The following is a 281,069-nucleotide window of genomic DNA, read 5'->3' as shown; positions in this document are numbered from 1 at the left end:
AACGTTTAATAAAACACATGAGTAAATATTGTAAGTAACATATTGCTCCAGTTATTTTGATGATGTAAGAGTTGATAGATGAGAAAGGGGCACCAGAGGAAAGGAGGATGGTTCTAGGTTTGGTTCACACAGAGAAATTGTGCCAGGGAGTTAAACAGGCGATACAAATTATCAGACAAGAAAGAGAGGTTCAGAGTTTTAACAGAATGGAATGTAACAGATTTCACAACAAAGACAACAGACTTTGATATGAATTAATGAAATATACTACAATACATACATTTCAATGATAATATAAAAACTATAATACTATTGAGGACAAGGAAATAATAAAAACAGATACTTAAATTGCAGGATTGTCATTCAAAATAAATATTTAAAGTTGTTTTCAATAGATCTCACAGATTGTATTTAAGCATTGAGGGTAAAGTGGTGAATTTCAGAGAAGGTCACTTTGAGCACCACCTAGCGGTCAGATTAAAGGAGTGCAGATCTACTGCGTCCCACTCTATGGTCCCACTGCACCAAACTCTCTCGTCGTTAAAGTGTGTTTTTACTGGTTACCGGTTGGATCCAGAATCAGATGTGTGTCTGTAAAGAAAACATTACTGATCCCACAAACCAAAGACAAACCACAGATCGGAACCAAAAAGCAAGAGTGTGCGTGTTGCCGTTAAGTTACCGATCACATGAGCTGCATTCATGTGACCGCCGGTTCACGTGGTTCCTAAGATATAAAGAGAAGAGGAGGACCATTTAATTTCAGACTTAATCACAGAATTTGCGTTAATAGTAACAGACAGGTAAATGAAAGAGGGGAACCTGAAGATCTGAGGTTCACACTTACAGCTGACATACGAGCTACAGGTAAATGATTTATGTTTGTTGCTTTGTTCTCTGCTCCTTACCGTAGCTAGTTTCCGGTTATTAGACGTTACAGATTGTTTACACGGTGAGTTAGCAGTTAACAGCTAACCTAGCTAAATCCGTTACACTTTACATAAACTAGTGGAGAACACATAACGAACGGTATGTTCATCTAATATTTTTGGACGGACTAATTTAATACAAAAACAGTTCAATTCCAGTTTATTCTCATGGCTTTAAATGGTGGTGTTTTTGACTCCCTGGCCCATTTAGGCGTATGGTCAGAACAGAGGAGGTGATAAGATATGGGGTTGTCCAAACACACGGTGTAACCTCATGAATTAATGATTAGTGAAATCTGGCAGCACCTCCAAATAAAGAAAGAAAAGAACTTGAAACCTGAAGTTAAAATAAATATGATACATAATACTGAACCGTCAGGCACATTGATGCAACAGGGAAATGGAAAGTGAAACTAGGTTTTTATAAGAGCTGGAGGCAGCCATAATAAACTGGAATAGATTGACCTTTTGTGTAAAATGACCATAGACAACACAATTTCCAGTCTAAAAGAAAAAGGAGACATGAATGAAAAGTGAAGTTTGCACATTTTTTAAATGTTGAGTAAATCCAGCATTGGACTTCCTGTCAGTAGAGCTTTTTGACAGGGAATAAGGAAATGAGTTGTATCAGGCCGCAGACCAACGGAGAACACACAACACCATTTGGCATTATAGTTAAATATTACAGATTTCCAGTCTGTGTTGCCTTTTTAATCTATATGTGCATGTAAGATGAAAGATATGTGTGTAACTTCATGTTTTAAGAAATGCTGTACTTGTATAGTAGCTTTACACTACAGTACTTCCAGGTCTTTGTGCTGGAGACCTAAAGATGAATTTTATAGCATGAGAAGGAACATTACAGATCATTGCGTTGTTCCACCTACAGTACAGTATTTTATTTTTTATTTTTTTTAAACCCTGATTCCTGTAGTTTTGACATACAAACGAGTTCAAAGTCTTTCTTTTCAGAGGTACCTATACTGATCAGCGTTGTCCTGTTCATATTCTTATTGTTTAACAAAGATCCACTAAAGGGAAGAGAGAGTAGATGAACACAATGTTTAAAGGTCTCCTCCAGCTGAACTCAACCTAAAGCTGTAGGACTTATAATGTGAAGCTCATTATAAAGGTCGTGATGAGGAACTTAAATGTGTTGTCTCTGTGGCTTTGGTGCGGACTCATCTATGTCTTGATTTTAAATCTCCCACAAAGGGGAATGATTTCACACTTTTCACTAGATTCTCTTCTGCTTTCTCTGTAAAAGAAACGGGTCATACCCAAACAGGTGTGCTGACTTTTAACAGACGACTAACAAGACAGGCTCTTGTTCTCTAGAGAAAATCGTATGTGGCAGTGTGCCAATGAAAGCACAGAGGGGCCTATGAGTGATTAAGCTCCCATACAAGCCCATGTAAAATTGTGTTGGGCAACACACACACTGCAAATGTTGTTTGCTAATCTTGCTTGGAACACACAGGTTGGTACAATACAATCTCTGAATGCAAAAAAAAAAAAAAGAAGTGAATGTCTTTTTTTTTTTTTTGTTTGTCTAAAGGCTTTTGTTCTCCACTCCTGCTGTTTGGGTCTTAATACGTCATCTGTTGTCCTTTTTTATAAGGGTTTGAAGCCGCATGTTAGTTAATCTCATCATGTTTATAAAGAAGCACAGTGTCTGCACTGCTATTGATTTTGCTGGACTTGGAGCATCCTGTTTATCCTGAGCACACTCCATGCCTCTATATAATAGGCTACATTAGTATCACTAATAGGTCTTTTGTCTGGAGCTGATCTCAACTCTTACCTGTGCATTTTCCCTCTAATAATGTGGTCCCATGTCTACCATTTGATTTCAAACTCAGACCATTTGGGGCTTGCTCTCGCTTGTGAGGGTGTTGCTTTTTAAGTGGGAACTGAAACTCGGTCTATCTTGGTATCAAAAGTCTTGAGGGTAAATCATGGAAATGTTTATTGTACATGTGCGCCTGCTGATGCAGTGTGTTTAACCAGTTTAAAGATCTCTGATGAGCATGACTGAGGATAAGAGGTTTCCCCTGTGCTTCTATGTAAATTGTGTTTGCATGCTCCACTCGTAGCCGCAACCAGAGTGACGATGTCTAGTCGGCTGTGAATTTTGTTATCAGCCTAGTTTCAGGATTCAAGTATGTAAGTGTTTTAAGCATGTCATTGCGTTGTCTCAGACTTATTTTTATTTAATAATAATAATAAAAAAAGAGCGTCTACAATTTCCATAAACTGCTCCGTTATCCTACTGATATAGCCTCTTTCCCCGTTTTTTTTTTTTCTTCTGTTTTCAGTAGGTTTTTCTGACCTAGAATACCTTATTTATGTAAAGTCTTCTTCTTGTAGCTTTCTTTTCTATAATTGTTATCCCTTCAGTCTTGGTAAGGTTTAATGATTGAATCAGAATTTATACAATAAAATTACCATGGCTCAAGTATAATTTGTAACGTGAATAATGAATAAACGTTTCCTCTCCATTTTGTATTTTTCAGGCAAAATGTGGCGTGCCGCCTTCCTCTTATTGGCTGCCAGCTTGTCAGTGAGCCTGGCCAGACCCCACCTCCAACCACTATCCAGTGAGATGGTTAACTACATCAATAAGATCAACACTACCTGGAAGGTGTGTTTTTGTTTTCAAGATTCAAGATTTTTCATTTTTCAAGATTTGCCATTTGTGCACACACCAAACAGTCCAGGCACATTGGAATTGTTGGGCAGGCTCTTTGAGTCAAGTAAAAAGACTAAAGGGCAAAGAAAAGCATACCAACTAAAATAGAAAAAGATTATACAAGGTAAATGTATTAAAATAAAGTAAGACAAAAAAACTTAAATATGAACACTGTAACTGGAGGATACAACTATGGGGGATATTGCATTTGTAACGAGCATAAATATTGCACAGTATTTCTTTTCTTTATCTTGTTTTTCTTACCTTGGTAGCAGTTTTATTTGACTAAATCTACTTGCACTCCTGCAGGCTGGTCACAACTTCCATAATGTCGACTACAGTTATGTCAGGAGACTCTGCGGTACGATGCTGAAGGGACCTAAACTGCCAGTCATGTGAGTCTCACTTGTGAAACACAGGAAAGGAACAGATTACTACTCCATTATGCTTACATATCACTTTGCTGTGTGAGTATTTGCTGTGTTGTACACTAATTATACATACGTTTGCACAAAAACAAGCAGTGTCATGGACCAGAACTCTATACCCCACCTGCCCAATACAAAATGGGGAAAAGTACATCAAGTTTGCTTACACTGTAGTTGTGGTAGCGCACAGTAATACTTGACTCTATAACACCGTTTCCCTCTGCAGGGTTCAGTATGCTGGAGACCTGAAGCTGCCTAAGAACTTTGACTCCAGAGAGCAGTGGCCCAACTGTCCCACTCTGAAGGAGATCAGAGACCAGGGCTCCTGTGGATCCTGCTGGGTAAGATACAATCTCACTGCTCAAAAGATGTGACCACATTTAACTGGGGTTGAGGATTTTAGGTTCTTTTTTTATTTTTTTTGAAGTAACATATTATCCAGGGAATTTTGTTTATGACTTTGATTTGTGGTTAGTAATGTGCTGAGTCACACAAACACCTATGCTAAATTGTTGACATTCTTTTACAACTGATTGTAAATAAAAATGACTTCACTCTGTATACAGCCCCAAATCACCAATTGCATTTGTATGTCTGACATGTGTTGGTTGTTCTGCCCACAGGCGTTTGGCGCTGCAGAGGCCATCTCTGACCGTGTGTGTATCCACAGCAATGCCAAGGTTAGCGTGGAGATCTCCTCAGAGGATCTGCTGACCTGCTGCGACAGCTGTGGCATGGGGTGAGAGGCAGTAATGTGTGAAAGGTTTCACTACTATTTGTCTGCAAATGTCCCCAGTAGATGCTTGCAGTGACCTACATTATGTTGACCATTAATCCAGAGCTCATTAGCAAACCACATGATGTGGAATTTGAATTACTGGGTATTTAATGGGAGAAAAGAATGAATTCACTCAATACAGGCTCTCCAGTAAATTATCTGATAAGAAGATAGAAGTCCAAAATTGTATAGGAATGCATTTACTTTCAGTTTCATGCATTCATTTATGGTAGGCTGTTGACTTTGTTTCTAGAGCAACCACTAGCCTCAATGTAACCTTACATAAAGATGATTCCACTGAGATCCACACAATGACGTATGCATATTTTAAAGTGAGCACTGTTAATAAATCAGTTCTTGGTATCAGCAAATACCGTAGGAATAGGTAATATTCCGAATCTTTATTTTGTTAGGGAAAGGTTGGGTCGGTGCTTCCCTGATATTGTACAACATTTGGAGTTAGAGGCAGGGAGTACATAGTGGTTGTCTGTAAAAGTGGATTTTTTTCTCTCTCTTTTTAGATGTAATGGTGGCTACCCTTCAGCTGCCTGGGACTTCTGGACCAGTGCAGGGCTGGTCTCTGGAGGTCTCTATCAGTCCCACATTGGTGAGTTTTGTGTGCAAGACTTCCCACAGTGGTACACAGGTGTGGTGTCTACAGTTCTGATATTTGTGTCCTTGCTCTTTTTGTGTCTACAGGTTGTCAGCCCTACACCATCCCCCCCTGTGAACACCATGTGAATGGCACCAGACCCCCCTGCACTGGGGAGGGTGGAGACACACCCCAGTGCATCCAGAAGTGTGAAGCTGGATACACACCCGACTACCAAGCGGACAAGCACTTTGGTAAGAAAGAAAATACTTCCATAAATAAGGGGGATATTAAAGTTAAGCATGCTAACATTGTCTCTTGTCTTCTGTGATTTTCAAGGAAACATGTTTCTCGCTTTAGTTAGTTATATTATATTTAACTGTAATACTTGGAAGTGATTTGATGTTGCTCTGTTGATAAATGCAGTATAAAAAACAAAATGGAAAGTTTCTGAATAGTAAACGGACTCGGTTGAAGCATGATTTATTATGTTGAAATATGTAACACCATAGTGCATACATAAATGTTTTTGAATTAATCAATTAATTTCATTGGCAATTCAACTCAACTATTTTTGTAATGGGTATCATTAAATATAGAATCAAGTCACAAAATACTGTTATTAATCTATCACTAACGGGCATACATTTACACTGACTAGCTTAGACATGAATGGTATTTATTAGATCATTGATAATGACAACAGAACCAGTTAATCTACATATCCAGTCATGCCCCATTCATTTTGTATATCTTGTAATCTCTTGTATGTGCCAAAAGCAGTATGTTTATGATGTAAAATGGGCCTAACCCTCATGTTGGTGAACAAAGCTACACACACACACACACACACAGAGCGCAGGATCCTAACTCGAAGTGTGTTGCAGGTAAAACTTCTTACAGCGTGCTATCAGATGAAGAGCAGATTCAGAGTGAGATATACAAGAATGGCCCAGTAGAGGGAGCCTTCACCGTCTATGAAGACTTTGTGCAGTATAAGTCTGGTAAGAACATGAGCATCATTAACAGACAAATGTGGCAAAAACTCACAGCCACAAAGTCCTTGTACGCTCACAACCTGTTGAGCACAGGGTAAACACTGTGCTCGCATATCCAGGTGTGTATCAGCACATAACTGGGTCTGCTGTGGGTGGCCACGCCATCAAGATCCTGGGATGGGGAGAGGAGAATGGTGTTCCCTACTGGCTCTGTGCCAACTCCTGGAACACTGACTGGGGTGATAACGGTGAGCAGACACACATTACACATAGTATACATACATACATACATACATACATACATACATACATACATACATAACATTCACACGATAATCACTCTGGATTATAAACGGTAGCCCTCCTATTTACATGTGGGAAGGGAATATTTTAATGCCCCAACTGCAGCATCAACTGAACACATTATTGAATCAACATCCTGAAAGTTTCACACAACTTCTCATTCCTATCCAAAACTTAGATGACCATGTACAGCTGATACTATTTTTGCATAGTGGTACAGTATTGCTACGTTTAAGTAACATGATATGAATACTTGTCTGCAACAGGTTAAATATCAGTAAATCAACAATTGTACAATACGTTGCTATGTAAAACTCCTTGTACTGTGTATATACCTGGCAGCCCTTCTGAATATGAAACACAAATGCACATACCATATGTCCATATGTTCTTACACTTAAGATGAGGAGATATTTTATACTTACAAACATGCAATTGATGGTGTTGTGTAAAAGCTACCCTTTTTTTTTCAATGTATGTAAACTGGTCTGTTTCTGGTCTTCAGGATTCTTTAAGTTCCTGCGTGGATCGGATCACTGCGGTATTGAGTCCGAGATTGTGGCGGGGATTCCCAAATAAATTTTTGGTAAGACCACAAAACAACATGTAATGGCAATATTTTGTACCGGCCTCAAACAAACCTGTGTTTACTGTTTACCTATACAGTACAACTCTGCCATTTTGTTGCAACCTCCCTAATTTAATGTCATAAACCAAACTGGAGTGCATGGATTTATATTTGTGCGCAAGCCTCGTAGCTCTAAAATGACTGTCGACCCTATTCCACCCCAGTAGCTCCCATTTCAAGTCTGAGAGGCTATTGTCTTTGTGAAATCCTCAAAGGTTATGGATATGACTTGAAGTATGTGCCTTACTGACTCTTATGTTTTTTTTCTCTCTTGCAGGTTTTGAGCCGAGGTGCCCATTACATATTCAGTAGAGGACGACACGCTCAACTTGCCTGCTCTAGAAAGAACTTGTTTAACAGCTTTTAGACTTTTTAGTTAAGGCCCACTGATCACCTTGCACACATGGCATGTGGTTGTTGTTTTTTAAAGCAGACCAGAAAAAAATAATTTAGGTGGATTAGCAGATGTATCACTGTAATTGAATGTTTTGAATGTCAAATCAAAAATTTGCACAGGAGGAAATCGTTTTTTAAAAATGAATATGAACATTTCATTTGATCTCAGGTGATTCAAAGCAGACTGTCACTGTTGTAGAATTTCATTTTTTCCCCTCTTGTCCCTATTCTGCTCTTGGAAAGTGTGGAGCATCTCAAGACTCTGCCCAATGTAGCAGAGGTCAGTTTGTTTTTAATGTTTTTAATTTTTAATGATCACAGCTTTCATATTTGATATTTTTATTCAATATTACTTCTCGGTGCCACAAATGCCACTCCATAATGTTAGGTACTCATTGTGATTGGTGCCTGTTATCGTTTTTTTTAGTATCGGATGAGAAATTTTGACTTTTTTATATGGTGGTGGTTGAGGTGTTTTTATTGTCTGCCTGTGTTGATCAACATATTGGCACATGAACTGTTCTGAATTAAATAAAACAATATTTGGTTCCCAATGTGGTGTTGTTACTCTTGAATATCATGCTGGCATTTGAAATGTTTTGATGGTTTGCACGCCTGATGGAATTGACTCTCAGAAAAATTAAAATGACCAAGAAAATGTGGGCTGAGATACAATCGATAAATGGATAAGCAGATGTGAGTCAAAACTATTATGATGGTGGTTAATAAATGTTGTAGGTGTCTGCTGTTTCTGACTTTTAATCCAAAAAGGTGTAATAAAAAGACGGACTTACAGTAATGGGTGGTGGTTTTGTGACAAACATTCATTCTGAAGCACCTATTTTATTTTATTTTTTTTATGTAATGTGAGCATTATATATAATATATATATTTTTATGTAATGTGAGAGATAGATATATATATATATCTATATATATCTATCTCTATCTCTATCTGTGTGAGCATGACCAACTAAAAAAAATATCTACTTTCTGGGCCAATAATAATGGGAAAACAAAGCTGCAAATTATAGTCGATAGAGTAAATATAACGGATGCAAAAACACTCCTGAAGTTAAACTTTTTGAGAAGATCAGGATGTGTTTTAAGCACTGCCACTTCCGCCTTGTTGTCTGTAGGCAAACACAAACACTCCCCCTTCATAATAGAGTTGTTTGTTTTGGATACAGGCGTCTACCCATTATCCTACCGGAAAGCGAGGCTTGAGTACAAAACTAAAGAAGCCTCATTTTATAAAATGATATTGGACGTAGTTGTTTACACCTCCATGGTTTACACAGACTGAAACACAGTTGAAGTGACCGGTGACGTTTTCAGGATTCTGCTTAGTATTCGTGCGGTACGTCCGGGACACTCCGGCTCCCAAAACAAACAGGCAACCCAACGCACGGCTCCCTAGGTCGAGCTGGTCGAAAGTGCTTGTTCATCACTGGCAGCAGGGAAGCCACCGTAGCTAGTGAGACAGCGAGCGATGGAGGCTGGAGGCCGGGCTTCGTGGATGAAATATGGGCCTGTTGTGTCCCTGTTTGTGGTTCTCTTTGCCTTCTGGTTCCGGTCACCCCAGAATGCAATACTAGACGATAGGCTGGACACCGTTCTGTCCTCTCTTCTCCGGGCTGAAGGCAAAGTCGGGGTGAATAACGTCGCCAGACCGAAAGTGGCTGTTGGTGAGTGCAAGTGGTCTGAGCTAGCTAGCGTTATATAGCCTAATTTAGGGGTTTAAGAGTTTCTGGGTTAATAGTCGATTAGTTTAAAAATGAATGGGATCCATAATAGCTGGCATTAGTTTAAAAGCTGCTCCTAATGAAATAACTTTGAATGCATTAACGTTAATTGCTGCCTCCTGCTAACACAGAAACAAGTTGATTGCTAACCATGTAACTAAGATGGAATTGTCTAACGTCAATGTTGATGTTTTAACGTTAACCTAAAACAAACTTAAGTGGGTATTGGAAATTATAAAAAAAAAAAAAAAATTAAAAAGAAAGTATAGGGAAGACTGTGTTTGTAAACTGACAATAACGTTAGCCAAGTTACCTAGCTATACAGTTCCTTTTTCCGTGAATATTTAGGCGCTTCGTCAGCAAATGACTGAGCAAGTGAAAGCAAGGAGATCTGAACTAATGTTGAAGCCAGACAAACAGTGGAGTGGAGTTTGGTGAATGAAAAGATGGAGGTTACAGGGAGTTGACCATGAATGATTTGCATAATCACCAGTGATCTCAGTTTATAGAGTTCAGTTCTGAACAGGGACCGTCCATCAACCAACAGGACACCACAGAGAACTGATGAGGGGCAAAGACAATTGTATGGAGATATGGGCAGGTGGTGCCAATATTTGTACCATAAATGTGGCTGAACTAAGCTATAGTAACACAAGTCTGCCTTCTGTCACTTGTACAGATGGTAGCCTCAGTGTGACATGTCTAATACAAAATATACTAGTTAAATAGTGAAAGCAGGTGGTGAATTGTAGGGATGCACTAACCACTGTGGCTGTAGTTAAAAACAATCTTGTAGGTTTCCGGCCCTGGATATGGCTTGCGCATGTTGACCACAAGTTGACAGCAAGTTAACAGCTCCATGGTCTCGTACCTGCACCTTAAACAAACGCCTGGGATAGCTAATGTGCCACAAGTGAAACACACAGCAGTCTGTGGTGTCTGTCTTGCCTTGTAATGTAATTAATGCAAATTAACCGTGAGCACAAAGTGGGTTAGCAGTATTAACTACCTTACCTGACAAACTGCGTCAGACAGTTTCAGCAAACGGCATAATGACCCATGTCTTGATTGGCATGATCTAATCCTCAAATCTTTGTCCTTTGAGCCTTGTTACAAACCCCCAACAAAGGCAATCACCATATCTGTCCAACCTTTAACCAGTTCAACAACAGGCTCAGCCACACAGTCAGACCCGTTAAGCCTAGTCACACATCCCTGATTAGTTTGATCTAATCCTTTTGTATTGCTATTAGGTGCTTCAGATGGTGAATTGGAGTGAATTGGATTACAAAATAATGACAAATACTGGCCTGTTGACTATCAACCAAAGTGTGTGTGTGTGTGTGTGTGTGTGTGTGTGTGTGTGTGTGTGTGTGGGAGGGGGGGTGGTTAGAGAGGGGATGACACACACCAAAGGGGCCATTGGTCGAATTCAAACCCAGGCCGCTGCCAAGGACTCACCTTTCATGGTGTGCACGCTCTACCAGGTGAGCAAGAGGTGGCACCTTGTGTGGATGTCTCTCTGCTCAGTTTACTAAAGCTGCACAATGGCATTATCCTTCTCTTTGCCCTATTTGTACTGAAGTGTTGAAAAGAAAATAGGGAATACATAATCGTCTCCCTGTCATTGTTTCCACTGGAGGCCATCTCTTCATCTCCTTATCCTTCTTGGCTCCAGATTTTAAGTCGTATACCTGCTTCTGGCCATGGTTTTTATCACATATGTATCTCTCTTTGTCTTTCTTTCTATGCCCTTCTCCCTCATCCACAGGTTTTGGAGGTTGTGTTGACCTGATAGTGGACGGGGTATCGTTGCTTAATAAGATTGGCCTCCCTCCCACAGACCAGCCCCTACATCATGACTACATAGAAAATGAAGTGCAGCTGGCTCAGAGCTTTGCCTACTTCTTTGCACCAGGAGCTGCTGCAGAGTAAGTGTTGGCAGTTAAAATAGCCTAGTTGTGGTCTAGTTAATTAAGCCTTAATTCACAGTATTGTAATATAAATGTACATGAACAAGTGCTCGTACAACTATTTGAATAGTTTAGTCTATGACTGGTTATCTGAATTCTTTTGTTTATATAAAAGGTGTGTCTGTCTGTTTTTGTAATCAAATAATAATGAGGGGTAACTTAAAGTAAATAAATACTTGGTAAGGGAGACCAGCCTAGAGCAAATTTAAAATAGTTTATTTGTTGAACTCCTCAGGCCTTTATTCTCTATGTGATGTGACAAGACCGTGAAGTCAGAAATATTTTAGCTTTTATCAGAAGGGTGCCACGGTTTAAATGGTTTTTCAGGTGTTCATTGGTTAAGGGGGCAAGGCATATTTATTTATACAGCTCATTTCATACACATTGGCAATTTAAAAATGCTTTACAAATTGCATAAAAGAACTACAACATAAGACAAAAAAGAAGAGATGTTCAGAGGAAATGATGTCGGTACTTTCAAGTTTCAACATTGTTTCACTATTGTTTTGCTTTTCGTTTGTCTTGCAGGCGTTTTATGCTAAATGATACCCTATTCAGTGAGCTGGTCGAAGCGTCCCGTGACTTACCTGGAAACAGATGGGCAGTAGGCGGCAATGCCCCGGTGATGGCTGGTCGCATGGCAACTGAAGGATGTGATTTATTGCTAGGGGGAAGTTTCAGCCCCGATTTTATTGATGTCCTGTCCCAGCACATAACAGGTACACCGATACATACTTGTACACCTACCTCTACTTCCCCCTGTCTTCTATACTTCCATGCCTGTACTAACCTACCTTTGTCTTTCCAGTGGCAGGTAACATAGTAGAAGAGCCAGACATTCATCTGATCCTGGAGTATCCATCTGGTGCTAGCTGGGGTAACTATACCTCACGTAGAGCCAACAGGTATGTGTTAGTTGAGCATTTGATATTTTGAGTATTTTCAAGGATCACTCAGGTGACCTGTATATGTGAGTGTTTCAGCCCAGAGACACATATCTCCACCATGCACAGTACAGTAGGCTGAATTAAATGAATGCTGGGAGTAATAGAACCAAGTGTTCTATGTGTGCACATACATATTTATGAATGTAAGCCTCTGCGGTATTTGAAGCGGACCGTGTTTGTCTCTGTAGATATATCGTCCACAGCGATGACCATAACCCCTACCTGGACTCCATGGCGGAGTTTGCTAAGAAACTCAAAGACTTCGACCCAGATCTTCTGGTAGTGGGTGGGCTGCAAATGATGGATAACTTCCCCTTCCAGTCAGGTAAGAGGTTATTAGTTGCTGAACATGCAGCAGTTGTGTCCGCTGCTTTGTTTCGCACAACTGAAATGGAATAGTGCTAAACGTTTGTCGGATGTCAGTTAGTTTTTCACTTAACCCTGTGTGAGTTTGCTGAAATAAAAGGTATGTTTTAGAAAATCGTGGATTTCACTTTACGTTAAAGGAACTTGTCTATTCTGAGTTGCACTTAAAGGTGACACAAGGCCTTGTACTAATTTGAAATTTGTGAGTTTAATACAGTCAAGTGAAAGGAGTGCTTGTTCCACATGACTCCATCTTCTCTCATCTTTGTTTCCTTTACTCCTTATTGTCTGGCTTCCTTTTGTCTGAATTTCTTTTCTTCTCTTTCCACCTATTCCTTTCATTATTCCAGGTGAGCGGGACGCTCTCCTGTCCCGCCTGGCCGACCTCCTGTCCTCCTCGTCTCCACAGATTGGAGTCCATTTTGAGATGGCCAGTTTTGTAGAAGAGAGTATAATGGAAGACCTACTCCACTATGTCATCCCCTATGTATGTATGACTGTTGAATTAATCAACAAATTAATTCATATGGAAGGAGACTAGAACAATTACACAAACAAAGTTCATCACAAAAAAAATATATAGTGAGCTTAAAAGGTACAAGATGTCTGGCAAATAATGCCAGGTAGTTTGAAACTAGATTTGCTTAGTTAAATTTGTATTTGCCTTCCTGTATTGTTTGTTTCCTTTTTTACATCCTTTTTGTATTTACATGTTTATATTAGTTTGTTTATTGTATTGCTGTATTTAAAAAATTCTGTATGTTCTGGCCACTCCCTAAAACTATTAAAATAAAAAATGTAGTAAGTAAATGTAGTAGTAAATGTTATCGTTCTGGCCCATTTTATCAATAGTCATTAATAATTCCAAAGTATTGTCTGTTTAGTCACATGCTAACATATACAGAAACTTCTCAAAACTGTTGCCTTGATTGCAGTCAAAACAGTGAGTGTAGAATTCCTCTCAGCTCTGCAAAATAACAGACAACAGTGGAGTGCAGTATGACATCTACAGTACCTGACACAGAACTATGTTTAGAGATCACATTATAGCCACTAATTGAGTTTTTTAGATTTAGATTAAATGATACCTGCCACGTTGATCACTATGAAAGAAAATGTCTCAATGCAGCGTTATGGCTTCTGTTTGTTTTCATGAAGATGCACAGTTCAGTTAAAGGATGATCTTAGTTTAGGTTCAATCACTCATCCTGATTCTGCTTTCTTAGGCGGACTCTTTAGGGATGAATGAACAGGAGCTTCCCAACCTGCTCAGTCTGCTTAAAGGCTCCAACATCACAGTGTTGTCAGACCCTAACCCTCGTGTAGCTACTGTCCTCGACCAAATGAGGGAGGTCTATCGCATCATAAACCAGCGCTCCAAAGATGCCAGTGCAGAAAGTGACACAAACGGTGCAAAAGCCAAGCCGCTGACTCGGCTCCACGTCCACACGCTGGCCTTTCAGGCCATGATTGTGACACGCGGCTCCCAGTGGAAGAACACCATGTCCGCCACCGCCAAGGCCTCTCTCACAGCGAACCGCCATGTCTGTGGCTCGAACGACATTGACCCCAGCAAGGCGAGGCTCATCATGGACGACTCCTTCTCTGTTAGCCGGCGGGAGGGCAGCCAGCGTATCCCTCTTCAGGAGACCAGACCTGTCAGCTGCTGGGATGAGGAGGACTATGAGATCTGCGTAGCACCAGTGCTGGTGTGCACTGAGGTTTACCAAACTGCAGGCGGAGGGGACAACATCTCAGCCGCTGGCCTGGTGCTGCAGATCTAGTAGAAGGACACTATATGGTCTATCTGTGTGTAGTGACTCTGGAAACGTGATCTAGGTGTGATGCAAAGTAACCGGCAAACATGGGTACGGAAAGTGAAATGTATCAGGCTAATGCGGTCACCCTGGCAGCTCATGGCCTAGGTGGACCATAAGGGAAACTGATTATCATTCATAGGGGTCAGATGATGGGATGCAGTAGTTAATAATCAGGTGCAGTTAAAACCTGCTCAAGTGAAAGATAAAAGTTTTGTAAATTGAGTAAAGTCAATCCCCAAGTCATTGTTGTCCATCATCTGACTCCTGTCCTACTCTACTTCTCCAAGGCCTAATAAGACTTGGGCCTTCAGCCAGGATTAGATAAAGAGGGATGAAGTTTTGTTGTAGCTGACAAAGCTGCAGGATAAATTCTCTTTAAACCTGTAACTCCACTATGCAGCAACCTCTTACAGAGTTGTTTAAATGCTGAAATAGCTGAATCTTCTGTTTCTTGGAAGCAGGTTTATCAGGTGTCGCCTAAAATCTACAGTTCCATCCAGTAAATGGGGCTTTGCCTATCCCTGCCTTGCAGCACATGCAGTTTCAACTTAAGGGTTAAAAGTTAACATCATGTCACTTTTAAAAGATCACATCTAAACCCTTTTTTTATTTAATTTTTTATGAGATGGCTCTGTCCTGCCGCTTCCCTCTCCTATCGCATTCTCAAAGGCAAAGAAAGATTTTATAGTAGAAAGCTAGTGAGGTTATTGCCTCCTGTTCTTCCTAATATATGTGAAAAATGTGCATATTGGTTTGGTTGTGTTTGATTTGTTTTAAGATTGTCATTCTGTGTGTCGGTTGCAGTGCAATAATGCAAAAACAATGTAAAGAAACCACTGTTGGTAGCTGGATATGATGTCGAAAACCTCTCTACCTCCATGCTATTTTTGTTTCTCCCCTTTTCCGATTACTCTTTTTGTCACTTTTTTAAAAACATTTCTATTATACGTCACATCTCTTATTATTAAGGACCAAAATAACCAGTGTGGACTGCCCCTGATAACATTGCTGGAAGGAGAAGTTACTGGCAGCCAGTTCTCATGTTCTCATATCATATGGCTGCATACAGTGGAACACAATCTCATCTCTAGTTTTAGGTTATTTCTTTAAAAAAGAGGGCTTAGCAATATGAAATTGTAAGCTTGACTTGCTAGCTTGAATGGTGTCACCATGAATCCCCTATATCTGTGGAATATTGGAACACACAGTAAATATAATATTTTAGTCTTCATCTTACTTGTAGTAGGATTAGAAGCGGAATAACACTCCCCTAATGAAATAAGTGAAAATGGGGCCCTGCCTCTAATTGGCCACACAACTCCCATTTCACTTTTTTCAGGGTTAAAATCGCTTTTATCTGAAACTTTATGCGACTGGACTTGAATGGGAATTAAGCCTTTTTTCTTTCTATGTACAAATCAAACATTCCACCACTGACCCAGCTTTTTATTTTCTTTATACAACATGTTTACACTTCAACATGCAAGTAGAGCTTTTTTTCTTTTCTTGATTACACAATTAAATTAGTTTCTTAAAACATGCTTGTCAAAATCCCTTCAGCGAGGAACGCATTTATTCATGTTACAATGCAACAAGTATGAGCTAAAGAAATCCCTTTAAATCTTTCCTCTTTGTGTTGAGACTGTACTAATTGTATGCTGTTTGATTGTGCTGATGGTAAATGAGCCTTATTCTGTTTTGACTTTTGGCGTTTAGTCGAAAAGGGATTTTTAATACAGACCTTTTCTATTACTATAGGTGTATGTATTATTTTCTGATTTCTTTGTCTTAATTAGGTAATTGGAAGACAAGAGTTAACGGGTCATGTTTTTACTGTGAAATGAAATCTCAGCATGCTTTCATGTTCGGATAGAGAAGTGCTTGTGTTTTCTACCATATCATATACTTATCTAAGCTTTAGATAAGATTCATGTCACCTATGTTCCAAAGCTGTGTTCAACTGTTTTGTGCATGTTAAATATTCAATTCAGAATCACCTAAGATAAAATGCTATGCTGCTAAAGCTGTCATTGCTTTGTTTATTTTCTCATACTTGGGATCATTTATTGATCAGGCCATCATGGCTGCATCCTGCAGTTGTTTAAGCTCATACTTTGGACAAGTAAGCACTCGATTTTGTCTTCTAGACGAGTACTATGGGATAGTCACGCCATGGCTTCTTTGTCACAACATCATAACACGCCGTGATGAAGGTCGTTTTCCTTTCTTCACCCTCCCAACATTGAATACATTTCATTTCCCGTTTGTTCATTGGCTGCACGTACTGTCTAATCATCTTGCCAAATGGATAACCAGACTACCTCCTGTTTATGATACCACCACTGGGCCCAGATATAATCACCGAACAAGGAATCTTCTCAGTAGAGTTACAGAAAATTTCTATTTTGATCCTGTCTGTCAGAGATTTTGTATTGGCAGACTTGTACCCTGCAGCTTGCTGAGGGCTTCGCCCAACACGTTGAGAAGAATTAGAATTAAGAATTACATAAAGACCTTATTTTATTACTGCTACATGTTGTGTCGTGTCATGTCCATTTGTACACAATCGCTCCATTCTTAGAGATTTTAATAAGAAATACACTCACCTAAAGGATTATTAGGATCACCATACTAATACCGTGTTTGACCCCCTTTCGCCTTCAGAACTGCCTTAATTCTTTGTGGCATTGATTCAACAAGGTGCTGGAAGAATTCTTTAGAAATGTTGGCCCATATTGATAGGATAGCATCCCCCACACCATTACACCACCACTACCACCAGCCTGCCCAGTGGTCACAAGGCATGATGGATCCATGTTCTCATTCTGTTTACGCCAAATTCTGACTCTACCATCTGAATGTCTCAACAGAAATCGAGACTCATCAGACCAGGCAACATTTTTCCAGTCTTCTACTGTCTAATTTTGGTGAGCTTGTGCAAACTGTAGCCTCATTTTCCTATTTTTAGTGCCGATGAGTGGTACCCGGTGGGGTCTTCTGCTGGTGTAGCCCATCCGACTCAAGGTTGTGCGTGTTGTGTTGTTGCTTTGCTGCATACCTCGGTTGTAACGAGTGGTTATTTGAGTCAAAGTTGATCTTCTATCAGCTTGAATCAGTCAGCCCATTCTCCTCTGAACTCCGGCATCAACAAGGCATTTTCGCCCACAGGACTGCCGCATACTGGATGTTTTTCCTTTTTCAGACCATTCTTTGTAAACCCTAGAAATGGTTGTGCGTGAAAATCCCAGTAACTGAGTAGATTGTGAAATACTCAGACCAGCCCGTCTGGCACCAACAACCATGCCACGCTCAAAGTTGCTTAGATCACCTTTCTTTCCCATTCTGACATTCAGTTTGGAGTTCAGGAGATTGTCTAGACCAGGACCACACCCCTAAATGCATTGAAGCAGCGGCCATGTGATTGGTTGATTAGATAATTGCATTAACGAGAAATTTAACAGGTGTTCCTAACAATCCTTTAGGTGAGTGTAAACCCTTTGAGAAATCTAGCTTCACCTGCACAATAATACACTGCAGTTTATTTTAATTTTATTTTTTAAGACCCAGTACTATGCCTCAGCCTCTATTTTGAACCCAGGTCCTGGGTTTGGGACAGCAGAAAACTCTCTTAAATACAAACAATACAAATACAAGCAATTTTGCATTAGCTATATAACAGATCTGAGTAAATCACAGTGTTGTGTGGTGATACTGATTTCTGACTTATGTTACTTGTACAAAGTGCTAAAACCTGCATTATTCCAATCGAGTTATACTGTACATACGTACGTAAAGACTTGGACATAATGAAAGTGAGGTTGCACAATATGTAAAGAAGACATGTTATGCCAAAACAATGGACTGCTCCTGCATTGATACATATCCCAAATCTGCCAATTTGAGCAAATCACATTTCATCTGAATTGAAAGACAATTTTCGAAACACAAAGTCAGGAGGCGATATGTACATTTGTTTATTATACCATATTGGAACTACCAACTCACATTAAGACATGAGGACATGGACACAAACACCAAACACACAGACTTGTTTGCGTCTAATATTTCTCAACAATTATGCAGACACACAGACTGTGACACTGTTTACATGTCAGGGTCAATGGTCAGCTGGCTGATTAAGTCTTTGTAATAGACAAGGTTCTTCTCATGGTCAGCGAGTGCTGTCAGCATCTCATCCATCTCCTCCTGAGTGAAGACCTCACCTGGTTTAAACACAACCATGAACAAACACAACAAAAACAATTTGTACAGTAGGTTGTTTTGTGAAAGTAAGGGGAATGTTCGACACACAAAAAAATAGCTATGAGACGATCTGCTTTACATCACAAAGTTAAAACTGAAAGCTTCTGCTTTACCTTCCTGTGTCATGTACTTTGTTAGCTCCTCAGGCTCCAGGTACCCTTTCTTTTCTTTGTCCAAAACCTGGAAACAGTGTTTTTGCCTTTATGCTTTAACAAATATCAGCAACTAACAGTGTCTGGCAATGCGAGACTACTAACACTATGATGTTAGTATCACTGTTGACAGTATGATATTCATAGATGTTTAAACTCCTACTTAATTTAGATACTGTGAAGTATTTAGTACTGCAACAATGGAGAATATGAGAAAACAGAAGCTGATCTCACCTCAAAGGCCTGAAGCAGAAGGTCCTCAGGGATAGGAGGGAACCTAACACACACACACACACACACACACACACACACACACACACACACACACACACACACACACACACACACCATTGGTATTTGTATCTGTTGCCTATAGTATGGTAGAACCACTTTTATACATTTATATAAATTCAGTTAGATACACAAAACAGCACAACATGGCAGCAGTCAAGAAGTGTATATATTGGTGATAATAGAGCTGTCTTACTTGTGATCCAGCAGCACTTTGGTCATGGCTGGGAGGAACTTGTCCAAATGAATATATCCTGTGTGGTCCTCTTCAACCTGGTTAAACAGAACAAGGCTGCTGAGTTTTGGCCTTTTAACAACAACTTGAGAATTTTCTAACAAAACAGATCATAATGTCACTGTACACTAAGTAGTTGCAATTTCAAGCTGATGGTAATATTCATTTGCGCTAAAACAAAAAACAATAAATGCAATTGATGATGGTAAATTTAATACAATGATATCCAGGTACAGTCGGTATGGTTGCATAACTCATATATGTAAAGTGAATATCCCTAGTTATGACTGATTAGTTTGACCAGTTTTTTTATTCATCCAAAATCAGTGAAAATATAGCTAAGTGAACACTGTTCTGACCTCAGCTATTAAGTCATGTAGGTTTGCCTGAGTGGGGAAGCAACCCAGGGAATAGATGATGGTGCCAATCTCCCTGGAAAACAAACTCCATGTTAGACCACCACACTATTTAACTTGATGCAAATACTGAGTGTAATGTTTTATTCACCTAGCTCTACCAGAGCCCAAAAAAGGTATTTCAGTTTCATTTAAAAAAAAGAAGAAAAAAAACTACAAGGCCAGATGGGTGTTTCCCCTCATAAAATACACATATTTAATTAACTGTCTATACTCTACTGTCCTATGGTCATATGGGAAAGAGTGTATACATTATCCAAATGTATTTAGACTTGACAGGATCTGATGTAAAAAAAGACTTACAGTTAGAGCCTTCAGGCCGATACAATGGTCCATTTAACATGTTTTGTTGAATAGATTTATAACATTGCTAACTTATGCATTCCATCTTCACAGTCACTGCGTTTGAAGTTATGAGTTGTGTTTATTTTTTACATTAGAACAATCTCAGCCTGGCAGAAAAATGGGAGCCATCACCGCCTCCCTCACCTGACATCCACTGTGTTGTTAGACTCATAGTCAAACGCTTCAAAAGCTGCTTTGATCTTCTTGTGGACATCTGACACTATGGCCTCTGACAGACAGAAGATAGGAGAAAAAACAGGAACAGAAACACGAGTTAGCTTATTATGCTTATTAACGTTACTGAAGCAATAATAACGTTCAACTACCGAACCATCAAAATGATTATGGCGCTTTTATTGTTGTCTGAACATGATCATTTTAAATTAATGTTAGCAGATAGACGGTAACGTTATATAACTAACGTTAGCTAGCTAGCTAACTACTTAACTACGAACCTGCACTTTGCGTGCTGTCCGCCATCCTTGCCCGGTTGTTTATCTGTTGCCTAGCAACCTACTGTTTTTGTCAAAGGAGCAGCTAGCTAGCTAAGCTCTTGTGAGTAACAGACTTTACAATAACAAAAATATCCCCATGTCATAATTTTTAGATACAATGTCATAATTATATGATAAAAAGTCGAAAGGTAAAAAGTAAAGTAAAAAAAAGGTAATTTAAAGTCCAAATTTGAGATAAATCATCAAAATAATGGAATTTAAAAAATCAGCACCATGAGATAAAAAGTCAAAATTAATGTTATGAGATAAACAAGTCAATTTGTTGAGATAAAACGTAGAAATTATGAGATTAAAAAAAAAATCGAAATTATGAGATAAATCGAAATTATGAGATAAGATAAAAAAGTCAGAATTATGAAATAAAAGTTGAAATTATGAGATAAATAGTCAAAACTAACTATGTGATAAGATAAAAAGCAGAATGAGATAAAAAAAAAGTGCAAAGTCCAAAATAGGAAAGAATTGTTATATGTATATAATATATATATATATATATATATATATATATATATATATATATATATATATATATATATATATAAAATAATTGTTCTGCTCAATAGGCCCTATTTTGTTTGTCCTCCATGTCATTTATGGGACAATTCTATATTCACCAGTCAAGTCAAGTCATTTAATTTGTATAGCATATTTACAGTTGTCCCAAAGTGCTTTACAGGTAGAGCAGAAAAGGCAGAAACAGTATGCCTTGAAGATACATAATCAAGTGTGCAAGACTCCATGAATATAATTAGGCAAAGGTAAAGTCAAATAATATAACATAGAATAAAACAATAGAACAAAAAAAAAGTTTACTAACATTTAAATGCAGCACTAGAAAAGTCATACATTCCCATTGCAGAACCTTCCCAAGGCTGATGCTTAATTCATGCGCACCATACTCCCGCTGCATGAAATCCAAATTCTGTGTCCTAGTGACTCCTGCTGTCAAGCAGGAAAAAAACAACAATTAACGGGAATTAAAAGCAAGAGAGTAAAAGTGTGTCTTCAGGTTTGAAAAGGCTCGGCTAAATGCTGTAAGTCTGCAGCTTGGTGTTTGCTACCTTTCATGAAGTCTCTTGCATTATAAGTTGTATGATGAAAAACCTTTATTTTCACAATACACAGAAATAAAGTATGCAAACCATTAGCAAATATTTGCCTATTTTATTTTCAATATAATATACATTGTGTTTTATGTATTGTGTTTGTGTCTTCTAGGCTTCATTTTATATAATTTAGTATCTGACAAATCCAACAAATCTTAAGAAACAGGAAACATAAAGAAAAACAACAAATGTTTGTTTTATTTTCTCCAGCTGTATAAATGGTTGAAAAAGGTAAACAAAAAAATTACAACAAAACCCTTTCATACTGTAAACACATTTCAAGTTTGCAGATAATACCTGGATTCAGTATTACATTACATCTAATATTATTTCAATGGAGCCTTCCTTAAAGAAATTAATTTTGAAGATGAAAATGTTTGGGCCTGTAGCCTAAAGACTGGTGGAGTAAGTGAGATGGTACCTCATTCAGGCACAATAAAATCCTCATCAAAATTGAGTGATTATTGGATTGAATACAAGTACATCAAAATAAATAAAGACTTAGTCGATACTGCATAATAATAAATGTATTTTTTCTGATTAACCTTATTTTATTTAGTAAATGAACTAAGTCATTGTGAATGCTGAGGAAATACTCAAGGAAGACTAAATGTAATTTCATGGCTAAATGAAGCTGTCTGTAAAAGACATAACTACATAACAGTCCTGATGCATAACTACTAGGTGGAAATCCTAATCCTAGAGTGGGTCAGACACAATAAGGCCAATCAATGTGTACATGAAAACACAAATACATAAGGAATATGCAATACATTAAAGCAAATAAAATACACATTTTACACCTTTCAAATGATTTAAAAATTAAATTAACAACTTTTGTATACAATTTGCAAAACAGAAAAAAATATTAGCCATTAAGGATCGCTTCCGTTTTACTAATATGAATAATATTGCGTTTTGAATTCAGGACTTTTGTCCCTTTAACAGCTCTTGGAATCTTTGCATAACATAACTAAAACCAACTGGTTGTAGAAAAGGTTTTCAAATATAGCGAGAGAAATACTTTCAATACATTCATCTTCATCATTAATCAACCATCTATGTGTTTATCAGTCAAATTAAATGGATAGTAGAATCTCAGAATTGTAATCAAGAGAAAGATCATTTTTTTTAACTTGATCATTATTTAGAAATTATTATGTGGACCTGTGTGTGTGTGTGTGTGTGTGTGTGTGTGTGTGTGTGTGTGTGTGTGTGTGTGTGTGTGTGTGTGTGTGTGTGTGTTCATTCACATCTCTGGTTGCCCCTGATGAACAGGCACTTTGTGGTCCTGTCCCTGTTCTGCTGCTGGGGCTTCTGGGATTTGTTGTCCATGCTGTTCGTCTACTTGATTTATGACCTCTTCTTCTTCTGTCTTTACTTCCTGTTGAGGTTGCTCTTCATCATGAGGCTGCACCGTCTCATGACCCTCCTCTCTGTGCTCTGCTGCTCCTGCCTTGCCCTCGTCAGTGCTTGGGTTTGACAGCTTTTCCTCCGCTGCCACCTCCTGCTTCTGGTGAGGTGCATTGTTGTTGCTGGAGTCCTATGGTGGAGAAGGTGAGTTAATGCAGTCAGTTAACCACACATGAAGCTGAAAATAAAAGTAGGTACAGCTCAGTAAACCAAAATAAAATTACATTTAAAATGTAAAACTGTCTCTGTCTACATGTTAATTGGTGGTAAAACATCAAAACTAATCCTATCATCATGTATCCTGTCAAAATATAACAAAACAATTGCAAACTTAAGGTGCATTTACTATTTTTTTTATATAATATATTTGATACATTCATATTTTGTATTGTTTTCATACATTTAAAAAAAATCTAGAAAGTGGACTTTGAGTTGGGATTGCTTTGACAAACTACTATTTCCAAGGTCAAGAATAAACTAAGAATAAAAAGATTTTATTTATTGTATTTATATATCAAAACATTGTAAATTTCCTGAAGACCACATGATGATTTTTTAATTTAATACTTTTAATTGATTTTTGAAATGTACAGTACCTGTGTGTGAGGTAATGAAGGAGACAGCAGCTCGGATGGGGCCAAAAGGCCGTCCTGGTTTAGATCCTGAGTCTGGAGTAAAAAATCTACCATAGACACTACCTGGACTCAGAAAACACCACACACACACACACACACACACACACACACACACACACACACACACACACACACACACACACACACACACACACACACACACACACACACACACACACACACACACACACACTTCAGGTCAGATAAACAGCCAAAAAAGTATGAAAGTGTTAGGTATGTACTAGTCTGGATCAATATGCTAGCCTAGCACCAGCGAACTCTGCAACTGGAAGGACTGAATGAAAAGTGTTGAAAACGGCCTCCACTGATAAATAACACACTGGCTAACTTGGAAATGAGGTCCTATGTCCAAAATTCTATTTTATCTATTAATTCTAATATTTTATGCATCTTTGCGGGGTGCAAATGTTTGACCAGAATAAGTCCCTTTCCGAGACTATTTTGCTGAGCCATTGTCGCTGCGTCGGGACCTTAGTTCCGCCAAGATGATTGTGATTGGTTTGAAGAGCGTTTTTTCTCCTGTCCTAGAATGTGTCAGTGGTGCAGCCAGACCTTACTCCATAGCGCAGTGGAGCTAGGTCTGGCAATGCGAGACTAGGTATGTACAAGTAGACTGCCACTCCTCCTCACCGGCTCATTGGCCTGTGCTCCAGGTGTATGATGGGAGTTATAGTCTGAAAGTAGTTTCATCATCTCCAAGCCATCCAGGAGCCCACTGCGATCGTAATCATAAAGACGAAACAGGAAGAACACCTCTGACAAAAAGCAGGAGAAGACTGACATGTTTAATCCCAAACACATTGGATATACTGCTGTAGAATAACTGCAGGTACTGCACAGAATAAAACTCCTGTACTGTTTACACACAAACACAATGGCAGTAATGTTACAGTAACAACTGAGGGTTTGGGACACTAAGGGGAATCAAGAATTTTGATTTGTCATGCCAAAGTCATAGACAATTACTTCATTAGAACCTGAGACATTGTTCAGTATTTCAGTAAACAGCTGTCTGTATAATCAGAGTATGTATTTGCTAATGATGATCAAAGGGACGGCCCGTGTCAGAACTTATGTGTTACACCAGTAGGTAGCGAATGTCTACCTTGCTCCCAGGTGCTAATTTCTGGTCCTCCTTGGCCTTCCTTCAGACTGGATTGGATGTAACTTTGCAGCAATCTGTGGTATACACGGCACAGAGTAGATATCAATTTATCAGTTAAACAGTTAGAGCCAAGAATTAACACAGAGGGGTCAGATGTGTTCAACCCTGGAGCAACTTAGTTATATTTTTACGGTTGCTTGCCACTACAATCAGACAGAAGCAAAAGAGGAAGACAAAACTAGGATCAAAATATCATTTTTCTTTTTGTAAATCTCCCTTTGCTATCTTTCTCTATTATTACTCTTGATTTCTAAGCAGGCTGACTTGCCCTGTAGGTACAGTAGTAGTCTTGCATTGCCAGACCTATCTCCACAGTGCTGTGTCAGTGAGTATGGTCTGGCTACACCGATATTCATTTTGGGATAAGGGAAAAAAACGCTCTGGGTTGTTTGTATTTCTTTAAACCAATCACAATCGTCTTGGGCAGCGCTAAGCCCCAAATAGATCCAGCGCAATGTCAGGCTTTATCCCAGCACTAGACAACCCGTAGTCTATATCCTTGATGTTCCACTTCCGGGATTGCTCCGTTGTTGCCGGAAAATCCACTGTATTTCACTCATTTAGTCCGGATATCCGTTGCCTTGGGCCTTTGTGTTGGCATTTTAAACTCCGGTCGATATATGAGGACTATGGTTAACCTTTTCTCAGATCTCTGCAGGGTAAATCCAGACAGCTAGCTAGACTATCTGTCCAATCTGAGTGTTCTGTTGTACGACTAAAACAACTTTTAAATGTACACGTTCCACCAAAATAAGTTCCTTCCGAGCCTATTTTGCAGCTGCACCGCGGCTTTTCTCCAGTGCTTAGCACCACCCAAGACGATTGTGATCGGTTTAAAGAAATGCCAAAAAACCAGAGCACGTTTTCCTCCCATCCCCGAATGCTATGTGGAGTAGCCAAACCATCCATCAGCGCGCTTTGGAGGAGGGTCTGGCAAAGCAAGACTAGACATCCGGTAACCCAAATTAGTACAGTAGTGATTCTGTATTATTCTTATCCACAAGAGGGCAGGATTTGTGGCTACTCACAATAAGTCTAAACACATGACTCCAGGAAGAGTTGCCACCTCATCAAAAAACAACATTTTCAAAGAAAGCAGGTTATCCCTGTATTTGCTGATTTTTTCCTGTTTGCTTAATTGTTTTGGAAAACAGGAACATATCACATCTTACATAAAGCAGATGGAAGGAAGACACCCTTGTTGACCAAAGTTTATATCAGGAGCTTTTCAGGGGGTATCAGTCTTGTCCTTCACAGTCTGTCTGACTTGATCTTGAAATGCATTTTTAGTCCCATGTACAACATGGTTGAAATACTGCAACACTACTACAACATTTTACAATTAAAAAAGTTTACATTTGTACCCAAGAATGCACTTTGTTTTCATCCAGTCTGCACCTCGGCCTACTCTGTATCAAAGTGCATTGTTTGCGTAGGGAGGGGCAGGTCCCATCCACTGTTACTCTACATAGTCGACTACATTTTTATGGTCATCATACACTCAATATACTTAAGCTTACACAATGATAGAGTATTGTACTCATCCGTTTATTTTATAAGCCAGGGGAAAGAAGCTTCAGCAACATTGTCACCAACAACATACTGTAAGTCCATAAAGTGGTTGTGTCTCTCATGTTCCCTGAATAAAATTAAAACTGGGATTAATTATGGGCCAGTTCACACTACTGTACAGTAACAGAGATGTGAGCTGAGATCCCAATGGTGAGCCATTGTAACTGCAATATATGTGAGGTAAGGATAATCTATATTTTCACTCCGTCCATAAAGGAAAAATATTTCATAATTGCAACGTACAACAGTGTTATAGCACTTGTAATCTTATCGGTTTTTGGTGCAAGCCACATCATTAGCACAACACAGCAGCCAAAGTCCACAGAGTGACCAGACAGCAGCTACTTAGTCTACTAAAACGGACTGCAGGTTAAACACATCTGGACCAGTACTACTGAGTCACAGGGTAGTTTGATAAAACAATGCATGACAGTAAATACCTTTATTCTATGTTATACATATTTTATCATCGTCTGAGAAAAGGATTAGAATTGTATGCTGCATTGAGTGTGGTAAAAGACAGACTAGCTTTCTACTTAGAAAATACATCAATCCAATTAAGAACCAATATACAGTCATGTGAAAAAATTAGGACACCCATGCTAAAGTTGACTAAAAAGAGGAATAAAAAAATCATCTTTTGCAAATTGAGCTTAATGCCTTAATTAAAAAAATGAGGAAAAATCCAACCTTTAAGGACACCAATTATCTTTGTGAATGAATAATGTATCGTAAATAAATAAATGTTCTTCCTTAAAATACAGGGGGCATAAGTCAGTACACCCCTATGTTAAATTCCCATAGAGGCAGGCAGATTTTTATTTTTAAAGGCCAGTTATTTCATGGATCCAGGATACTATGCATCCTGATAAAGTTCACTTGGCCTTTGGAATTCAAATATCCCCACATCATCACATACCCTTCACCATACCTAGAGATTGGCATGGGGTACTTTCCATAAAATCATCTCTCAATGCAAATCAAACCAGCTATTAGGCTAACTGAAATAAAACCATGCCAATCTCTAGGTATGGTGAAGGGTATGTGATGATGTGGGGCTATTTTAAGTCCAAAGGCCAAGTGAACTTTATCAGGATGCATAGTATCCTGGATCCATGAAATAACTGGCCTTTAAAAATACAAATCTGCCTGCCTCTATGGGAATTTAACATAGGGGTGTACTTACTTATGCCATCTGTATTTTAAGGAAGAACATTTATTTATTTACGAAACATTATTCATTCACAAACAAAATTGGCGTCCTTAAAGGTTGGATTTTTCCTCATTTTTTTAATTAAGGATCAATTTCCAAAAGATGATTTTTTTTATTCCTCTTTTTAGTCAACTTTAGCATGGGTGTCCTAATTTTTTCACATGACTGTACAGTTTAAAATGAGCTGCACGTGTAACAGCAGCACATTGTCATTATGTGTCACTCACCTGCGGTCCTCTTCTCCGGTGCCGAAGGGATTGGCTAGCGCTACTGCAGCGGGGCGGACATCGACTGATTCCTCCCTAAAAGATAAACAAATGAGGATGGAAATGAAAAAATAATACTTTTTTTCAATATTTCTTTTCTTTGTTCTAATGAGCGAATACAACAGAGGTGAAAGAATGTTTAAAAGTCTTTCGCTGGCAATAACAACAGAACTGTACCCTTCCTTTGTCATGTTTTGCAAAAGGTCGGCTTGTTATATGTAAATCCATTCTGATATCGCAGCCCTTGGTGACATTTTCATTGTGAAAATTAATTATTTATGACTATAACAAGGTATTAGTTATTCCCAAAAAAAGCTTGCAGCATATTTACTTGAAAAACTTAAAAATGTCTTGGTATGTATGAAAAAGAAGAGAGAGAGAGAGTGGAACTTGGGAGTAGGGAGTTGGAGTTACCTTTGTGTCCCAGGTAGACCTGGTGCAGCCTGGCACAAGTGTATAAACAGGTACAGGGACAGGACACATGGGACCGACCTGCCCAAGTGAGAATCCATGAACACACCTACAAGCAAACAGCCATGTTGTAACCTCACATCACACCTGCACAGAATTGTGTGATAGGATGCCATCATGAATGTATCTGTCCAAATGTCAGACTACTAACAAATTGTGACCAGCATGTATCTTTTGATGGTTGGAAAATAATAAAATAACATTGAAATATACAAATACTCCGAATTCCACTGCTACAACTTCAGAGTATCTGCCAGTACATCTATATACTATAACCTGGTAGTCATTTGTGTTATTAGCTGTGTCAAATAGTCTATATACATGTAACACCTACTCCCTACAAACAGAAATCAATCATTGTGTAAATATAACTGCTGCTGCAATCCTGTAGCCTTTAACGTTATAAGACGGTGGACCTTATGGCCCATTATAGCACAATCAATTTAAAACCCTCTACATCTATTTATAGCGCAGTCAGTGAATATGTTAATGTGTCTAAAATGTTAAATTCAGATGTTTCATACATATTGGAATACTGGCTTAGGGTGTGTCCAGTTCGTTGCTTTATTATCCCCATTACACAGAATAACAAACTAACGTAAGCTAACGTTACTGCAGCTTTCCCATGTGGAGTAGCAGCGATGCTAACACCGAGGCTCACACAGTCACACAACTCACTGCAGCGTTGTTACAGCCTGGACCGGAGCACGTATGCATTCTAAACACAGATGGTTTCTGATCAACTTAAATTGTATTCCTGCTTTTACATTACAGTCCTATATTAGAACAAAAAGAAATGAAAGGATGACTAGTTGTGGCGTGAGAGAGTCACCTTGTTTAGCCTACTGACTACGCATTTATTAAGATGTAACGTTAGATTAAATATGTATGTGAACTGAAGTACAGTATATGCACACTAAACTCTCATTTACTTTAGCAGCTGGTTAAATATATACTCTAGATCTCTACTCAGTGATAATGAACCTACCTGTCTGCATAGTTGTAGTGGACAGTAAAAAGCTTTAAATCGGGCAGGTTTGCGTTTTAAGGTTCACATCTGGAGAACACCTCTGCCCCGCACCGCCCTGCTCGCGCCTCCCAGTCTGCACTGCGCAACGGCGGTGGCAGGCGAGCTCCCCGGCTGTCACGGAGACCGGAGTGTTTTGGTCAATGACAGGGTCCACGTGGAAGAACAGAACCGCTGTCGTGTCAGCGAGTTTTCACAGGCTGCCTCTCTTTGTGCTACTCTCTCCGGGGTTTTCGCCACGCCACGTCCTCACCAACTGACAGATTCCGGTAGTGCGGGAGGAGCTTTATAATCTGCTCACAATGGTATTTCATGTTCAGTCTCAGTGAGCTTCTAGTTAGCTACATCATAGCCATATTGTTGATAGTAGTGAGATACAGGGACCTCCTTTAAAATGTGTAAAGGTATTTTATATTATTATTATTTTTATTATTATTATTATTATTATTATTATTATTATTATTACAGTAGGCTACAGTTTCAGGGTTCATGATTTCAGTTATAGTGCAGTGTAAAGTACACCATTGAGAAGCAGTGGTTTTCTCAATTAAAGAAATGTTTTTATAAATATTGTGAATAATATACCATTGTGCCAGTGTAAACACACACACTCACACATACATAGACATAAATAGACGGGTCAGGGTGAGTTACCCAGTATCATCATAGCTGTAATCTTCCACTGGCTCTCCAGGGTGTGTTATCTGTCTTCTGTAAATCACATAGCACTGATGAATGTTTATTTGACAAATTTCAGATCTTTTCATGGCCCCAAAGGGGACATTTTAATTGAACACACCGTGCTGCCATCTCCAAACACTGAAAAAGCAGAAGATTCAGGTTCTTATCAAAGATTGGGTTATCTAGAGACAAAAAGATAAACATTTTTACTATTTTTTTTCAATCCTGCAGATGGGTTTTGGCAGTTTGATTTTTCTGTTCTCATCTCACCTTCTAATCTAAACTAATCTGCAGCTTAACAAATGTGTATCTCAAAAGAAAATATCATCATGGAGTTTCATATAGGGATTCTATAAACATGCCAGGATAATATTTTGACTGGAGTTTAAAATGTGCAGTGTCATACAAAGTTTAGCAGAGGTCAGTGTCTTCGGCAGACATCACTGTGCCTCTAAACAGCCACTAGGAGGCAGATAGAGCCTTCTGTGAGTGACTGAGTTATTGAGCTAGTTATTGAATCTATGAGGTTCTTAGCATTTAAAACTGAAGGCACATTGAATGAATCTTAGTTTCAGTATTAAATCAATGGATGTTTGGATGGATTGTTATTTTTTCTGGCATACAATTCAAAAAAAGAACTCAAGCACAGACATACTCACTATGCTTTGCATCATCAGTTAAGTCACTGCAAAGACTGCCTTTTTCTACACAGATTAGATTCGTGGATCTCCCATCTTAATGTAAATGAAAACTAAGGAACTTACAGTAAAATTCAACATCCAGATTAAACCCAGATTGCATGCCTCAAAATAAAACTCATTATGTTATTGACTCTTTTAGGTTTCAAACTCAAAATCAGGAATAACATAACATCCATACTGTTAAAACATCAAATAATAAATCCTTTTTTCCCATTTTACTCTTTCACTGAGATTTCATTCCTTCATCCTTCTCTCACCACCTCTCATCTGCCTTTTACCTCTCATGTCTATGTCTCTCCCACCCTCTGAAGTAATAACACACACACACACACACACACACACACACACACACACACACACACACACACACCACACACACACACACACACACACATACACACACACACACACACACACACACACACACACACACACACACACACAAGGTCAGATAAACAGCCCAAAAAGTATGAACGTCTTAGGTATGTACTAGTCTGGATCAATGGAAGTACATTGACATCAATGACATCACATGGAATAACAATTGATTTGTTCACAACATAATGCAATCTGTGTGTGTGTGTGTGTGTGTGTGTGTGTATACGCGTGTGCATGTGTGTGTTTGTACAGATGTGTTTGAGTTGTAGTTTACTCAACCGGATGATTGGACTATTACCATAACTAAACACACACACACACACACACACACACACACACACACACACACACACACACACACACACACACACTAATCTTTATGAGTTGAGCGTGACAAGGTTAGTTCAAAACATCATACCAGTGTCATTCCTGATCTCATCATTTTGGGATATTTGTTGGTCCCAAGGGAGGAATCCATCTTTTTTATGGTTGCGTCGTGTGTTTGAAGGACAGTATCTCTACTAACAACCTCCTTCCATCACCTCACATTACTGTGAAACCTCAGCCAGTTTAGTGGCCAGTATTTTCATTTTTACATTGTGGTTTCCACTGACTGTAGTCAAAAGTGCCCCTGAAGTCCATTTGAAACATTGTCTCAAAGTATTCAGTTGCATGCATTTGAGACCATTCAACATTGGTCCTAAGTATTTGAGTGCACGTTGGAGAGCAAGACCATATTAAACTACCAACTTATATTCTTTGGAGAGAATAAGAATTACAAGTTGTTAAGATTTTGAATTATCAGTTAAAGGGCAAAATGTTGTACCAACAAACCAGTCTTAGTCTTTTGCTTCAACTGTGTTCTTTAAATGCTTCTTTGGTTGTAAAAACCATGGCAGTCACTGTGGGTTAACTCACTGTACAAGGCGCCTCAGCAGTGGAGGTTCAGACCAGTCTTTACTGCCTCACTTCAGTTGAACTCATAACAGTTTTCTGGCATTATTTGATGTTATGTTAGACTTTCTTATACAATATTTCTTTATAGATGTATCCATTTTGCATTTAGAAGTTACTCGTTTCCGAAGTAATATTCTACTAGGAGCAGTGACCTCACACATGCACACTCGTGTTTCCATTGTGGCAAACTGTGGCCTTCCACTGATCATTCTGATACTCATATCTGTTAATGGGAAAGACCAGTCGCACCTTTAAAACGACACATGAACCGGGTACAGTCATACAAGCACACAAATACACACAAACCATGCGTGACTTACTGCGTGGCTTAGCACTGTTGTGGCTCATTATTTCACAGCTGGTTGGTACACAAACATCCTACTGACACTCACTTACAGGAAGAGAGATTACCTTGTAATTGTTAACATGAGTTGCTGCTGAGTATCTGTGTGTGTGTGTGTGTGTGTGTGTGTGTGTGTGTGTGTATGTGTGTGTGTGTGTGTGTGTGTTTGTGTGTGTGTGTGTGTGTGTGTGTGTGTGTGTGTGTGTGTGTGTGTGTCTTTTCATTCTCACGCACTGCAGGCAAACGGAGAGATGAAGACATGATGCAGAAAATTGGACCTCGTCAGGCTGCGACTTACAGATCACACCACACAGAATGTGCTGTTATTGTTAACACGAGTCTCCTGCTGCCCCGACTGTGTTTGTGCTTTGGTTGAATAGGAACACCAGAGTAACTAGCATAATTAGGCTGATGGTGCTGTGGGATGATGTGGCTTCCAGTCACAGATCCTGGTGTTCTGTCAAAGGCAATAAGTCCACGGTCACATTCTGTTCTTGTGATCCAAAACAGCTAATGCACGGATAGTTTAAAGTGGATTTTTTTTTGTCTTTGCAACAGCATTAATTAGAGAAGGAGACACTTCAAACACTTTGCAAACAATTATCAGGGTCACTATATCACTGCAGAATACTGACAACGATTTAAATCCACAGAGATTCTTTGCCTCCTCCAGTATGATGTACCGCAGGCGATAAGCCTTAGAAGCAGGATGTAGCGTAACAGAGCTTCAACTGACATCATTTCAAAGCCCATTACTACTAAGTAAAGCTGAAATGTAGTTGCATGTTTTGTGAGTAAAATTTGGTTTGTAGTTGACTTGATGCCTGGGAGGATTTGTCTTGCAAAAATTGGATTTAACAGCACACTCATCAAATGTGTGCTATCTGAACATATTCTTTCCCATAGATTTACATTCAGAGCTAACTATTACTAACTACACAGGTGATGTAGGGTGGAGCTATACTGGGCATAGGCCTTTTTCACAGAAGACATGTCACAGTGGTAAAAGCAGGTGTATATAATCAAGTTAATGATGGCTGCTTCAGTTTCATATAAGTGAAAGCACCTGTGTGGGTGTATCCAGAGTGTGTCACCAGTCTGTATATTGCACCACACTTATACAGAGTATACTTATCTCTGTTCTGTTTCCTCCAAACAGTTCACAGGTATCTGACCTCTTCTGTCCTCCGAACTAGATGCAGCTGGCTTTTTTTTTAACCACGCTGCTCTATTTTTAACACTTTTGTTTCTCTTGTGGGATCTACTGTGATCATCGGTCCTGTCAGTGCAGATGGCAACACATCATTTTCTGACCCTCTTTCTCCTCCTCGATGTCCTCGATGTCCTCAAATCCCTTCCCTCACCTCTCTTCACTGCTCACATCTCCTCGTCCTGGACTTACTATAACACTTGACTGCCCTCCTCTGTTCTCTCTCAACTCAAACTCTTCAAATTGAATTTCATTAAGAATTGTTTTTTTTTCTCAGTGAGGCATGTTTCATTGTTTACAGAACCACAAAAAATTACAAACTCACCTGGATGAAGACGGAGAGGGAAGCAGAGGGGAAAATAAGGGTCAAAGGGAGAATTATGATCTACATCTGAGGTAAACAAACACAGTTGTAAGAATAGCGATAGGAATGGATGAAGAAAGACGATACATTTTTAATCAGAAGGTAAAAAATGTATACACTGTAAAGGCATGTCAATAGTTTTGTATTGTCACAGGTAGAGCACTGCCTCCTTACAGTAACGTTTCAGGCAACATATGTCCTACTATCCACCCTGACTCCTCACATGGACAAACACATGTTCCACAATTGTTCAATTAGCAATCAGATCTTTAGCAATAATAGAGCTACAGGTAAGCTCTTCTGTTTTGAAGCAATGGATGCCAACAGGTGAGAGAGACATAGCAAGTGGAGTGAGAGGAAGAGGACAACTAGGAAGAGGATGAGCAATAGCAAGAGCAAGGAAAGCTATAATCTCTGTTGAGATACGGGCCACTTTGGTTGACCATGGTCTAACAATGAGGGAGGCTGGAGTACTGTAAATAGAAACTATATTATATGTATGAGATGGGGAACTATATCCCTACCTACACAGTATTTACAGTATTGGCCAGGGAGAAAATTGCCTGTGATGTTGATGAGGTATGACTTGCACGTATATACTGTATATACTGGTACTAAACACTTACACATACAGTATAGACATACTCGATACGCAAGTCAAGAATAAAATTTTGGCCTAGACGGCTTTTCATAATTTATAGCCTTTTAATGCTAGAGATTCTGCACCCTATGAGACCAGTTGGGGGAATTACTGTGGAGATGCTCCATTACCTTAGTACGTACTGTACACAGACCAGGCAACAGCACCACAAAAGCAACAGGAACATGTAAAATATTGTTGGGTGTACATTCCCTAAAATTCAAAAATTTGACAAAATCACCAGCTAGTAACAGCTGGTGATTTTGACAAATGGTGTTTTCCAATGGCTGTTCCCGCTTCCCAGCACCAAGTCACGCAAATGCATGGCTCTGTTTGTCTTTAGCATAGCCCAAGTGCATTCACATGTATACTCACACAAGCCTGTACACTGGCAGACCTCAACACACACACAGGTCCCAGACAGAAGCCCTCCATTCAGTTATGTAACAAGGATTAGGTTCCACTATTTCCTGTCAAAACTACGCGAGCTATTTTTAACCCTGGACCCCAATATAATATCAACAGACACTTAACGTAATGATGGCAATATTAACGGTCATTGCTGCTCATGTAGACATGTCCTCCTAACATTGATATCCAGTGCATGGGCCTCCTGTTATAACACCAACAGCCATTGTCACTTCATCGACACATCTGAGGCCGCAACTCCAAGCTTTGGATCGGGAACTATTTTAAGACCATCAGTGAGTCTGTTTTTACTTCTTGGAGCTGAAACTTGTTGCTAAGTCGTGTCACAGTAATCAATCAACACTAGCCTGCTGAACAGTAGAAAGTGTTGAGAAGTAGTGGAGTGTCACTCGTGCATTGTACAAGTGAGAGATGTTTGTTGGACAGATATAGAAAACAAAACACACACACAAAAAAAGATTGTTTATTCAGCAAAATGTATGGGTCCTATGAGCCAAAGGTTTTGCAACGTACACAGACACACACACACACACACACACACACACACACACACACACACACACACACACACACACACACAGTTACATACTATGAGTTTGTTTGAAATAGTTGCTGTCACATTCCACAAGCTAATTCCTCTGGGGTCATTACAACTGGAAAACCAGATGAAAACACTAATTCTGTTACAGTGGCTTCACACACACACTATGAGCCAAAGGTTTTGCAACGTATACACACACACACACACACACACACACACACACACACACGCACACACAGTTACATACTATGAGTTTGTTTGAAATAGTTGCTGTCACATTCCACAAGCTAATTCCTCTGGGGTCATTACCACTGGAAAACCAGAGGAAACACAAATTATGTTACAGTGGCTTCACACACACACATACACACACACACACACACACACACACACACACACACACACACACATACACACACACACACACACACACACACACACACACACACACACACACACACACACACACACAAAGGGCCGTTCATCGCACATGGATGTCTAATTGCTTGTGTCCAGCCAGGACACGAGGACCCAGGGTCATTTCTCCACAGGCATCAGAGGGGGCACCACGCTGTCAGGACCAATAACCCGAACAAGGAGTATCTCTGCTGCTCAAATACACCTACTGTATGTACACATTTACTGCATGTGCAGTATATATGTGCACACATGTACTGTGTTGTAGAATGCTTGCACACACAAACACACGCACGCACGCACGCGCACACACACACACACACACACACACACACACACACACACACACACACACACACACACACATTTACATAAAAAGTCACCAACAGATGCACTTAATAATTTCCTCCATCAGTTTCCCTCTGCCTTCTCCTGCTTTAAATATCTGAAAACATGTTATGAACACATAAGAGGAGCTCACATGTCAAAGCTCTACCTGAACTTACAATATACTGCTATATAAAACATTCTCAGTCTATGAAAATATTATGAACTATGAATCACATTCAATTTAATGACTGGAAGTTATAAGTGAACTTTACTAATTACAGTAAGAGCTATTTTGGGGTATTCTGGGTAAATATAGAGTGCTGTCTGTTTCTGTATGAATGAGACAGTAATACCTGATAAATGAATATACAGCCGCAGACAATTCAAAATCACCACTGTTGCATGAAGGCATAAGTCAGCTGTTGTTTTGCTTTGTTCATTTCATAATTAAAGGTCTACACGATACCTCAGGTTCATGATCCCCATAATTGTAAAACTAATATAAACCTCTTTACGCTATCTTGTTTTCAGTGGAGCACAAATTGTTAAATACATTTTTATTGAAACAAGGTTTCATTCCATAGCAGCAGAAAAATTGTATTTTTTTTTACCCTTCAGATAGACTGCATAACACTGATAACAAATTATGGAAAATAAGCTGAAATGAGACTTCTATATTTGGTCAGTGCTGTGTAAATTGACTGTGACTAAGTATCAGCATCACTGATTATCACACACCAGACTGAGTGTATTAAGCAATCAATTTCTAAATTAGCTGCAGCACGAGACACAAAGATGTACAGACACACAGGCACGTAAAACACAACTGAAATAATATTTCTGTTAAGCATTAGTCATCAGTTTTTTTTTGTCAGAGGACCACCCTGTGTGAAGTAGACAAATAGAAAATATGGAAATGTGTTCATACTGGATTAATTTGAATTGGTACTTAATTAATTTTAACTAAACAATGTGAAGACTAAAAGTATGTAACAATGTACTAATTCAGCCAGTGAGTTCACATGAGAGAAGAGTATCAGGACATGAGATCTAAGTTTACAAGTTTACTGTTTTGACTGAGCAGCAAAAAGAGAGAGACACCAGATGCAGGAAATGGACACATCGTAAACAACCTGCGCATGAAATAAATTAGAAGTTGATAAACAATGGCAAACCGGTTGTGAAAACTATTCTTTACGTAAACTTGCAGGCCAATGAATGAATGAGCAGACAGGTAAGGCATGGCCATTGGCATTGCATTCAGTGTTTCCCTTTAACTATGTTATTGTACAGTTAATCTGATAAATAACGTCTTTGTGTTTGTTTGCACTTATTGCTTGATTTTCTGTTCTGTTGCGCTTAGGACGTAATAAAGATCACAATGAATTCTGGGTAACGTGCATCTTGAGTGGCCATCATTGATCATCTCAAGGTAATGTCCAATTACTCAATGTTTATTAGAATGGATTACATGACGAACTATAGCTAGTATAAGCGCTTGTTAAACCACTACCGGAACACACCATGAATCTGAAGAGGGGGAAGATGGAAGAAGAAGCACGTCAGCATTAGTCCAAAGGAATAATTAGCCATATTGGTTTAGCATTGTGCCTACAGCATAGAAGAGGTGGAAATTATGAAACACTTTGCTGATTCGATTCACTTTGTTCAGTTGTAGTCACTGACTGCAGTTGGTTCACTTTTTTGTAAGCTAAGCAGTCGCTGCACTGTTCAAATGCACTTTACAACACTAAATTTGCACAACCTGATGTTCAGCGCTGATTCAGACTGTCCTCAGTTCAGTAGCTCGATCAGTCTGTTGCTCGTCCAAGCTGTTCAGTTAAGTATGAAACTAACCAGCAAAATCACTGCAAATCTCTGGGCAGTTGTGGCCTAGCCTGTGACCGGGAGGTGTCGGGAGGTAACCCAGACCGACAGGATTAATCTGGGTGGGGAAAGTGAAAGAGCAGCACCTGCCCCTCCCTCATTCCCCTTGAGCCCTTGAGCAAGGCCCTTAACCCCAACCGCTCCAGTGGAGCTGCTCAGTGGCCAGCAGATCAGACTGTGGTTGTACTGGGCTGCTTCTAGGTGTGAATGTGTGTAACTTTGTGAATGTGATCAGTGTGTTCCTGCAAGAAAGAGGCTTCATCTCAGAGAACCTTCCCTGAATACATAAAGGTTAAAAAAAGTGTAATAGCTCACCAGCCTCTGGCTGCACTAAGCAGCAGATGCTTGGACAAATTAAGAAAGGTGAGGCGAGACCATAATTCTTATTACACACACACACACACACACACACACACACACACACACACACACACACACACACACACACACACACACACACACACATTTTTGGTCATGTACTGTTTTCTATTCCTTTTTTTTCTATGTTTCACTACCTGTTTTTATATGTTTTAATGTTTTGTGTGTTGCATGTTATGTTGTGGTCTACAAAGTTTTAAGGATGTCCTGCCTCTTAGACTGTAAAACTAGTTTACCTACGTGTACCAATAAAGTAACCTAACCTAACCTAACCTAACACACACACACACACACACACACACACACACACACACACACACACACACACACACACACACACGCACACACACATACACGCTTATATACACAAAAACTAATTACTTACCATGCAACAATAACACAAATACACCAACTACCCCCACACACTCAGTCAGACACACACATTGTCTATCTTTAGCTGTATAAATAGGCATGTAATTAATGTTTAGATGTTGGAGTCATGAGGTGGAAACATGAACACTTAAACTGCTATTAATTTCTCATCAGGGGCCGAGAGACAGAGGGAGGGAAGAGGGATGGAAAGAAAAAGAAAGAGAGCGAGACCAGTGGAGCATGAGAGATGGATGATACCAGATCAGTGTTCATTATTATTACTTTTAGTGATCATTTTTGATTGTCCACTCATTAAAAGCAACATTGTTTTTTAGTAAATGTGGAAACTTGACAGATGATCTCAGAAAGCAGCTGAAAATACTGTATTAACACAAATTTAAACAAATGGACAGAATACAGGTAGATTTGGTGTTCGATACAAAAACTGCAATACATGCTGAGGCATGAAAGGGAATTCACTCTAAGTATTTATACAAACACTTTATTCTACTATTGAACACCATGTACACCCTCATTTCAATTCTGCCTCTACACCTCCAGGGCCTTCATTAGTCTGAACAGCAGACTGTGATTCAACCATTTGACTGTTTCGATCACCAACACACATAGCACTCTGCAATCTTTACACCGGTAAGTTGCCAACTTTGGTTTCAATCAGAGGGTGAAGGCCAAACAGGTTGTCTGCAGATTCTCCAGCACACTTGTTAGTGTTGGAACTTATTTTAAGACAGCAAGCTTTTAGTTATAGTCTCCAATTAAATTCAAGTAACATGACCATCTGATTTTTGCATATTTGATCACCTCAGTGGGTGACCACCTGTTTCAATCCTTTCTCACATTCTTCTCTGTAGAAACTGTTCTACAAGTTTTATAGTTTGACCTATTCTGACCTCCAACAATTATTCAGATTAAACAAGTTCTGAAATATATCACTTTTTGGTGGAGCTGTTCACACCTTAAGCAATATATGCAATTTGTGACCATGGGTCAAGTAGACGCTGGCTCATTATTAGGCGTAACAAGCCAAAAAGGTTGGAAACCAGGAAGGTCTAAACTGTCACTATAAGACTAAAAGTACAGCAGAACCACCTGGGCCTCTAACTGTATCACTAGCCTCCTCTGTGTTGTTCTCTGGTCTGGCGTTATATTGTGTGTGCATGGCCAAATGATCACTTAAATAGTAAATTTCCTATAGTGACATAACATGCAGTAAAGTCACAATAGATGTAGATGGGGACTGAAACTCTGTAAAATGACCTCCCTCTCGGTTTGGGAACCACCTCTCTGTGTCCCGCTCCTCCACCCTTCCCTGTTCCCTCCTCTCTCCACCCCTCTCGGTGTTATCCCAACACTGCACCGGTGCGCTCAAAAGCGAGAGCGCAGACGGAGCGGAGCGGTTGTTAGTAGAGAACTGAAAAAGAACGAGCAGAGAAAGCTTTTTGCAGTGAAATGTGGGTGAAATAAAAGCACCTTGCTAGCGCAGCATCAGTGTCCGATCAGCGGTAAAACGGAGCGCCTGTTCGTCCCCCCGCTTCAGCACCGCAGGGAGGAGTCACGCAGAGGAGGAAAGATTCCCCTAAACGCAGTGAGAGCGTCGGATGAGGAGAAGAGGAGAGCGGAGGGCATCGGATAGGAAACAACAAGGAGTAAGTAGGAGAGAGAGAAGTTGTTCTCAAACTTATTCATAATCTGGTGCAGTTTGTGAACAAGTTTCATCGCTGCTCACTCTTCAAATTGGCTGCATTATTTAAAAAAAAAAAAAAAATGTTTTCCATCCCATCTAAGATATTTTTTAATACAATATTAAAAATACATATTTCAGTAAGAAATAACATGTAGCTGGTTCATGCAAGTTGTTTCACTTGTCTTACTTCTCCACCGAGTGAGAGATGAAGGTGTGTGTGAGTGATTGGGTTTGACTCAGCAGCTCAGCTTTCTGCACAGCCGCACATGTTTGTATTAATCCATTAAATATGTATTCTGCTAAAATACTTCGACTTCTCAAAAGCACCTAAACATATGGAGTCTCAGTTGTTACACTCACTTATTCTATTATTCTGATATACTTTTAAATTATTTCTGAAGCTCAGTATCCTTTTTCCTTTTTACTAAAACCACCTAATCTCAGTTCCCATTAGACCACTGAGTTGTGTGTTGTGCAAAAGAGAGTGCATCTAAGGTGACCCTGATGAAAGATTATTTCATACTGTATATGTTTTGGTCAAATCTTTATGTGGGAGGTAATCAACTTGAGTGCTTTTGATCTTTTTTGTTATTCTCATCCTGATAGAATTTGGAATATTCAATATAAATACTGACTCTTTCAAAGAAAAAGGCTTACAATAAATCAGTGCTTGTTATCTCAGTTTGTCACATAGTGTCACCCGTGACCTGCAACGGGAATATATTGTGGACTAAAATGCAAACGTTCATTTGGGTTAGTATTATGTTGTGTAGTTTATTTTAATCAAGAAAGAAAGCACAGTTATACAATATAATTTGATTGATGTCTGTTGTTAAAATGTTCCTTTGGCCTTAACAGTTTTGGGGTTTCGAAATGTCATCTCTGCCCAATTGTAGCATCAATTTTCATTAATTACATTTTTTTGGATCAAAACTTCACTTCTCTCCGCCTTTGTCTGAGTGATCCTCCCCTCCCGGCTGCTGCTATTTTTTCTCTACTCCTCCCCTCATCCCTCTCTCCAAACATCTCTCACACACACACACACACACACACACACACACACACACACACACACACACACACACACACACACACACACACACTAGCATACTCTGGTCTACTCTACACAATAGGCAGAGGCGGGGCCACCAGGGTGTCCAGGGTGCCACAGACCCCCCCCACCAGAATCGGATTGGCCATTTAGTGCTCCCTCTACCAGACTCAAACGTAATAGGTGGTTGTCTTGTTATCATAAAACAAGTAGCTCAAGTATTAAAACTAATATGTTTAGCTGTTTTATTACTGTTATTGGCCCAGACATTTATATTTTATTAGAAGATGCATGATATTTGCAATCCCTCTGATTGTTGTGGAACACTTGACACGATCCACTGCAGATGGGCATAAAACTGTATGAACAGGGACATCCCTGGGAACTTAACCTTACTGAGACAATTGTTCTGGAGCAATAATGACAAAATGTCTTATATCATAACATATTTTCTTATTTCCAAAGCACTGTAATTGTGTCTGATACTGTTTTGCCTTTACATTTGGGATCACCTTAATGTGAGAATATCTCTCAGTCTCTCATTATGTCTGCTATTCAAATACCATTCTTATTTGTGATTGTATGATTACTGAAAGATGACATTGCACTATCAATATACTGCATGTCTCAGTATATTGTCCAGCCCTGATATACATTCTCCTTCTCTCTCCTCTCCAAACTTACAGTAATGTCAGTCTGATTAAGCTTTATTGGCAAGGATGTGTTACATAATGACCATCTGATTTTAATGTAATCCTATGGTAATAATGTAATATTCCCAAAATAATTAAGTACATAAAAGTGAGTCAAGAGTCAAGACAATCAACATTTAAGCTGATTGGAGAAACTGAGGAAACTATTTCCTCTAAACTATCTCTCATTTCCTCTCTTTGACTGGACACAGATTATATCAGAATTGAACAACAACTGCAAAATATATTTAATAATAACTACTATAGTTTAGTCACCTGGCCTGGTAAACAGAAGTTGCATGATTAAACAAAAACCACAGCACACCTCTTATACTCACCTGCATCAAAGGACTATAAACATTAAAGCAGTTCATTCACCAACTACACACACTTCAGCACCCTCTTTCTCCATCCCTTTCTGTTTCACCAGACAGATCAACAAACTCTATAATCCTTATTTATCCTTGCTTTGTCATTTTTCTATCTTTCAAACCACATCCATCCACTTACATTACAGTAAAGATGCACAGCGAGGGGAAGAAATGTGTGGTGAGAAAATCTCAATGCTATTTTCTAATTTCCCCTGACAGTGGCAGCTCCAGACTTATTGGACCCTAAATCCGCCACTCACAACACCAAGCCCCGCCTCTCCTTCTCCACAAAGCCAATCACACTGACTCCCCAGGAGGAGAGTGAGGTGAGAGACAAAAGAGAGAAGTTACACAACCAGATTTTAAAAGTAATTTTTTTTTTTCACAAGGTGCTTATTCCGCAGAGGTGGGGGTGGGGGAAGTTTTTTTTCTTCTTTTAAAAAAGGTTTATTTCAGGAGACCTCCTGTATGTATGTGGGTTGTAGGTGGTTGCCACAGTGATGAAATGGAAGACGGTGACAGCCATCTTTCTTTTGGTGGTTCTGTACCTGGTGATGGGAGCAGCAGTCTTCAGATCCCTGGAGCAGCCTCATGAGAGGTAGGCAGGTTAAATATACATCTACCTGTCTGTCTGACTCACTTCCAGGAAAGCCATCCACCCATCCATTCATCCTCTATTCATCCATCCATCAATTTACCAATCATACCCCTGTTATTGACATTCTGTCTACTAACATAATTCTTCTTCTTCTTCTTCTTCTTCTTCTTCTTCTTCTTCTTCTTCTTCTTCTTCAATGCACGTATTGAGCCTGCTAAGTGCAATGTGCATGCATTAATACCATATCATTATTGACCCATTTTATATATTTCTTTTATTGTGAAAATAAATGTTGTCTTTATAGTTATCAACTGTTTAAATGTACATTTATTTTTAATTGCAATTTTCCACAAAAACTGAAACCCCTCTGATAATTGATGTTTGTCTAAATACTAAAGATAATGAAAAATATTAGTCCTAGTGCTCTACTAGACAACTGCAGAATAGATGTAGGTTATTAAGCACATTGGTTCTTATCAGAAGTCTTTACACTTCCTTTAGTAACAGAGTTCAAAGTGCTGCTGCTAGTTTGCTTTTCACTGAATGGCTGAGAGCCAAAATACAGTATTAACTAAAAAAAGTTTTTTTTTTACAGTTTAAACTAAATCAGCACTTTTTAATTAACGAGAAATTGCTGTACAGTTATTAATCATTGACACTAGATGTACACTAATTCAAAATAAGGATGTTGAGGAAGGGGGGACTCTTATAATAAAATATGAAAACATAATTACAAATATATTTAAGCCTCACACACTTTCTCTCTCTCCTAGTGCCCAGCGTTTGGCCATCCTCTCCCAGAAGCTGGAGTTCCTGTCCAGACACTCCTGTGTCAACCAGAGCCAACTAGAGGAGCTGGTTAAGGTGACACTGACCTCTCTTACTGCAAATACTTGTGTTTTGTATGTGTTGTACACAGTTGTAATTCATCACAGCGGCAGTAGTTTCAGCACCATGGACAGCTCATACAGTTTCACAGGAGTAGGAGGAAGAAATGTGGAGCCACAGAGAGTTTAGCCCAGTCCAATGTTAACTGTTTGATAATCTTTGAACTTAAACATAAATTTGAACACAAATCTCTCTCTCTCTCTCTCTCTCTCTCTCTCTCTCTCTCTCTCTCTCTCTCTCTCTCTCTCTCTCTCTCCCCTCCAGCAAGTTGTGTCTGCTATCCGTTCAGGAGTGAACCCTGCAGGGACACTGACCAACCACAGCAGCTTGTGGGACCTGAGCTCTGCCTTCTTCTTTGCTGGAACTGTGATCACAACCATCGGTAGGACACACACACGCACACACACATGAGGGACATACACCATCTCTGTGTTTATTTAGACCACCATTGGTTCAGACTGATTAAGGACTACCTCACGTAGCTGATTTTCTGGTGTGAATATCTGATGTGTTACCCACCTAAGTATGAATTCGGTATGAATTCAAATTATTTAAATGTCCTTTCAAGTGAGCAAACGTGTTTTGTTTGCATTTATGTCAAACTCATCAGAATAAAGCTGTTATGGTCACTTATGTAATCTGACTTACTGCTGTGAGAAGTGGAGGGGTCACTGATTCTATGTGTGCTTCCTGGATTTAATCCAACTAGTACTAAGTGCTGTTTACATACACACTCCTCTTATGACCCTTATTTTTTCCATTTTCTTCTTTTATCACTTACTCACACCTACTTGTAGAAGGTACCATTTAATCTGTTACTTCAGAGGTTCAGAGGGTACAATCTAAACGAACAAGATAGACATTTTGACCCAACAAAATGATCTAACACGTGTACAAACACAAGTAGACAATTAGGGATTCATCTCACCTGTTGCTTTGTTATATCAGACCATCTGATGACATGGTTTAGCTTGCTAAATAGATACTGCATCTCTTGGTAGTTTCACTTATCACGACAAGTGTTTTCACTGTTGTGGGAAGCATGAAATGGTGATGTATATTCTCAGTCTTTTGTTTCTTTCTGTCCTCTCTGCAGGTTTTGGGAACATCTCTCCCCACACAGAAGGTGGAAAGATCTTCTGCATTGTCTATGCGTTGCTAGGGATACCTCTGTTTGGCTTCCTTTTGGCTGGTGTAGGAGATCAGCTCGGCACCATATTCGGCAAGGGCATCGCCAGAGTGGAGAAAATGTTTGTGGTGAGTCTGCGGTAACATACAAACACGTAGGGTTTACAGACACTGTATTTCACAGGAGAATTCACATAAGTGTATTGTCTGCAGAGGTTAAGTCTGTATAGGCTAACCTGAATAATTTACATCAAAGGTCTCGCAACAATTTCCTCACGCACACTAGCTTTTAGATAATATTTTCAAAAGGCTGACATCTGCTTTAACTACCATGCTATGTATTGATCCATTGGGCGAGATGGTTGGAATTCTATATCATAGTATATGTAATTATTTGATGACACGATATTGTAATATAGAAACCATGAAAAAAACATTTTTCCTCAAAAAGTAAAAATCTACAATGTAAAATGCATCGGAGAGCTTACAGTGTGTGTCTCTGTGTGTGTGTGTGTGTGTGTGTGTGTGTGTGTGTGTGTGTGTGTGTGTGTGTGTGTGTGTGTGTGAGAGGTCCACTTTAAATGCAGGGCGAACCAACCCTTTGACCTGAATTTACACTTCTGACCATCTACCACTCTACCATCTGAGTGACATATTGAGAGGGCTTGATTTAAGCTTTAAACTGCTAATAATTGTTAGTTTTGATTAAAAGCTACAATAGGTCATCTTTAAGCAGCTGACTGCGTCGAGGACTGAGCCTCTGTATATAGGCGCACGCTCTACTAGGTGAGCTAGAAGTGTGTAATTTAGAACGATTAGCTCTTTCTGCTGCTCTCGGCACCCGGGGGACTCAGTAATGAATATTGTGATTAAGGCTAAGGACAGAGGACAAAAGTTCATTGTGTAAGGGAGTGTTTGTGTGTGTTTGTCAAAGCCATTTTGCTCTGTGAGACTACAGCATTATCCTCAGTGAATACTGTGGATGGCTTTTGTTTTCTACTGCACCCTGGGGACCAATTTCTGAAATAATGCTATCACCACTTAAAGCATCTGGCTGTTTTACTATTTCACTTCAAAAACAGTGTTCAGTAGAGGATTAGCATCCAAGATCTATGCTAAATTGATGCAAGTATCCATAGGAGAACTCCCAATAGCAAGGAAATGGGAGCGAGAGCTGAGCCCTGAGGGGAACGCAATTATTTGGGAGACAGTTTGGGACAACATTTTCCATTGTTCCAAGAACCCAAATCACCAACAGATCCACTTCAATATATGTCATAGGACATACTGGACTCCTCAGAAGAGATAAACAAACTGGAACCTTCCTGCACATGGTCTGGGAGTGTGAACAGGTGCATAAGTTTTGGAATAAAACAACATCAATAATATCTGATGTGATAGGATGTCGAATTCCTACTGACCCGATTGTCTTGTTACTTAATTGCAAATAATAATTTAGAGTCGTCATTAAGTAATTTGGCTAGCCGGCTCAACCACGACCAAGTAAATGATAGCTCAGTGCTTGCCCCCCCCCCAGTCCTAATGACCTCAGCATCACAAGAATTAGAGGAGAGCGACTAGGCAAGGTGTGATTTCTGTTTTTGCTTTTGCTTATTTGTTTGTTTTTGTTTTCCTTGAGACCACAGAGGGTGGGGAGTGGGAGAGGGTTTTTGTTCTTGTTCAATTGTGTTTGTCTGTTCTGTATATTCAAAAATATAAAAATAATAAAAAATGTATCTAAAAAAAAACAACTCAACAACTGTCGGATGGATTACTCAAACATTCATGCTTTCTATAGGACGATTTCTACTGACTTTGGCGATCCTCTGGCTTTTCCTCTATGACTGTGACATTTGGTTTTGAGTGAAATGTCCCAACAAATATTGGATGGATTGCCATGAAATTTGGTGCACACCAACTTGGGATCAATTGAATTGTAATCACTTTGCCGACCCTCTGACTTTTTGTTCAGCGCCATCAGCATCATCAGGTCAAGATTTCATTTCATCAAATATTTTGGTTTGTGACCAAATACCTGCAAAACTCTCATCAATTCCCAGCTATACTTTGTGTTTAGTGCCAATTAGCAAATGTTAGCATGCAGGGTTGAGAATACAACTTTCCTCAACTTTTTTCCCACTTACTTCCAAAGACCTTTAACAAACGATGAACACTGAGGATCGAAACTTCATGTATGTTTGCAGTGATCCCAAACAGACCAGATCTCTAGAAGTCGTGAAGGTACCTGTTGCATCATATTGCTGATTTTCTCTGCCTCTCTCTCTCTCCTGCAGCGCTGGGACATCAGTCAGACAAAGATCCGAGTCATCTCCACCTTGCTGTTTGTGCTGTTTGGCTGCCTGCTGTTTGTGGCGCTCCCAGCAGCCATCTTTAAACACATTGAGGGTTGGTCTGCGCTGGAGTCCCTTTACTTTGTGGTCATCACCTTGACTACCATAGGATTTGGAGACTTTGTGGCAGGTACAAACACAAAGCAATGATTGAATATCAACATAGACAGACACAGAGAGACACACAAAGCTATCTGTCTCTCTGCATCATGCCTGTTTATCTCACCAGGTGGATTCTACTGGATATGTCACAGTCATTGTCTCTGTCTGCCCTTGTCTCCGTGTCTAGGTGGTTCAGACATAGAGTACTTAGATTACTATAAACCAGTTGTATGGTTCTGGATTCTGGTGGGACTAGCCTACTTTGCTGCCATCCTCAGCATGATAGGAGACTGGCTCAGAGTCATCTCCAAGAGGACGAAAGAAGAGGTATGAGACTGCTGGTTTCATTTACTCCTTCATTCACTGGCTTTTTCTCATTCTTTCACAACACCGTTTTCTCTCTACATACCTGTTTATCTGTCAGTGTACATGTTTACACCCACTTTGTCTCTTTCAGTACAGTGACACATAGGTTATTTGTGCTACTCACGTTACAGTGCCATGTCCCCGCCCTCAACTTTTGCCCTCTTCTTAACCTCATTTCAATGATAAGACTGTTTTCTAATCCAATCCACTGTCTGCCATCCAAACACATAAACGCAGTCATATGCCATTACCGTGAGCATCTCCAGAAAGCGGTCATTTGGACAATGTGTGATGATGTGTGATGATCAGAAAATGTATCCAATCGAACTGTGTGTGCTCTAAATATAACACAGGTTATGCAAATACAGTTGATTGTTTCCTAATAAAACGAACATACGGAAGTTTTTACAGGGCCCTTAATTGAGGCTATATCTACACTACTACGTTTTGGTTTAAAAACAAATATTTTTGCTACGTTTATGCATCACGTCCACAATACAACAGCGTATTCGACCCCGTTAAACTTAGACATTTTGGAAACACTGCTGGTATAAAACTCTGGGGTTGCTTTGTAGTCTGGACGGGCCCAAACGGAGACCTTTGGAAACAACGATGCACATCAGTCCGTCTTATAGGTTAGGTAGGCTTACATACATTGCAGGAAATGTTCCACCTCATTGTCGATCCAAGCAAATGAATACCTGGTCTTACTTTTCTGTATTTTCAATTTATACATCCATGATTTTCAACCACAGAGTCTGCTTCTGCTTCCTGTTTACACCAGCATGCGCGTGCCTAGTGCATGCAAATAGTCATGTGATATGCATTGTCAGATGTATTCATGTTGACGTAGATTAGTTCTGCTATGGAGCTAAAACTATTGTGTGGACGTAGATCGTTTTTGTCTCAAAATGCCGCTTAAAAGTGAAAACGTAGTAGTGTAGATGTAGCCTGAAAAAGCTGGAGAATGATATAGACAATACCTTTGTTGTACTTAGATTTCATTGGTGTTTGGCTTGTAGTGAGAGGTGAGTGTAAATAAAGATTTGGTCATACATTTTAGCCAGTGTTAGGTTAAAATCAGGAGCAGCTTGACTTTGGATATGTCAAGAAGGTTCGGGAGACTTTGATGAATTACACAGAAGCATTTAATGAATCTCGATGGAAGAGAATTACGATTAAGCAGTACAGTTCAACCACAGTGCAGTGTCATGTAGTGCCAACCCAACTCTAAAGATCCTGTCTTCCTGAAGGAGTATTTAAACTCATGCTAGACAAGACTAGAGAAAAAAAGTCCTTCTTTACTGAAGATGCTTTTGCATCATTGACAACAACTATTCTTACCTACATAACAAGTAACATTGTAGGTACCCCAGATCACATGCAGCACATTCATCTGTGACCATCTGGGTCAAAGAACATCTTATCCATCTATGTGTGCGTCACTACTGCAGTTTCTGTGTGTATGAGTTTTAGTTATGTTGGACACTGACCTGAATGAGACCTGGGGTACCACTGTCTCAATTTACACAGCAGAGTTTGTAAGCTGGAAGTTCTACCAAAGCCAGTTCTTAACTAACAAACATATTGTCATAGAAGAGTTTCAGGGAACAATACTTGTATCTTCAATAAGAACATGCTGACATGACATGTTGTACCCATTAGTTAAACATGATTAGTTGAATGATACAAGTGGTGAAGTATGATGCATCCTGTGCATGTGTGCTTGTGTATGTGTGGGTGTGTTCACTAATGCTCCCCATGGGTTCTTTTGCTAAAGTCCTGCTGTGATATGTCATAATCTTACTGGCCTGTACAATGTCTGTGTGTTATTATTATTCACTGTGATATAGTCACAGAACTAGAGGCAGTATTTGAAGTGTGTTGACTTCAGTAATTTATTGCCCTGAAATGATAACAAAACGGCTCCAGTCCCCTTTAAGACATTAGGACAAAACTGAAGCATGTTAGTGTCCTATTAAGGCACTTAAACATCCTGGTTAAACAAAGTTTTTTTTTTGCTTCACTTTACTTTCTTCTTGTGTGTCAGTCTGCCTTTTCTTTTGTTGTCTCAATGCTCATCTGCCAGTGTTTTGTCAGCCTGCCCTTTTGATTTTAGGAGAAGAATTTACTTAATGTACAATACTGTATTTCATTTGTGAATGAAAACAGAAGCAACACTGGAAAACCTGGCTGTATTCATTAGTAGTAATTGGCCTGTCATGCCATTAAGTGTCATTATACTGTGTTCGAAACATTTGTAGAAAAAGTACAGTACAGAACATACAGTTCTGTGCTCTCATGGTGGTGACTTAACTTTAATATTAGTGTTTTGCTCCATTTTTATTGAGGCATTTCATGGCCTTGTGTCACAGTTGGCAGGGGCGACGGACTGGCATGAAAAAGGGGACTGTGTATACAGGGCCCTCTTTTGAGGAGGGCCCGCAAAGATACTAGAATGAATAGCGGTGGAAGCAGGGAAGGGCCCATAAAGAATACCTATGTACAGAGTCCAACATTTTGTGCTAGGCCCTTGACAGTTGGTATATTGAGTAAAAAACAATGCGGTGTAGTGAGTAAAATTCTATTCATATCAGATTCTGCGGTTTTCTGAAGACAGACAGACAGTGAGGTATTCTTATTAATTTAAATTAATGTAAAGACAGTAACGCAATGGCTGTGTTTTTCATAAAATGATTTTGAAATTAGACTTTTTTTAGACTAATTTTTCATATTCAAATGTTTTAGTTTTGGAAATCAGATTAAAAGAATTGTACTCTCTGAAACATAATGCATGTCTATGCTGTAACATCAGGCTCTGTTCATAATATACATATTACACATTTTGTTATGTTAAGGTGTACTCAGCTGTGTCACATTTTCCATGGCTAATTAATACATTGTGCACTTATCTAGTTGCAGATTGTTTTAATGTTATTAATTTGACTTCCTGTGACATCGTCACTCCCCGTTTATTTCTCGTTCTGTATTTTCTCTTTAAAAGGCTGAAGACAAAACACAAAAGTGTTGCTTCTGACTGTTTCTAACTCTAGTACTCTAGATAAGTAAAAGACCATACCATGGATATATATGCTATAGCCATTGTATTTATCTAAACAAATCATACTAAGGGACAAAAGATGAAATAAAAATAGTCAAACATGGACATCATACGAGTCTTGGATGTCTTAGTGTCCATGGGTAAAACATTTGAGCAGTCACAGTTTGAATGAAGTTGCATAAACACATGGAGATAACATGCAGAAACTTTGTCAAAAAGACTGTTCACTGTGATGGAAAATGTCAACAAAGCCTCTGCATGATGATTTTCCCATTATACTGAACTGAATAGAAACCAATAGCTGTCCAGAAGGTGTCTGGAAAAGGTTCTGCAGTAATGCATAGTACTGCAAACCACTGTTGCCGTCCTTATAAAAAACACCAAATAATTTTCTAAATTTATTTCTAAATGCTGTTCCACGTTCTCTTCTACTCTATTGCTCCTCTTCTTTATTTCTCTCTTTTATTTCATTTTCATTTTATATTTAAGTCGTTTAACTGCACTGTCATCAAAACAGGAATTGTTTGCTCTGCTCAACATTTTAAGAAGTAAACCTGCTATCCATGTGCATCCCTCTGTACCCTCTACTTACTTCACTCTCTCTTTCTCTTCCTACAGGTAGGAGAGATCCGAGCTCATGCTGCAGAGTGGACGGCTAACGTCTCAGCAGAGTTCAAAGAAACACGGCGACGTGTTAGCATCGATATCTATGATAAGTTCCAGCGCGCCGCCTCAATTAAACGTAAACTGTCCTCGGAGCTGGGATTCAGCTCTGGCCCTGAGCTCACTCTGCCCAAGAGGACCGTGTCGGTCAATTTCAGCGAAGAACGGGACAGGAACGAGAGGGAGGCCGAGTTGATGGGCCTGACCAGACCTACGGCTAGAAACGGCGGTTTGTTCATGAACGGTTTGGACCCAGAGAGAGGAGATATCACAGTCATTGAACACCTCAAGTAGAAAGGGAACGGTCAACACCTTTTAAGATATTTTTCCATTTGTGAACATTGGTGTTATCAGTGCTGAAAATAACATGTTTTTTTTATTTTCAAAGCAAGAAGAAATGAGAACGTGGTACTTTGTGACCCCAGCAGGGACATCTTCACATCTCTGCAGGGAGGTAAGCCTTGCTTAAGAATACTTCAGTGGATCTTTGACAACAGAACATTTTTCACCACCCAGTGAAACAAAGAGCAAGGAGAAAACAGAACATGAGTTGATCTTGTTGAAAAATTGCATTTACTGGGTGTCTGTAATCTAAATCTCACTCAGGTCTTGGAATAAAGCAAAGTAGCCCAGTTAACCCTTCTCTAAAGGGACAAAGAAATCTAACATTTCCAACATAGCATAAAACTACAGTATTTGGTGACCTTATATGTCCATGGTGCCTGTCTGTGTTTGCAGCAGAACTTATAAACAATTTAGTTGTTTTTTGCATTTTCTTTCTTTATTGGATGGTTGATAGTATAGATGCAGACAGAAAACATGGGGAGAAAGATAGAGAAGGAGGGATATGACATGCAACAAAGGTCAAACCATGGGGTGTGTAGCTTTACCCCTCGACCAAGCTTTTAAGGATGTCGCTGTCTGCCATCTGAATGCAGAATGACACAGACAATCACAGTAGGCTGTAACTGAAACAATAAATAATATGTAAGAGACGTTACTTATATGGTGGGATGTGATATTGGAAATGTAAAAGTTACAGAAGATGGTGAACTATAAAGATGGAGGACTCTGATGGGGAGAGGCTGATTTTGTGCTAGATGACTATAGAATGTAAAGATTGTGAGAGGATGGGAAATTATATTGTTTGGACTACAGACAGCTGTATTGAACTACAGAGAGTACAGAGAATCTCTGTTTGAGCTCATATTAGAGCTGTATGTATCTGATTTCCCCCCTGGGAAAAGTAAAAAAAATTGCTGTTCTAAAAAAATATGGCAGTCCTGAACCAAGACTGAAATATGAAACTAAAGAGTATGTGCAGTTTAAACTGGACATGCTTTCTGTATTTAACTTTCACCATCATTGGTGGACTTAAAGCAACACTAGAGAACTTTTCCCGCTTTGGTCCCCCTACAGGTTGGAAGCGGAATTGTCCATGACATTACATTGTCCAGTTCATTCGAACTACAGATCCGCTACCCGATCTGGCAAACTTGCATAATGTAATGTAACATTACTAACTGTAGGGGGACCGAAGAGGAAAAGTTCTAAGCACTTTTCCTCTTCGGTCCTCCTACAGGTTGGAAGCGGAATTGTCCATTACCGCTGTCGTAATGTCTCATTTGAACTACAGATCCGCTACCCGATCTGGCAAACTTGCATAGTGCAGTTATAGCCGATAGAGGGCCGCAAAGCGAATGCAGAAGTGCCGGTGACCCTGTTGCGAGTTGATGAACCACTGAAACGATTTTGGAAACATTATTTTAAGGTACAAAAGAATCTTTGGTGTTGCTTTAACTGAAAATGTTTTAGAATCTAAAGCTTTTTCTCTTTGCCCATTTTATAGAGTAACTTATAATCACTATCAGAAACCACTGTAATATTTAAAAGCAGTACTGTTACACATACAGTACATACTTTGATTTACTTTTCCTTCAAACTTTTCACAGTTGCGTTTAAAAAACAAAACAAATCAGTAATTTCAAAGTACAACTTTGTGCCACCCTTCAAACAGTAGAGAGTTATGTCTCTATCTTGGCCTTAAACTGGAGGCTGTGTAGCTTTAAATCAGAGCCAATAAGCAAACAAGTTTGACAACAGTGGTTTCCAGTGGCTGCCACGTTAGACCTACAGTCATGTTGTTTGTATCGTAGTCTTTACTTTTACTTTAGATCTCTTGATAATGTTGTCACCTCAACATTTTGGTTTTGATAACAGGCATCATTGGATATTTGTTTTCGTAGTTGTGAAGAGTAAGAAGATGGATGCGGTTCAAAGTGTGTCTCTCTGATTCTGGATGTAGTTTTAAAAGAAATTAGAGCACTGAATGTCTATATGAGGATATTTGTCAAACCATTGCTGTGCCTTAAACTCTTTATATTGCCAAACCAAGTCAAAGCACAACACACTGTGTGGTGGAGAACTGATTTAACAAATGTTACTTACTCATGTGTTATCAGTAACAATTGTGTATACTTCAACTGAAGAAAATGAGCTGTTTTATAAGCCCAATGCTGTTGGTGTTTATCCAGTCCAACAAAACAGTTGCTCACACTCATGATGTTCTACTGGCCTGGATCCAAATGTGGCCAAATGCATCCAATACTTTGTGTTTCCTATAATAATATCATGTATATGGCTCAGCGGATTAAGAAAAAGACTGTTACAGGCTTGACTGTTTTATCTGTTTAGTGTCTGGAAGCAGAACATGTTCACATATTCTGGGAAATATCATATAACCTCTGATACATTTTGTTACTACTCTTCCAGCAAATGCTTCAGTTTACTCTCTGCTGACTAACTTAAAGCTGCTATAATATAACACAGTGAATTCCTTCTCCGAGTGGTGCTACCAAATGTGTGGTTATGGTATACAAAATGTCTTGCAACAACTCTGGAATTACAAAGACATGTATCTGATCTCTATCTGTCATTGTCAGTTGTCATATGTACATTTGATGTCTTGGAGAACATTGTATCTCTACTGTAATCAATTTGCTGTGGACATGTTTAAGAGTAAGAGTGGAAAAATCTAATAATTTGTGTTTACATTGTTGATTGTTGATTCACAGATGTGGATTTGCACATTGACAGACCATGAAAGTTCCAATGTAGTACAAGAATAAATTCAGTTTTAATGCCCATGTGTGTACACCTGCCGTTGAAAATGCACTTTGATTTAACAGCCTTTGAACGTAACAACATGCTATCCATTCCATCCAATCAGAAGGCTTTGATTTAGTTTTATGTTGCATTACTGTAACAACAACTACAGGGTTAACAGTGACACACAAAAGTCTTTTTCACACTGAACTTAGCTGGCCATGCTCTAGAGCAGGGTTAACCCTGAGTTTGTGGGGTAATCCCCTGAAAAAAGCCTTGGGCTAAAAGTTGCCGGTGTGAAACGGGGCTAACATTAGGTAACATTAGGTAACATTAGGTACATGTCTAACTGACACTTAACCCAGGGCTGAGAGAGAGCAGTGTGAACAATCCAAGCAAGATAATTTAACCCTTAGATTATTACCGACATACAAAAGGAGTATGAAACCATTTTATAGCTGACGGCTATAGATTAGGTTGACAACTGTAATGATGTAATGACAGAGAAAACTAGAAATAAGTCTGTGGTGCAGCTTGTAGTTTTATATGATACCAGTTATACACTGAGAACGGCAGGTACAAATCCTAATAAATCAGAAAACTTGCTACAAGAATCCAGTACAATTACAATTATTTGATCTTTCCAGTCCCAATTGACTTGTATATGTGAGAAATTATTGTTTTACTTATACTGGGCGTTCTAGCGAGTCTTCAATGAGCCCCCCTGGAGTAGTAGTGGCCGGTTGGCCTGCCTTTGCCTTCATCTCGTTAGCAAACATCTGACATTGTTACGCAATCATACTTTTTAGCTGTGCTAAAATTAAACTAACTCTAAGACTTTTTCATTTTCTGCTAATGTGCTGGATAGGTAATGCTTTTTATGATTATGAAAACTGTATTTTTCTAAACTGTATGTTTTTACTTGTAGAGTGTTTCTACACTGATGGGAGTTTGGGAGAACACATTGTAATAATACTGTCTATAGAGCTAATCTAAACACAATGTAACAAAGATTTTTGTATGATTTCTGACTTGAAAATATACGAGATGTCAATTATTTTTCTGTTTGCTGTCTTATTTAAAAGTGCTCAACCTTTGCTGTTGGTTCTGTATATCCAAAAGAGGAATATGCATAATATGATCATTTTAGTACAGTAACTGCTGCCGACCTCACAGAAAATCCCAGACAACAAAAGAAGATAGAGCTTGAGCGCTTCCATCTCCATTACACAAAATTGTTGAATTACATCATACTTCAGCAGTGATATAAAATACGTACAGTTGTGATTAGAAGAGTGTTTACTTTGTGTGTAAATGCTGCAGATGTAATGCTAATATTAGCAAAACTCATTATACTCATTCAATAAAATCAAATCTGACCAAACCACACCCACACAGTCCTGAGTAGATAAACTGAGTCTTTGAGTGTTTTTAATTTTTTAATAAACAATAACCAATGATGTTTTTTCAAACTTTCCCTTCCCTTATGTCCCTTATTACTATGTAAATGTAGAGAGAAATATTCTGTAACATTTAGTCCAGTTTTCAGGGGCTTTAAAGACATGCAATGACTAACTCATTCTCACCACTATTTGGAAGCACATTAGTCAGTGTCTTCTCTTCTCTCACACAGTTCACAGCCAGTGAACCATAGAGGAATTTTTAGAGTTTAAACTTCCTGAATGATAGAGTGGTCTGATGAGTGTGACTGGCCAGTGGTAGCAGGTCTTATGATGCATGAGGTAAAGTTATCAAAGCAGGAAGTACATACCAGAATCCACAGACAGCTACAGTACACTGGCTCATTGCACCATGATATTTTCTCCATTGATAGAGCACATATTTATGCTAAGCTAACTAGCTGCTTGTTCATATTTACCGTACAGACACGAGAGTAGTGTTGATATTCTTATCTCTTGGCAAGAAATAAAATAAGAATATTTCAAATTCCTAAAATCTTGAACTACTGCATGTCTGGAGGGGTTGAAAAGTAGTAGTAAAGTAAAAATGAGTACCTTGTTGCAGTCAAACAGAAATAAATCAAAATTCAAGAAAGGCACATGCTTCTATATACAGTATTTGTGACATGCAAACGCCTTTTCATTTTCTCCATTTATGCTACTAAGTAGCTGCTTGCCCAGGTACCTTGTCCATCCTCTGGTCTTATGTGTGGGCTTTTGGGAGGTTGCCCTACTGGGCCGCATCACATGCTCAGTATTCTATTCTAGGACAGGACACCTTCAGGGGTCACTTTACTCAAATTACAAAAACAAAACAAAAAGCACTGGCAGTTTTTAGTATTAACTACACTATTTTCTCACTTCTAAAACTGTTATCAGTGAGGCCAGTGGATAATCCACAGTAATCCAGACATTGTATTTGAAAAGACATGTTGCTGGTGATGTCATTTTGCATTGAGCACCACAAATAAATAAGTATCAGCAGCTGAGATCTTAAAATCAGACTGAATTGCCCCTTTAAGAAGCAACTACACTCACTGACCCCCAGTCCATCCTGCACATCAAGATATTGGATTCAACAGTTTCTGAAATGCAGGCTACCCATTATTTTTGCCCATCTTTTAGAATAGTCACTGTAAAATTACTTCACCCAGAATTTATTGCGAGTGTAACAGTAAAATTCCTGAGTTATTCTGTTGTTATAAGATCTAAAAACCAGCTGATGATTTGCAAATCTTTAGTTTTGTCAAGTAAATGCCCCTATAACTTAACTACACAGGAAGCTCACAAGCAGCTTCATGGAGTAGAGAGCACTGCTATTTAGCTTCTTTTGCCTTTTTGCCACATATCTTTGAAAGTAATTTCCCTGAGGGAGGTTAATGTTTGAAAACATTTCTAAATACAGAAGTCAGATGAACTGAAGCGTCTAGTGGCTTTTATGTTGGTTTTATTTTAATGGGTTTTGTTTTTAGCTCTGTGCATATGGAGGCCATTCTTTGCTAGAGAGGTGCTGTAAAAAAGCAGCCTGGGGACACCAGTTATTAAAAATAGCTTATACTCTGTGTGTAATTGAACATTATATTTCCATCTAAGAGGAGGCGTGTGCAGGGAGGCAATCCTGGATGCTGTAGCTTAGTGTGAAGTCAAGCCAACATGGTCAGGCAGGTTTTCCCTTCATTTGTCTCTAAAAATATGCATATGTAAGAATTCTTCAATCTAGTAATTTATCAATTATTTTTCAATCTGCGATCCTTTCTCATTTTCTGTTCTCTCTTCCTCTCTCCATTGGTTTCCAGCCATTTTGTCTCTTCTCACAGAGGACTCAGACATGTTGGCAGGTCACCCCACTGACAGCAGCCAGACAACACAAACTGACCCACACAGTCTTCTTTTCCCACCTCCTCAACAGGACATGTGCTTCATTTAACCTGCCACAGATGCCAGGTGTTGGTTTGGCTGTAAGCATACCGACCCATCACATACACACCTAACAAAGCCAAAAAGACCAGAATTCAACTGGAACTGTAGTGTCTTTTCGGAAACTTTGCACAAAATAAGGATAAGTCCACAACTGAATGGTTATTTCGGCCATCTTGACTCCAGAATGTTGTCGACCAATCAAAGGCTGTCTTCCTGACTATCTTCTTCTTCTTTGGTGTTTTCATCCGCAATGTTGCAGGTGCTGCCACTTTCCTGACTGTGTTACTTCACTGTTACATATACTAACCTGGAACGAACAAGCCAAAATAATGATATAACAGCGTAAATGTAACAAATAGATATAAATAGATTCTCAGAGCAGAGCTGCAAGTTATTCAGGCAGCCCTGGATGTATAAATGAGTGTAATTTGGCCTCCTGATGTCTAATAGCAGACAGGAAATGCATCGGAGATGGCACAACTAACTTTTCGGATAGCGCATATGGACTTTTGTGGGGGAAAAAACTAAATACTTTTTTTATTTGTGTTAGTTACTGTGTTGATTTTTGTTTCCCCTAATTGCCAAGACTTGGGAGAACAATTTGCGAAAGCCAAACGTTTTATTCTTTTGTATTAATAGTCATATAACAATTTATACATTCATGTGACATCCCTGCAGCATACATATCCTGACGGCACAGGTTGTCCTAAAGAGGCCAGCAGGCCTGCAGCCATGAATAGGACTATAATGTAATCCTATGGGGCAATTACACACCGTCAATGTGGGTCCACTAAAATAGCTTGTTTTTGCCACTGATAGGCTCAGATTTTTATTATAAATGTCTGATTATGGAAAGGACCCTACAGAGAAACAAATGTTTTACTTTACCTTTCGCTTGATCCGGTCCGTTTGTTGTTGTCTAGGGGTGCACCCATCCAATATTAAGATCGGATATCGGTCCAGATATTGACAAAATAGCTGTCCAGTTTTGTTAGTTTTTTTCCCTCTGTCGCACGTGTGTCGCATGCTGGAAGAGTTAAGTATACAAATAAATAAGAATTCAATACATTACATCTATGTTAATTTGTCTTAGTTAGGAAAGTAATGTTTAGTTAGGAAAGTCTGCTGCCTTTAGTCTCTTCCACATGGTGGAAGGAAGGTATAAGGTGGAAGGTATACAGTGTATTATTAATTTAACAATGGTATCGGATCGGTATCGGGTATCGACAGATACACAAACCCCAGGCATTGGTATCGGGACTGAAAAAGTCGGATCGGTGCATCCCTAGTTGTGTCTAACCAAATCCCGCTCGTGGAGAAGTCTCGTTCTGACTTTATTTGATTTATTGGGATCTCCATTAGCTGGGGCCGTAGCCACAGCTATTCTTCCTGGAGTCCACCCACAACTTGTGCAGCTATACATTGCCGTGCATCATTACATTAAAAACAGCCACCAAAAAGCAACATTCAATACATCACTAAAAGAAAAACAACGAAAATAATAATAAAACTTAACAACATTCAACACAACACACTACAACACAGGACAGTATGGTATGTAAGTATTGCACTTTAATCGAAACCATAACATTTTTGTTTTTTTAATAACAAATTGTGATCAATGATATCAAAAGCCGCGGTAAAATCCAACAGCACAGCCCTTACTAATTGCTCATTTTCTATTGCTCTGTGCCAGTCGTCTGACATTTGAGTAAGGGCTGTGCCTGTTGAATGTCCAACTCTGTAGGCATGTTGATAATCTGTATATAAATCATTTACTGAAAAATAACATTGTATTTGTTCATAAGCAATTTTCTCCATGATTTTACTTAAAGCCGGCAGCAGGCGAATTGGTCGACTGTTTGGGCCACTAAATGGTACAGTTGCATTCTTTGGTAGAGGAATGATTTTAGCAGTTTTCCATGTTGTTAGAAAGATTTTTTTTTCTAAACTCATATTCAACACATGGCTAACTGGAATGGCAATCAAGTTTGCCACCAATTTCAAAAGTTTTGTATCCATATTATCCACACCAGATGGTTTGTCTTTACAACTAAGAAGCAACTTTTCCACATATCTCACATCAACTTTAGTAAATTCAAAAGTACATTCTTTTCCTATCATAATTTGATCTCTAATCAAGGTATATGATTGTATATTAGTTGTTTGGCACATTTTCTCCTTAAGTTTTTCCACTTTGTTGTTAAAATAGTTATTGAGGTGATTAGCGATATCCACTGGCTTGGTAAGAAATTGTCCTGATTCAAGAAAAGATGGGGTAGATTTGAATTAAGAATATTCCACATTTTCTTACTATCATGCTTTGCATTTCCAATTGCATTTTCATAATACTAATAATTTCATAATCTTCTTTTTCTTTTTATTTAACTTAGTCACATCATTTCTTAGCTTGCGGTAAACTTGCCAATCTGATTCATAGTTGGAGTTATTTGCCATTTTCTTTGCTTGATCTCTTTGTGCCATACAATCCTTCAATTCCTCAACAATCCAAAAAGATCTCACATTTCTAACAGTTCTCTTTTTCACAGGTGCATGCTTATCCACCATCTCTACAAACAACTTATTAAAAGCCTCAACAGCATCATCTGGATCATCCTGCCTCAACACACTATCCCAGCAAATATTTCTAACATCTTCTATAAAATGGTTCTCATTGATGTATTTATATGCTCTCTTAATAATGATTTGTGGTGACTTCTTGCCGTAAGACAGAGGAATGAGAGTTGGATTGAGGAGTCTCGGGAAGAGTTTGTTGTGTTGGAGTACAGAAAGTGTAGCTCAGTGTTATCTAAAAGATGTTCAATGTCATGGCTGAATATTTGATGATTTCGACAATGCGGGTCAAGTCACCACCGCAAGACTGCACAAAGAGACTTCTCTGTAAGGGAGACTTAGTTAGAAAAAGAAAGAAATACATTTTCTCTTTGGTGTCCTTTCTATAATGTAGTCAGACACTTATAATAATAATCTGAACCTATCAGTGGCAAACACAGCACTTTTAGTGGGCGTACAATGATGGTGCGTAATTAACTCATAGTATTAAACTGCAGCCCGTGTCATGGCTGTTGACTGCAGGGCTCTCGCTCAATACTGGACCAATTTCCCAAATTATTAACCCCATTAGTCATCACATCGCATAAACATGGGAAAATGGGGTCCAGGTTAAAAAATACCGAAGTTTCCCCTGTAAATGCACTACCATCAGTTAAACTCCTCTTTTTTGTTTCTTCCCCTCTGTCCTGTTCATACAAACTGGTCGACACTTCCTGTCAGTGACTCTCCTCTGGCCCTGAAAACTGCTGCTTACACAGTGTTGCCGGGTGAAGAATGGGACAAATCATGCATACAGCAGGGGGATCGACGGTCAGTCAGTCTGTCAGTTTTATAGACAGACACACACCCACACGCATACACAAACATACACTCTCTAGTCCGAGTGCCAGTGATAACACAGCTCAGCGAACCCATCCCCTCATTTCCCGTGTCCTCGTCCAGAGTTGGTTCTGGCACTGCAGCTTCCGCTAACAGCTCCAGCCAGAGACATCAGAGCAGGACAGTATCCGCTCTGAGGTGTGTGACTGTGTCGTCTCCTCTCTGTTCCCATAACCCAGCTCGCCCTGTTGCCCCCTCACCCACTGCCAGTCAGTAAAGAAAGAGGAATACATGAGAGCAAATGAACAAACCAGGTGAATGTAAAAACCTCAGTGATGCTCCAAGAAGAAACTGATTAGCATCTATTGTGTCCCCATCTTAATGTGTCCTTACACAGCCACAGAAAAACAAGAGGTCAAAAGGTCGGCACATTAATAACTCTAATGTCATGCTCTATGCACCAGAGGAGAAGATCAATGTTATTGATCCAAAGCAGTGTCCCTCAGACGCATCGTAAAGGTTTACCTAGAGAAACTCGCACTCATCATTTCTGACATTTCACATCAGCCACATGTCAGCATGAAGGACATTTAATGGCATAAGTTGTGGGACACTTCCATTGTTTTTGTGCTATAGAAACATCATCTTTGAAATGTAATCCTGAATTAGAAATGTTACATTCACCAATGGATGGCCGTCCTGTGCAGCAAGAAAACGTGGGTCTATTTGAAAAGGAAATTCTAATAAGGTGCGTTTTGAAATTTGGTGTCTGACAAATAAAGGGCTGAGAGCAGCTGGTATATCCCTCAACAACACCACTTTTTAGTGATTTAGTGAACTTTAACCAGATATTAAGGTGGACTTGAAGCTAATTTTGGCCCAATGTCGCCCGATGGTGTTTTAAGGCCCCCAACGACTTCTAAGCACCTAACCCTAACCCTAGCCTAATCCTAGTGCCTTACAGGCAGCGCTGTCTGGAAGGAGACGTTGGGGGCTTTAAACACAGATAAACCCCAATGTCCTGCAGGGATTGGAGTAAGTAAAAGTGGACTGGCAAATTATACATTGTCTTTAAAACTCAAAATGAAAATCTGATTAATTAAACAATACTTGTCAGATTACAGAACACTTCCCTGTGTAAGAGGACAGTGCAACATACAGTATGGACATTAAAGTCAGGTATTTAGTAATACACGTAATTCCTTTTAAAAATGTTAATTACTTTTTCCCTTCATCCTCAACTAATATAAATGTGGGGTCATGCTTCATGAATAAAATGTATTTATCAACTGGGCATCCTCACGTATTATCAGTAGCATCTATAAAACAAACAGGGTTCTATGTAGGGTAAAGGCATTTTAAAGTCAGTTTGGCATCGATTCTGAAAAATAACCAAATCTAAACATTTCTTTCATACATTATATACAGGCGCTTGAGCTGAATTTATGCGTTACGCTTTTAATTCAGTGTAACTATATTCTAGTTTCTAATCAGAGGAATCATATACAATTGTCTCATTAGATATTTTCCTCCACCAGCCTGAGGTGTATCCTGCACTGACAGTCACCCTGATATAAAAATATTAGCGCCGCACACTACTGTACACTCATACCCAACATCTTTTCTCCATATGGCTCAGGTTCTCCACCCTGTGGTGGCAGAGTGTACTGTGTACTTGTATTACAGCTGCATACATACATCGGACATAGCATCGGAGCCAGCGACACAGACTGAACAAACTCATCAGGAAGGCTGACTCAGTTATTGGCTGCAAACAGGACACTTTTGAAGCTGTGGTGGAGAGGAGGTCACTGAACAAACTTATCTTATGGATAACCCCGACCACCCTCTCCATCCCACACTGGTCCAACAGAGGAGCACCTTCTCTAAGAGGCTCCGACAGCTTCGATGTCGCACTGACCGATACAAGAAATCATTCCTGCCGCAGGCAATCAAACTACTTAACACTTCTTCACTGAGTGACAGATAAGACTCAGACATCAAAACTGCACTAATTGCAACTTGCACAATAGGTTTGTATACCTACAGCTTTATAAATACTATTTAAACAGTTGTAGTTTTTATTCCCAACTTATATATATTTTAAACTATTTGTTCTTATATTCTATCCTATTATTTCATGTATATTGTATCCTTTTACTTCATGTATATTCTGTATGTGTGATGTGTGTGATATTTTTGCTGCTGCAACAACGGAATTTCCCATTTTTTTGGGATCAATAAAAGTCTATCTATACTCGTGCTTCATGTAATTTCCTATATATTATCAAAAGTTATCAAATAATAGCAAAGACAAGACACCCATGTGTATGCAACAAAGAGACCACACAAGCCACGAAGCTGTTAAGGTTTAGTATAAAAAGGGCAATGAACTATTTGTCATCATTAACTATTTACAATGATGAATAACATTTAACTATACCTAAATAAAAAACAGAAACTTAAAAAAATGTAGATCTGCTTTCAACATTTGCTGCAAAGATTAGTAGGAAAGAAAAAAAGTTTTGTTTTCATGAAAAATATCTAGAAAATATGAAACAGGCAGAGCAAAAAAAAAAATATCTACAAAATCTCAGCTGCCATTAGACATGTTACAGGACTAATAGATGGATGACCCATAGCGGTTATATATCATCTTCTAGGTACAAAGTTCAAGACATCATTCACACACACACACACACACACACGAAAAACACAAGAACAGTACAAAAGAAAATAAGTACAACCAGTGAGTCAGTGGTGAAGACACATACTGTTACAAAGTGAATACATGAAGAAAACCTAGCTGGTTTACATTCAGAGGCCTCACGAAACAATCGTGGTTTCATTCATTCTAAAACGCTTAATAAAAGATGTATCTTACTACAAATTCAGATACAAGAGAAAGTTTCATCATTAATCGCTTACAAAACAGAAGAGCATGATGAAAAATAGTGCAATGAAAAAAAAGTCTTTAACCTGCCTCATCATCTTATTTGGGTTAGTGATTTATTTTATTTCTCATGACTTTAAGCTACCTGGAAGAAAATTATTAAACAGGAAACAAAACCAAGTGACACACACACACACACACCCACCAACCACCAAAAAGAAAAAGGGTGCATCTTAAGTGTTTACTTTTTTCCCCTTACTTTAACGTTAAGAGTCTAAAAAAATAAAATAAAGTGGAGTGTTAATATTTTGTGTATCTATGAGTGGACATGTGCATATTTCTACCAATAAATCACAGGTGCAAGACTGTGTGTGTGTGTGTGTGTGTGTGTGTGTGTGTGTGTGTGTGTGTGTGTGTGTGTGTGTGTACACACACATCAATCTACTGGACGTGACAGTTGTCTTCTTGTCGTTTCTCTTTCTGCTCTGAAATCATGTGTGAACTCGGTGAACCACACATAGGTTTCTCCTCACTACTCAGGGAGAGACACTTCCTGTTGAAGCTCTCTGCAGAGGGACTCTGGAAAGGTATGGAGCCCAAAGCCTGTGGACAGATGACAAAATGAAAGAGAAAAACACAACAAAGTAGGAAGTGAATTTGGGAATTAAACACATGTAAAGACACAGTCACAAAGAAAAACTTTTTTTTTTTTTTTTTTTTGACTGGTCAAGCCGACTGAAGCAAATGTGGGCGTCAGGAAGAGACCCTGCTACAGCGATACTGGCAGCTCGCATTCAGATCTATTCATCTCTGTCCTCATTTTCTGTACTACGCCTGGAGGCAGACATTGTTCACAATACTCTGCTTTATACTGTGCAAAGAGTATATTGTATAATGCAGCAACATGATTCCCCATTTTGCTGGCTGTCAGAGATTGATGGCACATGTGGAATACTGTAGTGTGTGTGTGTGTGTGTGTGTGTGTGTGTGTGTGTGTGTGTGTGTGTGTGTAGAGGATGGATACCCAAACCGAGCCCGTCGGTACTCGACGGGTTTGGACAGATATTTAGAAATGATGTTCGGGTCAGGCTCAGCCACATCAGCGCGATAAGGCATTCAACATTTTAAATTTAAAAAAGCTTATTATGTAGGTGCGCGCCTGTGTTAACGTGCGCTTGTTGCCCCTAGTGAGCTGATGTGCTCGTCTGTTGACATTTCCGAATGCCTTCCTACAGTTGCTTAATAAAAGCGGGATTTCCACACAAACAACCGTATGTGTCATTAGTATGAGAAAAAAAACCCTGTGTCGGGCTTGGACATAAATATCTTAATGCCTGTCGGGCTCGGTTACTGCTCTGTCGGACGCGGGCCGGGATCGGACAGAAAAATGTGGCCCGATCCTCGTGTGTGTGTGTGTGTGTGAGAGACAGTTGGTACTGCTCACCTTGGCGTCAGATGCAGATACAGTCCGTCTGGCAGCCAGTCGAGGACTGCAGCGCTTCACTGTCGTTCTCCTCACGATGAACGGACTGGCCTCCCCCAGAGGTATATCAGCAAAACCTGTGAGAGTACAAAACGATGACTTCATTTTTTATTTATTTTTTGGTTAAGCTATGGAGAATGAAACTCATATTTTAAAATGATTGCTTTGTTCTGCCAACTAGTATTCCACCCAGTGATTTATCATTTCTGCGCAACTGCATTACATTTTCCATCTAAGTTACAAGCTAATCACGCAGTATCCCACTAATATGAGAGGCCAGCCTGCTAAACTAGGACTCACACGAATACATCGGCACAGAACACAAACTACAGATGCTTTTTTTTTTTTTTTCTCAACGTTGGTGAACTACAATTGTGGCTCCATTAGATTACCAGCCAACACGTACCCCTCTGCACCAGCTCAGGAAGTCCTTCTGGTCTGAACTCCTCCTCTTCCTGTTCAGTTCTTGGTTTGGGTGTAGTCGCTGTGCTGGCTTTTATCTTCTTTGTCAGGTTGTGCAGGGCCTCCTGGGCACTGTCCTTATTACTGATGTCACGATGAGCCCGTTTCACTGAAGAAGATCCCTGAGGTGACCTCTGTGGTGTTGAAGGAGCCATGTTCTCAGTGTTCTCATCCAGTTTTTCTTCCTGAAGTTTGGAAGAGGACTTCCTTCCCGAGCGCCGGCGGTGAGTACCGTCAGTGCTGCTAGAGTGGATGTTAGTTTCGTTAGCATGTTGGTTAGCAGTGAGCTGCTCCAGCCGGGTCGTCAGTGCATCGTTGGTCTCTTCCAGTTTGTGGACTTTAACCATCAGGCTGCAGTATTTCTCGATGCTCTCATCTGCCTCGCTGCTTCTCTCCTCCAGGAGTTTGTTTAGTTCATCCAACTCGCTCTTCATCGCCTCCAGCTCTCTGTTTCGCTCTTCTAACTCCTTCTTCCTTCCATCGAGGGCAGCCTCAAGTTCTTCCACCTCCTTAGTTTTTTCCTCTGCCTCCACCCTCTTCTGCTGCAAGGCAGTCTCCAGGTCTTCCACTTCCTTCTTTCTCTTCTCTGCCTCCACCTTCAGCTGGTTCACCTCAGTCTGCACTGCCTCGCTGCTCTTTCGGTCACCTGTAACAAAAACGTGGCCCATGGTAACATTACTTAGCTGCACCTTCCTGATTTAAATCGCCATGTCTGACCGTTTACAACAGAGACCCGAGTTCCCCTCCAACGACTCTTTGTTCTGTGTCCACTTTGTTAGACATTTTTTTTATTTATTATGCTTTTCAAGTCATTTTGATGAATGATTACTGCATGTTAGCACTGAGACCAATTCTTTCATAGCCCTCCTATTTCAAATCAGAAGTAGCATGAGAGAGCTCTCTCTATACCTATATATATATACCTATATATATATATATATATATATATATATATATATAGAGAGAGAGAGAGAGAGAGAGAGAGAGAGCTAGATAGCATAATTATCTCATTGTCTATACTTTTCATAATATTAGCCTTTATCTGGAATTATTCAGATCTTGGATTCATTTGGATTTTTTATTTAAAAACACACACTGATGTCTGTGTCCATTGAAAATTCTAGTCGGTTAGAATTATGTGTAAATGTGTTTCCACACCTGAGCGGTTTAACATCTCTTGCTTCTCGTGCTCCAGCTGTTTGCAGGTCTTCATCCAAAGACTCATCTTGCTCAGGGCAGAGTCCCTCTCTTTAGACAGACGAGCAGCCTGAGAAGTTAGCTCCGACACCTGGAATGGGTAGACAGAAAGTGGTAAGATTTAGCTATGTGAAAATACTGTATGTCATGTGATAATTCTAAAATTCATTAGTTTTTTTTTGGATACATGCTGAGTGGTTGGCAATTTGGACAGTCAACTAGGCCCATACAAGCCCTGCTTAAAGGACGCCAGTGTAGTTTTATTTTACTTTCCTCACTCAAGGCTGCCGTTGTTTATAGAATGATTTAAGAACAGCTTGGTTTCACTGACATTTTGAACCCATTTTGCTGACTGACTGATTGCGGCAGAGAAATAGCTGGATTAAAGCTTCTTTTTTTTTATAGGATTAAAAGGCGACACAAAGTAAAAGTAAACTGTGATTATCCTTTAACGCTGGTGAAGCATGGTGAAATGGATTATTTCAGAGTGCATGGGTGTGTGTGTACCTGCTCATTAAGCTGTGAAGCAGACAACTTGGATGTTTCCAACTCCTTCTCCATAGAGGCAACTGTAGACTGAAGGGTCTCTTGTTCTTCTGTGAGTTTCTCTTTCTCTTCTTCTGCTCTTTGCTTCTCTTGTTCCAGTGAAGAAAGGGCTGAAGCCAGATTATTTCTCTCAACTTCAATCGAAGAGAGGGAAGACTGCAATTCTTGTTTATCCACCTCAAACTTCTGTTTCTCCGTCTCTATTCTTTCCTTCTCTTCCTTTAATGAACAAAGAGTTTGCTGCATGTCACGTTTCTCCGTTTCGATCAAGGAGAGGCTAGACTGGAGCTTCTCTCTCTCATCAGCTAACAGCTCCCTCGCTTGCTCCAGTTTTCCTTTCTCCTCTTCTACAGATGTGAGCGTGCCACGCAGGTTACCTCTCTCTTGTTCCACTGAAAACAGGGTCGAGTGCAGTTTCTCTTTTTCCTCTGCCAGCCTTCTATTTTCTTCTTCCATCTGTTCTTTCTCCGCCATTAGAGACAAAACGGATTTTACTGAGGCGCGTCCCTGATCTACCTCCTTCTCCAGCATCTCTCTCTCTTCCTCTTTAGCTTTTAGGAGTGTTTTAAGCTCCTTAATTTCGTCTGCCAAAGGCTCAATACTGGTCCTCAGGTTGTTTCTCTCTTTCTCCCAATCCTCTACCTGAGAGCGGAGCCTCTCTCCTTCTGTCTGCCACTCCTCCAGAGAAGACTGCAGACACGTTTTCTCTTTCTCCATCTCTACCAGCAGAGACTGCATCCTCTCTTTCTCCCCTTCCGTTTCTGCACCCTTTTGCTCAAGGGAGATCTCTCTCTGTCGAGAGGCTTCCAGCTGTGCCTGGAGGTCATCCACTTGTCTCGTTTGCTTCTCCGCTTCCTCTCTCATTTCGTTCTCCAGCTCTTCTACCCTGCATTTCTGTCTTTCCTCTTCCTCTCTTCGATCTACCTCTGCCTTCTCCAACCCTCTCTCCAGCTCCTCCTTGGCGGCCTTCAGTTCTTCTATCTCTCCGTTTTTTGTCTCCAGCTCTCTCTCCATGCGTTCTTTCTCAGATCTCAGGTTGTCCAGCGTGGTTGAGAGCTCGGATAATTTCTCTCTGAGCTCTCGTTTCTCCTCCTCCACCTGGGGATCAGGAGGTGGTGAGGGTTGACAGCAGTTTGTGAAAGGAGACAAGCCAAGGGTGGAGGAGAAAATCAGAATAGAAAGGAAACATGAGAGAAAAAGGAAGGAGAAATCTGATTAATATATTGCTTGGATTACAACGGTCGTATTTTACTATTTGAACATAAAGAAACCATCCCATATACACAGCAAAGGACATCAGATAGCCAAACACAGAGGCATATGAATGTACCTTTTCCCTTTCCTCCTCCAGCTCAGCTTTGGCTGTTTCTGCCTGTGTAAGAGCATAAAACATTTGCATTTAATACAAACAAATGTTGACCCATGATCAATCCAACCATACATGTGAATTTTATCCAGGCAATGGTAACAATGAGCCATTACAATGTAAGACAGACGTAGTGGTTATTTTTTTTTAGACTTATACATGTTTACAACAGAATACCTGTAGTACAGCTTCCTCTAGACTTTGCTCTTCCTCTTCCTTCTCTCGCTCCAGGGCATCAATGCGATCTTGCAGTGAGTCAGACTTCCTCTGGGCAGCTAGAGAGGTAAAGAGTCACAATTAGGCCAACACCAACTCACAAAACTCAACAGGTTACGTAATTTCAAAGGATGTTAAGAGTCACCTTTGAGCAGCTCTCCCATCTTCTTTTTCTTCCTCTCATCCGACTCGATGCGGACCTGGAGCTTTTCAATGCCAGTCTTCATCTGCTGGACCTCTTCTTGTGTGGAGTTAAGACGAGAGGCAATCTCTCCTTTTTCTAGTAGAGAGGACTCCAGAGACTGTGAGAGACGGCACACTTCTCCCTCTAAAGCCTTGAGGAGAAACAGGAGGGCAACATGGAGGATTAGAAACTAGAGAGTATCTGAGGGTTCAGTGGTACATGAACTCTATATTAAAAGCATTCCAACTGTAAATGCTTTTTAAAACACAAAACGGGTTCTCTGAGAAAACCCAAACTCAATAAGTTATGACCCCCTCACCTGTATCTTGCTGACCATGGACTCAGTGTTTTGATTGGCCGAGGTGTGGTCTTCTTTGATCTTGTCCAGCTGCCCGATTAGCTCCTCCCTTTCTCCACTCTGTTGGGATATTGCCTGTTCCAGCACCTTAATCTGCTCGAACAGCTTTAAAGAACGAGAACAAATGAGGGAGAAAAGGGAATTAACTCTCATCCTTCCTCTCAAATGTTACATTAATCTAATCTTTTTGCTATTATTTGAGATATATATATATATATATATATATATATATATATATATATATATATATATCTCAAAGAGGCATTTCTGCATGCTACTTTGTGCCTCTTTTAATGGCCCGAAGATGCCCACCTAACAAGGTGACAGACTGCTATTAGTGTAAGCCAACTCTAAACAGAAGCCTCTTTTGACCTGTATCACATATTTTAATTGACACCGGGAACTATGTGCAGGTCCCAGACTCTTGAATGATACATGTACATACCTGTTGCCTCTCTGTCTTCATTTTCTCCATGCAGCTTTGCAGGGCTTCATACTCTTTCCTCCCTGCTCTGATGTCGTCCTCCAAGATGGAAATTAGGTTCCTGGTGTCGCAGTCAGTCTTCTCCCGACTGTGAACTTTCTCTCTCCATTGGCCCAAAGACTTGTTCAGGTCATCTCGCTCCTCGGTGCAGGACACCAGTTCAGACCTCAGCTGGGTTACCTGGATATATAAATAGTAAGATTTAGAATAGTTATGCCACACTGATTGATCAGTAAGCACACCATGTTCAGTAATGTCTTGCTGGGTTGTCAGTTTTTGCACAAGGAAAAACTGAAATGCTTGAGTCCTACATATTTGCTTTGATTTCTAATTTTCCAGATACATGCACAGTAATTTAGCTCTTACACATCCAGTATTTTGAGGTTTTAGCTCACAAGCCTTTGACGGAGTGCTCACCTCTGTCCTAAGTGTTTCTATCAGCTGCTCCATGCCTGAACAAGTCCTCCTCTGGTTATCCATCTCATCCCCCAATTTGGTCCTCTCCCCCTGCAAAGTCTCCAGCTCAGACTCCATGCCCAGGATGTGCTGCTCCAGGTTGGCTTTCTCAGAGCGAACCCTCTTCAGCTCACTCTCCTGCTGAAGGAATTTTTCATCCCATCCACCTACAGAACCAAGGAAAATATCTAATCAATACCAAAGTGCAAAAACATAGTACACACCTTAAAGCCTTCACAGTCCTTTATTAAATCATGCTGTGCCATCATATAAAGACAAACCATGGCTCCACACTCTGTTTCAGAGGTTTAAAATCAGTAAATAATCTTGCATGGTGAAATTAATCCCTCATATGCAGTAAACTAGAAAAACATTTACCTTTGGCCATCTCCAGTCCTTCCAGCATCTCCATAACATCAGCCAGCTGGAATTTAGCTGTTTGCAGCTGCATAGTTAATGTTTCCCTCTCCTCTGACAGCTGAGTCAACTAATAATGAGCACAGTATTAGTATCAGTTAATAATTAAGTGGCAGTGTAAAGACGTATGATTTGGCATTCTGCTATTTCTTCCCCCTACCTGGTCAGCGAGGCCTTTCTTCTCCTCTAAAGCGATGTTCAGCTTATGCGCTGCACCCTGTGCCTCCTTCTCTGCTGCGTGAACTTTCTCCTCTGAGTTTTGAACTTGGACTTCCAGTTCGGTGGTCAACTCCATTCTCAGTGCAAGGTCGGCCCTCAGTAGGTCAAACTCTGAGCGCAGGGTCTGGAGTTCTTGTTTTGTGATCATTTCTGTGAAGTGGTTGAGGTCACCTTGTACCTGGGATGACTCTTTCGCTGTCAGACAGACAGACAAAACATCATTGATCAGAATTAAGACAATACATTCATTTTTAAGTTTCAAAATGTGGATCCTAGGGGTGCACGATTCAGAAAATGTCACGATTCAATTCAATATCGATTTTCAGGCTCAAGTGTGAAACAAAGTAAAAAAAAAAAACAAGAAAACACGCAGTTATCGAAACTGCAGTCATGAGCAGCATTTAATTTCTCACCAGAGGATTCTAACTGTCTGGTCTCGCCAACAGAGGACGATGACAGAGGAAGCTCAGAGATTTCAGATGTTCTATCAAGAGTATCTCTGGGACTACAGCTGTCTTCAGGAAGCTGCAAGAAAGAAGACGAAATTCAAACTGTCAATGAATCAAAACAGAATGCTCAAACTTTTGAATGCAAAACATTTCTTTCTAGTAGAGAAATATCAGTAGCAACTATCAAGTTCCCTGATTACATTAATGATAAAATAAATAAATGAAGTGTCCCCCAACTTAAACCCATGAAAGCATCATGACTGAAGGACAAATACACAGTGTAATAGTTTCCTACCTGATCTAAGGATTGCTGTTGGTGTTGCTGCTCCTCGTGACCCCTCGTTTCTTCAACTTCAACCACATGTGCCTCCCTTTCCTCATCCAGATGTTCCTTGTTCATCTCTTGCTCAACAATGTCCTCCCTAAACACCAGCTCTGTCTCACTGGCAGGGTTGAGGGGGATTAGATTTATTTATCATGTAATAAAGCACACACAACTCACAAAAGCATATTGTGTATTTGTGCTTAGTATAAAACTCATTGTACCTGAACGCCTCGTCAGACTGGTGGGAATGTTCACCCAGTTCAGACACAACAGGGCTGAGCTGTTCTTTTACTGGAAGGGACTCAGTATATGTGCTTGTATCAAGTGTTGGCTCTACGTCAGTCTGTCCTGCTGCTTCTGCTGAGGAAACCGTTACGGACAATTCAATATAAATGCATGTATTCCAATTAAAAGTAGCAGCGTTTCGTGAAAAACGTTAATCTAGCTTTGGTTTACACTCACCGCCAATATCCTCCTCCTCAGTCTCCATGTGGCTGATTTTTTCGCCTGGGTTCTGGGTTCCCTGCGATTCTGAGAGCTGCTGTATGAGGCTGTGTTGTTGGCCCGCCTGCTCCAGCAGTGAGTCGTATTGCTGCTTGAACACAGTCAGCTCCTTCTGTAAGCCCGTCAACTTCTGGTGCAGTTCTGCCTGCTCTGCCTCAAACTGTTGGCTCCTGTGATCCAACATCAAAGTGATGCTATTACAATTCCAGCTAATATTAACAGTGAACAAAACATTGAATTAACTACAAAAATACACATACTGAAGAATATAACTATAGTGACTCATACAAACTCAGGATGTACTGTACCTCTCTCGGTTCTCCTGATCAGTCCTCTTGTCGCTTATCTCCAGCTGCTCTTTAAGTGAAGCCACCTCTTCTTCATGCCTCTCTATGCTTTCTTGTAACAGAATCTTCTCCGCCGTTACATGATTCACACTAGATTGCAGTTTGATGTTCTCTTCAGTCAGCTGGTTATAGTTCATTTCCAGCTGAAGCTTTTCCTCAACTACTCGATTCAAGTTAGAGATCAAGTTATTTCTCTCAGACGTTAGCTCACTTAGTTTAGCCTCGAGTTGGACTTTTTCCTCGTTCATCAGATTGAGGGAAACATCTAGTTGGGCTTTCTCCTCGACAACCTGCCTAAGGGTCGATTCAGCTTCTAGTTTCTCTGCAGTCATTTGATCGATATTCTGCTTTTCTTCAGTTAACTGCTGAATGTTGGCCTGCAGTTGTTTGCTCTCCTCAGAAAGCTCGTCTAAACTGGCTTCCAGCTGTTTCTTCTCTGCATTTACTTGAATCATTTTAGTTTCTACTTGCTCTTTGTCATCTGTTAGCTGTTTCAAAGTAGTCTCAAGGTTGTTTTTTTCGTGTTGTAATTGGTTAAGATTATTGTCTTTGTCCTCGATTATCTGCCTGAGAGTTGTCTCTAACTTGATATTTTCCTCTGTGGTCTGACTGAGTTTAGACTCTAAAGTAGCAACACTCTCCTCCAGCTGTTGTTGTTTGACAGCGTCCTCTTCCAGACGAGTTATTTCACAGCTCCTCTCCATTAGCTCCTCCCTAGCTGTGACATACTGTGTCTCCAGCACTGAGTTCTGAGATTGGACCTCCTCTAACCGGCTTTCCAAGACAGAGACCTGAAAAGGTTAAGAGTTGAGATTGAATCCAATCAGGGATGTTTTGCAACATGAGCTTGTGAAAATGATGCCGAATTGGGCCTGAATTTTAGTTCACTCTAAATAAATCAGGCAGTTATGAGTAGGGTTGGGTACCGAAACCCGGTGCTAATACGGCACCGGTGCCTAACGACCGGTATCTACTGGACCGAATATCAACGCGGATTTCGGTGCCACTTAAATGCCTTCTGCGCTGCTATCTGATGCTCTGAAACAGACGTTAGAGGCAACAGAAGCATCGCTGCACGTGACGCTAGTTAACACTTCACTTGACAGCAGGTAACGTTAGCCTGCCGTTAGCTAGCAGCTGGATTAAACACGGTTAAAATGCTGACAGCTAAATGGTGTAAAGGGTGTCTGTATTTCACTGTAGAGGATTCCAACAGCAGGACGTTAAGCAGTGTGCAGCTGTCGTTGTCGGAAAAAACAACACAGACGTGGTGCGTTCACTTGAAAGTAGTACGCCTCGTGATGCATTCGAAGTTATTGTAAAATACCCTATTTCCCTATTTTTTTAAGTATCGGTTCAGGCACCATTTAGGCACCGGCACAGTTCTAAAAGTATCGTTTTAGCACCGGTATGGGAAAAAACCCAAACGATACCCAACCCAAGTTATGAGACAAATAGTCAAATTTTAGACTTAAAGGAAAGCTGTTAAAATATTGAGGTCCAAAGGATGATGAAAATGAATCAAGTCTAGCATTTGTGGCACAAAATGATTTGGATAGACTTTTGTGTAAGATGGTGGCTCTACCTGGGCTCTGCTGTCCTCCAGTCTGGCCTCCATGTCAGACATCTGGGTTTGGTTGTGGGCTAGATTAGCCTCCAGTGACTTAATGGTTGCCTTCAGCGCCTCCGCCTGACTGTCAAAAGAGTTCATGGCAGTCTCGTTGTCCTCCAGGTCCATTTGCAGCATCTCCATCTGCACCTTAATGTAAAAAATGACAAGAATAAAGCAAGTTCTTAATAATTACACAACATACACCACACACTTTCCACTCACATGTAAAGCCAAAAACAAAACCATCAGTAACCAACCTTGATTTTGTTCATGGCAACCATCTTCTCCTTCAGTAGCTCTGAAGTTTTGGACTGCTCCGCCTCTGCTTTATTCAGCTTCTCCTTCAGACTCTTTATCGTGTTGTCTCTCTCTTCTAAGCCGTGTGAAGCAGCCGACAGAGTCGTCTTCATGGTCTTGATCTCCTCCCGTCGAGAACTTAATTCCATTTTAGCAGCAGACACCGATTTCTTAGTGGCTTCAAGCTTCTCTTTGAGGATATTCTCTTTGTTGAGGAAATTTTCAACCTCCAAAGCACAACTCTCTGACTCTTTGCTTATCTTCTCTGTGAGCTCTTTGACCTCTTTCTCCAAAGTAAAGATCAGACTGATTTTCTCCGTCAGTGTGTTCTCCAAGTTGGACTTGATTTCAATAGTGGAGGAGTGACTCTTCTCAAGAGCTTCTAGATGCTTCTTAAGGTCAGCATGGGACTGGTTGGCCACGTCCAGTTCATTCCTCAAGACTGGAAGCTTCTCTGCTGCATCTTTGCTTATCGTTACCTCTTTTTCTAAGGAAGATATCTGCTCCAGAAGGTTGTTGATTTTCTCAGTATGAGCCTGCTGGAGGTTCTTCATGAGAAATAGATGTAAGTTTATTATTTGTAAGTACAGCCCATGGTATATACAGTATGAGAAAATAGGTTGAATGAAACATAATACTAATTATTTGTAAAAACAATATTTTACCTCAGCCTCTTTCTTTGTCTCTTGAACTGCATTTTCCAGCTTAGCCTTTTGTTTCTCCAGAGACAAAACCTGAGCTTCCGCCTCTCTGAGCTGCTTATCCTTCTCTTCTGTGTGGCTCCGAAGATCCTGCAGCTCCTCCTCTAACTGTCTGAGCTCTTCTGATTTCTTCTCATGCATCTTTTTGTGCTCCTCTTCATTGTCTGACAGCGTCTTAATTTGTTTCTGCAGCTCAGCTCCCAGTTGCTCCTGGGCCTTCAGGAACTGATCCGTAGAACTGACCTAATACATCAAGAGAAGATTCAACCAGGGCTTTTATTTGTTAGGACAAAAGTAAGGAATAATACCCAACATAATGTAAAAGCACAGGGTATAACATTAACAGAATAGATTTGATTTAATTAATTTGCCACTGAAATTAGAAATAATCAGTCAAAGACTGTTTTTCTTCTAGCGCCACATATAACGTTGGGTAAATATGTAAAGACACTTTGATAATAAGATTATGTTGTACCTTATATTGCAATCCATTACAACATCACTAAATACATCCTCAAAAATGTCCACAAAAGTTGAATCAACTTCAAAAGAAAAGACAGACAATCTGATTTAAAATCAGTTTCTGTTGCATTCCAGTAAAACAAACCTGGCTTTTGGTGAGCAGTAGCTCTTGCTGAGCTTCCTCCAACTGCAGCTTGAACTGCTCGGCCTCTTCAACCTTTGCTGAAACACTCTCCTCACACTGCTTCAGCAGCGCTGCCTTCTCGTCTGCCAACCTGGTGGAGATCAGACACCAAAGACAGAGAATATGCATGTTAAAAGCAAGCAACAGTTATCGTTTCCCCCAAGGAAACAATGGGAACACCGTATTCATAATATACTTGTATCATAAGACACTAATTAGGCATCCTAAATAATTGTATTGTTGCTGTATCAATTATCCTCTTAAACCCTGCAATCTCATGTTGCACAATGACGCAGGGTAAAATCAACAGCAGGGCTGTTGTATTGGAAAAGAGTTCATTCAAAATGATTAACTAAACAACAACAAAAACTCCAACCTGGCAGTTTGCTCCTCCTGCTGTGCAGTGGCCTGAGCGATGCTCTCTCTCAGCTGGCTGATCTCTGATTGGCCCAACTCGACCAGCTGGTCTTTGGAGCGAGCCAGGTCGCAGGCTGCCTGGTGTTCGCCCTGCAGCTCTGTGTTGGTCCTCTCAGCCTGCTCTGCTCGAGTCATTTCCTTTTGCAACTGCAACTCCAGCCCTTTGACCTGTTCAAATAAAAGAAGTAAGTTAACAATGGCTATTGATTATACTGCTTTAGGTCCAGTAGGACTATTCTGAAAATTAAAATTGGATTCTTAAAAATAGTTTGTGTCTACCTCGTGCGTGCCTGGGCCACTGCACTAAATGCACTGTAGCATATACATGCATAAACTAGGCAACAAACAATTGCATAAATATACCTATGCAAGCAGTTATGTCTCTCGTATTGGTTTACCCTTTTATGGACATAATGCACAAAAATTGTTCTGAGTAGTTTGAACCTATGTGTTTTTTTAAGAAGGAATTTTTCCAACGTCTTTTTGGCCACTTTTGACAGCCTTAAGGTCCAGTCAGATTTTACAGTGTTATTGGGTATCGTGTGATGTTACCAAGACCAACATCAGAATAAAGGTACAGTGCAATTCAATGACGCAGAGAGATTGTTTATCAGCTAATTCCATTACAAAACAGGAAGGATATCATGTTTTTTTTCTCCAATTACCACATTCAACATTTCAAAATGAACAATTTACTGGAAAGTTATATAAAAACAAAGCAAATAATAACAATAAATCACCTGTGCTTCAAGCTGAGCCACTTGCACAGCGACATTCTCCAGGTCTTTGGTGTGCTTCCGTTCGGCCTCGGAGAGTTTAGACTGGAGCTCGTTGTACTGATGCTCCCTCTCCTCCAACTCTGTGCTCTTGTTGAGGAGTTGTCCCTTCAAGGAATCGATGTGAGCAGACAGACTGGCCTTGTCTCCCTCTACGCTCGAGAGCTGTTTCTACAATAGTGAGCATAAATGTATCAGCCCACAGAATCTCCAAAGCAAAGTGTAATTAATGGCAATAATCACAATACAACACATCCTAGAATGCACTGGGCAACACAGGTTGAAGATTTTCACATTAAATTGACTTCATTAGGTTTCTTTAACAAAGAAATTATCTTTTACGATTTTCTGCGCTACCAGGGTCTTGCAAACGTTATTATTAAAAATTAATCATTTGTGAATTCAAAGCAAACCTAACACAACAGGTTCTTTCAGTATGCTTGCGCGAACAAGGCTTCAGTAAGCAGTCTTATCAATTTGGATAAACTGTGTGGTATATCCTTCATAATCTATAATTTGAGGGTATATTTGGAAGCACAGCACCTTACCTTAATGTCGTCATTAGCCTCATTCAGCGAGATAAGACTGTTCTCCAGGCTGGCAATTTTGTCAGTGAGGTCTTTTTGCACAGCCTCAGTTTGATTAATTAAGGTCTCCTTTTCTTTCTTCCACTCCAGCAGAGCTTGATGTTCTTGTTTCAGTTCCTTACTGTCATTCTGACTTGCAGCGAGATTGGATTTAAGCTCTTGGCTCTCCTTCTCGATTACTGTCAATCTGTTGGTCAGCTTCTCCGTCTCTTGCTTCTGTTTCTGCAGGTCACTCTGAGATCTACAGTGTAATAAATACATTTACAATGATTGAAGAGCATGTTAAATAAATACGGTATGGTACGCTTTTTACTCTTTCACAAACTGTGACTGAACATTCTTCTTTTATGCAGTACAACTATGCCTACCTGTCATTTTTGGTCTCTGCATCAGAAAGTGTCTTCTTCAAGTTGTCCAGCTCCCGGGCCGCAGCATGAGTCTGCTGCTCCAGTTTAGTCTGAAGTCTCTTCAGCTCCTCCGCCTGCCCTTCTGATTTGGCTGAAGAGCAAAAAGACAAACAAGTTTAAAACAGAGATAACTCTCTAAAATACCTGTTGCCATTCCCACAACTAATTTACCTTTGAGGTCATCTAATAATCCCTGGGTGCGTTTGAAGCTCTGGTCTGCGCTCTTCTTCTCATCCTCCAGCTGACACAGACGCCTGCTGCTCTGGTCCAACTGGACAGTCACACTGTTCTTCTCTTTCTGCAGCTCCTGGAGGGGAGAAACACACAGGAGAGAACATGAGGGGAAGCAGTGTGGTAAGTTTTTAGTTGGCCACGAAGGGCTGTTCAGACTTTAACTAAAAATAAAAGCTACTGTATATCAGTAGACTTTCTAGTTAGTTGTCAATTCACAATCAAGTTTAAGTGGATATTCTACTTAAAAGACAGCCCACCTCCATTTTCTTGCGGAGGTCTTGCTCTTTGGTCTGGCTAGCCTGAAGGCTCTGCTCTGACCTCAGCAGTTTCTGTTTCTGCTCCTCCACCTCCTTCGCCATTTGACTCTTCTGGAAGCACATCTGGAGTGGGACAAGAGGAGAGAAGAGTTGAAGATGAGAAGGGAGAAGTAGAAGGGCTTCCAATTTATCCACGTTGATGGCTGTGTGAAGAAAGAACTAATCAGAGGAGAGAAAGGAAGAGTAGAACCGAGATGTTCCAAAGTTACCTTCTCCATGTCAGCCTGCAGTACGTTGTGGTCTTTTTTGGACTGTTGGATCTCTTGCGTTAGCTTGGTTCTGGTCTGGTTCAGCTGCTGTTCCAAAGCCTGGTGAGAAGTCTGCAGCTGAGCAAGCTCCTACACAAAATATAACGGAGACAAAAACAACAACAAAAAACATTTTTGTTTATAATATTTGTTAAAACCTAAACACATCAAAAGGTCTAATGATGTTATGACTCCAGGCTGTTGCACCTTTTGACTGTTTCTCTCTTGGTCCTTGAGTTTCTGTTCCAGGGCTCGTTTGCAGCTCTCAGCGTTGTGCCTTTGACAGCTCATCTCCTCCGAGACTTGTTTCAGCTTCTGCTCAACTGATGAACACTATAAACAACAAGCAGAATCGTTATATCGAATAGCCACAATAAACTATGTAATCAAGCAGAAATAGAACAAAAACAAAAGTTATCCCATATTAATGAAGTCTCTATGCACCAACCATGGAAGCCTACCTTGGCCACAACCTGCTGGTGTCTGTCTGTGGCCTGATTCAGCTCCTGGCTGGTCTTGGCCACGTCTCTGTCCCGTTCATTCAGCTCTTTGCGGGCCTGGTTCAGTTGGGTTTGCAGTTCCTGCAGCTTGGAGGCCTGGCTACGAATTTCCTTCTCCTGAGTTGACAGATTCCTTTCCAGCTCTGACACACGGCCACGCAGCTCTGATGAAGAAAAGTAAAAAAAAATAAAATATATATATATATATATAAAAATAATCAGGATATTTAACTCAAAAGGAGCCATTTTTTTCAGAGGAAGTAGATGTGCAAAATAAAAGCCCCCCTAATAATTCACGAAGAAGATACCAAACACTAGACAAGATATTAATTCTAAATTTATAAACAGTCCACCTTGGTTGATGGTCTTCAGCTGCTCCATCTGTTGGGAGGGTCCACAGGGGCTCTGCACTGCTCTGGAAGAGCTCATCCGCTGGCTGGTTTTAATAGGCGTCTCCTCATGGGCGTCCCACAGGGACAATCCCCTCCTCTTCAGAGGCGTTTCCATTGCATCTTGAGACTGGCGGCTGTAGGCCTGATCCTGCTGTTGCCATGGGAATATGGAAGATCCAGCTTGGCGGGCAGCAATGTCCTTGTGGCTTACACTGAGTGAGGACTGATTCAACAGCTAGAAGAGAAGAGCTAAGTTAACATCACCAACTACAAACAAACCCACATAATAAATATAAGTAATGTACTCACTTTGACCTGCAGGACTTTGAGTTCAGTCTCCAGCCTTTTCCTTTCTTCTAACTCCTGGCTGTATTTCACCTGAAGCTCATCTAGTCTGTTATCTATGGAACACAAATACAAACATAATGTTAGGGCAAACTGACAAACTTATCCAGAGTCACTCAGATACATATCTTTGGCTCATATACAAAAACCTCAAGTAGATGAGAAGCAGCAATACCACTAACATTTGCATTAATACCAGCCTGACAGGTAAGCATATCGCTGAGGTGCAGATAGAATAATAGCATACATTTATGAAATACATACAGCAGGAACTTAAGACACAGGATAAAAAAACTGAAATACCCTGCTGTCCGTAGAATGGGACTGGAGCTGGGGTAGGGAAACTTTTCTGTGGTGTAGTGTAGGGCTGAAGATCAGAGGAGGAGGATGACAATGAGGAGGAGCCAGCAGGCTGCGAACGATCCAGTTCATTTTTGTACCTGAGCAGATGGCAAAACAACAAAGAAAGCATAAACAGTTATTTAAGAGTTAGGGATTTCAGAGCTTTCCATCAGGTCAAATAGTCATATATATATATATATTAATGTTAAGAGTGACTTACACAGTACTTGACAAAGCAACAAGTTACAGGAGCTACTATACATTGTAAAATATGCATATCAAAAGACACTGAACTCACTTCTTGAGTTCCTGCTCCAGTCGCTCTATTGTCTTCCTGGAGGAGTTCAGCTGACCGTCCAGGTAGCTCACCTAGATTTAGGAAAATGATTCAGTCAAGGTTTTTTTTTCTTCCTATACATTTGATTTAAAGAAGAAGAAGAAAAAAAACTTGTTTGCTTCAAGTATCTGTGAAAATATGAATATTGGCTGTTATTATCGATGATCTGATAACTTTGTCCCCTAGCGCTGAATTAGAGATGGTCCGATACCATTTTTTGCTTCCCGATACCGACTCCGATACCTGAACTTGCGTATCGGCCGATACCAAGTACCGATCCGATACCAGTGCGTCATATTAGGCCTGCACGATTCAGGGAAAAATATGAATCACGATTTTCTGCTTAGAATTGATATCACAATTCTCTGCCACGATTTTTTTCTCACTAAGTGTAATGTTTTTTTGCACACATGAACCATGACAAAACAAAACAAACTGGCAGTACCAAACATAGATTTATTTTGGCACCTATAGCACATTGTGCATCACCACAAGCCTGTAAACATAGAGGCTTCAATGAAGAGAAGGGAGAGCATTGCAGCGCTTGGGAGCGCTTTAAAACCCTTGTGTTGACTTCAGGTCACATTGGCCCGTTTTTAATTTTTGTTTTATATCAGAAAAAATGGGACGTAGAAATAAGCGCTGAAAATGTGTAGACGAAAAATTTTACAATTTAAAACGTTGGAAAAAGCAAAAACAAACTGAAAAAAAGTCGGAAGAAACGTCGGGAAAAAAAGTGTTTTTTTCCAAGGTTACACAAGGGTTAAAACCTATTTTATACAGTCTAGTCTGTTGTCAGTCTGGCTCAGGTTAAACTCTTTGTGAAACATGAACAATGAATGCCACGGAACTTTCTTTTATTATGCAGTTTGACAGTCAGTTATAACAGAAAAAGAACATAAATAAACTACTTTAACTAATTTTATTTAGGGCTTTATTACGTGGTATCGGATCGGTGCATAAACTCCAGTACTTCCCGATACCAGCGTTTTAGGCAGTATCGGAACATCTCTACGCTGAATACATTTCAAACTAAACCGCTACTGCGGCTGATATTTCTTACTTTCTCACATCAGTAACTGACCTGCTGCTCTTTGACTCCTAGGTCATGGACAGCCTTTTGACGGGCTTTCTCCAGAGAGTCACACGACTCTAGTAACGACTGGTTCTCTCTTTTCAGAGCCGAGGTCTCGGTACGTTCACTGTCCGCCTGGAGAAAGAGAAAAATGGATAATTAATAAACAGATTTCTATAATTAATTTCTTTGTGTGTATTTTTTTTCTGGTAGAATTTCCACTTCTGTTAGGACAATGCAGTAGTAATTTCCCCAAAGGATTCAATAGTTTAGTTTATCTACACTCAGTGATGACAATTAATCTATTTTCAATCCATTCCTCTTAAACACTGACCTTTTGTTTCTGTTTTTGCAGGGCAGCCTCTAAGGAGTCCAGCTGAAACTGTTTCTGGTTCCTGTCCTTTTTCAGTTTGTCCAGCTGGACTTCCATCTCCTGGATCTTCTGCAGGGCTTTCGATGGAAGTCCATCCTTCCACTCCTCCACCGCCCAGCTCATGGTTTATAACCTGACTAAACAGACATCAACTTATTTGAAGGAGGGAAACAATACTAATCTACACATTGACTGAACAGTTCATTAATGACACCGATATGACCAATAAGTAACGTTAGGGTAACTGCTAAGTTCTGTATGTATTAACGTTACGTACAATATCATGACAAATGTTTTTATCCTAACAACAACACAACAATGGACAGGGAGAGTTTAGAGGTTATGTTAAATCTAATTTTCCTTCAAGGTTAGCTAGTTCAAATGCCAAATAAAAGTACGTTAACGTAACATAAGTTAGCTCACGTTAATCAACTGTAACAAGAAAACGACAACTTTTTGCTTCCTTGACCTGACGTTGAATCATGACACCTCATTTGTAAAGAGACGATAACTTCAGTTATATCTTTGCGTTATCTTTTACCAAAGTGGGGACATTGTGAAGTTAGCTAACGTTAGCTAGCTAGCTACGTTACAGTTCACCGTATCTAACATAACGTTAATGCTACCGCATTAGTTGCAATGCTATTTAGTAACGCTAGATAAACCCACGTCTGAGATATTAGCTAATGAATTTAGCGTTAATTTAAAGAGGGACATACACGTAACGTTAGCAGCAATTGTTTCTGTTGTAACGTAACTTGACGTTAACGTAAGATGGGTGAACGAGGTTTTAGCAAACGTTAATTTGATTTTAAACAAAAATCAGCCAATTAACGGGTGGAGATTACTAATGTGTTGTGAAATGACACGTGTTAACGTTAACTTAAGGCTCAAATGAATCGCTAAAAGAGTCAAGATAGTTGCACTTACTTTGGGCGCGATGCTTCTTTAATCACACACCAGACTGTTGTTTAGCTAGGTTGTTCTCGTTGAAAAATTCAAACTCCACCGCAATTCACTCAGCTCTGTGGCCATTGGCTAGTTATTGTGACGTCAGTCTTACAACGCACACGATTGGTTTACTTTTTTTTGTCTCAACAGTGCCACCATGTGGTGTGACTTTTTAATGTCTTACCACCAACGTTACCAGGATACATCCTACTGTCAAAGACGGGCTTTGCTACTGTCTATGGATACATCCGAAACGCCTAACCTTTACAGGATGTGATCATAGTTAAACAAACTTTAGGCTGGGACGACCAGGTCGTGAGCCATGTGTGAGACTGCATTTTACATTGAACATAAAATATTTAAGATCCTCACCTTGAAGATATTTTGGCTGAGATTTGCACAGCTAACTGGAAATGGTTTTGGTATAGGGGTAGGAGGTGATGATGTCTATTGACTATATTGACTGTAGTCCTCATGCTCACCTCTGCAACTGCTGTTTCAAGGGTTACACATCTTTTTTAGTCTATAGTTTAGACCTATAAGCACACATTTGACATGTTTTACTCTCAGTAAAGGCTACCAGAAGGTAAAACAACAACCACCGGATAACCCTGATCTAAAACAGAAATAGTGATGTTTCAGGACAATTTTTAGCACAGGGGGCCATAATGACATAAACACAGCCATTTTGTCCAGTTCTCTTTTGTAAAAGAAATAATGTATCTAAAGAGACTTCCTGGATAAATAAGTGTTAAATAAAAAATGAAATAAGTATATCAAAGCAAGTGTTATACTGTCATTTATTGAGTTCCACTGACATGTGCAGAAAGAATTAGAGGCTCAGATTTTAGTTATGCATTCCAGTAGAATAACATTCATGCCTCATTAAAGGTGCTGTAGGTAAGATTGTGAAGATCCAGGACTTAGCCAAAATATTTTAACAACTTCTCAGTCCCTCCCCCCTTTCTGCTAAAGCCCTAAACGGTCTCCTAAGCCCCTCCTCCCACAAGGGAGAATGAATGCGTGTGCATGAGCAGTGATTGACACGCAGTTAGACACCCCCCCCGGCCCTGATTGGTGCATCTGAACAGGGAGCAGTGGATTTTTGCAAATCGCACTACAGGCTGTAGGTTTTTTTTTAATTACCTGCTTCATGTAGTTCTACTCAAACATAGGGCCAGTTTCAGCAAATATGACAGAAAGTTAGTTTTATAAGTATTACCTACTGCACCTTTATGTAACAGCGCATTGCAGAAATTGTAGAAAACATCATGGGTAGCCTTTATCTGGTTGTATACGTGCAGTATGAGTATAGTTTGTACTGTTTTAACCCTTGTCACAAGTTCTTTCATGACATCACAGAAAAACAAATCATATACATGTTCTTACAGTCTAGAAATAAAATGAAGTGCTCAATCTAGTAGAGGGTTTAGATGTTTTGTGGCTTGTGCAAACCAGCCTACAAACCCTCTTTTCCTTTGTAAAAACATACAAAAAGACAAATGTGTAACAGAGTTGCTGAAATGGTGCTTTTGGATTACCTATGCAAAAATGTAAGGCAGACACCTTCCAGATGCATCTTTGCAGGTGATAAAAAGAGTCACCTATGCAGGAGTTGCTACAAATATGACCACAGGCAACTCATAACAATGGAATAGTTCTAACCCTCAGTAACCCACAGTAATGTTGTTCATGAAACTGCATCCATGGTAAACAAGAGGGAGAAGCTACAGGCATTAAAATAATGAAGGAATTATATCTCTATTGCCTTGGGCGGTGCAGTGTAAAGACTGCAGGCAGCCTTACTGTCCACTAACAGAAACGGATACATATTAAACAAAATGTGCTTACAGATTTGCAGTTTTGACATTTTGTCACAGAAATTGTACAAAATGTGAGTACAACTAAAAAAAACTTAAGGCCCAGGTGATGATCTTGGCATTGCCTCAACTTTTTTGAAGCCTCCTTCAACACTGCATGCTTTTCTATTAATGATTCAGTCAAATCTACAGCAGAGAGAAAACTACAGTTTTAGGACCTGTAACTGCTCCTCCTTGTCATCATTTTGCCGTTGGGGTCATAGAAAACCATTTCACACAGACAACACATTTCTGACTAACCTCGTCAACACAATTTTACAACATAGATTTTAGGAGTTTTGAGTACCCATTCCTGCTGAAGGTAATATTTCCTTATGGTATGAATCAAATTCGTCTCTTTAGCTTAAAAGAGTGCAAAAATGAACTTTGCACTAAATCAGACATTAAAGGGACATGAATTTCCCTTTTTAATAAATATTTCATTCATTCTTGTTGATTATAAAATGAAAAGTGTATGGTGAGGATGACACACCCCCCCCCGTTATCAACTGCATGTAAAAGGTACATCCTTCCAAGTTATACTGCATGTTAATATTTTGCCCACTGCTGAGGAATTGATATAATTCCCAGGGTAATTCATGATGCTTAGGCCTAGTCCACACCTACACAGGTATTTGTGAAAACAGGGGTTTTCTCTCCATCGTTTCAAAAAAACAAAAAAACAACAAAAAAGGTACAATAATGCATCTCTTGACAAAAGGCAACAAAAGCTACAGTGTTGCGCCTTTTTCCTGAGAGCTAAGAGTCTGATCCAGGATCATTGGTGAGGTCATAGTACCAATGTCTTCACTGCAGTACCTGGTCTCAGATCAGCACCCCTGTCTAATGATACACTGTGAATAGAGAATTATAGCTGGTTTCTTGTCAGTTAAAACTGTGGCCCCTTTGGTCAAAAAGCCTCATATAAAAAAAATGAAAACACACAACATAAACAATAAAACATGCAACACTAAAACATACTGTAAGACAAGCCAATCAAACCACTGGTTATTCATTTAGGAATTGTTCTTTGCATTCTTTTCTCCGTTGCTACAGAGTACCTGATGTATGGTCAGTCATCATTTCCTCACAGTTTAAACAAAAATCAATGAAGCCAGAAACTTTGTTTGATAGAATTAAAATGCATTGGCTGGGAAAGGGTTGCAATGCCCTCTTAACAACTACTCACCAGTTGTCCAAATCATTAAACAACTGCTCTGGAGCACAACTGTGCAGCTAAAATGGCTAAAGACTTAAATGATGGTGAAACACAGTCTGTTGATGGATCTACAGAACACAATGAATGATTTCGGTCTCACAAGGAAAGAAAAACTAGGCATTTCATGTCAGAAAATGGAGCTTTCGTAGCTGTCACATGAAAGCTTTGTTTCATCTGAAAGAAAGCTTTAAAGCCAGTCTTAAAGTTTTTATTTTTTCCCCACTGATGTCATTTCTTAAATTACAGTATTGGTGTTGAATGGGTTTAATGAGCTTCATCACACAAAGTATTTCAGTCACTTTTTTTCATTCCATCCATTTAAACCCTAATTTGTCGGCTTTTAACTACAGATCTGAAAGTAAGTAGGGAGCTGCAGGTACAAAACGTGGTCATCCTCAGCTCACAGTCATATGTCGACTCTTGACATGAAAAAAGAAACCCAGCCTACAAAGAGGTGTGACAAACGGAGAGGTATAAGATGCATGGCATGCAGTTGTGATGCGTATTTAGGTTGTTGTTGCTTTAAAAGAGGTTCCTCAATCCAGTGCCTCTTTCTTTAATCTGTTTGCTCCTCCTGCTGCACCTCATTTACTTCTGCTCCTCGATTTCTCGTTTGACTTCCGCTACATAACTGTGATCCTTCCCATGAGCCACCTCCATGATGGCAACTGCCTGAAGACAGAAAAAATGCTAAATTTAAATTATGATTTAAAGACACCACATTCCGTGGAATGACCAAATTGCAAATGTATGATGTGGTTAGCTCACGACACATTTGTACAGCGTAGGAGATGGCAATTCCCGTTGTTCTGTGGTTTGAACCACACAAGCAACTGACTCACTTCATATCTCAAACTTCTGACTGCAGTTGCCTTTTACAGCTCACTTATCCTGTGCTACATTTTCTTTGGAGCCCACATTATTTTCTACCTTTACTTGCCACCTATTAAAAGCTATAGTGCGTAGTTTCTGTCTCCCCCATGAGGAATTCTAAGTAATGACAACAACACTGTCGGCGCGTCCACATGACACCGCCTTCCGTGATCGTGCCCCCACCCCTCCTCCACACAGTTGCAAATAGCCAAGGAGGACACGGAGGATTAAAAAAAACATGATTGACTCTTCAGAAGAGGTAATTAGCTTCACTCGAGCTTCTGCGCGGGAAAGTCACCGGACGACACAATCTTCTGAACATAGTCATACTGAGAAATACAGAGAGAGTTGTGTTGAGCTGATAGTCTTAATTAGCTTTGTAGCAACTCATTTGGCAATGGCTTGAATGTAACGGACGTTCAATAATATCGAAAGAGTTACGCACTAAAGCTTTAATATACCAACTGGCCAAATGTCTGTAAACTTACCTTCTTCAGCGCTTTGACTCCCTGTGCCTTCTTCTCAAGCCCCAAATACAGACGTCCCAGTTTCAAATACATAGACGCCACATTCAGAGAGTAAGCTGGGTAGTGAACACTGTAGAGAGAATATAATTTACACATCAAGTTAAGCAGTGAATGCGAGAGGAAACAAGATATCATCTACAATTAATGTTACAATGGGTTTTATTATATCAAGCTGGGAGAGAACAACAATAAAATATATGGTAGATGTGGTTGAGTGGTGTGTACAACGTGGGGAAATATTTAACGGAACACAATATAACGTGTTTATATTGTAGATTGGACAAATGACAATTCAATAAAGTAAATAACACATTAATACAATTATTCAGAGCTGCAAAGTCAAGTTAAAACATATGATTAAAGACTAAAATAGTAATTAAAATACCCATTCTTACAAGAACTTTGTCTTGACAAACTCAGACATCTGGAAAAAAAATCTCATTACAAAACTGGGGTGATTTTTTTCTGCAGTTATTTATAATCTGCCTCTGTACTGGGATGGTCTGACAATAGCGCTGCTGGTACAACTGACTGATTTACTTAGGGATTACCATGTACTGTAACTGCATTACTGCCCCCCTGCAGATCCCTCACAGATCAATGTACCTGTATGGCTGTATGATCTTCTCTCCGTAGCTCATAGCTCCGTCCCAGTCCTGCATGTAAAGACAGACACCCATGGCCTGATACATCATGTGCAGCATGTAGACGTTGGTGTCTGCAAATATAGCTCCCATCTTCTCCTGGCTAAGCTCACACATCTCCAGCAGCTCACTGGGGGGTGCCAGAGAGTCAAGGACTAATGACACAAACAATGTAGAGAAATAAGAGGAGGCAGGGAGGTGAAAGGTTGTCCTTGATCAAGAAAGAAGACAAACTGACAGACTGAGAGGGAAAAGACTTAAGGTCAGAGAAAATGGAAACGAGAGTGAAAAAGAAATGCAGGGGGGAGAGAAATACATGTTTAAACAGAGGAAGAGGATATTCTTGTAGTGTTTGGCTCTCCTGAACTCCTCGATGACATTCTTGGCGTAATGGACCATGGATCGGATTTCCTCTGGCTCTGGTGGAGAACTTAGCTTCCTGATCTCCATTTTTGCTTTGTCCTAGATAGAGATGGACATGAATGACATAGGGAACAGTTGTACGGTAACGTATACGACACAAGACACTCTAAAGGAAATTATGTGAAAAGAACAACAATGAGACAGTCTTAACTAAGACAACACTTGCAACACTAGCCGCGTCCCAGTTTCATATGTATGTAGTACCATGTAGTATGTTCACATTGGATAAGTGACACAATTAAAAGTACTCAAACTAGTCAGTTTATATAGCACACTGATTGAATCTGCTTAACTTTTGAGCATGATGTCCATTTATTGTCCCACAATGCAATGCACAATGGGAGCTACTCATAGCTGGAAATTATTAGAAACTACTTGCCAAGACTGCTCCTGGAATATCTCACAACACATGTTGGTTTGTCATTCCAAAAAACTGGCAGTAGTTTTGATACCAGAGTCAAAATTCAATTCAAGTCAAAATGATACCAGACATATGACAGACATGTCTGGTATAATTTCCTGCCAAAAGAAGATATACTATAAAGAATGGTGAAGTAATTTTGATATTTATTTAACTGTCATACGCCTAAAGGTGCTCAGCCTGTTTGGGCTTACAGAACACCACTTACATTACCTACAGAGTCCAGAGAAAAGAAAAGGAAACTGAATACATGTGGCAACCACATTTGATCAGATAAACAAAGTAAACATGTAACACTCTCAGACGTTGATGGAAAGCATCTAACTAAAGTGGAACCATGTCAAAAGTCTTGTCTTGTCTCTAATAATGGACATGACATTTACGTACCTTGCACAGCCTCTGGTCTAAACTATATAGCATATATGATCTGCATATATGTATATATTAGTATGTAGAATGGAATTGGGACACAGCTACCCAGTTTGCTTGCCAGTGTGTAAGACACAATTTCAAATGCAGTAACACAACAGAAACATGGCTTCTGTTGCTGGCTAAGTGAGGACACTAACGAGGCCTGAATCTGCAGTATTTCTCCAACAGACAGCTGAGACTGAGGCAGATGAGAAGCCTTCTAGTATATTCCTCAAATCCACAATGCAAAAAGGTTACCTACATTCTATATATTAAAGAAGTAATTTGGAAAAACGTAATAAATGCGTTTGAGCTCTAGAGAGACAAGTCAATGGTACCTTAGACCTGGTGGTGCACTCAGTACACTGGCATGTGAAGAAGTAGGAATCTAACAACCTCTCTTTCCTGTCCTCTGTTGGATAGAGCAGGTCTATGTAGCTGTTAAAGATCTATGGAGAGAGAGAGGGGGAGATGAAAAGAAAATCAAAATTGCTGTCCCTGAGAAGCATCTCTGTTGCTAGATGGGTCCAGTGTTTACTTACCTCATCGCCAGGGTTTATCTCTTGGACAGCTCTGACCTCCGCCACTGTGCCTTTATAGGTCACTATGACATTAGGACTACAGCTGTGATTCATCAGTGCTACACTAAAAGGAAGAAAAGGAAGGAGGAGAAGCACAAAAGTTGAAAAATATAATTGAGAGAATTGTGATAAAAGCATTACATTTTGCAGATTTATGATTGGGATTACATGATCATTTATGTATATGCTACACTGATTAAAACAAAAAGAGATAAAAACTAAAATAATATAATAATAAGCGAGTCAGAAGCAGCTGAGATATACAAAGATTGAAATCGCAAAACAATGAGAGAGAGGTAGAGGAAGGGCACTGAAGTGGAGACTGAGTATGAATGTAAGGAGACAGATGGAGAAAAGGAGGACGAACAGCTAAAAATGATCATTTGATTTCATTTGTGTCATGTATGTTGACAAATACTGTCCTTTCCAACTTAATGGCCCCTTTTACCCATGCACTTCAAACTTATTGTATGTGAGAACGGCAATGTCTGAATCAGTTGGATCGGACATCAAATGGACTTTACCATGCCAGTTTCCTAGTACAAAGACTGTGTAATCTCTGATTGAGCCCATGGGTGAATAGAGCAGCTCACTGTGCGAGAGCATTCACGGCAAGCAAGTGGGCGTGTTGATGACATTTCTATTATGTGGCACATGAAACAGGAAGAAAACAAACAGAGGGTGAAGAAAAAGGGGGATTTAGACAATTTACTGTCGGTAAGGGCCGACACTGAAATGATCAGATATTTTATTTATTTGTTTATTTAAAAGAGGGACAATGCACATCAATTGGCATTTTTGTTTACACTCAAAATGTAAATGCGCCAGAGTTAGCAGACAAGCTAATTTTCATCTGTAATCCCTTGGCAGGTCAACACATCATCATACAACAAAGATAGAAAGCAAATCAAGAAAGAAAAAGGAAGACAAAAGAGAAAGGGACAAATAAAATAAATAAAAAATAAGTACAATACAGAGAAGGTCAGTACCTAGGATGAGGTAAGCCAGCTATTGATGATTGCAGTTTTGATTTTTGTTTTTAATCCATCTTTTGAGTGTGGTTTTAAATGATAGATAGCTGGTGCTTTCTCTGAGTTCAATAGGAAGGCAGTTCCAATAATTTGAGGCCCGTACTGAGAAGACTGTTTGGCCAAACTTACTACGTCTATACTGTACAACACAGTCTCCCCTGGTGGCTGCCCTAGTTGCCCTGCCACTGCTGTTCTTCGCTTGTATAAATTCACCCAGTGGTGGAGGTGCGAGCCCATGTAATATTTTGAAAATGAGGCAGGCATCTAAATAATGCAAGAAACTGTCAAAATTGAAGAAGTTGTATTTATTAGTGCTATGGCAGTGGTGATAGCTGATAGGTTTTTAATCTAGTATTTTTTAAAGTTTGCTTATAAAGGGTTTCTATTGGTTTAAGAGTTGTCATGTTGACTTGGGACCAGCTTGTGAAACAGTATGATATGTGGGAAAGAATCATGGCATGCATAAGATAGATTCAAGGAACAGCAAGAGTCTTGGTTGTTTATGACCAAATTACAATATATGTCCTGCCTCCTGCACGCTCTACCCAGGCCCAGTCCTCGCCTAAACCAAACAGAGTATTCATAGTAAGGGAGAACGTGTCTGACACAGAGAATCTCCTGTTGTGTGGTACACGTGTAAAAGGGAAACTCCGGTCGGCGTTAGACTACTTACTCGGGAAAAACAGCTGATCCCAGATGGGAGAGCTCCTCATCCTCTATAGTGAAACCATTACAGTTAACCTGGAGACACAAAAAAACAGAAGGAGAGCCAGAGTAAGAAAGAAAGAAAGAAGGGAAAACACAAACAGGTGGAGAGAGCAGGGTGAGTGATATCATAATACAACTTGCATCCCCCTCTACTCACATGTGCTGTAACATCCCCTATCTCCATACTCCACTGAGGAGGAGAAGGAAATCTGGTAGTGGAGATTAAATGTAGCTGTGAGATAAGAAGCCAAAGAGGCTGCTGGTGTAGCTTGGAGACAAGGGGACAGCAGCACTAACAGACGGATCAAATTAAAGAGCTAACCGCTGTAGTGTTAAACAGACAGGAGCAGTGGGTGTGTGTGATACAGATCACAGATTGAGGTTTCACCTCAACATGTGCTTCAGTGTGTATCTGCTAACAAGTGAAGGACAACTGGGGATGATGCGAGTGGATGAGAATAAAAAAAAAGATGTGTGAACACAAGCATTAAGCATGTATGAATAGGGTGTACACTATATTTGCACACTGCGTGTCTAAATCTTTTGTGTGTATAACCCAGCATGTCCTTCCACAAACCTCTCCTAACCAATCATACGACAGTGACAAAACACACACCCAACTCAAGATCCTGGATTCTTCATGGAACAGAAGGTTTTTTATTTTAAGGACATAGTGTTATTAAATGTTACCTGTGCAAATAGCTCAGTGAGAGCCTGTTTGTCAGGAAGGTCACTGATGTGTCTGGAGTAGAAGTGGTGCAGCGCTGCTATGTCTGTCTGGTTCATCTCGTCCTTCTCACTGTCCATCTTATCTAAATCTAGAAAAGGCAATGAAACACAGACAGAAAAAAAAAAAAGAATAAGCGAGACAATAAAGACAGACAGGATGGAAAGAAAGAACAAAGACAAAAAGGGAAAGACAAATGAGAGAAAGAAAGGGTTTGGCTGGTTGTGATGAACACCGGGGCCTTATTGGGCCACTAGCTGGACTTAAGACATTTAGTGTTTGAGGCAGTGCTTTCATTTTAGAGAACATTACTAAAGGGGAAATGAGGAACAGCCAGGTAAAAAAAATGGCACATGGGTATCTGATAAAGACAAAAGGGACAAAACATAAAGTTGATTATTCATCCAGAATTATATCAGTATGTTTTTTGTTGTCGTTTCCCCATAGAAGAACCACTCAGTGTTAGTAGGTGTAGAATATACCACTGCAATGCCATGTGTGACACACACAGACACACAGACTGGCGGCAGCAGCTGGCCACTGATTTTCTTTGTGTGCATGAGAAGACAGGTGTGAAGGTTAATTCTGTGAGAATCCTCTGATGACACATCTGAGCCTTCAACAACAGCTCATACTAAAGGAGCAGAGAAAACAGTTTGTGGGCACTTACATAGAACACAGTCTTGTTTTTCGTGTGTTTCGATGAATACACTCTTAATCAACTTACAGTGTACGCTACTGATATAAATCTTAAATTAGAAAGTTTTTTTCCCCCTTGCAACAGTGTTTGGAGTTAACACGTAAGAGCTTCTAACTACAATCAGTGTCTCCCAGAGAAGAGGGTTGAGTACTTTGCCCAAGGGCACAGTGGCAGTAGATTTTAAAGAAGGGTAGAGAACATGAAATTACAGCACCCAGAATCTTGGGATTTAAATCCCAGAGCTCTGCAGACTTGGAGTGAATAAAAAGAGACAGAACCAAGACTGGAGGCTACAACAGAGCATATTAATAGACACACTGATACAACTGCAGAGACACAGAAAAATCACACACACACACACACACACAGTATAACTAAAACTGCACACAAATGTAACTAAACTGATGTATGCATGCACACACACACACACACACACACACACACATCTACTTACGGGATTCAAACTCTCTGAGCAGTAGCAGCCTTTCTGAAGGGGTGCGCTCTGTTGTGACTCTCTGTAACATGAGTCATTTTAGTCAAAAAAGCAAAATCATGAAAATACATAAAATACAAAATAAACAAAATTCTACTTTCTCAATGTTTGCTTATACTATAGCAACTGGTTTTGTTAAAGACTTTCCGGCCAATTAAGAAGCCATAAAAACACTTTAACAGTACAGCAGCTGCTGAGCACAAATGCTGAGATGAGCTGCTGAGCAGTCACTCAGGAACGTTGGGGTTCCAAGGCACCAACAGATGAATTTAAACAGAGTTAAATTACAACACAAGAAGTTCACATTGCAAGAGTATAGTTTGCTCTTATGTAATTGTTTTTGTCGGCGCACAATGTGACCAAAGCTGATGTCACTTTGAACAAGTCACCTTTCTGAACTGCAATGCATGAATAGCAAAGGCATGACTACCCATGACACTCCTCTGATACTACGCATGCAAAAGTATACAAATGAAAATGAGATTAGTCTTTGCATTGCTGCTTATTATCAGACCAGCCACATATACTATTTTACTCTTTATCTTCTTTATAGGTTGTTTAAAAGGTTTTAAAATGTGTGTTGATTTTTCAGTCACATTGTCACACGGTTCCTTTTAGCCATCAGCTTTCAAATACAGGCTGGTCATTTTAAGTTTTCCTAGCACTTATTAGTGTTACTAATAACCTATTACTGCTTGCTCCATTCCCTTTAGCAGTGCCAGAGTGAGACAGCCACAGAAGCACAAAGCATGCACAGTACCTGAATAAACCGCAGCCATTATTCATGTTATTAGTTACACCTGTGTTTGACCAGTAAGAATGTCCACCGTGAGAAAGATATATTATGCACTTTTCTAATTTCTCCTATTATTATTGTTATTATCCTTTTATTTACTTATTGTCCATCTATTGTATATCTGGCTACTAGGTTTATGGGGGGTGTGAGGGGTTGGATGGAGAGACAGGGAATGTGACAGTAATAGGAGATAGTCACTGTGTTACTGCATTTGGATTGTAAGTTGACCACTCGGTTAAATAAAATATTAAAAAAGCAACACACTTATTGGGACTTTAGCTTATTCACCGTAACCCCCAAAGTTAGACAAGTCCATACATACCCTTTTCATCTCCGTGCGTGTTGTAACTCTGTCTGACGACCCCACCGCTAGCCTAGCTTAGCACAGATCCTGGAGGTAACCGGCTCCATCTAGCCTACTGCTCCCAAAATAACGCCAACATTTCCTACAAATAACAAGGTCACATGAGACACAGCCATCTTCTAACCGTATACAATCTGGGAACTATATTCTCAGAAAGGCGAAGCACTGCTACTTCTGCTACTTGGGTGATTTGCTCGCAGCACCTGAGAAGCTCCGTGGTGAGGAGCAGAGAGTAACCACCAACAACGATGCTTTTCAGGTGTTAATCACTCAGCCCAAGTAGCCGTGCTTCGCCTTCTAAGAATATAGTTCCCAGTTTGTATACGGTTAGAAGATGACTATGTCTCATGTGACCTTGTTATTTGTACACGCTGTGACTATATAAATCACAACATGTAAATAGGAAAATGTTGGAGTTATTTTGTCACTTATTGGGAGCAGTAGGCTAGATGGAGCCGGCTACCTCCAGGATCTGTGCTAAGCTAGGCTAGCGGTGGGTGCGCAGACAGAGTTACAACACACACGGAGATGAGAAGGATATGTATGGACTTATCTAACTCTGGGGGTTACGGTGAATAAGCTAAAGTCCCAATAAGTCGGCGTGTTCCTTTAAGAAGAAAAAGATATATTATGCGGTCCACACTGGATAATTGTAATTTAAAACTATATAGTTCCGTTTTTATTTAGTCTTACATCTCCATTCTAGTTAGTTTAACACAATTTTAAATGCACATACAGTGCTTCAGTTCTTGTTTAGTTCTTCTTAGTTCTTCTTGTTTTAGTCTTGGGTCTAGTCTTATTTTTAGTGTCATAAGCATTACTAACCAGTACCTGACAGATTAAAGGTTAAAAATGTTTGATTATAAATTGAAAAGGATGATGTCTCATTTCACATCTATCTTCTTGCTCTTTGCTTGCTTTTCACTGGCGTTTTATGTAAAACAGTTCCTGCATTAATATCTATGTTGTTGCTCCGAATGAAAAAAGACATCTCTGAATGTTGAAACATTTCTACTCCTACTTCTTATTACTGTACCTGTTTCACGATGATTCGAGCCACCAGTCTGACAGTCTCTGATGGACACCAGTTTTCCCCATAGGCATTCATAGCTACACACTCCAGCTTATGCATGGGCCAATCACCTCTCTGCATAAACACACAGTCACACACAAAAAGACAAAAATAAAAACAGTTAGTAACCCTTCATTATTAAAGCAAGCAAGCAATCCCATTCAACAGTGCAACAGATGAGAGAGAGAGACAACAAGCAAGAATGTGTATTAATTGTATAATGTGAATTATATACCCACAATGGATGATAAATGATTTTATTATTACAATGCAAATCATCCATAAATTATTGGTCGAGGTACTTGTACCTCAGTCTATCGCTTTCTCTCTCTCACACAAAAGAAAACTCCTCAGTTTTACTGCAGTGCACGGAGTGTGTTTTGTGCCATGAAACTAAAACTAGAAAAAAGGCAGAGGGAGGACAGGTCGAATTGTCATAGCAACAGCAGAGTGACCGCATGCTCTCCCTGTCTCTTGCTGTGTGCTGCCTGCACGGAGCTCTGCTAGATCAGTTTTTAATGTGTGGTCCAAGAGCAATAACTGTGAAGCAAAATGCTCAACTTTTGGCACCACATGTATCGATGCACACAAAAGGACTCAAACTTAAAACATTACTTAGTTCTGTTTGGCGTAAAATGTTTTCATGATCAGTTCCTTTACCGTAGAAACTGGCACGCATACTCGCAGACGAGAACCAGACCAGAAGCCCTCTGTGAAAAAGGAAGCAGGAAGCAGAAAGCTCTCTTACCTGACAGTCAACATTGCAGTAGTAAGCCTGCTTACACTTGCCACACTTAAAAAGGTCTTCTCTCCTGTAGAGACAATGAAGATATAAACACATTACTCCACTACAGCAACTGTGATAAGTGGATCGATTTTGTCAGCAGCAGGCTTCCTGAAATAAACTGTGCACCTTCATCTGGGGAAACATCTTTACGTGATGCTTTTCAGCTGGCTGATGTGGGATTACATTTTTACTGACATATGTATGAAATCTTAACAATATACAAAAGTATACAATATTAACAAACAATAACTTCAATATAAGTGGGAGAATTTTATACTTTACATATATATATACACACGTGTGAGTGGACATAGTGCAAGTCGTGTAAAATGAAATGCAATTTAGATACTTGTTATATTCATTGTTAAACAGATGGTGAATGAGGCAGTCTTGCAGGTTTGCTGCTGTGACAAAAGGTGAGACGCACAGATCACAACACATAAGCTCAAACACCAACAAAAAAGTTAATTAACGGTAGTTTCAAATCTTTAATTTTATTCATAACTGCTCCATACAGTATGCACTAGAATATGACTTTCCAGCCCCCCCATGCGCACATGTACCCCTGGCCTTCTCATCTCTTGGCTCCTCCTCTCTTGGGACACATGGACAACTATATTTAGCACCCTAACCTTTTACTGCTCTATAAACCTTAACGGCAGCTGGGGTAGGACGCATGAGTGTATGAAAGTGTGAGACTTAATTCCACGCTAAAAAGTCTCATAGAGAGAGTCAAAGTTCATCAGATCTCAACAGGACAAGTAGGCAAGCTAGAGGACTGATGAAGGTGCAGTGCACTGCCTACACACACACACCTACACATATACATGTATCTAATATCTATGCATGTTGTAGGCCGCCCTTTCTAACCACTCCACATCCTACACACCACTGGAGCAGGAAACTACCAACAAATGACTCAAATACATGTGCAACTGATAAATGAGTAAACTTTAAAACAAAAAATAACAATGACACTGACAGACTAATATCATGAAGACTGCAGAGTATATCACATTAGAGAAAAGGTTGAAAAGCACTGAAGTGCCCCTTAAGGTGAGCATTTTACCTGTGATTATACTGTAAGTAGCATATTCAAGACTGTGTGCTAGCATATTAATTGACTCATTAAAGCGGGCTTTTTTAACATGTTGGCTTTAAAACCACGAGTAAGGCTGTTGTACGTGAATGTTGGCATCTATTTTAGACTCTCCTGACTCTGCAGTGCTCCAAACAAATGCTGCAGTGTCAGTCAGGTGAGCTGCCTTACCGCACTGACCCATTTCAGTCTGCACCAGCTAGGTAGTTGTCCAGAGGTTCACAAGCTAACCTAGCTAGGAAAGGAGGTTAGCCATCGTTCAACTGGACACATCACTCGCTTTGTTCTGTTTTAAGTTAGGCTAAAAAAGAAAAAAAAACAAAGAAAAAAAAAAACAACAGCCTGTAGCTAACTGTCACAGCGGTGTTTCCCCAGCTGTTTCAGAAAAGCAAGATGTTACCTGGAGAAGCAGTGCTCACAATGCGCTCCCCTCTCATTCACTGTCAACACGTATGAGTAGGCAGGGCAGGCGAACACCAGCTCCCCCTCCGTGAAGTGCCTCACCGCCCGCAGGCCTCTGCCACTGCCCGGGCTCAGGAACCTCTCCATGCCCTCTATACCTTCGTTCTTCATGGTTTGTAGTTTGTTTACGGTTCTTCGGTAAGATACCACCGACCACCACCGGCGTCTGCTGGGTGCTTTAATCAGCTTCTGCCCTGAGTGAGCCTCGTCTTCTTCTCCGGTTCTCTGTGTTTGGTGTGGCTCTCATCGCCCCCTGCTGGAAAGGCGAAACCACAGACGGGTAACTACTGTTCAATAACAGTAAATAGGGTAACGCATACGTACTGATGGACGTTTTAATAAACAGATTGTAGATGTCTGACCTGATATAATTAAAAAAAGCAATTATTTATCATTAATTATATACTTGCCCTGTCTGCGCTGTTTGTCTGGTGTAGTCTCGCATTGTGACTAGCCTATATTTCTGGTCTGACCCATAGACTGCATAGTCTGACCTAATATATCTTCTCTAATGCTATGTGATTCCATGTTGTCATGTTTGTTTTGTACGAATTGCCTGCATTGTACATGTCCTACTTTGCATGATAGCTTGCTTTTCGGTTCAACTGCTTCATGTTATCGCCTGCTTTCTTCTGTTCTAATTGTATGTGTTTTATTGTTGTTTTAATGGTTAATTTACCATCTGGCCAACAGTTGAAAATGAGCTTTTTGGCAAACACTGGCACATTAACAGTGATGTTTATCAATGTGTATTGCATGTGCATACGATTAATGAATACACATATAAACACAATAGCTATCTGATGTATAACTTAAATATTTCAACAATGCCTCTTGCACTATTTGTAACCCTGTAGATAAACATTGACCTGTACATACAGTTGATTGTTTTATATAGACTATACATTTCTATATTTTCACATCTATTTGCTTGTATATCATTTTATCGTTGCTTATTTTTGTTTAGCCTTGTTAACATATTTTAGTAGTTTTTGTGTATCTTTCTATAACATTGTTGTGTGCAAATAGGTCACATCGAGAGCTACTGGAAATTGGAGTCAAAATCCTAAACATACTTGATTAAGATGAAAAGCTCTGGGCATTAAATATTAATATAGCTTTAAAAAAAAAAAAAGATCTATAAAAATTATCTTCATTATTATGCAAATGTACGTCTAACCAGATACTTTACTGGGTACATATTGAATTTTAAAGTACCAATTTATCAGAATTATTGGCAGACAGACAGACAGTGATGTCCTATACAGTACACTACATGGCCAAATTACCAAACCATACTTTTGTGTACTTTTAGTCTGGAGCCATTTTTCATTGTTTAGATCAGACTCTTTAGTTTTAATTAAGAACATTTTTTAAGATAGTTCAGAAGATATTCTTATAATATTAATATATTTCCTTTATTTGCCTAATACATTTACACATACGAGGAAACCCTTTGGGATGAACTGGAACACTGACTGTGAGGCCGGCCTTACTGTCCCTGTCCAACCTAAATGCACTTACAGCTGACTGGGAGCAAATTTCTGCAGCCAGGTTCCCAAGTCTTTTGGAAAACCTTCCCAGAAGAGTAGAAATTGCAGCATATGAATGCCCATAGTTTTGCAATGAGATGTTCAACAATGACATATAGTGATGTCCACATACTTGAGGAATCTCAAAAGAACAAAATGATTCAGTACAGAACCACAGCTGCCTCTTTAGTTGGTACAAAATACAATTTGGGACTAAACATGGAATTACCTCAAGTATTTGTCCATATAATACACACTGCATTTTAAATGTGTCACTACATAAACCATATTACCTTTGCCACAGTATATATCTCTGCCAGAGGAAATATTACCCATCTGCATGGTTCTGAAATTTGGGGCTTAGCTAAAATTAACAGGACATTTGTATGTATTGTGTGGTTATTAGGACCAAAACATGTTGCTAATGAATTAAAAGGTCTACCAGTATTTTTATAATGTTGCCCAAATTGCTGCCTCATTGCACAGCATATGGTTGGTTGGAGGTCAGGCTGCCATTCACTCAATATAAAGATCCAAAGAACATTTGACTGATGGATGGAAAATGATCCTTCTTCAACTATTAAAAGGAGCTCCATTGTCCATCCTTGAACAATGGAGGTTTTTGCAGATAGTGGTCCAGTTCCACAGTATAACAGTGAAAACTGAAACAGACCAACAGAAATCAATATACTCTGAGTATGTTTGTGTTGGTACTTAAGTATCTATTGTGAGCTCGCACCACCGACCACTGAAGCGAACCAAAATACTTGACACCGTTTAGTTTATATATATAAATGCATTTATTTAAGTTAATCATTTCTCCTCATTCATTCAAAGTTGAATTTCTGCAGTATCTATAAAACAGGGGACAGTTAGAAGCGCTGTACAGTCTGACAACAAACCTAGGAACCGCAGCTGAGTACACTGTGTATATATGTACATACTGTACACACACTGATGTCGGTATATACAAAAATATACACTTTTACATGTGTGACCCCTCGTGCCATATCACCTACCACCGACGTTCAATGAAGCCCCAATCCTTTTAGAAAACACATTATCACCCCATCACTTCATTGATTAGTTTCACCTTTTATCTGTCATTACTGGTTGATTGACTTTTACAGTATTTTGTCTTATGTGCATGTTCACACTCGCTGTTACTGTCACTCAGGAGCTTAAGCAGTCCTGAGCTGCATGTCTCAGCAGGGATTTTCACATATCAGAGGAGGCTCTTCTTCTGTTAATCCTAAATGGGGATTTGAGGCGAGGGATTTGAGTTGGGCTGAAGGTGGAAGGCATCCCTCCTGTTTGGACAAATCATGACATAACTCTGCTCTGTTTGGGGGGGGGAGCTGAGAAAACACAAAGCTTGACCTTTACTCCTCATGTTAAACTCCATCAAATAAAGCTGTTGATTGTTTCCCTTCAAAACACGGTGAGTATGAATAAAATCCTACTGGCTCAGTGGGGTAGACGCTCTTGTTCACTGACTGGTATTCAGTTATACGCCCCCTTTTAATGCTAATAAAGATGCCTGTCTGCAAGATTGACAACATTTTCCCTCTCTTTGATTGGTGCTTTAAGCTTACACATACAGACACAGTTGGTTCTGCCTCAACAGACATTTTGCAGACACAGTTAAAGACATATAAGAAAAGTGCCAATTTTGTTCCCTGTATCCATTATAGACTGACACCAGATCAGCAGCTAAGAGACGTCCTAGCCCCGGCGTGTCCTGCAGGTCTAACCAAGACTGGGAAGAAAAATGAGACACACAACATATACGATCAGCAAATGTGTAATGAGTTATCCGCGACTCATTCTGCATTTCCAAAGACTTTTTCCCCCTTCTCATTCTTCTTCATACAGAGAAAACGGGAAGGAAAATGTTGGCACATTGTGCTAAAGATGTAAACATTTAATCATCCAATCAAAATGAGGCGCGTCATTTCCTCTGTGTAAAACATAAAAATAATTAAAAAAATTAAATAGAAAGCTTTTCATCTTCACAAGAATAAGACTAGTTTAAAAAGAAAAGGTTTTAAACAACATATCTGAACCATTGTTGCAGACAGTACTGCCATGGTCACTCAGGTGTGTGCCGTTTGGTTCTCATGCCTATGTAGTCTGTACTGCCTGGCCATCAGAAATGTACTACCTTGAGTCCCCTTTTCTTTCTTGTTCTGGTTCTGTACTTGTTACCCACAAGAAGTGTGACAATAGAGGGCGCTATACACCACTAAAAACATCACGTTGTCCTCACTGACAAAGTCAAGGGCCAGATACTTTGAAAATGAAGACCACCAGGTTTTTAGGTTTCATCTAACTAAACGGTAAGCAACATATAAGCATCTAAATTTGATGACAAATGATCTTCTTAAGGATGTTTGATATGAAGGAGATGTAAAGGAATAATTAATTAAAAATGATAGAACCTGCACCCAGCCTATGAATTATGAAGTTTAGGCTGTTTGATCTACAACATCACGTGTGTGACTGCAGATACTGTTTGGATCTTTACAGTCTATGGTTTGGATGCACAATGTACAACTTAAATTCCAATCAGCTCTTCAATATTCCAATTATGGATTTGCAACATTCTTAAGAAATTAATTCAAAACTGAAAATGTTACATATTTTGTGCAAGTTTTCAAACAGAATGGCAAAAAAACTAATTAGTTTAATTAGTCTACCTAAAACCTTAAAATTAGAATTGGGCCTTTCGAGTCTGGTCACCATGAGAACTAGGCTCACCCTCGGGTCTGCCGAGCCTCACAGCACAATGCAGTGACCTATCAAGTCACAGGATAAGCTTTCCAACCAGCTGCAGTGTCAACTGACCTTTTCAACTCCACTCACTCTGCTTACAGTTGTGTGAGTGTATTAGATAAGACAAACATCAGGTACAAGGAAAAATGGCAAAAAACAAACAAAGACATGGAACAAAGGATGGAAAAGTATCAATGCAGCACACATGACCAGCTGTCTTTGTCCGCTTCGGTAACAGTAAAACTAAGAAATCAACATTTGAAAGTAAAGATGTGAAAATGAGAGAGGAAGAGACATATTGAGACACAGAGAGAATATTTGACATTAAAGAACACTTGAGGCTACAACTTCTTTCTAGAATAAATTAGGAAATATGTGATTTTTAGGCCATTTCTGTTCAAAGATGTTTTGTGTTAATGTAGTTGCCTTGAAGCTGCCAAGTAATGAGTCACTCCAAATTCAATTTCCCCAAACTGTACCATCATTACTCATCAGTGACTAACAGTACAGCGGATCATAGCAGTTAAGATGAACCCATGTTGAAGCCCAGGAGTGACTAGTGTTGCAAAAATGCACAACAGGCATCAGGTAATGAAGCAGCAAACAGATACATGTACTGTAAATAGTATCAGTGACTAATAAGTGGCACAATGCTGTTTGGTGACACCAACACCTTACCTAAAGTAGTTCGCCAAAATAAACAAGATCATCAGTAATTTTTATCATCAAAAACTTGTGCAATCAGTAAAATATGTTCACGTCTTGCAGAAACCAAGTGAGGACAAACAGTAAAACCTTGTTTATTGCAGTTTCAACCCATTGAACAGATGGCTGATCTAACAGGCACAATGAAGAAAAAGGCTGGGCGACCCTGTGGGAGCTGGTTGGTCATACATGCAGCTAGAAGGAGCTTTTCAAAACACATGTGCACATGCACATTTCATACAATTTAAAACTATTTTCTTTTGCATGACATCTGTTCCCAGACTGGAATAAGCAAGGTTTTACTTTTACCTCTGATGTTAGGCCTGGAATGTTAGCCACATATGAGCGCTGCCGTTTCCTTCTATTGCTGTGCAAGAGCAGGCAGGTGTGTGTGTTGAAAGTACAGAAACAAACATCTCAGTCATGTCCTGTGTGGGCATCTCGGGGTGGTGGTAATATAAATGTCACTGGTATGCTTTTGCAGCCAACACCTGTTATCTCTAGAGAAAAAGCTGCAATATTAAATCCAGTTTGGATGTGATTATTAGACAGTAACCTTCCTACAATGGCAATATTAGACATCGGCAAAGAAAATGATCTGTGCAGGAAAAGAAGATATATAAACTGAGGCGCTCCACAGGGAGCAGTTAGAGAGCAGCGAGAGTATGTAAAGAAAACCTTTTTCAATCGCTCAAAAACACAAAAACATCCATTTGAAATTTGGTTCCATTTTTTGACAAAAAAAAAAAAAGAAGACTGTTAAGAGATTTCTTTAGAGACATAATGGTGTAGAAGTGAAGATGCTGTGGCAGCCAGTGCTACAGCCTGATGACAAACAGTAAATCCTGAGGGGTGGCTTCAAGACACTTCCTGGTTTCAGGAACTGCACCTCCGGCCGAACTAAACCGGTGTCAGGCCCCATCCAAAGCAGAGAAGCTCCTCCCTGAACACCCTCCCCCCCCAAAACACAATCTGAAGTGAAAACTGTGTAGAAATCAAAGCAGAACAGACCGCATTCTTCTGTCCACTTTGCCTCTCTTTTCTCCGTTGATCCTGTGAACAAATGAGAGGAAGCGAGAGGAAAAGCTCAAGGAATCGAGTTCATTTCCTCCCTTCACTTCACTCTACACCCAAACCTCACCGAAACCACAACCTAAAGCCTCCGTCTGCCGTGACAGGCTCTAGCTCAGTGTGGTGAAACAAAGAGAGAAAGCACCGTAGAGGAGCAACAACACCAAAGTCCCATTCTTTCAAGAGCGAAAAAAAGCTCCTGCAAAACCTCCGTGGAGAGTTGACAGCAAGAAATAAAAAATATTAATAAGTAAATAAAATAATTACAATGTAAAACGAGTTCTACCTCACCAGCATTAAAGAAAGTAAAAGAACAATATTTGCCTCTGGAACCATCAATGAAAAAACACTGAGGTATGTAGTTTGGATGGAAAGCTTTTAGCCTCATCATGATCATCACTGTCATCATCCATCCACCAGATTCAGTCAGTTTACGGGTTTACTCCATTATGGTCTGCAAGCCCCTCCCCCAGTGGGTGTGGCTCTTTGTTATTTTGGGAGGGGTAAGTGTGGGGGAGAGGTGTATAGACGTGGAGGAGGAGCAAGAGGGATCCATTTATCCATCAAGTCTTTCTCCTCAAGTCTATTTCCATCTCTTTGTCTGTGTTTCAGAGTCTGTTGATGTCCCTATCTGTTATCCAGCTCTTTCCAGGGCCTGTAGCGCCCCCTATGATTGTAAATTGAGGGTGAACTTCCACTGTTGGCTGAGGGTCAGGCTGCAGACCTCCACAGTGAGTCCGCCCATCCTGGCACTGTGGCTGTCCAGACAGAGGTTACTGCCCACGTGACGAAGCTTGGAGTTGGACTCAATCTGCTCCCATTTCTGGTGAGACACAAACACGTCATGATATAAACCTAATGATAAAGTATAGAAATGTTACAAATGTGCATTGGTACTATTTGTACTAATTTACAAGCGAGAGTACAGCTCTGATAAACAGCCCAACCAAAGTGGGTGTTTTTACCTGTCTGCTGTCGTTCTCTCGACACCCTTGTAGTTTGATGAGGGAGGCGGCTGTTCTGTCCACCACAGTCAGACACAAGTCCATGTGTTTGACTGACTTATCCTTAGTCAGGGCCCACTCCTTTACAAAAATGTATATATATGAAAACATTAGTATAAACACACTTCTGTATGCCCACATGCTGGGGCTAGGGATGTTTTGAGCAAGCAAGTCTTTTTATATGGAGCACTGGCCAATATCATGTTCAGATCTGATGTTTTATACTTAGAACATTAGAATGCACAGTACTTATACTTGACAGCTAAATACTTTAAACGGGATTTTTATTTTTCATTCTATTTTTTAAAGAACAAAGTATGCAAACAGTTTTTTTTAACAAAGTTCTTAAGTCCACTTTCTTACTTATGACAACTGGCAAAGACTAACAGTAACAGTGGCATTAGAAGATCGTCCTTAAAATATGAAATACTAGTCGAACAAAGGATGTCTTAATCACATTGGATGATCCAGTACGTCTTAGATGAAATGTAAGACCAGCTCTTTAGATCTACACATAAAAAAGGAACTCTTGTTCTATTATGGTTCCGACTGCACTTATTGAACAAACTGCAACAGGTAATAGTGGTGGGGTTCAGTGACTTAATTTCAAGTGTCTGTGTTACTGATTTTAACTGACAAAAAGAATTATGAGTGTGCATCAAGACGCGCCCCCTTAAAGCATGTTGCCTAAGGAGCTGTATTTAAAATAGAGCGTCAGTTCATTTCAAGCTAGATATGAGACCATAAAATGTGGTTGTAAAAATGAACAACTACTTATACGGCTAGTTTGTCAATATTGCAAAATGATGGAGGTAAACCAGATATGTGAAGTCAATGGTTGTCGACGCTATGTGACACCAGTTTTCCCAGTAAGACCACTACACCTGCCATTCTATTTTAGGAAGGAACTATTTGAGAAACTACAGACACAAACACACTGGTACGAGCTTATGCACACACATGTACTGTACACCTTTCACATTTAAAGTGATCCAAGATACTTGCACTTCCTCCAAGAACAATGTTAAAATACTTCCATGTGCAGATATTCTGTATGAACGAGGCTTCAGTATGCAGGTTAAGTTTGCAGCTGGACTGACATATAGACTACATTCATTGTAAAAACATATGTAAAACATATTCATGTAAATATTCACTGTTTACTTACTGCAGGTTAGGTATGATACTTGGCTTTAAGTCTCACTCATAGAAATAGAATTAGAGTAGAACGGACATTGAACTGTTCGTCCTGGTCATGTAACTAGTTCATGAGAAAATAGGGATTGTGGTTAACTGTTAGGGTGACAACACTCGTCAGTGGGGCCGTAGTGTGCATTGCACTCACTAGTTTTATCATTTAATGACTAGAATTTGATGACTTACCAATAAAAATATAAAGCAATTAAATCCAGCAATCCTCAATTCCTCTCTAGCAGCAAGGCAACAGTACACATAAAAATGGCTGCTGATTTGACCATCCTGCTATGTTGATTTGAATGGGAAAGTCCGGTCTACTCTCATTCTATGGTCTCAGCTGACCTTTGTTTAAAAACATGCTTTCTCTTTTTAGTAACTGCAGTCTGGCTAAAAAAAAAACATATTGTATGCAACATTTGTTGAATACTGTAGTCCTGTAATCCACTGAGTTCTCACCACCACTAGTGCCACCACGTGCCACCAAGGTGTCTTTAGAGCAAAGGATTTTACAAGCTGACCTGCGTGTGTCCTCGTAATAACGCTACCTGGTTCCCTCCTGCGTTGTGGCATTCATAGACCCCCACCACCCCGTCAGCAAAATGACCCAGGGTGTCCAGACAGTTTCCTCCCTGCTGCAAGGCTCCAAACGCTATGTCCTGGTGGTCTGGGACTCTGAACACACACAAACACTGTATTAACTCTATCATGCTTATACCATATCTATAAAGATATAAAGGCTTTATTATTTAATAGTAAAAAATTGAAAGTAACACGTAAGAGGACAGAAGTAATGTGAGCGCAATAGGGAGAACAATGGTTTTGTACCATTTTTCTTCTGACAAATAGGGCAATATAACCTTATTACATCTGAAATTATTCAAATCTGTTACATTCATGCATTATTAATCTCATTCATGTGAGTGACAAATTGCAAACCTGCCAAAATGTAATAATGTGCCTGAGTCATAATTGCTAGTACGGTTAGTCATTAGTGTCACCACAGTCTTAGGATGAAACATTAGATCCCAGCACACAGGAGATCACAGTCATACTGATACTGTGGTCTCTTACAACCTGAGTCCTCGTAATACTGTCATTTAGTCTCATTACATAATACTATACATAGCGTCATACCATGTACCGTATCATATTGCTCAAATTTTCTTACCGCAGTTCAGGGTAGACATTCTCCAGGTACCATTTGAATGGCTTGCAACCTAATCTCTTCTTCATCTCCAAACGACTCTGGATACTGATGGAGAGAGAGAGAGAGAGAGAGAGAGAGAGAGAGAGAGAGAGAGAGAGAGAGAGATATTGATTGATTAAATTATATTGCCTTGCACGGCAGCTGAATTCTCGCAATATCACGAGATCATGCGAGAATCGCGGGGTCACATATCACGAAAATCCATCTTGTCAGGCTCCAACCTAATGTGTTTGTGTCTAAACTAAATGCTTAGTGCACCAATCAGCTTCCAATGGACAACACACCATATGGCGCGTCAGGCTATAAATTATAGCCTTTCTGTGAGGGAAGAACGTGGAGGCCTAGGGCACCTCTGCATCCTTTGGGAAAATAACTTAGGCTGGCACTGGAGGGAGATGCCAGGAGTGTTCCTACATGGTCACATAATGAGCATTTTTATCTTTGTCCAGCTGCACTGTACGGATGTGAAAGTACTTTTTGTTGTGTGGCCTAATCTGGAAAAAAGTGGAAAAGGGTGAACAGAGCAGCAGTCAGCTAGTATATAAAGTGAAATAAAGGGTGTGTCCATCATGGTCTTTTGCTTTGGCATATGCTGTCATAATCTAACACTAATTCCTTCTGCATGTCAAATAATATGGCAGTCTTTTGACTTTTTGCCCTCTTTTAAGCCACATTAACTCCCTCATGTCACTTCAATGAAAGGGGTCTGACTTCTTTTATAGCTGACACACTGCTAATTGGCAATCCAATTAATATGCCAATTCCCGTTGCTGCCTTTAGAATTTTTTGATGTAGCTACATTATGCTGTCTGGCTTCTGTAGGGCTCATACTAATGGTACTTACTTTCCATAGGGGACATTTCTCGCTGAGGGGACAGCAGCATAGTAGAAGTTTTTGTACTCATCCATCCACACCTCTGCTGCTCTCCTCGTGTTCCTGAGAGAGAGGTGAGAGACGACAAATGAGGGAAGGGTGACGGACAGGGAGAAAATGGGGCGAGGTGTGATTGAAGACGGCAAGAGGTGATATGAAACCAAGTGAGCAAGTGAGAAAAATAATGGTTGGAGAAGGAAATGAGAGACAGAGAGATAGAAGAAGATGGAAGAACAGGGACAGATTTAGGATAAAAGGTATGTGGCAGAGTGCGTCAATGTTGCATGGGAGCTGTGCCCAGAAATAACCAGTCATCTCCAAACTGGACCGAATTCCAAATGTGGCCGAGATACATGGCACTAGACAGACAAACCCATGCACACACGCTCTCTCTCCTGCTCTCAGTCTTTCATAGATCTCTACAGCCAGAGGGCAGAATGCCACTGGTTAAACAGACACATGTGAATGTTTATTTTTCCAGTCACTGCATTCACTGGTCAACAGTGTGTGTGTGTGTGTGTGTGTGTGTGTGTGTGTGTGTGTGTGTGTGTGTGTGTGTGTGTGTGTGTTTGATGATGTAACAACACAGTACTGCCATTAAGGCAAGTGAACACTTGTATGCAAATATGCTGCAGCTGCACTGTTTTATACCTGGGGTTTGTCTCATGAAGTAGGATTACTGAGTTGGCATAACCAGAACAGCCCCCCAGTCCATGTTCCACATTTGGTGAAAGGACATCCACTAAGCACGGTGAACTCCCTTTGTGTTTTACTCAGCACAGTTATCAAGCTAACTTTATTATAGCTGAAACAATTAGTTGATTAATCAATTGATTGACAGTAAAATGAATCAGCAGCCATTTGGATAATTGCTTCAGTCGCAAAAAGGAAATTCCCTAAAAGGAAGTTTTCCTCACCACTCGAGGTTTCTGCCTAAAAGGAGTTTTTCCTCGCCACTGTTGCACTAAATGCATGCTCTTGGGGGAATTATTGGAATTGTTGGGTCTTTGTAAATTAGAGAGTGTGGTCTGGACATACTCTATCTGTAAAGTGTCTTGAGATAACTCTTATTATTGTATGATTTGTTATGATTTGATACTATAAATCAAATTGAATTGAATTGAATAAAAAGCTGCTCCCCCCGCGACCCAATACCGGATAAGCGGACGAAGATGGATGGATGGATGAATAAAAAGCAAAAATACCAAACATTCCCTTGTTTCAACTTCTCAATTTTGAGGATTTGATGCTTTTTGGTCTTTATTGATAGTAATGTTTATTGCGATATTACATAAAACAAAAGATGTGCTCAAATCTTCAATTTCATATTGTACTGTTCCTTAATATTGTAATACATTACATATTATGTGGAAATATGGGGAAACATGGCAACAATTACTAACCCTATTTTTATATTACAAAAAAAAGAGCAATAAGACTCATTAACAGAGCAGAATATCATGAACCAACAGATTATTTATAAACTCACACACACTTAAATGTGGAGACTTGGTGGAGTCCAAAACAATGCAAATAATGTATCAAGTAAAAAATAGGATAGTTTCAGACTGTATCCAGAAGCTGTTTCGGATTAGAGAGAGCAAGTATAAACTAAGAAGAAAGTGCATGTTGACAAAGATAAAGATTAGAAAAAATGTAAAACAAAGATGTATATCGGCAAAAGGAGTAAAAATGTGGAATGTTTTAGATTAGGAAATAAAAATGTGTAACACGCTACAAAGATTTTTTTTTTTTAAAGTACTAAAAAAGAAGATGCTAAACAAATATAAAAGTGAGGCATGTATGGCAATGTGTATAAGAATGTATTTTGTTTCATTTCATATCTTCTGCACGTAATATGTGTGTTAATATGTAACATGTATATAACATACAAAAATGAATAATAAATACATTTAATAAGATTTATAAGATTCTGAGGGACCTAAGTACAAAATATAAATAAAAGAATGTAAAAAGGGTAGGTGTAGTAAGCAAATGCTTCAACCTACACCTTTTCGGTCACTCTTGATTAGAAATGAGTTAAGATGACACTGTATGAATTAAGGTGACATTTTTCACCATTTATGTTATGTATGTGATGTGTATCTATGTGATCGAAATAAACTAAACTAAACTGAACACCTTTGGCTTTTGGACTGTCAGTCGTACAAAAAAAAGCTCTCTGAAGACTTCATTTTAGGTTTTAGAAAATTGTGATTGGCATTTTCTTACAGTTTTTAGACCAAACGATAATACATTTAAAAAAGCAATCGCCAGATCAATCAATGTTGAAAATAATTGTTAGTTGAAGATCTAAACTTTATTAATAGTGCATCATGAGACAGGCCCCAGCTGACTGTCATAAAACATCTGAAGAAGTTGTAACCGCAAAGACTGACAGAAGGTCTTATGATGCGTCAAATATAGCCACGTTTTATAGTGTATTGTATGGAAAATGTTAATTATTACAAACAAGACGGCAAGGAAACTCCAAGGGAACTTCATATGCTGCTCCCAGTACACTTATAAAGCCATCCAAGCAGAAAAAAAACATGCATTGTCTTGTCATAGCTCCCCAGGGTCACTGGCAGCAGACACAGGGAGGGTGTCTGGGGCTTTAGAAGGGCAAGACGATGACGAACTGAAGCAGCCTCAAAGCACAGATGAAGCTGTTCTGCATGGCGTGTTTCCATTGTTGAGGCTGATACACGAGAACGCCACAGCTCCCATTAATTAATAAATTATATTTTGAAAAGGGTTATGCAACTACTTTTGAGACTGCAGAAATGTGGTCCACAGGACATGTCTAAGCTAAAATGGCAGGGTCACATCCATAGCCAGCATGTTATAATAAGATCTGAAACGGTTTGATCTAATGTTGAAGTTCATACATATCCACTGGAGTCTTCACTTTTTGCTTTCATCCAGCTCAGGGTCCATTCACAATGTATAAGAATTACCCCAGTGGATAAGTATTATTAAGATGTCAGTGCTCTTTACTTGTGCCGTTGGATTCATTTCTATCTTAAGCATCCCTGTTGGTCACAGCCTTCAGGAAACATATGGTCATTTTCATCTGCAAAGTGACCATTGTAGACACCAACTTAAAATAGAGATGAGGCCAAAGATACTCCACGTTATTGGACTATTACGCCCTTCATTTCTTGTTTTTTTCCACAGTACTATGAACGTCATAGGGAGGACCAGAGCAACCGCAGCCGCTTTAAATTCCCTGTTATCTGTTTCTTGAAGTTCTTAATCAGGACCATAAGGGTTCGTCGGGCTCGTTTCCATGGGTTGTTACTTGTGTTTGGAGACTGTTTCAAAGCAGAGATCAATAGTATCATGTTTCCCATTACTGATGTTCGCTGATTATGGTGTCACAATTACCAGAGCTCTAAAGGGAAGCACATACAAAAACTATTCTTATATATTTAAAAAGAGCATTCTTTATCAATCTGAAGCCAATTTTCCCTGTGATTACTTTTTTATTGCGTTTTAATTGTTGCTGCTTGGTTTTAATTATCAAACACTGGTTTAATTCTCAAAGCTGTAGTAAAACTCAATAATGTATGTTCCAGTGTTCACAACAGTACTTAAAAAAGTCTAAAGAGTGTTGTAGAGAGAGAAAAAAAATCGCCCCAAATCAAAAAATAATACCAAAGAAAATAATCATAGCATATCCCAAACAAGAGATGCACAATATATTAGCACACTGATATTAGATATTAAATTAGATTAGATGCCAGTTGGGGTTATGGTTATTGTAATATTGTGGTTTAGTTTAAGCATTGAGAAAAGGTCCATTTGATCTTCCTTAGCACTGGGCATGTTTCAAATATTTACTTTAAAGGAATAGTTTGATATTTTGGGAAATTTGCCTAATTGCTTTCAATTTGGACTGGAGGAGCTGGGGATCGAACCGCAAACCCCGCGCTTACACACCATTAATAATAATACCTGACACACAAGAGAAGCACAAAAGATCCAGTACAGACTAAATAAATGGCAGCAATGCGACATGTGTGAATGGGAAATATTGTTCTCCAGTAAATTAATGAACGAGTGTGATAGGTGGAGCCTGGAGGGTTAATGAGTGTTCAATCCCCTTGGTGTGTGTGTGCGTGTGTGTGTTACCTTGCAAACACAGTCCCGCTGCCCCCAGGGAAGGTGTATGGATGTTGCTTTCTGAAGACGTGGCCAACTCTGCTACATGGGATGATCTCCAGACTGCCACCACACTGCCACACCCGAAACGAGATCTCTGAAAGACAGACAGACAGACAGACACAGACACACACACAGGTCATAACACATTTGTTCCAGCAAACTGTTTCCATAAAAATATCACAGTGGATTATTATAAGTAGTATGTAAGAAGTCTTATGGTTAACGCTGGAAATCTGCACCTCAATGTTTTCAGTGTGTTGATATTGTCGGGTTCCCCCTCCAACACTGTCTTCATTTGAATGAGTGTTGTGTAAACGAAGTAAACCAGTAACTGAATTCAAGCCAAGTCAATATCCAGTTCTATATCATGGTGTCGTCTTGAAAGAAACATGAATCATTCCGTTTACTCTTGATGATTTTTTTAGACAAAAGCAACAGGGAGACACAGCTGTTATTATCTCATTGTGCTGTTTCTATTGTGTACACTATGGTTATTTTTATTCATACCGACTATAATCATTATCACATTAACACTGTAATTTTCTGAAGATCAACTGTAGTCTGGAAGACTCTTTTACCCAGATATGACTACCAAATTACTGAAGGATTTCATGCTCTTTTATCATGTTCTTGGCACGGAAACCCAAGATGAGCTCATGAGTTGATCACTGCTTGAGACACATTATTGGTGCTACTTTAGTACCAAATCTCAAGTGACAGTTGAGATTTTAGAAGCGAGCAGAAATCTGTTGTTTTTAAAGCCAAAAGCATTCATGATAGACAGACATTACAAATGCGTGCCTGTTTAAGACCCAAATAAATAGTTTGACATTTTGGGAAATAGGTTTGCAGTGTATTTGCTTTCTTGTTGAGATATAGATGAGAAGTGACAACCATATGAAGCTACAGCAAGCAGTCGGTTAGCTTAGCTTAGCACAAAGACTGGAAACAGAGGAAAGCTGCTAAGCTTACTGGATGCAGCTTCATATATTAGCATACAGGCTGAGAGATGTCTGGTATCAATCTTCTCATCTAACTCTTGCAAGAAAGCTAATAATTGCATTTCCAAAAATGTCAAACAATTTCTTTAATGGCTCTGGCAAAACCCCTGACACGTCTGTCACCTGGCTGATAATTAGAGAATGAGACAGTCAGGGGGCATCATATTACAGCAGCCAAGTGTATCGATGGTAAATGCTGACAGTAGTTTTCGTTTATTTTCTCTACCTGCCACTTTACTTTCCCCCTCTTAATCACACTATATTTGTTTTTTTTTCTTCTTTCACTCACCTAGATTTTCTATTCCTCTGACATCCATTACTGTGTCATACTTTCATCTCCTACCCACCATTACCAGTCTACTGTGATTCTCCTGACTTCATGCTCCACTGTGACTGTACTGAATTTGCAGCACTCACCAAGGTTTTCTCCTCCCCATACATCCATCATCATGTCATACTTTCCCAGAAGCTCGAAGTATTCCTTATCCATGACAAATAGACCTCCTGCTATCATTGGAGTCCTGCATGGGCAGAGAGAGAGAGAGAGAGAGAGAGAGAGAGAGAGAGAGAGAGAGAGAGAGAGAGAGAGAGAGAGAGAGAGAGAGAGAGAGAGGACAGGTGGATGGAGCGAGGAAAAGAGAGAGATTAGTAGTCAGTGGAAACTGGCAAACAAAAGTGCGTCAGTTGTGTATAATCACGTGTGTCTGTCTTACTTTATGGGGGCGATGGGGTTGCCTTGTCTGCCTCGTCTCTGCTCTAGAGTCATGTAGTCCCATTTAAACACCAAATTCCAGTCAAAACCTACACACGCACGCACGTACACACATGCGCACACACGCACACGCACACACACAGCCATTATGACCATTAGTTGGGATTAAGTAGCAGTCTTAATTAGATTCGGCAGGTTCAGATGAGTTGACTGGATACATCTGCAGTTTCCCAATTTGACATGTCTGTATGTGTTCATGTGTCAGCACAGAGCGTGCAACCCCTAAACCTGACAATGTAAATAGTTGTGTCCCAATTTTACACTATATACTAATACCAGAAAGCATAGGACAGAATATAAAAGTCACTTTATCAGTATGAATGTGCTACATACTTTAAAATCCAGTTTGAATCAGTAAGCAGTGTGGAAGACACAGTGTATGTCCAGGAAGCCGTAAAACTAAACGTGCTGGGTGTATACTTTGCAGAAGTGTTTTTCCTAAGTGAAAACTGAGCACAGGATACCAAAACAACAGGTATTTATGCTGGTAGTACTGAACCACACAGGACATTGTGTGTGTGTGTGTGTGTGTGTGTGTGTGTGTGTGTGTGTGTGTGTGTGTGTGTGTGTGTGTGTGTGTGTGTGTGTGTGTGTGTGTTCATGTATCTCTCTACTCGTGTACTGTACCTCCTTTCAGATCAGCTGAGGCTCCTACGTACTGAAAGTTGTCCATGTTGATGACATCAATGATAGGAGAAACTACTCTGCTCTTGTCCTGAGATGGAAGGACAGAGACAAAATAATTCATTAGAACTTTTTGGGCTCTGGACAACTAACAAATAAGACATTTGAAACATGTTTCGTCTAGAATAGAAGTAAATATTTCCCTCAACACCAATGATTCATATGTTTAGTTTACCCTCTATACTGTGTTTATGAAGTAGATCTGAAAGTAAAGCAGCTCTGTCTTTTCTACACTAAATCGCTACCAGAGACACACATCACAGTAGTTTAGAGAAATGATTGCTCCAGTGGCCAGAATGACAACAACAGAAACAATCCTCCAGGTACTGAGTGGGTTTATTTATTTTGGGTTGAAGCCTTTTGATATGACACATGAGGTTTCACCCACACAGATTGCATGTTTCCTTCTTTCTGTTTTGCGTGATTCACCATTTAGAAGTGCAACTAAAGCAAAGAAAAGCAAGGTCAATAACTCTGACAGCAAAATGTTTAAAAATTGGCTCCAGGCGTTTCTTAACTAGGGACTGACAAAACACCATGTTTGGGAGGATCAAACGCAGAATCATCAGACTATTTTCAGTCTTATCAGATAAATATTTCAAGAACACAGTTTCTCACTTCAGTCTGAGATTACATTTAATCAAAAAGTTCCCTTTCAAGTCATTACTAAAAGAATTCACTTCAAATATCAACAAACATTTAATCTGTAATGGAGTTCATGTTTATTCTGTTTAAGGATTTTCCTTCTTCAGCATTTTTTTCCTCAACGCATTAGGGAAAGTTCTGATCTACTGAATCACTGGCTTATATACTTTCTGACTTGAACACCACATTTTAATTTCAATAGAAGAAAGACATTTTTAATCATGACACATCATTAAGAATGCTTTTTAGTACATTCTGCAACCAACACCATCATTTATTTTAATGTATTTTTTGTATTGTTAAATAATGCATTATTGTGATTTTTTGATAGATGTATATGCCAGTGAAAGAACAATCCACTCATCATCCCTTTTATTACTGCCACAGATTTTAAGATGCATAATTGTTGTGTATGGTGTGTGTTGTCTTATATGCCAGTGCCAAAGACCAATTTCCATTTTATGCAAATCTAACAGACAATAATGTATTCCAAATCTGAAAAGGAAATGTGTGCTTTTATAATGAGAGTCCAAACATTCCTGTGTTATTCGAGTCATGTGCACCTTGTTTTTCACTTGGATGTTAACAAAACACTGACTACCAGCTCCAGGGGTGCTGCTTTGTAGCTGACCCTGACCTCTATGTGAAAAATGAAAGGAAAAAACTAATTCCTCTACAAATACGACCAACATTATCACCGTTGTGATCCAATTTTGAGCACTGTAAAACAGTTCATCTTTGAAACACTTACGTAGATAGACTCAGGAAACATTTCTATTTTGTGATTGGTTTGGTGTTTTTTTTCTTAGGCCAAATTACATTATGTCACATCGTTTTAAAGTACAGTTACAATGGAACTATACAACTATAAAGTGCATACGAATAAAAAAAAAAATTGACAGTAATAAATTGATGCTTTAGAACAAAGTGGATTAAAATATAAACAGTTGAGGGCTGTTGCCATGTATTTTGCCTTCACTTTTATAAGAAGCCTGACAAGCAGTGTTTAGAGAAAGAAGGAGGTCAAACTAGAGTGACTTCACCAAATGGTGTGCTGCTCTACAGAGTGTGTGTTGACTGATAGACGTATAGAACAAATCAAATCAAATCTGTTTCTCTTAAACATCACAACACAAAAAAATGACTTCTTTTACTTTATTTGTGTGTGTGTGTGTGTGTGTGTGTGTACCTCAGCCACTCTCTCCAGTAGCGGCTCTAGCCAGTGGTCATTACATTCACAGTGAGAGTCCAAGAATGTAAGGACCGGTGCCGTGGCGGCGTCTGCACCACGGACCCTCGAACGCATCAGTCCTGAGGGAAACATCAGTTACAAAAAACACATTTAGAATGATTTCACCTCCAACCATAAACCCGGGGTGAATAATTGCATTCATGAAACAGCAGTGAGCGGTTTTGTTTGAATGATATAAAACTTTCTTCTTCCCTTCTTCTCACTACCTTCTCTGCGGTCATTTCTCAGCACGCGCACTTTTTCAATCTTCCCCAGAAGCGCTCCGTCCTCCGCTGAAACACACATAAAGCATTGATTTACACACTGATCTTATTAGGTTTGTTTTTTTGTACAATTTGTTTGCGTGCATTACTCACCGTTATCACTGTAGTCGTCAACCAGAATGATCTCTTTGACCAAGTGAGATGGACTTTTCTTCAGAACACTAAACAGAGAACGTAAGGAAATTTATAGGAACGTATTAAAAAATGCTCAAAAATCAAAATAGGAACTTTTTTTAAGTGGACAGCACACACCATTTACCTACCTGACCACAGTCCGCAGCAGAGCAGAGCGAGCTTCATTGTGGAAAGTGATGACGACGCTGGAGGCCGGCAGGTCTGACTTCCATTGTTTATGTCTGCAACTACATACACAAGAAACCATCACAATTAGGAATATACAGACAAAAACAATACACAAAAACATATATGCCTAAATGTATAATACAAATGCACACATGCACAAACACTCCTACGCACAGCTGAACGTGTGAGCAAAGCTGCGAGCTGGAACTGCTCCCTAAACAGATTCTGGATACATGAACACAATAAATAGGATTCAGTACACACTGAGGCACGCACGCACGCCTTTTGTCCCTGTACCACATCTGTCAGCGTTTCAGTCAATATGCAGCTGCACCAATCTTCAGATTAACATTCTCCTGTACATTTCTGGTGCTGATGTGTGTTATATAGTTGTAGAATAAACCTACAAGGTCTTTGATCTTGTGTTGAAAGCACTGATGAAGTGGCCCTTGCCTGAAAAAAAACAACCTTTTGCTGGGAAACCTTCACAATCAGTGCTGCTGCATGCTGCACAAATGACAAATCTCTACCAGATCAATGGGAGACAAATCCCTGCTCTTTTAGTAGGCTAATGGCTCTAGCTGTCTAAGTAAGGTCAATATATCTGTAGAGGCCAGACCACTGCCTTTATAAAAATAAAAAAAATAGTCTTTGAACCACACAGTGTGCATCTAGACAGATACTGCAGGAATAAAAACACAAATACAATGACATACTGTAGTAGGAGCACAGTGTTGGCAGCACATTCACTTCTTTGTGTCTCAAGTTGATTTACACCTAAACTTACAAATCACTGGGTCTCACATTTTGCATTAGTTTGTCTTTATTTCCTCTGCCAAAGAGCTTATGTTTTCGGTTCGGTTTACCCGTTTGTTTGTCGGTCAGGAGGATTACGGAAAAACTACTGGCCTGATTTTCATGAAACTTGGTGGAACATGGGCCAAGGAAGAATCTATCAATTTTGGATCATGGGGCAATAACATTGCCAGATATGACATTTGTACTGCATTCATCTTGTGTTGGAATAATCGAAAAAAATGTGTTCCTGACTGCGCCTACTGAATGCCCTTCTAGTTTTAGATAATTTAGGAATCATATTTAAACTCCAAATTCATTCTGATAAAGGCTTTAAGATTCCAGGTAAAATGTATGTATATTTTCCTCTGTGTCTCTATAGAAGACTCCTATGACAGGTCTGCACCACTCCGAATTCCGATAATACCTAAAAAGAATATTCTGTGCACGAGAAAACACCACAAATTCTCTTAAATGTCTCAAATGTGCCACTTTAGAACAAATCAGTTTGAACGAGTGGTTCTTGCATGAAGCCCATTGTGTATGTTAAACAGACTCTAAAAACAAGTTCAGCATCACATCAAAAATGTTAACATTAAATGTATTGCAATGTGCTAGAAACTAAAACTCTGACTCAGAATAGGTTCAGTGTGTTTTGGAGCATCCTAACTAGTTAGACAGGTGAGTAACACAGCCGGTAACACAGAATGTATTTTACTTCAACGTATTTCTGCTTTATTAAAGAAAATGATGAGATGAGAGCAGGAGCTGTGGCATTGGACAGAACTCGTACTCTGCTCAGTTAAAAACCTGGATTCTGCTAATGTCAGAGAGCTTTAAGGCTAAACTGTAACTTACATTTTTACAAGGACTGAAATAGCATCATGGATTAAAACTTTAAATGAAAATATAAAATTTTGTGCATGACCAATATATCCTGCATAATAATTCAGGAGAGACATATAAATCAAGCTTACTAAAACATGTTATTCCAATAAAAAGATCCAATAGATATTGTGCAATGGTTTATTTTTGTCTCCATGTGACCACGTCCATTTAGCAATTAGAAAAATTGATAGCTAAAGCCAGAGGTTTATGTTATGAATGGAGCAGGCAGTGAACAATACTTGTCTGATAGACTACAATAGAGGGAGTTTCCAAGAGATCGTCTCTGGACTACTGTAGTACCAATTTATCAAATAGATGGGCAGCAAAGGACAGTATGTACACACAATCGCTGCAATTATCCATGCAATAATAAAGTTAAGAGGGACAGAAAGACGCAGTCTGTGTAATAGTAGAGATACATACTGGTCATGTCTCGTATCAGGCACGGCTCTGTCCATACGGAGCTTGTCACTCTCCACCTGGTTGAATTTGTTCCTGGCGTACGGATCTTGACCCGGTCTGACCACCGTGGCTCCAACGTACAGATCCTGGTCAAAATCCTGCCAGCGCACCTTACCTGGACACACAGAACCATATTAAGCACATTGCCAATTAATGTCAATGGAAGTTGGAAGGACACACTATTTTGGTATTGTCTTCTTTGTTATTTGCCACTTGTGGTTTAAGTTAAATGGAGGGTGGAAAGACTAAAAAAATCCAGATATTTCTAAATTTAAAGTGCTCATATTATGTTCATTTTCAGGTTCATAATTGTATTTAGAGGTTGTACCAGAATAGGCTTACATGGTTTGATTTTCAAAAAATACCATATTTTTGTTGTACTGCACATTGCTGGGGCTCCTCTTTTCACCCTGTGTGTTGAGCTCTCTGTTTTAGCTACAGAGTGAGACATCTCACTTTTATTCCATCTTGGTTGGGAGTCGCACATGCGCAGTAGCTAGGTAAGCACTGCTACCCAGTCAGTTGCAGAGTATGAGGGCGTGCCACGCTAGCAGCTAGGCGAGCATTATAACGTGTGTTACAAAGTGACGTTTGTCATGGAAGTAAAGGCTGGACTACAATAGAGCTGTTTGGAGCAGTTTGTGAACAGTGTTTTCTGTTGGAGATGGTAAGTCCCTCTGAGGTGGACTTTGGGCTTTTTCACTTTGTAAACCTATAACATGCACACACTTTTATAATAAATAAATAAATTATATATATATATATATATATATATATATATATATATATATATCACAATAAAAGAAAGGGAAAAAGCCAAAAAGCATAATATGAGCACGTTAAAATAAATCCAGACTCGATGAGCAGTGAGCACTACATGGTATTTTGGACAAAGCAAACAGGATGTACAATAACACACTACTGTACCATGTTGCTGACCCTAAAATTCGCAGGTTACAGGATTGATTTATACATATGTTTTAGCTTGTGTTGTTTAATAGCTGGATAAAGAGCAAAATGGTTGGAAATAGAAGTAATTTCTCATTCAACTTTTAGATAAACACTAAACCAGCAGAGAGCACAAATTGTTCGTCCAGGTTTTAATAAGAAACACATTCTCAATGTGCCTCTCTGGTGACATGCATATTAAATAAATACAGCATATCCAAAAATAAAAGCCGGCACCAAGCATGAAGTTTAAACCTTCACAAAGGCTGAAAATGTGTTTCAGGATTATACATCAGCGGGAATATGAAATGTAGGCAGCAGCCTGGCTGATGCAAGAATCCTTCACGACTGACAAGAAGGAAAACCTCGCTGCTTCAAACTGCTGCTTGACAAGGTGGCAACATGGCACTGAGGAAAGCTGACATGAGATTTTTGCTGCTTATATTCAGACTATGCAGAATTCAGAAGAGAAAGCCAGACTACTTTAACAAAGCTAGAAAACATGAAAAGAAAATGTATTATGCTGTGCACTGAGCAAGAAAGAAAATCATACTGAATTTAGCAATTTACTGCAGCCTGAAATATGAGTGTAGAAAACATTAACCATTATTAAACACACACACACACACACACAAACACACACACACACACACACACACACACACACACACACACACACACACACACAACATTGTGTCTGTCTGACCGGATTAAGGAGATCATTGCACACTAAACAGAGAAAGTTTTCATGTTTAATTCTACAGTTTATCACTGACTACTAAAACACAGACACACACGAATAATTTAACCGGGTGCAGCTGCTATGCTAATGACTTGTGTTAAGCATATGGCAATGTGAGATTACACTCTCTTTCAGTATGGATGAGTGTGTGTATGACAGGGAGAGAAAGACAGAGAGAAACGGAGCCTGACGAGAGTGTCTGCTCTGACAGCATGTGAATGTGTGTGGCATGCTAATTAGGTAAAGCTCACAACAATCTGCCTGCAACTGTATAGCGGTGCATCTGACACTGCCGTACGTGTCAGTGTGTGATGTCCTTGCTGATATCTACTGTATGTTTAGTGGCAGCAAGTAATTCATGTAGTGAAATTAATGTTTCAACTTCTCACAATGCGAGTCTTTAGCTCAGACTGTGAACACTTTCTCTTTCAATCCTCCTTTTTCTTTGTTCCCTGAACCACCCAAAACAGATTAACTGTTGGCTTTCTCACTGGGATTACTCATCCAGCTATCATTTTTCCAATCCTCTCTTTAGCAGGTACACCCATCTAGACCCAGCTGGTGGTTTGCTATACTGTCTGGTACCAGTAAAAGGTGTAGTCTGTTGGACGGTTTTCGATCTCCCTCGGCCTCTTGTCACCGAAGCTGTTTCCACCCACAGCTGCTGACTGCTTGTTTTTGTTTGTTGCAACACTTTCTGGTGCCGATGGTAACTGGCAGGCAAGACTCGCTCTTGATCTGAACCATAAACTCTACCCCTCAGAGAACACCAATGCTCGTTTGATTCACTCCCTGAAAATGATCCAAATAAAACCTTGAAGAGCAACTTCACACCAGGCTGAAAAGCAGTGTTTCACACCCAGCATCTTTGATGGATGTGGTGAAAAGTGTGCTTCACCTGTAACCAAAGTTACACAGTTGTATTTGACAAAACAATGGACTGCACTTACAGTATATAGCGCTTTTCTAGTTTTAACGACTACTACTACAAAGTAACACATACACACATGCATCCACTGGTGGCTGAGGCTGCCATACAAGGTGCCACCTGCTCATTAGATAAACATTCATGCACATTCAAACACCACCGGTGCAGCATCGGGAACAATTTGGGGTTCAGTGTCTTGCCCAAGGTAGTCTCGCTTTGACAGACCATCCACTCGCTGAGGAGCGGAGGAGGGTCTGGCAACTCCACACAGCATTCCGGGATGGGAGAAAAACGTGTACTGGGGTATTGGCATTTCTTAAACCAATCACAATCGTCATGGGCGGCGCTAAGCTCTGCACGGAACCGCTGTAAAATAGGCGTGCAAGGGAATACTCAGATTGGACATATAGCTTAGCAGTTTACCCTGCAGAGATCTGAGGAGCAGTTAACCATAGTCCTCATAAATCCACCAGAGTTTAAAATTCCAACACAAAGAAAGCGGAAGGAAACAGACATACATGCATCCGGCGGAATTTCCTGCGGCACTGGACCAATCCCGGAAGTGGAACGTCAAGGATATAGACTATGCCCAAGGACACTTCGACAAGTAGACTGCCAGGGGGAAAAAACGCCAACCTTCCGATTGATAGACGACCATGTCTACCACCTGAGCCACAACAATCTTAACACAAGAAGAGCTGAAATGATTACTTAATTAATAGATTGGTCAATTGACAGAAAATGAATGGGCAAGTATTTTAATAATTGATTCATCCTTAAATTCATTTTCTGCATCCAGACTCCCAATTGTGAGGATTTGCTGCCTTTTCCTTTTTTCTATAATTGTAAACTAAATATCTGGGCCGTTGGTCGAACAAAACAACAATTTGAAGGTGTCATCTTGGGCCTTAAGGTGCCAGTAAACTCGGTCAGAAGTGCTTTTCAGATGGCTGAATAGCTTTGCCTCTCCCCCATCTCTCTGACGGCCGGCTTTCACTCCGTCTTCGAGTGTGGCTGTTTGGAACACCTATAACCCCTTTGGATTTCTGCAGAGGTTGGTCAACACGTCTTACTAACTAGTTTTGATTGAGCATTACCCAACCCGTAGGAAATTTTGATGGCCACTGTTCACCATTTTTAAGACAAAGACCATTATTATTTCATAAAAAATAAATGGACAGATTAATTTGGTTTTGGTTGCAGCCTTAAACAGAAGGTCCCTTTGCTGTCTTTTTCCAGCTCTTTCAATGGAGTCGGTTGGTTCTGTTGCAATCACCTGTTGCAAGACCCAAAAGTGGAACTTTACAGTCACCTAGTAACAGGTGGCTGAAGACTCATATATGGGGGTAGAAGACCATCTGCGAGAGTTAAAGTCTCCAAACGTCATTCCCTGATAAAGACCACTGTGGAAACTGCCAGTAAGTGGACCTTGAGTTTATTTTTTATTTTATTTTGTTTGATTAAATTAGTATTTCTAAGGCCAAGAGGTTTTTCGGCTAGGTCAGGATGTTCATGTTTACTTGAGATGTCAACAACATTTATTATTCAGGTGAAAGGCAAGCAAGTTCAGTCGACTGGTCTAGAATAGAAATCTAAATAAAATAAAAACTTTAAAAAGCATTTAAAAAGAAAGCACACTGACAAAAACAGTTCTTCAAATATTCATAGTAATGAGGTTTACTTGGTGCATTACCAAAAACAATTTCTCAAATCTTCATTGTAAAACATTTAAAAGAAATTGTTTTTTTATTAAGTGCCACCTTTTTGAATGAATTGTTTTAGTCAGGGCACACAGTACCAGAAAACAGATAAGTACACACTTATTCTGGTGACTATTTAAATAAGAAAGAGCATAAATGCACTTCCGAACAACCTCAGATCTCACTCCTTCACTTTCCTTGCCGCCACATTCTTTCATGACTTTATCATCCATCTTTTTTTATCCTTCACTCTCCCAGTCTCCTTGTTCTCCCTTTTCTTTTCACCACTTTCCCTCTTCTTCTTTCGTGATATTGCGATACGCTGCCATTGTTGTAATCGTGTGAAGTCACCCTGAAGTTGAAATGCCCCCACTTCAACATTCAAATTGGATTCCATTTCCACCGCTGGATCAGATAAGAGAGTGTGTTCAGCTTTCGCAGGTCACGGGCTTTGAAGGAGGCTGCTGTGAGTCGAGCTGAGGATGAGAGCTGAATGACAAATTACGGCTCAGAAGCTCCTTCTGTTGTGACTCTTCTACTCTGCTCTGGGTTTGCGGCGAGAATAAGACAGATACTTGAATTATTTTGGATAGCTACAACATTTTAAATTTGCATCACACAACTGTGTTGAATTGTCTTCTCGTTCTCTGTGGTTATTTAAACATAGGTTGTTCATGCTCTACTGGTCATCAAACTATGCCACTGTGTTAACATATTTTAAAAAGGAAATGGTTTTGGTTGTGGGGACATGATGTGGAATACCTTCTAGAGACATCACTGTGGTGTACAGTATCAGCCATGCACACACAGCTGGGATGCATTTTCCTTTAACAACAATTACAAGCAGAAACAACGAGATACTGAACTTTCTCCAGACCCTGAGGGACATTCTGGTCAAATATCTTGACTTTGAATATGACAAAATATATATTTGATATCTTAGATTTTTTTTCGTTGTGACGAAATGAGAGCTGAAAAGCCAGAAGGCAAAGCTCTCGATCTACCCGTCAATTTTCATTCATACCCTCACCTATGGTCATGAAGGCTGGGTCATGAGCGAACGAACAACATTCAGGGTACAAGCAGCCGAAATGGGTTTCCTCAGGAGGGTGGCTGGCGTCTCCCTTTAGCGATAGGGTGAGAAGCTCAGTCATCCGTGAGGAGCTCGGAGTAGAGCCGCTGCTCCTTTGCATCGAAAGGAGCCAGTTGAGGTGGTTTGGGCATCTGGTAAGGATGCCTGCTGGGCGTCTCCCTAGGGAGGTGTTCCAGGCACGTCCAGCTGGAAAAAGGCCTCGGGGAAGACCCAGGACTAGGTGGAGGGATTATATCTCTACCCTGGCCTAAGAACGCCTCGGGATCCCCCAGTCAGAGCTGGTTAATGTGGCTCGGGAAAGGGAAGTTTGCGGTCCCCTGCTGGAGCTGCTTCCCCCGCGAACCAACCCCGGATAAGCGGACGACGATGGATGGATAGAGCTTAGATTTTTTTGTTAAGACGCAAAAAACAGTATCTCCATCCCTTCAAATACCAAAATAAAAGTAATTAGAATTTTTTTGATTAATTCCCGGCATTAATATCATTTAGGGACAGTGTGGTTGCAGTGCATGATGGATAGTGAAGTTTCCTACCTGGCGGCAGAGTCTCCAGGCTATGAGTCTTGTACTCAGACATGTGAGCTTTGCTCCTACTGGACAAGTCACTGGAGCCCACGTCATCCTGAAATAAAACAAAACAAAGAAATCACACACACAGATTAGCATGGATACACACACACACACACACACACACACACACACACACACACACAGGAACCTGTTTTTATTAAAGAAATTAATTAGAGCATTTTGGCTGTAACATTTACAGTATTATGAAGATTAAAAACTTCATACAGGAATTTTGTTAAATTAATTAATCTTTTGTCATTAACTTATTGTAAATACACAAGTTTGACCCTTCAGTTTCATAGTTTGAAGAAAACTAACATGACTGAAACTTGCTGTGTTTGTTTAAGATGAGTCCAGGTTGTTTCTTTCTGTCATAATATCAAAACAAACAAACAAAAACTGACGAAGGTTAGCATTAAATTCATTCCATACCCCCTATCATAATTCAACAAGAAGAAGAAGTTATTGAAATTAAACAAAAAACTGTCTCTTCAAAGCTAAAAAAATAAATAAATAAATAAATAAAAATAAAACATGGAAGGCAAATCTAACTGACATTTGTCAGTGTGACTGAACAGTTGTTAATTATATAATATCTTAAGTCTATGACCTTGAACCGGCTTAAAACAGTGCAGGATAAATGTGAGAGGAAAGACACTGTGAGGGTTAGACTTCTTTAGTAATCCGCAGCCTGATAATCAGACTGGGGAAGTATTTATTTTCGCTTCATTCACCGTTTGAATCATTGACAGAAATCTGAGATTTGTGCAGTGATTCTGAAGCCCGGAAGCAGGTGAGGTCATCCTCTCTCTCTCACTCACTCTCTCACCTGTTCCTTTTCCTCCTGTCCATTCATCAGGTCACTCCACCAGTGCATTGAGAAACACAGTTCATATCCTCACCATTTACACAAACGGACAGATGGCCGAGCCATACCTCCTTGTGTTCATCTACGTTACCATTAAAACCCACTGGATCGATACACTGGGAGGCACTGTAATTAGCGCCATTCATTCCCTGTCCAGTCCATTGCCCTTGACTTCAGAAAACTATTATTCAACTCAATTATTTGCTCTGTTCTTTCACCTTCAGACTCCAAAATGCTTTATTGATCGTTTTTCTCTACTGCCTATGGACAGCCAATGGCAGTGTGACATCAGAGACCACCAAACACTATTCAACAGTTCATTTCTACACCTCAGAGAAGTAATGAAAGGTAGAAAAGGGATTTTCACACCGTTTTTCCATTGCTCAGTGTAGGATGAAAACTAAAGCCGGCAGTATAATATATATAATGGCAGAAATACAGTTTGACAGGCTCTGAGGGAAAAACAGGACACATTTTCAAATGAAATATAGCTCCACATTGGCTTCGTGGAACAGTGTTGTGCCTCTGTGTGTCATGAAAGAAAAAATACCTCCCCATAGCATCGGTGCTCATGTACAAAGAAGACCTGGGCAAGTGCACAAAAACATCAGGTTTGTACCTTAATGCTTCGCACGCACGTACGCACGCACGGCCAAAAGTTACGGGTCAGCCAATAACTTGGTGGAACAAAAGTGACATCACATCCTGCAGACCTTTCTGGGTTTTTTTTGGGGTGTGTCATAGCAGTAAAGCACAGGTGTAACCAATAACGTTAACAATGGCTCTGTTCTATTCAAGTGTCAGTGTCATGACAGTGTGACAGTAAGCCAGCATGCACCATATGTGAAACCAAAGCAGCTAGATAGAATTCAGCCATCATTAATTCTATAATTTACACTTGTGCTTTTGATACATTTTTACAAAAAGTGCCTCGCATAAAAAAGCCTATAAGCAACCCTGCAGCTGGCACACTGTAATGTAATTAATGCTATTTGTTACACCTGTATTAAATAAGCATATCAGCTAAATGTGAACACTGCATCAGTTGAATTCAACATTAAAGTCTAAACTAATAGTTGAGCGATAGTATTATCACATTCTGATTCATAAGTTATTGGTATTTAGCACAACTCCAATATACTTTCATTGTACGAGCTCTGCGCAACTCAAACCTGCTAACAGTCAAAAGGCTTTTGATAGGTACAATTGTTTGAGCAGCTGATCTCAATTTACAATCAATTATAAGAAAACCATTTTAATGACAGACAGCTGGCTGAATAAGCAGCCTGTTGAATATCTACTAGTTTACTGCGGTGCCTTGCTTCCTGAAGAAAACACACCACTTACTCTTCTGTTATTTGTTTCTTGACTGCACATATTTTAAATATCATTTCAATATGTTAAAAATGTTAAGTAAAATTCCGTTTGGGAATTTAAAATCTGTTTCAACTCCCATGCCTTTCGTAAGCTTGTATGCCCTCGAAACGCTCATGAAGAAACTGAAGGACGTAATTTTCCCCGCTGTGCTTGTAAATGCCAAAATGTTGTTTTAGGACTGCAGTTCTAGTTTCCACTTTTACAAGTTTCAACTGCAGAAATTCATCATTTTACTTTCTTTTTTTTAAAATGTACAGACAGGTGATGAGAACAAGGCAACAGAAGGGGAAATGAGAGGGAGTGAAAGAGAGACTTACAGAGAGACAAGAAACAGGAACTCAGCTTGATGAAATAAGGGAAAGAAGAAGAAGAGTGAATTGAAAGAAGTCATGGGAGATAAAGCCAAATTCTCCAGCTGCATCTGTGCTGCTTGCTTCCCCTCTAAAGCCCCCTATGATTTATGAGAATTGCAGTCCATCACAGATCGCACAGAGAAAGAAAGCATTAGGAGATGATGAGAACAATGCACTGCTTAAAGGGCCGGTACGCATGATTGATCGACAAATGGTTGCTATAAATATGACTTATCACTGATTGAAACATGATTTAAAAGGGTAAGTAGAGAGCAGATGTTTGAGAGCTATTTGTATAACTCACATCACGTAAATGGCTTTGAAAACCTGATAATGGCCCCAGCCTGTATCTGCCTCTCCTCCAAACATAAACATGATAGATTGAAACTGTGCACACCCAAAAAGACAAACACACACCTTTGTGTACCAGCTACAGCCAGAGGTATTACAACTGAAGAAAGCACAGAGTTTTGAGGGACTGCTAACTAACCCCGTAACATCAAGTTAACCCATTTTTCCCCCTTCAGATGTCTGGCAGCATCATCTACCTTCTTTATCACCTTCTTCTAACTCTTAGTCAAAACTATTTGGTGTTTACACAGTGTCATATTAAGACCCAAGAATCCATTTACAAAGTTTGGCTGCCAAGTACAAATTTTTAATGAACCGACCTATCAGCAGAGCAGTGTTTTAAGTAAAAGTTCAACATTTGGGGAAATTCTCTTAATCATTTTCTCACAGAGTGATAAATGAGAGGACTGATACCACTCTCATGTCTGTGAGGCCAGCAGTAGCTTAGCATAACGACTGAAATACGGGGACACCGCTAACCTGGCTCTGGACATATGCATGTTGGGTTTCTTTTCTTTTCTACCTCTTTAGTCCTTCCTTGTCTCCTTCTCAGTGGTGGAATGTAACTAAGTACATTTAATCAAGTACTGTACTTAAGTACAAATTTGAGGTATTTGTACTTTACTTAAGTCTTTTCTTTTCATGCCACTTTCTACTTCGCTACATTCTAGAGAGAAATAGTGTACTTTTTACTCCACTACATTCATTTGACAGCTTTAGTTACTAATTACTTTACAGATTAAGGTTTTTGCACACAAAACACATGTAGTTTATAAAATACGATGTTTTATCATAAATCAAAACTACCCAACAATATAATGGCCTACAAGTCCAGCTGAAATGATTAGACCATTAAACACAGAACTGCTTTGATTGTTTCCAGTTTCTAAGACGTGAGGATTTTTCTGCATTAAGTACTTTTACTTTTATACTTTAAGTATATTTTCCTGATGATACATACTTTTACTTAAGTAACATTTTCAATGCAGGACTTTTACTTGTAACAGAGTGTTTGTACAGTGTCGTATTAGTACTTTTACTTAAGTAAAGGATCTGAATACTTCTCCCACCGCTGCTCCTTCTTCTTATCGCTCCCTCCATCTTTCTGTCTCTCATTCCTTCTTTCACATCTTTTTGTCTCTCTCACTTCTAGTGCTGGGTATCGTTAAAAAAATATTCTATACCGGTACCAATATCAATACCGTGACTTCGATACCGGTTCCAGAACGATACTTTTTTCAATACCAATTTTATAAAATCGATTTTAACAAAATGCAATTATGGCAAAATGTTTTTATTTATTTTCCTGCTCCTACTACGTGAGCCGGTCTCTCTGTGCATCGTAGAGTTTTTCCTGAATGTCTCTACGACATGTAACGTTAGACAGCCAATCACTAGCATTATTAGATCTTGGTAGAAGCATGCTGCATGCTGATTGGCTCACTGACGCTGATGAGATTTAGTCCTTAGGTATTGAAACTGGGTATTGAATGACGAGGCGTTTTTTGATACTCGATACTTTAGAGGCAATTCGGTCGGTGCCTAATACGTATTGACTTCGGTACCCAGCCCTACCTTCGCTTAGTCTGCCATCTGACAGATGGTCATGACACAGAGGCAAAAAGATACTTCACACACATTGAATTTAAAAACAAAACGTTTAAAGGACAGTTGAGTCATCTGTCACTGTGGTGTAAAGCCAGTTTCTGTCCAGCTCTCTGGTCAGTGAGAGAAGAGCTGAAGTTGATCTCATAAATGCTTCACTGCGTAAAGATAATGTTATAAAGGCATGTTAACGCTTGGTTTTATATATCTGCGTGAGGCATAGCTCATTTTTGTTTTGTTTGGTTATGTATTAGACTTGTTTAATATGCCTTTTTAGAATTTTCCCCTGTGGCGGTTGGTTTGTTTTCCTGTTTTGAGCCACCTAACAACTCCTGTCGGTGTCCGTGTCCCTGCTGTGTGTGTTTGTCTCTGTGCTTTGTTGTTGTAGGGCAGCATCAAGCATTTTACTGCACACGGTGCGATAAAGACTTTATGTCTATTTAGAGGGGAGGGACAATTTTTGGGTGACAGGAAACTAGTCTGGGGCTAGTGAGAAAATAACACCTGACAAATCATGAGCAAACCATCACAATGTAGTCTATATCCACGACGTTCCACTTCCGGGATTGCTCCGGTGAAGCCAGATGCCAGATGTCCTTCTTTTCGGCTGGATGTCCGTTACCTTCCGCTTCCTTTGTGTTGGAATTTTAAACTCTGGTCGATTTATGAGGACTATGGTTAACTGCTCCTCAGATCTCTGCAGGGCAAATCCAGACAGCTAGCTAGACTATCTGTCCAATCTGAGTTTTCTGTTGCACGACTAAAACAACTTTTGAATGTACACACGTTCCACCAAAACAAGTTCCTTCCCGAGGCTATTTTGCTGTGACACCAGGGCTCCATCTGGCACTTCGCGCCACCCATGATGATTGTGATTAGTTTAAAGAAATGCCAATAAACCAGAGCACTGTTTATCTCCCATCCCAGAATGCTGTGTGGACTAGCCAGACCTTCATCCGCAGCGCTGTGGAGGAAGGTCTGGCAATGCGAGACTACTCACAATGTTACAGGTACATGCTGCATGTCAAAGCATCTGCAGTCAACTAACTATGAACACACACTGAGGCTGTCAGAATTCATTTCAATATTCAAATTTCAGTCGGATATCAAAAGAGCCTAAATCTTCCTGTTGCACACGTCAAAAACAGCTATTTCTTTTCTCCATTTTAGAGCCAGGTGTACTAAACGCATCTCAGGCTCTTCGTGTCGTGACTTCTTATGAACTCTAAATGGAACTGAGAGTGCTCCTCTTAACCTCTCTGAGCAATGTCTGAAAGATAATTAAATTCCTTCAGAAAAAAGCAAAACACATTGACTCAAATCTTTCAAGAATTTACATGAACGCCACGTTTTCAAAGTCATCATTTAGGTAGTTTTAGTCCATTTTTTTTTTTTAGCACTAACCAGTCCATTCATAGTCAAATTTTATTTCTAGGAGCAATGAGAAGCCCTAATAATTTTTTTTTCCCAACTGAGAGATTTACGCAGGGCACAAAAGAGCTCTCACACCTGCTTCTCTGATAATGGGATGGACTTTAAACCCCCAACAGATCAGACCAAGCATGCATGTGTGTGTTAACCAGTGTCAGATCACATTTGTGTATGTTGGGGGTTTGTGAGCTCACATGCATTAGTGTGTCAGTCTGGTCACATGCGTGGGTCTCTGTCTGCCAGTGAATGTGTGTGATTGAGCCAGTCTTGGTCAAGCATCTATAGTCAGAGGAAAATCCACAGTAATCTGATCACATCCACTGATAGATTAACTCAGATAGGAGCACGCACACAGTATTTGAACTGTGCGTGAAGAGAACATCTTCACTTTCATCCATTCTTGATGAAATACAAGTTAACATGGGACTTTTTCCTCTGCAAAAACTCAAGCCAAAACCGGTTGTGATTTCACAGCTTCAATCCAGATAAAACCATGTTTCTGATACAACGAAGCAGTGCCATTAATCTGATTTGCTCTGTGGGCTTAATTCATCACATAATCTCTCCAACAGTACAGTTCAGGGCATCAGGCATCAAGAGCAGCAGAGAGAGGCGGTAACGAAACGAAGTGATGGACAGCAGCAGCACACCGTGATGATGATACAATATGCCGCTGAAGGTTTTCATTATTTAAAACCCTGCTTCAATTAAATCTTGAAAACAGGCCAGTGCCTTCTGTTTCTCAACAATAACACGACCCTGCTAAACAAAATTAAATTAGATAGTAAAGGAAACTAATTTATTTCTGAAGAAGACTAACGGCGGATTTCCACCAACTGCGGAACAGCTCCGTGCTCCGCCGTCCTTCAGTACCCACCAGGTCCGTATTTGTTGCGGAACGGCTGCGGCCATGACTGACAGCTGAAGTCACGAGGACCCACGAGATCTCAACGAATTCACGTATGATTGCGCGATATAACAGGATGTAGTTTCTATAAACGTAACCACAAAACCAACAACAGTTTATTTCCATTCCGACTTCAGGCCTGTGTCCGCCCATTATGACGTTTTCAAGGTGTAGTGCAGGGAAATATGTATATATAATATATTTTAGAAAAGAAATAAATGGATACATTATGCTCCTCAGTTACCTCCCACTTTAGTGCACACAGAAATGTATTGTTATATCTAATGTGTGTCTCATGCGTTACCGTCACCAAAACCCAGAAAGCGATGCTGCTGGTTTTCAATTTAGTATGTTCTGCTTAACATACAGTATGCCACATGGTGCAGGCTTTTACCCACAGGGCAGCTGACAGCAGTGAGTGCTGTTAGTGACAGCTCAGGTTCAAGCCCCTGTGACAGTCAGCATCTGTCCCGCTTAAATCCAGATCAGTTGTAGTGCTCGGCAGCCGAGCCTGACCTTTAACCCCCCTGAGGAGTGAAAAGAGTGAAATGTCCCCACAGGTATTCAAAGCAACATCACAAAAATATCATACAGCACTGGTTGTCCCAGAGGGAAACCACAGTCTCTCTGGATACACAGGAGAAGGTTTTTAAAAAAATGAATGTTATAACCATCACTCTAAATGAGAGGAAGTTGTGTATAACCAGCCTGCCTGGTCAGATAAACATCAAAAATGTCAAAAGAGTGACGTTCCCGTACAAGTCAGTACGGTCACTGGCGCAAGGAAACTAATGTTTTATAACAAGTACCTTGCATCACCTGATCCCCTCTGAATTCTCTCTTCCTCTCCTCTTACTCTGCTTAATTCAAATCTACTTCAATCTACTGCTAAAACACACTCCCCTTACTTTTACTAGCATCTCCAACATGATCATTTTACTATAACAGGGTTATCATCAGTGCACTATGGTCTTTACTGTATTTGTATGTATTGATTTGTATAGGGAAAGCGCACCATGTCTTTAATGTAAAAGTAAAATAAACCCAATCAACTGCAGTTATGGCTGAGAATTAAAATATACATTATATTCATATTTCATTTATACCCAGCAATAAGCACCACAGTCTATGCTTTAGTTACAGTCAGGTCCATAAATATTGGGACATCGACACAATTCTAATCTTTTTGGCTCTATACACCACCACAATGGAGTTGAAATGAAACGAACAAGATGTGCTTTAACTGCAGACTTTCAGCTTTAATTTGAGGGTATTTACATCCAAATCAGGTGAACGGTGTAGGAATTACAACAGTTTGTATATGTGCCTCCCACTTTTTAAGGGACCAAAAGTAATGGGACAGATTAACAATCATAAATCAAACTTTCACGTTTTAATACTTGGTTGCAAATCCTTTGCATTCAATTACAGCCTGAAGTCTGGAACGCATAGACATCACCAGACTCTGGGTTTCATCCCTGGTGATGCTCTGCCAGGCCTCTACTGCAACTGTCTTCAGTTCCTGCTTGTTCTTGGGGCATTTTCCCTTCAGTTTTGTCTTCAGCAAGTGAAATGCATGCTCAATCGGATTCAGGTCAGGTGATTGACTTGGCCATTGCATAACATTCCACTTCTTTCCCTTAAAAAACTCTTTGGTTGCTTTCGCAGTATGCTTCGGGTCATTGTCCATCTGCACTGTGAAGCGCCGTCCAATGAGTTCTGAAGCATTTGGCTGAATATGAGCAGATAATATTGCCCGAAACACTTCAGAATTCATCCTGCTGCTTTTGTCAGCAGTCACATCATCAATAAATACAAGAGAACCAGTTCCATTGGCAGCCATACATGCCCACGCCATGACACTACCACCACCATACTTCACTGATGAGGTGGTATGCTTTGGATCATGAGCAGTTCCTTTCCTTCTCCATACTCTTCTCTTCCCATCACTCTGGTACAAGTTGATCTTTGTCTCATCTGTCCATAGGATGTTGTTCCAGAAATGTGAAGGCTTTTTTAGATGTTGTTTGGCAAACTCTAATCTAGCCTTCCTGTTTTTGAGGCTCACCAATGGTTTACATCTGGTAGTGAACCCTCTGTATTCACTCTGGTGAAGTCTTCTCTTGATTGTTGACTTTGACACACATACACCTACCTCCTGGAGAGTGTTCTTGATCTGGCCAACTGTTGTGAAGGGTGTTTTCTTCACCAGGGAAAGTATTCTTCGGTCATCCACCACAGTTGTTTACCATGGTCTTCCGGGTCTTTTGGTGTTGCTGAGCTCACCGGTGCGTTCATTCTTTTTAAGAATGTTTTCTTAAATTTGTTTTCTTGATTTGGCCACACCTAATGTTTTTGCTATCTCTCTGATGGGTTTGTTTAGATTTTTCAGCCTAATGATGGCTTGCTTTACTGATAGTGACAGCTCTTTGGATCTCATATTGAGAGTTGACAGCAACAGATTCCAATGCAAATAGCACACGTGAAATGAACTCTGGACCTTTTATCTGCTCCTTGTAAATGGGATAATGAGGGAATAACACACACCTGGCCATGGAACAGCTGAGCAGCCAATTGTCCCATTACTTTTGGTCCCTTAAAAAGTGGGAGGCACATATACAAACTGTTGTAATTCCTACACCGTTCACCTGATTTGGATGTAAATACCCTCAAATTAAAGCTGAAAGTCTGCAGTTAAAGCACATCTTGTTCGTTTCATTTCAACTCCATTGTGGTGGTGTATAGAGCCAAAAAGATTAGAATTGTGTCGATGTCCCAATATTTATGGACCTGACTGTATTTTTTGTTACTTTATCAAAACCCAAAGCCAATCACTACTGTATTAAAGAGTGCCGTGTTTGCTAGAAGACAACTAACAAGTAGGAAACCAAAACATGTATTGCAACACGCCATGTCTGTCTCTGATAAAATCGCCCCAACAACCCTCAATGTATTAGCAGGGAAACAAAATTGTTATGAATTTTGTACAAAATGTGATATCTTCATCTACAAGAGACACGCTGAGCGCAGACGTTCACATTGTAACCGTGTTAGTCTCGCATTGCCAGACCTACCTCCACAACGCTGCGTTGGAAGGTATATGGCGGATTTTCCGGCGGCACCCAAACAATCCCGGAAACGAAACGTCGTCAATATTCAGGCACACACACACACACTGCGTGGCACTAGCTTTGTGGGGACCCATCATTGACATAATGCATTCCCTAGCCCCTTACCCTAACCTTAACCATCACAACTAAATGCCTAACCTTAACCCTTACCCTCACCCTAACCATAACCTAATCCTAACCTTAATCCTACAACCAAGTCTTAACCCTCAAACAGCCCTTTAACCTTGTGGGGTCCAGCATTTTGGCCCCACAAAGCTGTCCGGACCCCACAGGTATACTGTATACCCGGTTTTTGGACCCCACAAATATAGTTAAACAAGAGAACACACACACACACACACACACACACACAGATGTATCTTCTGCCGGTAGTTCGAAATGAAAGAAGTTTGTTGTTTTACAAAAACAGCCATAACTGGGATGTCATTACACACAGGAGGAGAGTGAGGTTATATGAGGAGGGAGGATGCAAATGGAGGGTTTTTGGGATTTGCGTTCGTTTTCTTTTGCTTCCCAGCAGAATTTACCAGTGATCCGGTGTTGAAATATATCCTGTTTTTGTGCCTCTGTAGCAGCAAACTTTGGAATAAAACTGTCAAATGGCATATGACTGAACTTTTCACCTGCAAGCACCCCCTCTTTCCAATGTCTCCGAACTTCATTTCATTTTAATCTCCTCTCCTCCTTTGTCGTGTGTTGGCATCTCCTCCCGTCTCGTCTCCCCTCACTGATTCTCCCTCCTCGCCACACGCCACCTCCCACTGATAGGCGCTCGTCTAGCACTTTTTCACTCGCCTCTTCTTCCTTTTCCCTCCCTTAGTCACAAACTAACATTTTGAATTTGAGTTTTCTCAATGCTGCATTACTCAAGCTCCTCTCTACTCACCACCTACTGCAGCCAGCCGTTTCATCTGACATTAAAAACAACAAGGTTGTCACAATAGCAGAATTTTTTAACTTTGATACAATAGTTCAATACCACAGCAAAAAGAAGAAAAAAAAGTCCTAGGCACACAAAATAGGATAATTCTTATCTTTTATATTTAATTAACTTGCACACAGTACTGGTACAGAAAAAATAACTTAACTCATACCAACACATTAAGAGTAATTAACATTATTATTACTATTCTTAAATGTTTTCCCTACCTTGTAGGCCTACACAATCTTTATATCGTTATTATTGCTTTTAGTATTATTTTGTAAAATTTGGTTGTTGTTCCGTTCGTTTTTTTGTCTCTCTCTCTGACGTTTAATAAGGCACGATAGAGGGGGTAAGTTATTCAAACATCACAGAAGTATCAGAAGTGTGTGAGACAGAACAGCAAAAAGAGGGACTGGTAGTAAATTCTACAAGACTTCAATCCCAAAGCCCCGTCGACTTCACATGGTTGAGAATTCAGACTGCACTGAGCAAACTGTGACAAGTCTCACCAGGGTGTGTGTGTGTGTGTGTGAGAGAGTGTGTGAAGGAGAGAGAGTGAGAGAGACTTGGGGGGTGTAAGTCGGCTCAATGGAGCAATTGTGTGTGCTGGCCCCCTTCCTAAAACCCCATCTGCATTCTACACACACACACACACACACACACACACACACACACACACAGCGTTTCACTATCTTTGTGGGGACCCGTCATTGACATACTGCATTCCCTAGCCCCTTACCCTAACCTTAACCCTCACCCTAACCTAATTCTAAAAACTTCTAAAAATTCTAAAACCAAGTAACCCTCAAACAGCCCTTTAACCTTGTGGGGTCCAGCATTTTGGCCCCACAAAGTTGTCCGAACCCCACAGGTATACTGTATTCCCGGGTTTTGGACCCCACGAATATAGTTAAACAAAAAAAAAAAAAACACACACACACACACACACACACACACACCTAAAGTCATACCACTCACACAAAGCAGAAATCACACACACACAGGAAACATTAAAATACGCTGTAAACACATTTCTGCATCTTCCACTTTTTGTTGATAATTAGAAGTCTTACTAGCAAAGACAAATGCATTCTTGGTGCTCAGAAAACATCCACCGCCACCAAATTTCTCAAGGGGAAAAAATCGTAATTTTTAAGCATTTGAGCTGTCTGCTGCAGTGATTCTGCACCGCTGCAGCTTAACGCTGGATACTGTTCCACACAGGGAAACTTTATTTTCACTAAAACTGTAAAAATGAGCTGCCTCTATTTTGATAATTGATTCATTGTTTAAGACATTTTTCAGGCAAAACATTGCCTCTTTGCAGCTTCCTGTAAGAATTTTCAGATTTATGTTGCTTTGATGTGATAGCAAATTTAATATTGTGGGATTGGGACTGTTAGTCCGACAAAGCGAGACATTTTAAGATGTCACCTCGGGCGGTGTGGTTCTGCTTGTGTGATGCTCTGGAACATATCTAAGCAAGCCTGACACAGACTGTCCCTGTGCTCACAAACTCCATACAGAGCCAGAGAACATTTAATGAACACCAAAACAGTAAATGCTAACACAGGAGGAGTTACATTATGAAAACAGGCAGCAGTGTAGCAGCACTGAATGGGTGCTACATTTTTATGTGGACCACCTATTGAGGTGGTGGGCATAGAGGATTTGAGGATGAATGCAACATTAAAATGATTTCTGCGTTTGTCTAAACTACTGTGACGCTCCATTAATCACTAATTAACATAATTGTTTGCTGTAGCCGTGGAAGTTGAAAATAATTAATTTAATCAGAGCTGCAACTACATTATTTTCATTATTTACTAAGCTGTCAATTTTTTTTTTTTATCAACTCATTGTCTAGTGAGGTGTTCAAATTGCTTTTGTCTGTAACCCAAGGATATTCAATTCATGTTATAGCACATATTCATTATAGAAAACAGAAAAATGTGAGAAGCATTTTAATTTAGATGCTGGGGAGTTTGTATACATTGTAGTTAAAGGGTCTGTACGCACACAACACTGGGGAAAAAAGGCTGGCTGGGATTGCCTCCAGACAGCTCTCACAGACCTCTCCCCAATAAGTAAAATACTGTACCTACGTTTTTTTCACGGCCGTCAAAACCGGCCATCACCGGACCGGCTTTCAAAACAAAGAACAGAGAAGCTGGGTTTACAACACACAGAGGGAGTGTGACTTCCTTCTCTGCTCAAGACGCCATTACTCTACTATAGCTTTACTATATCTTTGCTGATGTGCTGAATATCATGTACGGCTCCTTAAAGCTTAGCAAGAGATTCAAGATTCAAAATCCTTTATTAATCCCACAATGGGGAAATTCACACTGTTGCAGCAGCAAGGGATAAGAGGAAAAGTATAAGACACAGATAAACACACGATAATAAATATAATTAAAGGGAATAAATATTAAAATAGTCAAATGTATTTACAGTATTGCACAGTCACATTTTTGTCCTGGTGTGTGAGTGTGTTTTGTCCATGTGGTCTACTGGGAGCAGTGCTGATTGTAGAGTCTGACAGCAGCAGGCAGGAAAGACCTGCGGTATCTCTCCGTGACGCAGCGCGGGTGCAGCAGCCTGTCACTGAAGGAGCTGATCAGTGCTGACAGGGTGTCCTGCATGGGGTGGGAGGAGTCATCCATCATGGAGGATAATTTAGCCACTATCCTCTCCTGTCTCCGACCACCTCCACAGCGTCAAAGATAGTGGGTCGAAAAAAGAAAATTCTGAGCACCAAGTATGCCAAGCTTTTTACACGAGGTTATACCGTGTTTAATGATGGTTGACTACAATCAAAATTGCTGGATCAATGCACCCCTACTGTACAGCCTCCCAATACACAAACTATTTTTTTATTTTAACGTACTGCCCATTAATATTTGGCATGGTATTTCTTTTCTCCATTAATGACAGCCATTAACTGGTCGAATGACCAGAGAGGCCAATCTCCCAAACACTCCCCATCTGTTCATCTGTCTGCCTGTCAGTGATGTTTCAACAGACACAATAAACGGAGCTCAGTTTCATGGTGTCCGTTACGTCTTTTGTTGTGGGTGGCACTCTAGTAACACCTTTGAAGACACACACAGATGCACAGAAGTCTTTTCATGTTGAGTGAGAAGGGTCAGAGACAGGACCTACTGTTTTTCTGGACTGCAATAGGACATGAAAGAGCATCAAAAGCGGGAGACAAAAAGTGAAAAAGAATTCAGAAAAGAAAGCTGAAGAGTACATTTGGTTCACAGTTGTTGACAGGAGTAGTGAAGCAGTGAAGAGATCTGTGAGTAACATGAGATCAGATGAACAAGAAAGGCAGAGCGATTGGACACAACAATAGATGCAAAAAGTCATCACTGTTACAACGTAAAACTATGTGGTCTTCATCCCTCTACCTGAATTTAAAGATGAGCCCTTATGTGCTGACTTAGGCCACATCTACACTACTACGTTTGGGTTTAAAAACAAATATCTTTTGCTACGTTTATGCCTCGCGTCCACAATACTCCAGCGTTTCCGAGAACCCTAAAACGGAGACATTTGGAAACGCTGCTGCCCCAGTTCTGGTTTGAAAACTCCGGGGTTGCTTTGTAGTCTGAACGGGCACAAACAGAGACCTTTTGAAACAACGATGCACATCAGTCAGTCTTATCGGTTAGGTAGGCTTACATACCTTTCAGTAACAGTTCCACCTCATCGTCAATCCAAGCAAATAAATCGGTGGTCTTACTTTTCGCCTGATGTCTTTCTCCAAAGTATTTTCAACTTATTGATCCATGATTTTCATCCGCAGAGTAATGTCAGACTTCCTGTTTACACCACGCGCATGTCCAGTGTATGCCAATTGTAATGTGAAATGCGTAGTCAGGACTTGTTAATATAGACGTAGATTAGTTTTGCTACTGGAGCAAAAACTATTGTGTGGACGTGGATCTTTTTTTTTCCTTCTAAAAACAGCACTTAAAATGAAAATGTAGTAGTGTAGATAAAGCCTGAATAGCTCTCAAGGGAGTCATAAAATGCCCATATGGAGGCATGATATAGTCAATCATTAGTCTTAAAAACAGAAATGTTTAATTTCAATTGCTGAAATCCTTTCTCAAGAGTTTCACGAGGCAGTAATGATTATATTCAGCATTGTGAAAGCTTATTCCCCGCTGCTAGTCAGCAGGAGTTTGAGAATTAATTTGAACAAATGACTCCTGATAATGGGAAAGTTCAGATTTAATTTTCAGAAGAGAGGGGAAGGCGCTGCTGGACATACTAAAAGAGGGAATGCAAAGCAAGGCAAGAGGGAGAGAAAGATGGGGAGGGTGACAGATCAAGCAGGGAGGGAGATGGAATGAAGTGCTGAATCATCAGAGTTTGTCAGCAGAGATGGAAAAAAGTAGGCCAGCATGGAGGGGTGCAGAGGGTGTGGATGTTAAAATCCTCAATTCAGTTTTACAAACTCTTTCATCAACCACTTGCTTCCTCCCTTTTCTTTCCCTATATCCCCCTCTTCCTCCCCGCCTTCTTTGATGGCCCCTCCCCCTCCTCCCTGCTAACAGTAAATGATTGTCCCCTTCTCGACCACAGCGGTGGTCTGTGATTGCTACCACCAAAAATGCTCTTTCTTGCTTTAACACAGTCTGCACGTTGGGGATTATTTTTATTATTTTGTTTATTACACAGAAATTATTGTGATTTGTAAAATTGCTGCCCCTGGTGTTTTTTAAAGACAATATAATGACAAGTTCTGCTCTAACAAAAAAAAAGGTAGAAAGATGAAAGCTGCAAATAGCTTTGGCAAGATGGATTTGGATGAATTTACAGTAAGACCCACCCCCCCCAAACAATGCTGAGGTCATGGATGTTACAGTACTGATAGCGACGGGTTACCTCATATAGGAGGGTGTGGGTGTGTGTGTGTGTGTGTGTGTGTGTGTGTGTGTGTGTTTGGTTGGAACAGGAAGGAGCTTTAAGTCTATAAATATTTTCTTTCCCATACAAGGAGAAACGTTTTCTGTAAGCCAGCAGGGGTAGGTGTGTTTCGTGTATGGGTATCATGTATGGATGTGAGCAGTAGTGGTGGGTAACGTGTATGTTGATAAGTAAGTGTGTTTAGCTTGAACCATAGCCAAGATTTCTACAGTCTCACATATGTTGCCGTGCGTGTGCTGCATAACTCTTTGTGTAGATTCAATGTAGAAACGTCATATGCACATATAACCTTTGCTCTAGATTTAAAAAAAACTCTCCGTACACACTAGTTATAAACATCAGGTATTACATGAAGCACACATGCAGGATTGGTTCCTACTCCCACTATTATACATTAATGTATATCAACACTCTCCTGTTTGGATATTAACCAGACTCATTCTGTCTTAGGCCTGGCACCAATAACATCCTCTAAAGCAGCCCTTCTGTCATTACGCACAGCCATTACACAATGCTATGGATTCAGCACCTGATGACATCAGCAGGTCAAATTTGATAATGTTAGTCCAACATGAATGGAGAACGAGGGCGACATGATGTAAACGTTTACTCTCATATATGTTGTTAACTGTTGAAACCTGCTGTGTGATGTCCTAAAGAGATCACAACTTTAAAAAATAAAAGCAAATTCAAGTCAGAACTACTTCTTCAGAACGGTCTAACCAGGCCCCCAGGAAGTGTGCCATGCCTTGAAGCAAATTAAACATATGGCGTTTTTCCATTACATGGTACCTGCTCGACTCGACTCTACTTTTTTGGTTTTCCATTACGAAATAAAAGTACCTGGTACCTGTTTTCCCATAGACTTGTGTGGCGAAAGAGACGTCTGTAAATCAGTGGATACATTTTTGAGCATCAAAAAAACCTGCAACGTGATAAGAAGTTGGTCCGATAACATTTGGAAAGTCTAGAAGAGCCACACGATTAAATAATTTAATCCCCATTCAAGTTAGCAGAGCGCTAAAAACCGGAAGTAGCCGGCTCGGGCCCCCAGAGGTCTCTAGTGTGCCTGCTCTATTGGCTGCACAGTGCAATTGCACCTGACTGCAGTACGCAGATCGGGGTTGGGGTAAATGTGGGCGGAGCTAAACGTTTGACTCCGCGCAGGGGGCACCTACGGACAGAGTGGCCACGTTGTAGAATGTATAATAACGATTATAATCTATATTATATATAGATTATAATAAATAATGATATTTGAATTATAAAAAGGGAAAAGAAGAACGGGGAAAGCAAACGTGACTCGCGGGAAACAATCTCCGGTCTTCGGGGTGAAAGTCCTGTGTTTTTCCCTCAGACACACATTCTTCCTCTTCCGGTTGCTATTGGGCAAGTGTGCGGAGTCAAACGTTTAGCTCCACCCACGTTGAGCCACTCCTCGATCTGCGTACTGCAGTCAGGGCTTACTCGCACAGTGCGCAAGCAGTGCCATTCATCCAGGGAATTTTTGGCTCCAGGATGACTTCATGCACCACTGAGCAACTCTCATATGAGTCAACGGGGCTCTGCCTCAAACGCTGTATCCAGTTCTTATAATACATCCATGGGTCTAACTCCACAGTTCAGTACTACAGTCTACTCACATGTTTTCAACAAGTATTTTCTAACATGTATAATGTGTTTGGAAAGAAATCACCGATTTTGCTTTATGCAGACTATAATACATCTGGTCCCGATGGGTCGCCTTTGACGTGTGTGTATGCAGTCGCGTGTGTGTTATAACACTGAGCGCATACGCAGGATCACGACACCATCTCAGCTTGCATTACATTACAATTCCCAAACATTCTCAACAGGCTGAAGTTACAGAAGGGGGGCAGATGTAAGACTTTTAACGAAGGTTAATTACACACTCAGAGTCTTGTTCTGTAACTTTTTTTGGCACACAAAAGGAGATTTTTTTCTGTAATGGGATACAGGCCCTTTGAAACAAATTGCTACTCTCATCATGCCGCTCTCCCTGGGGAAAGGCGTACATCTCATTTTGAGTTATGACCTATAGTTCCAGTAACCAGACAGTGACATATTACAGACCTTAATCAAGCCATTTTTATGCGCTGGTCTGACAGTTTAGGGGTGTATACTGTTTTAGGGTGTGTCGTTCACAGTTCGATTCAGTACTCAAACATTTGGCCATGGCCCATTTCAGAAGGCTGTTGGGAGAGTCCTTATTACATTACATTACATCTGTGACATGCAGACACCAAGTAAGCATGCTTAATGTTTCAAATGAAATTATGAAGCAGCGGATGCTGCATCGTGTCCAGAAGTGTGAACATTACAGCACACAGAAGAACCACATGGTATGAAAACTGGAATGCTAAAAAAGGTCAGTCCAATGACACCCAAAAGCTAATCCCAGTTTCATAACAGGAGAACATTCATTTGTCAAGTTATGAAAGAGAAAAAACTGAGGTATTTCATTCAATTTACTGATGTAATGTACTGTGCCAGTCTGCATGTAGCCTAACGTTTTTTTAATGTGCAGACGCTGCAGACGCTTAGCCGCCTACAGATGGTCCAAAAGGCAGCTGCAAGAACGTAGACTGGTACTAAAAAATGTGAGCACATCACCTCAGTGCTAGCCTCTCTTCACTGGCTACCCGTCGACTTAAGAATCCAGTTTAAGACCCTGTTGATTGCCTTCAAGGCTCTTAATGGTCAGACACCATCTTATATCACAGATATTATTCAAAGACGCTCAGCCCCGAGGTCTCTTAGATCTGAGGACAAATCTCTCCTCTATGTCCCCCGATCTCGACTCAAACTAAAAAGTGACAGAGCCTTTGCAGTTGCTGTTCCACGACTGTGGAACCAGCTGCCTTTAGATATCAGATGTGCACCCTCCTAGAGCTGTAATCGGGCCTTAAAAGTTAGGCCCAAAAAGGACCGAGCCCGACAGAATTTGGCCCGAGCCCGACAAGTGCATTTTGATTGACTAGCTTTTTAAAAGCCTGAACCCGTTTACAGCCCGACTGTACAAAAGGCCGTCTATCAGCACTGATTAGAGCCTGTGTAAAATGATAGAAATTAAGACTGAACCCGACCGTCAGGTCCCGTCGGGTTCGGGCAAAGATCTTCAGCTCTACTCCCTCCATTTCTGTATGTAAATCTAGGCTAAAGACACATTTTTACTCTCTGGCCTTTTAACACACTAATCTCTCATTCAGTTATGTCTATTATTCTGCATTTCTAAATTGCTGCTTGTTGTTGGGATGCTTTTTTTTAAACGTGTGTTTTGTTCCAACTTTTTATTTTTACATTTCAATGTTTTTATACAGCACCTTGGTGCTTCTTTGTACAGCACTTTCGTCAGCTTTAGCTACGTTTAAATGTGCTCTAGAAATAAACTTTACTGACGTGATCCGTGGCAAAACTACGAGGTCAAGGCCTAACTGTGATATGCTATTAATGACAATTGATCCTTTTTTGTTTAGTCAGATGTCTCTAAAAGAATGCTTCATGTGTTGCACTTGACCTCTATAGGTCAGTCCAGCAGAGTTTGTGCTAACCGGCTGACTGAATTGTTTAAGTCTAATATACCATCACCTGCAACTGATCACCAATGTTTAAAAATAAATAAATAAATAAAAAAAGTGTCCTTTGGGACGAATGTTTGTGGTTTATTTCCCTCGTTGACATACGCTCATTTGTAAGTAAAATTGATTCTCGACTGACTGTGAGAGGTTACGGTGCTATGACCATACAGGAAGGATCCACAATCTGCTCCTGTCTTGAAGTTCAGCTACAAATTCAAGTATTCAGTGAATGGACCAAGTCGCAGTGAGTACTAAGACGTTTCCTTTCAGTACCATTTTCCTACTGCAGAGCAGTAACTAAGTTTGACTAGATTTTTAGAAACTGAGAACAGAACAGTGAGTAATAGAGGGAGAGCTCAGTAATCAGAAACAACAGAAACAGCAGACACAGCAGTCCAGTCAGACTACAAATGATCTGGTACCACAATCTATCTCAATCCTGCCATTACAGTTTTGAAAGTGTACTTTCATTTAGCTTTAGTGTTCATACATTTTAATCAGTCAGCTCACATGAGCCACGCACACAGCCACCTCCGATTGCTGTTTATGGCTGCAGATCCTTGTGCAGCTGTAGTTATAGGCTGTTGTGTCAATCATTCGCAGGCAGTGTGGGAGAGTGAACTCTGACCTGTGAGAGCATCACACGCTCTACGACTGCCATGTTGTTAATGGACGGCAGCAGAAGGAAGAGTAACAGTAGAGAGCAGCTGACAGACAGCAGACTGTACTTATTATTAGTTATAATGAAACCGTCCATCAAAAAAAGAGGGTAATACAAATACTGAGTCTACAAGTCGAACAAAGAGTGTCCCATCCAACCTGCGTCTGTAAACTGTATGTAAGCAGCAGACTTGGCCTTGTCTCTAACATGACGTTAGACTCCAGAGTATTAGAACATGCAGCAGACAGGGCTTGAAACAACCCATTTCAAACCAACCCAAACTAAGGTGTTAGATGGTTTTAGCTATTCTTAGCCCGTCTTGATGGGGTTTGACACAATCACATCTGCTCCACCCCCACCAAGCTGAAAGCACAGATAAATCAAACCTACCTTTTAAGGCAGAAATGCACAGAGACAGAAAAAGGCAAAGAGCTCAGGATATTCGGTTACTCCCTTTATGTAGGTGGTTTCTAAAGCTGCGAGTTAGGGCCTAAAGTGGGTCACACTCACAGGCCTTCTGGTGGGACAATGTTGTGTTTTCAAAATTGGCTCCCAGGGTGACCAACTGAATTTCTGGCCTACTTAAACAGAACAAACGAAATAAGAAAAGCACAAAAAAATAGTTTGAGAAGGCAAGCACGCGCAAGAACAGAGAGAAAAGTATATTTCTGCAAAACAGGAATTTTGGAAATAACCAGGGAAGAAAAGAGAATATAGAAGGAAAAGAGAAGATGGGAGAGACAGAGGGAAGTAAGTGCATTACCACATGGCCTGCAGGAGAGAAACTGAAGAGTTTAACATCACCGCACACTGAAATATGGCCCGAGTCAGGGGAACAAGCATCACCTCCCACACACAAGTTTATTAGGTTTCATCCCCTTAGTTACTGTTGCTACACCTGTCAAACTTACGATTCCCACACACACATACGCAGTTGACAATGATAACTGTGGCAGATTCACCACTTGAAATGTTTGGAAATTTTCAAAAAGCATGTCTGTTTATTTCAGCCTAAAATCTGTTTGCTGGCAGCGCTGGTATTCTGGACTAGAACTGATGGGTACAGCAGCTTATTTGGAGTAGCAAAGAATACCCTACCATAAATAATCGTACATGAACTCATACAATTACAACTGGCACAGGCTGTAAAGTCCTGAGGCAGCAGAACTAGCCTGGCGTTACACATAAACCTCTGCTGATAGGAACCTTGGACTTAGTTTATGTTAAAACAGAGCCATCATGTTAAAGGTATAAATGCATGGGTCTATTTTTACAGAACCACCATCTAAAGTTTCTGTCACCAGAGGAATATGCCATACTGTAGCAGTCAGTTTTAGCACCAGAAAAGCTGTGCTGTCTCAGGAGTCTCTTTTTTGTGTAAATGATGTGATTTTCAGGCTTTTTCCTTTAGAATTTCAACCACTTGGACAGATGACTCCTATTCATGCTACCTTGAGGCATCCAGGTTGGACACAGCAATTTAACTTGAAGGGGAAAAAAACATTTCTGTCTCACCAAATTGTGTAATAAGTTGCTATATAAACACAGGACAGTCTGAGACACAAACACATAAGTCCTAAATCTGCTGACGTGTCCCTGAGAGGGGAGCCTACAGGAAAAGCCAACAAAATGAAAAAACATGTGGTAAACCACACACACACACACACACACACACACACACACACACACACCCCTAATTATTCATTTCACCCACTTACATTGATAAGTGTCATGACACTGCATATACTAACTAACATACAGGGCTCTAACAAACTGTAAATACAGGAGTCTGACTCTGCACATAAACGGGTCACTACAGTTTCCAACCCTTTTGTCACTCATTCATACTATTCTTAATAATTTTAAACTGAAAGAAGCCAGTAGAGCTGAGTCAGCACTTGTGTTTCCTGACAAACCCATTTCAACATATTGTAAAAAGACACTTTGCAAACTTCTTCTTTACTAGTATCGACATAACATTAAAAACTTTACTTTTACTGTGGAATTTTGACCTTTTTATGGGTGTCTGTGTGTAGCAGTGTGTCTGACAGCGTTTCGGGTAACAAGGGTGGAGAAGTCACGAGTGGCAGCTGTAGTGAGTCAGTTTAACCAATAATCATTCTGTCAACCTTTATTCTACACATTACAATAATTATCTTTTAGATATTAAGTGTTGGAATTCACCTTTTTGTTGCATCTATTTTCCACGGCCTTCTTTTTCCACTTTTCCTGCGCTTACTGATTTCCTACATTTCCCAGAATTCCTTCAGGCGACCTCCAGAGAGCATGTCTGAGATTTTGATTGCACCAGTGATCTTGACAGTTGTTCCAGTTGAGGAAAAATGGGGGGTACACTTAGATAAAACACAACCTGTCTTTTGACTGCATTGCATTCTGGTCTGTTGAGGCGACTGTCGGAGGAGAAATTTGTTATACCTGCATCTTCTACCCCAATGTATATCCTTAATAGCTGTTTTAACAGCACCATGAGGGATTTTGGTTGCATCTTACAGGATGACATTTTTACGGAGTAAAGCTGAAAACAAATGCCGGTTCATTCTTGAATGGCCATGATGTAATGCAGTGTGAAAAATGAATACCTCCCACTAGACAGACATTATTTGGACATTTCTTCTTTTTTAAATGCAGCTGCTGTTGTCGGAAAAACAACACAGACGGTTTGTTTACTGGAAACTCGCCTCGCCAGCCTCGTGGTGCATTCAAAGTTATTGTAAAATACCCTTTTTTCCATCTAGTGGTTGTTTTTGTCGTTTACCAGCACTTTACTGGTGAAATTAGTTATTATTGTCATAAGTCATTGTTATTACATTATTAATAAATCATTTAATTTTGACCATATGGCCTTAGCAATAAACAAGCCGTTCGGGCAGATACATAGGCATATACAGAAGTTTGCCTTTTGATAAAGTCATTTCAACTTCCAATCATAGCACACACAACTATCTTTACTCTTGTATTGCCAATCGTAGGTGGCAAAGGTAGAGCTAAACTTTTCTTTTGATTTTCAAAAAGACAAATTTTCCCTGACACAGAGTCTTTTGGTATAATGTAAGCCGAGCACTTTGTCCTTCATGTTGTTGAATATCAAATTAATATTCAAATTATGAATCCTGTTAAAGACATTCCAGCTGGTTTGCAAATGTAGCTACATAAGAAGAGAAATAGCAAAAAGCTTGCATTTGAAGAAATACATTTTTCTGCATTTTCTGATGCTGAGTTATTCTCAAAAACCATGCAAATCATTTGCATAACTCCAGTCACACAAACAACTGTGAGCAACATTTCCATTAAAGCATTACACAGTCCAGTAGCAGTAACGGGAAGCGCACCAACTAAATAATTATATGATTGTTGCTGCACTTTTACTGTCATTTATTTAGTGATTTGAATGTCCTTGCCACAAAGAGGGCACAGGTAAAACAGCATGGCCACCTGTGCTGCCTATCAGGCCTATTTGAATAGTTTAGCCTGATAACAGGAACACAGATTACTGCTGACGTGACTGGCTTCACTATGAAGTTCAGAAGACGTCAATATTATAAAGCAGCTACAAAGGTTTGCCTCTCAGTGACAAATTGAATAAAAGACGGTTGTTCTGTATTCTCTTGATGTTTGAATAAAAAAACTGATCTTTCAAAAGCTCTCGTCTCGGCAATGGTTCCATTAACTATGAATATCCTCATCCCTTTCAACCTATCCATGAATGCTCATCATCTGCCAGGGAAGAAAATCATCACAAGAAGAAAATAATCCAGTTTAGAGCACACTCACAGATGCAGCATGCTGTTGTGTTTAACCACATGGAAACTACCAATGACCGAGAGGGACTGATACAAAAGATCGAAATACGGAATAAATAAATAAAGTAAATAAAAACTGGAGTTCTCATGCCACAGATCAGGATGTAGTGAAACTAACTGCCAGTTTGATATCAACAGATATGAGCTGCTCTTTTAAACACCTACCTTTACTTAACTAAACTATTTGTCTTCTTTCTTGGCGATGTCTCTATATCTCCTGGTATCTGCACAGCTGTCTGTTCACCGCAGTCAGTCATTGTGTTTCGGGACTAACTCCTTCTGACTAGTGGAAATAAAAGCTGCCAAATCCGACACAACCCACCATTCTCCTGCTTCGGATCCAGTAACTCTCTTTTTCTATCACTTTTCCCTTGTTGCATCATTCTGTCTCCATCTTTCCATCATCAACCCGTCTTTTTGTTGCATTTTTGCGGGGCCCTAAATTACAGTAAGTGCTTGAATTGTAATGTTTGCTAAGCCTAGCTGCCTCCCTTAGTTACTGTTGCTACAGCTGTCAAGCTTTTCAGTTCCCACATGGCATATATGCAGTTTACAATGTTAATAGTGGCAGATTTACCACCCAATCATTTTTGGAAAAAAAATTTAATTTAAGGAGCTGTACTCAAAATAAATTTAAAAAAAAGTGTACCCGCTATTAAACCAAAGAACAGAGAAGCTCGGATTACAACACACACACAGAGTGAGTGTGACTTCATTCTCTGATAAGGATGCCATAACTCCACTATATATTTACATAGCAAATATTTGTTTGCCATCCATCCATCCATCTTCATCCGCTTATCCGGGGTCGGGTCGCGGGGGTAGCAGCTCCAGCAGGGGACCCCAAACTTCCCTTTCCTGGGCCACATTAACCAGCTCCGACTGGGGGATCCCGAGGCGTTCCCAGGCCAGGTTAGAGATATAATCCCTCCACCTAGTCCTGGGTCTCCCCCGAGGCCTCCTCCCAGCTGGACGTGCCTGGAACACCTCCCTAGGGAGGCGCCCAGGGGGCATCCTTACCAGATGCCCGAACCACCTCAACTGGCTCCTTTCGACGCAAAGGAGCAGCGGCTCTACTCCGAGCTCCTCACGGATAACTGAGCTTCTCACCCTATCTCTAAGGGAGACGCCAGCTACCCTCCTGAGGAAACCCATTTCGGCCGCTTGTACCCTGGATCTTGTTCTTTCGGTCATGACCCAGCCTTCATGACCATAGGTGAGGGTAGGAACAAAAACTGACCGGTAGATTGAGAGCTTTGCCTTCTGGCTCAGCTCTCTTTTCAGTCTAACGGTGCGATAAATTGAATGTAATACCGCACCTGCTGTGCCGATTCTCCGACCAATCTCCCGCTCCATTGTCCCCTCACTGCTGAACAAGACCCCAAGGTACTTGAACTCCTTCACTTGGGGTAAGGACTCATTCCCTACCTGGAGAAGGCACTCCATCGGTTTCCTGCTGAGAACCATGGCCTCCGATTTAGAGGTGCTGATCCTCATCCCAGCCGCTTCACACTCGGCTGCGAACTGATCCAGTGAGTGCTGAAGGTCACAGGCCGATGATGCCATCAGGACCACATCATCTGCAAAAAGCAGCGATGAGATCCCCAGCCCACAGAACTGCAACCCCTCTCCACCCCGACTACGCCTCGATATCCTGTCCATAAATACTACAAACAGGATTGGTGACAAAGCGCAGCCCTGGCGGAGGCCAACTCTCACCTGAAACGAGTCCGACTTACTGCCGAGAACCCGGACACAGCTCTCGCTTTGGTCGTACAGAGATTGGATGGCCCTGAGAAGGGACCCCCTCACCCCGTACTCCCGCAGCACCTCCCACAGTATCTCCCGGGGCACCCGGTCATACGCCTTCTCCAGATCCACAAAACACATGTAGACTGGTTGGGCATACTCCCAGGCTCCCTCCAGGATCCTTGCGAGAGTAAAGATCTGGTCCGTTGTTCCACGACCAGGACGGAATCCGCATTGTTCCTCTTCAACCTGAGATTCGACTATCGACCGAACCCTCCTTTCCAGCACCTTGGAGTAGACTTTGGTGGACAGGTGGTGCATAGACAGGACAAGAAATATAGTGCAGTGTACACAGTAGTATACAGTTGGTTTACAGAAGGTGGTTTAGAGTAATATAAATTAAATATAAATATGTGCAGTGTATTAGCAGTTACCTTATAAAAGCAGAATAAATATGGCTATGTAATATGAGCAATGTATGAACAACATGTACAGATATGTGCAAGGTAGTAGCAGTAACATTATAATAGTAGTAAGAATAATGGATATTCAGTATGAACCATATAGAAAGATATGTACAGCTATGTGCAGTGTGGTAACAGTACCATTGTAGTGCAGAAACACAGTACAATATGGCTATAAGTGTAATTACAGTATGTACATTTGTAAATAAATAGAACACTATTTATACAGTTGGTGGCTACATACGATGCTGAAAGCTACATGCACCAGGCAAAAAGTCTGAGTTCTCACCAGCTGATGATCCACATACAAGACATAAAAAATAGGAGCAGCATTGCTATTGTATATTGCCGGGTAGAGCCAGTTAGCCTATAATAAGGAAAACGTAAAATCAGACTTTTATTCAGTTTTTATTCTCCAACGCTTGACAGGACTACTGTTCCTGGTGCCTAATTCCCCACATTTCCTAGGAAAATCTGGAAGTGCCAGGTGATACAGTTACAGCTTCTTTCCCCCCATACTAAGCAAGGCACTCCCCTAAAATCCTATATAAACAACAGTGACACATCTTCTCTGGTATCTCTATCAACACCACGGCAAATTCCTTGTATTACTTACATGGCAATAAATCATTTTCTTTTTCTGTCAGAAGTAATCATTACCTATCGCACGAAAGCACGCACACACGCAGGATTCAGTACCCAGGGAACCCCCACCTTAATTTAAGCCTTTTATCGATTCAGTGTTTGCACTATGGAACTGCATTTAGTTAAGTTTGTAATAATGGATCTGCACACTGGCTTAAATTACACTGTGTCTTGGCATTATAAACATATTGAACTGCTGAGGCCTCAAGTGGTTTTTAAAGCCACAGCTCTTTCAGCTAGATGATTGTACTGCAGTTACACAACAGCAGGGATTCTAACACATGCAATCAGTATTATGACTAAAGCAGTGAGTGTGTACATATTATTCATATACATTAAATATTTGACTGTTAAGATAACTGACACACTGCTGGATCTGTGTGAGAGGGCTCACGATGATGTTGTGTCTTACTCTACTAGACAGTGCGTGCGGGCTCCAGTGTTGAGGAGCAGAGGCCAGCATCAACCTTGTTCCACATACTACCCACTAATATAGGCCAAAGACAAAACACACACTAATAATGCGCCATCACCTTCATCATCACTGAGAGTGTGAGGTGTTACTGATCCATTGTTCTAATATTTTTGGCTTTAAAACAGCTAAATTATCAGAGCCATGATCAGAGCCGATGAAGCCACACTGCCTGTGACGCGAGACAGATGTATTGATAAAGTCGTAGTTTCAGACATGTACAGATAGGCAGAAGCTAAATGCCTAGAACTACAGATAACAGAGGCTGCAACTTTTACTCATGAGCTCTGGACCAGCCAGCGTTAAAAGCTCTCAGAATCCCTGCTTGGCCGATTCATGTGTGCGCCTCTCCACAGTTTGCTTATAGAAAAGCACTGAACTCACTTCTGAAATCCTCTGCCACAAACTGAAAAACTAATCCAAACCTCTGGCTAATCACAACACGCTGAGAAATACTTGCAATTCTACTGCTGTGATCCACCTTTGGGTGAGAGCTCAGCTCCATATCAACAGTGAACAGTGTGTGCTTGAGTCAGTCTGGCATGACTGTTCTTCCACAGTCATTCTTCCCTCTGCCCCTATTCTTAAGTTAATACAGTTTATAGTAATTGAAGGATATTATTACATTACATTTGTGCTGATCTATATTTCAATAAGAGAGACATGTTACAAAGAGTAAACTCGAATGTTATACATGCCACACACCTCATCTTAGGAAAAAATCGAAATGTTTAATACTTTGATAAATGCTATTACTGGCTGTATGCAGCTTTACTCAAACAGCTGATAACTTTCTTATAAAGTCTGTGTTTGTTGTTTTTTCCTGCCACCCTCCACAATCTGCTATTTAGCCCCCCTTACACCGCTGATTAGCAGGAAAGTGGACTCAACAGTGGGATGCTGGTCTCTAAGAGCTGGAAGGAAAAGCCCTCTGAGGTCTGTCCAACAAGGAAGACTTAAATGGGGCATCCTGATGAGCCAGTAGGCTCATGTTTGCCACATTTTCCTCCTGTGTACAACAATGCACAGATACAGACATTTTTGTACTAAATCCAGCTGCTGGGTGTCTCCCAAAGTTTCATGTCATTCTATACAGTTTATTGTGTATGGGATAAGAAAGAAAGGGGAAATTTCACCTTCAGTCCATAAACTACACACTGCAGGAATACATATCATAATACTATAGAACACTTTCCATAAGAAAACATGAGCCGTTGTTGCAAAAGTAAAGCATGATAATATATTTCTCCATTTTCCATATATTTCTTTGATGTCCCATTAATTACAGTGTGAATGAATGGACTTGAGCTTTCGCCTCAGCTGTGTGTCGTGAGATGCAGCTGCAGATGCAAGCTTTAACTAGCCGCAGCCGTGAGCATTTGGCTAGGGTTAGCAGAAGGCTAAACAATTAACAACATTTTCTCTCCATCTCTAATTAGCTTTGCTGATTTGAACATGTTTTATTGCGTTTACTGTCTCTCTTTTTGAGAACTCAGTCCTCCTTTTTTGTGTTGCTTTGCAGTGTAGGCAGTTGTTGCCAATGCTGGAATAGCAACTCTTTTTTTTCTGCAGGATTTCCCACCATTGAATAAAACATGCAGTATACTCGCCATTCCTGACCTGTCGCACGATAGTGTGACGTCACGGGAGCGCCGTAACTATTTATACTCGCGCGTGGTGGTCGCGATGCTGGTTGCAGTCTTCTCCTGAACAGAGGTGTCGCAACTGAGGAAAGGCTACCGACTTTGCTATTTCTACAGACTAGAAGAAGAAGAAAAAAGGTAAACAATGGCAGAACTGGCAGCAGCATTGACGATAATGTCAACAGTGGCTAAGATGATATTGGAGTCAATGGATGAGGAAGAACAGCTGATTTTGAGCCTGCTTGCAAAGAAACTAAGAAAAAGAAGGTGGAATGTTTGTCCTTTGAATAACGCCAGACATAAATATGGTGAGTTCAATATCCTCGTGAAACAAATGAGGATGATAGACGAAGAGAAGCACTTTGAATACTTCAGAATGTCTGCACAACGATTCGATGACCTACTTCGTCGGATCAAGCCTTTCATTCACCATAAAAGAACTCATCTTAACCCAGTAAGTTTACAAGAGAGAACTCATCCATGCTTCCTTCCGACCTCTGGTCGCCACTTTAATCCTGGCGCAAGATCTACGTCATTTTGATGTCACATTGTTGCGCAACAGGTCGGGAGCGGCGACTGTAAAAAAGCCTTCAGGCTTTTACCATCCGAAGGGATTGCACGCACATCTGCATTTGTATAACAGCCAATAGGAACGCCCTCTCTCTGAAATGACTTGTGATGGCCAAAGTCTTTTTCGTTACGAGCTAGATTTTATAAAGCCTGAAAACAGAGCCACTGAGGAGGTGCAGAAGTCTAGTTTTCGCTCAGACCACTTAAACGCCCCAAAAAAAAACTGCCTATCCCAGCCTTAAAAGTCATTGTATTTCAAATCTCAGAAAGTTGCTCAAGAACACTCTATATCACTGTGTACACTAAGAAAAATAAATTAACTTTCCCAGTGACGCAACTCTAAATTTAGGATTAAAGATATGAGGAACATTTTGTACAAAGGTGTGCTTGTGACCTCTGGGGAAACATGGTGACACATCAGTTGTTTTTTCTATTGCCAGAAAAAAAGTTTGCGAGGAATATGTCAGAATTGGCAACATTCATTTTTGCATGCTGTGATAGCTTACAGGCACTGATACTGTGTCTTTAAATTGGCACACAGACTCTTACCAGAGGGACATTCTTCCAAATAGGGTACTTTTGAACTGATAATAGTAGAAATGCAATTTGGTGGGCGCTTTGATCTTAAGAGCCACAGTATTATGGGTGTGTCTGACAGAACTGGAGAACTAGTTGAACTAATTCCTCTGGCAGAGACACTGTCCTTCAGATTATTCAGATGTGGGCATTTGAATAAGCTGCCATGAGAGTGTGAGTCCCACAGAGCTGTTGGATTCACCATAGTGGATGCAAGCAGCGATGATACAACATGTAGCTTTGTGAGGTGTAAAGTTGGATAAATAGGTTGCTTGGACATTTTTAAGTTAAAAATATTAGCACTAATCATGGGCATGCATTTGTCTGATTTTCTTTGCACCGCTAAACAGTCTCCAGACATCAGCAAGTCGCCATTATCTCAAGTCTGACTAATGAATGAATGAACATACAAACTTGTGAATCACACTTCAAACATGACGCTCAAGGAGCATTTATTCATATTTGGCAACCTTTCGACATTGTAATTAAATTCACATTTCCAATGCACCTCGCTGTTGCCAAAATAAGGTAAAAAGTGAAAAAGGTAAAGAAACCACTTACAAACTTTTTATTATGAGTTGATGGCAAGGGCACTAGTACTGAAACGATTAGTCTATTAAGCATATTATTACGAAATACCTCAAACATTCTGTAGTTTTAGCTTCTCAAATATAAAGATTTGCTCTTTGTCTCGGTTTTAAAACATTGTATTTTGATATTTGGGCAGTCATTCAAACTCATAAAACATTTTTGACATTTTATGGATTCAATTAATTGGAAAAAAAAATGATCTACAGATGAATCGATAATCATTAGTTGCAGCTCTAAAGTCTACCAACACAACTGACTACAAATTCAAAATTTTGAATTTCCTATTTATTTAAGGGATGCACCAACCAACAAATGTGATTGTAATTTTGTTTCATAGGCCCTTGGTTCAGAAGATTAGTCCATCTTTGTAAAGCCTTTGTGTGAATCTTGAGGTGTTTTGAAAAATTCGCTAAACTACAGCTAACATTTGTTTAATGAGCAGTGAGAAATTTTTAAATGCCTCGACACTTTCAAAGGGGAGGAAGATGTGAGGGAAAACAACACTTAACCTGTGCAGCTCCACCTTTGTTTAAACAGATTGCATCTCCCTCGGAGTAAAGACATCAGCCAGGTGCAGCTAATAATCCAGGATCCATATTAATGCTGCCTACAATCCGACTCCAGAGAAAGTTGCTTATCATGGGAGTGTCACTTTGCCCCCCTTAAAAACCACAAATATACACACACGCACACACAGCTATCAGCCTAATGGAAAAGTAAAAGGGCTGCTCTGGTTGACTGGAGCAAAGCAAACACAGAGAGACAGATAGGACAAGACAAGAGACAGGTGGAATACACACAGGGCGTTCACACTCACATACAAAGAACCAAATCTAGAGATGTAATAGAGGCAGTGCACTGTGCACACAACCACCAATGCATACACACAGGATAAATAAACACACACACACACACAGGATGTTGCCCCAACACAATAAAGTGACTGTGCTCAGTCTCTCACACTAAAGGCTCTGACACACCAACCCGACGGCCGACTGTTGGCAGAAAAGGCAGTTGGACTGATCAGTCTCCCCGAGTTGGTCAAAAAAGTGCCTCGGAACACACCGAAGCGACGCCGACTTGAGCGTACGTTCTGCGTGAGACGTAATACATCTCCATAACAGCAGGTGACGCTAATCTGTATTGTCGCCCAAAAGATGAAAACCGGCAGCTGATTGGACGAATGCGTCATGTGGGTGTGGCTTCTCCCGAATTTCAAAACCGACCATAATGACGGCTCGTTCGGAATACGATCTTGGATTTTAAGGAAATAGTTCACCGAAACGTGTTTCTGAAAACACTTTAAGGTCAGTTTAAAAGATTTGTCAGATTTTGAGAGACGTTCGTCACGCTCATCCCGCTCGTAATTTCTGGTAATTGGTCAGAGTCCGACTGCCCACTGGCCGATTCAACAAGTCAAATCGGCCCAAATGAACGGCAACGGCTCCTCCGACTGACGACGGCACGGAACACACCAAACAGACTCGAGTCACCGACCTCACCAGACTGTCCGACGGCCGATAATCGGGTTGGTGTGTCAGCGCCTTTACACACACACACACACACACACACACACACACACACACACATATATAGATGTGTGTACAATGGGAACAATTCTTCTAGACCTCACCACTCTTCACACACAACTTACCTTTCACACATGACATAATATTGCATGTACAGGCCTGGTATATCATGAATGGAATCCATGCCTCCACATACACAAAGTCAATCTTACCCGTAATTACTACTACTTCTACTAATACTACTGAGGTTTAGAGTGTCATATGTCAATAATTCCTACCTTAATGAAGGTAATAATGTTCAGTTTTTGTTGAAAGTGTTTTAGAGAGATGTTGATTGAACTTTGTGGTCATTTTGGAGAATGTGGTGTTGTTGAATTGTATTGAGTTATAATGAGAAGTGTTACGGATAGGGCTGCATATACAGTGCTCAGCATAAGTGAATACACCCATGCTAAAGTTGACTAAAAAGAGGAATAAAAAAAATCATCTTTTGGAAATTGATCTTAATGCCTTAATTAAAAAAAATATAGGAAAAATCCAACCTTTATGGACACCAATTTTCTTTGTGAATGAATAATGTATTGTAAATAAATAAATGTTCTTCCTTAAAATGGGGCATAAGTAAGTACACCCCTATGTTAAATTCCCATAGAGGCAGGCAGATTTGTATTTTTAAAGGCCAGTTATTTCATGGATCCAGGATACTATGCATCCTGATAAAGTTCCCTTGGCCTTTGGAATTAAAATAGCCCCACATCATCAAATACCCTTCACCATACCTAGAGATTGGCATGGGGTACTTTCAGTTAGACTAATAGCTGGTTTGATTTGCAGTGAGAGATGATTTTATGGAAGAACATTTATTTATTTACAATACATTATTCATTCACAAAGAAAATTGGTGTCCTTAAAGGTTGGATTTTTCCTATTTTTTTAATTAAGGCATTAAGATCAATTTCCAAAAGACTTTTTTATTCCTCTTTTTAGTCAACTTTAGTATGGGTGTATTCACTTATGCTGAGCACTGTAAATATACAGGGCGCTCATGTGAGGAGGGCCCACAAAATACTAGAATGAATAGCTGTAGATGCGGGGAGGAGCCCATAGAGAATGCCTATGTACAGGGTCCGGAATTTGATGCTACTTCCCTGGTTGGAACCATCAAATGTTTGGCATTTTTTGCTTGAGAAAATGACTTAAATGATTATCACATTTTCTGTCAATCTACTAATAAATAGTTTCAGCTCTAGTTTCTAATATTTAGTCCACACTTTATAGGCTAAATGGGGTAGATAAAATATCAGAAACAAAGTTGTATCTCCAAACAGCTTCGACAAAAACTGAATCTCGTAAGAACATTATAGACTGCATTAATTTAAACTTGGTGTACAAATCTGGCATCTGAGTGTATAAATAAAAATGTTTTCACACAGCTTGGCCATCAGCTGACAGAAAACCTGGACATGACAGCAGTCAGGTTAAACTAAATCTAAGTTGTTCCCACAGTAGAAAAACATTTTTTTTTTAAAGCCCTATTAAAATCACATCCTGAGATGGTGTATCAGTGATTTAACTCAGCGTTAAGCTGCACACTTCCTGATCTCTGTTCATTTCTGGGAGCAGCAGCCGCTTGTGCTGACGTGCTCTATAGGCTAACCCCCCCCCCCCGGGCCCTGTGAGCCAGGCCAGCAGCCTAATATTAATAACAATCACTATCCGTGTTTTCACCTTTATTCTGCTCTCACATAAAGCCGCGCCGCCACGTAAAAGTGGTTGACAGGCTGCCCGGTGTGGACGTGCTCCGACCGCTTCCACGGGAAGGCAATCGCCGGCACAGCGGGAGGTCTGTGCACGCCGACCCGGCCAGCCCCGCTACCCTGCTGCCCTTGTCTACACTCATTTCCAACAAATCAATGCCTGCCCACTGATACTAGCGGGCCTTTTATCACATTCCAGCATCGGTGCAGCCGCAAAAACTGAGCCCCAGGAAAGAAGGAAATAGACCCAACAGCGCCAAGTCACACTGCTCCATCATCGCTTTGTCCGCGAAGACAACATCCACACGGACACCGAGACGGACTGTGTAGCCAGAAAAAGCAGTCGAGGAACGGAAATCCTACCTTTCGACTCAACGCTGTCCCCGAGTAGAAGTAGTAGGCTATCCCCAGCACCCACAGCACCGCAAAACATATCAGTATCCTCGATTTCCTCCGCATGGCTGCCTCGTTTTTTCCTCCGCCTGCCTGTGTGTTTTGTGGCTCTGCTCTGGTCGGGCTGTAGCGGCTCGTCCAGGTCGGTTGTGTCCGTGCAGGGCGCTTCGCCGTGCGGCTTCGGCAGGCTTCGTCAGTCGGTCAGGGGTATCGGAGGGAGCAGGAAGCAGCCAGCCCACATCAGCGGGGTTAGAGGGCAAAGGCTAGCCCACTCTAATCCAATCAAAAGCCGGCTCAGGCAGCCCTGGAGGAGGGCCCCGGCTGGCAGCTGGCAGCGAGTCGAGCCGTGCCGTGCGGTTTCGTGCTAAAGCGGCGAAGCCTAGAGGGGGTAGGGACAGTCCCTGTAGGAAATGATTGTTGTAAAAAATCAGTTATGTGGCTCCGGCATGGATGTAAGAGAGCTCTGGGAGCTGAAAGAGAACATCTGTGATCATCATGCTATGGTGTCACTGTCGTGGCGTGGAGCTGCATGTGCTCCGACGAGACGCTAGGGGCGCCAGAGGCACTTTAACCCGGGTTAAATAAGCGAAAACAAAATATTTCTCTTTACCTTCTCTGGTTCTGAATCTAGTTGTACAGTCTGTGTTCTGAGCATGGATGTATAATAAGAACTGAATCAGTCTAGCAAAGATGGAGATAACCTGAAAAAGGCTGGAAAATGATCACTCATCTCCTTTCTTTCTTTCCTCCCCTTCCTTCCCTTTATTTCATCCTTCCTTCCCTTAATTTCTCCCTTTCTTCCTTCTTTCCTTTCAGACCTTTCCTTCATTTCTCCCTTCCCTTCCTTTTCATTATTTTAATTAATCAAGAAAATAATCAGCACAGTAGCCTAATCAATAATGGAAGTAGTAGGCCTTTAGTGGAAGCCCTTTGTAGAATGCCAAACTAAACCAAACAATCACAACCATATTTACCATTATCTTCTCACCCCAAACTTCTTTTTCTGGGTCTCAGCACATCAGCTGCAGTACTTCTGTACTCAAACCTGTCCAGATCACACAGGTTGGGTCCCAGACTGACTGGTATGCAATTAGGTGAGACTTTAGTTCAAACTGAAATTAGATCTGTGCATGTTTTTGACTCTGTACGGCACAGCAGAACCTAATATTTACTAGTGTCGTGGAAACGTCCTAAAACAGTGTTTATAGCAGGCTACATGTGACAGAAAGGACATCCAATAAAACCACAAAAAGGCTTTTTTAACTGGAAGGTCGCTTCCAGTTAAAAAATAGCAATGATGAAATGTCTAGAAAGTGGTTGCTGTAGTCACAATTTCAGTGTGCAAATTTCAGTGAACATTTTGAATCGTGCCTTGTTGCTTCTATTTGGTCCTATTCTAAATGTCAGAGGAATCACAGTATTTATGATTAAGTTTCTCATAATTGTAAAATGGCATACAACACAGTTCATGAGATGGTCTGTCCTGAGTATGAGGAAGAGAACACATAATGAAAGTTAAGAATTAAATTAAGTTTTTTCTTTAAAGCCACTGCAGATGTGGTTTCAAACCACTCAAGTATTTTTCTATAACATCAAATAGCCATACTAAATATGCAACAATCAGAGTCAAAGTTTGAAAGAAACATTGCTAAGTATTATTTATTAAGAGTTCAACACTCAAAAACTTTGTTCAACAGCGGTGTGTGTGGAAATGTCACCTTTTTGATAGTTTGAGTACATTTAGCTAATAATACTTTTGTACTTTTTCTTAAGGGAAAATCTGAATGCAGTAATTTCACTTGTAATTGAGTATTTCTGTAGTGTGGTATCACTACTTTTACTTGAAGGTCATTGTAAAAGGTGAGATTTCCATGTCTTTTTTTATTATAAAGCAGGTAGGTGCTATATGAATACTGTAAAAGTATCAAAATGCTCAATCGACAGAGAAATGCACACAGCCCGAATTCAAAAAGTGTGCCTTTCAAAAACTATGCCTTTAAACGAGCCGTATGTTGTGATATCACAACTATACTACATAGAGGTAGAAAGTGCCTTCACAGTGCTGTTACACTCATTCCACGGCTGCAATGACGGTGCAAAGATGCTGAGAGCACAGATGCGGAAGACCCAGAAATGCTGACCAATCGGAGCAGCCTGGGCTTTTTCAGGAGAGGGGCTAGACAGGCGCTAAAACGGAGCGTTTCAGACAGAGGGTGAATACACGTATATCGAGACAAAGGTATGAGAAAGATAATGTGTTTTTTGAACATTAAAGCATGGAAACATGTTCTAGTAGAAACCTCAAAAACAAATATGAACCTAAAAAAGAGCATAATATGTGACTTTTATGTAAACTATTTCAATACTTCCACCACTGTAAGAAGCCAATGGAAAAAAAACACTCTCTCTGAGATAGATCTCAGCTGAAACACCTTTGGCTGAACTAAAAGTTCTCATTCATGTTCAACGTGGTTCAATCTGCCTCTGACATATTTAATTTTAATGGTGACAAAATGTGATTTTTGACTGGAGAGCAAAATGCCCCGCAGTAAAAAAATGCTATCAATACACACTTTGTGCTGTGCCTCCAAAGAGTGTCCCAGTAGTATTACACAAACACATAGCCTATATTCATTGCTGCTCCCGCTACGGTGGTCTGAAGAGAGACTCAGTGTGTTTATGTTACCTACAGTAGTGTCAGAGCATGGATGGATGGAAGTCGAACTGAAGTTAGAGGGAGAGAGAGGGGGGGGTAAGAAGTGAAACAGATGTGCAAGTTTAGCAACACAGAAGTAAAATAGGTTTTAATCTTTTGCCCTTTGCCTCTTGTGTCCTGAATAACTGTTATGAGGGTCTCAAATTTGGCTTTCAAGGACTCTTCCAGAAATAGAGAGGAGAGGCAACCAGTCTGGCTGTGAGCTTGTCGGTCATCTCAACTGTGATGTAGTGCCTGTAAAGAGTTACTCTAAATAAGATGTACATGTTTGTTTTTCATTATCATCTTTCATGAGTACAATATGAGAACACAATCAGAAGCTAACTGATGTCAGTCTTTTCGTTTAAAACAGAAATCGTGTACATTTGAATTAAACGGTCATTAAATCGTCAGCTAGTGTGGCCAGGTTAGCTCAGTTGGTAGAGCAGGCGCACATATATATAGCGGTTTACTCCTCAACGCAGCAGCCGCAGGTTCATCTCTGACCTGCGGCCCTTTGCTGCGTGTCACTCCCCCCCGTCTCTCCCCTTTCATGTCTTCAGCTGTCCTGTGGAAAAGAGACCTTATTCATGGGTCAAATTTCAGCAGAATGACAACAAATACATACCAGCTGAGTAAGTGAAATCACAGGTTTTTGCAAATATCAGTGAAAGTTTAGTTTTTTATGTAACTGCACAAAACAATCAGAAAAATAAGACGGACTAAATAAGGTTAATATTGCAATGCTACCAACAGCTCTTAAATATCCTGTCTATTGAAGTGTCTTTGATTCATATTCCCCTTTATACATTTTTTTGTTAATTACGTTTAACAGGTGTGGGTCTGTTATCCCTATATAAATATGAAGCATAAACACTTGATTGTGTTGTTTGTAACATGTATTTTACATATATATTAGAGATCTGTTTCTAGCTTTATAGTATTGAATGAATATTGCACAGAATAGTAGTGATGCATTTACTATATGGTACTTCCATAAGCCTCTGAGCAGTGATCTTTATATATTGGACAGTTTTGTATCACTGCAACATTCTTACAATAAATGCAATTGAATACAAATTCCACACAGGCATTACAACATTCACAAAAGTGTGTGAGCACTATTGCTACATATGCTACTTACATAGTGGCACTACAAAATGCCTTAACATTTCTTTAAACATCGTTTTATACCTGCTGTTTTGCAAAACCTGGTGACTTACCATTAAAACAAGCCTCCATTTTCTGCAGAAACTGGCAAAGAAGGAGACCTGGCCTGTTCAGTCTTTTTACCTCAGTCCTTTTAAAGGAACAAACAGGGGACAGGCGGGTCAGAACAAAACAAGTGTCCAACATTTCTGAGAGCTGCTGCAGGAGAGCTTGGAAGGGGTGTTCAAACCATTTCCTGTCTAAACTGTTAAATAAATGTCTCATTTGTAAAGCTACACTGAGGCAAAAAGGCTCTTTGAGGAAATAAGGTTTTACAAACGGTCTTCCATTTTCTTAAACTTTGCTTTGATACTCTTCTGTAAATTACATTTTCTTTTCCATTTCCAAGCATTCACATAAACCTTGGGTGAAACATTGTCACCTGTGAGAGGAGAGTTTTCAGTAAGTCCTGTCAAAACCAGAATTACCGTAACATGAGAAAGTATATATTGTATGTGCAGGCACAGTGGCCAAGAGTCCCTTTATTAATTTTTTTTATTTTTTAAACACTATATTTATCATTGAACTGTTAGACAAATATGTGGACTTCTATTTTTAGTTACTTCAGTACATTAAAGCCCCAGATCATCATTTAAATACAGTAGTAATGTCAATCTCTGTGGATAATGATCCAGGCTTTTTTAAAAACCTTTTTAGCACTGTTCACAAATGTCAATTTAAATGATGAATTTGCAGCATGAAACCCTGAGCTGTCACTTACTGCCAGCCTTTGTATCAGCAGCTCAGTTGATCCATTGAAAGCAAAATAAAACAACTGTCACTTCAACTTATCCTAACATAAAGCAACCAGCTATTATGGCCATAGTGTGTCTACTGGGGGCGTCACACAATCACAGATTCACAGTAGGTTTTATATATCTTAATTAGTAAATAGGAGAGCTCATTAGACATATTCTTTTAATATTTAATATTAAAAGAGAATGAATAATTTAATTCACTCAACTAAAAGGTTTCTTTTGCTTTTCAAATAATGCTTGTAGAGTAAATCCGAAAGGCTGTTACCCTGCTGCAACTAAAGCACAAAACACCCACAGAAATGAGTTTTTCTTAAAATCAATATGTTCAAATAAGAGTTGTGAAAAGAAACAATAGCAACTCTTCTTCAGTCAGTCTCTTCATGAGTTTCATAATGTAAAAGCCCTAAAAACCCATTAAGTCTCTTGAGTTTCCATAAATCTGACTGATCATTTCCTCTTTATTTTACAGAAACACAGCTACGACTATTATTTAATTATTCATTTGCGTCTAGTTTTGTGTCTAAAAAAGCACAGTTCATTCATCCATTTTCGTCAGCTTCTATACTAGAAATACTGTAGCGAAAACAACAATACTGTGGGGTTACAGTGGACCTGGCAGTCTAAACGATGGAGACCACGTATCTGCAATCTCCCAGTTTAAAATCCATCTTTGTCCTCTCTAATCTCACTTAACAGTTTGTGTCTGATCCTCTACTGTACTCAATCGGATACAGGCAAAAATGCACACAAAATATATACGGATGAAAAAAAGACAATACTGTGAACAAAATGACACAAATAAACAGGCTTGAGACAGAACTGTATTTAAATGAACCTGTTAAATCCATAGACCGTTACATTCTATGGCTAAATCATTGAGTTTTGGTAAAAAAAAAAAAACCAACCAACAGCAACATAGAAAAGATGTAAGTATAATTCACACACAATCCATTTTTTTCTTCAGTAATTCAATTAAATGATTTTAAAACAACAAATATACAACATTTTACACATGATTTGTCAGGGTTACAGTGACAGGTCTTTCTGACAAGGAAGCACTTTTCAAACACAGTGCCGACTTCCTGTATTGACTCCATCAGAGTCAAAGGTCCTCCCACAGTTTCCCTGTGTGCCTCCTGAGAACAGCTACTATTCCTGTCAGCCATGTGCTGTATGTTTAAGCTACAGGGTGTAACCAAAGTGATCCACCTGTAGATGGCTTTGTGTTTGCAAGAGTTATTAACCAGTTACTGTACATATAGCAGGCTGTGCAACTGTGTCGTTAACAAAAAACTGTCTGGAGAAAAAAACTAATTGTTTAGTTAGTATGTTATTCACAAGCTGTCGCCATCCAAAAGCAGAAATTACATATAAAACACAGTTTTCCATAGCAAGAACATTTATTCTGATCTAATTAAATTGAAATCTAAACTAATGGTTGAGAGTGCTTGTTGTGACAGTTCAAACAGTGTACTTGTCCTCTCCTTGCCTCTGTGCTTTGTGGTAGTGGGTGTAGCTGCTGTACAGCTCATTGAACACCTCCCTGACTCCCATCTGCAGTCCGGCCATCAGAAACTTAATATCCTGCTCCGTACACAGGTCCAGTATCCGATAGATCCCCTCCGTTAGATGCAGCTTAACGTCTGGTCGCAAAGTAACCTGGAGAGGCAAATAAGAGGGCAGTTTTCTTTGTTTCACTATCAATAGGCGAAAGTTACATACACCCACTGCTAGTCATCTCGGCTTTCACATTTTCCTCAAGCATTTTAACAAGATCACGTTTTTCTCTTTCTTAGTTGATTACAGGCAACATGACACTGTCTTCATACAGCCTGAGGGACAGCGTGTGGCAAACCTATCAAGCCACAAATTATGTGCCACAATAGTCTCACGTCCAGCTTCATAACCATGAGTCTCAATTTGAGTGGCATCAAAGGACAGACATCAGCTGTCCTGGCAAAAAGGTAATGTTAATGCAAATATTAAGAGCAGGCCTACAAAGGGACGAGACTGATGATCAATAAATGACTCCGGTTTGGAACAGGAACATTAAATATTCAACAAGGCAAATGGAGTGGAGGGTTGGTTATAAAAAGGAATGGCCCACAGACCTGGATTTCAACCCCTCAGGGGCATCAGAAAGAAGGACACCCTAAAGAGGATGAATTAAATATAACATTATTGTGCCTATTTTCAGCATTCTCTACTGTAGATGTGATATTAACTTTATAGTAACATTTTACTTGTTTTTGCCACTGTTGCTCTGAACTGAAAAGTATAAAATTTAACACGTTGAGTTTCAGATCCACACACACACACACACAGGAAACCTGTTTCCCAACAGTCCTATAGTCTCAGAATGGAATGATGCAAAGCAAGAAAATCCCAACAACTTCCTCATACTGAACAACACTGTTCACGCACACACCTTACTCTGCTGTTAAATGACTGCCCTTAGTTTGCAAAAATAGTGTTACATCTAAATGTATTTCAGACAAATCAGTAATAAAATACCTAACACATTTATTTCACAACATAAATATATTATAAAGGATACCTGCTGGTTCCTCATGTAAACCTATGCTGACCAACCACAGCGGACCACTCTGAGGGACTTTATACCCCCATAGGTGTTACACACCCATGACCTGATGACTTGTACAGTTGGCTGGACCACATTCCTCAGACCTTTGACATACATCATTACAAAGACGAAGGCCGCTCTGTGCTGAGGACTGTAACTGTTAAATGATTAGCTTATAAGACCTGGCTCACCTGATTACAGGCTTCACATTATGAAGAGAACAGCCTATTATGGGTTTTCTGCAAACAAAGCTAACCTATCAGGAGTCTGCCAATGTTACAGTTAGTGGTACACTGACTGTCCAAATACCGGGTGTTGTTATCATATCTGGATTCTGTGATACCTGAAAAGAACAGGAGCCCAGCGGTAGCACGCTGCTAGCCAAAGTTATGTTTAGGGTTTGAGGTCCTCCTTGAGGCGCCTTAAGGCTGATGAGTCACTGTCTTCTCTCACATCCAGTCTTTAATCCAAACACTTTTGCACCAGCTTGACAAGCTTTTATTTTTACACTTAAGTTGCTTTGCTAAATTGCACATATGATACATCATGGGTATACTGTACATGAAATCCTTTTGGTAAAACTCTACTGCCAGTTCTTTTAGGACACAGGTCGTGGTTGTGAACTGTAATTACTTTGTTTTACTTGGTTTTTGGTTCTATCCCACACCTATTTCTTGTTTGTCGGGACTGTTGGGCCTGAAGACTACAATCAACAACAAAAAATCTGGGGTGTGGAGGTAGAAAGAAGTGAGGTTTACCAGACCTAGCCCTCTCCTCATCTCTCGACATACATTGTGGGCAAAACAGGCGCCAGGTTTTGAGGAGGAAGACGTAATGCATGGAATAAGTAGAAGGGCGCTCTGAGAGTGCAGACATCCGCCAACGTATGCCCTATTTAACTATGTTAATTCAGTGTGAATTTACCCAGAGGGAAACTCATGTGTCCGATTAATCTGACACCACATGAAGGCAGCACAAAAGCTCTATCATGTAATGTTAACAAAAGAAAAATACTTGGTGTATCCACCCTGTGATTGGGATCTGCTCCAAAATGTAATGGGATCTTCCTTGGCCCTTGCTACACCCTTGAACAAAGTTTCATGAAAATCGGGCCAGTAGTTTTTCTATAATCCTGCTGACAAACAAGCAAACCAACAAACAGACAAACTGAGCTGAAAACATAACCTCCTTGACGATAACTCTGGTTGTGGTGCATCGACTGATCATCAAACCGATCACCATCATGAGTCTGACAATGTTATAGGAGTACAATGATAAATCAGGGGAGTACTCTTTTAATAAGATTTTAAATAGAATAGCAACTTTTAATATACAATATTGAGACAAAAGGCCCAAATTCACAAACTTTTTTTTTTTAACTGCTGCTGCTCCACTGGTCTAATAACACCTGGAGTTCAGTTCAGGCTAAGAGCAGTTACAGTAACAGTACTGACACAGATGGCTAAATTACCTGTGACTTTCAAAGAGGTCCGTCTCTTTGAAAAGCCCTATTTAAAGCACAATACAAATCCAATTTTAAGATTATTAGATGACCCGCACAGAGCTCAAAGGATCCCAAATACCTCTTCATTCAATTCCCACTGCCAATGTTAGTCTGCCTGTCTGTCTGGATGGGTACTTCCATGTCTTCCTCTCAATGTGCAACTCTGCTGGAAACTGCTGAGTCAGGTTGGCGTCATGTTAAATACAGTCTGGTAGCAGAGAGGAGCCGTGTTCACAGACCAGACGTGACTCACTGCTCTGTGGGAACATCCAGCCTAAAGCTTTATTCCAGCCCATGGAGTTACAGTGATCCTGGACCCGTTCACTCAGATTTGTGAACATTCCCAATCTGGAAATACTTCCCATATCTGCTTCTGGGCGTTAACATCTCTGTCACTCTGCTTGGCTAAATCTCGCAAGCTCAACGCGCACTTCCTGACAAACTGGGCTGGATCAAAGGATCAGCTGAGATCCTGCTAACTCATTCATTCATGCGTGCGTGTGTGTGCATGTGTGTGTCTCACAGCTGTGGAAAATCAGCAGGGATGACAGAAGGGTTTTAATGAGAAACCTTGTTGACTCTGTAGGATATTATGACTGTGTGTGTGTGTGTGTGTGTGTGTGTGTACCTTCTGCAGCTCTGTGACGTACTGGGCCACCATGAAGGCCGAGAGTGTGGTGAAGCTCTCAGCTGTAGCAGCAATGTGAGAGTACATCCTCTCTATCAACCTGGAGCACTGGAGATACACGTCACTGTCTGGACGTTAAAAAACAGACAGACAAGTGTTTAAAGAGAGCAAACTCTCAACTGCCTGCTTTTCCATGTAGGATAATTCAAACAATGATTTGCACTGATACAATTAGGAGTGTTTTTCTCCACATTTATTTAAGGAAATACTGTATAAGTTATAGTCTGTAAGTAAGTAAGTGTTACCTGTGTCACTGTCTCCTCTCTGCCGACCCTCCTGCATGATGGACGCCACCAGACGATAGAAGACATTTAAGAATGACGAAGCGGCGTTCAACATCACCTGGACACACGAGAAGTATACGGTCATAAAATGTATTTATACCGTAAAAACATTTGGAGTAGAATTGTGTAGAACAAAACTATATTGGATGTGTTTGGACACTCATAAAGAGTTGTTGGTTTTCTCCGCTGTTTAAAGGAGGGATGGTACAATTATTTTTAAGGGTATCCAACTGACTTCGTAGTATATGACCGCCTATTCACATGAATTCCACTCTGCCAGACCAACTTCTCCATCTCCATCTTTTCAAATAGAGTAGCTTTGGAGTGGTTTACACCCTCAGGACTTCACTTTAAATTTTAGTGGACATTGGATTGTTCAAAACGAAAACACCAAATGTGTAGGTTAGATTATAGGGAAATATGTACAAAATGGTGCACAAGACATGTAGAGCATTTCCACTTATATAAAGGTATGCTGCCAAAAACACACTTTGCAACCGAACGAATATATGTGATATTGTCATAGAGTGTGGTAAAAATGTAGACTTATGGGGAAATTAGGATGCAAGTTAAACAGAGAAACCTTTTAAATCTATCACATCATTTCCACAGCTTGAGTCATAACAGAGCAGCCCTAAACTAACATGACTGAGGTAAAAGTTGGATTCCCACAAAAGCTACGTTTGCAATTTCTGTCCACACCTCTCTCTCTGTTCTCTATTCAAGGCCTACAGTGGACTGAGGGAGGGATGAAGAGCGAAAAAGAGAATATAAACGAGCGGGAGATGATGTCACCAGCTCTAATTGGAGCTCAGTGATGGTTTCCATCGACTTAAACCAGCTCCATGCCAACCACCACTGCATGCCAGCTCCCCTACCTCTCCTCCCTCTGCCCCATCACACCTCCTTTCTCCAGCTCACTCCCCTCTTTTCTACTTTTTCTCCTAAAATTTCCCACGTGCATCGCATTCAAATTACAGCTCAGTCTTTTGTTCTCTGCCCACTGCTTCTTCCCTCATCTCTTTATCACTTCTTATTTTTATTCTCCTCTCTTCCTCTATAAATGTACTCTCTTTTCCTTTCTTGCCTCCACTCTCCTCTTAGTTTTCCCTCCCTCCCTCTATCCTCTCCTTTACCACAGTCTTTTGTCCTAACAAAACATCTGATATCAGTTAGGTGGTTCTTGCCCTCTTTGATTCAATGCAGCTGCCCCGTTTCAGTCGTACTATGTCGCTGTCTCTGAAAAAACAGCTGTCAACATTTCAGAAAGCGAGTAACAAAAAAACCTTATCACATTAACACAATTTTAACATAAATGCAGCACATAAATGCAGCACATCAACCAAACTTAAATGGGAACGCACATTCCAGCCCACTGGAATGTGAATTCCCATTTAAGTTGGACATTTCTAGTAAAATGTTTCTCTATAGGTAATGTTGCAATACAAGCACTTGCAGCAGTAAAGGCTGAGAATTTGGACGTTATGAGGTTTTCGTGCAGCTGCAGCATGACTCTGGTGAGCTCCAATATCCTCTCTTTAAAAGCGACATTCCTCTAGGGTATTCTGTGGGCTCAGCAGCAGAGTTTAAGGCACATACTTCATTTTCTTCAAATGAGGGATTCAAACTAGCAGCCTTGAACTAGAATGACCTTACACAAGGGTTAGGTTTTTTAGTGTGTGTGTGTGTGTGTGTGTGTGTGTGTGTGTGTGCGTGTGTGTGTGTGTGTGTGTGCTGGAGGGGGGGGGAATGAGGTGAGAGAATCTTTAACAATATTACAATACGTATCATTTCCTTTGAAGACCTGATACTTTTTGATAAATATGTTATATAATATGTCATATAACATGTCTGAGTCCTTGGCAGCGGCCTGGGTTCGAGTCTGACCTGCGGCCCTTTGCTCATTCCATCTCTCTCTCCCTTCAATTTCCTGTCATTCCCCAGCTGCTCTATGATAACGACAATAAAACCCCTAAAGAATATTCAATATTTCTTAATATAATATATTACCACATCTTGTTGCAGGGCCAAATTAAACCCTTTTCTAATCTGATCTTTTAAATCTCCCTACTACACCTAAAAACCTTTGATATTATTGTCATAAAAATAAATAAATTCTTCCCATTTTCATTCTTCTCCAAGTTTACTTCCTCAACCATTCACTCCCTCTCTCCATTAACCCCCACCCATCTGCCTCGTCATACCTGGGGATGACACTGAATGAAGGCAAACAGCGCCTCATGAACAGCCAGGAATGCTGATTGGTAAACGGTCGGGGTCAAGTGGTCGAGGGGCATCGACTGGAGTGCTCCAAGGACCAAGATGACATGATGAGGGTTGTTGATGAGCCCCTCCCCTTGGCGCAGCAGTGATGTCATTGACATCACCGTAGGAACGGTAAAGGAAAGGGTCAGAGAGACGTCTTGAGTGGACGATTTTACTAAGAACTGTAACACAAAGAGATACGCACACTGAAAGAGTTAGAAACAAAATCAAACAACTATTAGAGCGCGTGTGTGCGCGTGTGTGTGTGTGTGTTATGGTTAAGCAGATTGCTGCGATGCCTGTCTGCTCCACCCAGCAGGCCTGATGGAAAACACATTTCCAAATTTGGCTGCTGAGTCACTCAAGACAATCACATGTACTTCCAGCATACTGTCACTAAAATAATTACTGATGTAAGGCCAAAGAAAATACTGTGTAGTACTTTCCCTCTCTTAACATGTCTGTGTAAGTCCTGAGAATTTGTGCTTGATGATTTAATCCTTTTGTCTACACATGAAAGAAAAAAAAATGTAATCACAAGATTATAAAAATGACTGACAGCAATTCCAGCAAGTGCACAATCAAGTTAATGCAATGTCATTTATATTAAATACTACCGCAGTTTATCCTGATTCCAGTGATTTTAAACTAGATATGTTACTAAGTGGGAAGGTCTTTCTTTGTTAAAAATAAAAATAAATAAATAAATAAGGCATTTAGACGACAACATCACACATGTACTAACAGTACTGTTTAAATCATTTTAGGTTATAGGGCAGCTCCTCCTGTCAGCTTGGCAGAAAAACTGCAATCGTAAATTATAATTTCCTTTTCATCCTCAAATACTGTTCACCACCTCACACCTGAAGTTTGGACATTTTCAAACATTCAGCATCTACAGTGTAGAGTACATGCTGAATACAGTATATGGTCTGACATAACTAGTTTGTGGCCAATTACAAAATTACTGGATTGACCCAAACAACTCCTGTCCTCAAATCACAAACCTTTGTTGAGGGAATGTATATGTGCATGTCTGTCTATGAGTGAGTCTATGTATTTACATGCCCACTGAAGCAAATTCTTTTGCGGCATGTGACTGTGTATGTGTGTGTGTGTGTGTGTGTGTGTGTGGGTGTGTTTTCCTCACCACCATAGCAGATATAATCTGCGGTGCAATGAGCCACAGAGCTTTAGAGCAGAGCTCAGGTAACCGACAACAGGACAGCAGCTTAATGATGATAACTGCAGATAGCACCTCCTGGAAAACAGTAAAGGAGGAGGGAGAGTGAGAAAACAGTTCATTTGCTAGATATTTAATGTCACAGCATATATGATTAAATTTTTTTTAAATTTTTAAATTTTTTGGGGAGGGGGGGACTAAGCAGAATAACCCTCCCATCAAGTACGAGCTTTTCTTGTAAAACTTGTGATAACATCTTTCGAAAAAAATGAAATTAGACAACATTTTATACAACAAAGGTTTATTATTATATTAAAAATTATCGGGATACATCCTCACCCTGTAGCTTCCTGCCCTCAGCTTGCCAGTGTCCAGTCCCTCTCTGATCAGCAGCAGCAGCAGGTTGAACCGTCCTGTAGTACTTTTCTCCACCAGGTGGCGCAGTAGCTCCTGCACAGCTGGCTCCAGTTCACAAACATCATTTGCAGACAGCCAAGAAGCTGAAATCAAAAGGGAAACTGTGTCACATTCAGAATAATGATGCGTAACTAAAAAAAAAAAACTTCACCCAGTCAACTCAAACAATAAGTGTGTTAGATACCGTTCTGATTGACACCGTCAGAGATTTGCAGCGATGTTGCACTGGACTGCATCACATTGAGAAGTGTTTATGTTTTGCCCACCCCATTTATAAACATGAGGGGGCAAAATATTTCAATATGGTATAAGCTAGCGTGATGCCAAGTGTTAGATACAATGCCAAAAATAAGTGCTATGTGACAAGAGTTTAGTTTTAATTGCTTTGTTTTTTTAGAGCAATATGTCTTCTTTCTAAAAGAAACTCTACGAATGGACTTTAACACAAAACAGCTGGCATGGAATAAATTTAATAAAATAAGTTGTAAACTCTTGTCGATATGTGCAATATGCAGAGGTGATTAATGAAAGAAAAACACAGACTGTTTGCACAGGTGGATGATATGTTTGTTCTTCATAATGTACCTGTCAGAAGTCTGTGCACATTCTGCAGTATCTGCATGTACAACTCATCCAACTCCTTTCCTGCCTTCTTCTCCTCTCCATGCTCCTCCTCCCTTTCTCCTCTCGTCTTCTCTACTGCTTTGTAGAAAGTGGACAGGAAGTGGAGAGAGGAAACCAGGAAGTCCAACGGCCTGTGGGCACAACTTATTTCTTTGAGGATCTGCTGGCAGCAGCCCTGATAGAGGGTCATGTGCTTCAGGGTGGGCTGGGTGTCAGTCTGTTTGTTCTCATCCTCCACTGACAGTGAGGAAAGTTCACAGTGCAGCATGACAGTAACAACTTCTACGACAAAGGCTTGACCGAGGATGCTGGCTGGTTGGACGACTGACTGACTGACAGTCTGGGGCTTTAGGACGGACTCGACAGCTGGTCCCAGTGCAGCAGTCGTTCTCGTGAGCATTTGAGTCAAAGTTTGATCCATAGGTTTACTCCTCCCCAGGTTAGACGTCATTGCCTGGGAGAAAGAGGTCAGCGATGCCAGCAGGAGATGAACAGTCAAAACAGACGCTCCTGGATCTGGTTTCCCTGACACAAGTGCTAAACTGGGCGCCACAATTTGCATGCTTGCTATTTCCTTACTGGTAAGATAGGAGGCAAACTGTTCTAAGTTGAGTCGAACGCTGCTGTTTCGGATTATAATCAACTGGACCAGAGACCTGATGAAACCCTGCACTGCTTTGATTAAATCTAACCAATCAGAGCTGCTTGTGGCTCGAAATGCTCCATTGTTGCTATGCCAGATGAGAGAGGACACAGAAGCCTGCAGCAGAGTACCAGCATGGATGAGCTTCAAAACACTTTGGAAGTTTCTACCCTCCAGGAGACAAGTCAGAATCCTGAGCAGCTTCACCAGGAAGCGAGCATCATCTCCAGATTCAGGAGGGTCTGTGGCCTTCTGGTCTGACTGACTGGAGGTGGAGGTTAACATGAAGAAGAGGAGGAGAAAAATAGAGGAGAGATCCTCAGAGTTCATCCCATCTGGGTTTAGATCTGTTAAGATTTGGAGTAAGTTTACCAGCTCCTTGCTCTGTGTGTCAGTCAGCAATACAGACATCTCTCCAGTCTTTGAGGATGCCAATATAGCTTCAACTATAGTTGTGGACAGAGGAGGCTGACCGGCATCTCCCTCCAAAGTGTAAGCTCCAATTCCTTTCTCCTGAAACTTCAGGAGTGTAGGAGAAACATTGGGTACATGAGCTGCCTTAAGAACACAGACAATTCTTTGTGTGAGGGAACAAACTGTGGCAGAGAACAGCGAAGGCAACTCAGCAAAAATGGCGCTTTGGAGAAGTTGGGAAGATATAAGGGAGACAGTCAGACAGCCAGCCGGCCGGCCCTTTCCTCCATCAGTCTGACTGCTGAGGAGTGAACTGACAAGTACATCTGCTATGCAGCCCACATCTTCTCTGCTCAGGTAGGGAGCAATCAAAGGCAAATTGGATGTGACAATATACCAGTGCGCTACAAGGTAGGAGCTGGCGTTCACACTCGCTATCTGCCCGTCCCACACCTGCTCTCCATCCAGACTCACCTCCATCTCTGATTTAGATAAAATAAACTGGGCTGCCCTGTTTAGCAGTGCGGTAGTGCTGGTTTCAGAGAGTAAGGGGGTATCTAACAAAACCTTCTTCATCAGTTGCAAAGTGAGGAGTTTGAGCAGCAAACAGCTCATGGGGCTGCAGGATGTTTGTAGACGTGCTGGCACAATCTCACCAGATAGGAGACTTTCTATACAAGTCAGGACTGAAGCACAGTCTTCAGTTTTACTTGCAGCTGCTGTCTGGGCAGAGTCAAGAGATGTGTATTTGCTGCAGTGGATATTAAAGAGCGTGTCGACTTCCTCCAAGGTGTATCTGAGAAGGAGAGCAGCCTCCTGGGTCTTCTGTTCCCACAGTGCTCCTATTTTAGACTCTGAGACCTTCTCTGACTGTTTGTGGTCCAAATTCTTTTTGCCTTTCCTTGGGGTCCTTGGAGCTGGACTTATATTTGCTTTTACAGCCTTCTTCTCTGTCAACAGCAGCAGCAGTAACTCCTTTACGACCTGTTGCATCTCCTCCATCAAACCCTGACTCTGCCTGACTATGGGAAGAGGAGAAGCACTGTCTAGAGTCTTCAGACTAAACATAACACCATGAAGCAGCTGGCTGAGGGAGAATAGCTTCCTTGATGCATCCTCTCTCTCTTGGTCCACCTTCATTTCTTTATTCTCCCCTTTATTATCTCCTCCACCATCAATCTCCATCTTCTCTGCCTCCCTTTCCTCCCTCAACAGGTCAGGTAATATACATCTCCTGATGCTCTCCAACACCAATGAGCAGATCTCTAGGCCCTGGGAAGGGGGAGTGTCCAGAAGACAAGTCCTGAGCGTGGCGGAGATGCCCTCAGACAGCAGAGGAGGTCGGAGGTGGTCCAGTGCTGGCTGACAGATCACAGACAGGAGCTCAGAGAAGAGGCGCGGCAGCTGACGGAGCTTAGTGTAAGTTTGGAGGAGACTGCACGCCAAGAGCTGTTGGGGAAAAAACATTTTGTCTCAGTCAAAACTAATCTCTTACACATTTTAAATTCTGTATTTGCAAGTATTTATTCTGTTGATTTCTTTTTAGGATTTAAGTCAAGACCTGTCTGGCCCGTTGCACTCGTGCTTCCATGCATTCAGAGTTAACCCAGGCTGAAGATGACAGCTGGTCCAGGTCTGGTTCAAGAATCAGATGGTTGAGACTCAGCAGCACCTTTAAACAGCGGTACCATGCTGGGATGCTGAAGGACAAGACATGAAAAGTGTTTACAATTATTTTAAAATGTAAAAATAAAACTTAAACAGACAATAAGTAAAAAGACATTAATAACTGTTTTATACCTTGGCTGGGCGTGGTTAATGAGCATTTGTCCCAGAGCTCTGTATAATTTGAGTTGGACCTCTCCATGTCTGATCCTGTCTGCTGCTACATTGTAAATATCAGCTGACAGCGCCTGGCTTAGCAGGGACTCCACAGCCAGCAGAGCCAGGCTCCAGCTCTCTGGGGAACACTTCTGCCCAGGGGACACAGAGACGGGCTGGTCTGCTTTGGCAGGTGAGAGTTCATCGAGACATATGTCCAAGGCCGGGACCAATCTGGTGAGGAAATAGAAACACAGCATCCTGTGCACTTCCTCACTTTCTCCTCTCCCTTTTCCGTAGCTTTCCAGAAAGAACCTTAACAGCAGAGACAATGTGTTGGACTTCACAGTGTAGTGCAGATGCACCTCACAGTAGCCCTGAGCACTCAGTTTGGAAAGTATGACACTGACTGGCTTCAAGGGGCCTTTTGCCCCTCCAGGACCACGTTTCCCAGAATCCTCTTTAAATGGAAGGAGCTCTTCCTTGTAGTAGGTCAGATGCTCAGAAGGGAAAAGAGCTAAGTGAAGGATGGAGTCTATCTTAATGCGGATGTCTCTGGACAGCTGCTGACGGAGGCGCAGATGTGTGTGAGAGGGCGCAAATTCCCCAGAAGTCAGCAGGTGTCTGAGTAGTACTAAAGGTTGGATCAGCTGGTTGGTTACCATAGTAAAGACTCTATTAGGATTGGCTTGTTGTCTCTGAACTGACAAGTAACATGACAGCACCTGTAGCAACACCTCAAACAAATTAGCTGCACAGAGGTTTTCCTCTGGCTTTGGAGGGGACTTATTCACAACTAACTCTGGCTGATCTGAAGGACTTTCAATGATCGGCTCAATTTGGGTACTGTCCAAATCGCTAGTCATCACCTCATCTTGACATGTGACAGACTCAGTCATTAGGGGTTCTGTGAGCAATGGCTGTTGTAGCTCACGGCAGGCCAGAGAGCAAAGCTTAGCCAGGAGATCGGCAATAAGTTCATACTTGGTGGTAAAGACAGATGAGAGTGCAGGAGAAGAGAGAAGGCCCTGACACACACTCAGTATGGTGGACACACACAGCAGAGACTTTGAGCCAACACGTGCACACTCCTGGAGACGGTCAAGCAGCAGCTAAAAGCAAACAGAAAAAAGAGGTGTCAGTAAACCTTCATATAGAAGCCTCAATGCACCTTCTTTGTAGAGTATGAATGTGCTATAGACAAAGCACTAGTGTAATATGCGTATATGTATATGCATCAGAAAATCACAAAAAGAAGAATTTAAAAAAATCTGTTTTGCTGCATTACAAACACCACTCTACATTTGCGGTGGTGTTTTTATGGAAATATTGCCAGCATACCTGTGCCATGTTGAGCCTCAGGCTGATGGTCTTGCCCTGCTTGAGAAGAGAGTGGAGCTTCCGGCTGTGAAGTAGATCGTCAAGGTAACACCACAGTCCTTCCAGAACATTCTGAGAAAACTCCACCTTCTGATTGTACCGGCCTGTTAGGGCGTGGGTGCACCAGTCCAACAGCACCTACAGTGGTGAAGGGTCAATACAGACATGTACAAATAAATTGTAGCTATTTATATGCTGCTTTTACATTCATTTAAACAGACATCTTGAAATGGCAGGGTTTTTTTTCTAATTCTGTCTAATGAACAACAATCAACAAGTGGAAAAAATAGCATTAGCATATTATTAGCATAGCACAAACCCTTAAAAGGTAAAAGTGGTCTAAAAACGTCCAGTAATAATGCGCTAAGATTGATGCCAATCCAAATCCAAGTCTGTGAAGTAGCCTACCTTTAAAAGAACATCCTAAATTACTACTGCAACACTAGACTAAAATTAATAAAAAGGCTTTATTGAGGAAGAAAAGATGTAGGACACATAATATCTAATGTTAAAATAAATAATCAACAAGACCATTGTCTGCAATTTAAGTGCATACCATGGTATTGATCGTTATAGATAATACATTCTTGATTTAGGACATAAAATTAAACGTATTTACCTCAGAAGAAAAACTACAGTAGGCACTAGTTCTCATACTAAATACAGAACATCTACACTATGTTTCCAGGCGAAAAAAAGACAAAAAAAAACATCTTGTTATACAACTTCAGCTGTTACCTGTTCCTTGTTTGGCAGCAGGCACTGAGGGGAGATCCAGGCAAAACGTGCCAGCTTTAACTTGTCCTCCCATGAAGTCTGAGGACTCTTCAGTTTCAGATGGATCCCGGAGTAGATCGCAGCCATCGCTGCAGCCGGTGCTACTGCTGCACAAGCCTGAAGAGAGGGGATGGAAGTATTTATTTTAAGAGTTTAACAGTTTAACAGTGATAAACTACATGGTTAAGACTAACGAAGAGGGTGAGGAAATCTCTGTCTATATGACCAATGACACTGGTGGTGCTTACATTAAAAGCCATGTACAAACACCCACCCAGGACAGTAGAGAATCCACATCCACCACACATAAAACCACACACACACACACACACACACACACACAGAGAGAGAGAGAAAGCGTAATGAAGCCTGAGAAAATAGTGACAGATAATCAGGCAGTTGGTTCCACAGAGAGGGACCAATGCAACCAAAAACCACCCACACCAGATATGTATCTTCTTTTTTTAGGTATACATATATTTTGTTCTTATTCTAGTAACTTGCAGCCCTGAGCCCCACACATACGACCAAATCTTACAAAACACCCATTTTCAACACGAGATTGGTTAAAGTTAAAAGCAAAAGGCAAAGAATTTTTAATTTTCAGATCTGTTCAAGTCTGTCTGATAACGTCATCCTCTACAAACTAACATACTTTACAGCTAACGACAACTAGCTACATAACATGTTCTTGCTTAATTAAGTAATTAAGCTAATACTGTAGCTGCTTCTAGTTTGCAGGCAAACAAATCACAACTTAGCTTAAATGTTCCTTGTTTAAGGATAGTTACATGAACTTGTGTTTACTTAGTTTAATAGACTTACCGCTTTTTAACCTGCACGTGTCTGCTGTTGTTTCAGATGTGGACGAACTTTCAACTTTCACCCTGCCGGCCAGGCAGAAGCAATCGAAAGACGATTTAATGAGTCTGCCAACGTTTGGCTCATTCACATGCCGCAGACCCTGGTAGAATTTTTTAATTTTTTTTTCAATGTTTATAAATCATAGACTGTTAAAATAATAATAATTATTATTAATAATAATAATAATAATAATAATTAATAAAACAATTAAATTGATTCAGCAGTTCATTTCAACTCTGTTCGTCGAAAGAAATAATTTAGCTAGCTAATAACGTTATCCCATGCCACCCTATTCTTAGGCATGAATGTCTGTATGAACTAGATAAAAACAAAAATAGACTTTTCTTCTTTGAGTACAAATGTTATGTTTTGTTTTGGAACCTTTCACAACTCATTCACGAAACACTTATGGGTAGGGATTTGACGATCTGTGTGTGTTTGGTTATGCCTGGGAAAGTTTGCTATACCGTCAGCCATTGGATTCATTTGTCGAGGAGGAGGAGGAGGAATCGTATGTAAATGAACCAAACCAGGGTCACCTTTCTTGTTTCTACACTTTTAGAATATTCCCAGGCTGTTAAGGTGCAATTCTCAGAGTGGATTAGGTGTTTGTCGATCTTCGGCAGCTTGTGTTTCCACTTCTCGCGCCTGCCAACCAAATATTCAGCGACAGATGACAGTGACAGGCAGGGTGTTGTTAGCTGTTCAGTGATAAGAGATAAACTGTGTTAAGGCGGCTGTCAGGCGCAGATAAAACGGACAATAACGGTCTAAACTCGGCAATGTAGCGGCAAGAAGCTCTACAACTGCTCGGCTATGGATACGGTGCTTTGACCTACCGGGCTATGGGACTAATGTTTGTCTGAGTGGACTGACTCAACAAGAAACACCTCGACACCATCGTTTGCTGAATCTGACTGACCACTAAGGAACAACAATATTTCTTTTAACTTGAGCTATTATCAACAATTCAACTCGGACGATGCGGCTTTTAATTCGCATGTCAAGGTGCTCACATGGAGTGCATTTGTCCAAACTCAAGCTACCACAGCCGAGGATGCTGTGGCTGGATCACCGTTTGACTCTCTCCGCTGCCTTCCGGAGGAAGAGACCGTCGACCGGGGTCAAGTCATCAGTCCATCCGACAACTGCCTTCCCTTTCTGCTCACCCAGGCCCTACATGTCTGTCCTGTCCTGCAGCCCACTTAGGGGTCTTTCCATACTCTGTTCACACACACCGACAGGCCGAGCACGGACAGTCACACACACACCTGTTGCCTTTGCCAGCTCTTCAGCCGCTTCTACACCTACACCAGCCGGACCAGCGAAGACTCAGACGGACACGGACAGTGATCAAACACCGACCACGGTTCCCCTGGAGGATGTTAAAAGGATTTTGCAACTTGCTCACCCGGAGAGATGGAGACTGGCAGGTAAACTGTGTGCATACTGAAAGCCCCCTTATTTACCTGCCCTCATGCCTCACCATATCTATGACAAAAGGTCTATCCACCCACAACACATCTCCAATAGTGACTCTACTCTTTATGGTCTAGTGTTTTGATGTATCCCTGATGAGAGAATAACAAAAGGTGTCAAAATGTTAAATTAAGATGTTTTTTTCCCATTGTAGGAAAAAGAAAAGGCAATGTTTTTGTCTGATGAATGCTGCATATACTGTAGTCAGTCCAATATGCAGTGTTTAGATAGTATCTAATTCTCCTTTACTGTATGTGTGATCTTGCGCCTCGCCTAAATATAGGAGGGAATGTGAACACACACCTTCCTGCAGCATCATTTTCCATTATCACACAGGAGGAAAATATTTCTCAATATTTCTGCTTGTTCAAGCTAGTCTCGTATATTACAGCAGTTATTTTATGTTAGGGAAGTTCAAAACCACAGCAGTAGTAAGGGACACTCATATGTGTCGTCAGTGGCTGTGAGTTGCACCTCTGTTGGAGACAGGTTCTACCAGATTGGAAACTTGTATTACCTGGCAAAGGCTGCTCTGCAACTCTCAGCTGTTTTATTATGTTAATTTGGAAAGCTATTTTTAAAACACTGTTCAGGTTTTGCTGGATAACCCCTTTTAAAACATGAAGTGAAAGCATCCTTTGTTGAATTGTAGCCTTTGGTTTTGCTTTCTACAATTATTTGTTTAAATAAAATGTATGTGTTTTTCTTTGTTGTATCCACATCAGCTGCTTTAGGCTTCCTAACTGTCTCCAGTGCAGTAACCATGTCAGCTCCATTCTTCCTGGGTAAAGTGATCGACACCATTTACACCACTGGAACAGACACAGAGACAATGGCAGCCTCCCTGACATCATTATGTATCATGCTGACCGGAGTGTTCCTGTGTGGTGGGGCAGCCAATGCTGCCAGAGTCTACCTCATGCAGACTTCAGGTGAGAGGAAGAAACAAAGGCACAAATTCACACACATGATCACTTCCCAGTCCATACAACAGTTCACTGATGTCTGCATTAATGAGCAGATTGTGAGGAATCTATGTACCTCTCCTCCAGGTCTTCATTTTTGCTTTAGTGTGCATTAAAGTACTGTGTGTTGAATATAAAGCTAGAGCCAGGAGATGGTTAGTTTAGCTTAGCATACATACTGGAATAAGGGGAAACAGCCAGCCTGGCTCAGTCCAAAGTTTAAAATAATACACACACCAGCACCTCTAAAACGCACTGATTAACATTATCTATCTTGTTTGTTTAATCTGTACACAAGCAGAAAAATGTTGTGGCTGTAATTATTTATTAACTGCCAACAGTACTTTTTTTTATTTTTTATTGAATGGCTTGGATGATTAATGACTTACCAAAGATGGAATTGATTCATTTTGTGATTAATAACTAATCAATGAATCAAGTGACTGTCTCAGTGCAACAGTCTCCTGTCTCTATCCTCCTCACCTATTTCTTTTCTCTTCTCGCTTCAGGCCAACAGATTGTTCGTAATCTCCGTGCCGCCCTCTTCTCCTCCATCCTCAGACAGGAAGTGGCATTTTTTGATAAGAATAGGACCGGCGAGCTTATCAACCGCCTCTCTGCTGACACCACCGTGGTGGGCCACTCGATCACTGACAACCTGTCAGACGGGCTGAGAGCCGTCGCCCAGGCAGCTGTTGGTGTCAGTATGATGGTGAGTATGTCCCTCAGAGTGGTCCGCTGTGGTTGGTCAGCATAGGTTTGCATGAGGAACCAGCAGGTATCCTTTATAATATATTTATGTTGTGAAATAAATGTGTTAGATATTTTATTACTGATTTGTCTGAAATACTTTTAGATGTAACACTATTATTGCAAACTAAGGGCAGTCATTTAACAACAGAGTAAGGTGTGTGCGTGAACAGTGTTGTTCAGTATGAGGAAGTTGTTTTTCTTGCTGTCTTTTGTTTGCATCATCCTATTCTGACTATAGGACTGTTGGGAAACAGGTTTCCAAATAATAATAATAATAACTAAGTTCAATATAAAGAATAGGTGTGTGCGTGTGTGTGTGTGTGTGTGTGTGTGTGTGTGTGTGTGTGTGTGTGTGTGTGTGTGTGTGTGTGTGTGTGTGTGTGTGTGTGTACAGTATTGACCAACAGCCGGCTAAACTGATAGTAATTGCTGATCTATTGACCTAAATGACCCTCATCTGACCACATTCTGACACCAGTTTTATTAGATTCAGATTAGATTAGCTTCAACTTTATTGTCATTGTGCAGAGTACAAGTAAAAAGACAGCGAAATGCAGTTTGCCTCTAACCAGAAGTGCAGAAAAGTGCAATGTGATATACAATGTAGAGACAGGTGGTGCATAGGCAGGACAAGAAATATATTGCAGTGTTATAAGAGCAGAATAAATATGGCTATGTAATATGAACAATGTATGAACAACATGTACAGATATGTGCAATGTAGTAGCAGTGACATTATGTCACAACATAATGTGTACCTTTCTGTGTGGATAAGACATTTGTTGACCAACGGGTCCATTAACTTCCTCCATTAACTGTATTTTCCCAAACAGAAAATCGTTAAACACAACACATGCTTATGACAAACAATTTGTCCTTATAATAAATTCAAATGATTTCCTGGTTTAAGGAACGTTCAAGGAAATGAATGGACATAATTGCTGTAATTACGGATTAGGGCCATTTAGTGTGAACTTTATTCTGTCTCTCTCCTCTACATCCACCCTCCCTCCCTCTCCTTTCTTTTCTACCCTTTTATTTCCATTAACTGCTTTTCTTTCTTCTCTCTCTCTCTCTCTCTCTCTCTCCCTCCCTCCCTCCCCCCCTTCTAGTTCTATGTCTCCCCCAGTCTTGCAGGCTTTGTGTTGCTGATTGTTCCTCCTGTGGCCGGTCTTGCTATAGTCTATGGCAGATACCTTCGCTCCATCTCCAAATGCACACAGGATGCACTTGCACAAGCCACACAGGTACAGTGAACAGAAACACACAGATCAAAATTAAAAAGTTGGTAGAAGTAGGGTTGGGCATCGTTTGGATTTTAACGATTCTGATTCCAATTCCGATTCTTCCTTTCGATTCCGGTTCTTGACGATTCTCGATTCTGATTCTTTGAGGGGTGGAGTTGAAACGGGTCACATGCCTATTTTCACAAATAAGAGGAAAGTTTTATTTTGAGTCAATGGTGGTTTGCAGTTTTACTGCTTTTTCAACGTAAAATAAAGCCACACTAGAGCGCTGCTTACTGTGCTCCAAGGCTGCAACACAACAAGCGCCTGGCCGCTACGGAAACCAAAACTTGCACATATTAAATTGGGAAGCGATGATCGGATTTGAAACCAAATCCTCTAAACGATTCCAAACGATTCCAAGTAGGAATCGGTTCTCGATGCCCAACCCTAGTTAGAAGTGGCCAAGATGTTCAGCAGCAGGAATTAATAAAACATTATTTAAGGTTGTGGTAATTAAAAAAAATGAAAGCTGCGACCAAATATGATTGCAAATTTGTTGTGTCAATAAGCCCAGTGTCTTTACCTTTTATATGTGTATATCTGATATAAATGCTGCACTGCCTGTGGTGGCTTAATTATATTTCAGATAGAGTCAATTTGCTATGTTGATTATCTGATTTCCAATAGATAAAGTTGTAATAAAAAGACTTGCATGTGTGTGTAGTTGGCAGAGGAGCGTATCAGCAACATGCGGACGGTCAGGGCTTTTGGTAAAGAGCTGTCAGAGGTCAGCACATACACACAGAAGACAGACCTGGTCCTCAGCTTGGCCAGGAAGGAGGCTGTTCTACGAGCTGGCTTCTTTGGAGTGGTAAGTGTTTGTGTGTTTGTGTGATTGTGTGTGTGTTTCCTGTCAGTGAAGCCAACCAAATCCACAGTTAGGAAATCAACTATTGCAGAGAGGCTTCTCCTTTTTTTGCCCCAGTATTTCAGGTCACAAAACCACAGAACCTGACATATCTGTATAGGACAGATGTTTCACCATAAAAAAGTATTATCCAATCCTCCGGTCAGAGAATACCTAAACCCATCTGTGTGCTTTAAAAGGTTAAGACAGTGTTGAAACAATTCAACACAACTTTGCTTCCAGCTCTCAAAACAGGTTATTCTCTTCATATCTTTAAGGTATACTTACAGTTGCAGAATTTGTCATTGGTGTGCAAACACACACCAAACAAACTAGCTGTTTAAACACGGGGGAGGGGTTGCGGTTCGGTCTCATCGCTGCTTTTTGCTGATGATGTGGTCCCGATGGTGTCATCAGTCCGTGACCTTCAGCACTCACTGGATCGGTTCGCAGCCGAGTGTGAAGCGGCTGGGATGAGGATCAGCACCTCTAAATCTGAGCATGGTTCTCAGCAGGAAACCGAGGGAGTCAGCGCCTACCCCGGGTAGGGAATGAGTCCTTACGCCAAGTGAAAGAGTTCAAGTACTTCAGGGTCTTGTTCGCGAGTGAGTGACTCCTGACAATGGATCAGGAGTTGGGCCGGAGTTGCAGGGGGCGGTGTTGCATTCACTTTACCACACCAAAAAGATCTACCCGTCAATTTTCGTTCCTACCCTCACCTATGGTCATGAAGGCTGGGTCATGACCGACAGAACTAGATCACAGGTATAAGCGTCCAAAATGGGATTTCCTCAGGAGGGTGGCTGGTGTCTCCCTTAGCGATAGGGTGAGAAGCTCAGTCATCCATGAGAAACTCGGAGTAGAGGCGCTGCTCCTTTGCGTCGAGCTGAGGTGGCTCGGGCATCTGGTAAGATGCCCCCTGGGCGCCTCCGTAGGGAGGTGTTCCAGACACGTCAAGTTGGTAGAAGGCCTCAGGGAAGACCCAGAACTGTGTGGCGAGATTATATCTCCACCCTGGCCTGGGAACACCTCGAGATCCCCCAGTCAGAGCTGGTTAATGTGGCTCGGGAAATCTATTTACCTGTTAATCAGACTATAAGAGAGTGAATGTAAGCTAGAGAGTCAATAAAGACAGGAAGCGGTGTTAGCGAAGACAAAGCTGTGAATGATAGGAATAAAAAGTTTTTTTTATTATTGTTTCATGCCGATTACATTCTAAAGCACAAATAAACACACACGCACACCTCTGCACAACCCTGCAGAAAGGTGTTACATTGCCATAATTTGTGTGAATGCAAAGCTTCATCCTGTGCCTGTATATGTGCATGTGTTGGTGAAATAAATGTCACAGCCAAACACACAGCAATGTGAACGGGCCGCACACCTTGGGATCTGTTATAGCCCATAAACGTCCTGAACACAGCCAAATAAGAAGAAAAGAGAAAATACAAAATACTGGCAGAGGGCAGCGTATCTGCAGATACACCACCCCACACTTCTACGACGATACTTCTATGATTACTTTTGTATTGGTCTATACATTCTTTTTTAGGAAAATACTTATACTTAACCCTTGAACCCTTATGTATGCATTTCCCATATGTTAAGTTGCTTAACATAAATATAATGCAGTGCAATTCATCAGCACCACAAACTACAGCCTTCAAAATAACCATAACATTGAATCAACGCCTATCTAAAACTGTGTCAACAACAACCATATACTTTATTATAAGGTATTATTTATTGTAGTGCTTCTGTATTGGATTAGATTTAGCTAGGTGGCTATAAATATACTGGAAACTCGAAACACTAGATGAAAAATAAGTCCCAAATATTTGTAAATAGTGTAATTATCCCTGCATATCCTACCCCCAAACTGTTTCTCTGATTGAAATGTATTAGGTAAATAATATTGTCCACGCTGAGCGAACTGTAATTCAGATATCAAGAGAGAGCCCAGTTAACTTATCCAGCAGGTTCCCAAATGGGCTGTAATCAGTATAATCAGTGCTGTTTTATGGAGTAGCAGTGATGCCACATGTTGCAGTAATCAAATAACCAAGGGTGTGTGTTTGTGTGTTTGTGTGTGTTTGTGGTCATGTGTCTTTCAGACTGGTCTCAGTGGTAACATGATGATCCTGTCAGTGCTGTACAAAGGAGGGCTTCTGATGGCCAGCCAGCACATGACTGTGGGAGAGCTCTCATCGTTCCTCATGTACACCTTCTGGGTGGGCATCAGTATTGCAGGTAAGGTGTACTTTCCTATTAAATGAATCTCCTTAATCTGTATTGTTTACATCCTACGTACTGTGTGTGTGATGGCTTTTGGCTCAGTGTTTTACTGTTTGATGTGTAGGTCTGAGTTCATTTTACTCTGAGCTGATGAAGGGTTTTGGAGCAGGAGCCAGAATTTGGGAGCTGCTGGACAGAAAACCTGAGTTTCCTCTAAATGGTCAGCAGACACTCACACACGCACGCACTACACCAATGAGTACCCACTTTGTCCTGTAAACCCATCATTAAGTTCTTGGAATTATTGATATGTCCAGAAAACAAAAGGTTTTTAATAGAATTGTTTCAGAATGGTAAATAAGTATTGTTTCTTAGATCTTTACTGCTATAGAAAAGTGCACGACAGGGAATTTCACATATATAGTCTCAATCTTCTCTCTGTGTAACTAGATGTTACTTCTACGCTAGATGGTAATTCACTGTCAGACATTATATCTGTAACTATATATAACCGATTTTGAAAGACTCACTGCTTGCTTGAAAATATTGCAGATTTTTATTTGTTATTGCAAAACAGAGGTCAGCAGATGTAAAACAGCCCAGTCAGTAAATAAACACAATGTATAATTTACATTTTAAGTTAAATAATCTAGTTCTGTTTTTGCTCTAAATTTCCTTGTTCATTTATTTTATATCTTCTCATTTACTGTAATAAACCAATCCTGCAAGTTAAACATAAGTAATGGTTCTATCTTTGTGTTCGTCTTCCTCTGCTCCTCCACAGATGGCCTCAAGCTTCCTTCAGACCAGCTGAAGGGTCGGTTGGAGTTCTCTGATATCTCCTTTGCCTACCCGACCCGTAAGGAGGCTCCTATTTTCCAGAACCTCAGTCTGCTGGTCCCAGCTGGTACCATCATGGCTGTGGTGGGACCCAGTGGCTCTGGAAAATCAACCCTTGTCTCACTGCTCCTCAGGCTGTACGACACTGATGCTGGTGAGAGCGAGTTCATTCTGTCTAATGAGTAATAAGACACTCTCAGAAATCTGATGATGGCAACCTTAAGAGTACAAGCCTCTGTCAGATGGCTGTTTAACCTCTGAGAATCACCCAATTTCTCCAGGTATCATCACCATAGATGGTCATGACATCAGAGATCTGAATCCCTTTTGGCTCAGGAGTCACATTGGAACTGTCAGCCAGGTAATTAATGAATCTTTAAAGAACAATTCCGGCGCAAAATGAACCTAGGGGTTAATAACACACGTGTGACGAGTCGACCATTCTCTGGGATATGTTTTCATGCTAATCGAATGTGACCAGTTTTAGCCCAAACCGCTAATTAGCTTATAACGCTAGTCGTCGGGCACGGTTAAAGTAAAAAGAAATCGCTATTTCTACACTACTAACACAGGCTCAAAATAGCCCCACACTTCCATGGTAGCATAATGAGGGTCCCTACATGTAAACCGAAGCATTGAGAACTTTGTAAGCGTACAGACAGTTTATGAAAAAGATAGTTTATGAAGACAGTACTGTACATGTATACGGGAGGGCGGCATCTTGGGAAAACGGTCACGACCAGTCGAACGACGAACGGCGTGCTTGAGCTATGTTACTGGTTACTGGTTGAAACTGTCTGAAACTGTCTGTACACTTACCAAGTTCTCAATGCTCAGTGTTATTAACCCCTACGTTCATTTTGCGCCAGATTTGTCCCTTAACCTGTTCTTATACAACAGATCTCACAGCACACACATCATCTGAGCAGACAAACATGCATTCTGTACATTTCCATTAACTGTAAGTGGCCAAAAAATATTGAGAGCCCTTGAGTGAAGCTTGTCTTCTCACCTCTCTCCCAGGAGCCCGTGCTGTTTTCTTGCTCTATAAGAGATAATATAGCATACGGTGCAGTGGACCCGGACACTGTGACCACAGAGGACATCTACAGGGCAGCCAGAGTGGCCAACGCCTTTAATTTCATCCAGGCTTTTCCTAAGGGCTTTGACACCATAGTGGGGGAGAAGGGAGTGCTGTTGTCAGGTGAGAAACGGAGGCAGAGACACCACAGAGTTATCATCTACTTCACTGTGGATGCAAGAAAGCAGTCGGCATGGTTGATAATACTAAGGATGATGTTTGTTTTATATGAGCCGTTGACACATTTTCATCTGGTATTTACTTTCACATGGTTATAAATATATGTTCAGTGTTGGGAAGGCTGCTCATTTTTTCTTTTTAAGAATTATTTAAACTCAATAATGCATTCATATAAACATTCATATGTTATACTTAGTTTGCTGTGTTTTATATATAAAAAAGTAAGAAAATATTGAAGACATTTATTTTAGTTCTTCATTAAATTGTTTTACATTTTAGAAAGACAACACTGCTTACTGTTTCCAAGTCTCAAGTATTTGTATTCATATTTTGTCACATAGCAGAGTTATGGTCAGTTATTATTTTTTTGCTATTCAGAACATGAAAAGCTTTTAAAAACCACTCTTTTAACTATCATGGCTCCGTGCATACAGCAGACACAGAGGGCCTATTTAGACGTAGCCTTTATGTGTGTACATGGTTAACTTGTGTTTGTTTCTCAGGTGGTCAGAAGCAGAGGATAGCAATAGCCAGAGCTCTGCTCAAAGTGAGTACAACAACTTGGTCATTTTACTGTTTACCCACATCAGGAGAAAGCACAACTCTGGTAATAACTAGGGGTGCACCGATCCGATATTAAGATCAGATATCAGTCCCGATATTGACAAAATAGCTGGATCAGGGATCGGAAAAATTAACAGATCCACGGGCTGATCCAGTTTTGTTAGTTTTTTTCCCTGGAAGAGTTGAATGTACAAATAAATAATTCAATACATTACATCTATGTTATTTTGTCTTAGTTAGGAAAGTAATGTTTAGTTAGGAAAGTCTGGTGCCTTTAGTCTCTTCCACATGGTGGAAGGAAGGTGGAAGGTATACGGTGTATTATTAATTCAACAACGGTATCGGATCGGTATTGACAGATACACAAAGTCCAGGCATCGGTATCGGGACTGAAAAAGTCAGATCGTTGCATCCCTAGTAATAACCACCTGCACTGCATGCCATTTGTTATCCATTAACCAGGACTGCCTTTTCCAGTCATTGCTCACAGACAGTGTCTAAACATTATATTCACTGAACCACAAAAATAACTTTAAAATGTCAAGTTGAGCCAGGATTTTCTCAGCTTTCCTTTTTTTTCTGTAAAACCTACACAATCAACACTATTTGTGTTCTCTCTCCACAGAATCCTAAGATTCTGCTGTTAGACGAAGCTACCAGGTGAGAAATACTGATACTAAAGAGTTGTTGTTGAAATCCGCTAACAAAACTTCTTTACCTACAATACTTTCACTATCTTTATCATTTCTGGCTTTATTTACTCATCTGCAAAGCACTGTGGATATGTTTGAAACTTATGATGATGATAATAGCCTTCAGAAACAGTTTTTTATTGTGCTGGTTAGAGTCGCATCTTAGGTTATATTGTTGAAGGAAATCCTAAACAACAATGTTTCCTTAGTGCATTGGATGCTGAGAATGAATTCTTGGTCCAGGAGGCCTTGGAGCGTCTGATGGAAGGTAGGTCTTTTCTGTCTCTCCCATTCAACATTTTCAGAATAAAGCTTCAGCTCTGCTTCTACGGGTGCACTTTGTTTCTCTTGACTTATTATTCCCTGCCCCTTTCACCCATTCCACAGGGAGGACCGTCGTGATCATCGCTCACCGTCTGTCCACCATCCAGAATGCGAACGCAGTTGCTGTGCTGGACCAGCAGCGTATAGCTGAGTGTGGCCAGCACACAGAGCTGCTAGGCAACAGGCAAGGACTGTTCAGAAAACTGATGGAGAAACAGGCGTTTCTGCAAGACGAACAGAAACGGGCACTTCGCTGAGAGGACAGGGACAGGAGGAGTGGATGAGGAAGAGGGAGAAACCAGGAGGTGAGATCAATTCCTGGGGAAAAGTGGCTTTGCTCTAGAAGGGGTCAGGGCAAAGGGGGGGAAAAAGATATTGCCTGGAATTAATAGAGATTGATAAAAGCTGAAGGAAAGCAGAACTTCATCTGTAAGGACTACAGATACACTAGAAAGAGGAGAACGGAAAACCACTGAGAAACATTAAAGGGGTTTCTTAAATGCTGGAGGTGTTTTTTCACTGCTGAAAGGACTATTTGGCACCACGTGAAGAGCCCTTTGGAAAGGAAACAGACAGCGTAATCCACAGTGAAGACCTAAGAACTGAAACATAGGTCAGAGAGCTCCTAGAGGTGCTTTATTTTGAAAATATCTAATTCTACACTAAAAGACAAGGTCTGAATGAGAGTGAAAAGGATACATAATATATCATAAATCCTTGTCACTACCATAGTTTTCAGGGAAAGCCAAAATCCCCGTTTTAAATAGGTTAACGTAACCGTATGAATCTGGTGGAAATGACTTTCTTTCACTCCTATGAGACACTGTAGTCTGTTATCACTTGATGCTTTTTATAACCTAACCAAACCAAAAACAGTCCAGTATCATGTATACAGAACTGCTAAAAGTGTATTTATGTCGACATATTATGGATTTTTAAAACTTGAAGTTTACGTGTAGAGCCTTTTACAGTCATTTTGGGTTTAAACACGCCAAATGAAGCAGCTATTTGTGTTGTTGTAAAACAGGACTGAACACTATAAGGACATGAAGTTAATGTATGCCCATCTACCATGAAAAATATTAGTCATTGTCCACCGCTGAGGTGCTACACATCTAAAAACATGATTTCTCTCATCAAGGATTTGGTCTCAGTTGATCACATTTACATTGGGATGGGTTTGCCAATGTGTTTATTTTCAGTTAGTTTTTCTTTCTCCGGGTTTAAGTGACAGCCCTGAAACTGCTCAACTTTAACATCTTTTATATGTCAAACAAAATAAAGTGACTTGGGAAAGTTGATTGAGGCCTGCTAAACAGCCTTTTTTTCTGGTAGATGTTCTGCTGCTCTCGGGGAGGAAGGGTACAGGAGACATGTCATCAAAGTCAGCTGGTGTGTGTCATGATCTCACCCCCCCCCCCCCTTAACAATTATCCCATTGTCTAAAATCACTAATCCTTTCATTTTTTAGCTTGTTTTGTAATCCTAGTCAGTGCCAACTTTCTTGGTCTAATCTAATAACGGGTGGGGGAAAAAAACCGAAACCAACATTACAACTTAAAACATGTTAGTGTACAGCATTTCTGACTGTATACTGTTGACCACTGTGTCTACCAGTTTGTGACGTGATCGTCTCTTCCATGCTCTGTTCATTGGTCGGTGTGTACAGGGTGTGCGCTTGGCCAGCGTTAAATTCTATGTAAACAGGTGTACATGTATACGTACAAGTACATGTTAGCCAGATAAATATTATAGTTGGCTTAGAGGGCCTGACTAAGAAGTAAGGATTCTTCTCAGAAAATATTTGCCTGGTAAATGCCCACTTCACTGCTCAGAGGGAGTCTGGAGCGGAGTTTTAACACCAGAAATGCAAATGCCCTTAGTTTGAATTCCCCACCGCTCTAAAGGGACTGTAGATTGGATTGTTTCTAGAATTGCTTGTGACTACAACTAGTTGTCCGATGAGAAGGTCTAAGCAACATTGCTTTGCAGCACAGGATATATAGAAATATTTCCAAATGATCACATATTATTTAAGTCAGTCTCTGTACTATAACAAAACTATATTTAAAACTATATTTCCCATATTTGTATTGTCTATTAGTGTGTATTAATAAATTATTGATTGCCTTGGACCTTGTTTCCGAACATCACATGTCCAGAGACTTGTGTTGTGGTTCCTGTGGAAGTAAGTTGGTAATATTACCAAAACCCTGCCCATTCAAATTAAATAGAAATAATTCATGTTTTGTTAATAAATCACCTCACCACACGCTGTAAAGTAAACACTGACGGTGCTCGTAAGTTTGCCAAATAATGATACATCCATGTCTTTTAACAGATCACAGAAGACTGCAGGGTTGTTGTTTTTTAAACTTGTATAAGTTATAAATAATATCGCCTGAATGATGTATGATAGATTTTTTATTATTTTTGTGTTTGCTAAATTATTATATGAAAAAGTAATTAAAGTAAGATGTTAATAGTTTTTATTTGTGGGAAGACTTATTTATGTCTGTTTGTTTGTTAAGTCTGTTTAGGCTCATACAGTGTACACTAGTATTACATTGGAACATATTTAAAAACATTTAATATCTTTTCTTTTTTTTTATAAGTGAAGATAACATTGTATTACATTGTTTCATGGTGTTGGGTATAGCCATAGGATATTTTATTTCTTAAAAAAGGTTATTTTTGCCTTCATCATTCCCCTACAGAGCCACTAAAATGATGGGATAAGGAGACACGCTTACATCCCATCACTGTAGATGAAGATTATATTTCATAGCTTGTACCAGATCACATTTTCTCATTCAACATACTGACATTTTCATAAAATATTCACTTCAAAACACTTTTTGTCTCAAAACGGCGTTTCCATGCAGTATGTCAGGCTGTCAGTAGGTGGCGCTGATGCTTCATGCTTTGAGCTACAGCCAGGCTCAGTGTGTTCAAGTGTTCACTGCTCAGGTTGGTGGGATCAATGTTCATTCAATCCATCATACCAAAATAAAACTTCTTGGTAGTGATGTGAGGAATGTGTATTCAGCTGTTGGTAGGTTGTGTTGACAGTGCAGTGAGCTTCTCATGCAACTAGACTCTTCACATTGTCCCATCTGCTGGCACATAGACGGGTCATGGCAAAGCAGTAAATGAATGCAATTGATCAGGGTTGGGTCAGATTACTTTGAAATGTAATCCTTTACTGACTACAAATTACATGGACATTTTGTAATCAGTAACGTAATCAGTTGGAGAACCCAAAACATGTAATGTAATCTGATTACTTTAGGATTACTCTTAGATCACTTCAATAAATATGCACCTTAAGTAAAAGACACAATCAATGAATTCTCATTTTATTTTTTCTCTTTAATATTTCATTACATCTAAGAAATATTTTTGCTCTCATTAAAGCATTCCTGTGTGAACTAACTAAAAACGTTATATTTATTACTAAGTACTTTCTTTACTCTGAACATATCCGTTTCTCAGTACATATCCTCATATCAATCTGTTTAACTCTTTTCTCACATCATATTGAATGTTTAAAACTAAAAACATTCCTAAAACATTTTTCTATCTTTTACATAGTTATCATGACAAAGTTGCATTGTTTGCATGATAAAATGTAATCAGGTAATCCTCAACAATGTAACTGTAATCTGATTACACATTTTTTTTATTGCAATCTGGTCTGATTATAGTTACTTGATTTTTGTAATCTGATTATGTAATCCATTACTACCCAACGCTGCATTTGATTGATTTATCATCCCTTGTAAGTGTTTGTTGCTCTTTTGGGGCAGGTTGAGAGTCTATCAAGATAAGTTGAGTATGTGTCAATCAACCTATTTAGATATTTAAATCATCAGCTGTATGTTTGATGTGTTCTAAAAGTGATTTAAAAGCAGTACAGGCACAAGAGGCAAAGCCATGCTGTAAAATACAACTGAAATATATCTTGTGAATTATGCTCTCCCTTTAGACATGTTCATGGGTGTTCATTCTTGACCTTAGGTGGCCGTATATGATAAGAAGAATCTAAGTTTTAAGCCTTTGATTTTAGATTATTTTCACCATATTCCTTTGGACAGTGTAATCTCTCTGTGATCAGTAACTAATATCTCTTTTCTTAAAGTATCGTTCTACTTAAAACTAAACAGTGGGTCGACCCTTCCAGTCGGGGCAGCAGTTGTTCTGCAGAGGACAGCTCAGCTGGCTCGTGCAGCTCACCAGGTGCTGCTCAGTCCTGCATGGGTTTCCAATTCCAGCTCCATGTGCTGCAGCTCCCCCGGCTTTTCTCTGTATCTACCCCGGGCTATTTGAGGAATTACAGGAACTAAGGTTCGGATCCTTTTTTGGCCTTACACAACAAAATATGATCATCCTTGCTTGTCACTTGAAAAAAACATCACACAAAGCTTTATTTGTTCATAAGATAATAAAATAAGTCCATTAAGACTTAAAAAAAGAAGGCGGAGTCCTTAGCAGCGGCCCGGGTTTGAGTCCGACCTGTGGCCCTTTGCTGCGTGTCATCCCCCAATCTCTCTCCCACCCCTCTCCCCCTTTCCTGTCATTCTCCAGCTTGTCGATGATATAAAGGTAATAAAATATTATATAATAAAAAAAATTGTATATAAATGACCGGGTATAAGAGACATCCCACCACTTTTCTATGAAAAAGAGAGCCCAACATTCTCACTGATCAGAGGTCATGCTCACAGCTCTGCCTCTCTGTAGTGAAATACTGCCCACCTCTTGTTATTCCTCTCAGCAGCAGAATCCCTTCTACTACACATTACATTTAAATGGCTTTTTAACTTTAGGAGATATTTGGATTGTGTTTGGACAGGTTTCAGGAGAGGATCAGGAGTCTTGCTTACCCTCATCAGGAGCATTAGAATGCAGTGCACACTCAGCAAGGAACTGACTTGTGACTGCAGTACAGGCTAAACAGGAAGAAGAATGTGTCCTGACACTTCATGGGATCAAATCACACCAGTTGTACTTGTTGTATATGTCCACATTTTTACAAGTCTGTCTCAAAACAAAAAATGTTTAAATGTACATTTGGACACCTGACTATTGTTTTAAGACAAACTTGAAAAAATATATCCCTAAAGCACCTTTACCTGTCAAATTACAATATCCTCAATATCAGCGGTATCAGTATGCTCAGACTTTCCTGAGATAGTACCACAATAGAAAACTAATCTCCAAAATCTCCGACAAGCCTCCCGTCTGTGCTGTACTGTACATGCACCACAGAAGCCTCAGTCGTTGAGCACACTGCCACACTTAAAAAGGTAGGAGACTTGTGTACAGCAAGTGTATTGGTTCCAGCGATTGAATGCCGAGCCTTGTGCTATTCTTACACTTTCTCTGTCACTCTGACCCTCTGTGCCCATGAGAGAGACAGCGCGAGTGTGGTGACTGAAATAAAAATCTAACTGAGCAGGTAGCAAGGTAGACGACTGAGCATGCTTTTACAAACAAAAAAAACATCCATTTGTCTATACCTGTCCACTAATTTACTGGCTAAAATAAACACTATACGAAAAGAGAAAAAAAGGGTACTTCTAAAAGCACTAATATAAAAAAAAATATGCTCCTTGTCCAAAGTCTCTTCTTCAGCTGGCTCGATACATATGTTCTGACAAACTAAACTCATCTTTTCTGCCACCTGCTGCACACACCCTTCACCTCCCTCTTTCTCCTCCTCTTCCCCAAGTAGACTTTCCAGGAGACGTCCTGGACTCTCCTCCCGCTCGGCCCCTCCGACCTCCCCTCCACTACCCTCCCCTCCCCTCCGACCTCCCCTCCCCTCCCCACTGTCTTTCACTCCCTGACAACTGCCAGCCCCTTTACATTTTAGGTGTTTCACAGGCCCTCGGATCTGAAATGGTTCACAACAAGTGCATAAAAGTAGCTCTACCTTGCTCTGCAGCCCCCTCCCACAACACACACATGCACGCAGGCATGCACGCACGCACAGAAACAGCATTCCCTGAAGACTTGCAGGGCCAATTAAGGCGACTTTAAATGATTGAACTTTACTAATTAAAATAAGTATCGGACCAATAATAATGCTTACCATTAACTTTTCTCTTCCACTTGACCCTTACCATAAATCGGTGTTTACACTATATGTTATATCCAAACACTTGCAAACCATACTGAAGCTTTCTGTTGCTGCTATAAAGAGAATCCAGGTCATGAAAGGTTACATGTTAACATTTCTCTTCTCCCACATGAATCCAGCTTTAGGTTATGATTTGAGAGCAGAATAATAAGTCATGCATTTGTACCAACAATTATGACCTGCACTTATTTATTCATACTTCTATAATTGCTTTCCCTCTTTTAGAATATCTAATTTTTTTTTTGACAAAAAAGTTGTGGATCTCTTGTTATGTACATGAAGTTCCAGAGATACTAATCTACATTGATTTGATCTTGTTTTATATTTAGTGTCAACACATGGCAACATTAGCTGCTGTTGGCAAGGAATCCCCAGTTGTTCCCAGGTGTCATTAGAGTTGTTTCTCTTAGGTGCCTCTGCTCCTTCAATTTACCAAATCTTTCACAATCTAAACACATCTTTAAATATATTTATGTTTTTTTACTCTACACTTCTCCCTGTCATTCCTTACTTCCTTTGAGTTTATTATAAGCTCCTTGGCATCTCCTCTTCCACTCCTTCTGATGCCTCATGCCACAACACACAGAAACATACATGTGCATGCATGGACACACACACACACACACACACACACACACACACACACACACACACACACACACACACACACACACACACACACACACTAGCCCCCCTCCTTCAGCAGAGTTATAATTAATCCAACTGCTCCTGTGACAGAGCAGAGTAACTCCTGCAGATACAGTTTCAGCTGTTGGCTGTTCCAGGGGTTCTCTCCTTATTTATTCAATAAGACTCTGACATACGTGTGAATATCAGGCCATGTGGTCTGCAGAACAGTACGGTTTGATTTAAACCAATTGTTAATGTGTCTTAGGTGTGCAAGTGTTGCATAATTAAGAAAAGGGAGTCCAGTTTGCAATATTGCATATATAGTGTTTTTACCATAGCATGTACATTCATATAAGGCTGAAGACTGAGACAAATATACTTACAATGTATGAATGCAAAAAGGCCTCCAGTTTTTTACTCATTACTCCATATTGGGCTCAACTTTATGCAAGCTGGAGTCAATCAGCCTGCAGCATTTAATGCAATAATTACAAATAGTCTATTTAAAATGTTATGACTGAAATGGTATGATTGGAATGATGAAGCAGCACTTATTTAACCATTTACACACCAAATATGCATCCTCAGCTTTTTTTCAAATTATTTTCTGCTATCTTGTGAATTGAACTCTTGATTGGCGCTTTCAGGCTACAGCACCGTTTCTGGTCGACCTGTCAGTCAGTAGTTTGGGTCCTGGCTCTCACTGTGGTCTAAATCTGTTCAGATGAGGACAGCATTTTCCCATTTTAAGGCTGGATGAGGCCTACTTGACACAAATCTATAACCCTGGTTGGTAGCAACTGGCGTCTCCCCTAGAAAACCCCCACTGAACCACGGGCACCTTATACGGACCTCGAGGTGGGCTCGCGAGGCTCGATGGGAGGTCAAAGCGACAGTTCCATATATGGCGCGCGCTCTCTCCCCGTCGGGGGCGCGCAGCGTCAGACCGGACCCTCTCCTCAAACCTAATGGATGGAGCCCCCTCTTTCCCTGCGCGAGGCGCGCCTCCTTGCTGCACCCCCACCTACTCCTCACCCTCGGCCTGTCAGCATCCTAATATGGTAGAGGGCAGGGATAGGGGGGCAGTGCTGAGGTTTGTGAATGGTGGAGGTTGGGTATATAAGGTGGACGGGCAGCAGAGAGGATTGTAGCTGGTTCAGCAACAGCATTGGTTGGGTCTTTCTCTCAAAGCCGCAGACACCCTCCTAAGGTAAGACCCTGCTAGGACTCCTGAAGCCACACATCCAGGTTGGGGCACCAGACCTAGACAAGGCCTAGAACAACACTGGAGCAGAACTACCGGAGAGGAACTTAGGCAGGACTTCCAGGGACAGGACGCCTAGGACCAGATACTACTGGAGGCACAACTCCACTGGAGGATAGGCTAGACTGTAGGATAGGCCTGATGCTGAAGGAGAAGGAAAAGATTCGTCAATAGTTGTAAACAGTAGGCTGAGAGGCATCATAGAAATACAGTGCTGGACAGGAGAAGCTCTTATCTGAACTTTCAGGTCTGGAAATTATGGATAGATAAATTGATTGATAGATAGATAGATAAAGTAGACTGATTGACTGACTTCAGCATCTTAATAGGTGTAACACTGAATCCTGAAAAGGTGCTGATGCAGCAAGAGCAAACCTTCAAACCATTTAAAAAGTATGAATATATTTTACCTGAGAAGGGTTAATCATCACCCTTATCAGAGAATGCTTTGTAGATTTACCTGAATTTTAGTACACCTTAGATCTTTGCTTTTGCTTAAGGAAAATTTAGAATAATATAGGCCTGGAGAACAGATAATTAGTCGAGATTCATGAAATTCAGATTCATAGCTGAAGGAAAACAGTAGTGTAGTTCTATTCTGTTCAGTTTTGATGTGATTGTATAGGTTTGTACAGGCGTATACGCCATGCGTAATGGCCTGGTGTCAGTGTGCCATGGAAACGTTTAGCTCAAGGCATATGCTGATAATGATCATGCTCTAGTAAAGTGAGCTTGCAGGAAACAAAAGGGTGAACAAAAGTTTTAGTAAGAGAGTCATTTCTGTCACTCACATGGCGTTTTTTTTATCGCCATGTGGATTTGATTTAGTGGGCTGAGCTCTTTTTCTTCCCCTCCTCTCTTACAGAAGCCAACATGTGTGACGACGAGGAAACTACCGCCCTTGTGTGCGACAACGGTTCCGGTCTTGTAAAGGCTGGCTTCGCCGGAGACGATGCCCCCAGGGCCGTCTTCCCCTCCATCGTTGGCCGTCCCCCGTCACCAGGTAAACAGCAGAGAAAATCTCCACACAACAATAGGACAGACTAACTGCTACTGAGTGTAGGTTATGAAGAAGAAAAAAGTCACAAATATTGTGCAGAGAAATACATTTCAGTTTACAGTAATTTTTACAAACAAAAAGTTGTAGGCCTACAGTCATACACTATTTTGGCAGAAAAAATCCTACTGGAGTGAATAACATATTTAACTGAGATTTTATTATTTTAGTGTTAAAATGTAGTGTGCAAAATGTTTTTGCAGTTATAAAATATTAGCCATGTAAATGTGACTCATTTTACCACCAGCAATGTGGCCTATGATTCTTTGAGACTAAATTAGTCACAGATGAACTGACTGTCACACATTTGCTATCTGTCTGTCTCTGTGACCCACGCCGTTATTTGGCACATTTACGCAATGGTCAACATGCCTTTTGCATCACACAGTAAATACTTTAATCAAGCCAGAAGAAGGTCATACCTCTGTTTGGATTATTTGACGTAACCTTTCCATTATCTTGCCCTCTCCTCCCCCTTTAGGGTGTCATGGTCGGTATGGGTCAGAAGGACTCCTACGTCGGCGACGAGGCCCAGAGCAAGAGGGGTATCCTGACTCTGAAGTACCCCATCGAGCACGGTATCATCACTAACTGGGACGACATGGAGAAGATCTGGCACCACACCTTCTACAACGAGCTGAGAGTTGCCCCCGAGGAGCACCCCACCCTGCTCACTGAAGCTCCCCTGAACCCCAAGGCCAACAGAGAGAAGATGACCCAGATCATGTTTGAGACCTTCAACGTCCCCGCCATGTATGTGGCCATCCAGGCTGTCCTGTCCCTGTACGCTTCCGGCCGTACCACCGGTAAGACTGACAACAACCAACAGCGGCTACTCATCACACAAACGCAGCTTCCTGAACATACATAATACAAAGACACAGACGCATTATTTTTCCAAATATAATGTAATTGACAAATATAACTGATATAATTATATAAAAATTGCAACACATAATATGAATTAAACCATTAATGCGCCAATTTCCCATTGTGTCCATTTTGCGCACAACCTTTACGCACAGTCGACAAGCTAGTCTGGGACTGTTTATGCTCTTTTTGGTCCTTGACATACACATTCACCGTGTACTTGTACATCTTCCTTCAATCGCCCACATTTGCCATAGTTTACGCACAAAACTGGAATGTTTGAGGACTTTTGTCGCCCGGACTTTACTAAACTCCCGCCTTGCCTCTCTCCAGGTATTGTGCTGGATGCTGGTGATGGTGTGACCCACAACGTCCCAGTCTATGAGGGTTACGCCCTGCCCCACGCCATCATGCGTCTGGACCTGGCTGGTCGCGATCTGACCGACTACCTGATGAAGATCCTGACTGAGCGTGGCTACTCCTTCGTGACCACCGGTGAGGAACTTGGCCTACAACAATAACAAAGCATCTGAAAGAAAGACGCAGCCCATAGTCCGGCTTTTAGGCAGATATAGACATAAAGTAGAATCTAGATGAATATCACAAGTTCATATTTTATTTTACCAGTTTTTGAACAGTTTGCTGTACATAACAATTTAATCTGACCAGCAACAACAACAAAAAAGAAAAATTAGGCATACTATTTTAAATTATTAAAATGTATTAACAGACACAGAGAAAAGTAATGTAGCTGTGTGTTCAAGAAAAGCAAACAATTATTTTTCAGCTTCAGACATTTCTGTAACTTTCGTAGTTCAGCCCACTTAATTAGTTAAGTTACGCGCATGGTGTCCGTCTCCGCGATGTGTCACTCTGGACAAAATCTCATCAACTTGTCCCCCCACAGCTGAGCGTGAGATCGTGCGCGACATCAAGGAGAAGCTTTGCTATGTGGCTCTGGACTTCGAGAATGAGATGGCTACCGCTGCCTCCTCCTCCTCCCTGGAGAAGAGCTACGAGCTTCCCGACGGTCAGGTCATCACCATCGGAAACGAGAGGTTCCGTTGCCCCGAGACCCTCTTCCAGCCTTCCTTCATTGGTACGTCAGCTAATCCTTCATTTTCTCTCATTACGAAACAGCACTGGAGATATTGTGCAAAACTAGGTACCCCACCCCCTCCTCTTAACACTTGTCTCTCTCACCTGACCAGGTATGGAGTCTGCTGGTATTCATGAGACTGCCTACAACAGCATCATGAAGTGCGACATTGACATCCGTAAGGATCTGTACGCCAACAATGTGCTCTCCGGTGGTACCACCATGTACCCTGGTATTGCTGACCGTATGCAGAAGGAGATCACTGCTCTGGCCCCCAGCACCATGAAGATCAAGGTACGCTATGACAACAAAACAATTACAATGTAGCCTATCCCCAAACTTAAATATTTTACCATACATTGATAATTACGGACAGGGATCTACTGAACAAATGATGAAGTATTGGCACTTATACTGATCCTTTTTGTCTCCCTCCCTCTCCTCCAGATCATTGCCCCTCCCGAGAGGAAGTACTCCGTCTGGATCGGTGGCTCTATCCTGGCTTCCCTGTCTACCTTCCAGCAGATGTGGATCTCCAAGCAGGAGTACGACGAGGCAGGCCCCAGCATTGTCCACAGGAAGTGCTTCTAAATTCTCCATCTTCGTCTCCAGCTTCTCCATCATTTACACCACCAGCTATCTGGAGATCAAGCGACAAGGAGAATCAACATATGCGGCACTGCAACACTCTGCTGTCAATGGACTTTCTGTCTGCGCTGTTGACATATGCATTTTTATTATCATTTTAAAATGTGCATATATTGTAGCTGTTTGTTGTCTGTGTTGCACGGAGAAAGGCTGTGAATCCACCACTGAACCATGCATCCACCCAAAAAACCTTTAATAAAAAAAATAAGAACAACATGTTGCCCAACACATGTGAATGTAAGTGTATATACATATTGATAATTTATTAAAGTCCATTATTTGGTATGTTTGACCCTGACCTTGTTTTTCTATTAGAAAAGGTAGTGGAAGAGGGTGAAAAACCTAAGTTTTGGGGGACATTCCAAAAGAAATACTAGAATATGGACAATTTCAAGCATAAAGGTATAATTCGAAAATTAATATGCCAACCATAATCTTAAAATGCAATATGAAGTAATCCCAACAAGTTATTGGGGGATAATTAACCAAATCAAGCCCGGGAGAGACTTAATTGATTCAGCAATTAAGCATACGATTATGACACACACTATAGGCTAATACACCAATCAGCTGATCAGGTGCCAGGGGAAGTTAGGCTGTTGGGATCATAGTTGGATGGGTGAGAGAGAGGGAGACAGGATGTCTCTCTCTGTCCCATCAGCCACTGCTGCTGGGGGCTGCTTGGTGACAGAGGTAGTGAAAGACGACGCCTGAAAGATCCGACAGTCAGAGTTTGACTTTCCAGGAATGTGCCTGGGCAGCAGCAGCAGCTCCGCATAGACTGAGCAGATCAGTAGCATGGGACACCCGACACCCGGCTCTGAATCCCGTTGAGCTGCCTGCCTGCCCTGTCCATACGCGCAGCCCCGGCCCCCAGACCATCTTTAGGCAAAACCAGACCCCGTGTACAGTGACCTCCGTAGCCCTACCTTATATGCATAGAAGCTCATCAGGTTATGTGGGTGTGGGGTGTGGGGTGTGGGTCTGGGCTAAAAGCACAATGGTGTGTGCTGGGTGCGGCAGGCGCGCACCACCCTGGGCCCACATAATTTAGGCTACATCACCCCATTGACCTATCATGTAGCCTAGTTCTCTTTGACTCCCACATTTTCATTTCTTAACCTCTTAAGAGGTAGGCCTATATAAGACAAACTTGTGTGCATAGGCCCACATAAATATTCAGCTGTGTAAGGTTTTTGGGGCCATTGGTGGCCAAGTAAAGCCCCGTACGTAGCCTAATTTAACAAGCAACAATTGCTCAATAAGATCTTATGTGTTGAATCTGTGCAAAGAGTCTAAATACAATAAAACTAATTGTATTTTCATCCTCTTTTACCATGTGATAGAAATCATTAGCCAATCGTTCATTACCGCCCCGCATTCCTGGCATCTCGGCCCGGGCCACCTGTTGCGGGTGTGTTTGGCTTTTTAAAAACGTCCTCAAGCGGGCGGAGCTAAGAGACGCAGCCTGTGATTAGCAGCACCGTGAACGCCATCTGTTCTGCTCTGCTTCCGTGAAATCCGACACCAGCGTAAGTAGGATATATTTACTGTAGGCCTACATATATTTAGGCTCTTCAGTCCTAAATTTCTGCTGTCAAGCCTTGCACTGTTATAGATGAAAGTTGATGGATTGTCGGTGAGATTGTACTTTTAGGCTATTTTCTGCGAGCGCTGACAGGCGATTATCGGTGCTCCATGTAAACATGATTAACAGACATCTATAAATAACACAGACACGTTTGTCATAAAGAGATAATATGGAGCAACGGGCAAATGTTTAACCAATAGCCTTGACACTATGTTACGGTGTTATAGGCTATGATACAGTCCAAGTCGACGATTTAATACACGCTTATTTTAAAGCCTTTGAATACAAAAATATCGTATGTCAGCAATAGGGTTGTGATGATTTGTAGCACAACAGTTTATAAAGCTTGGAGTGCTTTCATACAGTGATTACGGCTAACCTTTAATTTGGAATATTCAACAGTCGTGCCTGGAGCCAATCAGATGAGGAGATGTAGCCTACGTCATCACGTTCAAGAAACGTCTGCTTTTAGCGGCCGAATTCAAAATTCATTCAGCCAATTTTTTTATAGTAAAACGCCGATTGAATTTACAGAGCGAACGTCCCAGTTTGTAAGTTTCTCAAAACTAGACTTTCATCTCCACCCTCAGCCCAGCAAGGGGAACTGAGTGAACTATCCTCCGGGATGAGGAGGAAGTAGGCGGGTTCTTTAGCCGGGGGAAGCCTCTAGCTTATCTGCCATTGGCTTTCTGTCTCCACATTATGGTTTAAATGTCTGGCGGTGATACCAAACCTCAAAGAAGTTAAGAACTGCGTGCGTTGAAAACATCATAGCTTACTAACTTACTATGTGCGAGGGCTTTGTTTAGGCTTATAACAGTATTTTTCCCCCAATGTATATTACATATCTCATTAGCCTGTGATTCGTGTGTAACAACGCTAGCTTTTAAGAGTTAGTGTTTTCCAGCTTGCGCTCTTTTGATTTCAGTTCAACATGGCGATCAAGAGGATCCGCTCGGAGTACATGAAGAAATTCAAAGACCCCAAATGGGAGACCTACACTAAGTGTTATGAGGAGATGCTGAAGTACAGGCTGACCCGCAGGCTGCTTGAGCAAACACACAACCCCTGGTTCTGGAGTGGCCCCGACAGTGATTCAGAGTCTGGAGAAAGAAGCCCCCCTCCTCCCAGCAAGAACCAGGTAGGGTCCGAGACCAGCAGAGACAGGATGGATGCTGAGCAGGAGGAGTGTGAGGGGGCGAGGGTGGACAGACAGCAGGAGCAGCAGAGCAGAGCCATGCGGTTGGTACCCAAGCTTCCCCTCCAAGAAGAGGAGAATGTGTCTGCTCGACAGTCTGCAGTCCATGGTAAAAATGAGCTATACATATGTTTTAATGACTGTACAACATATTGGGATGTATGCATTTTACTCTACTGTACCATATGATGATATTCACTCCTCAGGCGCACAGGTTGAAGGTGCCAAAGATACAGGAGTACTAGAGGAGGAGAGAGAGGAGCAGACTCACAGGGAACAAGACAGAGGTAATTCAGAGTTGAAAGCATAGTTAGTGTGCACATTCCTCAGTGTCTTGCAAATATACATAAGTCCTGAGATGGAGTCAGAATCATGATCAACATTAAAAGAAAGGGAAACAAATAGATGTGATGGGCAGGAGGATGATGACAGAAACGATGGCTTCCCCCAGTGGAGATGAAAAGCAAAAACACAGTATAGCGAAGAGTATAGCAAAATGACTAAATCTTAAGGTCATTTTAAGCTAAAAACTTACACTACACATTCTCAAAAAGGTTCCTGGCTTCATAGTGATTAGGACTGGGTGTTAATATAATACATCCATGGGACTGGGCAGGTCCTATTATAAGGTATCATATTTTGTCGAACAAAGATTTGTTAGTCTTCTGCAAACCTCAAAAGTACATGTCAAATAAAGATTCAAATCTAAAAATGAATGTCAACACTAGCCTGGAACACCATGCTGATGTGACTGGGTATTAAACTTCAATCATTGTTAGTACCTGAAACCCACCCAGTATGAAAAGCTGTAATTTACTGAAAGGTGGCATCAAATGCTCAGTCAGATTCCAGTCTTGTTTACTCTTTCTTTAATCAGATATTTACTGACTACTGATGCCAATTTTAGACTATGTATAGTATTTAGCTGAAGTTCTTGTACGACTGCTTGCTTGTGTTTAGAAAATTTTGGAGAATAACATGGTTATAAATAGAGCTGCAAAGATGAATCGATTAATCAATAAGGTGTCAACTATTACATTAATCGCCAACTATTTTGATCATCGTTTAAGTCATTTTTTATGGGGGAAAAAAAGATCTGATTCCAGCTTCTTAAATGTAAATATTTATAGTTTTCACTCATCTATGACATTAAAATGAATATCTTTGAGTTGGTAATGACAAAACATCATTATAGTATCTATACTGAAACTCTGGTATTTTTTATGTGATACATTTTTTTACTGGTATTTACATGAAATTATATAGGGTGAGGTTACAAGTTGATGGATCGCCAATAAAGTAAATTAATATAATTACAAATGTACATGCATTGATCAATATAAAAGTAGCGATAAAACGCAGGTATTTTTATCAGTACTAGTATCATCGAAATACAAACGATACTTAGCTCTAGCAAAGAACACTTCAGGTTAAGACTCATGCACATTAACAAATAAAACCAACATCAAGGCAAATTGATACAGCTGATCAAAATAAACATAACTACATTCATGAAATTCATCACAAACATATGACATGTCATGAGTGTTTGACTAATCTGTTCCCTTATGATATAGAAATGTCACAAAATGTCATGAAAAAGGACATTGCTAATAATAATAATAATATCACATTGTAAACCAAGTACCATAAAGTACAAAGTACATCACATTGTGTAAGCAGAGTGAGCCAGGACAGCCTCACTACAAATGTATTCATAAATGTTGACAGAAACTTTATCTCTGCATTGCTTAGTTTCCTGATAATCTTTCTCCAAGGAACTTACTGTATGCACATTTGAATTTACCAGTATTATCAGGCATTTTGGCGCTGCTTTAACCTGTATGTCTTTTCTATTTGTAGCGAGAGACACTGGAGGATCCCGACTACAGCAAAGTAAACCCTCCAAATCCTCAAAGCAAACATGGCGCTCCCAGCGGGTCAGACCTGCACCCACACGGCAGCCCGGGGACGACAGTAAGGAGAGCAGACATCCTTTCGCTCTGTACGCTTCAGGAGAGAAAAATTCAAACATGGCAAGCAAGAAGACACACAATGTTGGCCCTGCAGCTTCCACTACTGAGGTAATTATTCTGTCTACTGTTCTGTGGATCTACACGTGAACAGGTGTCAACAGGAACTGACAGTTTGTTATGAACGTTTATTTTCCCGGTAGATCCATGAGTCGGCTCTTCGTGCAAAGACCAGGCGGGAGGTGGAGCACCAGATCCAGACCCAGAAGACCGAGCGCCGGAGAGCCAAGTCTGCCGATGTGGACAAGGCCAGAAAGTTGGTTCAACCAGAATTCAACCCCTGGCTCACTGAGTACATGCGCTCCTTCTCAGCTCGCTCCCGATAGGACACACACATACACATACACACACACACACGCACACACACACACACACACTCAGCAGAAATACTTACGTCAGGTGTGATTCCAGACAAAACATAAAGCCATTATTGCCTTCCACCCCTGAAGTTTAAATACCCATAGAGAGTAAATAGAACATGGGGTGGATTGATTTATACAAACGATCCAAAATTTGTGTCACTCTCACATTCAGGGTGTAAAATGCTACAACTTTGAAATTCACTGTGTGGCTTCTTCCCCCAGATGTGTACTGTCATGTTTTTTTATTTATTTATTTATTTATTTTTTTTATAAAAATTGCTTTTTAATACATACAATAAGAATCATTTTACAGGGTATAAGATACTCTTGAAAGTAAATTTATAATAAATAGATTCATCCACCACATACAGATATTTTGATTAGAATGAAGAAGCATTTTACAGCCATACTTTGATGCAGTCCCTTTTAAAAACAGGCTATATAAAATGTGTCCATGTTTTTTATACAGGGATATCAAACCACAGTGGACTCACACAGGAGTTATGAAGACACATGGCAGCATGTCTGATTAGATCCAGCCACATTTTTGAAAACACATGAAATGTGAGACCACAAACGTGAAGAATATACATACACTTACTGTATACACATTAACAAAACCAAACAGTCAAAATGTTTGTATTCCACAAAGTTCTGCTAAGCACAGCAAGATGGCTTAACCAACTGAAAGTTTTTCTTAAATGTATGCAGCTTTACAGTGCAAAGTATTGATTGTCTTACAGACATAGCTCTGTCTGTTTGTTTAAGATTTTTACAGCTTTTGATTTTCAGATCACTTAGAGCTGTGAACTGGTTCTCGTAGATTTAATGGTTTGTTTAACGGTTAATGGATTGATCCTCACTGACTTGGTTTAGATGAAGAGGAAATCACACTCTGAACACACAGTCAAACACATCTCTGTGTAAAATCACAGTTGTGTGATGTGGCACATTTTCCACACGAGGGCTCGGATGAACAGACAGACACCGACTGGCAAGTGAACAGACATTTATTTCAACACCAAAGTACTAAGTTGCGGTACAGATTTGTCCATCAAATGTCCAACATTTAGGGCAAATACTCACCGGTGCGTTGACCTTCCTTCAGTCACTGCAGCTGATGCCCAGCCACACCCACCCTGCCACAGTGTTATCTTGAAATAGTTTGATAACATTTGTGTTTGTTCTTTAGTTGTGTTAATGTGCGTGTACAGTAATCGATTGACCTGGTGACATCGCAGTGTGTGTGTGTGTGTGTGTGTGTGTGTGTGTGAGTGACTTTTAAAGCCATTGGATGACTGTGAAATGTGTTTCTGTTAAACATTCACTGGCCATGGGACTCTTTCCACCATAACAATGTAACATTAATTATGACATACAGCTCATTTAGATTCTTTTGTTGAGGTCAAATTGATTTATCATTACTGTTACTGAATATGCTTTAGAACCAAAAGCGGAACCATAACAACAATGGACATCAAGCTGACGCCTAAATGAAATCCATGAGTACATATTGCTGTTTTACTGCTTACTTGTTAAAGTAGCATACGCTCTGAAGCAGGACCACATCAATATGCACTTTGATAATTAGTCACCTTTCTGAAATATTTGACCAGAATACCTGGCAACCGATTTAGGTTTTCATGTAATTTTTTTATTTTATGAATCTCTGTACATTTGTTTGTATGTGTGTAGTTGTATGTTTGTAACATCAGACATTGTTATTTGTAATTACACAAGAAGACAAAAATGGACTTTGAATCCTTTGTGCAATGGATCTGCCTGTCTTTTCATCATCCAAACCAAGATAAATCAGATCCCTCTTGGTTTCCTTGTGTCAGTTATCACGATAAAATCATCTTGTGCCATAAAGACATGAAGTTTTTTTTTCTCCTTTGCACAGATATAGTTATTGATTTTAATATTGTGCAGAAAAAAAGGATGGGAGGCCTGTGCTTTACATTTGTTCATTTAACATTTTCTGTTTTGTTGTTGCAACTTTGAGATCAGTATAGACCTTTTTCATGTTGACATGTCATAGTAGGAAAGGCACAGGTGTATTCAAAGCCATTAATGATGGCTGCATTCCACTTAGGAGAGGCCCTGGTGTTGTGCATGCTGACTCACTGAGATGGCTTACTGGGACACTTGATGGAATTGAGCCATCGTTATTAATAATGTTAATTCATATAAGGTCATCAATTTCAGCTTTCAATTTCTTTTCCTATTATGACAAGTCAAAATGTCTGCTGTGAAAAAGGTTTATTTCTTGCTATTGTAATGATTTAGTTTTTTCAGTTTTTTTTAAGTTAAACTGTAATATAGTTCAGACAAAAGTGTTAAACTGAGTGCAATATTATAATACTGTTTAGATGTGTTGAACTCTTAAAAAAGAAAATAATTCTGCAAACCTCAAAAGTACATGTCAAATAAAGACTCAAATCTAAAAATGAATGTCAACACTAGCCTGGAACACCATGCTGATGTGACTGGGTATTAAACTTCAATCATTGTTAGTACCTGAAACCCACCCAGTATGAAAAGCTGTCATTTACTGAAAGGTGGCATCAAATGCTCAGTCAGATTCCAGTCTTGTTTACTCTTTCTTTAATCAGATATTTACTGACTACTGATGCCAACTTTAGACTAGGTATAGTATTATATTTAATACTATACTTGTCACGTGTTTCTCTAGGTTTACTTAGTAATGTATAACAGAGCTCCATCAAGCCTAAATATATATACTACACCAGGAAATCACACTCAAGAAATTGAATCAGGCGTAATGAATAGGAAAGAGATTATGACCAATAAGGCACTAGAAGTACTGTAGTCTCAACTCCACAGTGTAGTGTGGTTGAAGTGAAAATGCTTCTGCTGTTCCTCACATATCACATTTAATTCAATTCATTAATCAATTTCATTGACCTAATTTACTGATGACATAAGGGGTGTAACAAATACAAAATACTGTTGAGGTTAAATATTGTGGTGCAAATTAGGGTTAGGGGAAAAATCAATACAGCATAGTATCGTGATGTTTTCCGTGGCAATACTGTATCAATACACAGACGGCAAGTATCGATCTATTATTATTATATATGTGTTGGTCAGTTTGTCTGCTTGACAATCCCATTTTGCAGCAATAAAATTGAAGTGAGATGAACAAACAGAGAAATGTATCTTTTTAGATAAAACAGACGTTGACAAAGTTTCCTTTTGGGGAAAAATTTGTAAAGAAGTTGGAAAAAAAGGCAGTGTGCGCAGAATATTGCAATATGTTTAAAATCGCAATATCGTATCGTGACATTAGTATTGTGATATCGTATCGTGAGGCCTCTGGTGATTCCCACCCCTAGTGCAAAGCTTTCAATAAATTATTTTTCCACCTGTCTGTTCCCTGTTATCTGTTCATCTCTACCAAATCTCTTTGAAGAAAGACATAAATTTACAAAAACTGTTTTTCAGACAATGCTATATTTGTTGTCGTTTTTTTTATTTTAAAAACATAGGCTTTTATCATACACAATAAATTAAAAATCCATGATATTCATAATGACAAGAGAAAAACAAACGTCCATAAATAAACAAAGGACTTGATGTATTAAACACAAGACGGCAGCCTGACGTGAAGCAGCCAAAGCCACTATCAGATGAATTCTAATATGAAATATTTCTAGTTTGAAGTGTGCTTGATTTCAAAGTTGAATGCGTAATTGTCAAGGGGCAAACACATAAACATGTTGCAACATGACGCTTGAATATACGTAATATGTAAAACACACCTCTAAATCTAAATCTTTGAAAAATTCCCAAGTTGTAGTGTTTTTTTGTCGAGAGCTTCATGTGGCTGAACTGAACATAAAGTATCTTTGGAGACCAAAATCAAACACACATCAGATAGTTTCATACCATTTCTAAATCTTGAAATGCATTAAGTTAGTATTACCCCACAGCTGGCAGAAGTCAGTGAGGTATTCATGTAAACAGGCATCGTTTACAAATGAGAAGGATCAGTCATAATGGGAATCCTTTGGATCCTTTGGATTCATGATTCATTTAACTGAATGGTGAACGCTGAACGTGCCATTGTAAATTAAAAGTTGACATGCAACTTTCAAACTCCAAATTATTTAAATTAACCATAACAGAAAGCCAAATGTATGCTCTAAATATTTCTTCTTCTTTTTCAATCTATAAGCTTGAACAGTAATAAAACAGCATTTTCCCACAAAAACTTGTTAGTCCATAATGTACTCCATATCAGCTTGTCCCATTTACAAATTAACATAACTGCTGCAAACGGTACTCCCCATACTGCTTACAAGTTGCCAGTGTATTGTAGCTTAACATGATAATAATACAGAGCATGAAACAGATGCTGATATCTACTTTAATATACATATATCTCTTCATAATGAAATACTCTGATATTCTGTTTGAGAAAACATGCGGCAGTCTATGTACAGAAACACTGTACAGGGTATAAGATGCTTTAGGGAGATTCAGAGAGCTGTGTAAAGAGACAGGCAGGTAGACAGGTAAGCAGATGTGTACGAAGGCAACAGAGAGAATGATGGGCTGTAAACACCGGGTTGGATAGGTAGGAATTTGGTAGTAGCTACATTGCCTGGGGGCACTTTACTGGGAGAGAAAGTATGTAAGAAGGTATACATGGAGTGCAAAATGTATGTGTAGTCGGTAGACTGTTAGTGGTGTGAAACAGGTTAAAACAGGTGAGCAGGAAGTTAACAGGCAATCAGAGCAGGTGGGTGGAGAGAGAAGAACCGTAGTGGTGGTGGTGGTGGTGGGGTTAAATATATAAAGATGTGTAGAGAAAACTAAAATGTACTAAGTTGTGAGGTAAGCTGGTATGAGGGCAGATAAGTAGAAAGGTAGGAGAGGGAAGTTACATACATGTCAGTAATTCACATACTGATTGGAGGGCTGGGGAAGGTTTGGTCCAGTAGTGGAGCAGAATGTTGCAGGGTGGGCGGTCTCTGGTTACCTTGGAGATGGTCAGAGAGGTCTGAGAGGGGGCGTGGCTGGGAGGTCTTTTGAGCTCTCTGCAGGTGCAGTCATGACAAAAAAAGGTTCAAAAGGTTCCGAAGGTTTTCCGTGCGAAAGGTCAAAGGTCAGAGAGGAGTCCCCAGCATAGCAACCTGAACCCTGGGTCCCCCGCGGCTGTTCTTCTCCTGGTCTTCACAAACACGCCTGAAACACACACAAAGACAGGCATAAAACGTTATAACATAGCTGTAAGCAGCCATGTTTGGGGAATGAGCAGAGGTGTATCAACAATTTGGATGTATTGATCCAATAACCAACTCACAACTCTTATCATTATTGGGGGAAGAATTGCAGAGGCATGACCTACTTCCAGTTTGCAAGCAAAAGGCAGGCTGAACCAATATCATCTAAATGAAGTCAACTTCATTAAAGAGTAATTCTGGTGATGTTCTATATTTTTATTGTGAATAAATCCCATAAAAAAGACCAGAAATAACAATGAATTGATCAACTAATAAGTATCACAAGTGTAACCAAAGCCTAATATACAGTAGATTATTGCTCTCTCCGTAGACGTCCATTGTTGTCCAAAAACCTGGGTGGCAAAAGTCTTCATAATGATGAAAATGGGCATTGTAGTTTACCTAAAGTTAATCCCACATTCATCCTGCTGGCGGAAATACACACTAACATTCAAAATCCGTGGCTGAAAATAGTCCCCCAAAAAAAAGTACACTATTTACTCCTGTTTGAGTAACGTTTCCTAAAAAAATTTCTTAATGAAATAAAGAACTATTTTTTATATGTGTGAAGATGTATGTCTTTATGTCAAAAATATAATCTTATGATGCACACACAGTACAAACCCACTGGCCCTTTCACCTTGTCTGTGTACTGTATGTTACTGGGTGCGTCCACTAGCAGCCACACTCCTGGGTGCCCTGCGTCTGAGCACGACGAGGAGAACGGAGCTGTCGTAACGCAGCGTCGCCATACTGGATACCTGAACCCATCCTCTCTGGATCCAGCTCGCCTGAAAATAAGAGAGAAGATGTGAGAGAGTGGGCTTCATGTTGGGATCTCCACCAACTCTGAAAACATGGCATTTTTTGTAAATAATTGTTTGTTTTTTTATTGATTTTTAGCATTACATTGGAAAGTTAACAACACAGTGCCCTTTGCATTTTCAGAAATAACAAACAATACAATAAATAAATAATAAAAGACACCATCTATGCTAAAATAAGCTTGCATAAGCCCATGGCTGTCACCTTACCTTTTTTGCTGAATCCCCAAATCCTGCCTCTGTATCCCTTTACCACCCAAAACATACCACCAAATATGAAGAGGCCTGCCCTGGATATTTCTTACCCAATTCCTGTGCTACATTACTCCAACACTTTGAGATCCAGGACACTCCCAGAAATTGTGTCCCAATGTCTCTCTTACATTTAATACAAAGAGGAGAGGTCTGGTTATTCATTTTATTAAGTATAAATAGCATTATGTGGGATCTGTGGAGTATTTTATATTGAGTATTTAAGTTGTTTCTGACTTTAACTATGACAATTCTCCATGAGACCTGCGAGAGTGCTGGGTCTGGAGTCTTACCCAAGCCTTCCTTGTTATTCCTGTCAGGATAAGAAGCGATTTAGAGTCGGGGGTTAGGGTTATAGGAGAGGATCGCAGCTCCTACCTGACTCTATCTTGTTGAGGATTTTCCGAGCGCACTGGACAAAGGCCTCTTCAACGTTCTCCCCAGTTAGAGCACTTGTCTCCAGGAACATCAGCTCTGACACACACACACACACACACACACGCACACACGCACACACGCACGCACACGCACACACACACGCACACACGTTATTTTAGCCCTTTGAAGTCTTAACAATACAATAAATGTACTTTGAGCAGCATACTTCTTTTCGGAACACAAGTAAATGCTATCATTTCAAAAAAAATGTATGGTGTTAATGACATGCCAAAAAAGTCCTTCCTCTAACCATAATAGGTCAATGCCTGGAGCTCCGTTCTAATGAGAGATACATTCCCCAGCTATTATTAGAGGTTATGAGTAGAACTATCAATGCATCCCACTATATGACAGACTGTTGAGCCTACCATTCTCCTGAGCGAAGCGTGAAGCCTCCAGGAACGTGACTTCTCTGTCTGCGTCCAGGTCCTTCTTGTTTCCACATAGAATGATGACGATGTTCTGACTGGCCAGCATCCTAGCATCACTCAGCCATGTGGTCAGAGCGTTGTATGTCTCTCGACTGCAGTGTACAGAGACAGACAGGTTACAGTTTTAAAAAGAGAGGGGACTTGACACCGAGGCAAATTGAAATCTTGTTTTGTGATTGGCTGATTTACCTGGTGATATCATAGACCAGCAGAGCTCCTGCAGCTCCTCTGTAGTAACTCCTGGTCACAGACCTGACACACACACACACACACACACACACACACATACACATACACATACACATACACACACACACACACACACACACACACACACACACACACACACACACACACACACACACACACACACACACACACACACATTGATTAAAAATTAGTTGAAAAAAGAGCGTGCAGAGGTCTTGTTAATAGTTAGTCCACCCTTGCTTTTGGGATAAAAACAAACAGCGGTAATAACAGCACAAAACCTCACAGGAAATCAATGCGATCCGCCATCTTGCTACTACTGTTTACTTACGTTGTGCATACAAACTGTTGAAAAAGCGGACTTAGATTTTAACACTATGCATGTAGTAGAAATAAATGACATATGAGCACAGGGTCCAAAATGTGTTGAGAAAAAGGGTGAGTGGATTACATTTGCCCTTAACCGTAGACAGTTATTTTGGGATTTTTCCCTACCTGAACCTTTCTTGTCCTGCAGTGTCCCAAATCTGCAGTTTGACCATTTTATTGACGACACTGATGATCTTGGAGCCAAACTCCACTCCAATCGTGTGGTTGGATTCATCCTTAACTGGAAAACAAAATAAAAAGGGGTTCATAATTAGATAATTGCAACACATAGTGATGGTCTACATTCTATCTTTTCATTGAAGAAAATGCACTGTACAAGACAAAGACTACAATCATCTGGACTTTCTCTGACCTACATTTAAAAAAGCTGATCCAATTTTCACATGCTAATATGTGTTGATTTCTCATTACAACTACATTGCTGTTCATTAGAAGTCAGAGCAACTGTCTGTTAACAGTAAATTATGAACAGTGTGTTCAATATTTATGACTTACATCTCTTCTCTATGAACTGGTGCAGCAGACAGGATTTGCCCGTTCCAGCATTTCCAATCACCAGGAATTTAAACAGGAAATCTGATGTAAGAAAACACAGAAATAATGGTGCATACCAACCAAGCAAGCATGATTGTCATAACTAGAGCCAAAGCTGTGCCGATATTATCGTACAACATTAGCTCATCACAGTTATATTGGTATCAACATAATATATGCCATCTGAAGAAGTTGCAGGACAGAAATGTCAAAGATATGTTTGCGATCATTTAGAAACACTGTCACCATCATATAGTTTGTCTAAGAGAGGAATTGCCAGTTATTTGTAACTGTAAAATGTTCTGCTCAGTACATATCTTAGTCACAATGCTTTAATAATTATATTTAATTGCATGAGTTTGTGTTAAATTACAAATAGCAGCAAACAATCATGATAACTCTTAAATATTGATATCAGTATTGCATACACACAGGAACAGAATACAGCATAGTGGTATATAACTTTGGGGTTTACAGAACACAGCTATGCTTTACACATATAGCAGTAGTCTATGAGTAGCACTCACGTATGTGGTGAGACTATCTAACGTCACAGTAGTATCCCAGCTCCACTTCAAAATCCTGATCATCCTAATGTAAAATGGTGAAGCTAGGACATCAATCCCTCACAAACCATGGTTATCACCTAAATAGGTATCCCATACAATCCTTGTATTGTGTCTACTGTACATGATACACAGCTCAGTCAAGTCTTCATACCAGCTCCATCACTCTAGCCCTGTCCCCCCTGGCGTCAGATTCCTGCCAATTCCGCTAACCTCTTCGGGGATTTGTAACCTCACAACCTCAATACATTTTGCCCGCACAGCCACAGTAAAATATACCGTATAACCTCTGTGCCATTATGTACGCTGACATGTCATTTTTAAGGCCAGCAGCCTTCGGTTAGCCTGTCAGCTATCTCTGTTTACGATGAGAAAAAGCTCTCTCGGCACACCTGCCTCATCCTGTCTCTGTGCCTACGTGAAGATGCTAACGGTGGCTACTTGTCAAAACAGCCTCCTTACCGTATGACTCAGACATCGCCTGTGTGGAGTTTTGACAGCAAAAAGGAAGGAAAGGAGAAATAGAAGTTGGATATGGATAGCTAGCTAGCTAAGTAGTGAAAAATAGTCCTGCTGATGCTTTCCGCGGATTTCAGCTGATTTCCCCCTCCGACTTCCCGTACGTGGCTTGTTGTTTTTTCAAAAATAAAAGCAATCCAAACGGGCCGAGCATTGTAATTGCTTAAGACTGTCGTAGGGCGGTGCTGTTTAACCACCTATCGTTACCGTAACAGTGTTTAGAGGCTTTTGAGACAGACTTCTTTGAAGATCATTCATAGCCTTAGCTAACATAATATTTAAATTACCAAATAATAGAATTATTGTGTATAGAATTGAAACACCAATCCCAGTTAAGATGAAGCGAGAAAATAGTCTATTCACAACCTAGCTACCCTCTAGCCCAGAAGGTGGCGGACGGTTATACAACTTAATGTTTGCCAACTGCCTGCCACAAAACTGTACAAGAAGAAGAAAACGAAGAAGTGGCTAGTGAGCTAGCCTAGCTGCAGGCTTTATATAGAGAAATATGGCTGCTGTGCTTCCCGTCAGACCGCCCTGCGACAGCAACCCCGGCTACTCCTGGAGCACAATCGATAAAGGTGACATATATATTCCGCACGAACAACACGAATAATAAATAACTCTAAATAGCTCTGTTCAAGGAGCTCTGCACTGTTGCTTGCTCAGCTAACGGCTAGCAAGCTAGCTATCCAACGGCTACCTGCGTCCATGAATGACAACTGATGGCGACGTTAGCATCACCCTTTTATTTTCAAGTGTGTGCAGAATGTCAGGGATGGTTTACATCTTCTGTGTCGTAACACAAAACATTTGTTTATATGATTTATGTCCATATAAGAAATATAACGTCACATTCTAATGATGTGAGTGTTATAACAGCGATAACGCCAGCCCTTCTATGTGCCTCTGTTATCACTTTGCCAACTCTAACGTTACATGCAAACTCGTGCTTTTGTTTTTGTTTGACACCGCTGTCATTTTGTGGTAATTTTTCACTGAATTACATTGTATTTGTGCACAATAAATGTCTCCTTGTGGAAAGACAGATATCCCCTCATTATGCTGTATAAGGACTATACTAGACAGCACCTAACGTTAAATCTCCAAAAGTGAACACGTTAATATAGATAATCTTTAGTTTTTTTTTGAGTTTTTTTTTCCCCCTTTTCCTCCTCGCAGACGAAGTATAAGGTAACTAGATTTTAAATACACACTGTGGTTTTAGGAATGATGCCATTATGATGACAGAAGTGAATCGTGATGCTGAGGTTAAAAATGTACAAACTTAGAGTAGTGTGCAAATGTGACAAACACCACCAACTGTACAGTATGTTCCTGTCAGTTGGTTGGGTGATAATTATTTAGGAATCAAGGGCTGTGCTTGGATGGTTTGTAGGTCCAAATGATAAAGATTTTTAAGAGACACAAGCCAGATTTTGTTGAAGAAATAAATCCACGTGTCTGCTTAAATCAGAAGGAGGGACAGCGACATTAAGATTATCCTGGCTTTATTAATAAACTCCTGTGAATCCAGTTGCCCAAATGAAAAACAAAGTGATTTCTATACCTGTGGAAATGTCGAACCACAAATTAGATGGCTAAATACTAGGGGTGTGCAAAAAAATCGATTCATAGAATTCCAGTTATTTTCAGTTATTGTAGGTCTACCTCAATCACATGGGAAAAGTAACTACATTTACATTCTGTGAATCGTTTTTTTGAATCGAGAATCGTTTTTGAATCGAATCTTGAACCTGAAAATGGATATCGAATCGTGACAGTTTCTGAATCGTGCACCCCTACTAAATACAAAGTGCCCCCTAAAGAGCAGTAGGTTTTTATGTGAGTAAACACAGGCCTGCTCTTTGGAATTTGCCAACATCATCACATTATATAATTGTTAAAGTCATAAACTGTGTTTTTATTTTCCTCTGTAGGAGGATGTTATAGAAGAAGAGTCCAATGATGGCAGCCAGCCTCCCAAGAGAAGGAGAATGGGTTCAGGGGACAGCTCTCGAAGTTGCGACACCTTCATTCAAGACCTTGGGTAGGTTGGCTTGATACTTGCATATTCATAACGCAAAAGATAAATATAAATTATTAAAAATAAAAAAAAACTACATCATATTACTCAACTATCCCCTCTTTACTCACTTTTATAGGTATTTATTGCAAAAAAATAAAATTCAAAGAGCTATTGAGCTCAGAAGTGCCAAACTGTCCATCCTGGATAACGTCCAGGCTTAAAATCTAAGTATAAAAATGTGATAAAAATGTCAAAAATAATAATAAGAGCATTAATTATCTACTTTGGCATAATTGTGTCGATGTTTGCAGTGATACCTACAAATATAGTAACAATCCTACCCTTATTTAAAATGTTACTCAAGAAATACTTTTGTCCTTACTTTTGGATTTCCCTAATGTCCTTCCTGGGTAACAGACCTTAAAATCCATAAATTACCCATAATGCAATTGCATAGTCATGACATATGATATTACATCATAAAGAAGATTTTGGAGGACCCCAAAATATCTGGAGATAATAATAATAATAATCATAATCTTAAAAAAAAATTATTTTGCTTTTTCGTTCACTGGTGCACTATGTCCAACAATCATGTGTCTTTCTGGATAACGCTAATAAAATGTATTTGATGTTTTGATATTTAAAAAATGCCTATTTCATGTGAAATCTGGCATTAATGTTTTAAAGGCTAAGATATATTTTAGCTGAGTATGCAGTGTTTGACAGAGTTTTGGTGGGACAATCATGTTTTTGTCCTTCCTGGATAACGAAGATCTTCTGTTACCCAGATTGGACATGTTACTAAAAATAGTTTTTTTTTATTAGTATTTGTCACTTTTCAAGCATTGTGTTGATAATGTTAGATTATATTAATAAAATCTTTGAATCTTTTATGGGATTTTTGCATTATGTCATTCCTGGCTAACGGGATGTCATCCCGAGTAACAATGACAGTCAAGTCATTTAACTCAGATTTTCATGGTATATTACACAATCATGTTTTCCTGAGCTGAGTATACAATACAAACCTGATAACCTTTACTGTAAAGCATTTTAAGACATCTTTCATAATTTTTCTGTTTTTGGCATGAAATATTGCGTGACCAAAATCAAACGATGAGCCCATTTAATTATAAATACCCAAATATATCATATTAATTGTGTTAAAATTTTAGTCTTTTTGAGCAGTGCGTGTTTGGTTAGCTGTAACTATGGATATGCCTAAACATTTATATGCTAAAAAGGTAGACATTTAATATTTTTTTAAATCCATTCCCGTTACCCAGGAAGGACATTTTTCATGGAATAAATCACATGATTCATCAAAAACAATTAAGTTGCATTTCTAAATTTAAATTCCTGTTGTTGAGACGTCTATAGAACACTAATAAAAATAGAAAGTGCTTGAGTTGGAATTTTTTGACACTTTCTTTTATTTTCAGATTTTAAATCCTTATTCGTCTTTGACCCATATGCATGTATGTGATCCAACTGAAATACACAACTGTATCCCTCTTCAGTTTCGTGTGTTCCCCCTCTACATACTTTATTTTAAAATACAATTTCCACATTATCTACATTGTGATTTTTTTTTTTTTTTCGTTGAAATAGCCATCCTAGCTGGGAACCTGTTAGTCTCTCCCATCTCCCTTTTTATATTCTCCTTGCTTGTTAAGCAAAACCACCAAAGACTGATCTTTTTTTAACTTTGAGGTTTAAACCTCATCTCCTGTTGTCCCTCCAATCCCCTTCCAGCCCGACATATTTCCCAGCAGAGAACCTGACAGAGTACAAGTGGCCTCCAGATGACACAGGAGAGTATTATATGCTGCAGGAGCAGGTCAGCGAGTATCTGGGAGTCACATCATTCAAAAGGAAGTACCCTGGTAAGACTGGAGTAAAAATATAAAACAGTACTGTACCTTAAAGGATAAAGTGGTGCTCTTTTTCTTAAAATATGATTGATTCCATACTATAATACTATTTATTTGCTAGTACATGTTCATTTACAAGTATTATTACTGGAATAAAACAGTAAAAATACAAGTATAGGCATTGAGAACGGGTAGACTGGCTTCACTAGTAAGTAGCTGTGCTTCGTTGTTTGTCTGCTGTCATACAGCTGTAATTACATTTCTTTACATATGTTCTGACCTGAATGAAGCTGTTCCTCGACTAGTGATGTTGTTGCTTTGTCACTCTGTAGATATGGAGAGAAGAGACTTGTCCCACAAAGAGAAGCTTTACCTGCGTGAACAGAACGTCATTACTGAAACACAGTGTACTCTGGGTAGGAACCACACCTGACACTCTCAGACCAGAGAGAATTGTTTCACTTCGTTGAAATCCTAACGTTCTCTTAACGCAGTGCATTTAGAGTGCAAATATCCTGGTGCCTTGTTTATGAGATTTACTCTGTAAATAATATTTTTTCCGTGCAAGTCATCAGTGTGTTTGATGCAGTCCGAGTGTGCACATAGTTTATCCTTTGTTTGTTTCCAGGTCTGACAGCTCTGCGGAGTGACGAGGTGATAGATCTGATGATAAAGGAGTATCCCACCAAACACTCAGAGTATTCAGTCATACTGCAGGAGAGAGAGCGGCAGAGAATAGCTAAAGAGTACTCTGTAAGTATACAAACGAGTAAAAAAAGAAATATCCTGGGGCTGATGGTTACTGTGTCTTTTTTATTTTGCAGTAATGCATTTAATAAAGGTCCTCCACTGTTGTAAATATGTTACAATTGTAACATTGTTTCCTGCCTGAAGATGTATCTGCGTGAACCAACCTGAACCAATCCTCTATCTTTCTATTCTCACGTCATCTAAGTGAAATGGAGTGATTGTTAGAACATGTATATATCCTTGTGTGTCTCATTAAACCTTTAGAACACTGTGAACTGAACACTGCTTCGTGTCACTTTGTTCTCTGAGCTCGCCAAGCCAGTAGGTGATAGGATACAAACCACAAAACAATCGTGATCGTATTGTTTCCTAACATCTGTGTACATATATGTACATATCTCTTACTGTGCAGCCTTTGTCTGTTGTCTTTCGTAGCAAATGCAGCAGCAGAACCCTCAGAAGGTGGAGGCCAGCAAGGTCCCTGAGTACATTAAGAAGGCTGCTAAAAAAGCTGCAGAGTTCAATAGCAATTTCAACAGGGAGCGTATGGAAGAGAGGAGAGCGTACTTTGACCTTCAAACACATGTAAGTCCAAACAGGTGCTTCAGCTAACTCAATGAGATTCTACAGGGATTCAGAAAAAGAGCTTTGTGTTACAACATTGTGTTTTGTGTGTTTTCTCAGATTATCCAGGTGCCCCAGGGCAGGTTCAAGGTGCTGGCTCCAGACCTGACAAGGACAGGGCCTTACCCTGTGGCTCTCATACCAGGACAGTTCCAAGACTACTACAAAAGGTACATTACACACTTGGATAATTGCTTTGCTTACAATTTGCCTCTATGTATTTAAGATAATAAACTCAAAATGATGTTCCCTTTTCCTGGAGTGAAACTGTGTTTTCTGGATAGGCTTTCAGCCTGCATTATTTATCACTGTGCTGAATGTTTTACCCTGATGCATCATTGTGTTGTGAACGACAGGTACTCTCCCAATGAACTGCGATACTTGCCATTGAACACAGCTCTGTTTGAGCCTCCACTGGATCCAGAGCTCCCTGCGCTGGACTCGGAACCAGACTCAGACGACGCAGAGGATGGCAAGGGTGACAAAAAGAACAAGTCATCTGTAAGACATTAGGCTGTATACAACTACTCTAGTAACCTATCTGCGTCAGATCAACCATCCATCCTGGATTAGTGGTGCAGATGCTTAATGGTAGAAGTTTATTATGCTGATATGCAAGCAACTGCATGATATATTCTAGGTCCCATGTCAGAATCATTTACCTTTACTAAACTTGACTCAGATAATGAAGTACATTTTTGCACATCACTCTTAAACCCTTTGTCCTTCACTCTTCCTCCCTCCTCTTCTTTTTCTCTACAGGACAGTTCTTCAGGCAACACATCAGACGTCGAGAGCCAGGAGGGAGGAGGTAGACTGGGCAACAAGTCCAAGGCCAAAGACAGGACATCCACGCCGGGCAAAGATGGCAGCCAGCGCCATTCTGCCTCCCACAAAGCCACCCCAGGGTACAAGGTAGAGGACAAAAGCACCTGAACTCTTCTCCAACAACAGCAGCAGCACTTTTATACCCCCTCCTCTTCTTTCTACTGCTACCACTCCCTTACTCAATCCATTCTGCACCCCTCACTAGCTTTCTTCACTTTGTTCTCCGGCTGCTACAGTTTGTCAGCTTTTCAGCTGGGACAACCTGGTACACACACACACACACACACACACACACACACACACACACACACTCACACACTCACACACACAGAGTCAAACACTGGGGGTCCTGTCTTCAGTTTTTGTTTTTATGATTGCCACATGGCATTTTTTTCTCTTCGTACCAGACTGTGAGCAATAAGAACATTTTAAAGGAACACTTGACTGGTTTCTTTTTCACTGCACTTTTTGGGGTTTCAGCGAAGACAAATTTGAACTTTTTGAAGTTTTTTCTTTATGAATGTCTTTAATATACCTCTTGTCTGTCCTCACTTGTCAAAAAAAAAAAAAAAGATACTTCCTAGACAAGTATTTGGATGTTGGCTGCTAGTTTTTCTGTTTCATTTTTGAAAAGAAAAGTCATTTTGTTACTCTAATATAGAAAATATAAACCACATACAATTTGTGGTTGCTTTTAAAACGTAGTTGATGTTAACACTAGAGACTTTTAACATTTATATCTGAAGTGTAGAATGCACTTAACCCTAATGTTTAAGTGTTTATTGGTATGATAATATGCTTTGTTTATACACCATGTGATGTACTGTTAATCTGTTAAGTATCAAAGAGTTGACATGGGGTTTACCTGTCCCTATAATGTCATCTTGGAGAGATGAGGCCATGCTGACCTTGTTCACACTGTTGCTGAGCTGAGCTAGAAGTAGTCTATATGCTGTCTGTCTAGGTTTTTGACTCTGCTGGACAAGCCCCACACCAGCTTACCTTTCATTTTAAATAAATGCATTGAATTTAATCTAAATGTTCAAAGGACTGTAGATGGGAAAATAGTATTATTTCAGTGTACCACTTGGTCCCTACAGCCCACTGTGCTAGTTGATTTGTGTTTTAATTTTTCCGATCCTCAGCCTTGCAGAAGAAAATTTCCAACACATAAAATGTGCTGGTATATTACCGTTAATAATAGTATGATGGACCTGGGTAAGTCCAGTAGACTTCAGCTCAGCGTTGTGGTGTGGGCATGGTCCTTGTCTAGTGTCTGTTTAAAACAGCTACCCATTTTAGTGGGTTTAAGTTTGACTTAAACGTTATTCATCAGATCATTTTGCATATGCTTTTGAGCTCACACACATAGCATGTTGGTAGCCAGAATTCACTAGAATTAGTCAGTAACATAATGTACCTGTGCTATATCAATTTGTGATGAGTACAAAAAAGACCTAGATGTGTAATAGCTTTCAGGCATTTCTATATTGGGAACAAAAAATGCAGTATACAAAGGTCAAGAACTGTATGTATGATCCATTATTTAGTAGCTCTGGTTAACATGACATGTTAATGATTCCAGGATATTCCAAGATTATACATAGATGAGACATTATGGAGATACAAATATTCACTGTGTAATGCAGTTGAATACAGTAATATTATATTAATCACATTAACATCAGCTGCAGCAGATTATTTCTGACTATTAGTATTTTATTTTATTTTAAGAGTGTTTCCCTTGATATTGCTTTTAGTCAACCCAAAATGTGCGGTGCTGGTTTGATTTTCAGAAGGAGCTCAGAAAGTTTCTATGTTGAATGTCAGATATATTGAATTAGTGAATGATTGATGAGGGCCATTGTTGTCACGAGGTTGAGTAGAGTTCAGTTTCACTTGATAATGTACATCATTTGGCCGAGGCAGATGGGAAGTTGTGAGGCACAGCTAACAGGTTGGCATTACCATTATCACTTATTTACATCATAGACATCTCAATTAAAGTGAAAACGTGATGTTTAAACCATACGATCCACTGATCTAAAATCTGTGTGGTCAGCCAGTACAAAGTTCCCACTTAATTGTGTGTCAGTATGTATGCCTCTGTGTCTGAATTATACGTAATGTTTAGAGCTATATGACTCCATACAAAAGCTACCAGATTATATAAAGCAAACATGCCTGAAAGTGAGTTCTCTGAGAGTTTTTTCTTTTTATGTGCATAATATACAGCATTTCTTTTGTTGGCCAAATTCAGTTAATTTAGAATAAAACAGGATTCAACCTCATGAACTGCTCATGTTCTATTTTTCTGTGTGGATGTTTCCACTGAAGAGATGTGTTGGCATTAAGCAGACTCATTGGACCTAATAACGTTGGCTGGACACTGCTTGTAATGTAAGCATTTCATGAGGCCACAAATACATTTTTACAGTTATAGAGTCAGTTTACAGTAGCAATAGGGGCGATCCTTCCACTAATGATTTCAGTAAGGCAACGAGGCCAAAGGGATGAACTGTTGAATTTTAAAATATATATTTGCATATGTATAGTGAGTATGTATGAAAATGTACACAAGGGGCTGCATTCAGCTCTAACTTTTTCTTATTTCCCTCTCCTGCTGCTGTCTGTCTATTAGTTTAGTTCTCTGCTTTGTTTCTAGTCCTGGATATTCATCATCACCAAACCATGTCCTTTATTGACCCTTAGTTTTGTTCCCACGGCTATTAAGTGTAACCTGCTCACTTCCTGTCAGAAGAGATTTTAATGAAGGGTGTCACTATCTTGAGGATTTTGTTAGTCATGTTTACCTCATGAATAACAGGAAAGCAAAGCTAATTTTGTAGATTAGATTTGGTTGATTTGGGGGATACTACTGTATCCTAAGGACTGCCGTAAAACAAACTCACCTTAGCACATGCATATTATTTTATGCTCTTCAGTTGCACCGGTTGTGTTAACTCGTTGAACGTTTGAGTCACATTGTTCATTTTAGTTTAAGCTAAGGCTGTTGCAGTCCAAATATAAAATATTGATCAATCATCCCTGTTTTAATTGTGTGGCTTCCTGTAGAGGGATTCGTTTTAAAGGGTTAAATGTTTTACCTTTGTGACATCCTGATTTAAATGGCCCCAATCCTCCTTATCTTCTGCTCTGGTTCTTTCCTCTCTGAACCGGTTGCACTGAAAGGTATGATGTTTACAAAGCAACTGCCAGATCCTTAGTCAGTCTGCTATGCCAACACTACAGTGACCATACATCTAACGTAGACTACAGATGCCACATGCATGCAAGAGTGTCTTGTTAGACACCATACACCGTTCTTGTATTTGCACCCTGAGATAAGTTTTAATTGTCTGGTACTTTGTACACTGTTGCAGTTCATTGTGAAGAATTATGTTTAGTGCTCTGAGGCCCAGTAACCTGGGGATGCTCCTTGCCCCAAAGACTAAAAACAACAACAAGTAACTAGATTGGTAACATTTAACTTTAACTTTGTTGGACGACAGCTTTGATGACAAGTGATGCAATTTGTGTTTAAAGTGTTTAAACCAATCAACATGTAATTCATGTATTATGCCACCAAAAGTAGAGAACTTCTTTATACAAGATAAAGTGCTCTTTTTTTTCCTCCAGGCATTGAACATTTGTTGAACTACTATTTTGTCCATGACTGAAGGATACACATGGTTTTTATAGCATTATTCTGCCCTTGCAGCCTAAGGTCATTCCCAATGCTATATGTGGCATTTGCCAGAAGGGTAAAGAAGCCAACAAGAGGGGCAAGCCAGAGGCTCTCATTCACTGCTCCCAATGTGATAACAGCGGTAAGTTCACACAGTTCCCTGTTTTTATGTTTTGTTTTTTATATATACAACATCAGCACAATTTAGCCACTTCTAACGTCAGGTGTATTTGTTTTTGTATAAATTATCCCCAGAATAAAAGTATGAACATAAGCAGTTAGCATAAATCAGGTGTCCCTCTGACTCTAATTCTTCATTTAACGTCAGTGATACATAAAATTAACCGATGATTGAAGTGATTATCATTGACTAATAAACCATCTCTTATCATCAGTGAAAGTAAATGTTCAGTTGTCCATTGTACCACAAGCCAACTTAATTTCATTGTGTATAAGCAAAGCAAGTTTTATACTTTCACGCAAATGTTTACACTGCCTTGTTTATCTGCTGTGAGCGTTGACATTTAGACAGTAAATTTTGTATAATTTCAAGTAATATATAATTCACTTCAAATGATTAACACTGACTGCGTGATTACAAAGTCATTTGTGGATTGTCTGTACAGCTATTCATCTAAAGGCTGGATCAAACCTGACAGTTACAACATGGAGAAAAAAAGCTATGCATGTCACATAATCATTAAACTAGTTTGTTTTTAGATAGTCCTGCTTAATATCAATGGGTATCTATAACTGTATATTTGTTATTAAGTATTTCTGACAATACTTTGAAGCTTATTTTAGAATAGATGTGAGTAGATTCTAGAGGTTTCTTTTCTAATGTGTTGATGTCCTCTGAAATAACAGGACAGTGAATTCACATGTGTGTGGAAGGGCCTTGTTCACCTTATGTCTGAATTGGTGTCTTTTGTGTGTGTGTGTCTGTGTCTGTGTGTGTGTGTGTGTGTGTGTGTGTGTGTGTCTCTGTCTGTCTGTCTGTCTGTCTGTGTCTCTCTCTCTCTCTCTCTGTTTATGCATGTTTGCTTCTGTGCATGTGAATCTGTGTCCGTACACTTTAGGCCACCCAACCTGCTTGGACATGAGCAAGGAGCTGGTGGGTGTGATCCAGACGTACTGCTGGCAGTGTATGGAGTGTAAGACGTGCACCGTTTGTCAGCAGCCCCACCATGAGGACGAAATGATGTTCTGTGACAAATGTGACCGAGGATACCACACGTTCTGCGTAGGCATGGACTCTATACCTACTGGTGAGTGGACACACACACACACACACACACGGGCAGACAGATACACAACCACTTACTTGTCTTGATTGGCATTTCACTCGGTGAAAAACACTATGAGAGAGAGAAAAGCAGACATTTACACACACAATTTCTATTACAGACATTCACTAAGTGTATCTGCTTAAAAAAAATAATTGTTTTGTCTGTCTCTTTTATAGCAATTCATTCATTCTCTCTGTCTCCTCAGGCCTTTGGGTATGTGAGGTTTGTGACAAAGATTTCACCACACCCAAGAAGAAGGGAGGAGCCAAAACACCTAAGAAGTCCAAGTCTGCTCAAAAATGATCAACAGCGTCATTAACCACGATACGTTGACCAAATTTGACACAAATGCACATTAAGTCATTTGTTCAATCATTTGCAGACGGTAAATAATGTTAAGCCAATCTGTAAATCAAATCCATCCAAATGTGCTGCACTGAATCCTGTGATCTGCTAACCACTAACAGCCAGCTAACTCATTTCTGTAGTCGGAAATTTGTTTTAGTCTAACAAATGGTGCTTTTGATCCTGTACTGCTGAAAAAAATCACAATGTCAACGGGCTCACTGATGTAATTTAGTTACTTTCAAAACATTTTTGTATGGTTTTGTATTTTTAATTAACATGTATTTAATGCGGCAGGCTAGTAAAAAGCATTTGAATTGAAGTCTTGTCTTAAATGATGACATGGTGCTTGTGGTTCTGTGTAATGAAATGTATTAGACGCTGGCTGTGATCGACATCATGGCTGCAGAAGCTATTTATGTATTGATTACTGAAAACAAAATGTCTCAATTTACATGTATTGATTTTGATGTCAACCATCCACTATTGATTTTTATACAAAAATGTAACCATTAACTGCAATTACATTGAAACTAACCACCCATCAGCTATGATTAGTCAACTGATATTTTTGCAGTCAGCTTGAAAGAGTTTTTTGTATTTTTTTTTTTAAATGATTTTTGTTTTTTGTATTGTCCCTCAGTAAGCAGTTTGTTTAATGTCATAGTCACTGAATTATTAAGTAATTAAGTCATAATTTGTAGTTTTTTTTTCAATAAAAAAATACTTTAAAAGACTCCTATTATCTCTTACCTATTGTGTACAGTGTTTAATTGAATCCCAGTTTTGATACCAAAGAGCAAAACAATCTTTAGTGTACTGAAAAGGTAGATGTGTACTGCTTAGTTTGTATTGTCACATTTTACCTATTGGACTTATTAGAGTTTGAGACTTTAATGGTCCTTGGATGTTTAGAGAATGTATGACATGCACCAACGTACTTGGCAATAAAGCCCTTTCTGATTCTGATGTTCAAGCGAAAAAATTGCAGGAAATTTTGTATTTTTTGGAATTATTCGTGGTGATTTTAACGTTAAGTTTTGATGCATTCAGTTATTGTACAGATAATTTCATTCATATTAATATAATTGTCAAGACGTGTCCCATAGATCTTTTTGGTCTAATAACACACACAGTCCAGAAAATCTGGAATGTGCAATTATTTGGTATCTTCATTTTTAAGTGACTCACAAATAAAGTGACCTAATTCTAAAAAGTGAAATTGTCAGAAATAAAATCGTTAAACCTGGCCTCGCTCCAGTCTAGCTCCCACTGGGACGGCTCCTGCTCTGCATCGAACAGCCTGTGGGGGCGCTCTCGCGCAGATTACATCTGAACACGCGGGGGTGATGACAGTAAAAGAAGAGGCTGCCATATTGCAGTGATACAGCGAGTTTACCGGACTAAATCTTTATCCCCGTTGTTTTCCTGCAATAAAAATGCTTTCTTCTCATACGTTTGAAGACCCAGGGAAGATGAGAGATTATCATTATACTGGTCCAGTAGAGCACCGGTTCTCACCATACTCTTTCAACGGAGGGTGAGTATGACTTTCCAACCGCTGTCTGGTTAGCTAGCCTGCTAGCTAACGTTTACATCCAATTCGGCTGTGCTACCTAATGTTAGCTAACTAAATGAAACTAAACAAAGGTGAAGTTGATGAAAAGTATGCGAACAGAGCAGAGTTAATTTGTCCAGGACAAAAACGCTTCCTCACTTAATCTTAATATGCGAATAGATAGAGATAAAGATACATATTATTAGATAATAACAGTTTCAGTTTCGAAACAGTAGCTTAGCTTTCGTTAGCAAGTGTCTGGGACAACAGTCCATTTTCCTCTGTGGTGAGGTGGTTTATAAGATTAATGAACTACCCTGTGTTGTGTTTCTCCCCCCAGAACCGTACTAGCTGTTGCTGGAGAAGACTTCGCCATCGTAGCCTCAGACACCAGGCTGAGTGAAGGCTACTCAATCCACAGCCGCGACTCACCAAAATGCTACAAGCTGTAAGTTTGCACCGTCACTTAACTGCACTATCAATGAAGGGTAGATCGGCCGTATAAAGACACCACATGTCCATCTTTAGCTGGTCCCTTACCTATTACTTTCATAGTTCTGTGTGAATTTATATTTTATAAAACCCTTTTATCAGTTCAATTTGGAGTGCATCCGCTGAAGTCACTGCAACTCTGCTCAGATACTCTTTTTAAGATGGGGAGTGTAGTTGGTTCCTGCTGTGTGCTCAGCGACTAGCTTCAGCAAAGCACCAGTTGGTATCTGTGGCTAAAATCACTTAATAGCCACATGACTCGAAAACCAATTGAACATTTCAATATGCTGATTGTCACTGTTTGTGCTTCTTCTTCCCCTCACAGGACGGACACAACTGTCATTGGCTGCAGCGGTTTTCATGGCGACTGCTTGACTCTGACTAAAATCATTGATGCCAGACTAAAGGTGGGCTGTTGCAGCAAGGTTTTTCTCTCTTTAGTCTCATCCTGAAGGGAAACAATGGCACATGTGTAGGCGGCTTTAAAAATGATCTAATTCTGCTGACTGTCCTGCCTCTGCTTGCACACCAGCGGCGTCTGTTGATCGTAATGGTATCCAAGACAGAGTTGACATAGGGCAGCTATTCTAATGTGCCTTGTTGTCCTTAATGATGACATTTGTATTTAAAACCTAAAAATCTCTTACAGTAAAATATCTATCTCTAATAATGTCCAGTGTCACTTCGGATAATTAACAATAAGGACATCATCCTTGTTACTTTTTCTTTAAGTGAATTGCGTCCTGCACCCCTACAAGACCTACAGTGGATGTCGCAGGCTACTTAATTGTTACTAACACCCTGCCCCTCTCTCAGATGTACAAACACTCGAACAATAAGACAATGACCAGCGGTGCCATCGCAGCCATGTTGTCCACCATCCTGTACGGCAGGAGGTTCTTCCCCTACTACGTCTACAACATCATCGGAGGACTGGATGAACAGGGTATGTACTTCAATGCTGCTGACATTAAGTAAATGTATCACTTTTGTATGCATATGCTCTGGATTGTGTGAGTAAAAAAAGCTGCATGTTTAGGCTGTAGCTATGTTTCTTGTATGTGATGATTGTAGGGGACAGGGAATGTTGCCTGGGTTGTTGCCTATATTGTGCTTCATTGTATCACACACTAAGTTTGTGTTTTTTGTTTAATCTGGACATTTTTAAAGCTTTCACTATGTTCTTTGTGATAAGTTTTTTTATTTGTAATATTTCTAATGTAGGCAAGGGAGCAGTGTACAGTTTTGACCCAGTGGGCTCCTACCAGAGAGACACCTACAAGGCCGGAGGATCGGCAAGTGCCATGCTACAGCCACTACTGGACAACCAGGTAAATATTACCCACTGCATGCTGACCTTTTGTTGCCATAATCCCACTATGTTTATGTCATCAGTAGGGTTGGGTACCTAACTCGTCCTTATTTTGTGTGAGGTGTAGAATGTTCTAAATAACAATTTTGAAATTGAGAAGTTTGGACTTATTTTTTACAACTGAAATTATATTTTGTTATTACAAGGAGAGCAAAATACTGAAAACGGTACTGTTGGTACTGAAATCCAGGTACCAGTATCAGTTCAAATGTGAACGGTACCCAACCCTAGTCATCAGGTATTCAGACAAATGCAGTACTCCAACCAAGTTTCCTTACAACGGACAAGGTACGCTTACATCTGTCTTTCTTTCCAACACGTCCTTCCACAGATTGGTTTCAAGAACATGGAGGGTGTGCAGCACGTTCCTCTGACTCAGGAAAAGGCCGTTCAGCTGGTCAAAGATGTTTTCATCTCAGCCGCAGAGAGAGATGTCTACACTGGAGATGCCCTTCGGGTCTGCATCATCACTAAGGAGGGCATCAGTGAGCAGACTGTACCACTGAGGAAGGACTGAGGAGGGATATGTTGCCCTTTCTCTGCTTTTCTCTTTGGTCTGTTCTTTCCACATTCACCTGTTGGTTTTGGCCCCTTTACAACAAGTTTCTTAAAATAGGAGTGTTGATCTAGAATCTGCTTCTAGTGGCCTCTTGGTCAGGTTTAATCTGGGGAGTGTATTTTCCATTTTTTTTATATCCACTCACAATTTCCGTCATTTGAAATCAACCCTTTTCTCCTGCTTACCACAGTTATTGCCTTCAGTTTCTGCTATTATTCCATCCTTGTATTTGTGCTCTAGCAAACTTATTCTAAATCAGCACTCCTGTTCACTCATTCTGCCTAGACTCATCCCCTGTTCTGATTTTTCATTATGTCTAAGAAGGATACATACCCTGCTGTTCTTTTTACATTCTTAATAAATGTAAAGAATTGAAAAATTGTGTCTTCTTGTTCGTTGCATGTTCTACACACATGGACACGAGACGGACACACTCCATCTTGGGTAGCTTAAGCTTTTCACAATGTTGTCTTAAATAAATACACTTTTTTTGGCATATTGAAGTATTACTATTCTCTCCTTAAAGACATTGATCTTTGTTCAGGATAGCGTTTCCTGAGTCAGTTTTACACAACAGTAGCATGTGGCAGCACCATGCTGAGCTGAGGGAACCAAAGCCACACTGACCTAATCTACTATAATATGTTATACTTTGACAAACTGTATCTGTCAGGTGGAAAGTTTTTTATTTTACAATGTTGAGTGATAGACTCCACTTTCTTGATAAAATCACTGGTGTACACACCACTGATCTGAATTAGAGCAACACATGTCCTTATATTTATTTTTATTTAAATATTTTATTTATAAGGACAACAGTCTGAAATGAAATGTTCAAGTTTTGTGCAAGTAGTTTGTCATTATTTGGTTTGATAGTTTTTGTTCACAATTTTGAGGACACTTTTACACATTGTTCTAGTTATTGGGAAGAACAATTTTGAGGACACTTTTACACATTGTTCTAGTTATTGGGAAGAACAATTTTGAGGACACTTTTACACATTGTTCTAGTTATTGGGAAGAACAAGCCTTACTGATTTGGTCTCTGGTCATCTTAAGAGCTGAAATGCAAGATGATTTCAATTACAGCAATAAACCACCTGCTTGCATACAACAGCTCCTGCTCCAGGATTGAGGACCACTGCTCTGCATTCATCCATCCATGTATGCATATCCCCAGAGGTTTAGGCATCTTTAATTACTACCACAAGTTACAGCAGGTTACCTCGCTAATAAACATGTCTTAGCATGACCAGTGTGGTTGAAATAAACAAAAGCAGACACATCATGTCTTTTATTGAAACACACGTCATTCTCATCTAAAAGTTACTCCTATAGACTGTAGGCCTCTCTCACTGCAGACATTTTGATCTGTCATAGCAGAAAAAATACAGTTAAAACTAATATGATGGCTGCATTCCATTTAGATGTCCCAGTTTCACAGTTATGTATAGTGCAAGTGAGCTCAGTGGAATGGCTTACTGGGGTACTTGCTGAAGATAGGCTGTCATTGGCAAATTCAAAACATCTGCCAAGAAATAGGCCTATTGTATTACTGCTATTGTATTATATCTTCATAGTTCTTAACTATTAATAACTTGTGGGTTTTGTGTATCGGGCTGTAGACTGTTTTGTTGTCTCAGTTTTTCCTGCAGTAACCTCACCTGTTATGTGTCTAATTAGTGTGAAGTGTCTAATTTTCTGGCAACATTTTAATATGCTTCATGTTTTTTCTAAATAAACTATACGCTTGCAAGTGGGAACCTACATTGGACTGAACGAACACTGGGCTCCAGCCCAATAAAGACTGTGCTTCTCTGTTTAATAATATACCATCTGTGATATTATTCTGCACCTCCTGGAAGAGTGAAGACACAGACATTCCTATTTATGATCAGCAGGAGAAAAAAAACAAACACTTAATTATGACATTTTATTTCTTTTTATTAACCCAAGTAAATCAGCAACTGTAACAAGTGTTTACTCAACAAGTATTTTAATAATCAAAGACTCTCTCACACACAGACACGGACACAGACAGTGTCCTCAGGCGTAGTACTGAAGGTTGGCCTTCTTCTTGGCTTGAACCTCCAGGATTCCCTCCATGTAATCTTCATGGTTCAGCTCTGTGGCCCCGCGGCGCAGCGCGATCATGCCGGCCTCCACACACACAGCTTTGCACTGGGCTCCGTTGAAGTCGTCGGTGCAGCGAGCCAGCTCCTCATAGTTGACGTCAGGACTGACATTCATCTTGCGGGAGTGAATCTGCATGATGCGAGCTCTGGCCTCCTCATTTGGCATGGGGAACTCAATCTTTCTGTCCAGACGACCTGAACGGAGCAGCGCAGGATCCAAGATATCCACTCTGTTGGTGGCAGCAATCACCTAGAAAAAATAAATGAATGTAGTTATACTGTAGTCATCATACGGTATGGTGACGATTAGAAAGACAAAAGATTAAAAGGAAAGTTGGTGCTTAAATTTTGTTATAAATAGAACAGTCTTTTTAAACTTGGTTGTTTGAGATTTGAATCCATTACACTTTTTAATGAGTAGTTTGTAAAAGCATTTAAGTTTGAGCTGTCCTGTGTGCCCATATATATATATATATATATATATATATATATATGTAAATATTTACACAATTTTGTTGTCAAAGTAACATCACAGAGAAATTACTGAGTCAGATTTCTCCCATAACGATACTCGAGAATGTCAATATACTGTATGCATAGTTTATATAAAACATATAAGGTTATTATACAGGGTTTTTTGGCAGCATATTTACCTTGACCTGCATGTTGGGCTGAAATCCGTCCAGCTGGTTGAGCAGCTCCAGCATGGTCCTCTGCACCTCTCTGTCTCCAGCCTTCTCGCTGTCAAACCTCTTGGTCCCGATGGCGTCCAGCTCGTCGATGAAGATGATGGATGGGGCTTTCTCTTTGGCCAGTGCGAAGGCGTCTCTCACCAGCTTGGCTCCATCTCCGATGAACATCTGGACCAGCTGTGGACCGGCCAGCTTCAGGAAGGTGGCCTTGGTCTGAGCGGCGCAGGCCCTGGCCAGGAGGGTCTTCCCAGTGCCAGGTGGCCCGTACATCAGGACGCCCTTGGGTGGCTGGATGCCAAGGTTTTCAAACTTCTCCTTGTGGTTCATGGGCAGGACGATGGCCTCCACCAGCTCCTGGATCTGCTTGTCCAGCCCTCCAATGTCGCTGTACTGCTCTGTTGGGCGCTCATCCACCTCCATGGCCTTGACTCTGGAGTCATACTCGGTGGGTAAGGTCTCCAGGATCAGGTAGGAGTCCTTGTTGACACCCACCAGGTCTCCGGGCTTCAGCTTCTCGGCGTCCACCAGCCCGATCACGGGCAGGAAGTAGGTCTGTCGAGTGGACGTCTTAATGACGGCGCACTTTCCTTTCCTCTGAGAGTCCAGGTCCACATTAGCCCCGTCCTCCTCCTGGTCGTTGGGGTCCACATCCAGCAGCTCGATCACGTTAGACACAAGGTACGGCAGGGTTTTGTTCACCTTTATCTTCTCCGTGTTTTCTTTGATTTTATCCTTCATAGCCTGCAGCTCGTGGGTCACCCTCAGCACTTCGCTCTTCATAATCTTTATCTCGCTGTCGAGGAGACGAGTTCGCTGAACTATCTCGTCTGTGGACATTTTTAACACTTCTTCGCCGATTCCATCTTCCACTTCGTCCCAAACTGATTTGTCACTCAGCGACGCCATCTTTGCTCTGTCTGCGGTGAACTGTGACACGGCGGTAAATAAAGGCTCTACTTCCGGAACGACAGCGAGACCCTCTCCTGCTACTAGCCTAGCCAGCTCCTAGCTACATAACTTTTCCACACACAAAACAATCACATGAAATATTGTAGACATTGTTAAAAAAAAATCTGTCTTTAAGCAAAATTGCGTTGATAAAGGTATTGATTTTTAAGTAATCTATTTGATGCCGACGGTTCATTGTTTAGTTATGAACTATAAAAAAATGTTTTAATAAACAATTATTAAATTATTAAATTTAACCCAATGTATGAGGAATTTTTCAAACACCAAATTAGTCTTAATTGCATTCTTATTTTTAAGGTCTCTAGTTTTGTTACATTGATGCAGTTATAGATGTACTTCTTGTGAATGAGGAATTTTCCTAAGAATAAAATAAAATTTTTCATCTCATTATCTTTAAAACATTATAAGAATGTCTTTATCTTGAAATTGAATTGTTTTCCCAGTTTCCCTTTTTAAAAAAATGTTAAACATTAACCCAAAATATTCTGGTATGTATACATACAGCGATAAAACAAATGACAAATTGTTTATTTTTCTAGTTCAAGTGCAAGGATATTCAATATCAAGTCTAAATCAGGGAAAGGGGTTTTGGGATAACATTAGAGGGCATGGCTATATTACCAATACGATTAAGTACACATCAAATGTTTACACAATATTTGTCCTACAAATCTATATTTCTCCAAATTCTTAGATATTGAAAACAAATTTTTTGCATCAAACCAGAACCTGTAACACATTTATTTTACAATTGTATACATTCAATTACTTTTGGACTTGAATGACACATTATATTTTGTAAAACTCGTGTAAAACTAATAATATCAACATTGGGTGTAATAATATGATTTTATATTTAAACACATGATAAATATAACATTTAATTCATTGTAAACGTATTGGTTTTATTTGGTAAATTTTACTTTAGTAAATGCAACAAAAGTTACCACAATTTCCCTGTTTTATATGTTCTATCTGTAGAAGAATAATGTATGTTTTTTGTCTGTATTATTATTCAGACAAAACATTTTTTTTTATTATTATTTTTTTTAACACTATTTTTATTTATTTCTTAAAGTCATATTCTTGTTTCTCTGTATCGTTATATCGAGTATTTGTCTGAAATGTTATATATTTTAAAAAAATTTAATAAAGGTGTTAATCTACTTCCGGAAGAAGCCGACGAGATCTCTCATGAGCGCCGAGGCACAAGACTGAGGATGAAACAAACCTGAGGCTGAAATAATTTGGTTCGTGTGGTGGTTTGAACTGCGAGAGTGTGAGTGTAAGTTGACGGGCATTGCACTGTGGTGCACTGGCAAATGTCAAAGTTATTTGCAACTCTTTTTAGCACACAAAGTCACTGCTTTAACTGTAGCGACAACGCGTTTGATTTAATGTTAGCTAGTGTTGCTAATATTAGCTCTGCGGCTAACTTCAGCTAGCCAGTGTGTTGATGTTTCATTTTGGAGGTTGTCAAAACACCCTGCTAGAAGACTACTTGGATAACGTTATAGACACATTTGTCACCCGTTTTTGCACACTAAACTACTTAAAGTGCACATAATGCACTGGGGCCAAAATGAATGAACGAGCTCACGTTAAATAATGTTAAAGCTTAAGCAGTGAATGTGTTCGCGCCACCGCTGCAGCTGCACAAGTTCAGCTTTAAGTCATTTGTAAGTTCTTCGCTTAACTTTGACGATCCACTGTGCTAAATAACTACCAGTAATACAGCTTGTCTGAGTAAACCTTGGTTCTGTCCATCTTTTCAGTCACGACATAAGGGACTGCCAAAGAGAAGAAACAAGAAGAGGGTGTTTCTGCAGAGTCCAGTCCACTGTGGTTGTTGGTGTTTTTCTATTGTAATATAATCTCTACACGCACAACTTTGAGGCACCTGCTGTGTGAAGTTACTTCCTGCTGTTGGGTGGCAGTGAATTAACGTGAGGAGCTAAAGAGATGGACCAGAACAACAGTATACCACCCTTCCAGGGGCTGGCTTCCCCTCAGGTAACAACACTAGTTTCAAGTATTTTGTGGTTAAGACATTTTAAAATAAATGTGCCTTCTCACCAACGCAAGCTCCTAGCTTGCTGTAGCTGCCCAGCACATCCACGTTAAAATACTTAAAAAGCTAGCCAAACAAGCTTAACAATGATTTGAAACGTGTTAAGTCCTCTCTTATTTCAGTTACTTGTTACTTTCACAGGTAATATAGATATATAATATAATACAGCCAACGTTTTGAACCTACACCTCAACCCATATACCAGTGTTATTTAGATATTCATTTTATTTATGTAAAGTGATGCACAGTGAAAAACATTGTGACAATGGTGAATTTTTGCATTATCATTTGTCAGTATATTTTGCTCCTAATGTGGCTTTTCTGCTCAATTCCCAACTCTTTTTGTTTTGTTGTGTCCTTGTGCAGGGTGCCATGACCCCAGGCATGCCAATCTTCAGTCCTATGATGCCATATGGCTCAGGTCTGACACCCCAGCCCGTCCAGAACACCAACAGTTTGTCTATACTGGAGGAACAGCAGAGGCAACAGCAGCAGCAGCAGCAGCAACAGGCACAGCAGGCAAACGCAGGTACAACACACACCATAGTCATATTCCATCCTTTCCCAGCGTTATGAGGTGAGATCATAGTAGCCCTAGAATTGGAGTCTTCCCCGTTTCTATTTATTATTCCGAGGAAATAAAATGATCATCCACGTCTGAACCGTAGTTTAAATATAACATCGGTTCATATGATAGAGGAAATAATACGTTCTTTATTCTCCAGGCCTTCCTGGAACGTCGGGGCAGACCCCTCAGCTTTACCACTCCCAGACAGTTGCAGGCACGACCACCACAGCGCTACCAGGGAACACCCCGCTCTATAACACCCCGCTGACACCCATGACCCCTATCACACCGGCCACACCAGCCTCGGAGAGCTCTGGAATAGTACCACAGCTACAGTATGTATCGTATCAAATGGAAAAGTCGTCAAAGTATCAGTTTATGCCACTTGTATCAATCACACTTGGAAATTGTCTAGCTATACACACACACTTTCCCTTTTATGTTATGTTACCTTAGTCAGTGGTAACTGTTCAAGTTAAGCTCGAACAATTCTTTCTTCTTTCTATGTATCTTACTTATTTCTTTTCTCTGTGCTTTTCTTATTTTCCCTACTTTAGAAACATAGTATCTACTGTAAATCTGGGCTGTAAACTGGACTTGAAGACCATCGCCCTGAGAGCCAGGAATGCAGAGTACAACCCAAAGGTGAGACTGCCACACATTACAGTGATCAGCTCTATGTTTCTCAACAATGGGACTTTTTAGGCGATGGGGCTGAAAGGAAAATTACCGCTTATTCCAACCTGCCGTGTTTCCCATAAATGTTTCTATTGTGGCTCTTTGGGTCATGCTAACTTTGCATTCACCACCTATGTTGTAGAGTGGCAGGGAAATGTGGATTTGTCAATAACAACAAATATCAGGTCAACCAATCGCATAGAATTGCCAGAAAGGCTAACCGCATAGGGATTATCTACATCCCGGTCAACTTGCATGTCGTTTTGTTTATATGTGTCCAAAAAAATGTATAACCAGATACCAGTGTTTAGACCTTTTTCATGGCAGACATTTTGACTTGTCATAGCAGGAAAAGAACAGGTGATACTAATTTTGTTAATGAAGGCTCCGTTCCATTAAGTCTCCTTGTAAGCCTTGACAGTGAGCCAGCATGCACAATACCAGGACCCTGGAGCTAGCTCACCTAAATGGAATGCAGTCATATATAATATTATTAACACCTGTGCTCTTCCTGCAACAACATGTCAACATGTCTGTTTGCTGTGAAAAAGGTCCATTGTGCATGCTGGTTCACTGACCTGTCTTGGTAGGTGGCGAGTGCAAAGTTAGCATTACCCATAGCGTCGCAATAGCTACATTTGTGGGAAATCCACAAGGTTACGAGGAATGATTCCATGATCTTTTTTATTTTAGTACCGTGATGCCAAAATTTCCTAAAACTGAATAGTCTAAATGTTGCCCAACTATAAGTTATATATGTATGCTAATCCCCCCCACACAACTATATTTCTGTGGAAGCACTGCTAGCTGAAATAATAATCCTGCTCCTTATATTTCCTGCAGCGTTTTGCTGCGGTCATTATGAGAATACGAGAACCCAGGACCACTGCTCTCATCTTCAGCTCTGGGAAGATGGTCTGCACTGGAGCCAAGAGGTCAGAATACGAGTTATTTGCTGATCTTTCATGTGCTGAAGTTCGTAATAAAAAGCCATATTTTCACAGTAGCAATCTCTCTAGTAGGGATGCAAGCCTTGCCCCGTCTTTCAATAAAATGTTCTCTACCTTCTTGCCTTGTATCTCGTCTCCTTTCCTCTCCTTAATACTTGTCAAACTTTCTTTTTTTCCCCTATAATCCGCCTCGCATCAACTCCACTCTCTAGTGAGGAGCAATCGAGGTTAGCTGCCAGAAAATATGCTCGTGTGGTGCAGAAGCTCGGTTTTCCTGCAAAGTTTCTGGACTTCAAGATTCAGAACATGGTGGGAAGCTGCGATGTAAAGTTCCCCATTCGGCTGGAAGGATTAGTCCTCACACATCAGCAGTTTAGCAGGTCATTTTTGTTTGTTTTATGTCTTGTGTAGGTAAAAGCCATGGTTCCACATTTCTGCTTTTTTGAAAGCACCAGCATATGAACACTGCGTTATGAGCATTTCCTGTTTGTAGGCCACATAGTGCTGACACAGATGAGTCTAGATGGGGTTTATTCTTGTTGACATGCTCCTATAGAAGCAGAGTATCATCTGAAAGCATTTATGTGGAATTGTGTGCAACTTGAAATTGATGCATTTTTAAAATTAAGCCAGTACTTGTAATGAATTAAATAACACAATTTGTCTGTTTCAGCTATGAACCGGAGTTGTTTCCAGGACTGATTTACAGAATGATCAAACCCAGAATCGTCCTGCTCATCTTTGTTTCTGGGAAAGTTGTACTCACAGGTAAGACCTGCTCCTCTCTGCTAATGGCTTCACTTCACTCATTGTGCTGCTCTTTCTCGGGTCACAGGATATTAAAAACTGATCGTTTGAGTTTTTGTGCACAGTTGATGTGACCGATGATGCACTTTTTTAATCTGCAGTTATTCTTTAGTCCTTGGGAGACACTGTCAGTAATTCCCACTCTTCAGATCACACTAATAGAGCTGTACTGGTTCAGGTTTTTTGAGGCAGATACTAGAGGTGTGATGAGATTTACCTAGGTAAAAGGTGTCTCGCGATATCAGTACACACGTGAGGAGCAGCAGCCTTGAAATTAGTCTCGCTCGCTCTATCCCCCCCCTCGAGACACACGCATCTGCAGCGTGCAGTTCACTGTCTCGCTCAGACCGCTCTTTCTCTGTTTAAATGAGTTGGGAAGCGGACTGCAAAACCTAACTTTTGTTCTCCCTACGTCCTATAATGGTCATAAATCGATACTAGAGTAGCCTACTTCCTTGTTTATTGCTACAATTAATAAAATGCATGGTAATTTATTTGTGCTTTAGAACGTAATCAATGTGAAACAATAGTAAAATAAGCTTTATTTCTCTGTCTACTGTATGATGACAAATTCAATCAGAAAGGGTTTTATTGCCAAGTATGTTTTTTAACACATACAAGGAATTTATTTTGGTGTTGTTGGTGCACGTCACACATTCTTTAGATGGAATATTAAACAATATAAGTATAGGTACAAACAATATAAGTATATATACAAGTACAAAACATTTGTAGTACAAGTACAAAACATTTGGTCTCAACTACTGCCAGAAAACGCTTGGTTATGTTGTAATCTTGGTTCTCTGAGTGAAGAGACTCTCTCTCCACCATACATATCATATGGAATAAGTAACGGTGTAACTGTTAGTTATACAGGAGAGAAGCCAGTTATCTGAGTTTGTGGCAAAACCTTTTCATTTTGGGACTTTTCGATCTTATTTCTTCATTGTAGTTTTCTGTAAAATAGTGTTAGTCTCGTCTCGATCTTGTGAACCCAGTCTCGTGTCTCGTCACACCCCTAGTGGATACTGATCAATATTTTAGGGTTAAAAAAAATAATTTATAATTTTGAGAATTACTATAGATAAATAGTTGTAAAAAAAATAGCTTGACAAACTATTTCTTGTAACTTATCGACCATGCTGACGTATCGGTCAAGCTCTTCCCACAATCTACTATAACCTCCAATAGAATGAGTTAGAAATGGAAAAGATATTCCAGAACATGACGTCAATGGGTATAATGTCATGTTATAGGCATTGCCAGTGTAACTCATTGTAATGAATAATATGTGTTTTTGATTTTTAAGGTGCCAAGGTGAGAGCAGAGATCTACGAAGCGTTTGAAAATATTTATCCCATCCTGAAAGGCTTCCGCAAGACAACGTAGAACCTGCAGCTCCTTCTTTTACCTTATCTCCCAAACCCCGACTTTTTTTTTTTTTTGTATTCACAAGAAGTGTCAACTATATGTTGACCTCCTAAAAGTGGACTGCTGTTGTACAGGGATGCTAGTCATCATTGTTTTTCTGGGTTTTATCCCTCCAGTGTTTTCAGATTTATTTTGCCGTGCTTTGATCACAAGTGATGGCATATTTTATACACAGACCGTTCATTTCACACCCTTTCTCTGTTTTTCCTCAGCTCAGCTGTTATTTTCAGCTTTTTCTGTTGTCCTGATCCCATCCCTGATTGTACATAAGACTGTAAAGAAATGTAAAAAGCGCTTGTTAGAAGAAAAGCAGTCTGAGGACTGCTTTTTGTTTTTATTTTAAGCCATTTTAAATAGTTTTGTACTTCACATTTTTATAAATCGTTGGCTCAGTCTCCAAATTGTATCAAGACATGTTGGGGTCTGTCAGATCCACATTCCTATTAACAGTATTTAAGATTTTAGTGGAGTGACTGTTAATCTGGTCTGGGTTCCTAAAACATTTGTACTTATGAATCAACCAGAATCAAAACATGAAGAAAAGACGCTGTTGGTCAGCATCTTCTTTTACTTCTCGCTTGCATTCACGAGCACTAAAATATGGCAAATAAACTATGCATTGTGTTGCCATATTTTTTTTTTGGCCATTCAAAAATATATTAAGTTTTCTTTTAAAGAATTATTATAGGAAAATGTGAATCTGCTGGTTGTTAGTGTTTGGCACTTCTTGGTGAACTGGTTCCGGTGACCGTCAGTTTCACCATGCGTGTCTGCCACCTGACGTCTGTATGGGCAGTAGAATGGCAAAAGAGTTAAGGAATTCATACTAAACTACATCTAGTATATTTAATACTTTGCTCTGTGATTCTGAGTTTAGCAGTGGACAAGCAGGAGACCAGGAAGCCCTGTCCCATCTCAATGCAATTCTGCTTCTGAAATTGTTAATGTGCTGCACTGTGCATTAATAAATGTGTACATACTGGCTATCTTGTTATAAGCTGCTTCTTTTTCTACAGTAATGTTTTTGTGCTGTTTTATATGGAAACAGCATTGTGATAATCTTGCTGTCCTAAGTCTACTGAAAGAGCAGAGTTAGTGGGAAAGGCACAAATACGGTCATCTTGGTCACAATGTATAGTAGATATGTATAGTTTTTAGTTGTACCACTGTACCACTTGTAATATTCTGGGCTGATATTGCTGTTTAAAATACCAATTTGGCCAATTGCCAATACTGATTTCATTTTGGTTGTCTACTCCTTTTGTGCCAGGGAAACAGAAAAATCATTATAAAAAAACAAACTACCTTTTAATATATCCATATCTCACCTGGAAAAAGATTCCTTTTTTGAAAATAACTGCTTCAACAGCCTTTTTCATCTTTCAACATAACATTTAGCTAAATATTAAAACACTAGCCACTGCAATCGGTAAATTACACCTTATTTGACATATTAGGTGAAAAATAAGATGCAATCATTGCAGTCAACAAGGCGAATATCGGCCAATAACTGATGTTTGGCTGATAAATCGGCATATCTAGTCAAAACAGCCTTTATTTAAATTGAGGCTGTGTAACTGACAAGAAACCTCAATTTACAACTTAAATTCCAAAGCAATAAAATGCACCTTTATTCAATTCAATAGACTCTGGAGTTTGCTGCTACAGCCTCACTGGTCTGCACTGACCGGTATCTTATGGCAGCTAATGTTACCGGCAAACTTTAGAGAGATATTGCTGTGTAACATTATTCGGCCAGTTTGCTGAATTAATAGCTCTTCTTTACTTGCGCTACTCATACATTGTTTTATCATTTATCATTATCTTGTAATTGCCACGACTTGTTTTGCTATTTAAAAGTTACATTGTCTCTTAACTTTCTTTGCTAAATTAGTTTCATGTAGCACAAATATGATCTTTCTGAGATGTATAACCCCTGATTTAATTAACCAGCCAGTTAAGATGACATTGCATAATGTAAGTGGGGGACATAATTGACAGGTCATATTTTAACTGTACATTATCTGTCTTGGACTCATAAAAAAAATTGCAGAAAATCAGATGAATGCTTGTTCAGATAACTTTGTTAAAAACCTTATTGTGTGATAAGGCACAATGTCATTTTATTTGTTTTGCTGACTATAAGCTTTAATATACAGTATCTACTGTATTTTGTAGCACTGATAATGGGAATAACCCACTAACCAAATAGGCCAGAAATACCACTGATGCATTGCATACTCTTTAAACCGTATTTAAAAGTGTAATAGAAAAGGTTTGGATGTGGCAAGAAACCAGAACCAGAATTCCCGTTTGACGATCTGAATTTAATTCATCCAGGACATGAATATCCACCCTCCAAAAACATCTTCAATGTCCTTGATAGTGTAGGAAAGATAAGTGTGATCTCTCTGTCAGCTGATTAGATCTGTCTGTGTATAATCAGTTACAAGAGCACTAAATAAGGAGTGACATCAATGCAGCTGTGATTACTCCGGTCAGAGCGAAAACCAGTTTCCTCACTGTTGAGTCTGAGCTTTCATGTGCATCAGCGTGACATATATTATGTAGATTTAATCTGTGTGTGTTGATCTGAGCTGAAGTCCTGTTTCCAAATGAACTCGGGGCAATACTGGTCGTCATGGTCACAGCTGGCAGAGCACGTGTAGACAGCCAGCGTCCCCCAGTCGATGCTGGCTCCTGTCGAGTCCACACACAGACTGTTTAACAGCTGTGGCATCACCTAAAGACACACACAGGATTATTACATGTATATGATATACACACTGTGCAACAACTGGACTGCCACCTGTGTGGAGAGTCACTGACACATACATAATCCAGCACTCTCCGTTTGTCACACAAGCTGAGGAACTTTTTAACATCCATTACGTAACTTACGTGAGTTCTGACATGTTACATAATAAGTATTTAAACACAAAAGTTAAAAACTTTTGTCAATATGGACATGCTGTATATCGTTTGATTGGTAAAATTCTCTGCAATTCATTCATTCAGTTCATTTTACTGAAACCATAAGCATCAAAGCATTATTCATACTCTTAGTGCTCATGCTATTTTCTTCTTGCCCACAATGAACTGTGGAAAGAAACCTGTGGACACAGTTTCAGATACAAGACGTAAAGCGGTCCCCCAGAGGGATAGTAACTGCACTTACACATAAACGTTGACTAAATCAACCATTGCTATTGACAGTTCCTGCACCAAAAGTTGGACATTTCTGAACATTTCCACAACTCAAAAACAGGTGATGGTCCACTTAGTCACTCTGAATAACAAAATACACCTTAACTTGGCTGGTTTCCCATCACCAACATGCACACACACAACTTTATATACTTGGCCCACAATAAAAGCATGTTGGCATTCAAGACTGTGGTGAGTGAGAAGGTGGAAGGAGAAGAAAGGACTACCTGAAACTCAAAAGTCCTCTTGGCACCACAGGTGCACGCTGGGATATCTTGATCTGAAGGTATGTGCTGAGAAGAGACCCACAAGGGGCATCCCTCTCGACTGTAACGCACCACCTGAACATAACATAACAAAACGCTGTGAGATGGACACAACTGTAGATCGTTTTAACTTCACATTGTCAATGTGAGGAGTGACTCGACTTGATTGCGTTCATTCGAGTCTTTTCTATATTAAAGTTTTTTTTTCTACCTGGTGTGGTTCTGGTGCGATCCTCTTTTTAAACCGCTGGAACACTTTGTTGTCTTCGGTCTCATGCATAGCCATCTCCTCCAGGTCTGTCTCTGCCAGGGCTGAAAGAACCAACAGAAAGTCAAGAGTGAAAGGAAAAATAATGTCAGTGAATTACTTCAATAACGTGACCAGTATTGTTATAATTATCAAACATAATTAAAAGCTTACTTTCTGCTAAGGAGGGACAATCAACACTCGCTTCCTCCTCTTCTTCAGCCTCCTTTGTGTCTCCCTCCTTCTCGTCGTCTTCTTCTTCCTCAGGTTCAGTGACCAGCTCAGACTCAGGGAAGAGGAAGGTCGAGGTTGTAACAATGGACGCTTCTATACAGACAGACAAAGACACAGCAGAGACATTAAGTCTTCCTTGTGGCAGGAATTGACAAAAAACTCTGCAACTCTAAACTCAAGCTGGAATACGTACACGACTTCTGAGTGTATTGAGGGGAAATATACGTGTAATTTCTAGTCCAATACACACACCTTGGTTGCAACACTCCCTCTTGTGTGTGTGTTTCCAGTGGAGGGTCTGGTGGTGTTTTCCACAGTACGTTACGGTGTGACAGCGGGAGCAGGCTTTGTTGCCGGGGCAACCGCACACCCAGCATAGTTTAACTCCAGAGACGGACAACACCCTCTGGTCTGGTTCAGGATCGCTGGGGGGTTCATCCTCTGGGGCGGGGATGAATACGTCATATTGAAGCCAAGTCACTCTTAAAATACATAAAAAACTGACAAATAGAAATATATAACTTTTAAAAAAATCCCCCTGAAGATTCTTTCCTACCGTGTTGTATTACAGTTTTTTCAATTGCTAAAACGACACTGGGCACAACTGAAGCCACATGTGCGAAACTCAAACTAAAGTCTGCACTACCAACAGTCACCTGAGCTAAACAGTTCACATCTCCTGCAAAACTCATTCTAAGCAACAGAACTCTTAACACACACATACGTCTCAAAACAGTCTCAGTACAGCCAAACACTATGAACCATCCTCACCTAAATAACACTCAGAACACACTGAGAGTAAAAACACTAGCAACAAACACCAATACAGAAATTACTAACTTTCTCATCTTTACAGTTAAGATATAGATTGTATAATATACCAATTTTACGTAAGGTAAACAAGAAGGAATGAAACTCAGCAGTTTGCTTCAATATAGTATTTTGTCTCTAGTAATTTATGGAATTACTGGAAAAACCTAAAGGTACATAACAGTAATAAAGTATAGTGTGACTAATCCTGCCTCTCTCCAGCATCATGTGGCAAGTTTTCTTCATCACATTGGATGTCTGCATCATCTCTAAATACAAATGAATGTGGTGTTTCCATTGCTTTCACCTCCATTACTTTCTGAAAAACAGTAAGAACGCAGTTTTACTACTGTAAAGATAGAGTGTTTTTCACATTTGTTTTTATAACCTCAGACATCTTACCTGGACATATTGGTATCTTTGCTCTTTTACCCGTTTCTCTCAAACGGTACAGTGTATAATGGTTTCATTCTTATTTGGTGTTTGTATACAAAAAAAAGGCTTTCTGAGCATTCTCTATATAAATACTGTATATGTTCACTAACTAGTCTGAAACAAGACACCTGCTTAGGCTTTCAGCTTTGGCAAAGAGGGCAGCATAAACATTGTTAACAACAATAAATACAAACAAATATAACGGCCACACACTACGAATGAGTGAGCACAATAAAAAAAAAAAAAAATGCAATATAAGAAAACAGTTATAATGTATAAATAGGTACCATATTTAAAACATTTTGGCGAGCGATTTTAGGAGCAATCACATTTACCCAAAGTACTATTTTCTCAATCCTTTAAAATGGCTTTAATTCCCATTGCTGACAAAGAATTATACTTTTACTGACATCCTGACCAAATACACCAACCTGGTGGAGGGTCGTAGGGGTAGAACTCATTCCTCCTCGGTAGCTGGCATCTGAGAACTGAAAGGAAAGACAAATTGAACACAATGTGTCAGAAAACTATATTTACGCTTGAAAAAAGCCCCAGACAACAGATACAAGGGTTTTCAAAGAGTGACGAGGAGAGGACATGGGGAAGGGAGCGAATAAATCAAAGCAGATCAAAAACTAAAGAGTTAGTCAGTCCTGTTATCAACAATTAAAGGAACAATAATGTTGCAGGTACCTTTCAAACAGCGGCTGTCATTGCACGTGTAGCACTCATGAGTTTTGCAGCAGAACAGGAAGAGCGTTCTGTGGAAACTTCTGTCCTGACCTGAAATTGGTGCGTAAACCTGCAAGGAAGATGGAGGAGGTAACTTAGTACTTTATCTGGTTTTATAGGGAATAGGGCTGAGATGAGTATAAAAAAAGTTAACTACTTGGCGGACATAAAAGTGAGTAGAATTGCCAGTTTGGGGTTAAGTATTATTTTAAGAGGAAATGTGCCTTATATCATATTATGTCTCTGCTTTTACATGAATTTCTAAGTTTTTCGTGGCAAATTTACTCTTGAATTGTGTGTGTGGGCCTGTGTTTTTCTATCTGGGTAGATTGTTAGATTCAAATATTTTATTATGTTGTTCCCTGTCTTGATTATAGGTACTGTTTAAAACTTAAAATAAGATTAAATAAATCAAAGTAAGCAGCTGATACCTTTTGAACCGACAATCAAACTGTCCCCAAGTGCTCAACGAATTTCAGTTCGAGATTAATGCATACATTCATCAATGTAGACATTTCAGCTCTGAACAGGAAAATATCCACGTTTTTTTCAGCAATTTTCCTTTATTCGTCATCTATGAAGCAGCTCCACGGTTTCTCTCTGCGTGACATTGTCACTGTCCAGAGTCCAGTTGAACCCGCTGTCTCCCTCCTTTCTCCGAGACACTAACCTGCAGCAGGAAGGCCATAGGCAGGCGACATATCTCACACTCCAGCGCGGCCGGTGAGGGCAGGCCTGTCTGGCTGAGCCACGCCGGTTTCCCCCCGACTTTACTGGGGAACTGCGGGGACAGAAGCCGCCAGGGCTCCGCCTCCTCCAGGAAACCCAGAACTACCTCCGCCGAGGACAGGTTGCTATCACCGGACATTTTAGAAAGGAGGTTATCTGTCTATCAAGTAAACAGTTATGTTAACAAATGTCCAGAAGAAACGAAGAGTTCTTCCAACCACCCACAACACAACCATGGGTGTATTAAGAAAACACAACACATGAAACGCAGGTGCAGTTCAGAAAAACGTCCGTGAGAAAACACTGACCAGCTGGTGTTTCGTTCCACAATCCTCGAGGCTCTCGTTGTAGAAGTATTATTATACACTATAAAGATGCATATATATTTGTATGGTGTGTGGGTGAACATGGTATTTAGTAGCTTACCTGGCACACTGAGACCAAGGTTATTGTTTTTTGTTTTTTGTTTTTTTTTAAGGTTTTAATGAGGTTTTATTATTGTATCATTTCTTTTTTCCCTCTGTCCACAAGATGGCGGTCAGTAGCATGTTAAAACGTTTCTAAGGCTAATTAAATCTTGGGGTATTTAGCACTTTGTTTGAGGTTAGAAGAGCTCAGGAAAATAAGTAAATACATTTATTCAAGTACTGTACTTCATTAAAATGTTGAGTTATCTCTGTTTTGATTGAATATTTCAATTGTATGATACTTTCTACTGCACTTCATGCAGAAGGACATATTAGGCTACTTTTTACTCTGATAATTATTACTATCACTCTAGATAGAAAGAACAGACCGTATTTGATAAAACTGGGCAAGTAGACTTAAACAGAAGAAAGGCAGGGGAAAAAGAAAGGAAAACTTAACTTTACGTTTAATTCTGCTGATTTAGGGTATGATGGGGGGGAAAAAATATTATTTTCTCTCTCTCTCTCTCTCTCTCTCTCTCTCTCTCTCTCTCTCCCTTTTTCTCACTCACTCACACACACGCACACACACCGATGTGTTGATGATGTCATTTGAAGGGGAGTTTGGGACGGGTCTGTCCATTGGATGACTGGACGGACACAGACTGTAACAAACGGCTAACGTCAATTTGATCCTCGCTCTTTTAATCGGACTTTAATTCACATTTAAATCCACCATGATGCTTAAAATGGACACAGTGTCACTTTTGGGGCGGTGTGTGGTGAACAGAAGTTCAGACGCTTTTGTAATTTAACCATGGAAACTAAAAGCAAGCGGACAGCAGCGACAGCAAAAAGTCAGTTGACAACCCGCTCTGTAACCCGGCAGATAATATCCGAAGAATGGACGATGTGAAAACTGGCCCGAACCGGGACTGAACCTCCTGCCCGGGTCTCCTCAGGCTACATGTCACCCTCCTCTCCGTGCCAGATGCCTTCGCTGGGCGACGGGGGCTACAAGCCGGCACCGGCGTCCCCTGCCCCGCCTGTCCCACCGAGGAGGGTCAGGGGCTCCGGCAGGACGCGGCGGTCCGGAGCAGGGATGGGGTCAGCGGGAGCCGGAGCAGCGGAGAGGCGGGTAAAGTGTGTGCTGGTGGGAGACGGAGCTGTGGGGAAAACCAGCCTGGTGGTCAGCTACACCACCAACGGGTATCCCACCGAGTACGTCCCGACCGCGTTTGACAACTTCTCAGGTAAAGGATGAGTTATGTAATTTATTCAATACAGCTGCATGAACACGTTTGACCATCTGACTGGAAAGAACTAGCTAGCTAACGTCACCCTGCTTCATAGTAAAAATGTATAAGACATTATGGACCAGCTATCAATACGTTTGAGTAATAGATTCATCTTTCACTCAACAATGTCAAATTTAGTTTACATGTCACATCATGTGAGTTAATAGTTTAGCCTATTCATGTAACCACTTTAAAGTTGTGACCACAGAAATAGTTTTGACTTTTTTTAATGTCTTCAACAAATGCCCAGTTATCAAATATAATAGATTAATATTCTGTGGATTGACCATTCAGTTCATTGGCTAATCTTTCCTTTACTGTATTCACTTTAAAGTAGTTAAATAGTTACCAGCTGGTGTCATTGGATTATGCGATTGTGTAAGACACAGTTGGCCATATGTGTTTTTCCATTGAATATCTACACTATGTCACATTGTGTGTGTGTGTGTGTGTGTGTGTGTGTGTGTGTGTGTGTGTGTGTGTGTGTGTAGCGGTGGTATCAGTGGACGGGCAGCCAGTCAAACTACAACTCTGTGACACAGCCGGACAGGTCAGTGATCTCAACACACACACACACACACACACACACACACACACACACACACACACACACACACACACACACACACACACAGACAGGGGGAAAGAGAGCAGCAGCATTTCCTGTTGTTTTATTTGTGTTTGAAACAATGCCTCTGACCAGAGGAAGTGATGAAGAGACAACAATAATCTTTCTTTCTTTCTTTCTTTCTTTCTTTCTTTCTTTCTTTCTTTCTTTCTTTCTTTTTAAGGTCTAAAGTAGTGTACTATAACACAAAATATTTTTGTGTGTGAAATTTTTGCCTTTATTTGATAATTTACACTTTACAGCTTGACAGGAAACATGGGAAGAGAAAGAGGTGGTGTGACATGCAACCAAGTTCCCCAGTTGGAATCAAACCGCTGTGGTTGCATGGTATCCCCCCCAACCATTAGTCTACCCCACAATGCTTTTTTAATTGGAAACTAAAATAGTCTTTCTCTAAACTTACAACAACAACATCTAGTTTTTTGTCACGGCAACTCAAAAATGTTGCTAGAGTGCACATACAGTATATTTAAGATTTGCTGCTCCATCCACATCTATTTTATATAACAAAAGAGTGACAATCTAGTTTGACCAACATGGTGTGCATTAACATAATCGGCACATAGCTTAAGACTAGTCCTAAACTAAACATGTTTTTCAATGGATAGCTCAGTTAGATTCCGTGTTAGTTTTGGTGGGCTCAGTCTCTGTCCAGGAAACTGTGTGGTAGGTCTTTCCTAGGGAAAAAAACTCAGGCACACAGGAAGTGATGCATTTTACATCTCTGTTTGCAGCAGCTGTTATCTGAAATAAATACAAGAGAAAAAATGTTCTTCTTAAAATGAATTAAAGCGATGTTTAAACATATTCCAATTCAAAAAGAGGTTCAAAAGAAATTATATTCCAGAGGTACAGAGAAACACAGTGCAATTAATAACCTGGGTTTATATTGAACAATTTGTAGTATGTGTATAATTATTGTTGTGTATGGGTAAATATATGAATGTGAATAGAACTTCTGAATATATATTTTCATTGATTACAGATTTATTATCTCTGTAGATTTATTATTTTGTAGCTAACTCATTTAGGATAGAAAGGGTACAAAGGGGTAGGAGTACATACATTTTACTTCTTCCTACTCCTTTTTGCATGTGTAAATAGAGGTCTTTAAGTACTGGAAATTATGGAGTTTTATTTTTTTTTATTACAATTTTTTTCTGATGTTTTATTTTATTTACATCATTGATAAAGATATCAATCAATCAATCAATCAATCAAGGTTCAACTGGTTATACTTTGAGTTTATGTTCACATTGAAACACAAAAGTAAGCTGTTAAAACAGATAAACAAAACTTTACCCACACTGTTCTGTGGAGGAGGAGCAGCTGTTTGTCTGTATCAGTGTGTTTTCAGATGTGATGGCAGAATGAATGCGAGGATCACAGGCAGAGCGAGGATTGAGTCAGAGATAGAAAGTCAGAGAGGAGAAACTAGACATATCCTCGTAGTTTATCATCTGTCATTAAAAACCGATCACGCACTAGCACCAGTAATTGTGTTTGGATAAACATGCTTGGCAGGATGTGCTGCATCAGCAATACCTTTGTATTTATGTCCAAATACTCTTTAAAAGCATTGCTGTGCTGGTTGGTAAATTATTGCATTTCTTTTTGTGAAATCTCTTCATCCTCAACACTTTTCTCTCTTTCTCTTGATCTCTCCCCACCTCTCCAGGATGAGTTTGACAAGCTGCGGCCTCTGTGTTACACCAGTGCAGATGTGTTCCTGCTGTGCTTCAGCGTCGTCAGTCCCGCCTCCTTCCAGAATGTTCCTGAGAAGTGGGTTCCAGAGATCCGGAGACACGCACCCTTCGCTCCGCTCGTCCTTGTCGGGACGCAGTGTGACCTCCGAGAAGATGTCAAGGTGGAGTACATTTATTGACGTGGAGTACAAGTACTTGCCATAACGCCTTAATTCTGACAAACGTGAAAACACAGTAGTAATTAAATAGAGGCTACACGTCTTTATGATCTAAACGACAATTTTACCAATGCATCACGTTACTTTAACAGGCCTCTTTCACAGCAGACATTTTAACTTGTCAAAACAGGAAAATTACTGATAACATTAACGATAACTGTTGTATTCAAGTGTCCCTTTATGCCATGACAATGTGACAGTTCAATCACATAGCACTTTTAACACATTATTTGTTTTATATATATATATATATATATATAAAATTATCATTTATGGAAGAAAACACTGCATGTGTATCTTTCCTGTCTCCTCGACTAATAAATTAGCAGATGCAAAAGTATATTAACAGAGTGTTTCCTCTTCTCTTTAGGTTCTCATTGACCTGGCTAAGTACAGGGAGCGACCTGTGGACGCAGCAGATGCCCGGGACTGTGCAGTGGAGATCGGAGCTGTGGCTTACATGGAGTGCTCTTCCCTGACCCAAAAAAATTTGAAAGAAGTGTTTGACACGGCCATACTGGCCAGCCTGCAGAACTACAGCTCCCATAAGCACACGAGAGGGAAACAGAAACGACGAAAAAAGCAAAGGCAGACACCGGACAAGATGAAGAGCCTGTCTAAGTCATGGTGGAAGAGGTACTGCTGTGTGGCCTAGAGCAGACCTGTGAGGAGTTTGGGTCAAAGACTCTTCTGATCTTCTGTTGACTTTATCCTGGTCTGGATTTAGCTGGGTTCGGTTCTACCTGGACTGCCTGATGTTGAGCAGGACCTCAACTGGACTATAGCTGGGAACCAAAGTAAGACTGTCATGGATCTAAAATGTTTTACTTTTTGTTTTTATTCAATGGTTTTAGTCTTATCATGGATGAGATTTACTACTGAGCCCAGCTTGGTTCTAACAAAACCTGCTCTGAAAATACAGTAGTACTGCAGTGGTACTCCTCCCTCTTCTGGAATAAAACTGATACAAACAGGGACTAGCAGAAGACCCTCTAAATGCCATAGTAGATTTGACGATGTGGCTTTTTATCAAACCGGACCAGATTTGAATAAGAACAGTCTTGTCTGTGTTTAACACATTAAAAGGAAGTGTTTAGTCTGGTGTTCTCGTAATAACCTTCCCAACCTTGCACAGATTTATGTATGCTTGTCATGTAGGCGGGAAGGAAGCTTGACTCACTGAAACTGCATCTAAACTTCCATTGTCCAACATGTTTCCAACACTCATGATTAGAAAGAACTGCTGACTGAAATAGAGCGTCTCTGAGACGAAACCTTGTCCTTATTTACATATGAAAAGAAGTCATTTTGGATTTTCTGATATGATCACCAGGCATGATTTAAGTCAGAACTTAAAAAAAAAAAAAAAACAGTCCAAAAAGCTAACTCTAAGTTACTCTAATGAAAGACTTCATTAAGCAGCTAATCATTTTATCCTGGTCACATGCACATTTAACTGTGGTGCAGCCTATAAACCTAATCTGAAACCTGGACCATGGTTCACCTTTTGTTTTAGTCTCGATCTGAACTATTTATAGCATTATGGTTGGTTTTTAAGTGTGGTTCTCTCCACATCCTGCGTCAGGTTTCCATTGGTAGCTGTGATCGTTCATCATCTGTGTACTGTGGTGGTGGACTGTAGACTGGCTAGCACTTGACCTTAATCAGGCATGAGGACATTTTATAATTGCAGTATTGTTCTCTTCTTCTTCATGTTCACATAGTTCCACAAGCCACAACTTTGCTCAGTATACTGTAGCCAAGTGACTTCTGTCAACCAGTATGTTGCAAGGCAGGCAAATACTAGCCTATATGGGTTTCAGATATATGTACTGCTCTGTGTGTGTTTGATTTATCTTTCCAGACACCTAAACAGCCTCACTGTAAGTGTGAGCACTTAACAGAATTAGATCAACAAAGTGCTCTTTGCAGCTGTTAGTTTCTGTAGGTTTGCAGTGAGAAAATAATTTAGAACAAACTGAAAACAAAAACAAATATGGGTTTTATTTCTTAGCTTTTCAATGCAATTTTGAATCTAAGACTGTGAAGTTTAATTTATGTACATATTCTGTGAAATACTTTCTTCATAGTTATGAACTACAGTTTGATTTGTCATGTTTGTTCCCTTCACCCAAAATATGCTTTATTACAGTTACCATTGATCGTTTCTATCATGCTGCGTCAATAATGCTTTGATACTACAGAGACATCCTTTGTCTACTGTATGCTCTGTTAGTTCTGCAGCCTCTTCTCTCTCAAATAGATTGCATGTTGTAAAGCAGAAATAAAAAGGCAAATTAAAACAAAATGTGTGGATGTCAAACACTCAGATGCCACACCTTCCTTTGTACATTTCAGTTACTAAAACAAGAATAAAACCCAATCATTTACAACTATTTCTCTACAGTGCCTTCATCTGAATGGCTCTTTGTATTAGAGTCACTGCAGCAGAAAGGAAAAAGGGTGCAACCAGGTTTCAGTATGTAATGGATTATTTAGTGTGCAACATGATTACATAATAATTCAAATCAATCAGACATGAACACAAAAACTAATATTCTGCTGCTTTTGTTTTAAGTAATTCATACCAGATATCATAATACTGTGTTTCTGAGGGTATTCCTGAAAATCTCCACTATAACGCTGCTCTGGAGAGTTTTCAGTCTATCCTGTTCATTTTTGCGAAATTTAAGCAAAGTTTTTCCGTAAGAGCTGACTAGCATCACAATTTTCTAGATTGTGGTTCAATGTTACTTCTCTACTGGTGTGAAATGGAGTGATCTGTGGTGTGCCTTGAAATTCAATAAATAATACTTCCTTATGAATGTAACTTTTAAAAAAACAGTTGGTGTAGACTGCCAGAACATGCAGAATCATAGTAGATCATTTGTTTGATTCCCTAGACTTCTGTGGATATGTTTAACCCAGTTTGTTAACTACTGGCTTTTAAATATTTCTATTAAGCACTACTAACCCCAACTGACCTGCTGATTTTTCTACAATCTGGCTACAAGTTGTGTATTACAGTAATACATATACACACAGAACTTAATCTAAAATGTATCTCAACTCCAAATGTTGATTTTAGGCCTGAGTGTAAAACTGAGACTCCAGATTTGAAGACTGGAGTTATTTGGTAGTTTTCCGCTGAAGATGTTACAACTGCGAGTGAATGGGTTCACTGTCTCAACGTTTTACTCATGATAGCAAATGCATTGTTTCTTGCTTGTGGAAAAAGCCATAATAAGTTGCTTGTCTTGCTGTTTGTGTGCAGTCTTGGCTGATGGTAGATTTAAGTAGGGTAAAGGTCACACAGACCCTTATGATAGCTGGCATTTCCTCTGTCAGGTCTCATCAGTTTTACCTACTTACATGTGTAATTATAGAAAGCACAGTAAGTTTCTCTTCAGAAAAAAAATATAAACCTGTTTTAGATTATTCCTGTGAATGAAGGAAACAATATAATGCATGTTTCTCACAAGGATTTGAGGATGACTTTGTTTTGGTTCTCATCTCTGTATCCAGCCTGTAACTCCTGGTAAATTAAGCTTATGCTATAATCTTTTAAAGCGAGCCCATGCTGTCCACTCGCCACAAGTGATATAATGTTATGTACCAAAACGTTGTTTAACAGTATCGTAACGCACGTAGAAAAGACTCATGCATTTCTAACTGAAGTTAGCAAAAGCTACTGATCGTACCCTAAGTATATTGAATGAAAAATTGTGCATTTCTTTGCTTATAAATTCAACTTTTCATATGTAAGATTGAAATTGTGTTATTTCTTCTTTCAAAAGTGACACAGTGTCGCTTTAGTGTTTAAACTGCTTTTTCAGCCAGAATAGGCTGGTTGACCCGCAGCAGTGTATGTCCTGTATGACAAATGAACGGCTTCGTAATGTTGAACAGATGGGTCTCTGAAAGTGAACTATTGTGTTTAAAGAGAGTCAGAGAAGAGACATGATGGTGATTGTCCACTAGGACAGTCAGACAGACAAAGTCTGTGTTTTATTTTGAAAGTTAGACAGAAATGTCAATGCTCTGTGTTTGGGACAGGTGCAAAGTCTGGATGTGGGTTGGACAATATTCAATGGATGACTTCAGTTATTGTGATTCATTTGGTGTTGGAATTTACTAACCAAATACAAACTGTTTCTGTATGTGAATGGCCTTGGATTACTGTAAGCAAATAATTTTTTTGTAGAATTTACTTAAACTTACACACATTCCTAATTGTTAATTGCACAAGAGTATCCCATAGAGTCCAGTGAGTTTAAACAAAAGCGGACAGCCTGGGGAAACAGACAGAATTCTTGAGATTTTGTTGTTTTATTGAGGTTGATACCCCCTAAAGCACACCTGAGCTCATTCACATGGGACACCAGCTGAGAGCTTCTCTGAGGAAACCACTCAGCCTGTTTGAATCATTTTTTCTTGCATGTAAAAACATTGTAACAGAGATCACGCTGCTGCAATCTGGTCACACTGAATTCTCTGTTTAACTGAGGACGTCAGTCAAGAAAGAAGTGTTTGTACAGAAGTTTTATACCCTGAGAAATAAAAATTATTTGACATAATACATGCTGTGTTTTGTTGATTTTGAGGCTCATTTCTCAGTGGTGGGACTGGGAATGTGTGTGTTTAAATATAACTCATGGTGAGAGCCCACAGGCTGCAAATAAGACCATGTTTTTTGTTTTTAGATAAACACCTGTAGATGGAGTTTGTCGATATCATATGTGTTTATTTCTGTGTCTATTTCACAAATTTGACTGGAAAGCGAATTCAAATAACATTCAGGATGGCCAGTAGCAGGTAAACGCACAAAAAGCAGGCCCCGCCCCACAACTGCTTTTTTATGTAAGACAACAAATGCTTTTTGTTGGTATATATATTTGGGCTCCAAATTGAATGTGTTGTTGTGGCTGAAGTAATGAAGTTTTGGATTTTACTGTGCACTTTGTGATAACCAAACCCTTGTGCAACCGCCATGCTGTGCTCAGCTGATGCACAGATAAGATGTGAGCGATGTTGGGGAGCTTGAAGACACACACACACACACACACACACACACACACACACACACACACACACACACACACACACACACACACACACACACACACACACACACACACACACACACACACACACGCCCAGAGAAATTCATCCAACTTCAGACTGGATCATTGTAAACAGACTCACTGCTTCCAGGCCCGCATAGATATACAAGAGCTTTATTTTGAAGGCTGTCATGTGACATTTGGTAAGTGTCATGTCTCTGTTCTTGGAGGGCTTTGCTCTACCTGACAACACAGAGTTAGTACATCATTAGAAGGCCAACTTTGTTCTGGATGGATCAGCTGCTCTGTGACTCAAGCAGTGCCAGGTCCCATTTACTGATATTATCCAGCTGTTATTTTCCTCTATGAGTGGGCTGAGCACTGACTGATACAAATCATAGCTTATTTTCCAAAATGTAATTAATAAATTATTAGAATTAAAATCTAATATCTGCTGGAAAAAACAACACTATAAGGACTGTAAATAGTGTGCAAAATGTTTTATTGTCTTGGTCTACAGTCAGCAGATTGTCACATTTGATTTGATGCTCAAACCTCACAAGGCTTGTAGCAAATGATTATGTAAAAACAGAAAAAAATTCAATCTTTAGGCAGAATGTAATAAAATGTCCCCCCCGAAAGGGTTGTAAATCTTATCAGGCCTATTATTAATGAACCGTGTAATAACACCTCACAAATTGAGCAGATGTTGACACAACAAACTGCACCACTGCTGAAACCCTTCAACAACTGTAAACACACGTAGCTCCGACCTGAAAGTTCAAATGTAGCCGCTGCCTACATCATTGTATGAAATCAGGCCGACAAATCTTTACCGTATTAGTTTAAAATGGTTTGCAAAGCTTTTCTAATGTGTTTTCACCATGTTATTATATCATGGTGTTCAAGTCTTGTGCTCGTTTAGAAAGACATCTGTGGCCACATCCTGTGTTTGGATGTCTATCACTTGCTTTTTAGTCATTTCTGGACTTATAATTGTGAAATAATATATGCATTATCCAGTAATTTATATGTGCAGTTTTAGAAAACACTTACTCAGTTAGACAGGTGTTTTATTTTTATGGTGGTATTAACACAAGGAAGGAAAGACAGAGATACAGAGAGACATAACCTTGTTTGTAACAAAGTTTGGCTTCTTATTGCGAAATGTCACATGTGCAAGCATACACACGGAGCTGCCAATACTCAAGAAGACGATGGTCTGAGGCTCAGTTCCAGCCCATTTTATAATTTTATGGCCTCTCTCTCTCTGTGTCTCAGTGTGTGTGTGTGTGTGTGTGTGTGTGTGTGTGTGTGTGTGTGTGTGTGTGTGTGTGTGTGTGTGTGTTACATAATATAAAGAGAGGCCAGAGTGACATCAGTGCTGACTCTTAACGAGCAGAGCTGAAATACAATCTCCACTTTCCTAACAAGCTATAAACCCAATCAATGTGTGTAGACAGCTGCTGTGTGTGTGTGTGTGTGTGTGTGTGTGTGTGTGTGTGTGTGTGTGTGTGTGTGTGTGTTCAAAATAGAGACAGCGGTTAAGAGAAAGTGAAGAAAAGAGCATTAAAGAGGGTGACAGATGGAGAGAACAGATAAATGATATAGAAAGTGACAGAGTGATAGAAACAAAACTTCACAGATGATCACATCATTTAAAACTCCTGCTGCATTAATGTGGGAAGCTGATTTGGGCGTTTATGGACAGTACAGTAAACGTGTGAACTGCTTTTCTCCCCCACAATGTGGTTAAAACAAGTTCACGTACAGACACAGCTAACTAAACAGATTCCAACAGACTGCCACATACTCTTACTTGTAATCTCTACTTAAAGTGCTTTATCTCGGTTTCAACTCTCTCTCTTTTTCCTTCTTTTCCTTCCTTTCTTTATCACTCTTTGTTATTTTTTTGTATATTCCTGTCAAACCCATTCTCTCCTTCCCTCTCTTGGTCTCTCTCTCTGTCCTTCATCTTCTGTCCCCGACCATCACACCACCTCTTGCTCTCCATCTCTACAGGTTGTTTATTTGCATAACCTGGTGATGATGTGTATGTTTGCATACAGTGTTCAAAGTTCACAGTGTGTCATGTGGAATTTACACAGTTGAGAAACAGTGTGGCACAAACAGTTTACACCCCCCACAGCTCCCTCCCACTCTCCTCCTCTCCACATACGTCTGACCACAGCTGACCACTGTGTTTACATAAGCACATTACTGCAGATAACACCACCTACATCACGGTCTAGAGTAACATGCACTACATTTTCAACTCCCGATCACGTCCCTGTACTAAGGAAAAAACACGATATGTCAAATGTCAATGTGCTAAGCAGAGTAAGGTACGGTATTTATAACATTCCTCAGATAATGTCTGAGAACCTCACAGCAGCTACATTTGGGTTTCTTAGAATGACTAAAATAATACAACATGGAAAATATGTCAAAACAATCTTACCCAAATCAGTTTGAGGCCTTTACTAGTTTCAATCACTATTTTAAAAATATTTAGAGTACCAGTGGTCATGGGAACCTGGGTAACTCACCTGGTTGAGCGTGTGCCCGAAAAGGCTCAGTCCTTACCGCAGCGGCCGCAGGTTTGATTCCGACCTGCGGCCCTTTGCTGCATGTTGTTCCCCCTCTCACTCCGCTGTCCTGTCTAATAACTAAAAATGCCCCCCCCACCCCCAAAAAAAAGAATGCCAGTGGTCACAACGTCACAGATTTCTGAACAAGTATATATTACATACATAATATACAGTACACTATATTATGGTTTTGCTTAAATTAGTTAGACCTGCAAACCCATAGGTGTTTTCACTTGGCTGATTAGCCCTCTGCACTGTTTAAAGGTGAGCAGAGCTATGATGGGAATTACAAGAGGTCACTGGACTTCATGTATAAAAATAAAGGGGTGCTCTGTCCCACGCAAACAGGTACAACAAAGATAACAGGAGAGTGAGAGAGATGTCAGCAAGGGGGTAAGCGAGCATCCGGAAACCGTACCTCCTATGGGGAGATTGTAGGCTAACAAGCCATCACCTCCCGCTAGCATTTCATTGACTGCCATTCATTTTGACGTCACTTTGACAGCGAATAACTTTACATCTGAAGCTTTTAAAGACTATTTGTCCATTGTTTATTTCTGAAGAAACACAACAATGTATAAAATGCTCCATTACCTTTTATCTCACGTTATGGCTCCGTAGTATACGTTTTTGTAAAAATAGGCTAACGATTGTGTCATAATCACGTGACTTTCTGTCGCATAGTAGAGAAATGACCGTATAGTACAGGAGAAGCTCGCAGGCAGTTTGGACTTACATTAGCTGTTTAAGTTTAATTACTAATGTTAACTAGCATTTTAGTTAGCAATAATTAGCCTGTGCCTATGTTATCTCCTTACATATACCTACGCTCTCCGTCTCTGCAAGATTCAGAATGATTGAGATTTCTCTTGGCACAGCTACCAGAAGACTTACAACTTTCAGACACGTTGCTCACGTCACATCTACGTCGTCAAGCTCAGTTGGAGGCTGCGCAGTAACGCTCAGCCATCACCGGAAAAGTGACTTCACTGGTCTCTGTCAAAGTATATGGCGTCACTGTGTCCATTCTTTTCCTGTCTATCTATACACACCAACACAGTCCTGAGAGGAGGTGTAATCAGCCAAAATAAGTGAAATCACCTGTGTGGGTTTACTATAGGTGTGCAGGGCCTTTAAATTTGAGTTTATCAAATTTACAATAAAACAGTTGATGAAAGTAATTGAAATAATAAGCTGTCTTTCCTCGCGAATCACAAGCCAAGCTTAATTTGATAAACTTATTTCAATCACATCCATGTGAAACCCCAGCCTGACTTTCTTGTATTTAAGTTGGATTTGCCCACCTGCTGTAACAGTATGTCTATTTGCTGTGCAGCAGCCTGATAATCAGACAGAATTGCCATTTTATTTCACTTCATTCAATTATTTGAATTAATTTACCCACAATTCATAGCAAATTAGTCCTGTTTATGATATAGTCAAGAACTAGACGGCTCTGTGCAACAGATGACGTTAGACATTTATCTGAAGTGAGTGATCTCAGCCACAGACAAAGTCGATCTTTGTGAAACCGGCCCCAGGATACACCTACAGACCTTTCTCACGGCAGGCATTGCAGGGAAAATACAGGTGTAACTTAGTAAACCATGACAGTGATCTGTATGCACTCTCTAGCAGGAACCTGGGCTTACCTACATGAAATACAGCCATCATTAAAGTTATTAATTGCTCTGCACCTGTGTTTTTCCTACCATGACGTGACGTCTACAGTGAGAAAGGTATTTTGACCAGTAATGACCAAGGTGAGTAATGAGAGATGAAATATGTGAACTTTAACTGCATATTGGTTTAAATGCTCTGGATGGTGAGTACGAACATCACATTTATTATGTAAATGTGAAAATGATTTGGACGGCAGAGCCCTCATGATCCATCCCTAAGACTCTCTCTTTCTCGCACACACGCACGCACGCACAGGCACACTTGTGGGAAACAGGGATTAGTAACTGATACTGAGAGGTGGTAGAAAGCAGCCTCCCTCTGTGGCCTCTTAAACCAGATGTAACCAGCTGGCGCAAACACACACACACACACACACACACACACACACACACACACACACACACACACACACACACACACACACACACACACACACACACACACACACACACACACACACACACACACACACACACAGTTCCCAGTGACCAGGCTTGTGGCCAGAACTTTTGTTCTTTTCTCAACTGTGTGAGCTGACAAATAATGTAGAGAGAGAGAGAGAGAGAGAGAGAGAGAGAGAGAGAGAGAGAGAGACACTTTCAGCTGTGCTGAGTTTTAAAGGCATTGCTTCAATACATCTCTGTAGCCAATGAATCTCTGTGGTAGAAGAAAACAGCTCCTTGAAGATATTTAACAGTTACACTTTTATTACATTACAGGTTTGATGGTTGAATGAAACATTTGAATCATTACCTACATTTTAGAAAAAAACGGACATTGAACATTGCACATAAACTACTCGCCAAAAATAAAAGCCTCGGATGATGGGTAAGTATTTGTGTGTTTGTTTGTTTTAAGAAAGAAAATATGAGAAAGAAAGAAATATGAGTGGATGTGTAAAGCGTTAGTTGTTAGTTTAGGCCAAAACAGACAGTGGGGGAAAGAAAGGGTGTGCTGCGTGATGTTGAAGTAGTTAACTTCAGGGAGTCAGGTTCATCAGATAAGACTATGAGTCATGGGAGGCTGATCCTGAGACCAGAGGGAGGATGACTCTCCACAGTTTTTGTGTTTCTGTAGAAAATATGCTGAGTCTTGATTATTGTAGAAATAACACCGTGGTTTGTTGAACATTTTATCTATAAATGTAAGAAGCTTTTTCTGTATTTACTCAAAAATAGATAGTCGGTATACAAACCCTGAGTGCTGTTAGAGCCATAGCCAGTGATTTGCTTTTAAACGTTGTTGTCAGTTGAAACATAATCAGCAAGAGATGCACTGCCTCAATATTCTGGATGAATTAACCTTGTGGCTAAAAGTTGCCAGTTTGAAACCCTGGACCATTTGTAAAAGGGGGTAAAGGCATAAACGAGGTGCAGTTTAAGTACCCTGTAACAAGGCACTGATTCAGTAATGTGTTGGATATTCTGGTTGGTTTTCCAGTGAGTTTTAGTCAGTGGCATAGCTCTATGGATGATAATGTTGGTCGGTCAACGACGGGTGGATTGCCATTCAGTTTTGTACAGACATTCATGTGGTTTTGAGTTTAAAAAATCTTGGCAACTCAGAATTGTGTTCACTTCCGCTGACTTTTTAGCTGGTGCACTTTGTCCAATACTTCGGTTTATGACTAAATACCTGAAATGACATTCCCATCAGCCTCAGCTGTACTTTGTGCACATGGTAATTAGCAAATGTAGCATGCTAAACATACTAAACCAAGATGGTGAATCTTCTAAATCTCAGCATGTTATCATTGTCACTGTGAGTATGCTGAGATTAGCATTTAGCTCAAGCACTGCTGTGCCAAAGTAGCCACTGGCTAGCTGTGGACTCTTCTTGTTTTAGATCCAACATTGATGATCCAACATTATAGTATGATGAGTACAAAGTACTAAATGGTCTTTACAAGTTTTTATTTTTTATGGAATATACCATTTTCAGAATTATAATTTCTGCAAATATTCAAGAGTCTTTCAAATTCCCTCTGCACTCATAGCCAACCAGAGCAACGCTAGTTGATAGATTAAACTTTTGCCGTATCCGGTCGGCAAAACTCCTAACTCCAAGTCTTCCAGAGCCGATTCGAAATACCGCTGTTCGCTAGCAGCAGCAGCAGCCATCTTCTTTGTTTTCAAGTAGCAGGGAATTCACGCAGACCCTCGCAACTCTGCCGTCATTATGTTAAGCCCACCCACCGATTCTATACATGATGTGAATGGCCTGACCAGAATTTGTTTTTTTCCAGCTTGCAAGCCAACGGAGAGTTGCTAGACTGACCCTGGCTGCAAATTACATTTGCTGCCGCTAGGCTAATCAACAGCGGATTAAGTCATGAGATATTAGACGCCTGTTCATATGATCCAGAGCTGTGCTACATATAGACCACAGAGCTTTTGTTACTCTTACTAGGACTGTGGTTTTCAACTTGGTCACAAGATGATTCAGCTGTGGGGAGAAGCTAAATTTATTCAATCCCAAGATGTGCAACAATATCTATTTCTTATTTTCTTTTCTTTTTAAACTTCATCTATTATGTATTCTTGTTTCAGTGGACAAAACTCGTGTTTAACATACGATAAGACCCTTGACTATAGCAGGAAGAACGGTCTTTCTCTGCCTTAATCAGTCCGTAGGGAGTTGGGTTGGGAACCGGAGGGTCGCCGGTTCAAGTCCCAGTACGGACCAAAGTACATAGTGTGGATTGGTAGCTGGAGAGATGCCAGTTCACCTCCTGGGCACTGCCAGGTGCTCTTGAGCAAGGCACAGTACCCCCCCCAACCGCTCAGGGCGCTGGTCCAGCACTGGCAGCCCACTCAGTCCTGAGCATGTGTGTGTGTATTTCAGGCCTGTGTGTAGTGATTTCTAACAAACAGAGTGTAAATTGTAATTTCCCCACTGGGGATCAATAAACAGTATAAATTAAATAAATAAATTAATGTATGTGACAGCTGAACAACAGCTCTTTCACTGACAGAAAGCAGATATGTAGGTAACAGGGAGCATTCAGCAGCGTTATCTCTGAACACTCACAAGCCAGACTCAGTAATGAAACTAGTAAAAATGTCCTGATTGTGGAAGCTCACACAGTGACTCCAGGGTAATTAGGTCATGTTATACTTAAAGCTTTAACCAGCCCACCTGCATACACACCAATGTCTTATAACAAATACACTAATGTGTGCAATGTTGTGGTGTTTTTGTTATTGTGCATGTACATTAGGGATATTTACTTTAGCAGCATTATTGCACATTATTTCCCTTTAAGGCGCTGACACACCAACCCGATTATCGGCCGTTAGACGTCGTCGGACAGTCTGGTGAGGTCGGTGACCCGAGTCTGTTCGGTGTGTTCCGTGCCGTCGTCATGTGGATGAGCCGCCGGCGTTCATTTTGGCCGATTTGACTTGTTGAATCGGCCAGTGGGCAGTCGGACTCAATGACCAATCTGATTGGTGGAGTGCTAGCCCCTTGACTAGCGATTCAGTGCTTCTTCCACAAGAAGAAGCCCGAGAGCTGACAACGCCAGTATCTTCTTATTACTAGCCATCGTATTTTCCATCCTTTTTGACTACTATCAACACTCTCTGATGAAAACAATGACTGACGACAGCGTGCTCTGTGTTTACTAGAGATGTTCCGTCATTTCCGGTTTTCATTTTATGGGCGACAATACAGATTAGCACCGCCTGCTGTTATGGAGACGTATTACGTATCACGCGCGCGCAGAACGTATGCTCAAGTCGGCGTCACTTCGATGTGTTCTGAGTCACTTTTTTGACCAACTCGGGGAGATGGGAGCCGACTGATCAGTCCGACTGCCTTTTCTGCCGACGGTCGGCCGTCGGGTTGGTGTGTCAGAGCCTTTAAAGTCATGTTATCTTCCAGTGATCACAACATGTTTAACTACCACTAATGTTTTTAAATGAACACACCGACTTATTGGGACTTTAGCTTATTCACCGTAACCCCAGAGTTAGATAAGTCCATACATCTCCGACTTCTCATCTCCGTGCGTGTCGTAACTCTGTCTGACGGCCCCACCGGTAGCTTAGTCTAGTACGGATCCTGGAGGTAGCCGGCTCCATCTAGCCTACTGCTCCCAATAAGTGACAAAATAACACCAACATGTTCCTATTTACATGTTGTGATTTGTATAGTCACAGCGTGTACAAATAACAAGGTCACATGAGACACAGCCATCTTCTAATCGTATACAAACTGGGAACTATATTCTTAGAAAGGCGAAGCATTGCTACTCTCTGCTCGGGGCTTCTCAGGTGCTGCAAGCATATCACTCCGCTGCGATAAAGGAGAGAAGGAACATGGAGGTGAAATAAAAGCCATGACAGGACCATGTGTCAAAAAGATAAGATAGTCAGAGAGAAAGAGAAATACCATGAAGAGTTAGAGGGGAAAGAAAAGAAGCGTGAAAATGTATTTCCTCAAATTTTTAGAGAATTGTTACTGCAAGGAGTCAAATCTAGCCTTTAAGTGATACTTCATCCTAAATGTAGTATTCCAGTATTCACTAAAAAACCTTAAAGGTGGCTGTTGGCTTCACAAACTACCTTGTTTAAACTGGATTCCAATAGTGACTGGCTTTTAGTGCAGAGACGTCTCAGATCTCTTCTGAATTATTGTCCATTTATCCACTGATCATTGCTATGTTTTCCCAGCAGTCATATTCTTGCTAAACATACTGCCGTCATCTCAATCCTTGCATATAATTGTGTGTGTTGGTTTATACACCTTAGAGTGCCTGCACTTTCTGCTTTTTGAAAGCTTTCTTTAGATATTTTGATCCTTTTTCCTGCATGTAAAGTTGTCACTATTCTAATCCACATGAATCCAAGTACACCACAGACACCTGTTCTCTGTTAGGGGCCACAAACTTTTGATAGTGTTTGAAAGTATCACTTTAAGACCCAATGCGCTGTTCAAGTTCATAACTATCTAACTATCTAAAACAAAAACTCATGACAGCCCCAAAATAGCAACAACATTTACACATGCTATTCATTTCTGATTCAGATTTGTTTTGGTCACTATTACTGTAAAACAAATCCTGTTTCTCTGTGCACACCATACAGTAGTCTGCTGGTAAGGTATTGCATACTGGCTTTACTGTTAAAATTACAACAAGTGCTTGAATGAGGAAAAAAGTAGAGCAAACAAAATAGAGAAAGGGCAAATATGCTGAATAAACACAGCAATGTATCAGGGGAGTCAGAAAAGAGGTAAACATGTTTCTGAGAAAAGGTGAAAGAATGAGATTGTGAAGAAATGTCCGAGGAGGTAAAAGCTGTATTATGTCTGCTGATCAGACAGCTGCTGATTTTCACTTCTCTCTTATGTCTGACTGCACGCTGTGTGTGTGTGTGTGTGTGTGTGTGTGTGTGTGTGTGTGTGCCTACTGTACATACTGTACTGATGTCCTTATATGTGTGATTCGGTTTCTGCAGGTGTGTTTGAGGATGATCAGCTGTGTTTTGAGACAAACTTTTCGCCAGTCTGAATGAACATCAACTTACATCACTCACTCAGCCATTTAAGAGTCCAAACTAAACATGTTAAAGCAGCATTTAGCTGTTATGATGAATGCAACGGGAACAAATATGATAATAATATGACATAAAATAATGTTGAAGGATTGAATAAAAGGAAAGGCAGAGCGATAGCGAGACAGGACAAATTGATCAGAAAGGATGGTAATAAAAAGGAAAGCAAGAAAATATCAGGAATCATATTGTAAAAGAAGGAAGGGAAGAAGAGAGGAAGTGAATTGAAGAGGTGACAGGAAGTGACAGTAGGTGGAGAAGAAAAATGGGAGGAGGGGCAACAAGAGAGGTGAAAGGGAAGAGAGGGGGGAAAAAAGGATGCGGGGAGTTTTCCTGTTTTTCTATCCAACATGCTTAACTTGGTGCTGATGAATTACACATGAACACACACACACACACACACACACACACACACACACACACACACACGTGTGCGTGTGTGTGTGTGTGTGTGTGCGTGTGTGTGCGCATCTGGCAGCAATATAGGGTCATGCTAGAAGCGTTTTGCGATGTTTGTTAATAATCACGTAATTAATAATGTTATTGCTGTGTTAACAATCAACACAGCAATAACATATTACAACTTTATACGGCTAACATTTTAGCCATATAGTTATTACACACCCAGCTGACATGAAGCAACATTAGCATCCCTTTGGAGTCATGTTTGTGTCTAGATGATGAAATTAGGTTCCAACATTTACTCTCTGAGCTCTGTTTTTGGTCTATGAGCCTACAGATGCTTAAACACTTTGGGGGGTTAAAAACACATAAGTGATTATCATAATGAAGAAGGAAAATATGAATCATTAACTATTTCCTCTTTGGCAACATCTATTTCAGGGAAAATACTAATTGTTACAACAACTATCTAAACCTCAGATCACACATTTTAACATATATTCATCCTAAATCATAACTACTATCACTGCAAATGTTAAAATTAGTAACAGGAATGGAAATTCAAGGTGTATGACTGAGCAAAAAAATTACAGTTAACTATGGCCACAGAGCCTTTAAACTGCACTACGGTGACCTCTGGAATGTGTGTGTGTGCGTGCGTGTGGGGACATTGGTGAACTCTGCAATGTGAGTGCAATGAGGCCAATGCAGTTTTAGGAGCGCAAGTAGGAGATCGAAAAAGATCTTGATGAATAGTTGCAGTGTCTAAGTACAACCTGCTATTGTGGTCTAACTTTCTATATAAGACCTGTTCTCACATACACACACACAGCTATACATGTACAATTGCAGGTCTAGTCAGACTCCTGTGGCTCCACAGCCATCAGTCAAGTTTAAGAGTCTGGAGACTGAAGCTACTCCCCCAACACACACAGCTGGACAAGGCTGCCATTGAGCACCATAGTAGTAGCCTTTTAGAAATTTTTTATGGTTACTGCACTGAAAAGTCAGCCTGGAGCAGCTACCTACAGTGGTCTTTTGAGCCAAACATGTCTTCCAAGAAAACCGTTACAGAAATCAAAATATTATACTGTAGGTAACGACTATTTTGGGGATAGTAGCCAAATGCAGAGTACTTTTAATCATGTTCATTATAAATCCAAAGACAAAATAGTCACGTTCACACAGACACAAACCCAAGTGTGTTTTGGCCTGTTTTTCTGTCTCTATTAACACGAGAATGACCTTGCACACACTCACTGTATCCACACACACCCCTGAAGCTGCTAATCTACAGACAAGAATAAAAAAAAACATCCTTCCTGTCAAAGACATGGAGAAAACATGGGTATTCTGGTGTGTGTGTGTGTGTGATGACATTTTTAGATTCCAAGGACAGGGTGTGTTTCCTCTCTTGCTCTCTATTGTTCCTGCAACAACAGTGATCCTCGGGGAGCAGAGCAACCACCAGGACGGTAGAGCAGTAGCCAATGGCAGGGCAGGGCAGGACAGAGTGGCCTCAAGGCTGATGGGAACTAAAGTCTGTCCTCTTTTGCTTTCCTGTATCTATGGAGATTTAAAGTATAATATGCCCACTGCGTCTTCATGAGAAGTGTCCATGTGCCATGTAAGGCAAACAGTCTTCATTGGATGGAAATTAGGTTACTGTTCAGTATGTCCATGTTGATTGAAGGTGTGTGAGTCAGTGAAATCAGTAGCTGTGCTCTCTGTTTGGGATGAACCCCTCCAGACTCCAGACACCATTCATGGCACATGGTTACCTCTCCCTCATTTAATCATCAGCATAACTGGTACAAATGTCTTTGCTGGCATCTGCAGGACTGTCTGTGCATAAGCTGTCCTACATGAAGTTGTCCATGCAGCTCTGTTGGCAGCACACTGCTCATTTCAAACTAAAACGTGAAACCTTTGAGAAATGTTTTAACTATTGGATTGGCATCAGGTCAAAATTTGAAATTTAAAATAAGCCTTTAGTGATCTCAAGAGGGGGAATGCAGGAGTTGCAGCAGCATAAGGATGGAGGGTTGCCATAGTCCATTTATTATCTGATAACAGACACCTCAGAGGGCATTAACCCACTTATAGCATAGTCAATTGCCAAAGAAATTTTTTTAAGACCTTTAATTTATATTTTCATGCGTTTTGCAATCAAAATCTATTTTTTTTTTTTCAATAACTTATTTTCTTGGTAACACCTGAAGGTTTGACCAATACCTGGAACAATCATTCCCATCCCATAAGGTTTTTATGCAATGGAAACGTTCACTACTCTATTCAATAGTATAGGATGGACCTTAGATACGACCTGGCAACGGGAGATATTTCTAGTCCGCTCAGATCGTAGAAAACTTTGGCTCAGCTACGATCCAGGAAGCTAACGTTATGCTAACAAGATTCAAAGTCAATAACATTGTTTACGCTCAACAAACAGTAGGCCTAAATACAATTTGACAGTATGTCAAGCTAGCTATCCAGCCACGTCATTGTCCCCAAATCAATATCAAGTGTTAAAACATGTTATCATGTATTTTGAGACCGATGTTAGAAGTTCAGTAACCATCAAAAATATTGATGATCAAGTGATACCTATATTAAAACAGGATACTGTAACATGATTGACCAAAATAGTCTGACTGGTGGTGGAAAAGTATGCCTGATAAATGTTGTTGGTTGACGCAACTTTTATAAAACAGACATCAAATCTACGACAAAGTATTTCACAATAAAAAAACTTCTCTAAAACCTGATTAAAAAGCTGATGCCGCTATAGTTGTTTTTAAAGAAACACAGGATTCCGGTTGTCTCATTATTTAAAAAAATGTATTTGCATGTACTTACATACTGGTGTCAAAAGAGTATGCACCAAAAATGTCACATGACTCACAATTACAAAGAAAAAGCATTTTCTTTTCTTCAATTATAAGTATTGAAAAAACTATGTACAGAAATAAGGGCATGGTGACAAGATAGTACACTAGAAACAAACTTACGGTCACAATATGGTTTAAATGATGCTTCCGCAAAAATCATACACTGCCGTGGTGCTCTGAACTTCAAATTGTATTTCCACTCAAAAAGTAACCTTGTGCATCCTCTCCACTGCCCAGCATCAGGGCGTTTTCAGAACGTGCTCACAAAATGACTTCTCACCGTTTTTTCTTTTAATAACTGCCAACAACTAATACATCAAAAATGAAAAGTAAACACTTGAGTGGAAATACTTATTTTACTTAAAACACATGTCCTAGAGATGATCTTAAAAAGATGTTACATTGGAAACGGGGGACAGACAGGAAAAGTAAATAGGGTGGAGACGAGCTGTGTGCGGAGGTCCAGAGCTTTAATCATCACCTCTCTCTGGATGGACACAGAGACAGACGAAAAGTACACTAGCTCCCAAAACCCTGGCATCTCTTCTCTGTCAGGAAATGTACAGATTTTGATCAAGACTAGACACCAAGCAGGGATGAAAAAGAAGGATGATGGTGATTGGGCTGTTAAGTGACCAGCAAGACTGAGAAAAAAAACAAACAAAAAAAAACAAACTTATCCTCACTTGTGAATGGGTGCTAATGGGGAAAAGAATAAGTGTTTTTATATATATATATATATATATATATATATATATATATATATATATATATATATATATATATATATATATATATATATATATATATATATATATATATATGCGCAACTGGACTAGTACCCCAAACCCTTGGGTCCCTCTTACTGGAGTCTAACTGTGACTCACACAAACGGCCCCGATCAAACTCAGGGTGGAATATGGGAGAGGAACCTGACACAGGTAAGCAACTCATTCAGTGCCACACTGGACTAGCACGCGCACCCTACGGCTTCTTGAATCTTCAATTTGGGCTACAAAAGACAATAATATCCTCTCATTCAATCACTTTTTCTACGGTTACTTTTACGCAATGCAACTCTATTGGCAGCCATTTCGGTTCCCTTCTCTGGGTCTAGTCAATTCAAAGAAATGTGAAATGGTGCCTATGAAAGAAATGATGGTTTTGGCACTTTGAGATACAATGAATGCCTTGTTATTTGGACACAACACACAGAAAGCATTGTGCGATTTCATATTGGAAACGTAACATGCACATTATATATTGCAAAACTGCAATGAAAATGCACGTGTCACGCTGTAAAATGTGAACAGCAATCAGACACCGGTCAACATGAGAGCTATCCTCAAACTTCCACTAAAAACATAATTGTGAAACTGTCATGTGGAAAAAGATTAACAATGAGAGTGCAGTGCATGTCCGGTAGACCGGTTCGCGCTGCATCTGCCTTCTAGTTACGAAAACTTAGAAAATGATGTGCTATTCATCATGCCTATGAATCTGCCTCTTCTGAATTTAAGAAGTAAAAGTGTGTCCAGCTTCTTTCCAGCGAGACCGAATGAAAAGAAACAACTGGAGGGGGTGTTAAAGTAATCGGCCTAAAACAGAGGGGAAAAAAAAAAAACTACACTGATGATCTTAGTTCAGCCGGTCTTTGAGCGTATGTATAGGAATTGTAATTTCTGTTTACGGGTGTATTGATGTTTGTGAGGTAAGGATTACATTTTGAACAGAATGTGTCTCTGGTGTATCTGGGGTAGCATGGGCCCAGCTGCTCCCTCTGGGACAGTTTCTCTTTGCCTTTAGTCGCTTTTAGCCTTTTTGCTGTCGTTTCCGTTCTCCTCCGGCTTGGCTCCTCCTGCCTCCTCCGGGTGCTTCCTCTTCTTCGTGTCGTCTGGCTGATGAGACGGGTGTGGCCGGAGGGTGACGATGATGCAGGTCATGTTGTCACATCCTGTCCCGTCTCCAGATGTGTCGGGGGCCAAACAGTGGTCCAACAGCTGTGAGGAGGACATATGGGATTTGAAATTAAAAGATGCATGAACATATTTAATCATGAGAAGCGTGAGGTACCATGTTCACACACACACACACACAAATTGCTAATGTGAATTTACTGCCTGGCAGGTAACACTGGTAGAGGGAGGAGGGGCTGGTTGGGGGGGGTGGGGCTGCCATCCCAGTCAGTCTACAAAAATTTGCCATATATGGGTCTTATTAGGCTAAAAAGTTAGGCTACATAAGAGTCAGTTCCCGTTTTAGTTAGTTCATCACTGTCACCTACCAGCGGTGGATTGGAGGCTGCGGACACACCGGTCATCAACAAGTAAAATGCATTTTTTACTTCACTCTACCACGGTCTCTCTGCTCTTTAATTATTCAATCAACAGCTTTCATACTTAATTACAGTTTAATTGGAATACAGAAACTGCAGATTTTAATGTTTTAATGTCTGACATGTAACTGATTCCTCGATGTGGTTACAGAACTCTGACCAACTGATGTATGTACAAGTATTAAGTGCGTCTCTCACCTCTTCAACTATGCATGAAAGGACTCGGACTTTGCCATTCTCGTCTGGTTTGTTGATCCTCTCGCTGATGAAGTCCACCACCTCCTGACTGCTCAACACATTCCTGCACACAACACATTCAATTCAATTTCGTTTATAGTGTTAAATCATAAGAGTTATCTCAAGACACTTTACAGATAGAGTACAAAAAGTCTTGACCACAAAAAGACAACAATTCCAGTAATAATAACAGGAAATAGGAACAGGGCTGCTCAACAAGTAAATGACAAATCAATAAAGGAAAGAACAACCTCACATGCATTAACATGGTAACTGGCATAGTGAAATCTACAGTTAATCATGCATCCTGATCAATATTCAATTACGGGGCTAATCTGCCAATGACCACTCAAACTCACCAGATGCCGTCGCAAGCAATGACCATGAAGTCGTGGTCTCCGTTAAGCGTCAGAACTTTGACGTCTGGCATGGCAGAAATCATCTGCTCCTCTGGAGGCAGAGCCTTGTTCCTCTTATAGAAGTGGTCACCTGAGAGTCAGAGTCCAAGTTAGAAGCTTGTTAAGAGAAATGTATTCTGCTTACAGGAGGTGGTCATCAAAATATGCAAACATTTAAAAAATTGCCAATTTAAACCCCAAACAAAAAAATAACTATTATTGACCTGAGCTGCTACTGGGGTTAATTTTGATGCAACAAATATAAATGCTCACAAGACAATTGTAAAAGTCGCACACAAAGTCAGCCATACCAATAGCTCTGGAGAGGTTCAGTCCACCGTTGACCCGTCCATCCATGGTCACTTTCCCTCCAGCGTTTTTAATGCGAGCTAGTTCCAGCTCGTCCTCTGGCTTGTGGTCGTACGACATGTCGACAGCTTTGCCTACAGCATCACAGCAACAGAGCTCTTACATTTAATACATTACTGCAAAGCCTCTTAGATCTGCCACTTACATTTCAGTGGCAACCATGCAAGAGCAAAACACCATGACTGACTGTTGCCCAGTAAAATGACTATGTCACCTAAATTGTGGATTTTTTTTGTTGTTGTTGTAATAAACACTTTGACAGTCATAATAAAACCTCTTTAAAAAGGAACAATTCCAACATTTGATCAGATTTCAAGTGACATGAAAAACCAACATTGAGTTATTCCTGTCATTGGAGTTAGCACCTAAAAACTACTTACATTCATCAAATGTTTAGGTGTGCTTATATTAATTCACAGCATGCACTCCCAGGTGGTTCAGGTGCAATACTGTAACATCCTGTGTCTTTTTCATGGCATGAAGTCATTTTATAACCAGCCTGTTTAATAAAGTCAGTATATAAGCTTTGTGTACCAGCATATTGCCGTAATTGCTCGTTAACGGAAACAGCAGTGCTGTTTCAACAACAACAATATAATCTATATACTCTTGGTATGGTACACTTCTATCAAGGTACATAGGCACCAAATGGTTTGGACCTACCGCGCTCAGACACCACACAGCGAGAGTCTCCAGCATTGGCCACAATCAGCTGTTTTCCTCGGATCAGAGCAACGACAGCTGTGGTGCCGCTGTCCGAGCCAGGCTGCGAATGCATAAACATGGGAGACGAGACGTGACACACCGTTAAAATCTTCATGCTATTTTACACCAACATTACGAGACCAACTCCCTTTTTCCATAAAATAAATCTGAATCCTCCCCATGACGGAAATGAACTACTTAAAAGCTACCAGACATTGTTCTGCAGAGAAAGGAATTCCAGGCAGCCACCTAAGTGTCTTCTATTTACACAAGAAGTCAAAACAAACATCTGTGATCGGTCAGATGCACCAGAGCAGACAGACACTTTACCTAAAACCTAAATCACACTGAATGAAGTTAAATTAACCTGGAAGCCAAAAACTGTTAAAATGATAATCATGCATTTTTTTCAGCTCCACCCTCAATACATTTTGCACTGCAATTTATCTTTCACTCAACAGCTAAAACGAAAATTCAGAAGTCAAGGCAGCCCATATCCCTGACATTCAGCATGATATGTTGTCTCTACTGCATGTAGGAACTTGTATTGATTTGTCACTTGCATTAGATTAGTTTCAGTCATCTTTGTACACACCTCCTCCTTGCCATCCATTCCAGGGAGGCACATTTCCTCCTCTTCATCTTCAGAGTCTTCCTCTCCCTCCTCTGTATCCTCCTCTTCCTCCATCTCACTACTGTCACCCTCTTCCTCTTCACTGCCATCCTAATAAAAAAATATTAGGTGGTGGTGGTAAAAATGGTTACAATGTCACAATTACAATGCTTTCTTTCTTTTCAAGTTAAGCCAAGTAGGATGGTTGTTTCAGGTCTCCTTTTCTCACCTCTTCATCGCTGCCCTCCTCCTCTTCTCCCTCCTCAGACTCCTCGCTGTCGTCAAAAAACCTAGACTTGGAATCTCCAGCAGCATTGGAGGCCAAAGAGGAGCAGGAGGGACCTGCGTCTCCCTCTGCTTTACCAGCCTTTTCTTCTCCATTGGAGCTTCCTGACTCTCCGCAGTCAGCTGCTGCAGAGGAGAAACGAGGGCAACATGAGGTGTTGGACAAGAGGAATAGAGAGCGAAAATAAGTGGAGAGTAAAGGAGAGGACGTGGTGCCCAGATTACTAATTTCATGTAGGCTACTCATGAAGCCATTTCTTTAAGAATATGAACGCAACAGTACAAATCTAAAGATACATTTACAGTGTTTGAGCAGGTAGACCATTTCCCATAAAATTATACTAATTTCAATATTCTAAATTAGTTAATAATAATTAGAACACTACCAAGTTTTTTCATGTCATCTTGTTAAGACTCCTGACTCCCAGCTCCATACCTGCACCACTGCCTTCACCTCCTCCTGTTCTCCGACAGGCTCGCAGCTTTGACCCGCATGCTGCTCCTTCGCCTTCTTTCACCTTCCCATTGCTCGCCTCCTCCGCCTCTCCATTTACCCCCTCCTTCTGTCCTTCCCCATCTTCCCCTTTGTCTCCCGAAGCCTCAGGGTGCGAGCAGGACGCCTTCTTAGCAGCCGCACTAATAACAAAAAGACAAATAGAAAATAAAGGAGGAGCCAATCACATGAGTCTTAAACTGCTGTTTTACACAATAATTAAAGAAACCGGGACTCACTGAGTCACTAAAACCAAGAAAGAGTTGGTTGCCTGAATATAGATGACTCTGTCCCCATAAGAAGTCTTCAATGTGTAATACAAAAGTACAAAAAAAGTACATACAAACCTGTACAAAGTTGCCATGTAATGCTATCATTACTTCCATAATGTGATATTATTCCTATTCAAACAGATTGTTGAGACATCATACAGCAAGGTGATTAGTTTTATGTGTCGACCAATGGGCTATCAGTTATGGATCGCCAGAAAGACAGGACTGTTACAAAATCTGGGATTACTGCATGGGTGGACTTGCATGAGGACACCCCTGCATCATTTTCCATGAAGTAACATCTCCAGGAAGTTCAAGTCTCCATTTCACAGGCTCTTTAAAGCGCAAAATACTTCTTCATTGCCACATAAGTGTTAGTCCTTGTATGAAAAGTCAAAATAAAAAGTGTGTTAACCTACCTGAGGGCAGCTGCATGCTTGACAGCATTAAGGTTCTGACCATAGCGTACCAGCAGCTCCTCTATGGTCATTGTGGCTTCCTCATGGAGCAAACTTGCCTCCTCTGTGTCCACTGAAAGGAGGGCAAAAACATTGAACCACTTAGATGTTGTCATTACGTTAGTGATGCTGCCCGTCGGCCCGATGCGGGTAAGCTTACTAGTAGAAAATATTAAGGGTTCGGTCGGGTGGGTCAAAAGGTGACAAAGCAGCGTTCCGAGTAAGTCAACCATAATTTACAGAAAATTGAATGCGATTGTTTACCTTCCACCTTCTCATTACAGGTCTGGTTGGTGCAGGTATTAAAAAACTCTGACCGTGCCACTACAAGGCTATGTTTCACTGAGCCAGAGCAAAATGAAGCAAGCAAAAAAAAAAAAAAAAGTACTGTGTGGGAACATCTTCCTTGTGCTAAGTTGCTTTTGAAGCTCTTCTTTTCTGCCAAGTTTGTGGCTTTTACAACGGAGAGCTATGTGACAATGACATGCCATGATGAGTACTGGTGAGGTAAATCAGCTGTCCTACCTACCTCCTAGAGTATGGCAGGCAGACACACAGCTGACAACCCCGCAGCTAAACGAATTGATGCGATGGAGCCTTGGGGACGGGGAAAGTGACAATGTTCGCAAAA

At 40.2% G+C, this 281,069-nt stretch overlaps 20 protein-coding genes across 28 annotated transcripts in view; 10 read left to right on the top strand and 10 right to left on the bottom strand.

The window, feature by feature from the left end:
* The first annotated feature begins 667 nt into the window (after window positions 1–667).
* Window positions 668–8,298, top strand: ctsba (cathepsin Ba). The gene is made up of 11 exons (XM_078251285.1): window positions 668–867; window positions 3,446–3,573; window positions 3,931–4,016; window positions 4,276–4,390; window positions 4,673–4,788; window positions 5,349–5,434; window positions 5,527–5,673; window positions 6,307–6,423; window positions 6,537–6,665; window positions 7,226–7,306; window positions 7,626–8,298. The coding sequence occupies exons 2-10, from the start codon at window positions 3,451–3,453 to the stop codon at window positions 7,297–7,299; spliced, it is 993 nt and encodes a 330-aa protein (XP_078107411.1). The 5' UTR covers window positions 668–867; window positions 3,446–3,450; the 3' UTR covers window positions 7,300–7,306; window positions 7,626–8,298.
* A 661-nt stretch (window positions 8,299–8,959) lies between these two features.
* Window positions 8,960–16,621, top strand: adpgk2 (ADP-dependent glucokinase 2). The gene is made up of 7 exons (XM_078251272.1): window positions 8,960–9,431; window positions 11,260–11,419; window positions 11,990–12,180; window positions 12,270–12,366; window positions 12,597–12,733; window positions 13,125–13,261; window positions 14,001–16,621. The coding sequence occupies exons 1-7, from the start codon at window positions 9,236–9,238 to the stop codon at window positions 14,556–14,558; spliced, it is 1,476 nt and encodes a 491-aa protein (XP_078107398.1). The 5' UTR covers window positions 8,960–9,235; the 3' UTR covers window positions 14,559–16,621.
* Window positions 16,622–18,589: 1,968 nt separating this feature from the next.
* On the bottom strand, window positions 18,590–20,776 carry drc8 (dynein regulatory complex subunit 8). The gene is made up of 7 exons (XM_078257846.1): window positions 20,752–20,776; window positions 20,441–20,525; window positions 19,895–19,967; window positions 19,497–19,573; window positions 19,244–19,286; window positions 18,971–19,037; window positions 18,590–18,817 (listed from the first exon to the last, which is right to left on the bottom strand). Exons 1-7 carry the CDS (start codon window positions 20,774–20,776, stop codon window positions 18,699–18,701), a joined length of 489 nt encoding a protein of 162 aa, XP_078113972.1. The 3' UTR covers window positions 18,590–18,698.
* A 2,308-nt stretch (window positions 20,777–23,084) lies between these two features.
* cgref1 (cell growth regulator with EF-hand domain 1) lies at window positions 23,085–29,963 on the bottom strand. Its single transcript, XM_078251260.1, has 7 exons — window positions 29,662–29,963; window positions 28,617–28,722; window positions 28,164–28,238; window positions 25,092–25,165; window positions 24,617–24,741; window positions 23,927–24,028; window positions 23,085–23,460 (listed from the first exon to the last, which is right to left on the bottom strand). Exons 1-7 carry the CDS (start codon window positions 29,669–29,671, stop codon window positions 23,167–23,169), a joined length of 786 nt encoding a protein of 261 aa, XP_078107386.1. The 5' UTR covers window positions 29,672–29,963; the 3' UTR covers window positions 23,085–23,166.
* A 10,766-nt stretch (window positions 29,964–40,729) lies between these two features.
* Window positions 40,730–56,821, top strand: kcnk2a (potassium channel, subfamily K, member 2a). 2 transcript variants are annotated; one of them, XM_078251248.1, is made up of 9 exons: window positions 40,730–40,995; window positions 43,367–43,473; window positions 43,633–43,745; window positions 44,519–44,609; window positions 44,898–45,015; window positions 45,730–45,890; window positions 48,056–48,242; window positions 48,402–48,541; window positions 52,260–56,821. In XM_078251248.1, coding segments are annotated over exons 1-9 (1,257 nt in total). In that variant the 5' UTR covers window positions 40,730–40,994; the 3' UTR covers window positions 52,599–56,821. The 2 variants fall into 2 exon arrangements, with proteins under 2 accessions (XP_078107374.1, XP_078107364.1); XM_078251238.1 differs by having other exon boundaries at window positions 43,367–43,515.
* A 7,718-nt stretch (window positions 56,822–64,539) lies between these two features.
* cenpf (centromere protein F) lies at window positions 64,540–84,694 on the bottom strand. Of its 3 annotated transcripts, none has more exons than XM_078251212.1 (38): window positions 84,625–84,694; window positions 83,656–83,831; window positions 83,331–83,456; window positions 82,208–82,278; window positions 81,871–82,007; window positions 81,532–81,623; window positions 81,184–81,457; window positions 80,792–80,994; window positions 80,538–80,663; window positions 80,292–80,420; window positions 80,023–80,145; window positions 79,703–79,838; window positions 79,493–79,622; window positions 79,086–79,365; window positions 78,502–78,708; window positions 77,721–77,929; window positions 77,306–77,435; window positions 76,663–76,941; window positions 75,958–76,545; window positions 75,674–75,847; window positions 74,050–74,879; window positions 73,700–73,911; window positions 73,459–73,597; window positions 73,208–73,355; window positions 72,877–72,988; window positions 72,405–72,658; window positions 72,206–72,314; window positions 71,789–71,994; window positions 71,333–71,551; window positions 70,849–70,992; window positions 70,491–70,680; window positions 70,307–70,404; window positions 70,094–70,135; window positions 68,725–69,861; window positions 68,179–68,308; window positions 66,965–67,666; window positions 66,520–66,635; window positions 64,540–65,678 (listed from the first exon to the last, which is right to left on the bottom strand). In XM_078251212.1, the coding sequence occupies exons 2-38, from the start codon at window positions 83,815–83,817 to the stop codon at window positions 65,517–65,519; spliced, it is 8,526 nt and encodes a 2,841-aa protein (XP_078107338.1). In that variant the 5' UTR covers window positions 83,818–83,831; window positions 84,625–84,694; the 3' UTR covers window positions 64,540–65,516. The 3 variants fall into 3 exon arrangements, with proteins under 3 accessions (XP_078107338.1, XP_078107354.1, XP_078107346.1); XM_078251228.1 differs by having other exon boundaries at window positions 73,459–73,594; XM_078251220.1 differs by having other exon boundaries at window positions 83,656–83,827; window positions 84,625–84,651.
* Window positions 84,695–85,428: 734 nt separating this feature from the next.
* Window positions 85,429–100,074, bottom strand: smyd2a (SET and MYND domain containing 2a). The gene is made up of 12 exons (XM_078251199.1): window positions 99,781–100,074; window positions 98,243–98,306; window positions 97,459–97,569; window positions 95,224–95,284; window positions 94,033–94,160; window positions 93,308–93,375; window positions 91,565–91,667; window positions 91,361–91,471; window positions 90,109–90,229; window positions 89,730–89,904; window positions 89,085–89,193; window positions 85,429–88,395 (listed from the first exon to the last, which is right to left on the bottom strand). The coding sequence occupies exons 1-12, from the start codon at window positions 99,951–99,953 to the stop codon at window positions 88,312–88,314; spliced, it is 1,308 nt and encodes a 435-aa protein (XP_078107325.1). The 5' UTR covers window positions 99,954–100,074; the 3' UTR covers window positions 85,429–88,311.
* Window positions 100,075–105,595: 5,521 nt separating this feature from the next.
* galnt2 (UDP-N-acetyl-alpha-D-galactosamine:polypeptide N-acetylgalactosaminyltransferase 2) lies at window positions 105,596–162,272 on the bottom strand. Of its 2 annotated transcripts, none has more exons than XM_078251178.1 (16): window positions 161,755–162,272; window positions 127,387–127,474; window positions 121,404–121,557; window positions 119,258–119,356; window positions 119,088–119,155; window positions 118,938–119,003; window positions 118,669–118,790; window positions 116,778–116,865; window positions 116,092–116,179; window positions 115,796–115,899; window positions 114,345–114,471; window positions 110,178–110,270; window positions 109,295–109,378; window positions 108,645–108,798; window positions 106,891–107,010; window positions 105,596–106,748 (listed from the first exon to the last, which is right to left on the bottom strand). In XM_078251178.1, exons 1-16 carry the CDS (start codon window positions 161,848–161,850, stop codon window positions 106,593–106,595), a joined length of 1,707 nt encoding a protein of 568 aa, XP_078107304.1. In that variant the 5' UTR covers window positions 161,851–162,272; the 3' UTR covers window positions 105,596–106,592. The 2 variants fall into 2 exon arrangements, with proteins under 2 accessions (XP_078107304.1, XP_078107312.1); XM_078251186.1 differs by having other exon boundaries at window positions 108,672–108,798; window positions 161,755–162,269.
* Window positions 162,273–167,249: 4,977 nt separating this feature from the next.
* Window positions 167,250–181,942, bottom strand: urb2 (URB2 ribosome biogenesis homolog). The gene is made up of 12 exons (XM_078251165.1): window positions 181,856–181,942; window positions 180,992–181,147; window positions 180,215–180,391; window positions 178,853–179,985; window positions 178,614–178,752; window positions 175,957–178,501; window positions 175,294–175,454; window positions 174,922–175,032; window positions 173,711–173,953; window positions 171,468–171,564; window positions 171,163–171,290; window positions 167,250–168,105 (listed from the first exon to the last, which is right to left on the bottom strand). The coding sequence occupies exons 2-12, from the start codon at window positions 181,115–181,117 to the stop codon at window positions 167,908–167,910; spliced, it is 5,058 nt and encodes a 1,685-aa protein (XP_078107291.1). The 5' UTR covers window positions 181,118–181,147; window positions 181,856–181,942; the 3' UTR covers window positions 167,250–167,907.
* Window positions 181,943–182,375: 433 nt separating this feature from the next.
* Window positions 182,376–195,631, top strand: abcb10 (ATP-binding cassette, sub-family B (MDR/TAP), member 10). Its single transcript, XM_078251138.1, has 14 exons — window positions 182,376–183,327; window positions 184,099–184,305; window positions 184,848–185,050; window positions 186,204–186,338; window positions 187,045–187,191; window positions 189,342–189,477; window positions 189,587–189,682; window positions 190,247–190,456; window positions 190,584–190,663; window positions 191,326–191,506; window positions 192,067–192,110; window positions 192,753–192,787; window positions 193,029–193,087; window positions 193,207–195,631. The coding sequence occupies exons 1-14, from the start codon at window positions 182,877–182,879 to the stop codon at window positions 193,398–193,400; spliced, it is 2,178 nt and encodes a 725-aa protein (XP_078107264.1). The 5' UTR covers window positions 182,376–182,876; the 3' UTR covers window positions 193,401–195,631.
* acta1b (actin alpha 1, skeletal muscle b) lies at window positions 193,365–205,135 on the top strand. The gene is made up of 8 exons (XM_078251152.1): window positions 193,365–193,448; window positions 202,048–202,177; window positions 202,457–202,466; window positions 202,721–203,045; window positions 203,443–203,604; window positions 204,017–204,208; window positions 204,321–204,502; window positions 204,656–205,135. Exons 1-8 carry the CDS (start codon window positions 193,424–193,426, stop codon window positions 204,797–204,799), a joined length of 1,170 nt encoding a protein of 389 aa, XP_078107278.1. The 5' UTR covers window positions 193,365–193,423; the 3' UTR covers window positions 204,800–205,135.
* A 1,166-nt stretch (window positions 205,136–206,301) lies between these two features.
* Window positions 206,302–212,490, top strand: ccsapb (centriole, cilia and spindle-associated protein b). Of its 3 annotated transcripts, none has more exons than XM_078251112.1 (5): window positions 206,302–206,388; window positions 207,376–207,754; window positions 207,852–207,932; window positions 209,509–209,729; window positions 209,822–212,490. In XM_078251112.1, the coding sequence occupies exons 2-5, from the start codon at window positions 207,382–207,384 to the stop codon at window positions 210,002–210,004; spliced, it is 858 nt and encodes a 285-aa protein (XP_078107238.1). In that variant the 5' UTR covers window positions 206,302–206,388; window positions 207,376–207,381; the 3' UTR covers window positions 210,005–212,490. The 3 variants fall into 3 exon arrangements, with proteins under 3 accessions (XP_078107238.1, XP_078107230.1, XP_078107222.1); XM_078251104.1 differs by lacking the exon at window positions 206,302–206,388 and adding an exon at window positions 206,395–206,495; XM_078251096.1 differs by lacking the exon at window positions 206,302–206,388 and adding an exon at window positions 206,537–206,998.
* Window positions 212,491–213,517: 1,027 nt separating this feature from the next.
* Window positions 213,518–219,575, bottom strand: rab4a (RAB4a, member RAS oncogene family). Its single transcript, XM_078251124.1, has 8 exons — window positions 219,400–219,575; window positions 218,333–218,413; window positions 217,943–218,057; window positions 217,427–217,489; window positions 217,175–217,329; window positions 216,747–216,842; window positions 215,933–216,083; window positions 213,518–215,254 (listed from the first exon to the last, which is right to left on the bottom strand). Exons 1-7 carry the CDS (start codon window positions 219,413–219,415, stop codon window positions 215,968–215,970), a joined length of 642 nt encoding a protein of 213 aa, XP_078107250.1. The 5' UTR covers window positions 219,416–219,575; the 3' UTR covers window positions 213,518–215,254; window positions 215,933–215,967.
* A 134-nt stretch (window positions 219,576–219,709) lies between these two features.
* phf10 (PHD finger protein 10) lies at window positions 219,710–231,623 on the top strand. Its single transcript, XM_078251085.1, is given in 13 exon segments — window positions 219,710–220,006; window positions 220,008–220,037; window positions 221,397–221,506; window positions 223,244–223,374; window positions 223,695–223,778; window positions 223,991–224,115; window positions 224,548–224,697; window positions 224,797–224,906; window positions 225,093–225,237; window positions 225,499–225,651; window positions 229,286–229,394; window positions 230,332–230,520; window positions 230,747–231,623. Coding segments are annotated over 13 exon segments (1,476 nt in total). The 5' UTR covers window positions 219,710–219,964; the 3' UTR covers window positions 230,845–231,623.
* A 602-nt stretch (window positions 231,624–232,225) lies between these two features.
* Window positions 232,226–235,246, top strand: psmb1 (proteasome 20S subunit beta 1). The gene is made up of 6 exons (XM_078251072.1): window positions 232,226–232,426; window positions 232,785–232,892; window positions 233,262–233,343; window positions 233,753–233,882; window positions 234,161–234,267; window positions 234,640–235,246. Exons 1-6 carry the CDS (start codon window positions 232,326–232,328, stop codon window positions 234,823–234,825), a joined length of 714 nt encoding a protein of 237 aa, XP_078107198.1. The 5' UTR covers window positions 232,226–232,325; the 3' UTR covers window positions 234,826–235,246.
* Window positions 235,247–236,790: 1,544 nt separating this feature from the next.
* Window positions 236,791–238,618, bottom strand: psmc3 (proteasome 26S subunit, ATPase 3). The gene is made up of 2 exons (XM_078251058.1): window positions 237,656–238,618; window positions 236,791–237,252 (listed from the first exon to the last, which is right to left on the bottom strand). Exons 1-2 carry the CDS (start codon window positions 238,598–238,600, stop codon window positions 236,914–236,916), a joined length of 1,284 nt encoding a protein of 427 aa, XP_078107184.1. The 5' UTR covers window positions 238,601–238,618; the 3' UTR covers window positions 236,791–236,913.
* A 1,226-nt stretch (window positions 238,619–239,844) lies between these two features.
* tbp (TATA box binding protein) lies at window positions 239,845–246,152 on the top strand. 2 transcript variants are annotated; one of them, XM_078251029.1, is made up of 9 exons: window positions 239,845–239,942; window positions 240,439–240,676; window positions 241,101–241,263; window positions 241,460–241,637; window positions 241,860–241,947; window positions 242,824–242,915; window positions 243,143–243,310; window positions 243,604–243,698; window positions 245,047–246,152. In XM_078251029.1, exons 2-9 carry the CDS (start codon window positions 240,626–240,628, stop codon window positions 245,124–245,126), a joined length of 915 nt encoding a protein of 304 aa, XP_078107155.1. In that variant the 5' UTR covers window positions 239,845–239,942; window positions 240,439–240,625; the 3' UTR covers window positions 245,127–246,152. The 2 variants fall into 2 exon arrangements, with proteins under 2 accessions (XP_078107155.1, XP_078107147.1); XM_078251021.1 differs by having other exon boundaries at window positions 239,845–239,948.
* A 1,322-nt stretch (window positions 246,153–247,474) lies between these two features.
* Window positions 247,475–252,110, bottom strand: pdcd2 (programmed cell death 2). The gene is made up of 8 exons (XM_078251008.1): window positions 251,770–252,110; window positions 251,061–251,169; window positions 250,799–250,855; window positions 249,375–249,563; window positions 249,063–249,215; window positions 248,853–248,953; window positions 248,603–248,716; window positions 247,475–247,911 (listed from the first exon to the last, which is right to left on the bottom strand). The coding sequence occupies exons 1-8, from the start codon at window positions 251,965–251,967 to the stop codon at window positions 247,732–247,734; spliced, it is 1,101 nt and encodes a 366-aa protein (XP_078107134.1). The 5' UTR covers window positions 251,968–252,110; the 3' UTR covers window positions 247,475–247,731.
* A 694-nt stretch (window positions 252,111–252,804) lies between these two features.
* rhoua (ras homolog family member Ua) lies at window positions 252,805–260,662 on the top strand. Its single transcript, XM_078251044.1, has 4 exons — window positions 252,805–253,488; window positions 254,025–254,083; window positions 255,840–256,028; window positions 256,456–260,662. Exons 1-4 carry the CDS (start codon window positions 253,203–253,205, stop codon window positions 256,738–256,740), a joined length of 819 nt encoding a protein of 272 aa, XP_078107170.1. The 5' UTR covers window positions 252,805–253,202; the 3' UTR covers window positions 256,741–260,662.
* Window positions 260,663–275,060: 14,398 nt separating this feature from the next.
* Window positions 275,061–281,069, bottom strand: part of ppm1g (protein phosphatase, Mg2+/Mn2+ dependent, 1G) — an 8,493-nt gene continuing 2,484 nt past the window's right edge. Inside the window, exons 6-14 of one of the 2 annotated variants that reach the window (XM_078250996.1) lie at window positions 280,400–280,511; window positions 279,652–279,851; window positions 279,160–279,338; window positions 278,913–279,041; window positions 278,276–278,378; window positions 277,555–277,686; window positions 277,205–277,334; window positions 276,807–276,909; window positions 275,061–276,273 (exon numbers count right to left, since the gene is read on the bottom strand). In XM_078250996.1, the coding sequence (XP_078107122.1) occupies window positions 276,076–276,273; window positions 276,807–276,909; window positions 277,205–277,334; window positions 277,555–277,686; window positions 278,276–278,378; window positions 278,913–279,041; window positions 279,160–279,338; window positions 279,652–279,851; window positions 280,400–280,511 (1,286 nt within the window). In that variant the 3' untranslated portion in view covers window positions 275,061–276,075. Of the gene's footprint in view, window positions 276,274–276,806; window positions 276,910–277,204; window positions 277,335–277,554; window positions 277,687–278,275; window positions 278,379–278,912; window positions 279,042–279,159; window positions 279,342–279,651; window positions 279,852–280,399; window positions 280,512–281,069 lie in introns of both variants that reach the window. The other variant, XM_078250986.1, reaches the window with a different exon arrangement.

Source organism: Sander vitreus, chromosome 1 (assembly GCF_031162955.1).
Source record: "Sander vitreus isolate 19-12246 chromosome 1, sanVit1, whole genome shotgun sequence".
In the NCBI taxonomy this organism is placed as follows: Eukaryota; Metazoa; Chordata; class Actinopteri; order Perciformes; family Percidae; genus Sander; species Sander vitreus.
The sequence above is the reverse complement of the archived record's forward strand: the minus strand, read 5'-3'. Positions and strand labels throughout refer to the sequence as shown.

Excerpts from the sequence above, each read along its gene's own strand:
- ctsba (XM_078251285.1), top strand. The coding sequence starts at position 3,451 with ATGTGGCGTGCCGCCTTCCTCTTATTGGCTGCCAGCTTGTCAGTGAGC. Across the intron at positions 3,574-3,930 it reads AGATCAACACTACCTGGAAG|GCTGGTCACAACTTCCATAA; the intron begins GTGTGTTTTTGT and ends GCACTCCTGCAG. Across the intron at positions 6,424-6,536 it reads CTTTGTGCAGTATAAGTCTG|GTGTGTATCAGCACATAACT; the intron begins GTAAGAACATGA and ends TCGCATATCCAG.
- adpgk2 (XM_078251272.1), top strand. The coding sequence starts at position 9,236 with ATGGAGGCTGGAGGCCGGGCTTCGTGGATGAAATATGGGCCTGTTGTG. Across the intron at positions 12,181-12,269 it reads CCTGTCCCAGCACATAACAG|TGGCAGGTAACATAGTAGAA; the intron begins GTACACCGATAC and ends TTGTCTTTCCAG. Across the intron at positions 13,262-14,000 it reads TCCACTATGTCATCCCCTAT|GCGGACTCTTTAGGGATGAA; the intron begins GTATGTATGACT and ends CTGCTTTCTTAG.
- drc8 (XM_078257846.1), bottom strand. The coding sequence starts at position 20,776 with ATGGCGGACAGCACGCAAAGTGCAG. Across the intron at positions 19,968-20,440 it reads AACAACACAGTGGATGTCAG|GGAGATTGGCACCATCATCT; the intron begins GTGAGGGAGGCG and ends TTTGTTTTCCAG. Across the intron at positions 19,574-19,894 it reads TACATGACTTAATAGCTGAG|GTTGAAGAGGACCACACAGG; the intron begins GTCAGAACAGTG and ends CTGTTTAACCAG.
- cgref1 (XM_078251260.1), bottom strand. Across the intron at positions 25,166-28,163 it reads ACCGGAGAAGAGGACCGCAG|ATTGCTGCAAAGTTACATCC; the intron begins GTGAGTGACACA and ends TGTATACCACAG. Across the intron at positions 24,742-25,091 it reads AATTAGCACCTGGGAGCAAG|AGGTGTTCTTCCTGTTTCGT; the intron begins GTAGACATTCGC and ends GCTTTTTGTCAG.
- kcnk2a (XM_078251238.1), top strand. Across the intron at positions 44,610-44,897 it reads AACTAGAGGAGCTGGTTAAG|CAAGTTGTGTCTGCTATCCG; the intron begins GTGACACTGACC and ends TCTCCCCTCCAG. Across the intron at positions 45,891-48,055 it reads GAGTGGAGAAAATGTTTGTG|CGCTGGGACATCAGTCAGAC; the intron begins GTGAGTCTGCGG and ends TCTCTCCTGCAG.
- cenpf (XM_078251212.1), bottom strand. The coding sequence starts at position 83,817 with ATGAGCTGGGCGGTGGAGGAGTGGAAGGATGGACTTCCATCGAAAGCC. Across the intron at positions 70,993-71,332 it reads TGAAGACAGAGAGGCAACAG|CTGTTCGAGCAGATTAAGGT; the intron begins GTATGTACATGT and ends CGTTCTTTAAAG. Across the intron at positions 70,681-70,848 it reads CCATGGTCAGCAAGATACAG|GCTTTAGAGGGAGAAGTGTG; the intron begins GTGAGGGGGTCA and ends TTTCTCCTCAAG.
- smyd2a (XM_078251199.1), bottom strand. The coding sequence starts at position 99,953 with ATGAAGAACGAAGGTATAGAGGGCATGGAGAGGTTCCTGAGCCCGGGC. Across the intron at positions 95,285-97,458 it reads CTCGAATCATCGTGAAACAG|AGAGTCACAACAGAGCGCAC; the intron begins GTACAGTAATAA and ends CTCATGTTACAG. Across the intron at positions 91,668-93,307 it reads GGATCAGCTGTTTTTCCCGA|TGTAGCACTGATGAATCACA; the intron begins GTAAGTAGTCTA and ends TCTTCCTTTTAG.
- galnt2 (XM_078251178.1), bottom strand. The coding sequence starts at position 161,850 with ATGCGGAGGAAATCGAGGATACTGATATGTTTTGCGGTGCTGTGGGTG. Across the intron at positions 119,156-119,257 it reads CTGCTGCGGACTGTGGTCAG|TGTTCTGAAGAAAAGTCCAT; the intron begins GTAGGTAAATGG and ends TTCTCTGTTTAG. Across the intron at positions 114,472-115,795 it reads ATGGGGAGGAGAAAACCTTG|AGATCTCGTTTCGGGTGTGG; the intron begins GTGAGTGCTGCA and ends TCTGTCTTTCAG.
- urb2 (XM_078251165.1), bottom strand. The coding sequence starts at position 181,117 with ATGGCTGCGATCTACTCCGGGATCCATCTGAAACTGAAGAGTCCTCAG. Across the intron at positions 180,392-180,991 it reads TGCTGCCAAACAAGGAACAG|GTGCTGTTGGACTGGTGCAC; the intron begins GTAACAGCTGAA and ends TCACCACTGTAG. Across the intron at positions 168,106-171,162 it reads ACGTCACAGAGCTGCAGAAG|GTTACTTTGCGACCAGACGT; the intron begins GTACACACACAC and ends TTGCCTCTCCAG.
- abcb10 (XM_078251138.1), top strand. The coding sequence starts at position 182,877 with ATGCGGCTTTTAATTCGCATGTCAAGGTGCTCACATGGAGTGCATTTG. Across the intron at positions 189,478-189,586 it reads GGTGGGCATCAGTATTGCAG|GTCTGAGTTCATTTTACTCT; the intron begins GTAAGGTGTACT and ends TTTGATGTGTAG. Across the intron at positions 193,088-193,206 it reads CTTGGAGCGTCTGATGGAAG|GGAGGACCGTCGTGATCATC; the intron begins GTAGGTCTTTTC and ends CCCATTCCACAG.
- acta1b (XM_078251152.1), top strand. The coding sequence starts at position 193,424 with ATGAGGAAGAGGGAGAAACCAGGAG. Across the intron at positions 193,449-202,047 it reads GAAGAGGGAGAAACCAGGAG|AAGCCAACATGTGTGACGAC; the intron begins GTGAGATCAATT and ends CCTCTCTTACAG. Across the intron at positions 204,209-204,320 it reads CTTCCAGCCTTCCTTCATTG|GTATGGAGTCTGCTGGTATT; the intron begins GTACGTCAGCTA and ends TCACCTGACCAG.
- ccsapb (XM_078251096.1), top strand. The coding sequence starts at position 206,870 with ATGAGGAGATGTAGCCTACGTCATCACGTTCAAGAAACGTCTGCTTTT. Across the intron at positions 206,999-207,375 it reads CAGAGCGAACGTCCCAGTTT|TTCAACATGGCGATCAAGAG; the intron begins GTAAGTTTCTCA and ends TTTTGATTTCAG. Across the intron at positions 207,755-207,851 it reads TCGACAGTCTGCAGTCCATG|GCGCACAGGTTGAAGGTGCC; the intron begins GTAAAAATGAGC and ends TTCACTCCTCAG.
- rab4a (XM_078251124.1), bottom strand. Across the intron at positions 218,058-218,332 it reads CCAGTTCATAGAGAAGAGAT|TTAAGGATGAATCCAACCAC; the intron begins GTAAGTCATAAA and ends TTTGTTTTCCAG. Across the intron at positions 216,084-216,746 it reads CCTCAACAAGATAGAGTCAG|GCGAGCTGGATCCAGAGAGG; the intron begins GTAGGAGCTGCG and ends TCTTATTTTCAG.
- psmb1 (XM_078251072.1), top strand. The coding sequence starts at position 232,326 with ATGCTTTCTTCTCATACGTTTGAAGACCCAGGGAAGATGAGAGATTAT. Across the intron at positions 232,427-232,784 it reads CCATACTCTTTCAACGGAGG|AACCGTACTAGCTGTTGCTG; the intron begins GTGAGTATGACT and ends TTCTCCCCCCAG. Across the intron at positions 233,883-234,160 it reads CGGAGGACTGGATGAACAGG|GCAAGGGAGCAGTGTACAGT; the intron begins GTATGTACTTCA and ends TTTCTAATGTAG.
- psmc3 (XM_078251058.1), bottom strand. The coding sequence starts at position 238,600 with ATGGCGTCGCTGAGTGACAAATCAGTTTGGGACGAAGTGGAAGATGGA. Across the intron at positions 237,253-237,655 it reads AGCCCAACATGCAGGTCAAG|GTGATTGCTGCCACCAACAG; the intron begins GTAAATATGCTG and ends TATTTTTTCTAG.
- tbp (XM_078251029.1), top strand. The coding sequence starts at position 240,626 with ATGGACCAGAACAACAGTATACCACCCTTCCAGGGGCTGGCTTCCCCT. Across the intron at positions 241,264-241,459 it reads GGCACAGCAGGCAAACGCAG|GCCTTCCTGGAACGTCGGGG; the intron begins GTACAACACACA and ends TTTATTCTCCAG. Across the intron at positions 241,638-241,859 it reads GGAATAGTACCACAGCTACA|AAACATAGTATCTACTGTAA; the intron begins GTATGTATCGTA and ends TCCCTACTTTAG.
- pdcd2 (XM_078251008.1), bottom strand. The coding sequence starts at position 251,967 with ATGTCCGGTGATAGCAACCTGTCCTCGGCGGAGGTAGTTCTGGGTTTC. Across the intron at positions 250,856-251,060 it reads TGACAGCCGCTGTTTGAAAG|TTCTCAGATGCCAGCTACCG; the intron begins GTACCTGCAACA and ends CTTTCCTTTCAG. Across the intron at positions 248,717-248,852 it reads TCGCACCAGAACCACACCAG|GTGGTGCGTTACAGTCGAGA; the intron begins GTAGAAAAAAAA and ends TGTTATGTTCAG.
- rhoua (XM_078251044.1), top strand. The coding sequence starts at position 253,203 with ATGTCACCCTCCTCTCCGTGCCAGATGCCTTCGCTGGGCGACGGGGGC. Across the intron at positions 253,489-254,024 it reads CGCGTTTGACAACTTCTCAG|CGGTGGTATCAGTGGACGGG; the intron begins GTAAAGGATGAG and ends GTGTGTGTGTAG. Across the intron at positions 254,084-255,839 it reads TCTGTGACACAGCCGGACAG|GATGAGTTTGACAAGCTGCG; the intron begins GTCAGTGATCTC and ends CCACCTCTCCAG.